Source organism: Anomaloglossus baeobatrachus, chromosome 4 (genome assembly GCF_048569485.1).
Source record: "Anomaloglossus baeobatrachus isolate aAnoBae1 chromosome 4, aAnoBae1.hap1, whole genome shotgun sequence".
NCBI lineage: Eukaryota > Metazoa > Chordata > Amphibia > Anura > Aromobatidae > Anomaloglossus > Anomaloglossus baeobatrachus.
The window spans coordinates 529,459,710-529,748,067 of NC_134356.1; the positions used below are offsets into that span (position 1 = coordinate 529,459,710).

At 45.8% G+C, this 288,358-nt stretch overlaps 2 protein-coding genes and 1 non-coding gene across 4 annotated transcripts; 2 read left to right on the plus strand and 1 right to left on the minus strand.

Moving 5' to 3' along the window:
- Nucleotides 1-57,516: 57,516 nt before the first annotated feature.
- Nucleotides 57,517-146,225, minus strand: WDR93 (WD repeat domain 93). The gene is made up of 16 exons (XM_075345925.1): nucleotides 145,999-146,225; nucleotides 142,930-143,283; nucleotides 138,085-138,280; nucleotides 137,402-137,466; nucleotides 137,249-137,327; nucleotides 129,842-129,951; nucleotides 121,286-121,367; nucleotides 106,550-106,733; nucleotides 97,633-97,700; nucleotides 84,429-84,515; nucleotides 72,945-73,079; nucleotides 72,671-72,866; nucleotides 72,218-72,278; nucleotides 64,606-64,762; nucleotides 57,852-58,023; nucleotides 57,517-57,748 (listed from the first exon to the last, which is right to left on the minus strand). The coding sequence occupies exons 2-16, from the start codon at nucleotides 143,194-143,196 to the stop codon at nucleotides 57,646-57,648; spliced, it is 1,962 nt and encodes a 653-aa protein (XP_075202040.1). The 5' UTR covers nucleotides 143,197-143,283; nucleotides 145,999-146,225; the 3' UTR covers nucleotides 57,517-57,645.
- PEX11A (peroxisomal biogenesis factor 11 alpha) lies at nucleotides 146,122-170,057 on the plus strand. Of its 2 annotated transcripts, none has more exons than XM_075345928.1 (4): nucleotides 146,122-146,385; nucleotides 157,833-157,912; nucleotides 158,079-158,194; nucleotides 165,988-170,057. In XM_075345928.1, the coding sequence occupies exons 2-4, from the start codon at nucleotides 157,854-157,856 to the stop codon at nucleotides 166,548-166,550; spliced, it is 738 nt and encodes a 245-aa protein (XP_075202043.1). In that variant the 5' UTR covers nucleotides 146,122-146,385; nucleotides 157,833-157,853; the 3' UTR covers nucleotides 166,551-170,057. The 2 variants fall into 2 exon arrangements, with proteins under 2 accessions (XP_075202043.1, XP_075202042.1); XM_075345927.1 differs by lacking the exon at nucleotides 146,122-146,385 and adding an exon at nucleotides 151,204-151,264.
- On the plus strand, nucleotides 154,920-155,026 carry LOC142304858 (U6 spliceosomal RNA). The gene has a single exon (XR_012753505.1). It is a non-coding gene; the product is annotated as a U6 spliceosomal RNA (small nuclear RNA).
- Nucleotides 170,058-288,358: the final 118,301 nt, after the last annotated feature.

A 288,358-nucleotide genomic window follows, 5' to 3' on the forward strand; every position in this document is an offset into this window, starting at 1 on the left:
AAAATCGGTAATGGTTGATTATCGATGTTGTTTGTCGCTCCTGCAGCAGCACACATCGCTGTATGTCCAACAACAGGAAGATGAAAAATCGACCGCAAACAGCTGCTATGCCAAACAATTTCTTTTTTATTCAAGCGTTCTTTTCATCGGTGCAGATAAAAATGCGGGAGGTGACTAGGATGCGAGTCCCTCCAAAGGACGACGGCCGTTTCGTCTGTAAGCCAGACTTCTACGGCCGTCTAACGTCCTTGAGTAGGTCATCCATGTACTTGGGTATGTACCCACGATCCAGAAATTCTGCGTTCTAGAAGCAACATGTCTTCTCTAGCGGAGACGCAAGTGCTCTCCGCAGGAGAATACAGCATCCGTGCAAGCGATCAGGATTCTGGGTGCAGCGGATTTTCACATTGTGTTCTTCGTCTGAGAAGACTCGGGTCTCCGCAAGAATTAATTTACAAGCCATGTCTCGGGAAGCCACACTGCAAGTAAGTTTATATTGCGGAAAAAAGAACAGTGGGCATGGAATTTCTATAAATCCATCCACTGTGTTTGTATTGTGTAACTCAACGTTTTGGACACAGTGAAAACACGTTGTGTCTGTAAGGGGGTGTAGGGCTCTGCCCACCCCAGACCTGCAAATCTCTTATGTATAAGATGTGCATTACAGCACATCTTATACATAAGAGATTTGCAGGTCTAGGGTGGGCATATATTAATGTATGTTATGTGTATGCGGCTACTAGATGGCCATGGTGTGCACAGCCACTTCCCTGGTGCTTGCTAGGCCAGAAAGGGTTAGTGTGGGAGGAGGATCGTGCACAAAAAGGTTGAACACAGGAAGAGACAGGAGAGTCCCCAAAAAGAGTGAACTGTAAAGGTCTCCCCAAATTGAGATAATTAGTCTGGCCCTCAAGGCTGAATCCAGGCGCCGGGCCCATGGGGCCCTAGTGAGAGTTGGGCTGTCGTAACCACGTCCCGAGTGGGTGAAGTCCAGACGACCTGGATGGTGGCCACCCCTTGGCAGATACCCAAAGAACCCCCTCTTTCGGCTGAAAGTCAATGGGCTCCCATAGCAAGAGTAGGTGCTGGCAAACTGGAACCAGAGGAGTGCTGTCCCTAAGAACGCCGTCATAGCTTATAGCTAAATGATTGTGGGTGGGACGATGGGTCATCTGAAGGAATATTTGATTCTGCCCAACATGGTGAAGCAGGAGAGAGAGGATGAGGGGCTCAGAGGCCCGAGTACCAGGGAAGTGGCTGGCTGGCAAATTAAGAGTGGCTACGGTCGCTAATAGCAACTGCAGCAGTGGAGAACAGGAGCGGATATCCAAAGGACTATATTTATCAAAGCTGATGGCCCCTGTTACGTTGAAGAAGTGTGCCCGCCTAAGGCGTGAAAACATGTACTGGAAGTTGGCAAGTAAAGTGTTGTTTTGGTTCAGGAATATCTGTGTCAGTGTGTGGTGTTTGAGAGTACTGAGACCTGCTGTAGTTGGCAGCTGGGAAGCAGTCCTGAAGCAAGAACAAGCTCTGGCCTCCGGCCTGCAAGTAAGTGCCCCGCACCACAAGTACCGGCCACCCTTCTCCTGACTTAGAGGGACGGACGCAGTGGTAAAAACTGAACCAGGGCTGCACAGCAACAAGACGGCAGTATTTGCCATGACCACTACTGCACCCTGCCGCCCATCTAACATGTCCAAAACGTTGCCATTCCTGATTGTGGGCATGTACAGTACAGACCAAAAGTTTGGACACACCTTCTCATTCAAAGAGTTTTCTTTATTTTCATGACTCTAAAAATTGTAGATTCACATTGAAGGCATCAAAACTATGAATTAACACATGTGGAATGAAATAATTAACAAAAAAGTGTGAAACTGAAAATATGTCTTATATTCTAGGTTCTTCAAAGTAGCCAACTTTTGCTTTGATTACTGCTTTGCACACTCTTGGCATTCTCTTGATCAGCTTCAAGAGGTAGTCACTGGAAATGGTCTTCCAACAGTCTTGGAGGCGTTCCCAGAGATGCTTAGCACTTGTTGGCCACTTTTGCCTTCACTCTGCGGTCCAGCTCACCCCAAACCATCTCGATTGGGTTCAGGTCTGGTGTAGCACCTGTGAGGTAGCGTCGTCGGCTGCGCTGCAGAAGACACGGGATCCAGGCACCAAGGTTCACAGCACACGGTTTATTCCAAAGAAAAAGTCCATAATATTACATATGTGCCTTTCCGGCAGAGAACTCAGGGAGATGTGAACACCCCCTCACACCCGGCACACCTGCCCTTGTTCCTGAATCTATTTATCCCTCCCTTCAGCCTGTAGGGAAAACAGCATTAACCCTATAGTGGATTATTATAGAGTGAGCACAACCGGGGCGAGACATACCGGCCGTCATAGATAACCCCGGTCACAGTCTCACATACCCCCCCCCTCAGTTCAAGCGTGCGGGGTTGAACTCCTGCCATCAAACACGGGCCGCGGGACAAGGCATCGGCGTTGCCCTGCAACCTACCGGCCCGGTGTTCAACCGTAAACCGGAAGTTCTGCAGAGAAAGGAACCACCGGGTAACCCGGGCATTCCGTTCCTTGGCGGACCTCATCCAGACCAGTGGAGAGTGATCAGTCACCAAGCGAAACTGACGTCCCAGCAGGTAATAGCGTAGGGACTCCAAGGCCCACTTGATCGCCAGGCACTCCTTCTCCACTACGCTATAATTCCGCTCGGGAGGGGTGAGCTTCCTACTTAAGAAGGTGACGGGGTGTTCCACCCCCTGAACCACCTGAGACAGCACTGCCCCCAGGCCGACCTCCGAGGCGTCAGTCTGTACTATGAACTCTTTCCGGAAATCAGGGTTTACAAGAACGGGCTGTCCGCACAGGACCCCCTTCAGGGCCCGGAAGGAGTCCTCGGCCTGCGGAGTCCAGTGCACCATGACGGACTTCTTGCCTTTGAGAAGGTCCGTCAAGGGGGCTGATAGTCCCGCAAAATCTTTTACAAACCTCCTGTAGTACCCCACGATACCCAGGAAGGCCCTAACCTGCTTCGTGGTCAGGGGTCTAGGCCACTTCTGGATCGCCTCAACTTTGTTAATTTGGGGCTTAATCACTCCTTGGCCTATTACGTAGCCCAAGTAGCGGGCTTCCGTGAGTCCCAACGCACATTTCTTGGGATTGGCTGTCAATCCGGCTGTTCGAAGCGCGTCCACCACCGCTTGTACCTGTTCCAAGTGGGTCTGCCAATCGGAGCTGTAAATAATGATGTCATCAAGGTACGCTGATGCATACGCCTGGTGGGGTTCCAGCACTAAGTCCATCAACCTCTGGAACGTGGCCGGAGCGCCATGTAACCCAAAAGGCAAGACAACATAGTGGAAGAGACCCTCCGGCGTAACAAAAGCGGTTTTCTCCTTGGCGGACTCCATTAGTGGCACCTGCCAGTACCCCTTGGTCAGGTCGAGCGTGGTAAAATATCGCGCCTGTCCCAGCCTATCAATCAGCTCATCCACCCGGGGCATGGGGTAGAGATCAAACTTGGATATTTCGTTCAATCTCCTAAAGTCATTGCAGAACCTTAAGGAGCCATCGGGTTTTGGTATTAGGACAATCGGACTAGCCCATTCACTCCGGGATTTTTCGATGACCCCCAGGCGTAACATTGACTTTACTTCCTCTGATATGGCTTGTCGTCGAGCCTCCGGTACCCGGTATGACTTCAGGCGTACCTTCAGGTGGGGCTCGGTGACAATATCATGTCGTATCAGACTGGTCCTACCGGGCAGCTCGGAGAAGACATCGGGGTTCTGCTGAACCAACCGTCTGGCCTCTCGCCTCTGTGTCTTGGTGAGGGCTTCTCCAATCCTTACTTCCGGTTCGTCCTCTCCGGAGGTCGCTGGAGCCGGATGTGAACGACCCGAAGAGGAGGGAGGTGGGGAAAAAACAGCCATCAGGTTTTCCCGTTCCTGCCAAGGTTTTAATAGGTTGACATGGTATATTTGTTCAGGTTTCCGCCTACCGGGCTGCAACACTTTATAGTTAACCACCCCGACTCTTTCCTTTATCTCGTAGGGGCCTTGCCACTGAGCCAGGAATTTACTCTCTGCCGTGGGAATCAATACCAACACCCGATCCCCGGGATTAAAGGTCCGCACGGTGGCTTGTCTATTGTAGCGGCTGCTTTGCGCGGCCTGAGCCTCCTGTAAATGCTCCTTCACAATTGGCATGACCGCGCTTATGCGGTTCTGCATACCCAAAATGTGTTCAATCACACTTTTATGGGGGGTGGGCTCCTGCTCCCAGGTTTCTTTTGCCAGGTCCAACAATCCCCGGGGATGTCGCCCGTATAACAATTCAAAAGGCGAAAACCCCGTGGATGCCTGTGGCACCTCTCGTATGGCAAACATCAAATAGGGAAGCATCATATCCCAGTCTTTCCCGTCTTTGGAAATCACCCTTTTGAGCATGGTTTTCAGGGTTTTATTGAATCGTTCCACTAAACCATCCGTCTGAGGATGATACACAGATGTACGCAACTGCTTGATCTGGAGTAGCCGGCATAGCTCTTTGGTCACTTTAGACATGAATGGGGTCCCCTGATCCGTAAGGATCTCCTTGGGCAACCCCACCCGGCAGAACACAGCAAACAACTCCCGAGCTATAAGCTTGGCTGCAGTATGTCTGAGAGGTATCGCCTCTGGATACCGGGTGGCATAGTCAACGATCACTAGGATATGCTGGTGCCCTCGAGCAGACTTTACGAGGGGCCCCACCAGATCCATCCCTATCCGTTCAAAAGGGACTTCTATAATGGGTAACGGTACCAACGGACTGCGAAAGTGGGTCAGGGGTGCGGTAAGCTGACACTCCGGGCAGGTTTCGCAGAACCGTTTTACCTCCCCAAAGACCCCGGGCCAATAGAACCTTTGCAATATTCGCTCCTGCGTTTTCTTGACCCCTAGGTGACCACTCATCAGGTGTTTATGAGCCAAGTCGAGGACCCGCCGGCGATACGGCTGGGGCACCACCAACTGCTCTACCCCTACGCCCCGTATTTCATCTACCCGGTAGAGTAAATCCTGCTTAAGAGCGAAATGGGGGTATCTTACCTGGGCACCAGGCAGCTGTGCCACCCCGTCAACTACTGTCACCCGACTCCGGGCATGTATTAATGTAGGGTCCTGGAGTTGGGCTGTCCCAAACGTATCCGGGGACGCCTCCAACTCCGGGATGGGCTCGACCGTCTCAGCCTCTCCTGCCAATACCTCTAGGGGCGACCTATCAGGTTCACATCCTGTCCCTATCATGGGGACCCCTACGGCAGGCGTCCCGGATTCAGGATTGTAGGGCTCAGGTCCCGGACTGACCAATATCTGAGGGGACTTAGGAGGTCCCTTCCATAAAGTCCAAAAATAGGGCAGATCCCTTCCTAGGATCACATCATAGGGAAGAGTATTAATAAGTCCCACCTCATGTTGCACCTGACCGCAAGGTGCTGTGATGGTGACTATCCCCGTGGGATAGTCTCGGCGGTCCCCATGTATGCAAACCACCCCCACGGTACGTCCGGTGGCCTTTACTTTAGCCCTTAGGGTTGATCGCACAAGGGTCACTAAGCTTCCGGAATCCAACAAGCCTGTAACCTGACATCCATTCACCTGAATTTGGCACAAGTGGGGCTCAGTCTCTGGGTAGACCAGGTCAGCGGTACACACCACCTGAGCATACATTGAACCCCGCCGGGTAACCCCACAATCCATGGGCTCCGTGGTGAGTGGACACTGGGCTTCCATATGTCCCACCCGCTGGCACCGCCAACATCTAATAGGGAAGGACACCCCCTTGACGAGTTGTCGTTTAGGGTACATAGTTTTCCGGACCTCAGGGACGGAGGGTGCGGCTTCAGACGGGACGGTAGCGGACTCCCGCACCGGTGTCAGCGGTGGGTCCTTGGCCCTAGGCTTGGAGGGGCCGGACCGACGGGCGGTACGCAAAGTCTCAGTGTCCCGTATCAAGTCCTGCGTAGCCACATGCCGCTCTACCAGGGACACTAATTGGTCCAGGGTACTCGGGTCACCCTGTCCGACCCACCGTTGAACGGTGACGGGTAAAGTGCGCACAAAACGATCCACTACTACCCTTTCCACCATTTGCGCCGGGCTCAGAGTGTCAGGCTGCAACCACTTTTTTACAAGATGTAACAAGTCATAGGCCTGGGAGCGTACGGGTTTGGCTTCCTCATAGAACCACTGATTTACCCGCTGAGCCCGTACATAGGTATTCACCCCCAACCGAGCCAGTATTTCGGCTTTCAGGGTCACATAGTCAATGGCGTCCTCGGTACAGAGGTCCAGGTATGCTTTTTGGGGTTCCCCCGTCAGATAAGGTGACAATACCTCAGCCCACTGCGGGGTCGGCAGCTTTTCCCGCTCGGCCACCCGTTCAAACACCGCCAGGAACGCTTCCACATCATCACCTGGGGTCATCTTTTGCAACGCTTGTCTCACCGCTTTCCGGACGCTGCCGTCGTCACCCGGTCCCTGGGTTGTTGCTGCCGGTCCGGCACGGATCGACTTGGCCAGGAGAACCATCTGTTCTTGGTGCCTTTTTTCCTGCAATTGCAAGGCTTGCTGCTGACGTGCATTGGCCTGATCCATCTGTTCTTGGAATTTTTTTTCCTGCACTTGCAAGGATTGGAGCAGGTGTGCATTGGTTTGTAGCTGCTGTGCATTAGCCTGTTGCTGCTGTGCATTAGCCTGAGCCAAATGCTTTATTATGTCCTCCATGGCGTCGCCGGGTTTGGGCTGTAGTATAGCCGCTCGAATCCAGGACATGCGCAGCTGGGTCACCAGGGATGAATGCTACACCTCACCGGCTGTCATGCCCGCCGATTCTCCACCATATGTGAGGTAGCGTCGTCGGCTGCGCTGCAGAAGACACGGGATCCAGGCACCAAGGTTCACAGCACACGGTTTATTCCAAAGAAAAAGTCCATAATATTACATATGTGCCTTTCCGGCAGAGAACTCAGGGAGATGTGAACACCCCCTCACACCCGGCACACCTGCCCTTGTTCCTGAATCTATTTATCCCTCCCTTCAGCCTGTAGGGAAAACAGCATTAACCCTATAGTGGATTATTATAGAGTGAGCACAACCGGGGCGAGACATACCGGCCGTCATAGATAACCCCGGTCACAGTCTCACACACCCCATCACTCTCCTTCTTACTCAAATAGCCCTTACACAGCCTGGAGGTGTGTATGGGCTCATTGTTCTGTTGAAAAATAAATGATGGTCCAACTAAACGCAAACCGGATGAGGCAGAAAGGAGACACATGTGATTCGTGATACACCATATGAGGGATACCACGAGTTCCCCGAAGCTTGGGTTGCACTCTCCTTGACGATATGGGTTCTTTTGCCTTAAGTTGGATGTGTCTCGCGAGCTAACACCTTTGCTATGTTTGATGCTCTTTGGATATGCTGAAAATAATGGACGCTGATTTGATTGTTGTTATTTTATTATCCTGATGACCAACCAGTTTACATGTACACTGTCTCACTGAACAATTTGCTGATTTATACTTTTATGTAATGTTTTACTTAACTTTCAATAAAACGAGTTTAAAAAAAAAACGCAAACCGGATGGAATAGCATGCCGCTGCAAGATGCTATGGTATTCATGCTGTATGCCTTCAATTTTGAATAAATGCCCAACAGTGTCACCAGCAAAGCACCCCCACACCATCACACCTCCTCCATGCTTCACGGTGGGAACCAGGCATGTAGAGTCCATCCATTCCATTCACCTTTTCTGCGTCGCACAAAGATCCAAAAATCTCAAATTTAGACTCATCAGACCACAGCACAGAGTTCAACTGGTCTAATGTCCATTCCTTGTGTTCTGTAGCCCAAACAAGTCTCTTCTGCTTGTTGCCTGTCCTTAGCAGTGGTTTCCAAGCAGTTATTTTACCATGAAGGCCTGCTGAACAAAGTCTCCTCTTAACAGTTGTTCTAGAGATGTGTCTGCTGCTAGACCTCTGTGCGGCATTGACCTAGTCTCTAATATGAGCTGCTGTTAACCTGCGATTTCTGAGGCTGGTGACTCGTATAAACATCCTCCGTAGCAGAGGTGATTCTTGGTCTTCCTTTCCTGGGGTGGCCCTCATGTGAGCCAGTTTCTTTGTAGTGTTTGATGGTTTTTGCCACTGCACTTGGGGACACTTTCAAAGTTTTCCCAATTTTTCGGACTAACTGACCTTTATTTCTTAAAGTACTGATGGCTACTCGTTTTTCTTTACTTAGCTGCTTTTTTCTTGCCATAATAGAAATTCTAACAGTCTATGCAGTAGGACTATCAGCTATGTATCCACCAGACTTCTGCACAACACAACTGATGGTCCCAACCCCATTTTTAAGGCAAGAAATCCCACTTATTAAACCTGACAGGGCACACCTGTGAAGTGAAAACCATTTCCGGTGACTACCTCTTGAAGCTCATCAAGAGAATGCCAAAAGTGTGCAAAGCAGTAATTAAAGCAAAAGGTGGCTATTTTGAAGAACCTAGAATATAAGACATATTTTCAGTTGTTTCACACTTTTTTGTTAATTATTTCATTCCCCATGTGTTAATTCATAGTTTTTATGCCTTCAATGTGAATCTACAATTTGCAGTGTCCTGAAAATCAAGAAAACTCTTTGAATGAGAAGGTGTGTCCAAACCTTTGGTCTGTCCTGTACCTTTACCAAATTTTAAATTAGTTACATTTCATCACTTAGACTAAAACATCTGGAAAAGCCACACTGACTTAAAAATCAGAAAGCTAACTAAACAAAAAATAAAAGCTTAAAAAAAAGCACAAATCATTTGATGAATTTATCACATATAAATAAGTCAGTAATTATGAGTTAATTTAACCAAAAAAGCCTACGAAAATGAAATAATCCGGTCCCTAGACTGTGGACCATCTTATTTGTATATATGAATGCTTTCCTTCTTCCATTCTATGTGTTCAGCATACAAAACTAATTTAACACATGGGGCATCCATCATGAAACATTATAAATAAGGGTATGTGCGCACGTTGCTTTTTACCTGCTTTTTTGCTGCTTTTTCTTCTGCGCTGTTTAATGCCAAAATAGATGTGTTCTTCTATTCAAGCAAAGTCTATGGGAATTTGGGTTTCTTGTTCACACTATGTTGTTCAAAATGCTGCCTTTTTGTGGCAGAACTTTGGTCAAAAACTCAGCTTTTCAAAGAAGCAACATGTCAATTGTTTTTGCCATTTGGGTTTTGCACTGCAAAGCTGAGTTTTTGACCAAAGTTCGGCCACAAAAAGGCAGCATTTTGAACAACATAGTGTGAACAAGAAACCCAAATTCCCATAGACTTTGCTTGAATAGAAGAACACATCCATTTTGGCATTAAACAGCGCAGAAGAAAAAGCAGCAAAAAAGCAGGTAAAAAGCAGGTAAAAAGCAACGTGCGCACATACCCTAATACATATTCTTTGAAGCTAAACTCGCTAATACCAGAGAGACTTGAGTAACCTTCTTCTGATACAACACATCATAAAGCTTCCCAAATGTTTCATTTATGGCTGTTGATATTTTCTGTAATTTCACAAGTGAAAATGACAAGTGAAATATTCTGTGCACATTGTTCAATGGCCGACCAGATCACGAAGGTTTGAGAAATTAATTTTAATTAAAAGGTTAACTTATTACTATATTTTTATATGAGAAAAATTGCCAAGTGCCTGTAAAAGAATCAACTCTGCAATTTACTTACAAATATTTGTATTATTGAAAAACAAAGAACAGTACAAGTGTATCTTAGCAGCAGTAAGAGGCAACAACATCTGGGAACATATATGTATACAAAGAAAATGGAAGTCTTTCATTTTGCTAAAATAACCACATACCTCATAGTCAGAATTAAAGGGGTTGTCCGACATAACAAAAATGTTTGAGTTTAAGCTAATCTGTGCTGTATTGTCATATTAATCACCCCTACATTGTTATTTTTTGTTTTCTAACTTTGTTCCTCTTGAATTATACCTTTATTCTGTGCAGCTTCTTGTTTACATTCAGCTCCAGCAAACTGACCACTTCCTGTGCAAAACCTCCCAGTCACAGCTGGCACCGCCCAGCCTCAGTGTCCATCCCCACCCCAGTGTCCAGCCGCACCCTCTGCCCGCCCCCTGCACACACATTCCCTGTCAGTATATTCTGCCCCAGCACCTGACCTCTCATCACAACATGGCAGATCACTACAGGGCAGCACATTACAGGACAGGACACTACAGGGCAGCACATTACAGGACACTACAGGGCAGCACATTACAGGACAGGACACTACAGGGCAGCACATTACAGGACACTACAGGGCAGCACATTACAGATCACTACAGGGCAGCACATTACAGATCACTACAGGGCAGCACATTACAGGACACTACAGGGCAGCACATTACAGGACACTACAGGGCAGCACATTACAGATCACTACAGGGCAGCACATTACAGATCACTACAGGGCAGCACATTACAGGACACTACAGGGCAGCACATTACAGGACAGGACACTACAGGGCAGCACATTACAGGACACTACAAGGCAGCACATTACAGGACAGGACACTACAGGGCAGCACATTACAGGACACTACAGGGCAGCACATTACAGGACAGGACACTACAGGGCAGCACATTACAGGACACTACAGGGCAGCACATTACAGGACAGGACACTACAGGGCAGCACATTACAGGACACTACAGGGCAGCACATTACAGGACAGGACACTACAGGGCAGCACATTACAGGACACTACAGGGCAGCACATTACAGGACACTACAGGGCAGCACATTACAGGACAGGACACTACAGGGCAGCACATTACAGGACACTACAAGGCAGCACATTACAGGACAGGACACTACAGGGCAGCAAATTACAGGACACTACAGGGCAGCACATTACAGGACAGGACACTACAGGGCAGCACATTACAGGACACTACAGGGCAGCACATTACAGGACAGGACACTACAGGGCAGCACATTGCAGGACACTACAGGGCAGCACATTACAGGACAGGACTCTACAGGGCAGCACATTACAGGACACTACAGGGCAGTACATTACAGATCACTACAGGGCAGCACATTACAGGACACTACAGGGCAGCACATTACAGGACAGGACACTACAGGGCAGCACATTACAGGACACTACAGGGCAGCACATTACAGGACAGGACACTACAGGGCAGCACATTACAGGACACTACAGGGCAGCACATTACAGGACAGGACACTACAGGGCAGCACATTACAGGACACTACAGGGCAGCACATTACAGATCACTACAGGGCAGCACATTACAGATCACTACAGGGCAGCACATTACAGGACACTACAGGGCAGCACATTACAGGACACTACAGGGCAGCACATTACAGGACAAGACACTACAGGGCAGCACATTACAGGACACTACAGGGCAGCACAATACAGGACAGGACACTACAGGGCAGCACATTACAGGACACTACAGGGCAGCACATTACAGGACAGGACACTACAGGGCAGCACATTACAGGACACTACAGGGCAGCACATTACAGATCACTACAAGGCAGCACATTACAGGACACTACAGGGCAGCACATTACAGGACAGGACACTACAGGGCAGCACATTACAGGACACTACAGGGCAGCACATTACAGGACAGGACACTACAGGGCAGCACATTACAGGACACTACAGGGCAGCACATTACAGGACAGGACACTACAGGGCAGCACATTACAGGACACTACAGGGCAGCACATTATAGGACAGGACACTACAGGGCAGCACATTACAGGACACTACAGGGCAGCACATTATAGGACAGGACACTACAGGGCAGCACATTACAGGACACTACAGGGCAGCACATTACAGATCACTACAGGGCAGCACATTACAGATCACTACAGGGCAGCACATTACAGGACAGGACACTACAGGGCAGCACATTACAGGACACTACAAGGCAGCACATTACAGGACACTACAGGACAGATCACTACAGGGCAGCACATTACAGGACACTACAGGGCAGCACATTACAGGACAGGACACTACAGGGCAGCACATTACAGGACACTACAGGGCAGCACATTACAGGACACTACAAGGCAGCACATTACAGGACAGATCACTACAGGGCAGCACATTACATTACAGGACAGGACACTACACGGCAGCGCACTGCAGAGCAGGGCACTACAGGGCAGGGCACTACACCATTGCAAATAACAGCCCCACATCGGGCTCTGCAACGCAACACAACACAACCACACACACACACACACACACACACATACCACCCCATAGGGAGTACATACTCACCCGTCATCGGTCCCCGCCGCTCCTGCACGTTCGCGCGCTGTCTGTGCTCTAGACAAATCAGCACATTGGTGACGTCACCGCTGTGCTGAAGAGAGCTCAGACAGCGTGCAAGATGAGAAGCAGCGCTGCGCTGCTTCTCATCAGAACTTTCAAATGTACCGGCATCGGTGATCTGTGATGCCGGTATATTTGAATGTGTGATCCTGAGCAGGGGGGCCGGTGCTGGAGCTGACACCATGGCAGCTGCCGCCAGGCCCCTCCCCCAGGTCACGGACCCCCACAGCAGTGCAGAGGGAGGTGCGGGGGAATGTGTGGGAGGGTGCAGGGAAGGGGGCGGGGCTCATCACACTGTACAGCCCAGCAGGGAGGCGACATGCTGTTTCCACATTTGCATGTCAACATGGCCCTGCCCATGTAGACGTGAAATGACCGGAAGCAGCAAAATCGCGGCAGGAGCGGTCACATGACCGCTCTGAGCCGGGGGAGAGGGGCTGACAGCAGGGCAGGTAAGTGGTCTCTATCTACTTACCTGCCCCAATGTAGCCCAATAGGGAAATAATAAAAAAAAGCAAATTAAGCCAGATAACCCCTTTAATAGATAATCATAAGCACCAGTGTGCAGATAAAAAAATATATTCTTTATTGATCAGAGAATAGTGTAATACAAGGCATGAATAATATAATAGATATAAAGGTAGGTTACAAAGACATAGAGGGTGATTAGTTCCCCATATGTGGCTGCATGCAATATCATACCAAAAGTAGTTAAGTATAGCTCACTGGTATGGTCAGCGCTGGAAAAAGGGTTAATGATAATAACACCCAGATACAAGCCTGGAAGGGTAACAGCTGAAGAAATCAGCGTACCAACTGAAGAAAAATACACCATCAACACAGCACAACACCAGGAGCCAGTATAGAGCTTACCAGAGTAACGTGGAGGGGCATGCAGGCACATACGGCGATAGTCCCAACACGTGTTTCGTGTGGTGACTTCTTCAGGGGACTGTGAAGAAGTATAGTCTATATTTTCCATTTTCATGATATTGGTAACCTCAACCCAACCACACAACACAATAAAATGTAAAACTGTGTACAATGTTGATATACAACTGAACATGTATGAGTATATGTTATGTGTGTCCAAGTCAAAAAGTACATATTGGTCAAGAATAACACAATATACAAAGTAAGTTAATTACCTCGTGCAGAGTATGGTGACAAGCCCCAACGCACATTTTGGCATACTGGCCTACTTCTGGGGGTGACATTACACTTGAAAAGGGGCACAAATTATACCTAATAGCAGCCAATAATAACAGACATAAGAAACCCTCCATCAATAATGAAGACTGATAGGTAGTTGTAAAATAGGGGAGTAGTTATGGAGTAGGTGTACGCATCTCTTGTATATGCAGCACATGGTAGGCGGCTACACGTACATATCAGAAACCCAGGTTTCAATTGGCGCATGCCACGATGAATAGGCACAGGGAATGTACACCCCCCCAGACATGTCAGGGTAACGCCACAGCAACAGGGCAGCTGCCCATGGGGGAACCATGTGAGAGTGAGCCAGACCATGCAGCTGCAGTCATGGAGATGAATCTAGGGAGGCACCACCCATGTCAGCAACATGCACAGGAACAAGACAATCATGGTGTTATGAGGATGCAGGAACTGCGTACAATAAAGGGTAGTACTGCCCAAGGTATTGCACAAAGTTAACCCAAGGTTGTCATGGTGATATGAGGAACTGCAGTCAGTAATGGGTGGTATTGCACAAGGGGGCACACAATTATACACTGACGAGCAAAAGGCTAACAATCTTTTGAACTTTTGACTTTGAGGCTCCATATCTCACCATTCACTACAGCTTCAAACATGAGACTACCTTCACTTTACAGACAATGATCTTGGCTACATAAATTTGATTTGCAAATATTTAGAATATGATTAGCTATGCAGATTCTTGTCATGTCAATGTATTGTTACTGTTTTGCTTCTTAAAATCTATATTTTAATTGTTGTTATTTTGTAAATCCAGTTTTGTCTTTTAAAATTGTGTGAATCCTTCTGGGCATGCTTTCAATCAGATTCAAGTATGTCTTGACCAAAATTTGATCCTAGATTTCTTCTACATGGTCCCAATGTTGATGCATACTGGTCAACCCACTTGGGTATGAATACAGCTTTTTATTCAACTCTACCCACAAGTTTTCGATTGGGTTGAGGTCTGGGGACTAATCCAGCACATCTACTTCATTGCTGTTGAACCATTTCTTTGCTAATCTGCATGTATGCTTTGGGTTGTTCTCCTGCTGGAACACTATGACGTCCTTTTCATACTCATAGTACTCGAGTGTATGAAGTTACTTGTCTTGTAGAATACTCACATGTAGCTCAGCAATATCAACAATGAGGTTAAACCTGGCTCAATTATTATAGGAGTGGGTGCCCAGAAGTTAAAAATAATTTAAAGTAGTAAGAAAAGCTTTGGCACACTAAAGAATGAAATAAAATGATTGATATTCAAGAAATTGTTTGGTTTATTAGTGTGTACACAGGGCTGTGTCTTAAAAGCATCAGTCCTTGAAAAAGACCCACTGAAGGTCAAAATGTTGGACTTCTTTGGTGTGCCGAAGCTTTTGTTACTACTTAATATAGCTCAGCAATTACACCACCATTGATTCTGGTCAAATATCCAACGCCTTTAGCTGTGAAACACCTCCATATCATCAGATTTCTATTAACTTGACTGCTCCTTCAATATCTCAATTTGTTAGCCCCTTTTCTTATTGTTTCTTCCAGACCCATTTGCACCCAATAGAGCCTAGTCTATTGACTTTCATCTCATTGTTCCAACTCATCTGTTTCCAATCTGCTACTTCTTCTACTGTCCACTTTTCATACATTTTTATAAACTCGATCTGACGCTTCTGATGATATTGCAGTTGAGGCTTCTTCACCTTTTTTCGAACCACCATTCCAGACTCATGTAATGTGTGTCACACGGTACTTACGTGAACGCCTGCGATTTCACTATTAAGAAGCATACGAGCCGCCTCCATTGCAGTGTTTGTTGCACCAGAACTGATAAACCTTGTGATAAGCTGACTTGTTGAATCTGATATTTTGCCTAGATATCCACCTTTTGGCTATTGAATGGATGGACAGACTTCTTTTATTATTCTTCCAACTGTCATGGCACTCACATGAAACAGTTTTGGAGTTTTCTTGGCCAAGATACCGCTATCAATGAGCTGGATGATGCTGTTTCTCTTTTCTTGAGAAATCTTCTTCATGGCTACTCCTCAATTCAAATCAGTGACCTTTCACTTGGGAAGCAACCTAATAACACACTGAGCTATTGGGGAATGTGAGAACAGGCTGTAATTTGTAGTATACAGGAAGAAAAAGATTTTCCCACCACAAAGAGCAAAGCCATAACATTACAGTGGCATGACAAGAATCTGCATAACTAATCATATGCTAAATAGTTGCAAGTTAAATGTATGTATAGCCAAGATGATTGTCTATAAAATGAAGGTAGTCTGACGTTTAAAGACGTAGTCCATGGTGAGATATGGAGCCTGAAAGTCAAAACATTGTTACACTTTGCTTGTCAGTCAAAGAAGGAAGAAAGGAAAGCGATCATGTGGTCCAAAATGTAATAATTTTATTAAGTGAACGGGTGACAGGGAGAAAACTACGGCAAACTGCATCACTGCAAACACTAGGTACAAATGCATCTAAGATGGTGATGGAAATATCTTCAGACTGCATACATCACAGTCAGTAAATGGCGGAACAATAACATTGCCTAGAAAAAAACACTAATATAGCTGTATTTCTAACAAACTCATAGAGATGGAATAAATCCTTAATATGAGCTGCACCAACCCTCTAGAACGCTCTACCCCAAGAAGTTAAGACAATTCCCAACTTACTCAGCTTCAGACGCACCCTAAAGACGCATCTTTTTAGGGCGGCCTATCCCTAATCAGATTCGATTTACATAGTCCCTCTACAACTTCTCACAACATAACTCCACATCAAACTCCATGGCACCCAAAGGCATCTCAGGGCTCTGGCCAACTGGTCGAGGAAACCATTATCTATCCCCCATATCCGTGAGATGGCTGGATTGTCATTGTAAATAAACACTTGAACCTTGCCTCTCCCCCCCCCCCCATCTCATTGTAGATTGTAAGCTCTCACGAGCAGGGTTGTGTTTTTTCTTTTTTCCTCTAAATATTGTATTTCTATAACTGTTACTTGTTTGTATATGATCCTCCTGAATTGTAAAGCGCTGCGGAATATGTTGGCGCTATAGAAATAAAGATTATTATTATTATTATTATTATTAATATAAGGTATACTTTATGCATGGAGTCCAACAATGGGACACAGAGATATTATGCATCATATCAATTATTAATTAATCCATGCAGGAAGGACACCTAAATAGGATACATGAGAAAAAGTGCATCAAAATATTCATAGATCTATTAATAGAAAAGGTGCAAACCAATTGCAGCAAAGGCAGAATATGTATTTTCCATTAAGTATGCCAGTAATAGACAACTGAAATTCACAAAATACCATCCATATACTATTCATAGGTGCCAATACTAAATTTGAAGGCAGTCAATGGAAAGTAGAAAAGAAACATAGTATAATGCCCAAGGCTGCAGAAGGTGGTCAAATGCATATAAAGACTGTATGACTGCGGAGGAGCAAAATCATGTAAAACGAACAGGATAGAAAAGACATAATCCCATCAAGACATTGATAACATTACCTAGGACAGTGGTAGATACAGTGTAAATGCTCGTCCGTGTATAGCCGATAAAAATAGATTTACACAAGACTTGTAAGTAAAATTGAAAGATGATCTGTCAGCAGGATATTTTATCCCTAATAGTGATGGGCAACACCTAAGGAAGTCTGTGCTACTGTTCGGTTTTGGCCCCTCGGACAAAAAAATAGAAGCAAAATGGGGATTAAAGCAGGACAATTATACTTACTGAGTTTCCGTGCGGCTGTCGCTCTTCTTCTGGTTGTGCTAATTAAAGCTTATGAATATTCACTGCTTTCCCCTCCCATCCTCTGTGACAGCGTCTGTGATTGGTTGCAGTCAGACTGCCTGTATCTGTGATTGGTTGAACTCACCCTAGCTGTATGAAGTGGAGTAAAAATAAATGAATAACTGGAAAAAAAATTTGTAGGGTCCCCCGTATTTTTATATCCAGGGCAGGTAAAGCAGACCATGAGAGATTGCAGCCCGCAACTGTGTGCATTATCTTGGATGTGTATCAAAATATAAGGGACCCCATGCGGCTTTAAAATTATTTAAATAATGGTCCCCTCCAATTTCATACCCAACCAAGATAAAGCAGACAGCTGGGCCCTCCCCCGCCTAAAAATAGTAGCCCGCAGCCGCCCCAGAAGTGGTGCATCCATTAGATGTGACAATCATGGTGATTACGCGGCTCGTCCCAATTTTCCTGATGCAGTGGCAATCGTGGTAATATAAAGGGTTAATGACAGCTGTGATTTTTCCTGTCTCTGCTACATCCAGAGGTCGCAGTGCATGGTCACATTAGAAAAAGTGACCGATCACTGATGTCAGTGATTTCACCTAAGGTTACAGCTCTCTGTTCCCATTGTACCCCAGCTGTGACCTCAGATGAACTCACCGCAGGTGAACCCAATGCTGAATTACTGGCATAGGCTTTGTAGGCACGATGAGCATTTGGTTGCAGAAAATCTGCATCTCCTGACAGAAAAACGCATCAGAAACGTGATGTAGTTTTGAAGCATTTTTCTGACAGCAGATGCAGATTTGGTGTAGAAATATTTTGCAGAAATCTGCACCAAATCTGTATCACTTGGTAGAAAAATGTGTTAAGACCGCATCACATTTTTGGTGCTTTTTCCTGTTAGGAGATGCAGAATTCTGCAACTAATTTATGCACCAAATCTGCATATCTTGGCATAAAAATGTGTCAAAACAGCATAGCATCTTAGTGCATTTTTCTTCCAGGAGAAGCAGATTTGGTGCAGAAATGTCTGGCATTGAATTCACCTAAGGATCACAACTGTGACCTCAGGTGAACTCATTGAACTCAGTGAAGTCACAACAGATGAACTTATTGAATTCAATACCGGATTACCAGCTTAGACTATGTGCTCACATTGAGTATTTGGTTTCAGAAATTTGTGCACCAAATCTGCATCTCTTGGCTGAAAAACACATCAAAAACGCGTAAAAACCGCATTGCGTTTTTGGTGTGTTTTTCTGCAACACAGTTTTGCACCATATATGCATATCCTGGCAGAAAAACACATCAAAACCACATTTTTTTCTGCCAGGAGATGCAGATTTTCTGCAACCAAATACTCAAAGTGCGCACATAACCTAAGCGTAATCCAGAATTGAGTTCAATAAGTTCACCTCAGGTAAGTTCACTAAATTCATAGCATTCACCTGAGGTCACAGCTCGGATACCATGGGAAATGTCAACTGTGACCTCAGATGAACTCGCTGATGTCACCACTCTCACAGTTGTAGCCCCGTCAGAGTGTCTCTGACACTGCACTGCTCGGTCACGTTTACTAATGTGACCATGCACTGCAACCTCAGATGTAGCAGGGCCAGGATCATCATGGGACATCGTAGTATGGATTACGATGAACCTGCAGGGGTGTTTTGAAGTTTAATAAATTGGAATAAATGCTTTGTTGTGTGTTTTTTTTAAATAAAGAATTTTTCTCTGTGTTTTGGGTTTATTTCTTTTTACTTACACAATTAGTAATGGAGGGGGTCTCATAGACCCCTCCCCATTACTAACTTCAGGCTCCATGACAGTTGAGATTTTTTTGACAATTCACAGCTGTCCTTAACTCCTTATATTACCCCAATTGCCATGGTGTGATGGCAATCGGGATGAGATGCACCAATTCTAGGTCAACTGCAGGCTGCTGTTTTTAGGATGGGGAGGGCCCAATAACTATGGGCCTCCCCAGCCTGTGAATACCAGACCCCCGCTGTCTGCTTTATCTAGGTTAGGTATCAAAATTGGGGGAGACCACACGCCTTTTTTTAAATTTATTTAAACAATTTTTAAAAAGTCGCATGAGGTTCCTTGTATTTTGATACGCAGCCAAGATAACACACTTGGCTGGAACCCCCAGCTTTGTTTTATCTGAACTGGTTATCAAAATATGGGGGACCTTATGCCATTTTTTCCAATTATTTATTCATTTTTACACTCTCTTTGGGGATCCAGACAACTAGTGTGAGGGCATCCAATCCAAGATGTTGGCAGTCTAACTGCAAACAATCACAGACACTTTCAGAGGATCGGCGGGAAAAGCAGTGAATATTCATAACCTTTAATGAGCGGACCCGAAAGCTGTGACAGCCGCGTGGAAACTCAGCAAGTATAATTTTCCTGCATTCATCCCCGTTTTGATTCCTTTTGCAGCCAGCTAGCCCTTAGTAACACCATTTTATAACACTTAAAGGGAACCTGTCACCACTTTTTTGGTGTATAAGCTGCGGCCACCACCACTGGGCTCCACCACATGGCCGAAAGTGGCGGAGTTGTGTTCACATTCAGAAAAAAACTGCATATTACTGAATAGGATAACTGAAGTGAGCACTAATATATATATATATATATATATATATATATATATATATATATATATTATGAGTGCAAGCCAAAAAAGTACATAATACATAAGGATAAAGGCTGGACATCAAACTTTGATAATAGTATAATGCCTTAAGAAAGCATATTGAAAAATATTGAAACATACAATGAAAAATGCTACTTGCTAACTTGAAAGTGTGAATACTGAAATGCATACCTGCCATGAATATTAGGAAAAAGTAGATATTTAGTAATCGCATTGATCAATGTAGCTGACCCCCAAAACCTCGCCAAGGTATATCTCACTTTTTTGGCTTGTACTCATAATATATATTTATATTAGTGCTCACTTCAGTTATCCTATTCACTAATATGCAGTTTTTTTCTGAATGTGAGCACAACTCCGCCCCTTTCGCCCATGTTTTTCCATCTCCTATATAAGAAAGTCCTTGGTTACCCCTCTCCACACATAGCAGTTTTTAATTGCAATGCGATGGCACACAGTTAGGGTCATAGAGCTAGGGATCCCAATATAGAGATATAACTTGGCGAGGTTTTGGGGCTGAGTTACATTGATCAATGCGATTGCTAAATATCTCCTTTTTCCTAATATTCATGACAGGTATGCATTTCATTATTCACACTTTCAAGTTAGCAATTGGCATTTTTCATTGTATGTTTCAATATTTTTCAATATGCTTAAGGCATTATACTATTATCAAAGTCTGATGTGCAGCCTTTATCCTTATGTATTGCAAACAATCACAGACACTGTCAGAGGGTGGGCGGGGAAAGCAGTGAATATTCATAACCTTTAATGAGCAGACCTGGAAGCTGTGACAGCCACGTGGAAACTCAGTAAGTATAGTTTTCCTGCATTCATCCCCATTTTGCTTCCTTTTGCAGCCAACTAGCCCTTACTAACACCATTTTATAACACTTAAAGGGAACATGTCACCACTTTTTTGGCGTATAAGCTGCGGCCACCACCACCGAGCTCTTATATACAGCATTCTAACATGCTGTATATAAGAGCACAGGCCGCTGTGAGAACATAAAAAACACTTTATAATACTTACCTAACAGTTGCTCGGTTGGCCATATGGGCGTCTCCGTTGTCCGGTGCCAGTGCCGCCTCTTTCGACCATCTTCGTTCGTCCTCCTTCTGACTACTGTGTGCATAACGCGTCCTACGTCATACACACTCGCCGATCCTGCGAAGGCACACTACAATACTTTGATCTGCCCTGCTCAGGGCATATCAAAGTGCGCCTGCTCAGGACCTGAATGCCGGCGAGTGTGGATAACGTCGGATGCGTCATGCACTGCGGCTAGAGAAGAAGGAGGTCGAAGATGGCCGAAAGAGGCGGCACTGGCACCGGAGAACGGAGATACCCATATGGTCAACCAAGCGACCGTTAGGTAAGTATTATAAAGTGTTTTTTATGTTCTCACAGCGGCCTGGGCTCTTATATACAGCATGTTAGAATGATATATATAAGAGCCCGGTGGTGGTGGCCGCAGCTTATACGCCAAAAGAGTGGTGACAGGTTCCCTTTAAGTTCGGGTCCCTTAGACTTCTATGGGATTCGGCATCCGGTCCTGAACCAGACATTTTTTTAAAGACCTGCTGAACCCAAACATCTCTAATCCCTAGCTAAAAGTATGAGTCCAAAGTCCCTCTTATGCACATTACATTCATACATTTCTAGTGGAATTTAGTTGGGGCATTTTGACAAATCTGTTTTTGAAGTTTTAGTCTCAAGTGCATTGAGAATAAAACGACCTCCAGTTGTTGATTGACAGATCACGCTTTCCTCATTGACCCGTCTCCTCTGCACAAGTGTCTTCATTGCCTGGGTTCATTGCAATGTCAGCACCTGCACAATAAGCTCCTAATAATGTTGTAGGGATGGTACATTGATGTCACAATGTCATTAGGAGCTCACTTTGCAGGCCCCACTCCCTCTGATAAAAACGTACCCAGGCAATAACCTGAGCAGAGGAGAGAGGTCAATATTGGAAGTGATGACCTATCAGTCAATGACTGGAGTCTGGTGGTGGATGGTAAAGTACCCACCCGATGCACTTGAGAATAATTCTTCAAAAATAGATTTTTCGCTAATGCCCCAATAAACTTCTACTAGAAAGTTATAAATGTAATAAGCATTAAAGGAACTTTATACTCATATCAATACTTAGAGGTCGGATATCCTGCTGACAGGTCCTCTGCAAGTAGATTGTTTGCAAACTTCCAAATATAAGCATTAGAACAACGTAAGAGCCAAAAATAAAAGAAGAGCTAAGGCTAAAAAGAAGATAGATGCTTAATACGAATAGGGTTCCGCTTCATATTAAAAAATATAAATCCACTGTCATCCTATTTTTATCTTTTGCCTTTTATATTTTGCTAAAAAAAGATGAAATTAAAGTATTCACTATGACATGAAGGCAGGATCCTGTGTCTTGAGTGCACCCACGCATCAGTGTTGTTCAGTTTATTATAAACCATACTGGGGTCAAGATGACAGCATATTAGAGATGACACTTGGGAGAACAGCTTATCTTATCTTGTTACATCAAGAAGAAGCTGGTGGAAAATTTTGTATCATTATCGTCATACATCTGAGTATATGAGCACTAGCAGAGCATTATCGCACTCCATAGATTATATTTTATAGCACTCCCAGAAAATATAAACTGTGTAATTAAAGAACTTAAACTGGAAATAGACTGTAAATTGTGTCTTTTTTATGTATTGAAATATTCTATATATAGATGTTCTTATGCATTTGCTAGGATTATTACATGGATACTAAATGCAGGTTAAAAGGCAAAATTGACTGCTTGTGTAGAAAGTCAGGTAATAAATGCATTATACGGCTTTTCTTCCAAAGTATCCCTCGAATATATAAAATAATTAAATGCTTTAACATCTGCAAGGAGTTTGAATATTCTCCCTATGTTTGCGTGAGTTTTCTTTAGATATTCCAGTTTCTCCCCACACTGCAAAGACTTAAGGGTGCTTTACACTCTGCGACATCGCTACCGATATATCGTCGGGGTCACGTCGTTAGTGACGCACATCCGACGCCGGTAGCGACATCGCAGCATGTGACACCAATGAGCGACGATCAACGATTGCAAAATCGTTCAAAAACGGTGATCGTTGACACGTCGCTCCTTAATATCGCTGCTGCCACAGGTACGATGTTGTTCGTCGTTCCTGCGGCATCACACATCGCTATGTGTGACACCGCAGGAACGACGAACATCTCCTTACCTGCGTCCACCGGCAATGCGGAAGGAAGGAGGTGGGCGGCATGTTCCGGCCGCTCATCTCTGCCCCTCCGCTTCTATTGGCCGGCCGCTTAGTGACGTCGCTATGACGCCGAACGCACCTCCCCCTTGAGGGAGGGATTATTCGGCGGTCACAGCGACGTCGCTGACAAGGTATGTGCGTGTGACGCTGCCATAGCAATAATGTTCGCTACGGTAGCGAGCACCACATATCGCACCAACAACGGGGGCAGGTGCTAACGCTCGCAACATCGCTAGCAATCGCTAGCAATGTCACAGCGTGTAAAGCACCCTTTACTGATAGGGAATTTACATTGTGAGCCCCAACAGGGACAGTGATGATGATGTCTGTAAAGCGCTATGGAATATGATGGCGCTATATAGGGATGCTTAATAAATAAATGTTGAGCTGTAATTAGATACAACAAATCTATTGTACGTCACAGTTTACCAGATACCTTGTTATTTATAAGATTCCTTTAAGAAATATTGTATATTGCCCTTATTTTTACTTGGTTTTTTTCCTACCTAGTCAATTGAATCAAAATTCTAAGAGGATTATGTGCCACTAACTTCCATGGCATACATTATTAGCATCTTTGATGGATTTATTCTATGTGAGTAAGTTAATAAGAAGGTTTAAATGATTATAAGGCCATGGGCAGTTTTATATGAAGCCTGAACCTGGGCACCATACAGAAGTTGATAATGTGGTCTGTGTCAGCGTAATAGATATTAAAGAGTAAAGCGGGCTTTACACGCAACGACGCTAACGAGATGTCGTTGGGGTCACGGAATTTATGCCACACATCCGGCCTCGTTAGCGATGTCATTGCGTGTGAAACGCAGGAATGACCGTTAACGATCAAAATTACTCACCTAATCGTTAATCGTTGACACGTCGTTCCTTTCCCGAATACCGTTGCTGTTGCAGGACGCAGGTTGTTCGTTGTTCCTGTGGCAGCACACATCGCTATGTGTGACACCGCAGGAACGAGGAACATCACCGTACCTGCGGCCGCCCGCAATGAAAAAGGAAGAAGGTGGGCGGGATGTTTGACTCGCTCATCTCCGCCACTCCGCTTCTATTGGGCGGCCGCTTAGTGACGCCGCTGTGACGCCGAACGAACCGCCCCCTTAGAAAGGAGGCGGTTTGCCGGCTACAGCGACGTCGCTAGGCAGGTAAGTTTGTGTGACGGGTGTTAGCTATGTTGTGTGCAACGGGCAGCGATTTGGCCGTGACACACAACCGACGGGGCCGGGTGCTTTCACCCGCGACATTGCTAGTGATGTCGCTGTGTGTAAAGCCCGTTTAACTCTCAATTTAACTTTTCATTGATAAATGAATAGTGCATATGAAAATAATATATTTTACGAAGTTGCTTATCAGAGAAATCTGCTACTTACTGATCCTGGGTAGATCATTCATTTTAAATTCATGGGTAAAATCTGCACTCAGTGAAGACAGATTTTCACAATACGGAAATAAAATTTTAAAAGCACCAACTGTGATTTGATGAAGGAAGGGGGAGGAGGAGGGAGGCAAACACTGACTTTCTGCTGCTAGTTCTCCTGAAATAACAGTTGTCTATAGAACTTTATGGACACCAACTGTCGTCTTCTATTTCAGTATTGGGGAAGTTTGTGTTCACTGAAGACAGATTTGACCCATGAACTGAGAATTTTGAAAATTAAATCAACACAGGAGGAGAAGGAAGCAGATTTCTCTGACAAGTTACACTACTCACAAAAAGTTAGGAATATTTGACTTTCGGGTGAATTTTTAAAACATGTAGAAACTTCATGCTACACTGATATTTTATCATGAAAGAAGGGCATTTACGTAAAAGCATATAACGGTGAGTTCCTCTACTCAATTTTTTTAAACAAAAGCCAAGAAGGGGCCCAGGATGGGGACATATATACCAGGAGGGGGACATATTTACCAGGATGGGGCCTAGATGGGGACATACAGTGACAAGCAAAAGGGTACTGTAATAATGTTTTGAACTTTTGATTTTCAGGCTCCATATCTCCCCATCCTCAACTGTTATTTTGTAATGTCTCATATCTTCTGTACATGTCCCCTCTGAATTGTAAATCGTTGCAGAATATGTTGGCGCTATATAAATAAAAATTATTTTTATCCTCTACAGCCTTGAGCTTGAAACTACCATTATTTTATATACAGTCATCTTGGATATCTCATACATAAATTCGACTTGCAACTATTTAGCATATGATTAGTCATGCAGTTTCTTGTCAGGCCACTGCATTGCTACTGTTTTGTCCTGTGTTTCTTCCTGTATACTATAAATAATAAACTGTTCTCACATTCCCTAATAGCTCAGAGTGTTATTAGGTTGAATAAAGTCACTGGTTCGAATTGAGAAGCAGCCAAGAAAAAGATTTCCCAAGGAAAGAACAGCATCATTCAGCTCATTGATAGGGGTCTCCCGGCTAAACTATAGCATGTGAGTGCTATGACAGTTGGAAGAATAAGAAGTGAAGTCCGTCTGTCTGTCCATTCAAAAGCCAAGATGTTGGCGGTTAGGCAAAATATCAGAGTCAACAGTCAGCTTATCACAAGGTCTATCAGTTTTGGCACAACAAATATGGCAGTGGAAGTGGCTCATATGCTTCCGCTGCCAATGGATGTTACACAAGTCTGGAATGGTGGCCTGAAAAATAGGTGAAGAAGCCTCAACTTCAATATCATCATAAGAAGCGTTGGCTTGAGTTTGCAAAGAAATTAGAGTGATGAGACTGACGTCAATAGACTAGGCTGTGATTGGTGCAAATAGTTCCGGAAGAAAGAGAGAAAGGCTAATGGATTGAAAAATTTAAGGAACTGTCAAGTTCATTGGAGGAAGCCTGATGATATGGGGTTGTTTCACAGCCAAAGACGTTGGATACTTGACCAGGATCGATGGTGGTCTCAATCCCGAGGTATATGTGAGTATCCTACAAGATGAATTACTTCATATGCTTGAGTACTGTGGGTATGAGATGGACAACATATTGTTCCAGCAGTACAATGACCTGAAACATTTGTTGAGATTGGCAAAGAAATGGTTCAATGAGTTGCTGGATTGGCCTCCACAGTCCCAAGACCCCAACTCAATCAAACAATTGTGAGTAGAGTTGAAGAAAAAACTGTACACAAACCCAAATGAGTCGAAGAGTATGCACCAACAATGCGAATGTGTAGAATAGACCTAGGATCAGATTTCGGAAGAGACATGTTTGATTCTAATCAAAAGAATGCCCATAAAGATTCAGGCAGTTTTGAAAGCCAAAAGGTAGATTTAAAAAATACTAACAAAATAATAAAAAATTAAATTTAGGTTTTAAGGAGCAAGACTGTAACAATTTAGTGACATGACAAGTATCTGCATAACTGATTACGGTATATGCTAAATTGTTGATTGTCTATAAAATGAAGGCAGTCCCATGTTCAAAGCTGTAGTGGATGGTGATATATGGAGCCTGAAAGTCAGAAGTTCAAAATATTGTTACCCTTTTGCCTGTCACTTTAAATGGTTTTGAATGGTCTAACGTGACACTTAGGTGCCTCTCACCTCTATTAAATGTGCCTGGCGTTGTATGTCATTCATCATCCAGATCCAAAAGGCATTGTTCACAATGAAGTGGTGATCATTGTGGGCTATGGCCAAAGGACATCTACTTCTATCCTTTTCTATGACTCTTCCAGTCTCTTTGTATCTCTGTGGCAACCTGCAGATGACACTCTGTGACACTCTAAGCTCAGTGACCACTTCCATTTGAGAACGAACCGGCTTGAAGGCTTGCAATAACTAGATACTGCTGATCAATTGTTAGGTTTCAAGATGTCAAAGTGTGAACAGCATGATGAGGAGGACTGTTTAAATTGAAATTGTAATTGAACCCGAAAACGTTTTGTGCGATTCGTGGATCGAACACCTTTTGTGAATTTTGCCATTAAGCTCCTTGTTAAAGAACAGCAGGTTGTGCAAAAAAAATAGTAAAATATTGAACAACTGGACATGTACATTGAAAAGTTAAAAAAGTCACATTACGTTCACCTGAAAAGGTTAGAGTGCATATTGCAGTCATTTTGAAATCTAACCCGAAAGCCAAATATCCATAACTTTTTGGGAGTAGTGTAAATTGCAAAGTTTCTTATTTTCAGATATACAATTGACTTTGGAAATATTAATATGATGGTTACACTGTAATGTTCATCCCAAAATATTGTAGTTACACCATGTTCCAAATTGTTATGCAAATTGGATTTAAGTGCCATAGCGATCAATTTTTATTTTTTTTTTCAGTGAAACTCTTTGATGGTATTGTGTATCAGGGTTCTTTTGATCACTGAAATCAATCTCAGATACCTGTGATAATTAGTTTGCCAGGCGAGCCCAATAAAAGGAAAACTGGATGTTCCACAATATTAACCCCTTCACCCCCGGCCACTAAAACACCCTAATGACCGGGCTATTTTTTGCAATTCTGACCAGTGTCACTTTGACAGGTTATAACTCTGGAACGCTTCAACGGATCCTGGCGATTCTGAGATTGTTTTTTCGTGACATATTGTACTTCATGTCAGTGGTAAATTTAGGCCGATATTTTTTGCGTTTATTTGTGAAAATTTAGGAAATTTTGTGAAAATTTTGAAAATTTCGCAATTTTCAAACTTTGAAAATTTATGCCCATAAATCTGAGAGATATGTCACACAAAATAGTTACTAAATAAACTTTCCCACTTGTGTACTTTACATCAGCGCAATTTTCCAAACAAATTTTTTTTTTCGTCAGGAAGTTAGAACGGGTCAAAGGTCATCAGCAATTTCTCATTTTTCCAACAAAATTTACAAAATAATTTTTTTTAGGGCCCACATCACATTTGAAGTGACTTTGAGAGGCCGAGGTGACAGAAAATACCCAAAAGTGACCCCATTCTAAAAACTGCACCCCTCACACTGCTCAAAACCACATCCAATAAGTTTATTAACCCTTTAGGTGCTTCACAGGAACCAAAGCAATGTGGAAGGAAAAAATGAAAATTTTACTTTTTAACACAAAAATGTTACTTTAGCCATAAAATTTTCATTTTTACAAGGGAGAAAAGAGAAAGTGCACAATACAATTTATTGTGCATAATCTCCTGAGTACGCTGATACCCCATATGTGGTACAAATCAATTGTTTGGGCGCACAGCGGAGCTCGGAAGTGAAGGAGCGCCATTTGAATTTTTGAACGCAAAATTAGCTGCACTCATTAGCGGACGCCATGTCTGGTTTGAAGACCCCCTGAGGTGCGTAAACAATGGAGCTCCCAAACAAGTGACCCCATTTTGGAAACTAGAGCCCTCAAATAATTTTTCTAGATGTTTGGTGAGCACTTTGAACACCTGGGGGCTTCACAGAAGTTTATAACGTTGAGCCGTGAGAAGAAAATATTTTTTTTTTACCACAAAACGGTTGCTTCAACTAGGTAGCTTTTTTTTTTAACAAGGGTAACAGGAAAAAATGCACCATAAAATGTATTGTGCATTTTCTCCTGAGTACGCTGATACCCCATATGTGGTAAAAATCAATTGTTTGGGCGCACAGCGGAGCTCGGAAGTGAAGGAGCGCCATTTGAATTTTTGAACGCAAAATTAGCTGCACTCATTAGCGGACGCCATGTCGGGTTTGAAGACCCCCTGAGGTGCCTAAACAATAGAGCTCCCAAACAAGTGACCCCATTTTGGAAACTAGAGCCCTCAAATAATTTTTCTAGATGTTTGGTGAGCACTTTGAACACCTGGGGGCTTCACAGAAGTTTATAACGTTGAGCCGTGAGAAGAAAAAAAATTTTTTTTACCACAAAACGGTTGCTTCAACTAGGTAGCTTTTTTTTTTTAACAAGGGTAACAGGAAAAAATGCACCATAAAATGTATTGTGCATTTTCTCCTGAGTACGCAGATACCTCATATGTGGTGGAAATCAAATGTTTGGACACACAGCAGTGCTCGGAAGGCAAGGAGCGCCATTTGAATTTTTGAGTGCAAAATTAGCTGCACTCATTAGCGGACGCCATGTCGGGTTTGAAGACCCCCTGAGGTGCTTAAACAATGGAGCTCCCCCACAAGTGACCCCATTTTGGAAACTAGAGCCCTCAAATAATTTTTCTAGATGTTTGGTGAGCACTTTGAACACCTGGGGGCTTCACAGAAGTTTATAGCGTTGAGCCGTGAAAAGAAAAAATAGTTTTTTTACCACAAAACGGTTGCTTCAACTAGGTAGCTTTTTTTCACAAGGCTATCAGGAAAAAATGCACCATAAAATGTATTGTGCATTTTCTCCTGAGTACGCAGATACCTCATATGTGGTGGAAAGTAATTGTTTGGGCGCATGGCGGGGCTCAGAAGAGAAGGAGTGCCATTTGACAGCAAAATTGGTTGGAATCATTAGCGGATGCCATGTCACGTTTGGAGACCCCCTATGGCGCCTAAACAGTGGAGCTCCCCCACAAGTGACCCCATTTTGGAAACTAGAGCCCTCAAATAATTTTTCTAGATGTTTGGTGAGCACTTTGAACACCTGGGGGCTTCACAGAAGTTTATAGCGTTGAGCCGTGAAAAGAAAAAATTGTTTTTACCACAAAACGGTTGCTTCAACTAGGTAGCTTTTTTTTCACAAGGCTATCAGGAAAAAATGCACCATAAAACGTATCGTGCAATTTTTCCTGAGTACGTAGATACCTCACATGTGGTGGAAAGTAATTGTTTGGGCAAATGGCGGGGCTCAGAAGAAAGAGAAGGAGCGCCATTTGACTTTTCAAACGCACAGACGCAGTGCACTGATCGGCTGCTGCAGGACGCACGGTCGGATGCGATACAAAAAGCGTCGGGGATACGGAAAAAAAAAGTCACATCAAAAATTGAGCATGGATGCAGATACGTTATGTGCATCCCTGATCAGCGCTTGGCGGGATGCACGGACGGATGCGATACAAAAGCGTTGCAGATACGGAAAAAAGTCACGCCAAAAATTGAGCAGGGATGCCGATCCGTTATGTGCATCCCTGATTAGCGCTCGGCGGGACGCACGGACGGATGGCATACAAAAAGCGTTGCGGATACGGAAAAAAGTCACGCTAAAAATTGAGCAGGGATGCAGATACGTTATGTGCATCCCTGATCAGCGCTCGGCGGGACGCACGGACGGATGCGATACAAAAAGCGTCGGGGATACGGAAAAAAAAGTCCCGCCAAAAATTGAGCAGGGATGCAGATACGTTATCTGCATCCCTGATCAGCACTTGGCGGGACGCACGGACAGATGCCATACAAAAAGCGTCGGGGATACGGAAAAAAAAGTCCCGCCAAAAATTGAGCAGGGATGCAGATACGTTATCTGCATCCCTGATCAGCGCTTGGCGGGACGCACGGACAGATGCGATATAAAAAGCGTCGGGGATACGGAAAAAAAAGTCACGCCAAAAATTGAGAAGGGATGCAGATACGTTATCTGCATCCCTGATCAGCGCTCAGCGGGATGCACGGACAGATGAGGTGTAAAAATGGACAGGGGATACAGAAAAAAAAAAAAAAGTTATACTCACAGTACCCAGAGGATCACTGACCAGAAGAGCTGCAGAGGAACAGATGGCAGAGAGATGGACAGCTTTACAGGAGCAGCAGGCAGATCAGCAGAATGCCCAGGAAGGACCCAGCGATGGAGGCAGATGTGATCGGGCCAGAGAAGACAGGTAAGAGGACGTCGGGGGAGAGCAGAGTGGGGGAGAGCAGAGGGGTAGAGGGGGGGGTGAGAGCAGGGTGGGGGGGGAGAGCAGAGGGGGAGGGGGGAGAGCAGAGGGGGAGACCGGAGAGGGAGCTGCAGAAGCAGAATAGAGATAATGGGGGAGGCAGTCAGATCGCGGGGGGAGCAGATCGGGATGTCGGGGAAAGGGGGAGGAGCAGATCGGGATGTCGGGGGGGCAGATCGCAGGGGGGCACGGGCAGGGGCTAACACGGGAGCGCGCAGGGGCACCACGGGAGCGCGCACGGGCTGCAAGGTGAGCACAGTACTCACGTGCAGCAGGAGCGGTGACCTCAGCTACGGCGGCGGCAGCAGCGGTGGCGTGGTACCACAAGTACCAGCCACTGCACGCTGCAGACATGTTGGGGGAGGGCTCACAGGCCAGCACAGGCCTGGGGAGGGCGGCCACCGGCAGATCAGACCCCCCACTGCACACTGATTGGAGCGATTGCGCGTCATAGCACGATCGCTCCAATCAGTGCTGCAGGGGCTGGGGACGACATGTTTGAGGTCCACCTATGATATGCTGCAGCAGCTGCGGCATCTCATAGCTGGATCTCACAGTATCGCACTATTTCCGGCATTATTTTTGCCGAAATTAGTGCGAACGATGTGGTTGGCGGTTCAGATTTGAACAGCCAATCACATCGATCGTCGATAGGGGGTGGAGATGCCGCTCCCCCTGGGGTCAAGCAAAGGTCCCCTGCTGTAAGAAACAGCAGGGGACATCATTTGAAAGCCGTTGCTATGGCCACGGCAATCAAATGAAGTTTAGGCCGTAAAATTACGTCCCTGGTCGTTAAGTCACGTTAAAATAGTACGTAATTTTACTGCTCGCGGTCGTGAAGGGGTTAAGCAGGCCACAGTTTTCAAGTAACATGGGAAAGAAAAAGGATCTCTCTGCTGCCAAAAAGCATCAAATAGTGCAATGCCTTGGACAGGGGCTGAAAACATTAGATATTTCACGAAAACTTAAGAATGATCAGCGTACTGTGAAGGGATTTGTGGCTGATTCAGAGCACGCACATACGTGTTCGTGCTGATAAAGGCAGAATGAGGAAGGTTTCTGCCAGCCAAGTTCATCGGATCAAGAGAGCAGCTGCTAAAAAGCCATTACAAACCAGCAAACAGATATTTGAAGCTGCTGGTGCCTCTGGAGTCCCTCGAATCTCAAGGTGTTGGATCCTTCAAAGGCTTGCTGTGGTGCATAAACCTACTATTCGGCCATCCGTAACCAGTGCTCACAAACAGAAACGGTTGCAGTGGGCCCAGACATACATGAAGGCTAATTTTCAAACAGTCTTGTTTACTGATGAGTGTTGAGAAACCCTGGATGGTCCAGATGGTCGGAGTAGTGGATAGTTGGTGGATGGCCACCATGTCCCAACAAGGCTGCAACGTCAGCAAGGAGGTGGAGGGGTCATGTCTTGGGCCGGAATCATGGGGATACATCTGGTAGGTCCCTTTTGGGTTCCTGAAGGTGTGAATATGACCTCTGCAAAGTATATAAAGTTTCTGACTAACAACTTTCTTCCATGGTACAAAAAGCAGAAACGTGCCTTCAGGAGCAATATCATCTTCATGCATCATGCATCTTCATGCTGCAAAGAATACCTCTGTGTCCTTGGCTGCTATGGGCATAAAAGGAGATAAACTCATTGTGTGGTCACCATTTTCCCCTGACCTCAACCCTATAGAGAACCTTTGCAGTATCAAGCAAAAGATCTATGACGGTGGGAGGCAGTTCACATCAAAACAGCAGCTCTGGGGGGGCTATTCTGACATCATGCAAAGAAATTCAAGTAGAAACTCTCCAAAAACTCACAAGTTCAATGGATGCAAGAATTGTGAAGGTGATATCAAAGAAGGGTTCCTATGTTAACATGTAACTTGTCCTGTTTTGGATTTACATAGCTTTTTAATTCAGTGAATGTGACCTCCTAATGCTCTTTAAAACATATAAAATGTATAGAAACTTTACTGTGCCTAATAATTTGAAACAGTGCATTTTGAGGTTTTTTAAATTTTGAAGATTATACTGTTATCATTGGGAGGTTTCTTCAATAAAAATCAATGTATACTGTAACGGGTGATGACTTTTATTAGACTGACTGTCATTTGCACCGACCATTTAGGAAAATCAGAGTAAAATATAATTTGCATAATAATTTGGAACATGGTGTATAGCGCATGTTCTTCTTAGCTCATTAGCAGAACGGAGAGCATGGATAGGATGGTAAACAGAGAGGAGCGAGAAGATGTAGGGTGCTACAGAATTGTTGAGAGCTTTGTGGGTGGGAGTGATCAGTTTATGGAAACTTAACCCTGACTTCTGTACTAAGGATATATTGGAGTGGGGAGAGTTGATAAAAGAAAAGCGCGCTCCTGTGTAAAATCAAATGATAAAATACTGTAAGTGCAGTGTGATGGCCACACTCACCTGATCCCGTTGTACATCAGGTACAACACTGGGGAAACAGCCGAAGGGAAATCCAGGGTGTACCCTGATGACATCAGCGGAGATTCCGTCCTCTCCAGCCCGTGAGACTTCCAGCTCGGGCGGCCGCTCACACGATCGAGAACCCACGTGGAGAGCACAGCCGCCTGGCCAGCGCTAAGCTGCAGCTCCTCCTCTGGGATGGACGGACTCGTAGATCCGATGCCGGTGACTCACCGGCCCTTCACAAGCGTAGATCTTGGATTAGCTGCAGCAGCCCCGTGAACTCCAATAAGGAGATGAAAGATTTGGGGAAAATGAAGAAAAATCACGGTGTCGGCTGCGCTGCTAAGAAAGTTCATATAGATGATAATATTAATCCAGAGTTTTTATTTGCAAAATAATAAGCCACAACGCGTTTCGGGGATAAAAAGCTCCCCCTTCCTCAGGTAGCAGCAATCATATGAAGTGATATACCTTATATACATAAATTTAGAGGTCCCCACACCCCTTAACCAAATTAGCATATGGAACAAGGTAATCAATCAACAGGGTTTTCAGGGACCTCGACTTACAAAAATCAGTTATACATATCCATATTTAACAACAATGTTCAATGAAACACATGTATATTTTTGTCTGAAGTTGGTTGTGACACAATCATCACTATAAAATTGGATAAAACAAATCTTATGAAGTTATTTTAAAATTCCTTTACCATTGAAATTATGTTAAACATTTTTTTTAAAAAAGAGGGATTCATAAAAAATCCTGTTTTTTGTTTCCTAATTTTTAAATTTTTTAAAAAAATATGTAAAAACTCTTTTAAAATGTTATTTTTTTTCCCAAAAATCTTTTTAAAAAACTTTCTAAAAAACTTTTCAAAACAAGGGGGGGGGGAAGAGGAGAAGGTTGGAATTAAAAAAACCATATACCGTATTTTTCGCTTTATAAGACGCACTTTTGTTCCCCCAAATTTTGGGGGAAAGTAGGGGGTGCGTCTTATAATCCGAATATACGGGGGGGGGTGTATATATATATATATATATACACACACTACAGAGTCCAGGGGAGGTGCGGGCAGCTCTGGAGCTCTGCTGGGGGACTTGTGAAAGCTGGGAGCAGCAGACTTTGATCTCCTGCACCCGCTCATATAATATGCACAGCTGCTGTCCACCACCATGGTGCTGAAAGTGCACCGCGGCGATAGGCTGGGGCAGCAGTGTATATTATATCTGCCTGCCCCTTCTTTGATTGCACATGCCCCCTCCCCCGTGTTAGCTATGTCCCCTATGCTGCTGCAAACAGTAAAATAATAAACTTTTTACTCACCTCCTCCAGCGTGTCTGCCAGGCCTCCCTCCTGCTGCTATGATAAGGCACAAGAGATTTCACTCTGCCGTGCCGATCACATGACCGGCCGAGAACCAGGAAATGCAGGAGGCCGGAGATCAACCCCGAGGAGGGGGACACAGACAGGACAATGCTGGAGAAGGTAAGGAAAGTTTATTTTCCTAAAAGCAGCAGCATGGGGCGATATATAACACAGGGAGCTGTGTGCCAGCAATAGTGGGCCATGTGCCAGCAATAGTGGGCCATGTGCCGCTACATGGGGCCGTGTGCCGCCACATGGGGCCATGTGCCAGCAATAGTGGGCCGTGTACCGCCACATGGGGCCATGTGCCAGCAATAGTGGGCCGTGTGCCGCCACATGGGGCCGTGTGCCGCCACATGGGGCCGTGTGCCGCCACATGGGGCCGTGTGCCGCCACATGGGGCCATGTGCCAGCAATAGTGGGCCGTGTGCCGCCACATGGGGCCGTGTGCCGCCACATGGGGCCGTGTGCCGCCACATGGGGCCGTGTGCCGCCACATGGGGCCATGTGCCAGCAATAGTGGGCTGTGTGCAGCCACATGGGGCCGTGTGCAGCCACATGGGGCCGTGTGCAGCCACATGGGGCCGTGTGCCGCCACATGGGGCCGTGTGCCCGCCACATGGGGCCGTGTGCCCGCCACATGGGGCCGTGTGCCGCCACATGGGGCCATGTGCCGCCACATGGGGCCATGTGCCGCCACATGGGGCCGGGTGCCGCCACATGGGGCCATGTGCCAGCAATAGTGGGCTGTGTGCAGCCACATGGGGCCATGTGCCGCCACATGGGGCCATGTGCCAGCAATAGTGGGCTGTGTGCAGCCACATGGGGCCATGTGCCGCCACATGGGGCCATGTGCCAGCAATAGTGGGCTGTGTGCAGCCACATGGGGCCATGTGCAGCCACATGGGGCCGTGTGCCGCCACATGGGGCCGTGTGCCGCCACATGGGGCCGTGTGCCGCCACATGGGGCCGTGTGCCGCCACATGGGGCCGTGTGCCGCCACATGGGGCCGTGTGCCAGCAATAGTGGGCTGTGTGCAGCCACATGGGGCCGTGTGCCGCCACATGGGGCCATGTGCCAGCAATAGTGGGCTGTGTGCAGCCACATGGGGCCGTGTGCAGCCACATGGGGCCGTGTGCAGCCACATGGGGCCGTGTGCAGCCACATGGGGCCATGTGCCAGCAATAGTGGGCCGTGTGCAGCCACATGAGGCCATGTGCCAGCAATAGTGGGCCGTGTGCCGCCACATGGGGCCGTGTGCCGCCACATGGGGCCGTGTGCCGCCACATGGGGCCATGTGCCAGCAATAGTGGGCCGTGTGCAGCCACATGGGGCCGTGTGCAGCCACATGGGGCCGTGTGCAGCCACATGGGGCCGTGTGCAGCCACATGGGGCCGTGTGCAGCCACACGGGGCCGTGTGCCGCCACAGTGGGCCGTGTGCCGCCACAGTGGGCCGTGTGCCAGCCACAGTGGGCCGTGTGCCAGCCACAGTGGGCCGTGTGCCAGCCATAGAGGATGTGTGCCAGGCATAGGGGACATGTGGCATCACTGGGCCATATCCAGATTCAGAGGGCTAATTTTAGGATGGGGGGGGCTATGAGGGACATATACCCTATATGATTTGTCAGACGGACACTGGCATTATAAGACGGACCACATTTATTAAAAAATTCTCTATTCCTTCACCAAATTTGGGGGTGCGTCTTATAATCAGGTGCGTCTTATAAAGCGAAAAATACGGTAAATCTATTGAGGGCCTCTAAATATTATTATTGTAAAAAATTGTAAAAGTGATGACTCTAAAAATTCATATGAAGAAACAGTAACTTCAATGGGTCATATAATCCATAATGTATAGTAAATAACATATGAGAAATAAATACATTCAATGTTTAATAACTGTTTATATGATAATTATACCATATTTTGGCCTCAAATTTATTTAGTGGTAATAATGAAAATTATTGCTCTATTTGATCTGCTCAGTCATTATATTGAGGCCTTCTGGATTCAAGGTGGCTAATTTAAAAATCCAGAAGGATTCACGTTCCACCAACCTACAATACCTATCTCTAACATCAGCCATAATTTGCTCAATAATCACCATTTTAACATTGTCCCTATCTTTATCATGTTCCAATAAAAAATGCCTGGAGAGACTATGAGTTACTATTCCATGGCGAATATTATATCTATGGCCGTTTAATCTATTGTGCACCATTTGTGTCGTGCGGCCTACGTATTGTAGGCCGCAAGAACATTCCAATAGATAAATAACATAGGAACTAGTGCAGCAAAGATGTTGCTTTATTAAAAATTCTTCCCCTGTTATATTTGATTTGAAGGATTGTACACCATGTTTTAATGCTCTGCAACATAAACATCGGGTTTGTGCACAATGGAAATTCCCGACTGGTTTACTGGTATCCAATCCATTTTGAGATAACTGGTTTTTTTTTAACAGTGTTGTATTACTAGGTGCAATCATATTTTTGAGATTTCTACTCCTCCTAAAGATGACCTGAGGTTTATCGGGTAAGATACCTGAGAGGATTCTGTCACCTTTTAGAATATGCCAGTGTCTACCCACTAGCTCCTTCACTTTCCCAAATGAATCACTATAGGTAGTCACTAGACAACTCTCAAAGGTGGTCTTCTTTCCCTCCACTTCTATATCCGTCTTTTTCCCTTTGCTGCACTAGTTCATAGTCTCTCCAGGCATTTTTTATTGGAACATGATAAAGATAGGGACAATGTTAAAATGGTGATTATTGAGCAAATTATGGCTGATGTTACAGATAGGTATTGTAGGTTGGTGGAACGTGAATCCTTCTGGATTTTTAAATTAGCCACCTTGAATCCAGAAGGCCTCAATATAATGACTGAGCAGATCAAATAGAGCAATAATTTTCATTATTACCACTAAATAAATTTGAGGCCAAAATATGGTATAATTATCATATAAACAGTTATTAAACATTGAATGTATTTATTTCTCATATGTTATTTACTATACATTATGGATTATATGACCCATTGAAGTTACTGTTTCTTCATATGAATTTTTAGAGTCATCACTTTTACAATTTTTTACAATAATAATATTTAGAGGCCCTCAATAGATTTATATGGTTATATTAATTCCAACCTTCTCCTCTTCCCCCCCCCCCATTGTTTTGAAAAGTTTTTTAGAAAGTTTTTTAAAAAGATTTTTGGAAGAAAAAAAAAAAATTTTAAGAGTTTTTATATATTTTTTTAAAAAATTTAAAAATTAGGAAACAAAAAACAAAGGATTTTTTATGAATCCCTCTTATTTTAAAAAAATTTTTTAACATAATTTCAATGGTAAAGGAATTTTAAAATAACTTCATAAGATTTGTTTTATCCAATTTTATAGTGATGATTGTGTCACAACCAACTTCAGACAAAAATATACATGTGTTTCATTGAACATTGTTGTTAAATATGGATATGTATAACTGATTTTTGTAAGTCGAGGTCCCTGAAAACCCTGTTGATTGATTACCTTGTTCCATATGCTAATTTGGTTAAGGGGTGTGGGGACCTCTAAATTTATGTATATAAGGTATATCACTTCATATGATTGCTGCTACCTGAGGAAGGGGGAGCTTTTTATCCCCGAAACGCGTTGTGGCTTATTATTTTGCAAATAAAAACTCTGGATTAATATTATCATCTATATGAACTTTCTTAGCAGCGCAGCCGACACCGTGATTTTTCTTCATTTTCCCCAAGTGGGGAGAGTTGAGTAAGAAGTAGAGATGAGCAAACCTGTGGACGTTCGGTTCATCGGGTGCAGCCAGACTCTTGAATAAGTTCATTTTTAGACCCGGACTTGACCTGAACCCCAATAAAAGTCACTAACTGTGCAGTTGAGGTCTCGGCCCACATACAGCCAGCCATAAACAGATCACTTCCAGGGGTGGGGTTTTTCCTTTTATTTTGTACACACTGCATCTGATCATGCTGCTGATACCCCCAGTGTGAGCCATTCAAACACTGCAAGCGGCTCGCACTGGTTTGAGCATCAAGCATACTCTAGCAGAGAGACACTCGAGTGTGCATGACATAGGACGCGTCATGCATCCAGGCTTCAGAAGAAGGAGGACAAAGATGGCTGAAAGAGGAGGCGCCGCACCCGGGGAACAGAGACATCCATCTAACCCGTCTGCACCGTACCGACCGTTTAGGTGTGTATTATAAAGTCATTTTTACGCTGTACACAGTGGCCTGGGCTCTTATATACAGCATGTTAGAATACTGTATATAAGAGCCCAGTGGTGGTGGCCGCAGCTTGTAGGGGACAAATCTGGTGGCAGTTTCCCTTTAAATGGAATCTCTCACCAGGGTTTTGTAATCTGATAAGAGCTTGATGTAAGGGCTGAGACACCTGATTCCAGCAATCTGTCACTTGCTGGTCTGCATGCTGTCATTTTGATACAATCACTGTTTTCTCTTCTCCAAATCTAGCACTACTCAAATTGCTGAACCCTGTTTAAACCCAACCCAAACCACTGATTGGCAGCTTTCTGTGTACACTATGCATAGGTAGAATATTGCTAATCATTGATGATGGTGTAGTTACACAATAACTAGTTGACTAGAAGGCACAACATACCTAGTCCTGTAATGACAATTTCCTACTGATAAAACACTGTAGACACATCACAGGAATCAAGTTTTCAGCCCCGACATCAGGCTGCTCTCAGATGACATAACAAAAACCTGTTGACAGGTCCCTTTAAGAAACTGATTGGAGAAGAATAAGTTAGAACGTGGTCTACGTGATATTTTTCAATATCTGCCAACAGTTTATAGTCCATGTTTATTCCTTGTCCTTGGACAACACATTTAGAAAATTTTCAAACTCTTTTTATTTAAAAAAATAATTATTGTACAAATCAATGTACATTCATTGTGATGAATCAAAATAGGTGTAATTCATGAAAAACATATGTGGCTGATATGTTTGGCGGCACACAAGATTTTTCCTTGTAAAGTGGTAGAGGACAGAAGACTCAAGCACATGTCATTTATGATCACTAACACTTCAGGCAATACATCTGCAAATGTGATATGATGGCCCCCAGCCTGCACTAAACATTTTTATTAAATAGGATGCTGAAAAACGTCATAGATAAAAAAAGAAAGATAATAAAAGAACATCCCCAGGAGTTTAAAAAATGGATTACTCTCCAATAATTAGATTTTTTTGGATTGCAAAATCAATGTTCTTGTATAAATGTATTATTGGATCTTTGCCAAAGGAAAATGACGATGTTGCCAAATTTTATTTTACAAACATTTGATTAAAAGTATAAAAACGCAATACAAAACATAAAGTTTATCACATGTTATCAAACTAATAGAAATCCAATTTCCTCTGTTAGGAGTATAGAAATAAAACTTGAAAATCCCATGTGGTGTTTCTTTTTTAGGTCTGTAGAGATGAAGGCTGTAATGTATAGGACTGAAATGTTCAAACGTCCTCTATTACAAGAATAAAGAAATGTCTGCCAGCCTACAGTCCTAAAAGCAGAACCCCCCCCCCCAAAAAAAAAATCCCTGTAATCATTATCATATACTTACCAAACTGTTATCCATTAACAAATGCTGCTCCCCACAAACCAGTACTTTGTTGACACCTTGTAGGTGGCGGTGGGATTGTACACTTTTTGAAAACACTGTTCACCAAGTAGCTCACATTGGTATGTGGGTAGCAGTAGTAGAATTCATGTATTCATTAACTGAGAGCTTAGGTGCAGTTTTGAGAAGGTTTTTGATTTGACTCCCAACTTTACTTTGGGGAAGGGAGGAATTACCTTAAAGGGAACCTGTCACCACTTTTGTGGACTATAAGCTGCGGCCACCACCACTGGGCTCTTATATATAGCACTCTAACATGCTGTATATAAGAGCCCAGGCCGCTGTGACAACATAAAAACCACTTTATAATGGCCCCTTTTATGCCATCTTCGTCCTCTTTCTGAAGCCTGCGCAGGACACTCGCCGGTAGATCAAAGGGCAGATCAAAGCGCACCTGCTCAGAACCGGAATGGCAGTGAGTGTGTATGACGTCGGACCCGTCTTGCACCGCGGCTAGAGAAGGAGAAACAAAGATGGCCAAAAGAGGCGGCTCCGTCACCGGACAACGGAGACACCCATTAGGCCCTATTCCACCGCAGAGCGACCGTTAGGTAAGTATTATAAAGTGTTTTATGTTGTCACAGCGGCCTGGACTCTTATATACAGCATGTTAGAATGCTGTATATAAGAGCCCGGTGGTGGTGGCCACAGCTTATAGTCCAAAAAAGTGGTGACAGGTTCCCTTTAAGGAATGCAACACTCCCCAATTCATGGACTTCTTCAATATTGCACTTGGTATGGATTCTGCAACATATCTGCTCACACCAAGTGTCTCATTAAGTTTTTCTTTAAAAGAACCCTTGGGACTCTTCTTTTCCTTATAAGCGCTCCATGAGACCGATCCCCCCTTTTGTTCTCTATTAATTTCAATGAGGATACGCACCTGTGGTGCAAGTGTAGTACATTTTTTCCCAACAAGTAATTTTAACAAAAACATCACGGCAATTTTTTGTTGCGTTTTCATACATAAATAGTGGCAGAAAGTATGTTTAATTTTCAAGGTTTTTATAGTAATTCTTGGCACAACGTGCATTGGAAATGCTCCCAAAAACACGTCCTATTGCTACCCCCCATATTATAATAAAAAAAAACAACAAAACATATATTTTTGCAAAACTGTGGCAAAACTTGTGTCTTTTAAAACTGTTTTTTTTTACATGTGGATTTTTCATCCAAAAAAATCCATGCAAAAAACCGATGTGAACAAATCCTAAAAAACCCTATATACAGCAGACTAATGTTGGCTAAACTTGCTGATATTGACAAGTTCGTCTGACAATCAAATGTGTTGGGGAAGAGGTCGATTGTGCATGTCTAATTTCGCATTGTGATCCTGCAGATAAGCTGGTGGCTTTCTCATAGAGAATACTAGTGCCAAATGTACGGTCCTGTATCTAGAAGAGTGGGCTGAGATGCTGTTGGCCATACGATCAGCCAAAACATTGTTTGGCCGACAGCCATCTAAGGGGTACTTTGCACACTACGACATCGCAAGCCGATGCTTGCGATGCCGAGCACGATAGTCCCTGGCCTCATCGCAGCAGCGATATCTTGTGATTGCTGCCGTAGTGAACATTATCGCTATGGTAGCTTCACATGCACTCACCTGCCTTGCGACATCGCTCTGGCCGGCGAACCGCCTCCTTACTAAGGGGGCGGGTCGTGCGGCGTCCCAACAACGTCACACGGCAGGCAGCCAATAGAATTGGAGGGGCGGAGATGAGCGGGACGTAAACATCCCGTCCACCTCCGTCCTTCCGCATAGCCGGCGTGAGCCGCGGTGACGCAGGTAGGAGATGTTCCTCGCTCGTGCAGCTTCTCACTCAGCGATGTGTGCTGCCGCAGGGGAACGAGGAACATCGTACCGTCGCTGCAGCTACATTATAGAAATGTCGGACACTACACCGATGATACGATTACGACGCTTTTGCGCTCATTAATCGTATCATAAAGGATTTACACACTACGATATCGACAGCGACGCCGGATGTGCGTCACTTTCGATTTGACCCCACCGACATCGCACCTGCGATATCGTAGTGTGCAAAGTACCCCTAAAGAGCATAGTTTCCTTTTGGGTATATGCACACATCGTCTTACAGTTGTTTTCCTGATGCATCTTCTTTGTCATCTTCTTGGTCAAATTGCAGTGACTTTATCGCCGGCATTTTTTTTTTTAACTCTTAAATAATGACGACTCCCAAGTAGTATTGTCACGTCACCCCTTTTAGCCGCCTTATGATGTTTATAGCTTGAGGCGGTCAAAAGAAATTGCAAAAGACTGAACATGTGCAGAGCGAGTCTTTTTGACATTATAGTGCATATGTTGTTTTTGCATTTTTTTTTAGCCCTTGAAAAAGACGCCGTTTGAACATACCCTAATTGTTCAGAAAGTTTGAGCTTCATGCTATTTCATCTTAAAGACAGATTACCACTAGCAATCTGTAACAGATCCCAAGACAATAATTCCCCAAGTTATTTATTCTGCAATCTAAAACTTTCTGGTTTAGAGTCTTCTATAAAAGTGTATTTTTTTCATGTACATGTGAATATGAACAAACTATTATCTGAAAATGTCTAATCTTCAGAACAACCTGTGTAAAGTAAAGGCGTGAATAATAGATAGGAGGACAGCTGAAGTATCTTTTTGTATGTATGTTGGGGTTTTATAACGCAGAGTTCATATCAAAGCTCTCACATCACAACAGGATAAGCTCACTCATTCAGCAGACATGGAGAAAGAGAACTGTGCATTGACAAAAAGAAGCAGAGAGAAAAAAAGAGGCCAAAAATAAGGGATGGGGATTTTCCACGATTTTTTCTAGTTTTTTAAAAAAAATTCTTTTCCTAAATAAGATCTCAACTGAACAAAGAAGAGAGCAGATCTTTTGAAGTTTGGATTATCTAATTTTTTTCCCAAAAAATTAGATTTGTGGTTTATAAATCTGTGCAAAGTTCAATATTGGAAAGCTTGTAATTGCTAGGAAAATTCACAGTTTACAAGCTACAGGAAAGTGAGGACCCAGCTAACCAGAAGAGCTTACACTCTACATTAGAGAGGGGAGTCTGCTGATCATAAGAGCTTACACTACAGGAGAGCGAGGGCTCTGCTGATCATAAGAACTTAAGGGTACTTTACACGCTGCGATATCGGTACCGATATCGCTAGCGAGCGTACCCACCCCGTCGGTTGTGCGACACGGGCAAATCGCTGCCCGTGGCACACAACATCGCTAACAACCGTCATATGGACTTACCTTCCCTGCGACGTCGCTCTGGCCGGCGATCCGCCTCCTTTCTAAGGGGGCGGTTCGTGCGGCGTCACAGCGACGTCACACGGCAGCCGTCCAATAGCAGAGGAGGGGCGGAGATGAGCAGCCGGAACATGCTGCCCACCTTATTCCTTTCTTATTGCCGGTGGACGCAGGTAAGGAGATGTTCGTCGTTCCTGCGGTGTCACACATAGCGATGTGTGCTGCTGCAGGAACGATGAACAACATCGTACCTGCAGCAGCAACGATATTAAGGAAATGAACGACGTGTCAATGAGCAACGATTTTTCACGTTTTTGCGCTCGTTGATCGTCGCTCATTGGTGTCACACGCTGTGATGTCGCTAACGGCGCCTGATGTGCGTCACTAAGGATGTGACCCCGACGATATATCGTTAGCGATGTCGCAGCGTGTAAAGCACCCTTTACACTCTACAGGAGAGAGAGGACTCTACTGATCAGAAGAGCTTACACTCTACATGAGAGTGAGGACTCTGCTGATCATAAGAGCTTACACTACAGGAGAGCGAGGACTCTGCTGATCATAAGAGCTTACACTCTACAGGAGAGAGAGGACCCCGTTGATCATAAGGGCTTGTTCGCACATACATGCTTAAATTTCTGCAGCGATTTGACAGCTCATGTGGGCTTCAAATCGCTGTAGAAACACTGCGTAATGGATGCAGAATACATGCAGATTTCATGTGCTCGGGATGCTGCCTCTCCCATAGACAGAGTGGGAGCTGCATCCAAAGCGCACAAAAGAATTGACATGCTGCATTTTTGAAGGCACGGATTGGGTCAAAATTTTAGCATCCAAATCGCTGCGTTCAAAAAAGCAACGTGCGCACGGATGTAACGCCTGCCTGGATCCACAGACTCAGATGGGCTGTAAAGGGGAGGCTAGAGGGAAGCCACTCACCAAGTAGGACCCCCAGAACCCTGAAACCCTTTAACCCCTATACAGGGATTTGGAATTACACAGGACCCTGGAGATCACTACCTGTGGATGGCTGCAGTCCGATTAGAGTAGTAGTCAGGCAGGGTCAAACCAGGAATTGCGGAACAGGGAGAGAATCGGCAGGCAGTGACGTAGTCAGCAAACGTAGCAGAGGTCAGATCCGGGTCGGGCAGCAAGGTACAAAAACAGTAGGCAGAAGGGTAGTCAAAAACACGCAGAAGTAAACACAGGAATCACCAACAGAATAGGACGTAACAGGAGCCAGGAAAGTCAGAACTATATCTGGCAGTAATCATGTGACAGGAGGGGAAATAAGAAGGGTGTGGTGTCTTCCCATTGGCTGTAGCTGAACGCTGGCAACTTCAGCTGGAAGACACATGCCACCCACAGTCAGCCAGCGGTACTGCAGATCCCAAGCTAACCCAGCCCAGTGGATGATCGGAGCCTGCGCCCACTGGTGCCGCTGGCATCGACTTCTCTCCCATCACCAGCACCATCCACGGCAGGAACACGGCGTCGCCTGGCGATCGGAGAAGAAATCGCTGGAGCAGACTCCGGCGGTGACGTAACAACGGATTATGCACAATCTACATAGATTGTGCTGGGGACGCAGGACGCATGCATTTACGCTCCAGTGCTAAACGCAGCGTAAATCCATGAAATTACGCAAAGTGCACACAAGCCCTAAGAGCTTACATTCTACAGGAGATGATCCTGCTGATCATAAGAGCTTACACTATTCAGGAGAGAGAGGACTCTGCTGATCATAAGAACTTACACTATACAGGATAAATAGGACCCCACTGACCATAAGAGCTTACACTCTACAGGAGAAAGAGAGGACCCTGCTGATCATTAGAGCTTACAATGTACAGGAGAGAGAGCCACATTAACCAAAGAAGCTTACCCTTCACAGGAGAAAAAGCCAAATTACTCAAAGTTTCCACTCTACAGGAGAGGATCACAATGATAATATGAACTTACACTCCACAGGAGAGAGAGGACTCCGCTGATTGTAAGAGCTTAAAATCTAGAAGAGGTAGACCTACACAATGATTGTACAGATTGGAAAACAACTCTGCTGTACAAACTGTGCTCTGCTGTGAACCGCTGATCTGTGATGATCCAGGTATTGAACACCACTGTACAAGGTATGATAATCTGTAAAATATCATAGCTGTAGGGTATTATGGGGCCGGGCAAAAAGACGTTAGTCTGCTCTCTCACCAATGTGGGAAATGGTACTGGGCAAGTTCTTTTTTTTTTTGCAAACCTCTAATCAAATCTTAAAATGTTGGAATTCATGTGAAACCACAAATCTCACTAAATTCAACACAAACTTGATCCTAGTAAGAGCGATCTGCTGATGTGTAGTTCATCTTCCGGTTTGTATAACACACTTTTTTCCCCCAAAACTGGGATCGCAAACCCTTCGCACACTGACCCTTCTGAGTTGCTACACCCCCTCCTCCGTGCCCGTAGCATTGCCTACCCTTCCTCCTGGACCTCCTGAGCTACTCCATCACTGCCGCTCCCCCCTAGTGAGTATGGCTCTCGCGGAATTACATTTTAAAATATGTGGCGTTCATGGCTCTCTCAGCCAAAAAGGTTCCCAACCCTTGTGCTAGTGCTTTGGTAATCTGACCTGGTATTGGTAAGGTTGCTTCTTTTTCTGACATGATTAACTATACAGTCGGTGTAAGACCTTGTTTCCTACTGTTCTGTTGTGCTCTGTTTGCAAAAGTTTTCAGACATCATGTCCAAATTACAGCACACGAGTATTTTGCTGCACAATTTAACCTGAAAAAAAGCGGTCGCCGATAGGTAAAGATTACTTGTTCTCAAAGTTGACAGATTCAATAAGTGAAAATCTTATCTACAGTCAGACTGTTACGAAAAATGAAAAAGTATTGATTTTCTGAAAAGTGAAGACCTCTATTTACAGCACTTTCTGTGACTAGTAAGTAAATGAATGTGCAGAATGTATAACAGGGAATGATGCTCAGAATGCCGTGGCTTTTGGCAGCAATCATTTTATTGTATTTTGTGATCTTTTCATCCAACATCTCAGATTTAATTTAGCTGTGGTCAGAACCTGACGTACGCATCCAAGATTGTGTTGTTTAAAAGTGAAATATACTGACAGATTTTTTACAATTTGTAGCATCTGCACACTCAACCATTGTTATATGAAGTAAAACATTGATGCTCTGATTGCACTGTTATCATCGGAGACAATGGCTAAATTATTAGTATAGAGAAAAAACTCACACCAATACGTGAGCAATTAGATCTAATAATATCTTACACCATTTTTCAAAAGAATGATTGTTTAGTTACTTTTGCAAGTAATATGATGTGATTTACATTCTAGAACATCGGTAATAGCTATTTTGTGGATGAGGGTCACATTTCTCAGTTGCAGTGCAGCAAAGATACTAAAAAAAAGTGTTGCCCCCACCTTTATCATGGGGTCTCTGCTGTGTTCTGCTAGTGCATTGGTAATCTGACCCAGTGTTGGTAAGGGCTGTTTCTTTTTCTATGATGTCTTTTTAATTTATGTCCAATGTGAGCCGTGTATAATAGTAGTGCCTAAATCTGGCTTTACACACTGCAATGTATTTTACGATGTGTCGGCGGGGTCACGTCGTAAGTGACGCACATCCGGCATCGTAAGGTACATTGCAGTGTGTGACAGGTACGTGCGATTGCGATTGAACGGTAAAACGTTCATCGCACGCACGTCGTTCATTCCTCATGGATTGAACGTCAGATTGTTCATCGTACCCGGGGTAGCACACATAGCAGTGTGTGACACCCCGCGAACGATGAACAGATCTTACCTGCGTCCTGCGGCTCCCGGCCGGTAATGCGGAAGGAAGGAGGTGGGCGGGATGTTTACGTCCCGCTCAGCTCTGCCCCTCTGCATCTATTGGCCGCCTGCTGCGTGACGTCGATGTGACGCCGAACGTCCCTCCCACTCCAGGAAGTGGACGTTCGCCGCCCACATCGAGGTCGTATGGAAGGTAAGTATGTGTGACGGGGGTTAATAGTTTGTGTGGCACATTCAACAAATTGAACATGCCACACATACGATGGGGGCATTGCAAATCGCATACGATATCGTATGCGAAATTGCAATGTGTAAAGCTGGCTTTACAGAATATTCTCTTCGGAAGTGTACTCTTGAAGATTCACCCACGAAGACACTTGTCTGACCAGGTACTATTTACCTTCAGAATATTACTAACATGACAAATGAGCACATTTTATCGTTCCTCCATCACACGTTAATACACAATCACTGTCTATATGAGGTGAAATCTCTGTTTTTAAACAAGAAGACAGATCATATGCATTTTTGGGATTTAAAGAAACACCAACAAATATTTCATCCCGTTGAGTTGCTAAATATGTCTGTAATGTAGGGTGGTTGTATTAACAAACTTATCGTTTGCAGACTTACCAATGTAAGCCCATGCAGGATTATTGAGTCTTCACTTGACTTACACTGTAAGGCTATGTGCAGATGCTACAGATTCGGTGCAGAAATTTTCAGCATTCAATCTGCACCTTCTGGCAGAAAAACGCACCGAAAAATGGCTTCCCATTGCCCAACAACTCCAGTTCAAAACACTAACCATGACATACAAAGTCATCCACAACCTGTCTCCTCCCTACATCTGTGACCTAGTCTCCCGGTACTTACCTGCATGTAACCTTCGATCCTCACAAGATCTCCTCCTCTGCTCCCCTCTCATCTCCTCTTCCTACCATCGCATCCAAGATTTCTCCCGTGCCTCCCCATACTCTGTAATGCTCTGCCACAACATATCAGACTCTCGCCTACCTTGACAAGCTTCAAAAGGAAATTACCAAAAGGAGACCATACAGAAAGCCATAAAATATATTTTTTATTAATTTAAGAATAAAAACAAGGTATAGACAAAAGTGATTGAAAGAAACACCAACATAAACAGCAGGGGAGAAATAAGTAAAATAATTGTGCCGGTACAAAGCTATGCATACACAGCACTGCTTATACTGTCAGAGAAGTTTTTAGTAATAATGGAACAATTATATGCATAAGCAGGCAGGATCATAGATAATAGAGGGTACAAGTGACAATCAGAGATATACCATCACATTAAATCCACAGCGATCAGAGTGATATCTTCAAAATGATCCATAGCAATTACCTAATGGCATCTCCTCCTGCTGGTGCTGGCGTCCGTCCCTACACGTGTTTCAGCATAAAGCCTTCATCAGGGGGCGTGGCGTCAGACCAGCGGAGGTTACGTTATATGCGCCCAACAGCCAATGAGCTGTTAAATGACATCACTAACCGGGATTGATTGGCAGCGCATGCGTCCAGCCAGGGAACCCCCGCGAACACACGGAGCCGCGTCATCCAAGGAGGAAGGACGTGACGCGAGCAGGCTCCGACCATGTGACCAAGCACGTGATCGGAGCCCGGTCACGTGACGCCGCCCCTCCAGGATACTGACGCGGCAACCAGTGACCACCGGAGATCCTGTCAGACGCATGCGCATAATCCCAAGTGGAGAAATCCTGGCTGTGCGCATACACATATTAGAAAAATACATATTAGAAAAATACAATAAGAAAGTAGGGATAAGAGGATCTAATAGACATCAGTGCAAGTAGTCCATGGAAAAAATATATATATATATGGACATAAAATCATGTGCAAATATAAGAACATATGCAGCTATATATAATATGTGAATAAAGTGCAATGTGCAAAAAAGGAAATAGATTACCCAGTGTGAGAGCAGGTGGATTTGGATTTTGGATACAGTTTTTCCAAAAGGACTGAATGAGAATTTGTCCTTTGCTCCATTCCTTCATTCTAATTAGTATTGCTCTTATTCAAACAATTTGTGCATTTTTATATATTTATATATTCTTAGGAATTGTTATTCTGGCCATTTTCTGATATTTTATGGTGTCTTTTTTATGTATTTTATCTTCTCTAAATAGTACTTTATTTTTATACCAGTGGTTGTTTTCTTTATAATGTTTTTTGTTTAAGGTTTGGTTTGTATTCTTACATTTTCTTTATTTTTTCAGATCCATTATCTTTTCACTTATTCGTCATCAGTGTTTCTTGGAACATCTTCGTATTGTCCTAATATATGGAATTTCGTGTATGCATATGTAATAATTGTATTTTTGGGTGTAGTTGTTTATATCTACAGCTATATGTCTCACTATTTTATATATATACACATTATTTCAGCAGAGTTTTTATGAGTATACACTCTTTGTGGTATGCACTTGTAATTTTGGCAGCATGAATTTTTCTGCAATTAATAAAACATCACTTTTTAGCTATAAATATACACATATATATTTTTGATATGCACACTTGCACTTTTGGTAGCATGATTTTTTCGTAAATTATAAACTACCAATATCATTTTTAGTTATTTAGAATATATATAAATTTCACATATATTGAATGTTTTTATTATTTAGTGTATACATATATGTGTATATGTATATGTATACGTACTTTATACACATTGTAATACATTTATGGATTTTTTCACATTCATATTTTATTCACCAGATTTTATTTGTTTATTTATTTTTTCAATAACTGTATCCATTCGGGTAATCTATTTCCTTTTTTGCACATTGCACTTTATTCACATATTATATATAGCTGCATATGTTCTTATATTTGCACATGATTTTATGTCCATATATATATATATTTTTTCCATGGACTACTTGCACTGATGTCTATTAGATCCTCTTATCCCTACTTTCTTATTGTATTTTTCTAATATGTATTTTTCTAATATGTGTATGCGCACAGCCAGGATTTCTCCACTTGGGATTATGCGCATGCGTCTGACAGGATCTCCGGTGGTCACTGGTTGCCGCGTCAGTATCCTGGAGGGGCGGCGTCACGTGACCGGGCTCCGATCACGTGCTTGGTCACATGGTCGGAGCCTGCTCGCGTCACGTCCTTCCTCCTTGGATGACGCGGCTCCGTGTGTTCGCGGGGGTTCCCTGGCTGGACGCATGCGCTGCCAATCAATCCCGGTTAGTGATGTCATTTAACAGCTCATTGGCTGTTGGGCGCATATAACGTAACCTCCGCTGGTCTGACGCCACGCCCCCTGATGAAGGCTTTATGCTGAAACACGTGTAGGGACGGACGCCAGCACCAGCAGGAGGAGATGCCATTAGGTAATTGCTATGGATCATTTTGAAGATATCACTCTGATCGCTGTGGATTTAATGTGATGGTATATCTCTGATTGTCACTTGTACCCTCTATTATCTATGATCCTGCCTGCTTATGCATATAATTGTTCCATTATTACTAAAAACTTCTCTGACAGTATAAGCAGTGCTGTGTATGCATAGCTTTGTACCAGCACAATTATTTTACTTATTTCTCCCCTGCTGTTTATGTTGGTGTTTCTTTCAATCACTTTTGTCTATACCTTGTTTTTATTCTTAAATTAATAAAAATTATATTTTATGGCTTTCTGTATGGTCTCCTTTTGGTAATTTCAGTTTTGTTTGTACATACAGCCTGGGCATATATGCCCATAATATTACATGCATGGAACCTTTTGATATTTTGGTATTTACCTTTTATTATTTCCTATAACACTATTTGGGTTATTTTGTTCCAGTGTATTTGGCACCCTTAGTCATTTTTTTAAGCTTCAAAAGGAACCTGAAGAACCACCTCTTCCAACAAGCCTACAACCTGCCGTAACCCTCAGTCTGCTATAAGGCGCCCAACCAGCTCTACCCTAACCTACTGTATCCTCACCTATTCCTTGTAGACTGTGAGCCCTCGAAGGCAGGGACCTCTATCCTCCTGTACCAGTCTGTGCCTTGTATTGTTTATGATTATTATACTTGTTCCTATTATGTATACCCCTTTCACATGTAAAGCACCATGGAATAAATGGCGTTATAATAATAAATAATAATAATAATAATCCCCGAAGTGCTTCTTTATAGCAGACCCAAGTGTTAGACCCATACTGAGTTCCTTTAGTGAAAAGAACACATCCATTTTAGTCCTTATTCAAATGATTGTATTTTCGGTCCGAGTGCTATCCATGAGAAAACTGACAGCACTCTCAGCAATTTTATTTCATGGAGCAGGGCAGATGAACAATTTTTTTTTTCATTAAAAGAATGTGTTTGAAAACAAATCGCAGCATGCACAATATTCCTTCAGAAATCAGATGTGAAGCAGCCATTCAAGCTTATGGGTGTGAGAAAAAAAATACACAGTGTGGTGTCCAATTTTTACGGATGCATTGCAATTCTGTAACATGGGAAACTGTAAATGGTCCTGTAAATGATTATTAAGAGCTGCTGCTGTAAGAAAAGACAGACTGCAAATAGATGACAAGTGAGAAAAAAATTGTCCCATTTTTCAGGATGAAAATTGGACCAATTTTTTATATGCTTGTATGAACTTACCCTTAGATATACAAATCACTGATACACAGTACTGCATGTAACGACTATTAAATGGGTTGGTCACTTATGGGGACATAATTTTATATTTAAATACAGGTATTTGGGGGTTGGGGAATTTTTTTTGGCAATTGAGTTTTATTACCAAATTTTGCACAATTTATCTTTTACAGTCATTTTGTTTCCCCGCACATTCAAGTTTAGTATGGTCTGTGGTCATAAAATAGCTAAGAGAAGTTCAGAAAAGACTGATAAAAAAAAAGAGTTACAGACTTTCCTGTTAGACTGTGAGAATGAGTTCACCAATGGATTCTCAGGTAAAGAGGTCGGCCACTTTCTCGTTAGTGCAACTTTCCTCACAAACTGTCCAGCAATTTTGTCCATACAGTGGCCACTGGCGGAGGAGCTGGTGACCAGACCAGTCCATGTGCCTTCTCCAATTGTATAACTCATCACATAGGAAAACCAGTGGAGGAGGAGGAGAAGGATGGGTGGCCTGGTCACCTGCTCCTCCACCAGTGCCCATTGTATGAACAAAAGTGCTGGACACCTGGCGTCCAGCACACAGCCTATGCTGCCATACCCTACCCGGCGCCATACGCATGGACTTCCTATTTTACCATACATGTATGCACCCATACCTCTCACACCCAGATATCCTTGACAAAGGCTCGAAGAGGTCGAAATGTTGGATTATTTCTGTGGTGCCGAAATGGAATAAAATTTTTGCAGCATTATTGAACCAATTTTTTCTCATTTGGTGCTGAGGTCTTACCTTCTAACCCTAAGGAAGGTCATCAATATCTAAAGGTGGTGTCACACATAGCGACGATGACAACAACGTCGCTGCTAAGTCTCAATTTTCTGTGACGTAGCAGCGACGTCCTATCGCTGTTGCTGTGTGTGAGATCCAGCAACGACCTGGCCCCTGCTGTGAGGTCGTCGGTCGTTGCTGAATGTCCTGCTTCATTTTTTGGACGTTGCTCTCCCGCTGTCAAGCACACATCTCTGTGTGTGACAGCGAGAGAGCGACGAACTGAAGTGAGCAGGGAGTCGGCGTCTGGCAGCCTGCGGTAAGCTGTAACCATGGTAAACATCGGGTAACCAAGAAGCCCTTTCCTTGGTACCCGATATTTACCTTAGTTACTAGCGTCCGCCGCTCTCACGCTGCCAGTGCCGGCTCCCTGATCCCTGCATACGTAGCTGGAGTACACATCGGGTAATTAACCCGATGTGTACTCTGGCTAGGAGTGCAGGGAACAGGGAGCCGGCACTGGCAGCGTGAGAGCGGTGGACGCTAGTAACTAAGGTAAATATCGGGTAACCAAGAGAAGTGCTTTCCTTGGTTACCCAATATTTACCTTAGTTACGCTTCCACGCGTCGCTGCTGGCTGGGGGCTGGTCACTGGTCGCTGGTGAGATCTGCCTTTTTGACAGCTCACCAGCGACCATGTAACGACGCAGCAGCGATCCTGATAAGGTCAGATCGCTGGTCGTGATCGCTGCTGCGTCGCTATGAGTGACACCATCTTAAGTCCAGGACAACAGCTTTAATCTTTCATTTTTAATTGATGTAAAAAAATAAATAAAATAGGGAGTAGATCCTATGGACCAATATCATCTTCAAAGTATTCCTTGTCAGTAGTGATGAGCAAGCACTACCATCAGTAGCGTAGCTAGCGGGGGGGCAGAGGGTGCCGCCGCCCCGGGCCCCGTTCTCAGAGGGGGCCCACCCGGAGCTGCGATACCATTAACTATATCAGCGTGCACAGCATGCCGATATAGTTAACCTCTGCAGCAGTGCGGAGGAGACATGATCTCCCTGCGCTGCTGCGGATGACAGAGCACACGCAGGACACAAGGTCCCAAAGTCCCAGCGTGGTGACGTCATCCTTCAGCGCCGAGCGGGGGGGGGCAATAGCCCCCCAGGCTGCTCTCCCGGGTATCGTAGAGGGCCGGCCGCAGGCCGCCTGCTGCATAATGTCATTATAACACACATGGCCGCGCAGAGTGAATTGCGCGCGGCCGTGTCTCTTGTAACATGATGTGGCCGGCCACACTGACAGGCGCAGACAGTGCTGACCGCCACATAGTACAGGAGACCCGGCCGCTGGCATGCACAGTGCGCGGCCACGTGCGTTATAATGACGTCATGCAGCGCGCGCTGCCTCCATCCAGTGTTGTGGCTGCATCCCAGTGATTAGAAGCTGCCTGGGTAGTGGGCGTGACCGGCTTTGTTAGTGGGCGTGGCTATGTTTCCTCCCGTCCACTATAATCATGTAGGCTTCGCCCCCCCCTCTCCCCCCTCCCCCCTCCATCTGGAGGTCTTACCTCGGTCCCCGCTTCTATCATAAAGAACTCCAGGACACCTGGAGTTTCTTTCTGTCATCACCTGCGTTGCTGAGGCCCCGCCCCTTCTGATCACATGGGCGTGACGTCACCACAGGTCCTTTAGTTTAGAGGGATTTACTATGGCATGAAACAAGTCTGTGGCTGCACGAGAGAGAAGTGTCCCCCAATCATCAAGAGTAAAAAGCACCTCCAGTATGTGTCTGTGTGTATAGGATTGTGTCTGTCTTTTGTGTATGATTATTTGTATGTGAATGTTTTCAAATATGTATACACTTCTATGTTACTATATCTGTGTATGTGTCTGTATATATGTGTGTGTATATGGCTTTATGCAGGTGTCTGTATGTGTATACGGTTGTACGCAGGTGTCTGTATGTGTATACGGCTGTATGCAGGTGTGTGTATGTGTGTACGGCTGTACGCAGGTGTCTGTATGTGTATACGGCTGTACGCAGATGTCTGTATGTGTATACGGCTGTACGCAGATGTCTGTATGTGTATACGGCTGTACGCAGATGTCTGTATGTGTATACGGCTGTACGCAGATGTCTGTATGTGTATACGGCTGTACGCAGGTGTCTGTATGTGTATACGGCTGTATGCAGATGTCTGTATGTGTATACGGCTGTACGCAGGTGTCTGTATATGTATACGGCTGTATGCAGATGTCTGTATGTGTATACGGCTGTACGCAGGTGTCTGTATGTGTATACGGCTGTACGCAGATGTCTGTATGTGTATACGGCTGTATGCAGGGTTGTGTCTGTGTGTATGGCTGTACGCAGGGGTGTCTGTGTGTACGGCTGTACGCAGGTGTCTGTGTATACGGCTGTATGCAGGTGTCTGTATACGGCTGTACGCAGGGGTGTCTATGTGTATATGGCTGTACGCAGGTGTGTGTATGTGTATACGGCTGTACGCAGGTGTCTGTAAGGAGCTGTAGGCCCATCATACTGTGTATAGGGGAGGTGTAGAAGTATATTATGTATAGGGAAGGGGTAAAGGCATCTTACTGTGTATAGGGGAGCCATGGGAACATCATACTGTGTATAGGGGAGGTATAAGGGCTTCATACTGTGTATAGACGAACTGTACATGGGAGGGACATTATTAAATGTTAAGTGGACACTTAGGAACCATTATTGTTATAGGGGCAGTCAGGGTATTGTGACCATGAAAGACACACTGGGGGCTCTATTACTTTCTAGGAACAATATGTGGGCACCTTTCTAGGGCACTTACACAGGTCATTAATATTTTCTAGGGGGAAATGTTACCATTTAGAGGGCACAAATGAGGCATTTTACCATGTAAAGAGCACAGTGGTGGCATTAATATGTGGGGGGCACAGTGGTGGCATTAATATGTGGGGGGCACAGTTGTGGCATTAATATGTGGGAGGCACAGTGGTGGCATTAATATGAGGGGGGCAAAGTGGTGGCATTAATATGTGGGGGGCACAGTGGTGGTATTAATATGTGTGGGGCACAGTGGTGGCATTAATATGTCGGGGAACAGTGATGGCATTAATATGTGGGGGGCACAGTGGTGGCATTAATATGTGGGGGTCACAGTTGTGGCATTAATATGTGGGAGGCACAGTGGTGGCATTAATATGTGGGGGGCACAGTGGTGGCATTATTATGTGGGGGCACAGTGGTGGCATTATTATGTGGGGGCACAGTGGTGGCATTATGTGGGGGTACAGTGGTGGCATTAATATGTGGGGGGCACAGTGGTGGCATTATTCATTATTATGTGAGGGCACAGTGGTGGCATTATGTGGAGGCACAGTGGTGGCATTATGTGGGGACACAGTGGTGGCATTATGTGGAGGCACAGTGGTGGCATTATGTGGGGACACAGTGGTAGCATTATGTGGAGGCACAGTGGTGGCATTATGTGGGGGCACAGTGGTGGCATTATTATGTGGAGGCACAGTGGTGGCATTATTTTGTGGGGGCACAGTGGTGGCATTATGTGGGGACACAGTGATGGCATTATGTGGGGGCACAGTGGTAGCATTAGTAAGTGGGAGGCACAGTGGTGGCATTACTATGTGGGGGCACAGTGGTGGCATTATGTGGAGGCACAGTGGTGGCATTATTATGTGGAGGCACAGTGGTGGCATTACTATGTGTGGCAGTAAGAGGAGCATGGTTTTTGTGCCACACAGCAGGTGCAGTAATAGGGACACACACGGCAGCAGCAGCTCAGTATTGGGGTGACGGCAGGATGAGGGGTTTGTGCAGGTTGGGATTAGATGGGGTTCGGTGCCGGAAGTGTGAAGAGTTACATGTGTCTTTGTTGTAATTTCTGTAGATGAGTTGTGGCTGGAAGAAGTCGTCATGTCGGTCTGGGCCAGATGGAAAACACAGAAAAGGTGAACAACTCCATCCGAAAGAACGTCAGCTGTAAGTCACCATCTATAACTGCACTGTGACCTCTTGTATGTGCTGCAGCACCGATATCTACCTCTATATAGTCACCATATAGCGGTAATATCAGTGTCATCTGCCGAGGTTCCACTATACCCACGATTAGTCTGCACCACCGTAGTTATCATGGTTACCTGGTAAGGGGCCCACTCAGATGTTTTGCCCCCCCTGAGCTGAAACCCTAGCTACGGCACTGATTACCATGCTTGGGTGCTCAATATTTGTAAGGAGCAGTTGGATGCTCGGATGGGAACAACTTGAGTACCTGAGTATAATGGAAGTCAATGGGAAACTTGAGCATTTTTCTGGAAGATATGCTGAGTTCCCAATTGACTTCCAATATACTTGCGTACTCAACTTGTGCCCATCCCAGCATCCAATTACCCATTACGAATACTGAGCACTGAGTATGGTAGAGCTCACTCATCGCTACTTGTCAGTGATTTAAAAAACAAATGATGCTTTAGGAGCTTTGCAAGTTTTTGTTTTTTTCCTCATCTGCCCAGGGTGTTACTCCGTGTAAAATCAGAGGCCTGCGTTCTGAGAAGCGACCAGGAGTCCGAAATCTGCTTTCTCCTTTCAGAAAAAGTTTGTGACCTTAGGAAAACAAAATGGCACATACAGATAAGATTAGTGTTTCGTCTATATAAATAAATGAACTATAAATATTAACTGTATATGGCACATTGGATGAGCTCACCTCATCTGAAACAATGACGTGCATCGTTCTTCCCAGGATAAACTTTGTGAATGGAGAGCGGCTGACGGGTCAGACTTTACCATAGATCCAAAACCTTCCAGACTGAACACAAATAGAGAGCAAGTGGAATTGTCACTGGTCATGTTCTCTCCAGAAGCCACGTCCTGATTAGCTACAAGATAAAAATAGAGTATGGGAAATACACTGTACCTACTGAGGAGCAAGATGACAACATGTACAAGCACATTTAATAGGAATTATAACCTGAATCAATTAATACATGTGAAAATATGAAATTAATATATCATAATAGTTAAAAGCAATATCTTCTTCAGCTCATTCCGTTTACCTACATTCATCCTGTCAGATCTTCATCATCAGATATATGGCTCTTCAGTGAGTAATACAGTAAATAGAAGGCAAGGGTAGGATGGAATAATAATGATAAGCATGCTAAAAATGCTGATTTCTCTATCTTAATGTTCCAATTCTATGCTATATATACATTTTTTACCATGTTAATAGAAAACTTAACCAATATTAAGAGCCTAATTGTAACAACAAACAAAAGAGAAAGGGAGGCACTTATTAACCCCTTCTTACGCCATGTAAATTAATGTGACATGTATTGCAGGAAACCGTTAATTTATGTGCTGTTTTTTTACGCACTACAAGCTCCTGTACATGAAGCCATCAGCAGTAATGCACGGTCATACTGCCAGATTTTTATGCAGATTTGTTGCAGTTTTGGTGCAGATTGTTGCCCAAAACTGCATGTGTATCCTTATGCCAGAAAAGGTAAAGAAATAAAAAATTCTTACAAGGCTATGTGCACACATTGAGTTTTTTTATGCTTTTTTTATGCAGTTTTTTAAAAATCTGCATGTCTATCCTTATCCCAGCAAAGTCAATGAGAACTCAAATGCTGTGCATATGTTGCTTCTTTTTTCTTTGCAGTTTTGGGTACAGAAAAAGAAGCAGCATGTCAATTGTTGGTGTGTTTTTTTCCTGCGTTTGTTTAGTTCTTCCAGCCTATGATTTCACTAATAAAAACGCATGGCACAAAAACGAGTGCGTTTTTTGGTGCATTTTTCTGCCACAAAGTGCAGTTTTTGGTGGAGACAATTTCTGCAACCAAAAACTCATGGTGGCACATACCCTAAAAAATGAAAGAAAAGAAAGAAAAGGTGCCAAAAAAGTTGGGATATTTTAGAAAGCTCTTGTAGCCATATTTTATTCACAACAGAACATTGAACATATCAGAAGTTGAAAAACATTTTTCCATGGTGGTATTTGGGCCCAGGAAGAAGTGCCTGGCAGGCGCGAAACACCTATTGTCCATACTTCTAGGTACTCCAGTGGCTCATATGCTGTATTCTGACAATTTTTATAATAAAGTCGACTGAAATATTTTTATTCAGATGAGGGTTACAGCTTATCTTCTCTACAACTGTTCTATATCTGCTGAGCACCACTCTAATATAAGGGGATATTTGTTTTGCTATATGCTGGTACCTATGTTCAATTTTCAACATTTTTCGATTTCACTGGAAAAAAAATGTGCAATACAGAGTAATATTGTGGTACCGTGTTAGCCAGAACAATCAATTGAAATACTATGTCCCAAGAATGACAAAAGTATTTTAGGAGTGATACCTTTATAGGCTAACCAGAAATTTGTAATTGCCTGAAGAAGGAGCCTTTATGCTCTGAAAGCTTGCTAATATAATTTTTCTGGTTAGCCTATAAAGGTATCGCTCCTAAAATACTTTTGTCATTCTTGTGACGTAGTATTTCAACTAGAAAAAAAACCAACTCATTTCAAAACTGATGTCAGCCACACATCTCAAAAAAGTTGTAACGGATAACAAAAGGCTGGAAAAGTAAGTGGAACAACTGAAAAACAGCTGGTGGGTACGTTTTCAATTAAGGCACATGACTGTACAAAACAGAGCATGTTATAGAGGCAGTTTTTTAGAAGCAAAGATGGTCAGAGGTTCACCAATCCATAAATAATTGCATCTAAAAATTGGGGAACAATTTCAGAAAAATGTTCCTATATGTAAAATTGCAAACATTTTGATTATCACACCATCAAGAGTGTATAATACCATCAAAAGATTCAGAGATTGTAGAGAAATCCATGTTCCCATGGAGAAAACCAATCGTCAATACTGAAGGCTCGTGATCAATGGGCCAACAAGCAGTATTAAAAATAGGCATAAACTGTAGTGGAAATGACTGCATGGGCTCAGAGATGCAGAAATAATTGTCTGTTAACCGTGTGATCAACAAATGCAAGTTAAAGCTCGAAGATGCAAAGAAGAAGCCATATATCAACAGGGTCCAGAAATGCTGTTGTCTTCTCTGGGCCAAAGCTCATTTAAAATGGACTGAGACAAAATGGAAAATTTTCTGTGGTCAGATGAATCAAAATTTGAAGTTCTTTAGGGAAATCATGGATACCATGTACTGGAGACTCAGAAGAGGACCATCCAGCTTGTTATCAGCACACAGTTGAAAAGCTGCATCTCTAATGGTATGCGATTGCATTAGGCCTATGCCATGGACAGCTTACATATCTTGAAGCACTATCAGTGCTGAGCATTATGTAGAGGTATTAGAACAACATATGATCCCATCCAGCCATCGCCTATTTCAGGGAAGGGCTTGTATAGCTCAGCAATATGAAGCTCAACCATATACTGCAGATATCACAGAATATGAGTTTGGGTGATGAACTTGCCCGCCTGCAGTGCAGACCTTTAACCAATCGAAAATGTTTGACGCATTGTGAAATGAAAAATGTGGCAAAGATCCCGGATTGTCGAGCAATTGGAATCCTACATTAGACAAGAGTGTGACAATGTTCCTCTCCCAAAACTCTAATAATCATTATTGGTCTCCTCACTTTCCAGACATTTACTAACTGTTGAACTGTTGTATTGTAAACAGAAAAGGTGATGCAATACAATGGTAAACATGGGTTGAGCCCAATTTTTTTGAGATGCGTTGCTGCCATCAACTTCTCAATAAGTCCATCTTTTTAAATGAAATATAAAAATGTCTAACTTTCCACTCTGATCTGTTTTCTGTTGTGTATAAAATATGGCTATAAGAGATTTCCAAATCATAGTATTCTTGTTTTCTTTACATTTTACACAGTATCCCAAGTTTTTTGGAATTGGGGGTTGTATGTTTGTTGTCTTTTTGTTCTGGTGCTAGTGATATATTAAGCTTAGAAGAAGAGGAGCTCCAGACACAGTTTTTAATCTGTCAACAGCGCCATACAGTGGCCCAGACCTCCAGTGGGTCAGAACAAAAACTACACCTGTAAATGGATCTACTACACAGCACACAAAAGATGGGATAAAATAATAAAGACAGGCAGGATCTGGCTAATGAAAAAAGCATGACGCCTGCAGCAGAGGACGTTCCTACGTAGCAGTGCCAAGTTCTTCTCTCCAAGTTTCAGGGCATAGAAGAAGTTGCCTTGGCATGGTTTTCTTAGATGCTTGATTATAAAAAACTGGCTGCTGATGTACAGAATAGAATTACATCACACATTCAGAAGACCCTGGAGCAAGTTATCCAGATTTCTCTTCAATGTCTCCAGAGTGAACTGGGCAAATAGAGAGACAGATTTGAAGAACTGGAACAGAGCATTGTGGTACGAACATATGCAAACCTGCATCAGACAAACTATGTTAGAGGCAAAGCAGCGTTACAATAAGGTGGAAGACTAAGAAAACCGTTCAAGGCACAGTAACTTTAGATTGGCAGGGCTAAAGAAGACAGCGTCAGCAACAGAACTACAAAAACTACTGCAAGAGAGATTTATCTGCCTCTTTGAGACTCCGTCACAGCTGCAGAGTTCAGAAAGCCACATTGAGTAGACCCAGACCTGCATTCCCACCAGAAAGGCCTGGAAGATTGTTACAAGGCCAAGATAGGTCATTATGAAGCTTTTATAGTATAATGATAAAGTTGATATCATGAGAGTATACAGAAAGATCTAGTTCCCTGGAAATAAAAGGCATGAGTATGCTACTGTTTGAAGATCATTCCACAGATGTTGTAATAGAAATTAGTACCTTCATCAAAATATGATCAGCTTTGTTTCAGTCAAAAAAGCGACTCTTGCTAGAACACCCTGCATGTTGGAGGTATCCAAGAAAACAGAGAAGTGGTCACAAACTTATTGTCACGATTCCTCTGTGTAGAGCATCTTGCAGACTAGAAGATGTTCTGCGCTTTCCTGGACTACAGACCAGGCAGTGACACGATTCCTCTGTGCAGAGCATCTTGCCTTAGGAGATGCTCTGATGCACTTCCATGAGCTACTGGAGCTGGCAGCTTGAGTGACAGCGCAGGATTCCATGTTGGTTCTGGGAGGTGCTGATTACTCAGGTGTTCCACATTCCTGGTAATTGCTCAGGTTTCTTTACGGCGCATGCTCACCCAGAACCTTACCAGTTGTATTTTCTGGTTCTGCAGTTATGCTATTGGCTTGTCTCTCTGCTAGTGTTCTGATATTTGTTTGCTGAGACCGGACTGTTATTTGACTTCTCTCTGCCCCTCCTCGTTCTTGTCGTGACCTCCTGGCCTTTGACCTTGGACCGTTACTTGACCACGTCTTTGTTTTCTCCCTGAACCTATTATGCGCTCTCCTGGAATTGTGACCCTCGGATTGTGAAGTGACTACGCCTCTGTTTACTCCCTGTGATCATACGTGTCCTCCCGTTACCAGACCCCGGCTTTCCTGACTACTCTTCCATCTATACTAAGTTGAGTTGTGACTAGCATCACACTTATCAGTTCATCATGTGGAAGAAAATTTGGCAGAGATGTTGAACATTATTGAGACCTCAAGATGAAGTGAGAATCGGAGTGATCGAAAGCCTCTAGCATTGAAATTCGCTGTCAGGACTTTGTTCTGCTGATTGACCACTAGTGGTTGCTATTATAAACCTTAAGAAATTGTGCTGCATTTCCACTCATTACCACTGGAAGCTATTATTTTGTTTCATCAGGCAGCAACCTTTCCTGACAAATAGACCTAGAACGAGTTTGAAATATGTGATGGCGGACATTTTTATCATATTTTTGGAGAACGTCTTTAACAAAGTTTAAATGAAAAAAGTATAAAAAAAAAGATATATTCATCATTTAATAATACTTAAGTGATGACTGTGGAGACACGGAGCTCAGTGGGTGCTCTTGTCCTCTGGCCCAGCCGCCTTTAGAAAGACAGCATGGCTCAGGGCTCATCCCAACTGAACGCACGACCTCCTTAACCGTGGGCGGAACACTACTCAGACAACACAGGGTGAGGGAACCACAATAATTAGACTTTATTGGATCCCCAAAATATTAACGGCACATAACACATAACCAGCAAAACACACAAATGTAACAGGCAACAGAGTCTCACCCTTCCGCTGGCTCACCAGGGATTTAGAATGTCCATGCCTCAGAGCTTCCAGGGCTACTTACTCCAATCCAGGGGTGCTGCTTTTGGCGGGCACCCACCGAGACTGGAATAACGGCAGATTTAGGAAGCTGGCTGAGGTCTGCAAAGTCTGTAGCCAGGTGACCAAATTATCCCAACCTGGGTTTCTTCCTTAAGTAGTCTCTGGTATGAGGATATAATCCTGGCAGCTGGAGTCGAATCCCTAGACTGTTGATATGGTCTCCAGTCGGAACCGGAGTCCCTAGATTGAAGCCACAAGGTATCCTGATCCTCTAGCCAGCTCCTAAGAGCTTAGACTGGATCATGCACATTCATCCACAACCCCCTGGTGACTTAAAGAAATCCCTTTTATAGCCACAGCCTTCCACTTGGAAACACTGCGTCCTCATCGAATTGGTTGGACAAGATTGCTTCTCCCATTGGATGAATTTCAAGCTGCATGGATAATGCTCATTTAAATGATGTGGGAAGGGAGACTGAGGATATCTACATGGAGCCTGCAAGTCTCCGACTAGACAATGGTTACTAAGGTAATTACATTAGCAATAAACAACTACATTACAATAATTACTGGAAGGGTCTGGAGAAACAATAGTTAAGCAAACATGAGGTAATACACAAAAGAACAATACGTCTGGCTGAATGTTAAGAAACTTTAACCCATGAGAGTCCATGTCGTCACAATGACACTTATTAATATTACTTCTCTTTACACTATTAAGCTAACGTGTATCTGCAGCCGTTTTGTTACATACATCTACATATACCATATGTCCATTTAATGAAAATGACAATTAGAATAAAATACGATCCTTTCACTCTCTTCCCTACTGAATGCAATAAGAATAAACATTATCTGTACTAAAAATAATATGTAACTGTGATTGTGAAGAATGATTGTATAGACCATGGGAAGAATCGAGGAGGAGTCTCTTAGGGATATCCTAAAAAGAAGCTCAAAATGTTTCATTTCAGAGAAAAACTGAAATTTCTTTTTTTCTTTAACTGCTTAGATGCTTTATATGGAGTAAAATAAGAAGTCATTCTGAACGTGACACTAGATATTTTAGCTTTAATATTCCCTATAATATGAAGAGAACTTGAAACAGACTTTTTAAATCAAGTAATATCAATGTAATATGCCTGGTGCCAGATCTGTACTTAAAGTCATAATAAATGAAATGCATTTTGAATAATGGGGAAAAATACAAGAAATTCCTAGTGGAATTAAACCTTAGTACTAGAGGTCTGAGCGATGCGATGTTAGATATTATTACCTACCTTTGAGAAAGAGACAGTGGTTCATAGCATCCAGTGCGTGTACCGGTTGCCAGGGAAATGCTACTTTATAGGGCGAAGGGAGGACAATCTGGCAAACTGGTTGTCGTTCTGCAGCATCCAGTAGCTTTACCACACCGCTGCGGAAGAACAGAAGAACCTAGGAAGAAAACAGAAAAAGTAGTGCAAGCTTATCAAATGAGCTATTCAATATATTACACACAAGGCTCTTGATTCATCACGACAGGAGATCTTATCCCTGGTCTTGATGAGCGGTCATGGTGGCCAAATGCTTCTGATTCATGAAGAGGTGCACTCCTCTTTATAAATCTGGAGCGTTAGACAAGTGGCGTGCACCTCCATGCGCTACACCAGAAATCTTACTCCAGTCTGTCAGGAACTGGAGTGAGATTTCTGGTGGCCGGAACGTCACAGCTCGTCATGAATTAAAGAGAACACAGACTCTAGGCAGTTGCCAGCGCTGACCAGCTTCAGACCCAGGATCTCAGGGCTGCAGGGCTGTGTGTGTACTAATGACTGTTTATGGTGCCCAACCAACGACAGGCAGAATGCAATTAAAGGGTTATTCCCACCTCCAATATCCTGTTCCAATATGTAGTAGGTGTAACAATAAAAATATTAGCAAATACCTCCAATTACCTCCTACAAGCCTTCTCCCGAACTGCACCAATCCTCTGGAATGCTCTACCCAAAGAAATTAGGATGATGCACACCTTGATCAGCTTCAGACGCTCCTTAAAAACACATCTTTTTAAAGTTGGTCTATCACCCTCCCTAATCTCAGAATATTAATTCTCCTTTAAACTCCCCTGTACCCAATGCATTCCAAAAATTGCTGATGACTGGTTCACACAACCTTTTATCTATCCCCCCATTTTTTGAAGATTGCTGGACCATCGTTGTATAAGCACTTATATCACGTGTCACCACCCCTCACCCCACTGTAGATTGTAAGCTCTTACATGCAGGGTTTTCTTCATTTCTGCTTTAGTTATTGTATCTTCTATAACTGTTACTTATGTTTGTTTTTTATGAATCTCTGAATTGTAAAGTGCTGCGGAATATGTATAGAAATAAAGATTATTATTAATTAGAAATGTTGTATAGGTCTCCCTATTAGTTATGTCACTTACCTGAAGTGCAGTGCATTGCAGCTTAGGTCTCCATGGTTCTGACCACTATCAACTAACTAACTGTCACTATATGCGTGATCGTAACCATGGATACCTAAGCTACTGTAATGTCCTGCACATGAGGTAAGCGATATAGCTAATCGTGAGAAATATACTACATTTCTAATTGAAAGTATTTGCTAATTATTATTATTATTATGCCTACTATATATTGGGATAGGATCTTAGAGATGGGAATAACCCTTTAATTTCTTCACAATCAAGCAATTTTACATTATTTTTGAGCTTTCATAATTTTCCTCCCCTTCTTCCAAGAGTTATAGTTTAATTTTTTATAGCCATATGCCGAACACAAAATACATTTATTTTCTTATTTATTATTTTTGAACTGCAAAAATAGGGGTGATTTAAAGGGTCATTGAGGTTTTTTTTTAACTTTTTTAATTTTTTACTTTAATTTTTAGCTCCTTAGAAAATTTGTAACTGCCATTGTTTTGATCACTTGTTCTATACACAGCAATACCAACGTGTTGCAGAATATAGGAAATCACTGATCCTCTATGAAGTCCAGACACTGCATTGAAGGAACACCAAAAAGGTGGTGAAAGAAGTCTTTGGGGTGGATACGGATGATGCAGGGCAGATGGGATTCACATGGGTTCCTGTCTGTGAGTGTAACGCTATGTCACCTGCATAACTACCTTTATTGGATACCTGGGTATACACTCGTGACGGTTTGCACATTATGGGTATGTTAACATGTTAAGTATTTTCTGCAGACATTTCTGCATCAAAAACATGTATCTTGGCAGGAAAAATGTTGCATAAAAATGTGTTTTTGATGTGTGGTTTTTTTATGTGTTTTTTCCCCATTCGTTTTAATGGGTTAAAAATGCAGCAAATCCCCTGAGAGAATCTACAGGCTGCAGATTAAAAACTGCTTCAAATCTGCAACAAAAAAATAAGCAACTTGTGCATGAGACTTCAGAAATCTCATTCACTTATGTGGGATTAAAAATGCTCCACTTTTCATGGCAAAAATGCACAGAAAAGTGTGACGGGCAAACATCCCCTACCTGAGGGCTCATTCACAAGGTGGATTTTCACATACGAGTGCTGTCCATGATTTTCGCAGATAGCACTCATACCCATGATATTGTATGGGGCTGTGCACATGTCCGACTTTTTTCTTTTGATTGTGTGGTCTGCGGAAAATATCTGAGATCTGTTAGATTTTGATCCCAAGGGCATTGTGTCTATGAGCAAAACAGACATTACTCGGATGACATCTGAGTGCGAAACCATTTTCACTGACTGTCAGAATGGGAAAGGTAATATTTTTTTTTTAGTTTCTCAACGTACAAGAAAATTGGATGACACTTGCACAGCACTCTGATGAACGTTTAGTCAAAGTGATCAGAATAATCAGTCGTTTTTCTTGTACGTGAAAAAATTGGACGTATGAATGAGCCCTTAAGGCCGCTTTACACACAGCGACATCGCTAGTGATGTCGCTGGTGAAAGCACCCGCCCCCGTCAGTTGTGCGTCACGGGCAAATCGCTACCCGTGGCGCACAACATCGTTAACACCTGTCACACGGACTTACCTTCCCTATGACGTAGCTGTGGCCGGCGAACCGCCTCCTTTCTAAGGGTGCGGTTCATGTGGCGTCACAGCGACGTCACACGGCAGACATCCAATAGAAGCGGAGAGAGTGGAGATGAGCTGGCGGAATATCCCGCCCACCTCCTTCCTTCCTCATTGCCGGCGGCCGCAGGTACGATGTAGTTCCTCGTTCTTACGGTGTCACACATAGCAATGTGTGCTGCAGCAGGAACGATGAACAACCTGCATCCTTCAACAGCAACGATATTTGGGAAAGGAATGACGCGTCAACGATCAACGATTAGGTGAGTAATTTTGATCGTTAACGGTCGTTTCACACGCAACAACGTCGCTAACCAGGCCGGATGTGCGTCACGAATTCCGTGACCCCAACGACATCTCGTTAGCGATGTCGTTGAGTGTAAAGCGGCCTTTAGTCTGGAGGTGTGCCCTTAAAGGGAATCTGTCATCAGGTTTTTGCCACCTAATGTGAGAGCAGCATAATGTAGAGACAGAGACCCTGATTCCAGCAATGTGCCACTTAGCTGCTTATTGTACTGTAGTTTTGATGAAATCACTGCTTAATCAGCAGTAGATTATCATTAGAGAACTACTTGGTGTGCTACCAGGTAGTCCAGCATATTCATGAGCTCTGTCTAACTGCTAGATCTGCAACAGAGAAAACATTGATTTTATCAAAATGACAACAAACAGCTCAGTAAGTGACACATCACTGGAATCAAAGTCTCTGTCTCTACATTATACTGGTGACAGATTCCCTTTACTCTGAAGGCAGGCTGAAGCCAAAGCGATAATTATGTTTCTTTTCAACACCTATATATTGTTTATGGTGTACTTTTTATTACCTCTCCATAGATGAACTGATGGTAGTAATATTAGGTTTTAATTTTTGTGATCCCATTATAAAGTTTTTACCCAATGGTATATTGACCATGAGGTGGGAACAGCAGTAAAAGGAAGGAGTGTTCTAGTGGCTCCCTGTATATTTATACGGGCAGCCACCAGAACACTCCTTCTTCCTTTTACTGTATACTGCTGTTTTGTATGTTTTTTTCTATAATAGGCGTGATAAGTAGTAATATTGTGGCACAGTTTTATCTTGTTTATGCAATTGTTCAAAGAAAATGTATCCAAGGCAGCAGAGTGATCCTGATTAATCTTTTATTTGAAGAGATGGCTGCACTTCAGCTCCTGAGCCTGCGCCACCCACTTGCACGCAACATAAGATATATCAATACGTCTTATCTGGGAAGGGTTAATATTACCATAAAGCTTGGTTAAGGGTAATGCTAAAATGTGTCCAGTGTATCCTAACTACTCGACAACAGATATTGATGGAAAACAGTTTGGGAATGCTACATTTCAACATTTCTTTTATGCTCACTGACGGCAAGTCACTTCGGAGTGTGTATGTGCATATGGGGGCTGAAAGGAATGGCAGGCGGCTGAATAAACATTCGGATGACATGTATCTAAGGTGTATGGCCACCATACACACTAAATCTTGTTACAAAGAAGTAAAAGATCAGGAAAATTACCCAAGGGAAACCAGCCACAACACTTTTTGTATATTACTTGCATTTCCAAGTAATACATGGCACAGTGGCTCAGTGGTTAACACTGCAGTCTGGCAACGCTGGGATCTTGGGTTCAAATCCCACCAAGGACAACATCTACAAGGAGTTTGTATGTTCTCCCTGTGTTTGCGTGGGTTTCCTCCAGGTACTTTGGTTTCCTCCCACACTCCAAAAACATACTGATAGGGAACTTAGATTGTGAGCCCCAATGGGGACAGCGTTGCTGTTGTATGTAAAGCGCTGTGGAATTAATGGCGCTAAATAAGTATAAATATTATTTCCTCTGTGGTATCGCCCCACTTTATCTACAATAAAACATTATATTGTAATATGGTATGTATTATATTATATGTATTGTACATACAGTGCTGGACAAAAGTATTTGCACCCCTGCAATTCTGTCAGATAATACTCAGTTTCTTCTTGAGAATGAGTGCAATCACAAATTCTTTGGTATTATTATCTTCATTTAATTTGTCTTCAATGAAAAAAAAAACTAAAAATTTGTCATAAAGCGAAATTGGATATAATTCCACACCAAACATAAAAAAGGGGGTGGACAAAAGTATTGGCACTGTTTGAAAAATCATGTGAAGCTTCTCTAATTTGTGTAATTAACAGCACCTGTAACTTACCTGTGGCACCTAACAGATGTTGGCAATAACTAGATCCCACTTGCAGCCAGTTGACATGGATTAAAGTTGACTCAACCTCTGTCCGGTGTCCTTGTGTGTACCACATTGAGCATGGAGAAAAGAAAGAAGACCAAAGAACTGTCTGAAGACTTGAGAATCCAAATTGTGACTCAAAACTGGTGTCATTTGTGGGTTGAGCCTGTAAACTTCTCATTGCCCAAATGTGGCGCTCGACGAAGATACCCACCCTTACGCAACTTCTGCTGAAAATAGATCAACTGTACTATGCTGAGGAACTTTCAGCCCTTTCACATCAAAATATGCTCTCTTTCACCCAAGTCTGGAATGCTTGGCAAATCTATAGGGTTAAACCCTATTTCCTTATAGCCACAGCGCAGAGGGAGGCTGGTGAAGTAGCCCAGCAAAATGAGACAGAATAGAAGCTCTTAAGCCACATTCCCCCACCAGGGAGGTGGACGTACCACCGGTAGAGCAATGGTTACTCTTGGCACTGATGAATGGACTCTGGACCAATCCCTCTTTTTTTTTTCTCTCTCTCTCTCTCCTCCCTCTCCCATCATCCTTTTATTTCTCTCAATCTCCTGAACCCACTAACTTCCCTCCTAAAACTGAATTTCTTGAGATAAAATTTTGCTCTCTTGGCTTTCAGTTATCTTCCCCAACTTACAGTTCTTATTGTATTTACTATAAAAAAAAAAATAAAATAGTTTCATAATAATCCGGAAAACAGATTAATGTTCCAGCTTCAATCTTACCCACTATCAAATTGAAAATTTTCATTACTCGGTTTAGTTTTGATCTCACATTTAAAGTTCCAAGAAAGTGGGGAGAACTAATAGCAATGAGTTTAACTGCAATGATACTAGATCTGATCGTGTTATCTGTTGACTTTGTAATTTGACAATTGTTTCAATAAATAAAACATTAAAATAAACGAAAATCCAAATTGTGAGGAAGCATGAGCAATCTCAAGGCTACAAGTCCATCTCCAAAGACCTGAAAGTTCCTGTGTCTACGGTGCGCAGTGTCATCAAGAAGTTTAAAGCCCATGGCACTGTGGCTAACCTCCCTAGATGTGGAAGGAAAAGAAAAATTGACGAGAGAGTTCAACGCAAGATTGTGCGGATGGTGGATAAAGAACATCAACTAACATCCAAACAAGTTCAAGCTGCCCTGCAGTCCGAGGGTACAACAGTGTCAACCCGTACTATCTGCCGGCGTCTGAATGAAGAGGAATTGTATGGTAGGATACCCAGGAAAACCCCACTTCTTACCCCAAGACATAAAAAAAGCCAGGCTGGAGTTTGCCAAAACTTACCTGAGAAAGCCTAAAACGTTTTGGAAGAATGTTCTCTGGTCATGTGAGACAAAAGTAGAGCTTTTTGGGAAAAGCCATCAACATAGAGTTTACAGGAAAAAAAAAGAGGCATTCAAAGAAAAGAAAACGGTCCCTACAGTCAAACATGGCGGAGGTTCCCTGATGTTTTGGGGTTGCTTTGCTGCCTCTGGCACTGGACTGCTTGACCGTGTGCATGGAATTATGAAGTCTCAAGACTACCAACAAATTTTGCAGCATAATGTAGGGCCCAGTGTGAGAAAGCTGGGTCATGGGTCTTCCAGCAGGACAATGACCCAAAACACACTTCAAAAAAGCACTAGAAAATGGTTTGATAGAAAGCACTGGAAACTACTAAAGTGGCCAGCAATGAGTCCAGACCTGAATCCCATAGAACACCTGTGGAGAGATCTCAAAATGGCAGTTTGGAGAAGGCACCCTTCAAATCTCAGGGATCTGGAGCAGTTTGCCAAAGAAGAATGGTCTAAAATTCCAGCAGAGCATTGTAAGAAACTCATTGATGGTTACCGGAAGCGGTTGTTCGCAGTTATTTTGGCTAAAGGTTGTGCAACCCAGTATTAGGCTGAGGGTGCCAATACTTTTGTCTGGCCCATTTTTGGAGTTTTGTGTGAAATGATCAATGATTTGATTTTTGTTTCATTCTCTCTTGTGTTTTTTTTATTGCAAGCAAAATAAATGAAGATAATAATACCAAAGAATTTGTGATTGCAATCATTTTCAAGAAGAAACTGAGTATTATCTGACAGAATTGCAGGGGTGCCAATACTTTTGGCCAGCACTGTATGTCATAGCTGTGTTTCTGCATTACTGTGCATCCAATATACACAATGAGACCACAGACACTGATATGGGAAGCTGGTAAATATGAGAAGATGCGTATATCAGAGGATACAGTTAACGTAGGAGAAGCGCGGGGACTTGACATTTAGATATTGATTGAAGAAGGGACATGAATCGGGGAAAAAAAACTAAGAAGACAAGAAAATAACATTCAAGATTACAAAGTGGAAAGATAAATACCAATATTTATTGAAATACAGAGGAGCACAGATATATGATTCACAGGTAAACAATAGCAAAAATGCCACATCTCAGGTGACAAACAGGCAAACATGGGGAGAATACTGATAATACACTGACAGGGGCAATGAAAGGTAAAACATAGGAACACAGAATACATGGTAAAATGATGCAAAATTATAGGCACAAAGATGTGAAACTTCATATAAAAGACTAGAACTCACACCATTAGGAAGTGAGGACACCGGGACCGCGGCACTTATAAGCTCATCTGAAGAGCCAGCGCTGTACAAATGGAGAAAGACAGTGTTATTCATTACCCACATATATACATTATACACCCCCATGCATATATAGTCCAGAATAACATCTAAAGTATCGCTGGATCCATTATGCCATCTTTAATACCTAATATTATAATGGGTGATCCCAATGTAATGTACAATATCATGTATTGTTCATAAAAAAGGCAATTATAAGGATGAATGAATTAAAAGCAACCAAACAATCAGCAGTAATGGCAGACACAGAAATGCAGCTATTAACAACCAGTAGGTGTAATAATAGCAATTCATAGGACTAATCCTGTAATCTGGAACAGAATTGTGCAGTCAGAGCCAACTACTGCACCTCGTGAAATGAATATCTATAGACCAAAAGATGAGTCCAGATCTCACCTGTCATGGAGAAGAACGAGGCTGGACGCCTTTCCTCCAGCTGCAGTCACAAGGTACAGAGACTTGTCAGTACAGCACACCATGACCCGGGCTCTTGGTACACCTGGAGGACTTCCGTAAGAAGGTAAGTGACCCAAGAAATGTAGACTGCCAATAGATTTTCCCTCTGGCAGGGCAACAACACCTAATGGGAATCCTGAGAAGGAGGAACGTGGTTTGCATCAATGTGCCTTGTCACACAGAAAACATGCCCCCGACAAACACAGCGACCCACCAGAAGGCTTCATGTCCCAAACGGTCAGTGTTTCATCTTCAAGGCCAAAAGCCAAGTATGAGGAGCAAGAACTGATGGCTGAGACTTTTATAGGAGCTGCACATGGCCAAACCACATCAGGTCTTATGTCCGTATCTAAAAAGTAAAAATATATCATTAATTCTGGTTTTGTAACTAAGGGGTACTTTGCACGCTGCGACATCGCTAGCAGATTGTAGCGATGCCGAGCGCGATAGTCCCCGCCCCCGTCGCAGATGCGATATCTTGTGATAGCTGCCGTAGCGAACATTATCGCTACGGCAGCTTCACACGCACTTACCTGCCCTGCGACGTCGCTCTGGCCAGCGAACCGCCTCCTTCCTAAGGGGGCGGGTCGTGCAGCGTCACAGCGACGTCACACGGCAGGCGGCCAATAGAAGTGGAGGGGCGGAGATGAGCGGGACGTAAAAATCCCACCCACCTGCTTCCTTCTTCATTGCAGGCGGGACGCAGGTAAGGAGATGTTCCTCGCTCCTGCGGCTTCATACACAGCGATGTGTGCTGCCGCAAGAACGAGGAACAACATCATACAGGTCGCTGCAGCGAAATTATGGAAATGACCGACGCTACACAGATCACCGATTTTCACCGCTTTTGCGATCGTTTATCGGTGCTTCTAGGCTTTACACCATGCGACGTCGTTACCGGCGCCGGATGTGCGTCACTTTCGATTTGACCCCGACGAGATCGCAGTAGCGATGTCGCAACGTGCAAAGTACCCCTAAAAGTTAAAGACTGTGCTTCCTACACAGACAACCACAGCAAAAATACGTATATGCAGGATAAGCTTTATTTAACATTGCGATCAGTAGGAGACGTACACCACTTAAGGTTATACAGACGCATTAGTGCCAAGCTGAGTTACGATGGGCCCCCCTGTGACAAGATTCTGGGGGCCAACTGATCAGCTACATGCAATATTACCCAAGCCTCATTCACAAATTTGCCTCTAAATGTAATAAAGTAAGAAAAAGACTGATGGCACTTCCTAACTCTCTAATGTGAACAGGTGCAAACTGAGTATGAAACATAGTAACAAAAAAGACAGTTGCACTCTGTAGTGCTAAGATATATGTAACAATGAATATAGGAATATAAGCATGCATTACTGCTATGGAAAACATGAAAAAAATGAGATACTTAGCACACAAAAATGGCCACTTTTATGTGAGCTCAACAGCCAACGGCGAGGCCTCGCCGTTGGCTGTTGAGCTCACATAAAAGTGGCCATTTTTGTGTGCTACCTCTTATTGTTGGGTCCCTGCCTACTCTAATGCCTCTCTTTGAGTTAAAAAAAAAAAAACATCCAATTTATGGGTGGACAGAAACCTGCAAATGAAGAATTAAAATAGCTTAAGGCTGAAGAGCAGGAATGCTCCATCAGAAGGTATGACCCTGTATCCTATGAAAAAGACTGATGACACATCCTGCCTTTCTTATGTGAACAGGTGCAAACTGAACATGAAACATAGCAACAAAAAGGAGATTGTTGCACTCTGTAGTGCTAAGATATGTAGAACAACGAATATCATCATAGTATCATAGTTTTTAAGGTTGAAGGGAGACTCTAAGTCCATCTAGTTCAACCCGTAGCCTAACATGTTGATCCAGAGGAAGGCAAAAAAAAAATAATATGAATAATAATAATATGGGAATATATACCTGCAATACTGCAAGGGGAAATGTAAAAAATGAGATACTTCGCACACAAAAATGGCCACTTTTTACATGTTTCCCATAGCAGTAATGCATGTCTATATTCCTATATTCATTGTTACACATATCTTCGCACTATAGAGCGCAGCTGTCTCTTTTTTTGAATATAATAAACTGGCATATTGCTTTTATGTGTATATTAATTTACAGGATGCTGCAGATTAGAATAGCAAAGTGAGTAATGGTATTACAAACAATGGTGTATGCTAAATGTTCATGCTTTGCTGACAGATGCCACTGTATGGCATTTGTTGGAAGCATTCATCTTAGGCTATGTGCCCACGTGTGCAGATTGCATGCAGTTTCGCTGCGATCTGCACCGCAGCGTAACTTCATGCGTCCTGCGTCCCCAGGACAATCTATGAAGATTGTGCATAATCTATGCCCAAGTGGCGTTTTAGATCGCAGCGATTTGCATGCTGCCAAATCGCTGCGTTCTAAAAAGCAACATGTCACTTCTTTCGTGCGCTCTGCATGCTGTCTCCATTCTGTCTATAGGGAGAGGCAGCATCCAGAGCGCACGAATTCTGTAGTCACCGAAACTTCAGAACGGAGCTTTTCAGCTGCGCTCTGAAGCGCACATGCAGTGACGTTACACTGCGGTGCAGAGCACACACACGTGGGCACATAGCCTTACACTTCCGAGTGTACATGTAACACATGCCTAAATTGGATATAAACACCCTTAACCCCTTAATGCTCTATAACAGATATGCACGCCATAGAGCAAAATCAGGGTGTGTGAAGCAGGCACAAGAGCAGAGTCCACACTACACAATGCAGTTGTTGGCTTTGTTACTAAACTAGCATCTACTTCTCCTGTTCACTCCTTATAGGGAATCTGTCACCAGGTTTTTGCCACCCGGAGAGCAGCATAATGTAGGAGCAGAGATCCTGATTCCAGCGAAGTGTCACTTACTGGGCTGCTTAGTGTACTTTTGATGAAGAAGGGAATTTTGTTACTTACCGTAAATTCCTTTTCTTCTAGCTCCTATTGGGAGACCCAGACGATTGGGTGTATAGCACTGCCTCCGGAGGCCACACAAAGCATTACACTTAAAAGTGTAAGGCCCCTCCCCTTCTGGCTATACACCCCCAGTGGGATCACTGGCTGTTCAGTTTTAGTGCTAAAGCAAGAAGGAGGAAAGCCAATAACTGGTTCAAACAAATTCACTCCGAAGTAACATCGGAGAACTGAAAACCATTGAACATGAACAACATGTGTACCCGAAAACAACCAAAAATCCCGAAGGACAACAGGGCGGGTGCTGGGTCTCCCAATAGGAGCTAGAAGAAAAGGAATTTACGGTAAGTAACAAAATTCCCTTCTTCTTCGGCGCTCCATTGGGAGACCCAGACGATTGGGACGTCCAAAAGCTGTCCCTGGGTGGGTAGAGAAATACCTCATGTTAGAGCTGCAAAGACAGCCCTCCCCTACGGGGAGGCAACTGCCGCCTGCAGGACTCTTCTACCTAGGCTGGCGTCCGCCGAAGCATAGGTATGCACCTGATAATGTTTGGTGAAAGTGTGCAGACTCGACCAGGTAGCTGCCTGGCACACCTGTTGAGCCGTAGCCTGGTGTCGTAATGCCCAGGACGCACCCACGGCTCTGGTTGAGTGGGCCCTGAGCCCTGAAGGAACCGGAAGCCCAGCAGAATGGTAGGCTTCAAGAATTGGTTCTTTGATCCATCGAGCCAGGGTGGCTTTGGAAGCCTGCGACCCTTTGCGCTTACCAGCGACAAGGACAAAGAGTGCATCGGAACGGCGCAGGGGCGCCGTGCGGGAAATGTAGATTCTGAGTGCTCTCACCAGATCTAACAAATGTAAATCCTTCTCATACCGATGAACTGCATGAGGACAAAAGGAAGGCAAGGAGATATCCTGATTTAGATGAAAAGAGGATACCACCTTAGGGAGAAACTCCTGAATGGGGCGCAGCACTACCTTGTCCTGGTGGAAGACCAGGAAAGGAGCCTTGGATGACAGCGCTGCTAGCTCAGACACTCTCCGAAGAGATGTGATCGCTACCAGAAAAGCCACTTTCTGTGATAGTCGAGAAAGTGAAACATCCCTCAGAGGCTCGAAAGGCGGCTTCTGGAGGGCAACTAGTACCCTGTTCAGATCCCATGGATCTAACGGCCGCTTGTACGGGGGTACGATATGACAAACCCCCTGCAGGAACGTGCGCACCTTAGAAAGTCGTGCTAGACGCTTCTGAAAAAAGACGGATAGCGCCGAGACTTGCCCTTTAAGGGAGCCGAGCGACAAACCTTTTTCTAACCCAGATTGCAGGAAAGAAAGAAAAGTCGGCAATGCAAATGGCCAGGGAGACACTCCCTGAGCAGAGCACCAGGATAAGAATATCTTCCACGTTCTGTGGTAGATCTTAGCAGACGTGGGCTTCCTAGCCTGTCTCATGGTGGCAACGACCCCTTGGGATAATCCTGAAGACGCTAGGATCCAGGACTCAATGGCCACACAGTCAGGTTCAGGGCCGCAGAATTCCGATGGAAAAACGGCCCTTGGGACAGTAAGTCTGGTCGGTCTGGTAGTGCCCACGGTTGGCCGACCGTGAGATGCCACAGATCCGGGTACCACGACCTCCTCGGCCAGTCTGGAGCGACGAGTATGACGCGGCTGCAATCGGATCTGATCTTGCGTAGCACTCTGGGCAGGAGTGCGAGAGGTGGAAACACATAAGGGAACCGGAACTGCGACCAATCTTGCACCAAGGCGTCTACCGCCAGAGCACTTTGATCGCGAGACCGCGCCATGAAAGTCGGGACCTTGTTGTTGTGCCGAGATGCCATTAAGTCGACGTCCGGCACCCCCCAGCGGCAACAGATTTCCTGAAACACGTCCGGGTGAAGGGACCACTCCCCTGCGTCCATACCCTGGCGACTGAGGAAGTCTGCTTCCCAGTTTTCCACGCCCGGGATGTGAACCGCGGATATGGTGGATGCTCTGTCCTCCACCCACATCAGAATCCGCCGGACTTCCTGGAAGGCTTGCCGACTGCGTGTCCCTCCCTGGTGGTTGATGTATGCCACCGCTGTGGAGTTGTCCGACTGAATTCGGATCTGCTTTCCTTCCAGCCACTGCTGGAAAGCTAGTAGGGCCAGATACACTGCCCTGATTTCCAGAACATTGATCTGAAGGGTGGACTCCTGCTGAGTCCACGTACCCTGAGCCCTGTGGTGGAGAAAAACTGCTCCCCACCCTGACAGACTCGCGTCTGTCGTGACTACTGCCCAGGATGGGGGTAGGAAGGATCTTCCCTGTGATAATGAGGTGGGAAGAAGCCACCATTGCAGAGAGTCCTTGGCCGTCTGGGAAAGGGAGACTTCCCTGTCCAGGGATGTTGACTTCCCGTCCCATTGGCGGAGAATGTCCCACTGAAGTGGGCGCAGATGAAACTGCGCAAACGGGACTGCCTCCATTGCTGCCACCATCTTCCCCAGGAAGTGCATGAGGCGCCTTAAGGGGTGCGACTGACCTTGAAGGAGAGACTGCACCCCTGTCTGTAGTGACCGCTGCTTGTCCAGCGGAAGCTTCACTATCGCTGAGAGAGTATGAAACTCCATGCCAAGATACGTTAGTGATTGGGTCGGTGCCAGATTGGACTTTGAAAAGTTGATGATCCACCCGAAAGTCTGGAGAGTCTCCAGCGCAACATTCAGGCTGAGTTGGCATGCCTCTTGAGAGGGTGCTTTTACAAGCAGATCGTCTAAGTAAGGGATCACCGAGTGTCCCTGAGAGTGCAAGATTACTACCACTGCCGCCATGACCTTGGTGAAAACCCGTGGGGCTGTCGCCAGACCAAATGGCAGAGCTACGAATTGAAGATGGTCGTCTCCTATCACGAAACGTAGAAAGCGTTGGTGCTCTGTAGCAATCGGCACGTGGAGATAAGCATCTTTGATGTCTATCGATGCAAGGAAATCTCCTTGAGACATTGAGGCAATGACGGAGCGGAGGGATTCCATCCGGAACCGCCTGGCGTTCACATGCTTGTTGAGCAGCTTTAGGTCCAGAACAGGACGGAATGAGCCGTCCTTTTTTGGCACCACAAAGAGATTGGAGTAAAAACCTTGCCCTTGTTCCGGAAGAGGAACAGGGATCACCACTCCTTCTGCTCTTAGAGAGCCCACCGCCTGCAGAAGGGCATCTGCGCGGTCGGGATGTGGGGAAGTTCTGAAGAACCGAGGCGGAGGACGAGAACTGAACTCTATCCTGTACCCGTGAGACAAAATGTCTGTTACCCACCGGTCCTTGACCTGTGGCAGCCAAATGTCGCAAAAGCGGGAGAGCCTGCCACCGACCGAGGATGCGGAGAGAGGAGGCCGAAAGTCATGAGGCAGCCGGCTTGGAAGCGGTTCCTCCGGTTGCTTTCTTGGGGCGTGAGTGAGCCCGCCAGGCATCTGAGCTCCTTTGCTCCTTCTGAGTCCCTTTGGACGAGGAGAATTGGGGCTTGCCCGAGCCTCGAAAGGACCGAAACCTCGACTGCCACTTCCTCTGTTGAGGTTTGCTTGATCTGGGCTGGGGTAAGGAGGAGTCCTTACCCTTGGACTGTTTAATGATCTCAGCCAATTGCTCACCAAACAGTCTGTCTCCAGATAGTGGCAAGCTGGTTAAACATTTCTTGGAAGCAGAATCTGCTTTCCATTCCTTTAACCACAAGGCTCTGCGCAAAACCACAGAGTTGGCAGACGCCATTGAGGTACGGCTCGTAGAGTCCAGGACAGCGTTGATAGCGTAAGTCGCAAACGCAGACATTTGCGAGGTTAGGGACGCTACTCGCGGCACTGCTGGACGTATGATAGAGTCCACCTGTGCCAGACCAGCTGAAATAGCTTGGAGTGCCCACACGGCCGCGAATGCTGGAGCAAACGACGCGCCGATAGCTTCATAGACAGACTTTAACCAAAGGTCCATCTGTCTGTCATTGGCATCTTTAAGTGAAGCCCCATCTTCCACTGCAACTATGGATCTAGCCGCAAGCCTGGAGATTGGGGGGTCCACCTTTGGACACTGGGTCCAGCGTTTGACCACGTCAGGGGGAAAGGGATAACGTGTATCCTTAAGACGTTTGGAGAAACGCTTGTCTGGATAAGCATGATGTTTCTGGACTGATTCTCTGAAGTCAGAGTGGTCCAGAAAAGTACTCAATTTACGCTTGGGATACCGGAAATGGAACTTCTCCTGCTGTGCAGCTGCCTCCTCTGCTGAAGGGGCTGGGGGAGAAATATCCAACAGTCTATTGATGGCCGCTATAAGGTCATTTACCATAGCGTCACCATCAGGGGTATCTAGATTGAGAGCGGTGTCAGGATTAGATTCCTGATCACCCACCTCTGTCTCCTCATACAGAGCCTCGTCTCGCTGAGACCCTGACCAGTGTGATGACGTCGAGGGTCTTTCCCAGCGAGCCCGCTTAGGCTGCCTGGGACTGTCATCCGAGTCAGAGTCTTCAGCCTGTGATGCCTGGGACCCCCTTGAAGTACGGATTAGTTCCAACTGAGGGGGACCGGGGAGCATAGACACAGCAGTGTCCATGGTCTGAGTAACTGGCCTGGACTGCAAGGTTTCCAGGATTTTTGTCATAGTCACAGACATCTTATCAGCAAAAACTGCAAATTCTGTCCCCGTCACCGGGGCAGGGTTCACAGGCGTCTCTGCCTGGGCCACTACTACCATAGACTCTGGCTGCCGAAGTGGCACAGGGATTGAACATTGCACACAATGGGGGTCATTGGAACCTGCCGGTAGATTAGCCCCACATGCGGCACAAGCAGTGCATACCGCCTGTGCCTTGGCACCCTTGCGTTTTGCGGATGACATGTTGTTGTCTCCTCAGAGCAATGTAGGGTATAAGCCAAGAAGCGCTGTACAGTGCAATATAAATATATATGGTACAGGGAAAAAATGCACCAAATAACACTGTGGCACTAGTGGGGCCAGCACTTATGTGCAGCTTACCGCCCGCATAAACGCGGGTGTGTGGTCGCCAGAGTCCCTTGTCTGAGTCCCCCAGAGCCTGTGTCCGTTCTCCAGCCAGACTGCATGCAGGAATGGCTGCCGGCGTCCTGTGGAGAGGGGCGGGCCCTGGGCGTGTTGAGACCAAGAGCGGGAAACTTGCGTCCCCACTGTGCCCAGTGAGAGGGCTGGAGTATGTAAATAAGACTCCAGCCCTCGGCGCTGACTATAGAACAGCGTCTCTCCCTTTCCCTGATTGACAGGGTGGGGGCGGGAACGAAGCAGAGCTAGGCCGCAAAAGCCGGGGACTGGATTTATGAGCGCTGCCGCCGTAAAAGCGCGGGCAGCGCGAGTCCCCGGCGCACTACAAGTCCCAGCCGCGCCGCCGCTCCCGGAGCGGCCGGCGCGGTAGTTCCCAAGACATAAAATCACTCAGCTAAGCTGCAGTGACTCTAACCCGAGCGCGCAGCGCTAATGCCCCCGGCGCACTAGCACACCCAGCAAGCCTGAAGTGTGCGTGGCCTGACTGTGCGGGGACACAGAGTACCTGAACGTTGCAGGGCCTTGTCCCTGACTGTACTCAGCTCCTCCAGCAGGGTCTCTGGGTCTGTGGATGGAGCCCGGCCTCAGGGTTTGGGGGCCGGTAAGATCCCACTTCCACAGAGCCCCTCAGGGGGATGTGGAAGGAAAGCAGCATGTGGGCTCCAGCCTCCGTACCCGCAATGGGTACCTCAACCTTACAAACCGCAAGTGGGGTGAGAAAGGAGCATGCTGGGGACCCTATATGGGCCCTCTTTTCTTCCATCCGATATAGTCAGCAGCTACTGCTGACTAAACAGTGGAGCTATGCGTGGATGTCTGACCTCCTTCGCACAAAGCTTGAAAACTGAACAGCCAGTGATCCCACTGGGGGTGTATAGCCAGAAGGGGAGGGGCCTTACACTTTTAAGTGTAATGCTTTGTGTGGCCTCCGGAGGCAGTGCTATACACCCAATCGTCTGGGTCTCCCAATGGAGCGCCGAAGAAATCACTTTTTAATCAGCAGAAGATTATCATTAGAGGACTAATAATTTTTTCCAGTTTTCAGTATATTATAAGATAGTGTATGGTGTCTTTTAAAAAACAACTCATCCTGAAAAACACAAACCTGTATACCTCTATGGTGACAGCACTTGTGTGCTCGACGCCTTATGCGGGCGTCACACGGTGCGATTGCACGAACGATCGTATCCGCCCCCGTCGTTTGTGCGTCACGGGCAAATCGCTGCCCGTGTCGCACAAAGTCGTTAAACCCCCGTCACACGTACTTACCTGCTGAGCGACGTCGCTGTGGGCGGCGAATATCCACTTCCTGAAGGGGGTGGGACGTTCGGCGTCACAGCGACGTCACACAGCGGCCGCCCAACAGAAGCGGAGGGGCGGAGATGAGCGGGACGTAAACATCCCGCCCACCTCCTTCCTTCAGCATTGCCGGCGGCCGCAGGTAAGGTGTTCATCGTTCCCGGGGTGTCACACGGAGCGATGTGTGCTGCCCCAGGTACGATGAACAACCGGCGCAAAGAAAAATAAACGATTATTTAAGAATAAACGATACACGATTTGTAACTGATTTGCGATCGTTGACAGATGCTCGTAGGTGTCACACGAAACGATGTCGCAAACGATGCCGGATATACGTCACGAAAACCGTGACCCCGACGACATATCGCACGATAGATCATCTTGTGTGACGCCCGCATTAGAGAAAGACAGTATTTAAAGAGATTTTCCCATGAACAAAGTTAATTTTAACCATTAGATCTTAGAATAATAATAATAATTTATACAATTAGATGTGTTTAAAAAAATGTTCCTGTGCTAAAATAATCTTATATATGTGTCCCTGCTATGTGCTGTGTAATGGCCGTGTCTGACCGTACAGGGACATGGTTTGATCATGCCACAGAGATAAGATGATCTCAGCACAGGAACTTTTTTTTTTTTTTTTAAATACATGCAATTGTATAAATTATTATTATTATTATTATTATTATTATAAGATCTATTGATTAAAAGCAACAATAAAATGAACATTGTTTGTGGGGAAAATCCCTTTAAGGCTCTGTGCGCACTGGGAAATGGAATTTTCTTGTGAAAATTCCGCATGTCCTCAAAGATTACCGCACCCGCGGTAAAAAACCGCGGAAACCGCATCCGAAAACCGCATGCGGTTTGCCGCGGTTTTACCGCGGTATTATTCGCGGTATTGCCGCGGTTTTGCCGCGTGCGGGTTGGGATGTGCTTTATTGCATTCAATGCAATAAAGCACATTGAAGAAAAAAAAAAAAAAAAAAAAAAGTCCTTTAATTCTGAGATAGTAGATAGACAGAAGAATAGATAGAGGGATAGATAGATAGACAGATAGATAGAGGGATAGATAGATGGAGGGATAGATAGATGACAGATCGCTGCATTTCCCACGGTCGGCAGTGAGTTCACATTACCGGCCGTGGGAAATGACCGGTAATTACCTCTGCTGTCTGCTGCATTCATTCAGCGCTGTGTCTGTGACAGTCGCGGCTGGATGTCAGCAGTGCAGGACCCTGTGGATTACGCCGGAGCTTTGTTTGGGGGGGGTTAATAAAATGGTGAACGAGGCTTGTTTGTTTTATTTAAAATAAAGGATTTTTCTGTGTCTGTGTCTTTTTCACTTTACTTACGGGTTGATCATGTCAGCTGTCACATAGACGCTGCCATGATTAAGCCTGGGGTTAATGGCGGTGGTCCCCCATCACCATTAACCCCTTGTATTACCTTGCCACCACTGCTACACGGTGGCAAGAAGAGCCGAGGACACGCCGGTATTGTCGCATATTGCATGCGACAGTACCGGGGCAGCTGCGGCTGATATTCTCGGCTGCGGGAGGGGGAATGAGGTGGGGGACATTAACCCTGCCCCTCTCCCTCCCCAGCATGAGAATACCGGGCCGCCGCTGTGTGCTTACCTCGGCTGGAAGGTAAATATGCAGCGGAGCCCACGTTCTTTTTTTTCTATATTTCCGTTTTCTTTCTATGTGTGTTCTATGTGTCTGTGTCTATGTGATCTATGTCTGTGATGTCTGTGTGGCTGTGATGTGTTTGTGTTTACTCTCTGCACGGCTTCCTCTTCCTGTAATGACATCACTTCCCTGCAAAACCGCAAGCAAGTGATGCACATTACCGGAGGTAAACCGCGAAATACCGCAGGGAATAACGCAGGAAAACGCAGTGAACCGCACAGAATTTGCTGCCTGCGTTATTCCCTGCGGGATTTCATGATTAACATTGAGTCAATGGAGGGAAATCCCGCAGCGATGTGCGGAAAAGAAGTGACATGCACTTGTTTTTGCTGCGGGATTCCCGCAGCAAAACATGCAGCTGTCAAATTCCGCCCAGTGCGCACAGGATTTTTTTTCTCCATAGGATTTGCTGGTGATTCACTGCAGAGATGTTATGAACATTTTCTGCAGCGAAACATGCAGCAAATCCGCGAAAAATCCGCGGCAAAATCCGGTAAGTGCGCACATAGCCTAATACATGCACCGTGATTTAGTAGCACCACACATCCCAAGAATGTCCCTTGTAAAGGTATGATGATTTTTGTTTTTTTAGTAGCACAATGGTTTAGAAAAATAACTGTATAGTTATATTTTTCTAAAATCGTATTTTATTTCACATTTTACTCATGATATACACAAAAAAACCTCAGTTATTTAGCACATTTACAGTATTTACCTGCTTTGTCCTTAGTCTGTTTGCCCAGTAGGTACAAGAGATGGTTCTGGCATGCATCCCAGTGCACGATTATAGCATTAGGTGCAGCTACAAGAAACAGTTATGGTTAGAGACACATCAGCACTGTATAAATTTTGTTACCAAGAGATGAAGATTAGGTTTAGGTGATGCCGCCATCTAGTGGACATGAGTAGAGTTTACATTTCAAAATAATACACGAATGTCGGTTTGCACAAAGTTTTCTGCCTAATTATTTTCAGATTCTTTAGTCGGTCTATGGTTACTTAAGAACAATTTAAAGCAATTTACAAAGTTTTAAAATTTTATTGGCAAATACATTAAGTTTATGCAAAAAGTCAATAATAACAGCGTTGACAGTTATTTTAAAAGACTTCTGCAATCTGCCCTGACCAGAGTCCTGTGAATCGATTCTCCTATTTCTTCCTAGCATGTCAGGTCAAATGGTAGGAATCTTGAAAATAAGGGGCAACACTGAAAATATTTAGCGGCATAAATTTGATGTAATGGTCAATAAGTGTAAAAACAACTACAATGCTTATAAAATGTACTTCAGCAACCACAGAAACATCTGAGTAAAAGAAGATCTAATGACTCTGAAGCAGCAAAGTTTGTGAAAACCAAAATGTGTGTGTGTGTATATATATATATATATATATAGTGCCTTGTGAAAGTATTCAGCTCCCTTGAATTTTTCAACCTTTTCCCACATTTCAGGCTTCAAACGTAAAGATAAAAAAATTTAAAGTTATGAAGAATCAACAACAAGTGGGACACAATTGTGAAGGTGAACGAAATTTATTGCTTATTTTGAACTTTTATAAAAAATAATATACTGAAAATTGGGGCATGCAATATTATTCGTCCTCTTTAAGTTAATACATTGTAGCGCCACCTTTTGCTGCGATTACTGCTGCAGTCGCTTGGGGTATGTCTCTATCAGTTTTGCACATCGAGAGACTGAAATTCTTGACCATTCTTCCTTCGCAAACAGCTGGAGCTGTGTGAAGTTGGATGGAGAGCGTTTGTGAACAGCAGTTTTCAGCTCTTTCCACAGATTCTCGATTGGATTCAGGTCTGGACTTTGACTTGGCCATTCTAACACCTGGATACATTTATTTGTGAACCATTCCATTGTAGATTTTGCTTTATGTTTGGGATCATTGTCTTGTTGGGAGACAAATCTCTGTCCCAGTCTCAGGTCTTTTGCAGACTCCAACAGGTTTTCTTCAAGAATGGTCCTGTATTTGGCTCCATCCATCTTCCCATCAATTTTAACCATCTTTCCTTTTCCCTGCTGAAGAAAAGCAGGCCCAAACCTTGATGCTGCCAGCACCATGCTTTACAGTGGGGATGGTGTGTTCAGGGTGATGAGCTGTGTTGCTTTTACACAAAACATATCGTTTGGCATTGTGACCAAATTGTTCGATTTTGGTTTCATCTGACCAGAGCACCGTCTTCCACATGTTTGGTGTGTCTCCCAGGTGGCTTGTGGCAAACTTTAAACAACATTTTTTTATGGATATCTTTGAGAAATGGCTTTCTCCTTGCCACTCTTCCATAAAGGCCAGATTTGTGCAGTGTACGACTGATTGTTGTCCTATGGACAGACTCTCCCACCTCAGCTATAGATCTCTGCAGTTCATCCAGAGTGATCATGGGCCTCTTGGCTGCATCTCTGATCAGTCTTCTTCCTTGTTTGAGATGAAAGTTTGGCTGGACGGCGAAGTCTTGGTAGATTTGCAGTGGTATGATACTCCTTCCATTTCAATATGATCGCTTCCATAGTGCTCTTTGGGATGATTAAAGTTTTGGAAATCTTTTGTAACCAAATCCAGCATTAAACTTCTCCACAACAGTATCACGGACCTGCCTGTTGTGTTCCTTGGTCTTCATGATGCTCTCTGTGCTTTAACCCCTTCAGCCCTGGGGCACTTTCCGTTTTTGCGTTTTTGTTTTTTGCTCCCCTTCTTCCGAGAGCTGTAACTTTTTTATTTTTCCGTCAATCTTGCCATATGAGGACTTGCTTTTTGCGGGACAAGTTGTACTTTTAAATGAAACCATAAGTTTTACCATATATTGTACTGGAAAACAGCAAAAAAATTCCAAGTGTGGAAAAACTGCAAAAAAAGTGTGATGGCACAATAGTTTTTGGGATGTTTTATTCACGGTGTTCACTATATGGTAAAACTGATGTGTGGGTATGATGCCTGAAAGTCGGTGCGAGTTTGTAAACACCAAACATGTATAGGTTTACTTGTATCTAAGGGGTTAAAAAAAATTCACAAGCTTGTCCTATAAAAGTGGCGCACGTTTTGCGCCATTTTCCGAAAACCGTAGAGTTCTCATTTTTTGGGATCTATGGCTCAGTGATGGCTTATTTTTTGCGTCTTGAGCTGTTGTTTCTAATGGTACCATTTTTGCGCAGATGCTACGTTTTGATCGCCTGTTATTGCATTTTGCGTAAAACTTGCGGTGACCAAAAACGTAATTTTGGCGTTTGGAATTTTTTTGCCACTACGCCGTTTACCAATCAGATTAATTGATTTTATATTTTGATAGATCGGGCATTTCTGAACGCGGCGATACCAAATATGTGTATATTTATTCATTTTTTTAACCCTTACATTTTCAATGGGGGGAAAGGGGGGTGATTTGAACTTTTAGGTTTTTTCTTTTTTTTTTTTTTTAAACTTTTTTTTATTTTACTAGTCCCCCTAGGGGGCTATAGCGATCAGCAATCCGATCGCTCTTATCTGCTGATCACAGCTATACAGCTGTAAACAGCAGATTCAGTCACTTCCTGTTTCTCTCTGCTCCCGGCCGAGGGAAAACGAAAGTGAAACTTCATAGCTGCAGGCGTCATCACATGACCCTGTGCTACGATGGCAACCACCGAAAGTCACGTGATCACTCACATGACTTCCGGTGGAGGCGGCGGTAAGTCAAAATCTTCACCGCGCGTATATACATCTCCCTGCCAGACTTTGGCAGCAAAATGTAAGGGGTTAATGTTACGGGTGGAATGCGAATCCACTCGTAACATGTAGGCACACATGTCAGCTGTTGAAAGCAGGGGGCGGGGCTTAATGGGACACGCTCCATGACGGATATATCCGTCCATGGTCGTGAAGGGGTTAAGCAGAACACTGAGACTATCACAGATCAGGTGCATTTATACGGAGAATTGATTACACACAGGTGGCTTATATTTATCATCATCAGTCATTTAGGACAACATTGGATCATTCAGAGATCCTCAATGAACTTCTGGAGTGAGTTTGCTGCACTGAAAGTAAAGGGGCCGAATAATATTGCACGCCCCAATTTTCAGCTATTTATTTTTTAAAAAAGTTTAAAATAAGCAATACATTTCGTTCAACTTCACAATTGTGTCCCACTTGTTGATTCTTCAGCATAATATTAAAATTTTTATCTTTATGTTTGAAGCCTGAAATGTGGGAAAAGGATGACAAATTCAAGGGAGCCGAATACTTTCGCATGGCACGGATATGTATATACTGTATATATATTTATTACACACAGACATATATTATATAATACAGTAAAACTGCTGCCACCTGATAAGTGACAGATTCGTTCAGAATATTACAAAATATTGGGCAACTTCATGGTTTTGATCTGAATGATAGAAGGTCAGATTAAAAGAATTTAAAGGCACACAATGATTACAGCCAAACATGGTTTAATATTCTGAATAAAACATTTTTTAAATATATATTTCATTTGCTAAGATAAGCATTATTTTACAAAGTACCAAGTAATGTTATATATACAGTGCCTTGAAAACGTATTCATACCCTAAGACCTTTTCTACATTTTTTCATGTTACATCCACAAACCTCTAAGTATTTTATAAGGATTTTCTGTGACATACCAACAGTAAATAGCAAGTATTTGTGAAGAGTAAAGGAAATGATACTTGGTTTCTAAATACTTTAAAAATATACACATCTGAAAATTGTGACATGCAATTGTATTTAGCCCACCCGAGTCAATATTTTGTAGAACCACCTTTTGCTGCAATTCCTGCTAGAAGTCTTTTGGGGTATGTCTCTACCAGCTTTACACATTTAGAAGCTCAAATTGAGGGCCATTCTTTTTCTTTGCAAAATAGATCTAGCTCAGTGAGATTGGATGGAGTCGTCTGTGAGCAGCAATTATCAAGTCTTGTCACAGATTCTCAGTGGGATTTAGGTCTGGACTGTGACTAGGCCACAAAAAAACATGGATATGCTTTGATCTAAATCATCCATAGTAGCTCTGGCAGTATGTCTAGGGTCATTGTCAGGCTAGAAGGTGACCCCAGTAGTCTCAAGTCTTTTGCAACCTTCAACAGGTTTTCCTCCAGGATTGCTCTTTATTTATTCATCTCCCCATCAACTCTGATGGCTACCTTATCATTGGTGCAGAAAATCATCTGCTCAGCATGATGCTGCTACCACCATGTTTGACTTTGGGGATGGTGTTTCAGGGTGATGTTCAGTGTTAGTTTTCTACAACACAGTGCTCTGTATGTAGCCCAATAAGGTTCTACTTTGCTTTCATCTGACCAAAGCACCTTGTTCCACATGCTAACTGTGTCCCTTACATGGCTTTTTACAAAATGCAATCAGGACTTCTTATGGTTTGTTTAGAAAATGTCTTTCTTCTTTCCATAAAGGCCAGATTTGTGAAGCATACAAGTAATAGTTGTCCTATGGACAGATTCTCCCACCTGAGCTGTGGATCTCTGCAGCTCTTCAAGGGTGACCAAGGGCCTCTTAGTTGCTTCTTGAATTATTGCTCTCCTTGCTGGGGATCTCAATCTAGGTGGACGGCCATGTCTTGGTAGGTTTGCAGTTGTGACATAATCCTTCCCTGGATGATGGATTCAACATTGTTTCGTAAGATGTTCAGAGCTTGGGCTATTTTTTATAACCTAACTCTTCTCTACTCTTCTCCACAACTTTATCCCTGACCTGTCTGTCTTGTTCCTTGGTTTTCATGATGCGGTTTTATCTCTATTGATCTCAAACAAACCTCTGAGGCCTCACAGAACAGTTGTAGTTATGCGAAGAATAACTTACACACAGGTGGGCTCAGTTTACTAATTAGCTGAATTTAGAGGCAATTGGTAACTCAAGATTTTATTTATGGTATCAGACAGCGGGCTGCATACAAATGCAAGTCACAATTTTCAGATTTATAGGTTTAAGATATTTAGAAAACCATGTAACGGTTCCTTTATACTTCACAAATACTAGCTACTTTGTGTTGGCATATCACACAAAATCAAAATAAAACATATTTAAGTTTGTGGAAATAACATGAAAAAATGCAGAACAGTTTGCGGGGTATGAAGACTTTTTCAAGGCACAGCAGTATATGATAATATAAAATATTCTCCAGCTGTCCAAATCAGCCCAAATTTTATACTACTTTGGATTTGGATTGGATCTTTAAAATATTTGGATATATTTAAAATATTACAAATTAATATTTAAAAGATTTGGACCTTTAATATATAAAGGCTGCTTTACACCAGACAATCTATCGTGCGATAGATCGTCGAGGTCACGTTTTTTGTGACGCACATCCGGCATCGCTGGCGATGCCGGCCTGTGTGACACCTCCTAGCGACGCAGTATCGCTCACAAATCGTGAGTCATGTACTGCTCGCTAGGTTCCATAATATCATTTAATTTAGTTGTTCATCGTTTCCGGGGTAGCACACGTCGCTCCGTGTGACACCCCGGGAACGATGAACAGCAGCTCACCTGCGTCACGCGGCCGCCGCCGGCTATGTGAAGGAAGGAGGTGGGCGGGATGTTTACGTCCCGCTCATCTCCGCCCCTCCGCTTCCATTGGCCGGCGGCCGTGTGACGTCGCTGTGACGCCGAACGTTCCTCCCACTCCAGGAAGTGGACGTTCGCCGCCCACAGCGTGGTCGCACGAGAGGTAAGTATGTGTGACGGGGGTTATGACTTTGTGCGACACGGGCAGCGATTTGCCCGTGACGCAAAAAGGACGGGGGCGGGTACGATCGATTGTGAAATTGCACAATCGGTCGTACCGTGTAAAGCAGCCTTTAATCTTTTTATGTATAATCTTTCTTTATTGAGTAGAAGAGAAAAATAAAGAAACATAGAAAAACGTACAAACAATCAAGGTTATGGAAGGATCATTGCAAATGATACCACATTTTGAATAACAGTTCTATATTATAATTCCGGTAATGACTTCGGATCCTTCACTGTTACCAATCTTACTTTCCTCCCTTTCTATCCCATAAGCTCCAGACTGCTGTCTGTATTTTGGTATCCCACCTTCCCGTATAACCTTGAACCTTAGCCTATCTCAATTCGTTATATTTTTATCCGTACAATTAAAAAATAATAAAAACCTTCATGAGTGACCATAGAAGAGATATAGGTAGACAAGAATGAAGTAGAAAGGAAAGCTAAGAGACAAGAAGTAAGAAAGGGGGTATCTTTCTCGGGATTGGGGGGGCTGGGAGGGGGGCCACACGCGAGTCCTATCGTTGCCTTTCTTCTGACTCTGTTTAAACTGCACCTGCTGTGCCTCAAAATACCGTATGGTACTCGTCTGAACTTTTAAATGTTATCCATGGCGTCCAAATTCTCAGATATCTTTCAGTATGTCCCTCTGCCTCTGCCATTAATTCCTCCATATGATAGATGTGTTCAAATCCTGTGTCCATTCCCTTAATGACGGGGCCTCCTGTGTTCTCCAATGTCTTGGAATCACTGCTCTTGCTGCCGCTAGACAGAACCGCAGTAAATCCTCCTTTTGGGCTTTAATTGAACTGGGGAGCATTGACAACAAGGCTATTTGTGGGGTCCATACTGATCCCTTTCCTGTTATTTTTGTATATGTTTGGAAAATTGCCTCCCAGAAAGGCTTCAATTTATCACAGTCCCACCATATATGTATCATTGTACCCTTTAGTGTTCCACATCGCCAGCACATCTCGGATACAGAAGGAAAAATTCTGTGTAGTCTCACCGGATACTGATACCATCTTGTTAGGATCTTATAATTTTTCTCCTTGGTGTATCCTGCAATTGACATTTTATGTGTAAATATGTAAGCTTTCTGTTTTTCTGCATCTGTGAATGTCGTTTCGATTTCTTCTTCCCACTTGATCATGTATGAGGGATCCGAGCTCGCAGAGGGATCTGCCTGTCCAATCATCTTATATATAAGTGACATCAGATGAGTGGGTATAGTGCCCTGCATAAATAATTTTTCAAGAGGTAGGGCCAAGCCCTCTGATATTCCGTCCATTCCTCGTGTCTTAGAGTTCACGAATGAATAGAGTTGTCTATATTCTATCCAGGATAATTTCTGGGGAGGTTCCATATTTTGCATATCCTCAAAGGATCTCAATTTAGACCCCCTAAGGGTATGATATATCCTACCATCTTGTTGTGCTCCCCATCTTAGAAATTTAGTCCGACCTACTCCCGGAGGAAAATCTGGATTGGATATGATAGGAGCAAGGAGAAAAGGGCAGCCCACCATTCCGCCTTTCTGTTTAACCTTGTCCCATGTCCTCAGTGTAGCCTTAATAAAGAGACTCGTCGCATCTGATCTCACCCCCTCCCTTGACCCCACCCATGGTAGATACCTCAGTGGAATTGATGAGCTTTCTTGTTCAAGTTTGACCCATTTCTTATTCTGGTCGTTAAAATGCCAGTCAAACATTCGGACCATCAGTGCCGCCCCATGATATCTGCGCACATCTGGTAGTCCTGCGCCCCCTACAGTGATATGCCTAGTAAGTGTGTGATATTTTATTCTAACCCTAGAGTGGCCCCATACAAATTGAGAAAGCGCAGACCTAAGTGTCTGAAAGAACCCGGTAAGGGGAAGAAGCGGAACTGCCTGAAATATATATAAAAACCGTGGGAGGATATCCATTTTAAATGTGTTTATACGGCCAAACCAGGACAAGGGTTTTTTATGGTATGACCTAAGCTCTTTAATTGTTCGTGTCAATAGCGGTAAATAGTTCTTGGAATACAGTAATTCCAACTCTGCCGGTACATTGATGCCTAGATATTTTAGAGTCTGAGGTTGCCATTTAAATGGGAAGTTACTTTGGGCTAGTGATACCTCATGGGGCTGCAGTGTGATATTTAAAGCTTCTGTTTTTGAGCCGTTAACTTTGAAATTACTTAAATCCCCAAATCTCTCGAACTCCGCTATCAAGGAGGGGAAAGATATGTGTGGCTGAGTCACATATACCAACAAGTCATCCGCATATAATTCCGTCTTGTATGTTTTCCCCCCTACATCTATACCGTGCACATTGGGATTTCTCCTAATTGCGTTGGCAAGATGCTCCATTGTAATTACATATAATAGCGGAGAAAGAGGGCACCCCTGCCTTGTTCCATTTCTGATTTGTATAGGCTTTGATAAGAAGCCATTTGCCTTTATCCTTGCCGATGGACAAGTATAAAGTGCCAATACTTTATTCAAAAAGCCAGGGCCTAACCCTATTTGTATTAAAGCCGCCCTTAAAAATCCCATTGTACTCGATCAAACGCTTTTTCTGCGTCCACTGATAATATTCCCAGGGGTTGATTCGTGCTTTTGGCGTGCGCTATGAGCAGTAAAGTGTTATTGACGTTATCTCGCGCCTCCCTACCTTGTATGAATCCTACTTGGTCTGTATCAATGATGGAGGGGAGAAGGGGAGCCAGCCTGTTAGCTAGGATCTTGGAGTATAACTTTATATCTACATTGAGTAACGATATTGGTCTGTAATTAGACACTATCATGGGGTCTTTGCCAGGTTTCGGAAGGACCGTGACATGTGCCTCCAGTGACTGAGCCGCAAAGGGTGTCTCCTCTGAGATTGCATTGAAGACCTTAGTCAGAAATGGGGTAAGCAATTCCCCAAATGTTTTATAAAATGTAGGAGAAAATCCGTCCGGCCCCGGACTCTTCCCCTTTGGAGTATTCCTGATTACCTCTCCCACCTCCTCCTCTGTGAACTGGTTTTCCAATTGTTGCACTTCCTCATTTTTCAGAGTTGGCAAAGCCGTGTCTATCATGTACCCCTTAATGCGCTCAGTCAATGCTTGTGACGACATGCCAGAGAACCTCCCTTGAATGTTATACAATTCTGAATAGAAGCCCCTCAATTCTTACAAGACCTCCGCCGGATTGCTTACCTCCCCTCCTCCCCGTCTCCGCAGGCTAGGTATCAATGTGGTGAGATTACGGGCGTGCAAAAGGTTAGACAAGGATCTACCGCATTTATTAGAATGCTGATAGAGGAAGCGTTTATAATGGTTCCCGTATCTGAGAAATCTTTCATTCAGCACTGTCCTTAGTTCCTCTCTGCATTTTGTAAGTTCTGCTAGTGCTTCTCTCAACTGTTTATTTTTGTGTGCTGTTTCCAACTTATGAATCCCGTCCAACAATTCTTTTATGCGAATATTCCTTATTTTTTTGGTGCGCGCCCCATGCTTTATCAGCACCCCTCTTATGACACACTTAAACGCCTCCCACTGCAGTGGCAACGAAGTGGGTTCCGTTTCGTGAGAGGACATGAAGACCCCTACCGTCTCCCTGATGTCATTCATACAAATTTCATCTTTGAGCAAATTATCGTTGAGTCTCCATGTCCACTCCCGTTTCCTTCCATCTGGAGGGGCAAATGCCAAAAAGACAGGGGCGTGATCGGACCAAACTATACTACCAATCGTGGGATTCGGTCTCCAAGCCAAAACACACTGACTCACTAAGAATAAATCTATGCGACTATACGAGTCATGTGGGGTGGAATAAAAGGTATAATCCCTACCCGTAGGATGCATGCTGCGCCACACGTCATTAAGGTGCATCTGATGTATGTCTCGCTTCAAAGAGGTCAATCTTTTTGTGGAGATGTTGCTCCTTCCAGCCGAGGTATCTACTAAGGGATTTAACGACAAATTAAAATCTCCCCCCAGGATCATTATTCCCTCTGCGAACTCGGATAAAACCTTTAGAAAGGCCCTGTATGTCTGTGTCTGCCCCTTATTAGGGGCATACCATCCTGCCACCGTATATACTGTGTCATAGATCCGTAGCTTGACTATAATGTATCTGCCTTCTACGTCCTGTTTTGTGTCTATAATAGAATGAGGCAGATTTCTGTGTATGGCCAGTGATACCCCCCTTGACCGAGATTCAGCGTTGGCGCTGTGGAACCATGATATATAATTGCGGTCTCTTAAGTTTGGGATATATCCCACTTTAAAATGTGTTTCTTGAAGGAGCAATATATGAACTTTCTGTTTATGCATTTCAGCTAGTATTTGAGTCCTTTTTTGTGGCGTATTAAAGCCCTTTGTGTTGAAAGATCCAAATTTTAGTTCCGCCATGTCTATATCTGGCCGTTAGACGAACAAGGGAAGGACACGTATGGACGAGGAAGCTATCAGCAAGGGGTTAGGTCAGATGAGATTTGAGAGATTTATAGTAAGGGTATAGGAAACCCCGGAACTAGCAGAAAGAATAGTAAGTTGAGATAGAAATAAAGAAGAAGAAGAGAAGAAGAGGAAGAAGAGAAACAACAAAAAAAAAAAAAAAAACACACAAAAAAACACAACAAAACTTGTTCCCAAGTATGGAAAGGTGGTGTTGGACTAAGGCACCAGTAACTATATCCTGGTGTTCCAACCCACCTACTTTGATGGGGGAGGCTGTATCTAACTATACCTTGTCCAGCACGGTATAGTACCCCCTTAAGTGCGGTAGTCTTTCCAGGGAGAGTTGCTCCCCGCCGGCGCAGATCTGCATCATCTTTCTGATCATATATTTCCCATCTATATTAACTGTATATTAACTATGTTAATCTATGAGTAAATTGAAACTTGGTCCAACATGTATTACTATGTCACTATTCTATGTACCTCTCTGACTCCTCCATACCAAATCATTGCCCCTTTTCTGCTATTTCTGCTATCTTCTACCCTTATTCCCCTTTCAAATCCAAACCCCTTTTTCAATATGACTATAACTGTAACTATAACATTAAGCCATCTTCCATATTTCAACCATATTGTCCTAATTGTATACTATCTTTAGAACAATTCAAAGTCTCTTTTCCCGTTCAGTGAGACTCCATATTCAACCGAAATCCATAGGCGCCTCTCTTCGCCTCCTCTGAGGGGCTTCTCTAGGTGCAACCCCTCCGGGAGCCCCCGGAGGCAGAAATGGCCAGTCCCGAATTGTCACTGAAGGAATTTGGAGGGCTGCAGTGAACTCAGGTATGCCCCCAGGGTGACTGAGGACGTGCATCCTTCCTGCCCTCCGGACTCTCAGGCGGAATGGGAAGCCCCAAGTGTACTGTATATTCCGTTGGCGTAATATGTCCAATAAGGGTCTCAGAGCCTTTCTCTTCTGAAGAGTCCACTTGGACAGGTCAGGTAGAATCAGAATCTTTTGTCCTTTAAAGGATATATTGTCAAGTTTCCGTGCTTGGGCCATGATGTTATCTTTCAACTTATACTTATGTACTTTGAAAATGACGTCTCTGGGGAACTCTGGATCCATTGCCTTAGGACCCAGAGCTCTATGAGCCCTGTCCAGCTCCAGAGGAGAGTCTTTGGGTACTTGCAGTATGTCATTGAAAATGTGGCATAGAGTCCCTTCCAAGGCTGTGTGCTCAAACGACTCAGGAATGCCGCGTACTCTAATATTATTACGCCGGTTTCTGTTTTCTGCATCATCTAACATTTCTGCCAAGTACTGAAGTTGTATATTATGAGATGCATATCCAGCCTCCTGTTCTGTTGCCTTTACTGACAGAGCCTGGACTGTGGACTCTGCTGCTGTGACTCTTTCCCCCAACTGTTGTACTTCATCTTTGAGCCCAGAGAGTTCAGCCTTATATGAATTCTCCAGTCTGGAGATATACTGCTCCATATCCTTTTTTGTGGGGATGTTTTTAAAATGAGAACTCAGCTCCCCTATAGCCCGCCATAGCTGGCTAATATCGTGGCCCACCTGCACCCCTTCCTGACTAGTGGTCTGTATCATGTCAGTGTTTGGGGATTTATCAGGGGCTGGGAAAGTGACTGCTGTTATATTTGGTTGCAGCATTGTATGTGTCTGAACTTGGGGGCCTGCTGCATACTCCGTTCTGCTCCCTTCTTTAGCCCCCTCCTCTCCTATGCTCTCAGCCCGCTTCTCCTCGGGCATTGAATGGTATCCTCCCCCACTGCCTGTCAGCCCTCTTGGCTCCGGCGTCTCGGCGCCATTTTGCTCTTCTAGCGCGGCCGCCCCACTTGCTCCATCATCCCTGGGCTGGCCTGCACTCACCGCTCCCCGTGCTGCCTCCACCTTCTTCGCTTCCTCCGCCGCCCGCGTCGCCCGCTCAGCTTCTTCCATCTCTGCAGCCGCCGTCATCTCTCTGCAGGACGCGCGGCTGCTTCTAGTGGTTATTGCAGCGTCAGCCATATTGGGGTCGGGTCCTGCTGGTGCTGTCCGCACCATATACCGGCGAATACTCTGACCTGAGGCTTTTGCACGGGATGAGGTGGGCTGGGGGTCTTCCTTCTTCTTTCTGTTGCCCATTCGTTGCTTTAGGTGTCCTGAATTGTTGCTCTAACTTGATGCATCCCCGCGCCGGCTGAGGAGCTGAAGTGTCACACGTCTTTATCCCTCCATGGCCAGGCTAGCCTTTAATCTTTTTCAACCTTTTTCACTTTTTTTCCCTGAACATTAATCATATAATTTCATATACAAAGAAGAAAAATACAAACTAATTAATGATCAATCCCTCCCATCTTATACCCCATTCCTCACATATTGAATAAAACATTTTACCACTTTGGCATTAATATATTCAAAGAGACCTAAAGGTCCCACTCTTATACATAACAATCAGAGTTGGAGTAAATTGTTTCCAGGATCCTGCCCAACAATCCAGTGAGTAATCAGCGGCTGCTGAACAGAAGACTGGAAAACCGCATCCTACCTTCACGGCATCCATGGCTTTTCTTTTGATTAGTTGACCTGGTGCGACGTCACATATGCATCACACAACGGAGACATTGGCCGGCTAATCAAAAGAAGAGCAGCAGATGCCTTCAAGTAAAAAGCAGTTTCTCAGGGCTCTCGTCGGCCACCACAGAGTCTAATAACATTGCACGCTTACCTAAGTTTATCTGTTCTGAGCTGCTGTGCATCATTTTATTACGCTGAAGAAAATGAAACATGGTGTTCCTAATAAAAGAGAATGGGTTCAATTCTAACTCTAGTCGCATGGAGAACATGCACAATGCTACAGTCAATGCTTTTCAGATTAGCCAAAAGAAAACAAACATGAACATAATATACATATAACATTTAGAGAAATATTTCTGTACAAAAGCAGCAGAGCTGAATTTGTCATATTACTCTACTACCAAAGGAAAGGAGGAGATCCAGCTAACAGAACTAATATGAACGTTTAAACATAGAATCTTTATTGTAATCCATTAAAGGAGAAAAACCATATACACTTTGCGAAGAGGTGAGGGTGGAAAACCCTCCGTGGAAAACCAATGAGTTTCAAACACTGTGGCATTCTTAATCCTTGTATATAACAAATGCATCGTGGGTGGCGACCTATATATCCAATAGAAAATGCCTATGATTGAGGAAGTATGTCCGAAACGCGTAAGGCAGGGCTGGATGCCTGGATTACGCAATTTTAAAAAAGGATTTTAATGTGTCAATAAAGTCTTGAAGAATTTTATGAGGAACAGTGTTTGCGGGATTCCTATGATCTATATATCCACTTGTTCAAAAATTGACAACAACAGATGAAGCTACATGTTCAATTGCATAAATGATAAGTGGGCTTTACACGCAACAACATTGCTAACGAGATGTCATTGGGGTCACGGAATTCGTGACGCACATCCGGCCTCGTTAGCGATGTCATTGCATGTGAAATGCACGAACGACCGTTAACAATCAAAATTACTTACCTAATCGTTGATCGTTGACACGTAGTTCTAATCTCAATTATCGTTGCTGTTGCAGGACGCGGGTTGTTCATCGTTCCTGAGGCAGCACACATCGCTACGTGTGACACCCCAGGAATGACGTACAACACCGCACCTGCGTCCTCCGGCAATGAGGAAGGAAGGAAGGAGGTGGGCGGGATGTTCCCCCCGCTCATCTCCGCCCCTCGGCTTCTATTGGGCGGCTGCTTAGTGATGCCGCTGTGACACCGAACGAACCGCCCCCTTAAAAGGACAGATTGTTCGGCGGCCACAGCGACGTCGGTGAAGAGATAATTGCATGTGACTCTGCCGTAGCAATATTGTTCGCTACGGCAACGATCACCCCTTGACGCACCACCGACGTGGGCGGGTGCTATCGCTCACGACATCATTAGTGTCAAGCGTGTAAAGCCTGCTATAGTATTTGAAATATTTCGATTATGAATTAGAATCAGGGGTGGACATACTGAGGGTGCAGTTGGGGCATCTGCGTCAGGGCTCAGAGGTGGATAGGTTGCTTCAGACATTGGTGCCCACTTAAGTTGGATGTGAATCCAAAGACGCTGTTCCGGCTGAAATGTATTGCAGTGCAAAGACCTGCCAGTCCCTGCACTGCAATACACACTGCCAGGAAATTAGAGGCTGACAGCTGCCGTCGGCGTTTTTTTTTTAAATGTGTTGAGAAAGAACAGGCAATATTAGCATTGGAAGGGGCACAGGATGGGGGAAATTATAACAAGGAGCTCAGGATGGGGGGGGGGGCATTATTCCATGAAGGAGGCCAAGATGGAGGACAATGTATTATGATGGGGCCCATGATGGGAGGACAATTTACTATGAAGGGGTCCAGGATGAGGGAAATTATACCATGAAGGTGCCCAGGATGGGGGCATTATACCGTGAAGCAGCCCAAGGTGGGGGACATTATACCATGAAGAGCGCCACTATACTATCAAATTATACCAAGAAAGAGTTGGTGTCTGAGAGGGCGGCGCATGCGCCCTCGTTTCTTCACAGCCCGTTGTGACCGCGGGAGCGCGCGCAATTAGAACAGGACAGAACAGCTGACCGGAGGACGCGATTACCTGCTGCTCCTGTATCGTGCCGCCCCAGGACACCGGGCCAACACACCAGCCGGTGTGACATCGCTGTGGCGCCGCCCTCTCAGACACCAAGTTGTGTAATGCGGGGGCTTCAGAAACATGGCGCCGGAGATAAAAGCTATGCGCAGAGGCCCACTCCGGCGCCATGTTTCTGAAGATTAGATATTTACATACAGCCAGAGGGAGGGAGGGAGGAACAGGCGGCGCGGGGGGGCAGGGAACACGTGCATAACCCGCCCGGACATCAGGAGAGAGGGAGGAACAGGCTGGTTCATAAAATGTATCGTGCATTTTCTCCTGAGTACGCAGATACCCCATATGTGGTGGAAATCAAATGTTTGGGCACACGGCAGGACTCGGAAGGCAAGGAGCGCCATTTCACAGCAAAATTGGTTGGAATTATTAGCGGACGCTATGTTGCGTTTGGAGACCCCCTGAAGTGCCTAAACAATGGAGCTCCCCCACAATTGACCCCATTTTGGAAACTAGACCCCTCATGGAATTTATCTAGCTGTTTAGGGAGCACTTTGAACCCCTGGAGGCTTCACAAACGTTTGTAATGTTGAGCCGTGAAAATATTTTATTTTTTTTACCACAAAATTGTTTTTTCAAACAGGTAGCTTTTTTTCCACAAGGGTATCAGGAAAAAATGCACCATAAAATGTATTGTGCAATTTCTCCTGAGTACGACGATACCTCATATGTGGTGGAAATCAATTGTTTGGGCGTACGGCGGGGCTCAGAAGAGAAGGAGCGCCATTTCACAGTAAAATTGATTGGAATTATTAGCAGACGCCATGTTTCATTTGGAGACCCCCTGAGGTGCCTAAACAATGGAGCTCCCCCACATGTGATCCCATTTTGGAAACTAGACCCCCCCCATACAAAAAAAATTAGTTTGGCGAAATAAAAAATACAGACATCAGTAGAAAAAAAAAAAAAAAATGAGCGCCTGCCAAGACCAGTGCCAAACGTGAGAGCAATGCACGAGTCTCGCATCGCATCATCCACTGCAGTCTGGAAGCGAGCAACTGCGCTGGATAATGCGATGCGAGAGGGCGGGGCGGCAGATGAGAAAGGGCGCAGCGGATGGAAGATGGGAAAGGGCGCAGAGGATGGAGGAGCGGCAGAGGATGGGAAAGGGCGCAGCGGATGGATGATGGGAAATGGCGCAGCGGATGGATGGGAAATGGCGCAGCGGATGGAGGAGCGGCAGAGGATGGGGGGGGGTGTGAGATGGGGATACCTACCTTACAGGATGGATCTAGGCAGCAGGATCACAGCAGACAGAAGAGACAGCAGACAGAAGAGGCAGCAGATGAAGGAGGCAACAGATCGAGGAGGGTGAGAGGGGGCAGTAGATGGAAAATGGGAGAGAGCAGGCAGCAGATCGGGGAGGGGGGCAGAGTCTGATGGGAGAGAGAGATGGCACATGTAGGGGAAGGGAGGGGGGCTTGCAGCACATGTAGGGGGAGGGAGGGGGGCTTGCAGCACATGTAGGGGGAGGGAGGGGGGCTTGCAGCACATGTAGGGGGAGGGAGGGGGGCTTGCAGCACATGTAGGGGGAGGGAGGGGGGCTTGCAGCACATGTAGGGGGAGGGAGGGGGGCTTGCAGCACATGTAGGGGGAGGGTGGCTGGCTTGCAGCACATGTAGGGGGAGGGTGGCTTGCAGCACATGTGCTGCAAGCCAGCCACCCTCCCCCCACATGTGCTGCAAGCCAGCCACCCTCCCCCCACATGTGCTGCAAGCCAGCCACCCTCCCCCCACATGTGCTGCAAGCCAGCCACCCTCCCCCCACGTGGGGGGAGGGTGGCTTGCAGCACATGGAGGGATAGGTGGTGTGGCGATGGAGAAGGGGCAGCCGATGAAGGAGGCGGCGGCCGCCGCCGATCGGGGGCAGCAGCGGCTGAAAAAGGTGGGTGCGACGGCGGCGGGGACAGTGGCGAGCATGGCGGCGGGGACGGCGGTGGATCGGGAGCGGCGGCGGGGACGGCGGTGGATCGGGAGCGGCGGCGGGGACGGCGGTGGATCGGGAGCATGGCGGCGGGGACGGCGGTGGATCGGGAGCGGCGGCGGAGACAGCGGTGCAGCGGGAGCATGGCGGCGGGGACGGCGGTGGATCGGGAGCGGCGGCGGAGACAGCGGTGCAGCGGGAGCATGGCGGCGGGGACGTCGGTGGATCGGGAGCGGCGGCGGAGACAGCGGTGCAGCGGGAGCATGGCGGCGGGGACGGCGGTGGAGCGGGAGCATGGCGGCGGGGACGGCGGTGGATCGGGAGCGGCGGCGGAGACAGCGGTGCAGCGGGAGTATGGCGGCGGGGACGTCGGTGGATCGGGAGCGGCGGCGGAGACAGCGGTGCAGCGGGAGCATGGCGGCGGGGACGGCGGTGGAGCGGGAGCATGGCGGCGGGGACGGCGGTGGATCGGGAGCGGCGGCGGAGACAGCGGTGCAGCGGGAGAATGGCGGCGGGGACGGCGGTGCAGCGGGAGCATGGCGGCGGGGACGGCGGTGCAGCGGGAGCATGGCGGCGGGGACGGCGGTGGATCGGGAGCGGCGGCGGAGACAGCGGTGCAGCGGGAGCATGGCGGCGGGGACGGCGGTGGATCGGGAGCGGCGGCGGAGACAGCGGTGCAGCGGGAGCATGGCGGCGGGGACAGCGGTGGAGCGGGAGCATGGCGGCGGAGACAGCGGTGCATCGGGAGCATGGCGGCGGGGACAGCGGTGAAGCGGCAGCAGCGGCGGGGCGATCGGAGACAGCGGCAGCAGCGGCGGGGCGATCGGAGACAGCGGCGGGGACAGCGGTGAAGCGGGAGCAGCGGCGGGGCGATCGGAGACAGCGGCGGTGAAGCGGGAGCAGCGGCGGGGCGATCGGAGACAGCGGCGGTGAAGCGGGAGCAGCGGCGGGGACAGCGGTGAAGCGGGAGCAGCGGCGGGGCGATCGGGGACAGGGGCGGGCGGCGGGGCGATCGGGGACAGGGGCGGGCGGCGGGGACAACAACTTACCGCTCTCCTCGGCTTCCAGGGACGGTCACAGGCCGCAGATCCACATTGATTGGAGAGAGCGGTCACAAGACCGGTCTCTCCAATCAGAGCTGGGGGTGGGTGAAGCATCGATCACCCAGCTCCAGCCAATGGCCAGTGCTACAGCAGCACTGATCAGGGCTGGATTTCAATGTTCCAGCCATTTTCAATGGCTGGAACATTACAGTGGCTGTAATTGGCTGAGCGGCGTTCGTCAGCCAATCACAGCCTCTGTAGGTTCGGGGAGGAGGCACCACCCCTCCTGACGTCAGGCAGAGGTCCCCTCCTTCCCGAATCCACCGTTTAAGTAAATAAATTTCACTCCCCGGGGCTCCGGGACCGCGATTTCGCCAGGACGTACTGAGTACGTCATGGGTCCTTTAGCACCATGTCACCATGACGTACTCAGTACGTCCAAGGTCGTTAAGGGGTTAATTGTTTTTATTACATTTATTCCTTCTTTTTTATTTTTGTTTATTAATAAATTATATTCTTATGCCTATGTCAACTATATTAAGTGGCTGCCAGTATATGTAATTAAGTATGAATCACCTGCTGTTGTGCCATCTACTTTTTGAACAAGTGGATATGTACAGTGAGGAAAATAAGTATTTCAGGCAATGACGATTTTGTAAGTTTTCCCACCTACAAAGAATGGAGAGTTCTAGAATGTTTATTGTAGGTACAATTAAACTGTGAGAGACAGAATCCCTCCCGCAAAAAAATCAAGAAAATCACATACTATGATATTTAAATAATTAATTTGAATTTTATTGCATTAAATAAGTATTTGATATAACAGAAAAATATAAATTAATATTTGGTCCAGAAAACTTTATTTGCAATTACAGAGGTCAGATGTTTCCTGTAATTCTTGACCAACTTTGCACACACTGCAGCAGGGATTTTGACCTACTTCTACTTACAGATCTTCTCCAAATCTTTCAGGTTTTGGGGCTGTTGCTGGGCAACATTGAGTTTCAGGTGCCTCCAAAGATTTTCTATTGGGTTCAGGTCTGAAGAATGGCTAGGCCACTACAGGACCTTGAAATTCTTCTTACAGAGCCATTTCTTACCTGCCCCTGGCTGTGTGTTTTGGGTCACTGTCATGCTGGAAGACCCAGCCACAGCCCATCTTCAATGCTCTAACTGAGGAAAAAAGGTTGTTGATCAAAATCTTGCAATACATAACCCCATTCATCCTCCCTTCAATATGGTGCAGTCATCCTGTCCCCTTCGCAAAAAAGAACCCCAATGCTTCACGGTTGGGACAGTGTTCTTAAAGTTGTACTAAAGCGGGCTTTATACGCTACGATATCGTTAATGAATTATTGTCGGGGTCACGGTGTTTATGACGCACATTCGGCGTCATTAACGATATCGCAGTGTGTGACACTTATGTGCGACCTTAAACGATCACAAAAGCGGCCAAAATCATTTGCCGCGGAAAGGTCGTCCTGAAACATAAAATCGTTTTCTTCTTATTAACGATGTTGTTCATCGTTCCTGCGGCACCACACATCGCTGTGTGTGACACCGCAGGAGCGACGAACATCTCCTTACCTGCCTCCATCGGCAGTGCGGAAGAAAAGAGGTGGGTGGGATGTTACGTCCCGCTCATCTCCGCCCCTCCGCTTCTATTGGACGTCTGCCGTGTGACGTCGCTGTGACGCCGAACGAACCGCCCCCTTAGAAAGGAGGCGGTTCGCTGGCCAGAGCGACGTCGCTAGGCAGATAAGTCCCTGTGACGCTGCCGTAGCGATAACGTTCGCTACGGCACCGATTACAACATATCGCACATACGACGGGGGCGGGTGTTATTGCGCTCGACATCGCTAGCAATTGCTAGCGATGTCGCAGCATGTAAACCCTGCTTTATTCTTCTTCTTCCTCCAAAGACGGCAAGTGGAATTGATTGCAATCTAGTTTGGTCTCATCTGACCGCATGCCTCATCTGGATCATCCAGATGGTTATTGTCGGACTTCAAATGGGCTTGGCGTAAGTGCTGGCGTAAGTATGGGGACCATGTGTGCCCTGCAGGATTTTAATCCATGATTGCGTAGTGTGTTACTGACTAGTCTGTCAGACTGTTGTCCCAGCTCTCTTCAGGTCAGGTCCTTCTGTATAGCTCTGGGCTGATTCCTGACCTTTGTCAGAATCATCCATACACCAAGAGGCAAAATATTGCATGGAGCTTCAGATCAAGTCAGATTGACAATCATCTTGTGTTTCTTCTATTTCCTAATAATTGTGCGAACAGTTGTTGCCTTCTCAGAAGCTGATTGCCTATTGTCCTGTAGCCAATCCAAACTTGTCCAGGTCTACAATTTTGTCCTTGGTGTCCTTAGACACTCTTTGGTCTTGGCCATGCTGGAGAGGTTGGAGTGTGATTGATTGATTGATTGAGTGTGTGGAAAGGTGTCTTTTATGCAGGTAACGGGTTCAAACATATACAAGTAATGAGTGCAGAGTAGGAGTTTCTTAAAGGAAAAATAACAGGTCTGTGAGAGCCAAAATTCTTGCTGGTTGGTAGGTGATCAAATACTTATTTCATGCAATAAAATGCAAATTAATGGTGTAAAAATCATACAAGGTGATTTTCTGGATTTTTTGGGGGTTCTGTCTGTCACAGTTGACCTGTACTATGATAAAAATTACAGACGTCTCCATTCTTTGTAGGTGGGACAACTTGCAAAATCGGCAGTGTATCAAATACTTATTTTCCCCACTGTAGGTCCCTATGCATGATGCATTTTTAATATACCAGGATCAAGAATTCCAGTGAGTATGAAACTCATTGGTGTTTTTCAGAGGGTTTTCCCACCTCACCCCTTCATAAAGTGTGTATGGTTTTACTCTTTTAATGGATTACAAATTAAGATTCTATCTTTAAATGTTCTAATTAATTCTGGAAGCTGGACCTCCTCCTTTCTTGTGGCATATATACCTAAACACTATGCAGTGGCATATTTACAAGCTTTCCCACGGTTTGCATCAATTGAGAAAGGGTCAACTGGAATCTTTGTCTTGTCCATATTACTCTATTCTATGCATTTACACTGTGCACCAAACCTCTGGTACAAAGAGTAATTGTTAATGTATTTGCAGTGGCATATTTCTGTTTATTAAAAAGAACAGGACTCTGTTTTTATTTTTCAATTTCTACTCTCTGTTGCACAGAGCATAAAATTTAGGTTAGAATTTGTTATTATTTAAAGGGGATATCAGGGACTTTAAAAATAAAAATATGCTTAAGCACTATGAGGCAGGCAGTTGCTACCTCCCTGCCTGTTGTGCCTGGTGCCGTTCTTTGGTAACTACAGCTCCTGCCAGCGATTCAGTTGCCTCTGCCGACATCGTGTCAACAGGGCGGTGTGTTCTCATCAGCTCTTCTCTGTAAATGGCACTGGTCAGCCGTTGTCATGCTAAATGACAGCAGTCTCCCCTAGTTAGGCAGCAGGGAGATGGCTGTCAATCAGCATGATGTTGGCTGTCCCACCCCGTCTACACAGCAGAGTAGAAAAGAAGACTCCGCTCTGTTGATGGAGCCACTGTATCTCTGGATGGAGCAGTCTGTGACCGCTCTGTGTGGGCAAAGAATGGACTTGGGTACAATAGGCAGGTAGTTAGCAACTACCTGCCTGTTAGTGCTTAGGCACATTTTTATTTGTTTTATTTATTTATTTATTTTTAACAGTCTCGTATATATACCCTTTCACTGTGAGTTACCAAATATTTGTCTCTGAGAACATGTACTTCTCCCCCTGCATTAGACTGACCAATCACAAGCAGGCAGTGTCATACAGAGGAGAAAAGAATACGTCTTCCTTTCCTCACTGATCTCTGCAAAGTTCAGCTATGAATCATTACACCTGAAAACTGCATGTGGCGTATGGGGACACTAATGTAGAGCACATATAAAGGTATTCTCCTATCCATTGTTTGTCTTGTTTACCTTGACATCCTTCCATTTTGGGTCTTTGGTAAATCTAAGGTCATATACTTTTCATACATTCCCATAAATACTGAATTTTGTTGATCCAACTGTTGAGAACTGATCAAGTGATTCTGTCCAGTGCCAAACACATTGCAGTCTTCATTCTTCTGCACAGCCTCCTGCACACTTCTGAAGATGCTGCCTGAGTGAGAAAACAACACAGTAAGCTTCACACAGGCATATGTCACGATCCTTATACAGACCACAATGCCCGGAACGACTGCAAGTCATGAGGCTGTAACTTTGTGTTGGGAGGCCAGTGGAAAGTACAGGCAATAAAGTCCGTATAAGGTGCCGGCCTTAATGCTGGGTGTTTTACAGTATTATTACAGCAATTTTAACTAGGCCCTGTCAACAAATCAGAAGTGAACAATTTATGCACTTAAGGGTACTTTACACGCTGCGACATCGCTACCGATATATCGTTGGGGTCACGTCGTTAGTGACGCACATCCAGCGCCGGTAGCGACATCGCAGCATGTAACACAAAGGAGCGACGATCAACGATCGCAAAATCATCCAAAAACGGTGATCGTTGACACGTCGCTCCTTTCCTTAATATCATTGCTGCTGCAGGTATAATATTGTTTGTCGTTCCTGTGGCAGCACACATCACTATGTGTGACACCGCAGAAGCGACGAACATCTCGAACATCTCCTTACCTGCGTCCACAGGCAATGCGGAAGGAAGGAGGTGGGCAGGATGTTACGTCCCACTCATCTCCGCCCCTCCGCTTCTATTGGACGGCCGCTTAGTGACGTCGCGGTGACGCTGAACGCACCTCCCCCTTGAAGGAGGGATTGTTCGACGGTCACAGCGACGTCGCTTAAAAGGTATTTGCGTGTGACGCTGCCGTAGCGATAATGTTCGCTACGGCAGCGATCACCAAATGTCGCACATACGACGGGGGCGGGTGCTATCGCGCTCGACATCGCTAGCAATCGCTAGCAATGTCACAGTGTGTAAAGCACCCTTTATTTTATTCCTATTGCATTCCCTTAGTATTCCTATTATTTTTTTTGTTTTTTTAAATCAGCTACATGGTCTAGAAAGATGGGCCTTTTTTTAGTGTTGTTTTCTGGTTTGTTAAACTATGACAAGGGGTACGGTTGACAGTGTAAAAATGCAGAGCAACCTAAAGACACCCCCAGGGAAATCAGTGTACACTACCACCTTGGTAAAAAAAAAAAAAAACAACCCACAAAAATTAGTCCTATGTCTCGTGAAATATATGGCAAATTTATAAAAAATAAAAAAATAAATGTACTCAGGGAATCAGTGGGAATAAAATAAAAGGAAAACCTGGCCACTTTAGAGCTTGTGAAAGGTCCACTTTAAAGCATATTTTGTGTGTTTATTAATGGGTTTGTCTTAAGAATGTAAGTCAACTAAGTGATCACTAGGGCTCCAGCTACTGGCACCTGCACAATTTCTGAATACAAGGTTCTGCGGAGCCCTGTCTGTGTGGGGTGAAGTGTGCACATACCTACTCCCTTTTTAAGTAAAAAAAAAAATGGTATTACACTATTTAATACCCTTTCCCAAACTCATCGTTCATGTACAGCGGATGTTGGAAGCCTGTGTATGGACCAGGTGTCATGCAGAGAAAATGTAAAGGAAGTCCATAGGGATAAGGAAAGGGGAGAGGGATCACCACCTCACACTCACCAGTGTCTGATCCCTGCACTCCCTAATGTCCCTAGACAGGTCCTTCCCCCTGTGTGCGATCACGTGCCTAGGCCCTGGCTGACCCTTTGCACTGACTAGTGAGGAGGCCTGCAAGATACTAGTCTTATGACTAATATAAACACAACACGAGGAATGGGAGACAAACAAGTGAGACATATTCAACACAACAACTATTATTCTTCTCCAGAGAAGGATCCACTGCAGCCACTGGAAAGGATAACCACTGCTTTCTCCTTCACAGGTCAGCATAGAATGAACTATAGCCAGCAGAGATGAGAATAAGGAGTGGGCTTATATAGCAGAAGGGAGTGGCGGCAGCTGGGATTAACAACTACATGTCAATCACAGCTGGATAGAAAGGGAACATTAATCCCTTCAGCACCAAATGGAATTAAGTAAGCTCCTACTCAGGATAAATACAAAGAAGATCTGCGGTCAACTAAACATTGAGACCTTTTGATGCCAGATCCCTCCAAGGTCTCATCAGGACACGACACACTTGTGACACCAGGCTCAGAATTGAGCCCACTCTGTAGATGTCATGTGTATATTGCATTCTTTAGCTAGCGCCTACCAATAACAGCAGCAATTGAAGCTAGCTCTCAACCTCTGCTGTTAATCTATGACAGAAGTATTTACGTTTTGCGATCTCCAACGACGGGTGGTGTCAGGTCAATTTCAATGGCAGCCGGAAGATTACTGTTGGAATGCATTACAGCTATCTTAGTACTCCTATGTTTGGCTTCATGGAAGACCCTTATAAACTTATAGTCCAAATTGACATCAGGCTGTAGTATTCAGTCATCACATTGACTGAGAACCCTCAGATTAAACTTTAATCCAGAAAATTATCATTCATGGACACTGATGATTCCACAGAGAAATCTATATACTTTTTTCATTTCAAAGTCATATCACAAATTCTTTCCATGGCAAACAAATACAGAGATAGATTTCAAATACTCACTGTAATAAGTTCAATATAAAGTTCAAGAATAGTATCGGAGACCCTGCAGAGTGGATTAGACATGGAACAGCACACGTGGATGTTTTGATGCTTGAGGAAGGGATCACGTTCCCAAAATGTCTGCGTCTGTTACTCCATGTCAAATCCACTGTGTGCGGTGTCTCATATGCTATTCATAGACTTTTATTGGCCAGGTTGCGTTCAATATTTGAGATCTAGCTCTGCATTTGTTTGCCATGGAGAGAATTTGTGATATGGCTTTCAAATCAAATCATTATTTTTTCACAATTCAGTCATCAGTGTCCGTGAATAATTGTTACTTCAATATATACTACAAGTGATAAAACGATCGCAGATTCAAGTCCTTAAGGAGGACTCAAAAATAAGTGAAAATTACTGTCATTTAAAAATAGTTTTAAAAATATGGAAAAAAAACCTAAAATGTCAATATGTAACATTATTTCTCCTATAGAATAAATTCCATAAGGAAACATTTTAGAAGTAAAGAGATTTGACACTACTGTATACATTACAATGTACTCACATAAGCGACACCGAAAGAAAAGACTGAGAATTCTTTATAGCAATAGAACACTTAAAGGGAACTAATCACCAGGATTTTCGTATATAACCTAAGTATTGCATAAATAATATACAATCAAAGTAACTTTTCACTTCCAGGACCTGTGGTGAGGTCATACCCATGTGACCAGAATGGGCGGGGCCTCAGCAATTAGCAAAATGTTGCTTTGTGGTACCAGCTTTGTTGGCTATAATACTTATGCTAATTCTAACAGTGGGAGGAGATAAGTATGAATACCCCCCAGATATTATCTGATCCTCAGCTGCTGTCACTCAACAAGCTGCTGATTTTATAAACTTTACTTTCTTGGGTTTCAAAGCCTAAACATCCGAGGTCACCACTAAAGGTATGTAGATAATCATCCGGATAGTGCCAGTATAGCACTCGTTTAGGTTATATACGAAAATCCTGGTGATTGGTTCCCTTTAAAAAGAACACAAAGGAAGACAGGAACGTGTAGGTATGGCCATACAGATACCATGGAGCCAATTCATTAAGACTGACATTGCACAAGCCAACCTTACTGAATGCCAAATGTCACAATATTCTGCAAAACGTCTGAGCTGTGCAAAAATATTGTGAGTTAAGGGTTTTTTTGTGCCAGATTTCTAGTGCAAACACCTTAATTAATCAGACCCATAATGCCTCATCTCAAGCTCATTAATCACGTAAACCAACAATGGTCTAAAACATAGATGAAACATTGTCCCAATCAAAATGCAAACATGATTGTTGAAATTTGCAAAAAAGAATGGTTTTCCTTGCTCTTAGGAATATGCACATTGTAGATTCAGACTGAAGGCAGCAAAACTACAAAAAGCCTTATTTGGAAACAAGGAATAAAGAAACATGTGTGTAACAAAACAGAATTTATGTTAAACCTTTTTTTGGAATCTAAACCTGCACCTTTTATTCTGATGACAGCTTTATACATCTGTATCAAATGAGGCTAATTAGGACCGGATAAAAATGCCGGCGTTTTAGTAATCTATGTGGAATCCATAAGAAGCGTGGTCCCGGGACCTGGTGTGTTATGGAAGCGCACTCCTAGGACAACATAGGTCCCATGCTCCTCTGATAAGGTAACATCAGTATATGATTTGGGGATACATATAGTAAAGTCTTTTCTCTACTTGAGCACCACTTAGACTGGTTAGTAGCTCATTATACCTTTTGTCATACTACAGCCTCCAAATGGTAATTTTCCCCTGATGAATCGATAAGAGGAAACGCGTTGGGAAGAAAACAAGGAGGGCTATGAGCATATTCTAACTATTATCTTTGGGCTGAATAGACAATGTATATCATGCCCTATTAAGGTAATATCTTGATTATTTTCTGTCAGAAAGGATGGGTGAAACATGATATCCTGCTTCTGTCAGATGCCAAATAAGTAATTTGAGGTAAAATATAAAAAACAGATATTTTGTGCAATTGCACTACCCTTTGGTTAATAGCACTTATTAATAAGGTACCATGAGGGTAATTGATATCTAATTTATATCTCTCTAGTAAGGTTATGTATGCCTACTAGAATTGAATACTCAAATTTTGTCTGTTTTTGTCTATCTGTGTGGTCACTATTCACGGGTGAATTTTTAGACCTTGAGCCAATTTTAATAAATAGAATTAAAAGTTAAATTTTAGCTTTATTACCTTTGCTGTATACCTATCTATTTTTGGTAATAATTTTCCTATCGCAATAATTATATATTGGTATGGCGGGTTTCCTGTCAACGGGACTTGATTTAAATAATTGGACATCTGAAGCAAGAGACGTTTTCTCAGAACGAGAATTTATTCAACCGAGCTGTACCCCAGCCTATAGTACTGTATTTAAGGAGTTGACAAAAATCTATAAAGACCATATAAGCTCGTGGTGGGAGGTCCAAAGTTTGGAGAACTATATAAAGGCAGCCATTGTACCTCGACACCTCCGTATTACACTTACCCCTGGGACGAGATATAAAGAACAGGGACTATCTGAAAGGTGGGAAAAGGAAATTACAGCTAGTTCTTTACGACTAATGCACCTCCTTTTGGAGGAAGAAAAAACTAGACTAGCCGTTTTGTCAAAAAAATTAACTGATCAAATTGAGATAACAAAAAAATTCTCATTAGAGGCAGACTTTAAATCTCGGGAGTCTACCCTTCAAAATTCAGTTGAAAGGTTTCAGTACCACCTTAAAGAAAGGAAACATCGTTATTTTGTCAGGGACCTTCAGGAATTTAAGGACCATAAGGCGTATCTTTTTCTTGCTAATAAGGTCCATATACCACCACCAGAAACAGAACTCTCGTCAACTGACACCGAGGTGTCAGATAACGATACTAGACCTAAGAGAGGTAAAAATAAAAATAAAAACTATAATTGCGGAGGTAGGGGGGGCCGGCCATACACATCCCATTTTTTAGATCACCAACATTACCTTCGGAGCCGCCAGCAACCTTACAACCCACTACAGGGGGATTTTCCCAGATAATAAATCTATCTACCAAAAATCTAAGCCCAGCAGCTATGTGTGTTCTTAGCAAGGGCCTATCTTTCGTACCTACATCAGGACTTAATGTGTTTGATACCATTAAGGACCTTCATTTATTTGTAAGAAAATTAAAATGGCGGAAACATTTCATTCATAATGAAAAGGTACAATGTAGAGAATTGGGAATTTCAGAAGACCTATTACCGGATATTCGTCTGTTAATCGGTATCTCTGAGGAGGACCCAAACCTTGTTGGTGAGGGCCCCTTCACCGATCTAAAACAGAGGAGTACCCGCTTACCTCCACCTCAGAGCGATGTTTCTGCAATAGACGTTTTCTCTCGTTTAGTGTGTGAAGACATCGAAAATTTGGACAAAAAACATCTATATACCGAATTTAACACCACGCAGGAGGAAATGAGAGCTTTGAATGAGCTACAACATGACCACGACATTGTCATAAAACCCTCTGACAAGGGAGGCAATGTCGTGGTCATGGATTGGAGTAAATATAGGGACATGTGTCGGTCACTTCTAAATGACACAGCTGGATACACTAAACTGAGTTCGGATCCTACTGCGTTATTTTTGAGACAATTAAAGACAATTCTTGCGGATGGTCTTACCAACAAATATATCAGCAAAAATGAGTATGAATTTATGTTACCATCACATCCAGTAACTGCTACCTTCTACTGCCTGCCAAAAATCCATAAGGGCTTAACACCCCTGAAAGGCAGGCCTATTGTGTCTGGTGTAAATGGCCTGTGTCAAAATGTTGGTATCTATCTTGACAAACTGTTTACCCCCTTTGTAAATTCTCTTTCATCTTTTACTCGTGATACGACTGATCTTTTGAGGAAGTTGGATGGTGTTGTTCTGGAACCAGATGATATTTTATGCAGTATTGACGTTGAGGCCCTTTATTCATCAATTATACATTCAGTGGGGCTACACGCAATTGAATTTTTTCTTAAAACGCGTGGGCGTCATTTTCAGGGACATAACAACTTTCTCCTCCAAATTTTGGAATTTTGCCTCACAAAAAATTATTTTTTATTTGATGGGCGGATCTATCACCAGCTCAGGGGTACTGCAATGGGGAGCCCTTGTGCTCCCTCGTATGCAAATTTACTCCTGGGCTGGTGGGAGGAGACACTGATTTTTGGTGATGGGAACCCCCCAGGTATTGAGAATATAATTTTTTGGTCAAGATATCTGGATGATATTTTTGTGATATGGAGGGGTAACCCAGAAAGCTTCAAAAGATTTGTTACACACCTGAATGATAATACCATCGGCCTCTTTTTTACTAGTGACAGCAACGCCACCCAGCTTCCCTTTTTGGACGTTCTTATCATGAGAGATGACTTGGGGAACCTCTCCACAAGAACGTATAGAAAACCTACATCTACAAACTCACTATTGCGTTGGGAGAGCAGTCATCCACTCCCACAAAGGAGAGGTATCCCAAAAGGACAATACTTTAGACTTAGACGCAACTGCTCTATGGACCGTGAGTTCCGGGAGCAGGCTGCGGATCTAAGGAAACGTTTTAGGGAAAGGGGGTACCCAGATAAGATCTTAAAAACAGCATACCAAGAAGCATGCAAAAAGGATAGAACAAGCCTTTTGGTCCCCTCCCGGATAGGACCTGATGAAAAAAAAAACAGATTTATCACTACATATAGTAATGGATCAAGGGCCCTTTATTCCATTCTGAACAAGCATTGGCCGGTCCTCCAGATGGATTTGGACATTGGGGACCTGGTAGGGGGACACCCTCAGTGTACGTATCGACGTAACAGATCACTGCAGGATAGACTCGTCCACAGCCACTTTAATCCACCAAAAAGAACTACATGGTTGGAACATGGAATAGTGGGCTCGTTTAGATGTAGTGGCTGTGTTGTCTGCTCGGTCATAAAAACTGGAAAGGACTTTCTAAGTCATAATACGGGTAAAACATACTCAATAAGGTCATTTATCAATTGCCGGACATCCGGGGTAATTTACAAAGCCACCTGTTCTTGCCCCGTTGAATACGTGGGAAAGACAAAACGAGAGCTACGGCGCAGGGTCGGAGAGCACCTGCGGGATATAATTAATAAACGAGATACCCCTCTGGCCAAACACATTAACCAAGTACATGAGGGGGAAACAGGGGGTCTCACGTTCATGGGCATTGACTCTGTCGCCCGCCCCCTCCGGGGGGGTGACTGGGACAAGAGCCTTTTGCAGCGTGAGACCTTTTGGATCTACACTCTTAGGACCCAGGTCCCTATGGGATTAAATGAGATCCTCACTTTCAGCTGCTACTTGTGAAGCGATTGTATAGGGCCAGATAGGGTGAGCCACCGTAGAGCGGGGGCGCCATGACGTGACGGTTAGGGCGCCGACCTCCGCAGGCAGGTAGTTCCAGATGATAGTTTGGTGAACTAGGGTTTTCCTTGCTTTTTTCTTTTTTGTGCTGTCCGTTTGGAGGATTGACCAATGCTGTTCAATATTAATAACGTAAAAATCATCTAACATCCCTTAAAATTATTTTAGTCTCTTTGTATCGTAAATCTTATCCCTGTTAGTCAGGAGCTTGCCAAAAATACCAAAAGATATTCTGTATCCATTGTTATGGATCAGCTGTTTTTTCCGGACGGGGCTCCGTCCTTTTTATCACCTAGCTTTGTAGAGGAAATGGGTATACCCAAATATAATCCCTCACGTCTTTTGTGCTTATCTGAACTTCCTCAAATTATTACGCTAAGAAGGGGATTTTAGGGATGTACATAATTAAGGGGATTTGGTTTTGATTTTATATAGCTGGGAAATCGCACTGTATTCTAATACTAATTCATGATCTTTATTCCACATATAAGCTTCCCTTCTTAGGGATTAAGCCTGACCGCCGACTATTTAAATGTGTTCGCCTGTTTTTCTCAATAATACGTCCACTATTGCCTTGGAATGAAGGGCTGGGGGCGTGGCCTGAACGGAGGTCACATGACCGCAACCTCCCCTAAGTTTATTGGCCCTCATGTTCCTGGTCATGCTGGGAACTGGGCTTGGGGGCGCGGCCAAAACGATGACCACGTGACCACGCCTAACATGGTCATGGTCCAGCATGCATCTGACCAGGAAATAACCTGGGCATGTGACCGTGATTCATGACGCGATGGTCACGTGTAAAACAAGAATGACGCGGTGCTATGATTCGGCGGTCATGTGACTAATGTCACATGGCGCGCGATTTTCAAAATGAGGCTAATTAGGACCGGATAAAAATGCCGGCGTTTTAGTAATCTATGTGGAATCCATAAGAAGCGTGGTCCCGGGACCTGGTGTGTTATGGAAGCGCACTCCTAGGACAACATAGGTCCCATGCTCCTCTGATAAGGTAACATCAGTATATGATTTGGGGATACATATAGTAAAGTATTTTCTCTACTTGAGCACCACTTAGACTGGTTAGTAGCTCATTATACTTTTTGTCATACTACAGCCTCCAAATGGTAATTTTCCCCTGATGAATCGATAAGAGGAAACGCGTTGGGAAGAAAACAAGGAGGGCTATGAGCATATTCTAACTATTATCTTTGGGCTGAATAGACAATGTATATCATGCCCTATTAAGGTAATATCTTGATTATTTTCTGTCAGAAAGGATGGGTGAAACATGATATCCTGCTTCTGTCAGATGCCAAATAAGTAATTTGAGGTAAAATATAAAAAACAGATATTTTGTGCAATTGCACTACCCTTTGGTTAATAGCACTTATTAATAAGGTACCATGAGGGTAATTGATATCTAATTTATATCTCTCTAGTAAGGTTATGTATGCCTACTAGAATTGAATACTCAAATTTTGTCTGTTTCTGTCTATCTGTGTGGTCACTATTCACGGGTGAATTTTTAGACCTTGAGTCAATTTTAATAAATAGAATTAAAAGTTAAATTTTAGCTTTATTACCTTTGCTGGATACACAGCTTTATACATCCATGACATTTTCTCAAGCAGCAACAGGTAGTCACCCGACATGGCTTCCAATGAACCAGTATGCCTCATTAAGAGTTAATTTGTGGAATCACTGGCCTTCAGGAAGTGTTTGCAGAGGCAGTGTTAGAAAGTGGAATGGGGCTTAACACTATATAAAACTGTGTACCAAATCAGAATACAGTAAGCAGCACTCAGCTGTAATGAAAAACTATATAGATAGTTACATTTTTACCTCTAATGTTGTTTTAGGCCCAGATTTATAAGTTTCCCAAGGGAAATAGGTAAAAAGGCCCCATAATGTGTTACACAATTTATCCTGAATGTGGCAATACCCCACGGGGACCATTCCTGGCTGTGACAGCCAGGGCTCAGCTGTCATGTAAGTTGAGCTCCCAGTGGTAATCGCGTATGCACAGCTCCTGTGCCTGCATGATCACTTGTGCATTCAAGATTAGATGGACCCTGCCAAAAAGGACTTACCGGTATCTCTAGGGTTTTGGAGGTCAGAGGTCAGGCAATACAAAAAATTGTTGGAACCTTAAAGATATCAAATACATTCATAAAACCCATAAATTGCTATGTTATAACTGGCTCTCATGAGGACCGACCCAAGTAAAGAAGACCAAGTTAATCAAGGTTACCAGCTGCAGAAAGCAAACCGACAGCACCTCAGATACCAGCCCTCTTAATTCATGCACAGACATTAAGGTGGAGACACATCGCAACATCAACTATCCGGGAGGAGAATGCAAGAAGCAGGCCTCTATGGGTGAATGTCTGCAAAAAAGCCACTACTGAGGACCACAAACAAAAAGAAGAGACGTGTTTGGATAAAGCAACTCAAAGACTGTACACTAGATCAATGGAAATCTGTGCTGTGATCTGATTAGTCAAAATATAAGACTTTTGGTACCTAATGTATCTCCATGTCTTTGTGAGTCACACAAAAGGTGAGCATATGGCTTATGTGTGTGTAGTGTCCACTGGGAAGCATGGTGGGAGAGATGTGATGCTGTAGGAGGAGCTTTCCTGAGACACTAGTACTTATTTATTCCAAATTCAAGTCACATTTACCCATTAAGACTACAATAGCACAGTATTCTGCCGTCCAATATGGCTTAATCTTATTGGGACCAGCATTTGTTTTGCAACAGAACAATGACCTAAATCTATGTCCAGGTTACATAAGGGCTTTGTGGTCAAGAAGGAGAGGGATGGAGAGCTGCGTCAGATAACATGGCCTCCACAGTCACCTCAACCCAATTCAGATGGTTGGGGGTGAGTTAGGGGTACTTTACACGCTGCGACTTCGCTAGCGATTGCTAGCGATGTCGAGCGCGATAGCACCCGACCCCGTCGTACATGCGATATCTGCTGCTTGCTGCCGTAGCGAACATTATCGCTACGGCAGCTTCACACACACATACCTGGTCAGTGACGTCGCTGTGACCGCCGAACAATCCCTCCTTCAAGGGGGAGGTGGGTTCGGCGTCACAGCGACGTCACCGTGATGTCACTAAGCGGCCGGCCAATAGAAGCAGAGGGGAGGAGATGAGCGGGACATAACATCCCGCCCACCTCCTTCCTTCCGCATTGCCGCTGGACGCAGGTAAAGAGATGTTTGTCGTTCCTGCGGCTTCACACACAGCGATGTGTGGTGCTGCAGGAACGACAACATCGTATCAGCAGCAGGAGCGACATTTTGGAAATGAACGACGTGACACAGATCAGCGATTTTTCTCACTTTTGCGCTCGTGCATCGTCGCAGTAGGATTTACACGTTGCGATGTCGCTACCGGCGCCGGATGTGCGTCACTAACCACGTGACCCCGACGATATATCGGCCGCGATGTCGCAACGTGTAAAGTGTTCTGTTTATGGCTGGCTGCGTGTGAGCGGAGACTCGAACTACCCAATTAGTGACTTCCATTGGGGTTCAGGTCAAGTCCCAAACCGAACTTTATCTAAAGTCTGTCTGAACTCACCGAACCAAACTTTCATGGGTCTGCTCATCTATAGAGCAAGGAAAACTAGTGTATGAACAAGTATGTGCAAACTTTTCACGGGTACTGTAAATGATAGTTATTTACAATTTGACACCAGCCTCAAAAAAAGTGAATAAATCAATGAAAAATACCAGCTAAATACTTATTTATCCCATTCAAACGTACAGTGCCTTGCATAAGTATTCAACTCAAAAGAAGGAGCCAGCACGATTTCTATACTGTATTTGTTGATAAAATAGAGATTTTTGGCAAAACATTGCAATATTTTAAGCCACCCCGCCAACGTCACGGCAAATCCCATGGGGCAGTCCTACACTAAATATTATATTTTGTTTGGGGTGCCATATGGCCTCACACATCAAATGCAGAACTGCTTGAGGCAGCACTTACCTGGTGCTTTTCATTCCCATACCTGTGACTGAGTCACAGCTGTGGGCGGGACAGGCCCCGGCAAGTGCTGCTAAGATTAAAAACCCTGTGGACAGGGCCGGTGGCTGTGTGTGAACAGTCACCAATGGCTAAACCAGTTTACAGATAGAACAACCAAACTAGGGTGCACGGCCTGGTGGAGGCTAACCACCTGCCAAAAAAATTCAAAAGAAGGAGCCAGCACGATTTCTATACTGTATTTGTTGATAAAGTAGAGATTTTTGGCAAAACATTGCAATATTTTGAGCCACCCCGCCAACGTCACGGCAAATCCCATGAGGCAGTCCTACACTAAATAATATATTTTGGTTGGAGTGCCATATGGCCTCACACCTCTAATGCAGAACTGCTTTTGACACCCCAAACAAAATATAATATTTAGTGTAGGACTGCCTCATGGGATTTGCCGTGACGTTGGCGGGGTGGCTCAAACTATTGCAATGTTTTGCCAAAAATCTCTAATTTATCAACAAATACAGTAATAAGTAATAAATAAGTATTCAACCCCTTGGCATTTTTTGTAATTGCTACCTCACAACCTGGAATTTCACAGGCTTTTTTTACCTGAGGGTTTGTATTGATTCGTGTAAAGAACATGCCTATAATTGTGAACATTTGGTTTTCATTTTATTGTGAAGCAGACCACAAACAGGACAAAATAGCTGAAAATTTCAGTGTGCATAACTATTCACCCCCCCTAAAGTCAGTAATTTGTAGAGCCTCCTTTTGCGGCATTTACAGCTGCAAGTCACTTTGGATAAGTCTCTGAGCTTTCGAAATCTTGCCACTGGAATTTTGGCTAATTCCTCAAGGCAAAACTGCTCCAGCTCCTTCAAGTTAAATGGTTTCTATGGTGAACAGCAATCTTCAAGTCTGATCACAGATTCTCAATTGGATTAAGGTCTGGGCTTTGAATAGGCCACTCCATTGCAATTACACGTTTCCCCTTAAACCACTCGAGTGTTGCTTTATCAGTCACTTTGGGCCATTATCTTGTTGGAAGGTGAACCTGCGTTCAAGTCTCAAATTACCGACAGACTGAAACAGGATTTGCTCACGAATAACCCTGAATTTCGTACAATCCATCTTCCCCTCAATTTGGACCATTTTCCCTGTCCCTGCTGCCAAGAAACATCCCCACAGCATGATGCTGCCACCACCATGTTTCACGGTGGGTATGGTGTTCTTGGAGTGATGAGCTGTTTTGGTTTCAAGCCAGACATAGCTTTTACTTTCAGTTCTGGTCTTATCTGATCGCGCCACCTTATCCCATACATTTGGAGAGTCTCCCACATGGTTTTTGGCAAACCCAAAACGAGCCTTCCAATTTTTGCTTTAAGCAAATGATTTTTTCTGGCCACTGGTCCATAAAGGCCAGCTCTATAGAGTATATGATTTATAGTGGTTGTATGGAGAGATACTCAATTCTCTGCTCGGAAACTCTGTAGCTTTTTCAGGCTTACATTTGGTCTGTGTGCTGTCTCTTTGATTAATGCTCTCCTTGCCCGGGCTGAGAGTTTTGGTGGACAGCCCTCTCTTACCACATTTGTTGTGGTACCATGTTCTTTCCATTTGATGACAATAGATCTGATAGTGCTCTGGGGGATCATCATTGACTGGGAGATTTTTTTAGAAGCCAACCCTGACTTGTATTTCTCAACAACGTTGTCTCTGACTTGTTTGGAGATCTCCTTGGTCTTCATGGTGTTGTTTGGTTAGTGGTGCATTTTGCTTAATGGTATTGCAAATTCAGAGAAGGTGAGTATATACCGACAGACCATGTGACACTTTAGATTGCACACAGGTGAGCTCCCTTTCACTAAGCATGTGACTTATGAAGGCAAATGGTTGCACCAGAAACTTTTAGGGGCAAACGGGGTGAATACATAAGCACATGGCAATATTTATTTTATGCCATAATTTTAATTTTTGCCTATATTTTTCTCACGTCACTTTCCCAACTTAGACTATTTCAATTTAGTGCTGATAAATCACACACAAGTCCGGATTACAAAAAGATTTAAACACACGTTGTAATGTAACAAAATAGGTAAAAAGTCAAGGGGAGTGTGTGAATACTTTTGCAAGGTACTGTACATAAACATTGTAATAACTGAAATCTTACTGCAGATAACGAGTTTAATGTAAGGCAAGAAATATCAATAGGTAACACACATATAGAAAGAAGACCTGGCACAGAGCAACAGATCAGTATGTGCCCAACATTTATCACCACCGAAAGAGGCTTCATCAGGTGACCCCTTCTTGTGGTGTACCCTGCAGAAGGCGTTTACCGGTCTTCAACTAGTCACATGTCACCTAAGCAATGTATCATGGCTTTATATTGTCTTGCAAAAACAGTTATGGATTTCTAGATCCGTTTGATAGCGGCCCCTTAATAAAAGACCACACACCACAATTTCTGAAAATGCTGACGGTATGAAGTATGGGAACTGCACATCAGTATGAGATAACAGCTTACTTTAATGGTAAGGTAGAAGCTATGCCAGGAGGAATATACCCAACATGGATCATATGATGTTACCTGCAAGTGGTTTAGGTGGACGAATCTTCATTAAAAGAGCTGGTTGTGTTATCCTTGGGTCCGTCACTGGCATACTAGCCGACTGTAATACAAATATAAAACCTGTCAGTGTATTTCCGCTACAATGAAAAACAGTAACAAAGTGATGCAAAATTAGTATGATTGTACAGAGCAAATATACCCCACTAACACATTGAAGCCTTGAAACTTCTTTCTATGATCAATTTAGTCATTTTGAAAGATGTATTTAAGTACTAAATAGGTAATAGATACTTGATGCACTTTGGATTTTACGCGGAAATTCCGCAGATTTTTCAAAAATCTGCAGCACAGCTACTCCCCAGCCATTTCTATGGCATTTGGGAACTGCTGTGTCCATGCTGTGGTTTTTTCCACAGCGGAAATAATGCGGATTTCCCTGTGGAAAAATCAGTAGCATGTCAATTATTCCTGCGGATTTACCTGCGGATTTTGCCATTCAATTGAATGTCAAAAACGCAAAATCCGCAACGAAATCCGCGTCAAATCCGCAACAAATCAGCAAAAAATCCGCACCTATGCAAAGGTGCAGTTTCGGGGGAATGCTGCGGATTTAGCTGCAGAAAAATCCGCGGATACAGAGTCCCGTGGGCACATAGCCTAAGAGGCAGCGCTTTTGAAGCCGCGAAAATATGCAGCATCAAAAACTAACTAAAAACTCATCGTGAGCACATAGACATAAGGGGTTTTCTGGTTTCGACAAACCCGCTCCAGCCTGTTTTGAAATACATACCATGATTTATTTACCCATTTCGGATCTAGCACTGAGGCTGCATCGCTGCTGCCTGTGTGTCATTGAATGATGTGCTGATGACACCTAGGCAGCGCAGCAATCACTAAATGAGCGGTCAGTGGCTCTGCTCGAGTTCCAAGCAGGAACCATTCAGAGGCGTTGAGTTCACGGATTGGCTGCAGCACAGTTGACATGATGTCAGCGCTGCAGACAATAACAGACTCTGTGGGCAGCAGCAAAAAGCGCAAAATCCGAATCCGCACGGTTTGAGTGACCGATCCGAGTCCGATCAGAACCCGGGTGCACGATCTATCGACCGATCCCTTGATCCCTCCCTTGATCCTTCCCTCCCTCCCTCGATCCCTCCCTCCCTCCTTCGATCCCTCCCTCCCTCGATCCCTACCTCCCTCCCTCGATCCCTCCCTCCCTCGATGCCTCCCTCCCTCGATCCCTCCCTCCCTCGATCCCTCCCTCCCTCGATCCCTCCCTCCCTCCTTCCCTCCCTCCGTCTCTCTCTCTCCCGAATTATGGCCGATCCGCTCAACTCTAGTCACAGACAAATCGCTACCCGTGGCGCACAACATTGCTTACACCCGTCACACGGACTTACCTTCCCTGCGATGTCGCTGTGACCGGCGAACCGCCTCCTTTCTAAGGGGGCGATAGGTGCGGCGTCACAGCGACGTCACACGGCAGCCATCCAATAGAAGCGGAGGGCGGAGATGAGCGGGACGCCGACCTCCTTCCTTCCTCATTGCAGCCGGCTGCAGGTATGACGTTGTTGCTCGTTCCTGCGGTGTCACACATAGCAATGTGTGCTGCCACAGGTACGACAAACAACCTCGCTACTGAATAGGCAACAATTTTTGATAAATGACGTCTCACATACCAACGATTTTTGCCTCTTTTGCGATCGTTTAAGGTCGCTCATAGGTGTTACACGCTGCGACGTCGCCAACGACGCCGGATGTGCGTCACAAACACCGTGACCCCGATGATATATAGTTAGCGATGTCGCAGCGTGTAAATGGCCCTTTAGCCTTCTGACTGCATGTTTTTCAGAAGGATCATTAACAAAGGTGTTCCACATAAATTGACCTACTGAATTTGAGTCGCGTAGAAAAAATGCACCATCTACACCATGTGCCGCGTCTACACCATGCACCACCTTGCATCATGGCCCATATTACGCCACACACCGTCTGCACCATGCTTGTGTATGCAAAAATTAGATGCAGTTTTGAATTACATCGAACCTGAACTGTTTGGCCTTACCCTAAGGCCACGTGAACACATTAAGTATTTGGTCAGTATTTTACCTCAGTATCTGTAAGCTAAAACCAGGAGTAGAACAATCTGAAGAAAGAAGGGAATTTTGTTTACTTACCGTAAATTCCTTTTCTTCTAGCTCCAATTGGGAGACCCAGACAATTGGGTGTATAGCTATTGCCTCTGGAGGCCACACAAAGTATTACACTTAAAAGTGTAAGGCCCCTCCCCTTCTGGCTATACACCCCCAGTGGGATCACTGGCTCACCAGTTTTAGTGCCAAAGCAAGAAGGAGGAAAGCCAATAACTGGTTTAAAGACCAATTCAATCCGAGGAAACATCGGAGAACTGAACCATACCACATGAACAACATGTGTACCCGAAAAAACAGAAAAACCCCGAGAAAAACAGGGCGGGTGCTGGGTCTCCCAATTGGAGCTAGAAGAAAAGGAATTTACGGTAAGTAAACAAAATTCCCTTCTTCTTTGTCGCTCCATTGGGAGACCCAGACAATTGGGATGTCCAAAAGCAATCCCTGGGTGGGTAAAAGAATACCTCATGATAGGGCCGTCAAACGGCCCTCTCCTACAGGTGGCCAACCGCCGCCTGAATGACTTATCTACCTAGGCTGGCGTCTGCCGAAGCGTAGGTATGCATCTGATAATGCTTGGTAAAAGTAAGTAGACTCGACCAGGTGGGTGCCTGACACACCTGCTGAGCCGTAGCCTGGTGCCGTAATGCCCAGGATGCACCCACGGCTCTGGTAGAATGGGCCTTCGGCCTTGAGAGAACCAGAAGCCCAGTAGAACTGTAGGTTTCAAGAATTGGTTCCTCGAGCCCCCGAGCAAGGGTGGATCTGGAAGCTTGCGACTGTTTACGCCGACCAGCGACAAGGACAAAGAGTGCATCCGGGTGGCGCAGGAGCGCCATGCGGGAAGTAGAACCTGAGTGCTCTCACCAGAACCAACAGATTGCAAATCTTTCTGAAATTGATGGACTGGACGAGGACACAAAGAAGGTGAGGTGATATCCTGATTGATATGAAAATGGGATACCACCTTAGGGAGAAATTCCGGAACCGGACGCAGAACTACCCTGTCCTGGTGAAGGACCAGGAAGGGAGTTTGTATGAGAGCGTTGCTAGCTCGGAAACTCTCCTAAGAGACGAGACCGTTACTAGAAGGCCACTTCCCGTGAAAAACGGGAAGGGAGACATCCTTCAAAGGCTCGAAAGGCGGCATCTGGAGAGCAATTAGAACCTTGTTCAGATCTCAGGGCTCTAACGGCCGCTTGTACGGAGTGCTGAGAAGACAAACTCCCCGTAGGAACGTGCGTACCTGAGGAAGTCGTCGTTTCTGAAAAAATACAGATAGCGCTGAGACTTGTCCCTAAAGGGAACTGAGCGACAACCCATTTTCCTACCTAGATTGCAGGAAGGAAGGAAACATAGACGATGCAACCGGCCAGGGAGAAACACCCTGCGCCGAGCACCGAGATAAGAACATCTTCCACGTCCTGTGGTCAATCTTGGCGGACGTTGGTATGCTAGCCTGTCTCATGGTGGCAACCACGTCCTGAGGTAATCCTGACGACACTAGGTTCCAGGACTCAATGCCACACCATCCGGTTGAGGGCCGTAGAATTCAAATGGAAGAATGGCCCTTGAGACAGCCAGTCTGATTGGTCTGGTAGTGCCCCCGGTTAGCCTACCGTGAGGCACCACAGAACCGAGTACCACAACATCCTCGGCCAATTTGTAGCGACGAGGATGGCGCGGCCGCAGTCGGTCTTGATCTAGCGCAGTACTCTGGGCAACAATGCCAGAGGTGGCACCTAAGGTAGCTGGAACTGCGACCAATGCTGAACTAAGGCGTTTGCCGCCAGAGCTCGATGATTGTGAAACCGTGCCATGAAGCTGGCACATTGTTGTTGTGCCGTGACGCCATTAGATCGACGTCCGGCCTCTGTCAGCGGCGCCAGATCTCCTGAAACCCGTCCGGGTGAGGAGACCATACTCTTTCGGCCACACCTCAGCGACTTAGGAAGTCAGCTTCCTAGTTTCCACACTTGGGATGTGAATTGTGGATATGGTGGATGCCGTGTCTTCCACCCACATCAGAACCTGCCGGACTTCCTGGAAGGCTTGCCGGTTGCGCGTTCTTCCTTGGTGGTTGATGTATGCCACCGCTGTGGAGCTGTCCGACTGAAGTCGGATATGCTTGCTTTCCAGCCGCTGTTGGAAGGATTGTAGGGCAAGATACACTGCTCTGTGTTCAAGAACATTGATCTGAAGAGTGGACTCTTGCTGAGTCCACGTACCCTGAGCGCTGTAGTGGAGAAAAACTGCTCCCCACCCTGATAGACTCGCGTCTGTCGTAACTATCGCCCAGGACGGGGATAGGAAGGACCTTCTTTTTGACCAAGAGGTGAGAAGAAGCCACCACCGTAGAGATTCCTTGGCCGCCTGAGAAAGAACGACGACTCTGTTGAGGGACGTCGACTCCTCGTCCCATTGGCGGAGAATGTCCCATTGTAGTGGACGCAGTAAAACTGCGCGAAAGGAACTGCCTCCATTGCTACCATCTTACGTAGGAAGTGCATGAGGCGTCTCAATGTGTGCGACTGGTTCTTAAAGAAGAGCTTGCAGCCCGTAGTGAATGCTGTTTGTCTAGCGGCAGCTTCACTATCGCTGAGAGAGTAAGAAACTCTATGCCTAGATATGTTATCGATAGGGTCGGGGTCGGATCTGACTTTAAAAAGTTGATGATCCACCCAAAACTCTAGAGAGTCTCCAGCGCAACGTTCGGGCAGTGTTGGCATGTTTCCTAAGAGAGTGCCTTGACAAGTAGATCGTCTAAATACGGGACCACAGAGTGACCCTGAGAGTGCAGGACTGTGACTACTGCTGCCCTGACCTTGGCGAAGACCAGTTGGACTGTCGCTAGCCGGAAGGTAGAGCTACGAACAGAGGGTGTTCGTCTCCTATAACGAAGCGTAGAAACGCTAGTGCTCTGGATCAATCGGCACGTGTGGATAAGCATCCTTGATGCCTAATGATGCTAGGAAATATCCTTGGGACCTTGAGGCGATGACATGGCGGAGGGATTCCATCCGGAACCGCCTGGTGTCCACGAGCTTGCTGAGCATTTTTAGATCCAGAACGGGACGGAACGGCCCGTTGTTATAGGTACCGCAAAGAATTTGGGGTAAAAACCGTGACCTTGTTCCTGAAGAGGAACGGGAGTCATCACTCTTTCTGCCTATAGAGTGCACCCTGTTTGCAGAAGAGCAGCGGCCCGGCCGGGAGGTGGAGAAATTCTGAAGAATCGAGTTGGAGGACGAGAAGTGAGCTCTATCCTGTACCCGTGAGACAGAATGTCTCACACTCAATGGTCATTGACCTATGGCAGCTAAATATCGCCAAGGCGGGAGAGCCTGCTACCGACCGAGGCCGCAAGTCATGAGGAAGCCGCCTTGGAAGCGGGTTTTCAGACTGTCGCTTTTTTGGGCGAGACTGAGCCCGCTAAGAATCTTAGCTCCTCTGATCCTTTTGAGTCCACATTGGACGAGGAAAAATGGGACCTGCCCGAGCCTCGAAAAGGCCGAAAACCCCGACTGCCTCTTGCTCTGTTGGGGTTTGTTGTGTCCGGGCTGAGGAAAGGATGAATCCTTACCCCTGGACTGTTTGATGGTTACATCCAACGCTCACCAAACAGTCGGTCAGCAGAAAAAGGCAACTGGTTAGGCAACCTTTTTTGGAAGCAGAATCTGCCTTCCATTCACTTAACGAGCAGACCAGGCTCTGCTTAAAAACACGGAGTAGCGGAGGCTACCGCCGCACGGTTCGCAGAGTCCAGGACAACCTGAATCGCGTAAGAAACAAATGCAGACATTTGAGAGGTTAAGGATGCCACCTGCGGCACAGATGTACGTGTAACCGTGTCAATCTGTGTAAGACAAGCTGAAATAGCTTGGAGTGCCCCAAGGGAGAGAATGCCGGAGCCAACGGTGCGCCGACAGCCTCATAGATGGCTTTCGACCAGAGATCCATCTGTCTGTCAGTGGCATCTTTGAGTTTGCAGTTCCATCTCCCACTGCAACTATGGATCTAGCTACAAGCCTGGAGATTGGAGGATGCCGCTCGGGACATTGGGTCCAGTCCTTGACCAAGTCAGGGGCAGGGATAACGTGTATCCTAAGCCGTTTGGAGAAGCGCATATCTGGATAAGCGTGGTGTTCCTGGACTGCCTCTCTGAAGGCAGAGTGGTCCAGAAAAATACGTGAAGCTGACTCCTCCACTGGAGGAGCTGTGAGAAATAACCCACATTCTATAGATGGACGCTATAAGATTATTTACTATGGCGTCACAATCAGGTGTATCCAGATTGAGAGCGGTCTCAGGATCAGAATCCTGAGCCGCTACTTCCGCCTCATTACACAGCGAGTCCTGTTAGGACCCTGATGAAACCGAGGCCGCTCATAGCGAGCCCACTTAGGCTGTCTGGGACTGACGTCCGTGCAGAGCCGTGACTCTGGGATGCGTGTGACATTCCCGGAGCTGTTAGTTATTCACACTGAGGGGGGCCATGGATCAATGATTCAACAGTGCCCATATTGTGAGAGACATGTCCGGACTGCTAGGCTTCTAGTATCATAGCCATAGTCTCAGAAAAACTGTCAGTAAATACTGCAGACACCGTCCTCATCCCCTGGCCATTAGTGCATACAATGGGAGTCTATGTACCTGCCGGCCGTATAGCCGTACATGCTGTACCAGCTGTATAGAAAAACATGTGGTTCTGCACCTTTGTTTTACACAGAGAATATGCTGATAACTCCTCCGCATAATCCAGGAGGGTATATACAACGTGCGACCAAACAGTGCAATGTATATAGTACAAGCATATCTATAAGTGCACTTCTGCACTAGTGGGGTTAGCACCACCGGTGCTGCTTAACGCCTGTTACAGCGATTGTGTGACTATCAGAATGCCAGGGTCTTCCACACTTGTCTCTGTATCGTACAGAAACTGACACTAATGGCTGCCGGTGTCCTTGTAGAGAAGGAAGCCGTGGGCGTGCCTGAGAAAGTGCGGGAATCCGGATTCACAGTGCACACAGTGAGAGGGGTGGAGTATGCAAAACATACTCCAGCTCTCAGCTCTGCTCTATGCAGCGTCACGCCCCTACCCTGACTGTCAGGGCTGTGGGCGGTAACGAAGGGAGACTAGGCCCAGAAGCCGGGGACTCGAGTTAACAGCGCGGCCGCCGTAAAAGCGCGGGCCGCGCTGAAGTCCCCGGCGCACCACAAGTGCCAGCCGCGCCGCAGTTCCAGCGGCCGGCGCGACTGATTCATAGAAGTGGCCAGCGTCCCGCCCCTCTCCTGACTGGCAGGTCTGGGGGCGGGAACGAACGGAAGCAGGCCGCAAAAGCCGGGGACTCTAGTTATCAGCGCGGCCGCCGTAAAAGCGCGGGCCGCGCTGAAGTCCCCGGCGCACCACAAGTGCCAGCCGCGCCGCTGCCAGCGGCCGGCGCGACCGATTCCTGGAAGTGGCCAGCGTCCCGCCCCTCTCCTGACTGGCAGGTCTGGGGGCGGGAACGAACGGAAGCAGGCCGCAAAAGCCGGGGACTCTAGTTATCAGCGCGGCCGCCGTAAAAGCGCAGGCCGCGCTGAAGTCCCCGGCGCACTACAAGTGCCAGCCGCGCCGCAGTCCCAGCGGCCGGCGCGACCAATTCCCATAAGTGAGCCTCCTTCAGCAAAGCTGAATGAGGCCATGGCACAGGCGCCGCAGCGCTGATGTCCCCCGGCGCACTACAACACCCAGCATGCTGCGGTGTGAGCGCCAAATGCACGGGGACACAGAGTACCTTGAGGAAGCAGGGCCATGTCCCTGATGTACTCCGCTCCATCCAGCATCTTCTCCAGGGGCTGTAGATGGAGCACGGTCTCAGTGCCTGGAGACCGGTAAATCCCACTTCACCCAGAGCCCTGTAAAAAGGGATGGGGAAGGAATCAGCATGTGGGCTCCTGCCGCCGTACCCGCAATGGGTACCTCAACCTTACAAACACCTCCGACATACAGTGGGGTGAGAAGGGAGCATGCTGGGGACACTATATGTGTCCTCTTTTCTTCCATCCGACATAGTCAGCAGCTGCTGCTGACTAAAAAGTGGAGCTATGCGTGGATGTGTTGCCTCCTTCGCACAAAGCACAAAACTGGTGAGCCAGTGATCCCACTGGGGGTGTATAGCCAGAAGGGGAGGGGCCTTACACTTTTAAGTGTAATACTTTGTGTGGCCTCCAGAGGCAATAGCTATACACCCAATTGTCTGGGTCTCCCAATGGAGCGACAAAGAAAGTAGAATAGAAACACGGGCTCCATTTCTGCATTTTTTACCCACTCCTGGTCTTGGGTTACACATAAGAAGGTAATAAACCTCACCAAATACTCAACGGCCTAAATGTCTGGTTCTAAGAAGTCTTATAAATACCTTTCTTCTACAGATGCACTCACCTGGATGTCGGATACAACTGGTGTGGGTAGAGAAAACGGAGAAGTTTCCAACTCCTTCATCCAGATTTCCTTTGGTAGCTTATACACTTCCAGACAACAGTCTCCTACACCTGGAGCATTTTAACAACATTTTAAGCTGGCATGTTAGTGCAGCATTAGATACCACAAACTTGTATAAATAGTATCTTTAAAAAATAATTGTGGTTTACATTTTTTTCACAAATCAATAGTACAAGTGAAAATAAGAAATGTTACACTATATCTTGATAGAAAAATTTCTCTATTTGGACTGTTCATTTTCAAAATTCTCAATTCTGCTACACCGGGTGCAAGAGAACACCTGGCGAGTGGCGTTACACAAAGGGAAAGACAGAGAAGATGTACCACGGAAGGTCCTGGCAATAGGGTAATGAAAGCGGCATCACCTCCTAACTTTCAAGTGAGTCTAACACCTGCACTCACTGACTGGTCCTGCACCCCCTCCAAACTGTGCGCCATCACATGCCTAGGTCCTCAATGACCCTAAACTCACCCTGACTAGTGTGTAGGCCAGCACTACTGTAATAAAACAACATGGGGAAGGTACGAAAAACAGGTGGGAAATGACTAAACAAATAGCACTCCTCGGCTTCTTCAGCAGGAAACTTCTAAGCTGCAACTGAAACAATCACCTCAGCTTCCCCAGAGACAGGCTCCTTCAAAGTGGTTAGTATTGAAGATCTATCACAAACATGGAGTGAAGCGAGAAGTGGGTAAATATAAAGGAAGGGAGTGATGATAAGCTGATGCAGCTGTGATTAAGTCCATGAGTAATTTCAGCCAGAAAGGATGAGGTCCTTAAGCCCTTCAGCATCACATGAAAGTAAAACCGCTCCAATACTCTGTGGACTCCACAGAGAACCTACTATTAATTAAGCGTTGAGACCTCCTAATCCCAAATCCTGCAGAGGTAACATGGAGACAAGACATACTTTTGACAATTCACAGGTGAAATGTGTCTTTAGAAAAAACAGATTTTTAATGCACCTGTAATGCACCTAGGATGGAGTAATCCTATAGCTGCGTATACATTAAATGGAAGTAAACTAAGAACTACAAAACAGGAGAAGGACTTGGGTATTCTTATTACAAATAGGCTGAGCGGCAGCACTCAATGTCAGGCAGCAGCTGCTAAAGCAAACAAGATTTTAGGGTGTATGAAAAGAGAGATTAGATCCCATGATCCCAACGTATTGTTACCCCTCTATAAATCACTTGTAAGGTCACATCTAGAATATGGGATCCAGTTTTGGGCTCCACATTTTAAAAAGGACATTCAGAAGTTAGAGTCAGTTCAAAGGCGGCAACTAGACTATTACAAGGAATGGAAGGCCGCCCATATGATGACAGGTTGGAAAAGTTTGATTTGTTTAGCTTAGAAAAAAGACGTCTCAGAGGAGATCTCATTTATATGTATAAATACATGTGTGGTCAATATAAAGGACTGGCACATGACTTATTCCTTCCAAAGACAATACTAAGGACCAAGGAGCATTTGCTACAAGTGGAAGAAAAGCGATTCCGGCAGCTAAATAGGAAATGGTTCTTTACAGTTAGAGCAGTCAGACTGTGGAATGCCCTACCACAAGAGGTAGTAATGGCAGATACTTTTAAAAAAGGGCTGGATGATTTCCTCAGTACACACAACATTGTTGGTTAAAAGTGACTAAAGGCTGCTTTACATGCTTCAATTTCTTGTGCGATCGCATGTGCGGTCGCACCCGCCCCCATCGTTTGTGCGGCACGGGCAATTTGTTGCCCGTGTCGCACAATGTCATTAACCCCCGTCACACGTACTTACCTCCCGTCACAGCGACGTCACACAGCGGCCGGCCAATAGAAGCGGAGGGGCGGAGATGAGCGGGACGTAAACATCAAGCCCATCTCCTTCCTTCCTCATTGCCGGCGGGACGCAGGTAAGCTGCAGTTCATCGTTCCCGGGGTGTCACACGGAGCGATGTGTGCTGCCTTGAGAACAATGAACAACCGGCGCGCAGAAGGACGTTCGATTTTTTGAAAATGAGCAACGTGTCAACGAGCAACGATCAGGTGAGTATTTTTGCTCGTTCACACTCGCTCGTATCTGTCACACGCTACGATATGGCAAACGATGTGCGTCACTTACGACGTGACCTGGACGACATCTCGTTTGATATATCGTAGCGTGTAAAGCCCGCTTTAGTGACAAATGTATAATTGGTGGAGGAAGGTTGAACTGGATGGACTTAGGTCTTTTTTCAACCTATGTAACTATGTGACTATATTACTGAGATAGGCGATGACAGATTGTGTTCCTAAAGTTCTATGGAACTTGCAGCAGAATGTCTAGGTCTGCCTCTAGCTGCTCCCATCATAGAGTTTTAACCCCTCTCCCTCTGCATCCAACGTTCGCCTTTTTCATTTTTTTTCCTCTCTTTTTTCAAGAGCCATAAGCATTGTCTTTTTCATTCCTCAAGGTTGTATGGTGGCTTGCTTATTTGTGGGATGAATTGTATCCATTCATTTCACTATTCAATGTATTGAAAAATGGGAAGAAAGTTCCAAATGTGGTGAAATTTGAAAAACATTGCAATCCTGCCATTTTTTGAGGGGCGGGGGGTGTTTTGATTCTTTTCTCATTACAGCGTTTACCTATTAACTTTATATTTTGATAGATCAAACTTTTAAGAATATGGCGAAACAAAATAGGTTTAATTTATTGTTTATTTATTTTTTATGAATTTATTTTCAAAGGGGCAAAGGGAGATCATTTTAATTTTTTATATTATTTACATTTTTCTTTTAGATGTGTAAACAGGTTTTTTTAAAACTTTTTTCTTTATGCCCCTCAGACGACTTGAACTTGCAACTGTCTGATCGCTTATACTACCCTATATAGTGCAAAACCACTGTATTGCAGAATATAGTGTAAATTTCGGTCTCCTAAGCACAGCATAGAGCCGAGCTTCAGACCATCAAAATTACAGCAACTGGGACCTTCAGCAGGACTCTGGCTATCATAGCAACACATTGGCGCCCCATGATCACGTCACAGGGCGCCTATGGAAGCTGTTAAGGGCAGACTGTGGAGAGTTCAACTTACAGTGCCTTGAAAAATTATTCATACCCCGTGAACTTTTTCCAATTTTTTTATGATACACTCACAAACTGTTTTTCTAGATATTTACAAATACAATTCTGAAGATTGTGATTGTCCTCAGCCTCCTATAGTCTGATACCCGTAATAAATTCCTGACTGACCAATTGCCTCCAGAATACACCAAATTAGTAAATTGAGCACACTTGTGTGTAATTTATTATCAATATAACTACAGTTGCTCTGTGAAGGCCTCAGAGGTTTGTTTGAGTACATTGGGGATGAAACAGCATCATGAAAATCAAGGAACACATCAGCCAGGTCAGTTATAAAGTTGTGAAGAATAGTATATAAGGGTAAGGTTATAAAAAATAGCCAAGCTTTGAACATCTCACGCAGCACTGTTTAAATCATCATCCAAAAATAGAAGGCGAGTGGCACAACTGCAAAATGTGGAAGAAGGTGCTTTGGTTAAATGAGACCAAAGTAGACGTTTTTGTGCAAAATACAAAACGCTATGTATGGCAGAGAGCTACCACTGTACATCATCCTGAAGGCGCCATCCCCACAATCACACATAGTGGTGGTAGCAGTCAAAAGACCAGACCTAAATCCCATTGAGAATCTGTGACAAGACTCGAAAATTGCTGTTTACAGATGCTCGCCATCCAATCTCACTCAGCAAAAGCAATTTTGCAAAAAAGGATGGGCAAAATGTCAGCCTCTAAATGTGCAAAGCTAATAGAGACATATCCCAAAAGACTTGCAGCAGTAATTGCAGCAAAAGGTGATCCTACAAAAGTAACATCAGCGTTTTGGTTGAATACCTACACCGGCAAAATGGTGTGTCCTTAGGGCAATGTCCCTGCACTCTTCTCCCCCCCTACTCAGCTGGGATACCATTGCTGTTTCCTTTTGGTTGCTTGCGCGGTTCCTTGCTCTGCTGCACTCCACTCACGTGTTGTTTGGTCCTCTGCTGCCCCCAGTTCTGTCTGTAATTTGTTCTGGCCTGCTTATGTCTGCCCTGGTCCTTTCCTGTCCATGTGTTCCCCTGGTATCAGTTTTAGTCCTGTTCCTGAATTCCTGCTGTTTTCTGTACCTGAAACCCTGCTGTATCCTATTTCTGTGACTAAAGTCCTGTTTGTGTTTTAAACCTGAAGTCCAGAGTTCCTACTGTGCCTGCACTACCTGTGGTCCAAGCCCAATGCGCTTGCACCACCCTGTTGCACTCCAAGCACGCTGTGCCTGCACCACCCTGCTGCGGTCCACGCCTGCTGTTCCCAATGTCTGGTGTCAGACGACACCTGCTCGATGCCTGGAGCCATGCCTGATGTCCGGTGTCTGATGACCTCTACCAGATGTCTGGAGCTTTGCCTAATCTGCAGTGTCTGACGATCTCTGCCCAGTGTCTGGAGTCTTGCCCGATGTCCAGTGTCTGATGACCTCTGCCCAACGTCTGGAGCCTTGCCTGATGACTTCCAGTGTCTGCTGTCCTGTCTTCCTGTCTGTTTCTGTGGCCGGGACCAGTCAGTATCTCTGCTCTGCCCTGTATGTGTTTCTGTGTCCTGGGACCTTCCTGAATCCCTGATCGTCCTGTTTGAGTTCCTATGTGTTCCTGTGTCCTGGGGCAAGCCTGATCCTGATCCGATCCTGAACTGTACTGTGTTCCGTGCCAGTCCTGTCTGACCGTGCCTGTCCTGCTGTCACCTAGCCCTGGCTCAGCTGACACATTCCCTTGCCTGGGTGGGTCCAGATCCCCGCTGTGGTACAGTGGGTCCACCTCGCCCCTTGGGATGCTATCCTCGTTCTCACCACCTCATAACCGGCAATGAGCGTGACAACAAAGTATTGACTCTAGGGGGCTAAATAGAAATGCACCTCACAATTTTCAGATTTAAATTTTTGAAATATTTAGAAATTATGTGTCATTTCCCTTACACTGCACTAATACTCGGTACTTTGTGTTGGTATATAACAAAATCACAACAAAATACATATACGTCAGTGAGTGTAACATGAAAATATGTGGATAAGTTCACGAGGTATGAATAGTTTTTCAAGCCAACGTGAATGATGCTGCTAGATGAGCTCCACCTGCGGCTGTTAGAGACAGATGCTGGCTATGTAACGTAGCCAGTATCTGCTGCGTGTGGAGCTATGGGCTGCCATCAACCCCTTGTTTCTCCGACTGCCACCGCACCAGGACAATTGAGAAGACCTGGGTAAAGTTCTGGGATTGTCGCATCTAATGGATGCGACAACTCTGGGCGTCTGCAGGCCACTATTTTTAGACTGGGAGGCACAACTAACATGGGTCTCCCCAGCCTGAGAATACCAGCCCGCAGCTATTGGGCTCTATCATGGCTGGGTATTAAAATTGGACGGGACTGCAGGATGGTTTTTTAAATTATTTATTAAATTAAAAAAAAAAAAAAAGCCGCATGTGGTTCCTCCTATTTTGATACACAGCCAAGATGAGCACACGGCTGGGTGCTGCAGCCTATAACCGTATGCTTTATCTGTGCTGGGCATCATAATGTGGGGGGACCCTATGCCAGTTTTTATTTAATTATTTTTACACCACAATAGGGAACCACAGACACGTTCTGTGACTGAAAGCATTCAGACACGCTGTCACAGGCTGTGGGTGCGTCTGACTGCAACCAATCACAGACGTCAGGACTGTTGGGGCCGGGGAAGCAGTGAATATGTATGAAGCTAATGAGTGGCCCCGGAAGTAGAATGAGCAGGCCGAAAGCAGTTACAGCCACGCTGGAGAATTGGTAAGTATAACGCGCTCCCCCTATCCCTTCTACCACCATTTGTAAGCGCTGGATTCTGGTCCCCATATACTTTTATGGATACCGGCGTCCGGCCAGATACCTTGGATCAATTCCATGCCCAAACTAGATTTTTTTTTGTTTTGTTTTTTTTTTAAATCCGATTAGACCCACTGATCCCAGGTATCCGCGAGTCCACCCAGCACTAATCCCTGTAGATTGTAAATGGATGCATCCCGGCCATTGAAGCCCCACTTGTGTCGGGATTAGCAGATAGATTAAGGGCGGCTTTGCACGTTGCAACATCGCACGTGCGATGTCGGTGGGGTCAAATCGAAAGTGACGCTCATCCGGAGTCACTTTCGACATCGTTGGGTGTAAATTCTAGATGATACGATTAACGAGCGCAAAAGCGTCGTTATCGTATCATCATTGCAGGCTCCGACTTTTCCATAATTATGCTGCCGCGACAGGTACGATGTTGTTCCTCGTTCCTGCGGCAGCACACATCACTGTGTGTTACGCAGCAGGAGCGAGGAACTTCACCTTACCTGCCGCCGGCGGCTATACGGAAGGAAGGAGGTGGGCGGGATGTTTACATCCTGCTCATCTCCGCCCCTCCGCCGCTATTGGCCGCCTGCCGTGTGACGTCGCTATGACGCCGCACGACCCGCCCCCTTAGGAAGGAGGCGGGTCGCCGGCCAGAGCGACGGTCGCAGGGCAGGTGAGTGCATGTGAAGCTGGCGTAGCGATAATTTCGCTACGCCATCTATCACAAGATATCGTACCAGCGACGGGGGCGGGGACTATCGCTTGCGACATCGCAGCATCGGCTTGCGATGTCGCAACGTGCAAAGCCCGCCTTCGTGACATTCAGCAGACAACACCACAGTCCAGAAAACAGAATGGATTTCTTCCCTGGGAAGGACAAGCAGCAGCGATAAAGACAGTGCATCAGTTTTGTCTCTGCTACTACATGTAACATGCACCACTCACATCCAGCTTTGGGTGAAGGGTTGGATTATTTCTTTCTATATGGCATTATGAGTAGTATATAATAGTATAATTCCAGCAGGGAAGTACAATTACAATTTATTGGTAAATTGAAAAGTGCACATGTGGATGGCATTCAGCTATTTTGTATCTACAGATACTATGCAAACAGGTGTTTCCAATGAAACAGACTACTATGTAGCCTGATCTTGTGGTCATATTCCTTTGTACTTGTAACCTATAGATTGCTAATACACCAGAAGTTGAGTACAGATAGGCGGCAATATAACTGTGGGATCAGACAACAAAGCCCATTCTTGTATTCTAGACACATACCACATTGTTTCATGTCTACATCACATTTGGTTTCAAAGGTGAATATTTTTTAACATGAATTCAGCAATAACACAAAAATATGACATAGTCTTTACAGGTCAGACAATATTCATTTTGACAGATTTGCAAAAAAAATATAGGTTGAAAGGGCAAAAAGTCAATTTATTTTTCCACTGTGCCCACCTTCTGTAAGAATGCCAGCGTAATCGCCTCCTTGGGACAGCTGGAACATTGTGCAGTTGCTCCTTTTACTGACATCGTCCTGTGGGGAAGAATTATATTCACAATTATGGAACATAATCTCCCCATTCCACATTGTAAAAAAACATCTCCTACCGGCTCATTGAAAGTCTTCAGAAAACTGAGGTTTTCGTCAGAAAAATAAAAGAGACGTGCGATACCTAGAGAAAAAGAGAGCAGATCATTAGAGAAAGTATAAAACAGTATAGTTTATCTTCTGCACGTTGTGTAGGACATTACAGTCAAACTAGACGTGTCTGACCTATAGATGATATAACCGCAGTATAGAGTAAATGACACCGAGCATTGACCTTATGAGTACGATAGTGGGAATAATGGTCATGCCGTGTGATAAGTCCAGTCTGGATGGTGATGTCCGGATCCTATTAATGGTGAAATGATGGTGAAGACTGGGCAGAAACTAGAGTAGGAAGCTAATATAACTGATCACTCCAGCCGGTAGCATCTCTCTGATATTTGTAAATGATGACGACAACGATGTTCCGTGACGTTCTAGGGATGGAACTTTGCACTATCCGGACTTCCCATAGCTTCCGGTGATGTCACCGAACAGAGTTGTCTTTGCAATGGTATGTTATACTGTTACTTTTGCATGTTATTAGGTGTTTGTAAACACATCTTATTCTGTTACAGTGTCATCAATCAGTTGCAGTGCAGGTGTATGGCTGCTGGTTTATTGTATAAAATATACAATCACACATCGCTCATTAACATGAATGCAAATGATGTACATGTCCCAAACAATTCAGATGACTTACCCATGTCATCCACTGTGCTAAGGAAGTAGACTTGGTTTTGCACCTGGCACACGGTGAGGGTACACACATCTACTGTACTGGCCTCCCAACCACAGATCCAGTCGTGATCAGTAAGAGCGTACACTTCCAGTCCCCCGGAAAGACCAAAAAATATGTATGATCCCCCAACGGCCACACAATTAACCCTCTTGGACACCTGGTAATGCACAAAAACAATAAAACGTTCACTACTAATAAAGAAAAATGCATTTCAATTAATATTATATATCACAAATAGCAACTTCAGAACATTAAGCTATATAGCACAGCACTCTAATGTAAGCTGGATGGGCTCAAAGCAGATTTACTGCGTTTTACACAGAATCACAAACTGAATCTGAAAGAAGGAAAATCATTGATAAAACAACAAATCCAAGGTATAAAGAGGGCTGAGTGCTGCCTAGGGTCTGCCTCCTACGTACACTAAGCCAAAACTGCTTTGCTTGGTTCCAGTTGGTGGGTGTATACTACTGGGAGGAGATAACTTCTTTTTGCCTAGTATCAGCCCCCAAGCAGCAGCAGCATACACCCCCATGGTCTCCTGTGTCCCCCAATGAATGTTCATTATGGGTAGATTATATGCCAGAGTACAATGAGTCTTAATCATAGAAAGAATGCCACCCAACAGACACGCACCTAATGAGGGGAATATGGCACAATCTGATGCATGTACCTAAGAAACAAGAACAGCAGTGTTAAGGCCACTTTACACACAGCGACATCGCTAGCGATGTCACTGCCGATCGCACCCGTCCCCGTCTTTTGTGCATCACGGGCAAATCGCTGCCCGTGGCGCACAATATCGTTAGTCCCCGTCACACATACTTACCTGCCTAGCGACGTCGCTATTGCCAGCGAGCCGCCTCCTTTCTAAGGGGGCGGTTCGTTCGGCGTCACAGCGGCGTCACTAAACGGCCGCCCAATAAAAGCGGAGGGGCGGAGATGAGCGGGCCGAACATCCCACCCACCTTCTTCCTTCCTCATTGCGGGCGGCCGCAGGTAAGGTGATGTTCCTCGCTCCTGTGGTGTCACACGTAGCAATGTGTGGTGCCGCAGGAACAACGGACAGCCTGCGTCCTGCAACAGCAACGATAATCGAGAAAGGAACGACGCGTCAACGATCAACGATTAGGTAAGTAATTTTGATTGTTAACGGTATTGCCAGCGAGCCGCCTCCTTTCTAAGGGGGTGGTTCGTTCGGCGTCACAGCGGCGTCACTAAACGGCCGCCCAATAAAAGCGGAGGGGCGGAGATGAGCGGGCCGAACATCCCGCCCACCTTCTTCCTTCCTCATTGCGGGCGGCCGCAGGTAAGGTGATGTTCCTCGCTCCTGTGGTGTCACACGTAGCAATGTGTACTGCCGCAGGAACAACGGACAACCTGCGTCCTGCAACAGCAACGATAATCGAGAAAGGAACGACGTGTCAACGATCAACGATTAGGTAAGTAATTTTGATTGTTAACGGTCGTTCGTGCGTTTCACACGCAACAACGTCGCTAACGAGGCCGGATGTGCATCACGAATTCTGTGACCCCATTGACATCTCGTTAGCGATGTTGTTGCGTGTAAAGCAGCCTTTACACCTCATCCTATCAACCTTACAAGTTAAAGGGGCTGCCCAGTGAAAACAAGTTAGCACTTATCCGCAAGATAGGTGATGATTTACTGACTGTGGCGGTCCAGCTGCTGAAACGTGTACTGATCGGCAGAACAGGGAATTTGTATCCCCAATGGGAAACTGTTATACCCTTTACAAAATGGAGCATCAGGGTGGATATACGAACACTGCTCATTTCATTATCTATGTGGCTGCAGCCTAAGGCAAGCAGGATCTAATGCTGTTTATATGTAGAGTAAACCTTTACCTGAAGGTAAATAGTATTTCTAGACATGACAAGTTGATCTTTAAATTTTTAGGACTCATTTACTTATGATTAAAGAGATTGTCCAGTAAAAACTATTTAAAGGGAACTGGTCAGGTCCAATATGCACCCAGAACTACAAGTAGTTCTGGGTGTATATTGCTAATCCCTGCCTAACTGTCCCTGTATCTGGTAGCATAGATAAAGAGATCTTTAGAAAAATTATTTATAAAGATCTTTAATTGTATGCTACTGGGCGAGGGGCCTAGTCCCAAGGGCGTTGCTTCCCTTGGCTAGTTGGCACCGTTAGCATGTTAGTACGCCCCTGTGGGCCCCTGTGGGTGTGCTAACATGCTAATGAATACGCAGTGTCCCAGGATGATATCACTCACCTCTCTGCTACCATCGCCGTCCAATACTGGATTTCGGCTAAATGCGCATGACCCCGAAGTTTGTGTCATGCGCACTACTTCAGTTTGAAGCCAGGACGCGTACACCCGGCTTCATAGTGCGCATGACCCAAACTCCGGGGTCATACGCACTGAGCCGATATCCAGTGTCAGGCGGCGATGGTGGCGGAGAGGTGAGTGAGATTATCCTCTGACGTTACGCATTCATTAGCATGTTAGTACACCCATAGAGGCGTACTAACGTGCTAATGGAGCCAACAAGCAACGTGTCCTGGCTTCAAACTGAAGTAGTTCGCATGACCCAAACTTCGGGGTCATGTGCACTGAGCCGAAATCCAGTGTCGGGCGGCGATGGCAGCGGAGAGGTGAGTGATATCATCCTGGGACACTGCGTATTTATAAGCATGTTAGCCCACCCACAGGGGCCTACAGGGGCGTACTAACATGCTAACGGTGCCAACTAGCCAAAGGAAGCAACGCCCTTGGGACTAGTCCCCGCGCTCATTAGCATACGATAAAAGATCTTTGGAAATACTTTTTCTAAAGATCTCTTTATCTATGCTAGTGTATACAGGGATGGTTTGGCAGGGATTAGCAGTATGCACCGAGAACTGGTCGTGGTTCTGGGTGCATATTGCACCTGACAGGTTCCATTTAATCTTATTTATCGGTGGGGTCTAAGGCTATGTTCACACATTGTATATTTTACTGCGTTTTTGAGGTCACTAAGATGCACCTAAATGCTTGCATTTCCTTCTTCCAGCAAAGTCTATGAGATTTCTATTTCGCTGTCTACACTGGGAATCTTTTTTTGGCTGCATTTTTGAAGATGTAGCCAAGATGCAGAATGTTAATTCTGTTTGCGTTTTTCCAGCGTTTGTGAGCCCTTCCAGTCAATATATTTGACTTAAAAAATGCATTGGGCAAAATGTGGTAAAAACGCGGAAAAACTGCGGCAAATAGGCATGCTTTTTTATGCGTTTTTGCCACGGGTGCATTTTTTGGGGCAAAATACGCTGCATCTTTGTGGTTAGAAAAGATGCAGTGTGTGAATATACTGCAGCAGCGATTACGGGGAGAAAGGAAACTTAAATCCTCCCTATGGCTCCTCCCTTCCAGTTTTCAGTGCAGTGCAGGGGGCATGATTGGCAGTGTGTGAGTCCACTGTATGTGTACAGATCAGGCTATCAATCAAAATACCTGGACGCGATTATAGCCACACACACTATGTAGCCAGCAGTGACTGCAACTTGAACCGTACCAATGACTTAGGCTAGGGACCCACTTTGCGTTCTCCTACTTGCAGTTTAGAACGCACATTTTGGGCTTAATTGATTTGACCAAAGTTGCCTTTTTCAGAAATTTAGCGCTGAAAACGCATGCATTTTTGTCGCGTATTTGATGCGTTTTCAGCATTTTTTATCTGCGTTTTCACCTGCGTTCTGATAGTTGCGTTTTGAACATAAAGACACTGCTTAATAAAGTTTAAATAGTCAAATTATTTGAAAAAATGGGAAGAAAAGAATCAAATCTATATTCATAGAATAAATCATTAAATTAAACTTTGTTCATTAAATTGTTGCGGTAATATGATATTTTATGTAAAAATAGCAATAAAGTATTAATTTCCTTAATTTAAATTGTCGGATTATGTGTGTGTGTAAAGGGACATATGAATTCATTATTTTGATGTCCAAAAAACATGCGTTTTGGAAGTCCAAAACGCATGTTTTCTGCACTGAAAAAGCAGGTAAAACGCAGGAATTTGAAGTTTCTTGGTTTTTGCCATTTCTCATTGACTCCAATGTTAGCAAAACGCACCTAAAATGGCAAAAACAACTGACATGCTGCTTCTTTGAACGCATGGTTTTTGCCACAAAATCTGCAAATTAAACGCAGCGTTTAGAAATGCAATGTGTGGTCGGAAAATCCACTTTTTCCATAGACTTTTGCTGGTAAATCAAAACGCATGCCTTTTGGCATGAAAAAGGTGCATCTCAAAACGGACCTAAAAAGCACCTAAAACGCAGGTAAAAACGCAAAGTGGGTCCCTAGCCTTAAAGCAAGAGGCTGCAGGGAGGTTATAAGTTCATTTTTCCCTGCAGCCGCTGCTCCTGCAGGCCAGGATTTAATGCTATTTCCTTTAGATTAACCCTATATTTGCAACACATTATTTTTTTCAGTATTTTGCAGCATTTTCCACCCATTCTAATGACTTTGAAAAATGCAACAAAAAATGGTTCTACAACATATTAAAAAACACTGCAAAAATGCATGTAATTTATGCAGTCTTTTTCCTGCCCAGAGATTTTTTTTGTGCACAAATGTCTGCAGCAAATATTTAATGTGTGCACGCACCCTTAGTTCTGGTCATAAAACCTGCATATAGTTGTCCATTTCTTCAATAACTTGTTTGCTTACAACACTTCCCATATATATATATTTAAGTACTAAAAAACATTTTAGAAACCCTGGACTATGCTCCATCAGCATACTGATACATGGGTTGTAGTGTAGTGTGAGCCGTCCTTACGTGTATCTCAGCAGATGGCTGGAGGATGGCAGTTTTCGCCTTGAGTTTCTCCTCTTCACGCTTTTGCTGCCGTTCAGTCATCATTTGAATAGCCTGGTCAATGAGATTCTCCACCACTTTGGCAATCATCCTGTACGGCTGTGGTAGACAGTCTCGTGACTGGTCTGGATCCCTCAGAAAATACTCATCCTCCTCTTCTTCATTGGCCCAGTCTTTCTCAGATCCTGGAGGTATTTCTAAAGGTCCCTTTCTTATGTACACAGGCATGGTGTAAGCTGTGATAAGTGGAAGCAAAGGATTTGTAACCCGGCTCCTTGTCTATGTTACTTGCAGAATTGTTCCCTTACAGAACACCTAAGAAAGAAAAAAAAACATAAATTGAGAATATACCCCCACGCCACTACATTTGGAGGTTATCACATATCCAGAGGGTAGTTGATAACTTCTTCCAACCAGAATACCCCTTTAAGTCTGGCTAAACAGCTATTATGTATGAAAGTACCCCATGACCTACATACAAAAGGCCGGGTACATCTTAGGCTAGTTTCACACTTGCGTTGGACGGGATCCGTAGCATTGCGTTGTGTGACGCATGCAACGGATGCGTTGCATATAGTGGCACAATGCAATGCTACAAATCGTACAAAATAATGCAATCCGTTATAGGTTTTTTCCTTGACTTTACACATCTGGGCATTGCGCAGGTGTGTAAAGACGGATGCGTTAACAGAATCCGTCAAATGGCGCATTCTAACGGAATCCGCCACCATAGGCGTCCATTATAAAAACAACGGACGCCTAACGGATTCCTGCAGGTTGCGTTTTTTTGACACTCCGCCAAGCGCAGAAAAACGTTACATGCTGCGTTCCATCCGCCCGACGCTGCGTCGTCCAGCGGATGCAACGCAGACACTTGCGTTACAGTGCGTCGTCCATACAACTCTATGGAGAATAGCGCAGTCCGTTAACAAACTGCGCTATTCTCCATAGTGACGGAATGCTCTGAACTCAAGTGTGAAACTAGCCTTATATGACTTCCAATCACATGAAAAAAAGAGACGATGTACGTCTAATAACAACAAACCCTGATACATTTTTAAACTAAAATGATTAGATTAATATTAGGGTGAGCATTTGTCCTCATAGAAATCCCAAAACTCATCAGTATATAAAGTGCTCCCCACAATAGTTGATATAAAATGGTGACCCCCTCCCAGGTACATACAATTGGATTAGTTTTCTATGTAATAATAGAATCACAGGATCTAGTTCAGAAAAAGTAACAGAATGAAAAGGGCAAAATAAATCTAATGCCTCATGATTGTCCCCCGAGCACCTACTGAGCCGACATTAGACAGTGAGGGGTACGGCTTTACAGCGTACAGAGAGACTGTCACCCCTGAAATGTAATGGTACTAAAAAAAACAGTTACACAATGGAACCTTGGATTACGAGCATAATTGGTTCCAGGAGTGAGCTCTTAAACCAAGTTACTCATATATCAAAGCGAATTTTCATATAGGAAATAGCTGAAACACAGACAATTCGTTCCACAACCCAAAAATATTTACTGTATTTAAACAAACTTATTACAGTAATACAAAATAATGTACTGTATTCTATTCATAAAATTATTACAGGACACTAATAGAAAATACTGTACAGTACAGGAAAAAACTAATTAAACTCCACATTAGCTTACAATATAATTATTGGTGAGCGGGAGGTACAGTACAAGTAATGTGCTGTTCTGTTAATCAATAAGAAAGTACAATTCTGAATCCACAAATGCAAATTAATAGACATGCTGTATAGTGTATACTGTACTGTACAATGGTATACAGTATACAGTACATATGGACAGACAGTTACTTCCAGAGCGGGTCAGAACGTGGTGAATGGACAGAACTGGAAGTGTGCACAGTGAGGATTTGCTCTTATTGCAAAGCATTGCTCTTAACCCCTTCAGCCCCGGGCCACTTTCCGTTTTTGCGTTTTTGTTTTTTGCTCCCCTTCTTCTGAGAGCCGTAACTTTTTTATTTTTCCATCAATCTTGCCATATGAGGGCTTGTTTTTTGCGGGACAAGTTGTACTTTTAAATGAAACCATAAGTTTGACCATATGGTGTACTGGAAAACAGCAAAAAAATTCCAAATGCGGAAAAATTGCAAAAAAGTGTGATGGCACTATAGTTTTTGGGATGTTTTATTCACGATGTTCACTATATGGTAAAACTGATGAGTGGGTATGATGTCTGAGGTTGGTGCGGAGATGAGTGGGAAGTAACATCCCACCCACCTCCTTCCTTCCACATTGCTGGTAGACGCAGAAAAGATGTTCGTCGCTTCTGCGGTGTCAGACATAGCGATATGTGCTGCCGCAGGAACGTCGAACAGCATCGTACCTGCAGCAGTGATATTTTGAAAAGGAGCGACGTGTCAACGATCATCGATTTTGAACGGTTTTGAGATCGTTGATCGTCACTCATTAGTGTCACACGCTGCGATGTCGCTACCGGCACCGGATGTGCGTCACTAACGACGTGACCCTGACGATATATCATTACCGATGTCGCAGCGTGTAAAGCCCCCTTTAATCCAAAGTTCCACTGAATAGCGGACTTAGCCCCTGTAAAGATCTTAGCTCTATACATTTCATTGTTGTAAATAGTTTGAAAACACTTTATATTTCATATGCTAATTACGGGTCCTTGGTGCACCCTTGGCGTGGCCAAAAGCTTGGTGCACTGTTCTCCCCCTCAGTTTGCACACTGAGCATTTCCCTAATTAATTAGATCTATTAGACCTGATGAGGCTGTTGTACTTATCCTGTAAATCCAGGTCAGAATGGCTGTAGAACCCTGATATTAATATGAGCTATGGGTGATTTTTACATTGAGGTGCTAGAAAATCCCTGTCACATGATGGGTGTATAAAGTGCACCAGCTTCATCAGGTGTGAGCGCGCTGTATCATGCGGGCATCTTGTGTTGTAAATGCTGGTGGCAGAGATGGTATACTGACCATACTAAACCCCAGCACCTCTGCCCTACACAGCACATCCTCCTCACCTCTCCCGGGCTACAGCTCAGGGCGCACCGGTACCAGCCTCCCGTGCACTTTGCTCCGCTGCTATTCGTCACCATAGTAACCAGAAACAGGAAACAGCCCCGGAAGTAGAAAAGCTAGGATTTGTACGGCTTGTCTCTCCTTTTTACAGCCGGCATTGCCCTGCACAGTGTAGGCTCAGTAGTTGCGGCTTTGTGGAGCAAAAAGCTGCACATTATGTGGCAGATACACGGGTTCGGAGGGCGGAACGTTTCTACTATGCTGGAAAGTTTCCGGCGGAGCAGAAAGGAGGCGAGCAGTCACATGACCAGGCGCTTGTCAGTCACAGTTACAGCTGGCGGCGCTTCAATGAGCAGGTGGCAGGAGGCCGGCACCGCCAGCGGCATGAGGTGGGTACTGGCCGGCACTGCGGGGATAATGGGCCGGGAAGAAAGGTGTGACCCTGCAATTAGGAACTGAATTATGAACTATACGTGTGACACACACTATATACTCTGTGTGTGTGTGTGTGTGTGTGTGTGTGTGTGTGTGTATATATACACACACACACTATATACTGTGTGTGTGTGTATACACACACACACACTCTACATATATTATTGATACTGCAGTGGCTTTCATACAGATTTGTTCCCTGATTCCTGAAGGTGCATTGGTCCAGTTGTGTTCACATTTGTTCGTCCGGTTTCTGGTGTCTGAGGTTCGCGCTCCCCGTACCCCCGTTATGTCCGGACCAGACCGGCCGTTATCTTCCTAAACCCCCAATCCTGATATAAAGCTAGGAAGCCAATGAGTTTGGTGCAGGAGATCCACGTCTGGTGCCGACATCACTGGACACAGTCTGATTGTGAAACAACCCCAAGAAAAGTGTTTTCTGTTGATCAAGCAGCAAGAAGACTGAACCCAAGGAGGATCTGTCACATGGACACAAGTGGCGGCCGGCCGGCTGGGTACTTTCACACTTGCGTTTATTTCCTTCCGTTACAATCCGCCCTTTTGGAAAACAGCGGAATCCGTTAACGGATTCCGCTGTTTCCCATAGACTTGTATGGGTGACGGATTGTACCAAAAGGACCTGCGTTGCTTCCACTGGGCGACGCTCCGTTGCTTCCGCACAGCGGGAGGAACGCATGTAACGTTATTTTGAGCAGCGGAATCCTCTGGATTTCACTCTTCTTCTTCTTCTTCTTCTTCTTCCCTGCGTTGCTTCCGCTGGGCGACGCTCCGTTGCTTCCGCCCAGCGGGAGTAACGCATGTAACGTTATTTTGAGCAGCGGAATCCTCTGGATTTCATTCTTCTCCTTCTTCCTTCTTCCTTCTTCTCCCCTAACACATCATCTGATCGCTTTGCCTTCCAGCAAACCGATCAGATGATATTGGATCCGGATTGGACGGCGCGGGACCCTTGACCCAGGATTACTGCGGAGGGGGGGGTTCTTTATTTCAATAAAGATGGAGTCACTAATTGTGTTGTGTTTTTATTTCTAATAAAAATATTTTTCTGTGTGTTGTGTTTTTTTTTATCTTTACTAGAAATTCATGGTGGCCATGTCTAATATTGGCGTGACACCATGAATTTCGGGCTTAGGGCCAGCTGATAATATACAGCTAGCCCTAACCCCATTACTACCCAGCGAGCCACCGTCACCAGGGCAGCTGGAAGAGTTGGATACAGCGCCAGAAGATGGCGCTTTTATGAAAGCGCCATTTTCTGGGGTGGCTGCGGACTGCAATTCGCAGCGGGGGTGCCCAGAAAGCATGGGCACCCTGCACTGTGGATTCCAATCCCCAGCTGCCTAGTTGTACCTGGCTGGACACAAAAATTAAGCGAAGCTCACGTCATTATTTTTTTTTTTTTTTTTTTAATTATTTCATGAAATTCATGGAATACTTAAAAAAAAAAAAAAAAAAAAAGGCTTCCCTATATTTTTGGTTCCCAGACGGGTACAAATAGGCAGTTGGGGGCAGCCAGTACCTGCCTGCTGTACCCGGCTAGCATACAAAAATATGGCGAAGCCCACGTCATTTTTTTTGCTTTTTTGGGGATGGGGGGGGGGGGCAAACAAATCCTGCATACAGTCCTGGAAGGAGGATGCTGAGCCTTGTAGTTCTTCAGCTTCTGTCTGCTCTCCTGCATATACTATTGGATGCAGCTTGCTGAGCCTTGTAGTTCTGCAGCTGCTGTCTGCTCTCCTGCATCCACTAGTGGATGGTGTATGCTGAGCCTTGTAGTTCTGCAGCTGTCTGCTCTCCTGCATACACTAGTGGAGAATGAAGAACATATGGAAGAAGGAAATTAAATCAGACTTTTTTTTTTTTTTCAACAATCTTTAATGGCAATGTTCACTGATAAAACGCAGTGAGAAAAAACGCAGCCAAAAACGCGGTAAAAATGCATGCGTTTTTTGCATGCGTTTTTAAAGACTCTGCGTTTCTGTGCGTTTTTAGCGCTAAAAAACGCAGTGTGTGCACTTAGCCAAACGCACCAAAACGCCATGTTTTTCTGACTAAACTACGGGTTGGCGGGGATTGACCAGAATCGTGTGCAAAGGGGTAGGAGCAAGCGCTTCATACTCGCCGATCACCAGTCCGCTGTCTCACTGCTGCCGTGGTAGCTCTTTAATTTTTCTAGAGCCGGCTGCTCATTAGGCTCATTGTATGACATAAGGCACTTCCACCATAAAAATCATAGCTGGGGTGCTCTCGTAGGTTTCCACACCATGTAGAATAATAATTGAAAAGAGACACTCCCAGATTAAACTGCCTTCAAACCATAGACATTACTTGAGTAGGGAACATGTGCAAAGCGTTGTAAGATAAGGCTCTATTGAAAGCACAGCAGTGGATACCACTGCTTCATAGATTCCATACAGATGGTGCCATCTCACTAGTGCTTTACAAATAAACAGCAAAACAGCAGTGGGAACAGCTTTCAATAGACCCGTATCTTACAGCACATATCTAGCGCTTTATAAATATATAGTGGTGGATACCACTTTCAATAGAGCCTTATCTTACAGTTCATACCTAATAGTGCTTTGCACAGGTTTCCTACTCAAAGAATTTCTATGGTTTGAAGGCATAACTCATTTCTGGGCCGAAACGTCTGTTGCACTAAGACTGAATGTTTAATACATTTTCCAAGTTGCTCATTAGGTTCATAACATATTCACTCCTTCCCTGCTCTCACCGGTGGCTGTGATTGGTTGCAGTCAGACCCACCCCCACGCTGAGTGACAGCTGTCTGACTACAGCCAATCACAGTCGCCGGTGGGTGGGTCTATATCATACAGAAAATTAAATAATTTAAAAAAACAAAAAAAAAAGATGTGCAGTCACCCCAATTTGGATACCAGCCAAGATAAAGTCTCGCTGTTGAGGGCTGGTATTCTCAGGCTGGGGAGACCCACGTTATGGGGAGCCCCCCCCAGCCTAAAAATATCAGCCAGCAGCTGCCCGGAATTGCCACATTCATTAGAAGCGACAGTCACCGAACTCTACCCAGCTCATCCCGATTGCCCTGGTGCGGTGGCAACCGGGAAATAAGGAGTTAATGGCAGCAGCCCATAGCTGCCACTAAGTCCTAGCTTAGTTATGGCAGGCATCTATGAGATACCCCACATCACTAAGCTGTAAGTGAAAGTAAATAAACACAATCACCCAAAAATCCTTTATTTGAAATAAAACACACAAAAGCCCCCTCTTTCACCACTTTATTAACCCCTAAAACACCCCTCCAGGTCCGACATAATCCACACAAGGTCCCACGACGCTTCCAGCTCTGCTACATCTGACGATCACAACAAGTGGCCATAGAACATGACTTCTTGCTCTGAGGGTCAGGCCGCTAGTGAAGTGAGGCGCGCGAGATCAGCGGTGATGTCACTCGTGATTTGCGGTGTCACAGCACATCACCTGAGTGACATCAGCGTTAATCTCACGGCTCACTTCAGTAGAGGCCTGAAAGGTGGAGAACTCCTGCGGTTTTTTTTTTAGGCCAAAAAATGCTGCTCTTTGTAGTCACTACAAAGATAAAAATGCTGCATCTTTGTGGTGAAAAAAAAAGATGCAGCGTGCGCACATAGCCTTATGGAGTTTGTCAGGTCTCGGTCTGTTAGCTTATGTGTGCCTCACCTTAGCTGTGCTTCTGGAAACTAAGGGTACCGTCACACTTTAGCGACGCTCCAGCGATCTGACCTGGTCAGGATCGCTGGTGTGTCGCTACATGGTCGCTGGTGAGCTGTCAATCAGGCAGATCTCACCAGCGACCAGTGACCAGCCCCCAGCCAGCAGCGACGCGTGGAAGCGATGCTGCACTTGGTAACTAAGGTAAATATCGGGTAACCAAGCGCTTGGTTACCCGATATTTACCTTTGTTACCAGCGCACACCGCTTAGCGCTGGCTCCCTGCACTCGTAGCCAGAGTACACATCGGGTTAATAAACAAACTGCTTTGCTTATTTACCCGATGTGTACTCCGGCTACGTGTGCAGGGAGCCAGCACTGGCAGCCTGAGAGCAGCGGATGCTAGTAACCAAGGTAAATATATTTACCTTGGTTACAGCTTACCGCAGGCTGCCAGAAGCCGACTCCCTGCACATTCAGATTGTTGCTCTCTCGCTGTCAAACACAGAGATGTGTGCTTCACAGCGGGACAGCAACGTCCAAAAAATGAACCAGCACTGTGTGTAACGAACAGAGATTTCACAGCAGGGGCCAGGTCACTGCTTAGTGTCACACACAGCGAGATCACTAATGAGGTCACTGGTGCGTCACAAAAACCGTGACTCAGCAGCGATCTCGCTAGCGATCTCGCTATGTGAGAAGTACCTGTAAGATAACAAATGATTCTTTGTAAACAGCCTTAGAGATCACAAACAACCTCCTGCACAGGGATGAACATATCACTGGTGCGGCCGTACAGGGGCCCAATAGGTAAGAGGGTCCATTTCTACCTCCAAAGCAGGTGGAATTTTGCATTTTTCTGAGCTCTTGGGCTACAAAGGCCCCATATATTGTTTTTGCACAGGGGCTCTTTTCTGTCTGTCTGCCAGTGCCCCTGCAGTCATGTTCTTTTCCACCTATTGCTAATATTTTAAACTGCTTGTTCATTTTCCTAGAAATGGACCCCAGACTCATATTGCTCCACCATAACAATTTCGTAGACCTTGAGTCCCCTGCTCACTCGGCCCCCCTTCTCCAGTGTTTCCCAGAGTTCGTTCTGATAGAACTGCCGTGGTGGTGATCTAATCTACGGCTGGCTGCTTGGTAAGCACATGGTTAACTGCAGTTTAGCGGTTACAAGGAGTTTTATACAAATTGAAAAAATGGATTTCCCTAAAATAACAAAATACCGTAGCCATTATTTACCAGTGGAATCTCCTGCTGGTGCCCACATCCTAGAATAGTTGGTCTTGGTGATGTTTGCTTGTACGACACACATGATCTTGAAAATCCAATACCTCCTTAGGCCATCGGAGTAATGAAGCATTCATTTAGGATGTTGATTGCTCTATTTAAAGGGATTATCCACTACTTTAAAACAAAAGTCCCATAGCTATGGGCAAATAAACATTAAGAAAAACAAATTTTGCTTACCTGACAAATCGCCGTTTTTCCCTGTTCTCCACAGTGGTTTTCTCAGCAGATTCCTGGCTGCTTCTTCTGATGGGGAGAGCATCATATGACAGCTGGAGCCAAACAGCGGCCCTGATTGGCTGCAGCTTTTATATTTTGTCCTCCTCAGAAGAAATTATCTCGGTCCCGAGCTTTGATAGAGAATGAAGAATGCAGCTTATCAGAGGCACTGAAGGGGGTCATGTGATTTCCCTTGACAAAAGAGGCAGACTGGCAGGGGACACCATACCGATGAGCAATATCAACAATAATGAGTGCGCTTTTCCCTTCCCATGACAGACCGTACATGAGTGTATCCGCCCCTAGGAACAGGAAACCTTTCTGAAATAAGTGGCGGCACCTCTCCAAAACCCCTCAGTGTGGTTTCCTGTTCCTGCAAGAGGATACCAGAGTTTATCTGGGAAATTTCTCCAGATGATCGGGTCTTGGCAGGCCATGGGGTCTCCGGGATCCAGGTGTCACGGGGGCCGCGTTGGCTGCTTGTGCGTTCCCCTTCCTCCATGCCCAGCGTCCCATGAACTGGAGGTTCCCTGGGCAACAATCGGGCAGCGGATCCTCAGGTACCTAGCAGGGTGTGAGCCCTGGCCAGGACCCATTCTCCGGGTGCGGTGGCTGAAACAGTAACACTGCAATCACTTCCGTAGATCCGAAGACAGAGCTGCAGGCACAGTCATGCACCAGAAAAGCACACGGCCGTTTGCGCAGGAGCGAGCCCCACTACTACTTCCGGAGAAGTGGAGGCTCATGGGAGCGGAAATAACGGTGCACACCAGGGATGGCATCAGAGGCCACCTCCTAGATCGGAGGCTGCGCCTGCTGTGTTCACTGTGGCGGGGAATTTGAAACAGTTATCCAGACAGCGTGCCTTTAGTGGTCCTCCAAGATGGAAGCTCCCACAGCAACCAGCAATGCTTCAGAAGGTCCTAGATCTGTCCTACTGTGGTATCTGTTCGGGCTCTCGCTCTCTCTCTCCTCTGCACTGCCAGTCGTGGATCGAGAGGATGATGGTCCGGAGCCAGACCAGAGGATTGTTCCTTATTTAAATATAAAAAAAAAAAATGTGGAAGGTATCTGCCAGCTGCACAAAGCATAACCTCTTCCTCTACCCACTGAATCGGACAAGATAGACAATCTGGTCTCCTTGCTGCACCTTTTAAAGGTGAGGAGGTTGCGATTGCTAGGAAGCCTAGTCTGGGGACAGCCCTGTCATCCAGTAGTCGCTGCTCCCCATCTGAGGATAGCGCTGAGGAGGGGGAGAAAACGGGAGAATTGGGGCTCTCATCAGAGCACTCTAAGTCTAATGAAGACCATGATCGGCCATGCTTTCCGAGAGAGGATACAGGAAACCTCTTAAAAATAGTTAGAGCTACCATGGGGGGTGGAATCCCTGAATGAGCAGTGATCAGTCCAGGACACCATGTTTTCAAAACATGAAGGCATAGGATCTTCCCAGCGCATAAAATCTGCTGAATTTATTTATAAAGGAAAACTAGTCAGGAAGGTGTCGGTTCCCCAAATTCTAAAAAAGTACCCCTTTTCGGAAGATTGTGCCATTCTTGGCACTTACCCTTGTTGTTCTAGTAGTGGGATTGTCGTTTGGGGTGCGATAGGTTATGGGTGCGGATCATGTGCAGAGCTCATGGATGCTGCCAACCTGTTAGGCGGTGACCAATGCTTGGTTGCAATGCTGAAAGATGCCTACCTGTGTTCATTGGAGGGGACGCGGCTATAGTAAGTCTCAAAATACGTGGACTTGCCCGTTTGAAGATCTAGGTTTTTTGTAAGACTCTTAGATAAGAAAGTGGACACCTTCCTTGATGGAGCCTGGGGAGCAACGGCAGAATCCTGTAAGCCTGTAAACATTGTTGCCACCTGCACTGCGAGATCCTTTGCAAAATGTCTTTAAGAACTAGAGGTCCAGATCAGAGACAGAGATCTGCGAATACAGTTGCTAGAAGCTCTGCTAACTATTCAAAAAGCTATCTTCCTGGCCGACGCCCCAGAAGACAGGGTTAGGTTAGGCACCCGCGCCTGTGTTCTTCCCAACTAAAGCAAACCAGCATTAGGGCTAAAAAACTGGAGCACAGATTTTCATCGAAAATGAAATTCCGTGCTATACCATGCCAGGGGAAGAGAAAGTTTAGTCTAAATGGTTCTTATTCCATAGAGTCTCTCAAAGAAGAGCCCTAGGAGGCGATGACCCCAGGCCTCTAGGCGGGAACACTAAAACAATTTTACCACCAGTGGGCCAGCCTCCGACTGGGTATTAAAAACTGTCTCCCTCGGTTTCAAGCTCCATTTCTCTTTCCTCCCTCCACAACGCATAATAAGCCCCCAAGTGGACCCAAAGAGCCAAGAGGTTCTGGAATGGGTAGCCCTCTCCTTTAACAGAGAAGAACATATTGGTCAGGGTGCCAGTTGCATAAGAGGGTACCAGGTGCTACAGCAATATGTGTTCTTCAGGACCATTTTCAATCTAAAGATCCCTGAATCACTATATAAAGGTAGAAAGATTCAAGATGGAGACCTTGGAAAAAAAAAACAGTACGATTACTATTCCCATTCTGCTACATTTCGGTAATAGACCTGACTGACGTTTATTTCTACACCCCTATCCACAAAGACCACCTAAAATATCTCCGGCTGGCAGTGATGGTCGAAGGGAAGCTGACTCACCATCAGAATCAGTGTCTTCTGTTTGGCATCTTGGTAGCCCCGAAGGTGTTCACCAAAATTGTCAGACATGGCATCTTATATAGGGGAAAAAGACGTCCTAATAGTCCCTTTCCTGGATGACCTTTTGCTACTAAGAAAATAAAAGGATTGTTCAGCAGCTGTCAGTCAGGTCACCTCAGTCCTCTCAGGGTTGGGGCAGTTGATGAACGTGAGACAGTCAAGGAAAGACCTAGTCTAAATTCAGGTTTTTTTGGGGGGGCGTCAGTCTGGATTCAGTATGGCAGTACAGTTTCCTTCCACCAGGAAAAATATCCAAATAAGACGCAAAGTCTTATCAGCTCAGACGAAAGCCGAGAATTTTCTCAGAGGGGAGCAATGTCCCTATTAGGTTCTTTGATGTCTACCATCTCTGCAGTACAGTGGGTTTTAAAATCACTGGAGTAGTGGAAGGATGAAGGAAGTCTCAGGAGTGGAGATCTCTGGAACACAGTAGAGCCGGTGTTTATCAATACAGATGCCAAACCAGTGGGGTGGGGGTCTCACCTAGGAGACCAGTACCTTCAAAGGGAAAGGAATCCAGCCTTCAAAAGCAGCTCCTCGAACCTAAAAAGTGCTTGCTTCCGCAGCACATATACTAACATTGGAATGATACAGAGAAGATTAGTATGGCCCATGCGCAAGGATGACATGCAAATTTGTGAAGCATTCAAAGAACTACCAGCAGTGATGGAGACATTACAGATACTAGTAAAGAAGAACGTGGTAATCTTCTCGGACAACAGTACAGTAGTGGCCTACCTAAATCACCATGGAGGCACAAGGCAAAAATTCCTGAGAGAATTATTTTTTTTTTTATTTTTATTATAGCAGGAAGGAGGTTGCGGTCACTCACCGCGCGCCCGTCTGTAAGGCTCAGACATCATAGCAGACTACCTCAGTCGCCATACCTTCAACAAACCGAGTGAACTTTACATCGGGAGGTGTTCAAACAGATCTGTTTTAGGTTGAGAAGAACCAGAAATAGGTTTATTTACATATCAGGAAAATCGGCAATTTGACATTCTTTTCCCTAGATCCCACGGAGGACCAGAGAGAATGGACGCACTTCTACAGAGATGGGACTTCCTACTAGCATATGTGTTTCCTCCTTTCCCACTAATCCTGCTAGTTCTGGAGGAAATCAGGACGGAGCAGGCCAGAGTCCTCATGATAACCCCTTCTGGCCACAGAAAGAATGTTCACGTGGCTGCGAATTTGGTCTATATTGGACCCCTGGATTCTACCAGGCACACCCAATCTACTTTCTTAAGGGCCAGTTCTTCATTCTCAAGTACAGGGGTTACATTGGAGCAGCCTGGAACTTGAGAGGAACCTTCTAACGGCAAGGGTGTTTTTATCCAATCTTAAATTCCACCCTCCTTTGTAGCAGGAAGGAAGTTACTTCCACCAAGTGTGCAGCAGTGTGGAAAAATTCCTGGAGTTCTCAGGATGACCGATATCTGAACATCAGCAGGTGCTGATTCCAGGAGTGTTGCAGCTTCTGCAGAAGAATCTGAAAGGGGCCTATCTACTACTACATTAAAAGTGCAGGTAGCAGCCCTGGACGCACTCTTTGATAGAAAGATGGCAGACCATCTGTGGGTGCATAGGTTCATTGGGGCCTCATTTACTTCTAGAACACTAGCAAAGCCTAGGATGGCCCCCGGGGACCTTAACTTTGTATTATGCCCTCACTAAACATTCCTTGAACCATCTCCTAGGTCTCCACTAAGCCTCTTACCCTGAAGGTAGCATTAACATTAGCCAGATGCATTTGTGAGCTTCAAGCCGTTTCCATTAAATCTCCCTTAATTACAATTCAGGATTTTGAAATAATATTTAAGCCAGACCCGGCTTTTCTTCCCAAGGTCAATTCAAAATTCTATAGGGGCCTGGTAATTATCTATCCTCCTTCTGTGGAAATCCCAAGTCGCAAGAAGAGCAGGTCTTTCATTTCCTGATGTCAGGAGTAGCGTCCTGAGATACTTGGACATAACTCGTCCATGGCGAAAATCCTCCACCATGTTTCTTCTTTTGGCGATCCAAATAGAGGGAATGTGGCCACCAGATCCACTGTTGCTAGGTGGGTAAGGGAGGCCATTAGTTGGCATTTTCAGGGTCAGGTCAGGCCCCTCCTCAGGTGATTAGGGCTCGTTCTACATGGGCTATATCCACTTCTTGGGCGAAGACGGCGAATGACTTGGTGGAGCAGATCTGTAAGGCTGCAGTATGGTCTTCTACCTTGCTTTAAGCACTACTGTTTGGATGTGGGTCTGTCGGTGCTATCCCTTTAGAGAAAGGTGCTTCTGCAGTGGTCTTGCCCTAAATTTCTTCTATTTTATTCTCTCGTGTATGGTGCTGTCATGGGAAGGGAAAACACAATAATTACTTATCGGTAATTGGATTTTCCAGAGCCATGACAGCACCGTGCTAATTCCCTCCCTATGTTGGTGGTGGATTTTATTATATATATTATATTTTAAACAAAAAAAGTGTCTGTCTGGTCTCACACTATGTTGAATGTGTACAGCACAATGGGGTTTTCTCCTGTTTGGTGATGGATATGTGTATATGTCTATTAATAAGACCGTTACCTCTAAGTTTCTAAAAACACACTGGGGTTTTGGAGAGGTGCCTTCCCTTTTTATTTTAGAAAGGTTTCCTGTTGCTGGGGGTGGATGCACTCTCATGTACGGTGCTGTAATGGCTCTGGAAAATCCAATTACTGGTAAGTAATTTTCAAAGTCAATGTGTGGGTGCTATTGTATAAACTGTAAAATAACACCTTCCGTATTTTGTAACAGTAAGGAATTGACTGTAACTTACTCTTCTTGATGTAAAAAATGTAATTCAAATATGATCTAAGGGGTAATATTTCTCCTTGTGGAGAGTGTGACCAGTCTGATATGTCAGTGTAAGGAGGCTTAAAAGTCTGACAATACTCCTCTGGGAAATTAAATATGCAAATTGCTTCTTCAGAGAGGAAGAGGACTTGAACAGTGTGACGTCATGCAAAAACAGATGCCAATCAGCAGCAGCTTTACTTTCCCCCGTTTCCAAAACGATCCCACACATCCGGAGGAGGTGAGCAGCAGCGTTCTCTTCTATGTTAGTGATTTCTCTGAAGGCAGGAAGAGTGAAGCGGCTGCTCATTGGCATTAGGGATTATGTGACATCGCAGAGTTACATGACCCTGGGAGAGTCAGTGCCAACACCGCTGGAAAGGTGTCGGCACTGGAGGCAAGTTGAAGTTTTCTATTTTAAATGGTGATAAATACAGATTGAGAAGGGCTTGTCTGAGTAGTAGATAACGCCTTTTAAAGGGTCAATATTGATTTTCAGGATTGCTACTTCCAATAGGTGGCTCTAGAGTTCAAGTCGTCTTTCTCCCTGAAGAGGCAATTTGTATATTGAAATACATTGTGATTCATTTACATATTATTCATACTCCTAATCATTTGCCAACAGTCTGTCTTTCTTACAGACGGCGTTCTGCATTTCAGTAATGATGGAGTCATTTGTGAAGTTCACAAACCAAAGTCAGGGAAGAGACCGACTTTTCAGGTACAGTTTCTAGATTGATCATCCCTTTAGTAACTTATGCACCTGCACCCTGCGATTTGTTTAGTTTTAGTTCCTAAAATTTCACCCATAGCATAAGAGAAGAACCAGGAATCCCCATTCTATTCTTCCTTAAAACCTCCATCACACTCATTTTTTTCCATTTCAGAGCTACTCAGTATGCATGCATGTTGCTTAGTTATGTTTTAGAGAATAAAGCTGGCAGAGAGCAAGTGGTAAAGAAGCTCAAACGAGTGGAATCTGACATGAGTTCTGGCCGTAAATGTAAGTACTAGACCTGGCTGTCTATAGCTGCAGTTACTTCCCCTCATCTACTAATTATTTCACTGCTTTTTACTGGGCTAACTTCTTGTAACATTTTTTCATTGTCCATTCTATTTAATACAGTACATTCATCTGCTAAACTACTGTCGGTAAGCTGTGGTTACAATATTCTAACACCTTAAAGGTGATGTACAGTAAAATGTTATTGTGGGACCGTGTCTGCCAGAAAAATCTATGTAAATACTCTTATGCTTTAAAAAGAAAAAAAAAAATATTCAAAGAGTGATACTTTTAATTGACCAGAAAAAGGGATATTTGCAAGTTAGCACTCCTGGAATACTTTTGTCTTTTTTGGGGCATAAGTATTTGCAAAACGCGTTACAGCAATAGGAAGGACATATATTATATTATTTTCTCTATAAATAGAAAGGAGTTTTTTCATCTCGACAACCCCTTTTTTAAAATGAAGAAGATCCATTGATTAGCTGATCACCATAGGCAATTTTTAAAGGAATTGTTGAGGTTTGGGACACAATTTTGGGCCGGGCACACAATTCCACAGTATTCCCAGTGCAAGTTATCTCTCCCATGACCCCTTATACATGTGATCACATACCAATTAGAGAAGCCAGATAAATACTTGTACATGATTGCATACATGTGGTCTCTTAAAGGGAACCTGTCACCTTATTTTTCAACATTAAACTGGCCAGAATGTGTTTTTAAATTTTCTGCATCAATAACAAGATTTAAAAAACTAAAAACAAAACATAGTTATCTAAAAAAAAAAAACAAAAAAACTTTATATGGCTAGGTAAATGTATCTCATACCTTGGTTCTGTCATAGGGGTTGTGCTATTAATGTGTTCAGTCATTTGTCAATCAACATTAGTCATGCTTTTTTTTTTTTTAACTTAAATCACGCTTCCCGCATTAGAAATCACCGCCCCTGTAATCCCACACTTGCTCACTAAATGTCTATAGCCTGGGCATGGGCATTCAATCTGGGTGTACGTCCCCAGATTCATTATGTGTAAATGATTGTTGTGACTGCCCCAACATCACAGCAATCTTACCTGTAATCTCAAGCTTGCGCAGTAAATGTATTTTGCCCAGGCATGCGCACTGAATTTGGGTGTACGTCCCCAGATTCATTATGTGGTGTGCGCATGCTCTAGGTTGCTGACGTCACTTTGGGTGCGCTCACGCTTAGTGTCCTTATTACCGATATCCCTAGCTTCTCTCCCCAGTCGGCGTCGGTTATGGGGACACGCTAAGTGGAGCATGTGCACACCGTATAATGAATCTGGGGACATACACCGAGATTCAGTGCGCATGCCCAGGGAAAATACCTTTCGTGCACAAGCTCAGGATTACAGGGGAGATTGCTATGATGTTGGGGCAGTCACAGCAATCATTTCTGATGTGGGAGGTGTGATTTAATTTAAAAAAAAAAAACGTATGGCTGATGTTGATTGACAGTGACTGAAGTCACAATAAACAAGAGAACATATTAATTGTTCCAGTGTACATAAACATGAAAACCTACAGAGAAAACACTGAAACACATGTTGTATAAACAATAATGTTTATTATTGAATCAATTTAATAGAAAAAGGTTAAAAATTACAGAAGAAAAATTAAGAAGAAAGAGAGGGGGGGGGAATACAAAACAGTGATGATACAAAATGACCCCCAGTGGTCACCCAAGGCTTGTAATAAGGATGTAGGTACAATATAGGTACAATCAATGCAAATAATGTTAGGTATACCTATGGAATAATGAAAACCGAATTAGTCAAAAGATCATATAGAGCTGTGAATGTATGGAAAGTAAGGAGCATGAATAGTTAATCCTAAAAGGTCATAATTACCATTAATGGATATCTAGAAAGTCTAGTAGATACTCCTGACTGTGATAAAGGGGCTTTTTTAAGAGGACAAATTCAGTTTGCATGAGACCATATGTATACATATGACAGAATTTATACAAAAGATGCTCAAAAACCTAGGACTGTAGGAAGAATTCTTTATACTCCTATGTGCAGGCTGGGCTAGTAGGTAAGGTCATATCAAAAAAATTCGTTTTAATGATGTATAAAACACAGTGTGCACCCCCTGTCAGATGGAGCAGAGATGGAGCGTATCACACATAGATAGGCTAGTGCCTAGAAAGATGGTACTTAAATATATGAGTACTGAATCATGCCAACATATATATGAGCAGTATAGAAAAATACATGTGTTCATAAACACCTCATATGTGCTCCATCAGACTGGAGGACCCACATCAACTAGCAGAGGTATAATCATTTAACATAGTTGCTGACCTGTTAATAAGTGTGTATGTATGTATGTATGTATGTATGTATGTATGTATGTATGTATGTATGTATATATATTATTTACACTGCTATTTTTTACATCCATCCACCTTATGTGACACCATGTTTTTAATCACTATTTCATCCACCATTCTTCACTACATATACACACTTACTAGTACATGTTTCACATATTTTACATTGTTCTTATATTATTCTTATTGTATGACTTGCACCCTATGTATGATGATTGTGTGTGACCACCACTGGGGGGTTTCCCAGTTCCATACTGTGTCCATGCCATGAATAATACATGCTGTTTAATTACTTTTTTATTTTATAGTTTATTCCTATATTATGGAGGAGCCTGTGCGGGTGATTCACCCTTCTAGAGTATGCTTTGCGACATGGACACAGCATGTGAATAGAGCGACATGCCTCCTGATTTACGCTATTAAAAGTGACATCTTAATCCATGTCTCTTAGGGACTACTTGTGCGCATGCGCTTGTTACACGCAACACTTACTACTTCTGCTGCCGCTTCCTATCTCGGGATCGCGCTTTACTCTGCCGCGGTCCCGAGACCGGAAGTGACGACAGACGCCGCACGGCCGTGCATGTGGTGTCTCCGGACGCCACACATTCCTTAAAAGGCACTCTACACTACACACATCTACGTTTCCCTTGATAAAGACGGCGAAACGCGCGTTGGGAAGCCTCCCAGTGGTCTCCTGCTTGTAAGTAAATCATTGATTATCACTCTATGCATTTATATGTGTGCCTCGGTATGCTCCAGGCTTGATATTTCCAGCAGTTCAACTGCCTTTTTGTGGCTTCAGGGACATACCTATAAACTGGAGTTATAGCCCCCTATTGCAGCATCTAGTGCACTGGGTATTTTATTTCCATCTCCATGTATACCAACTTGGTAATATATACTTCTATTCCTGTATGATATACATCTCTTTCCTGGATAAATAGACATGCTGAGCATACTTTTTTCCTGTTACTACTGAATGATGCTGTATTCAATGGACTGATGGATTATAAATAGAATCCATATTATATATATATATATATAATATGGATTCTATTTATAATCCATCAGTCCATTGAATACAGCATCATTCAGTAGTAACAGGAAAAAAGTATGCTCAGCATGTCTATTTATCCAGGAAAGAGATGTATATCATACAGGAATAGAAGTATATATTACCAAGTTGGTATACATGGAGATGGAAATAAAATACCCAGTGCACTAGATGCTGCAATAGGGGGCTATAACTCCAGTTTATAGGTATGTCCCTGAAGCCACAAAAAGGCAGTTGAACTGCTGGAAATATCAAGCCTGGAGCATACCGAGGCACACATATAAATGCATAGAGTGATAATCAATGATTTACTTACAAGCAGGAGACCACTGGGAGGCTTCCCAACGCGCGTTTCGCCGTCTTTATCAAGGGAAACGTAGATGTGTGTAGTGTAGAGTGCCTTTTAAGGAATGTGTGGCGTCCGGAGACACCACATGCACGGCCGTGCGGCGTCTGTCGTCACTTCCGGTCTCGGGACCGCGGCAGAGTAAAGCGCGATCCCGAGATAGGAAGCGGCAGCAGAAGTAGTAAGTGTTGCGTGTAACAAGCGCATGCGCACAAGTAGTCCCTAAGAGACATGGATTAAGATGTCACTTTTAATAGCGTAAATCAGGAGGCATGTCGCTCTATTCACATGCTGTGTCCATGTCGCAAAGCATACTCTAGAAGGGTGAATCACCCGCACAGGCTCCTCCATAATATAGGAATAAACTATAAAATAAAAAAGTAATTAAACAGCATGTATTATTCATGGCATGGACACAGTATGGAACTGGGAAACCCCCCAGTGGTGGTCACACACAATCATCATACATAGGGTGCAAGTCATACAATAAGAATAATATAAGAACAATGTAAAATATGTGAAACATGTACTAGTAAGTGTGTATATGTAGTGAAGAATGGTGGATGAAATAGTGATTAAAAACATGGTGTCACATAAGGTGGATGGATGTAAAAAATAGCAGTGTAAATAATATATATACATACATACATACATACATACATACATACATACATACATACATACACACTTATTAACAGGTCAGCAACTATGTTAAATGATTATACCTCTGCTAGTTGATGTGGGTCCTCCAGTCTGATGGAGCACATATGAGGTGTTTATGAACACATGTATTTTTCTATACTGCTCATATATATGTTGGCATGATTCAGTACTCATATATTTAAGTACCATCTTTCTAGGCACTAGCCTATCTATGTGTGATACGCTCCATCTCTGCTCCATCTGACAGGGGGTGCACACTGTGTTTTATACATCATTAAAACGAATTTTTTTGATATGACCTTACCTACTAGCCCAGCCTGCACATAGGAGTATAAAGAATTCTTCCTACAGTCCTAGGTTTTTGAGCATCTTTTGTATAAATTCTGTCATATGTATACATATGGTCTCATGCAAACTGAATTTGTCCTCTTAAAAAAGCCCCTTTATCACAGTCAGGAGTATCTACTAGACTTTCTAGATATCCATTAATGGTAATTATGACCTTTTAGGATTAACTATTCATGCTCCTTACTTTCCATACATTCACAGCTCTATATGATCTTTTGACTAATTCGGTTTTCATTATTCCATAGGTATACCTAACATTATTTGCATTGATTGTACCTATATTGTACCTACATCCTTATTACAAGCCTTGGGTGACCACTGGGGGTCATTTTGTATCATCACTGTTTTGTATTCCCCCCCCCTCTCTTTCTTCTTAATTTTTCTTCTGTAATTTTTAACCTTTTTCTATTAAATTGATTCAATAATAAACATTATTGTTTATACAACATGTGTTTCAGTGTTTTCTCTGTAGGTTTTCATGACTGAAGTCAATAGCACAACCCCTATGACTGAAACCTAAGTTATGAGATACATTCACCTAACTATATAAAGTTAGTTGTTTTTTTTTTTTGTGTGTTTTAAACCTGGTTAGTGATGCACATAGCATAATTTAAAACAAATTCTAACAATTTTAATATAGAAAAATGAGGTGTTCGGTTAAGCGGCCAGCTTGCACTGTGAATACAGGGGAATTGTGACAGCGTGCATCACATGCTATCTTGTGCTGCAGACTTTTATCCTAAGCTCTGCAGATCCCTTTAAAGATGTATCATTGATCCACAGAATAGGTGATATATAAATGGTTGTTGGGTATCCAATTGCTGGAATTCCCATCAATCATAAGAACAGGAGTTCAGAATTCCCCATTTGTAGGAAGCAATGGTTGCACTTGTATACAACCACTCCAAGTAATGGAGATAGGAGTACAGCGGTCAGTGCCAAAGATTGTAAATATAGTGAGTGATAGAGCGCGTGCAACCATATATTTACTAACAATCTAATGCAATTTGCTGTGTATGTATTATATTATATTTATATTTTATTTTATTTTTTCCCTACAAATCTGTGATCTTCCTTTACCCTGTACTCCCAGTTGCAGTTCAATACCCTGGTGAACAATTTCTCCACTATGGTGACCAATCTGCAGTTTAAACATTTATGGCTCCTATTCAAATAAACTAATCAGACCCCCCTAGTCAAGGAAGAGGAAGCCCAAATAACACTATAAGGCTATGTCCGCACGTTGCTTTTTACCTGCTTTTTACCTGCTTTTTTGCTGCTTTTTCAACTGCAGCGTTTAATGCCAAAATGGATGTGTTCTGCTTTTCAAGCAAAGTCTATGGGAATTTGGGTTTCTTGTCCGCACTATGCAGTTCAAACTGCAGCCTTTTTGTTGCAGAACTTTGGTCAAAAACTCAGCTTTGCAGTGCAAAACCCAAATGGCAAAAACAATTCACATTTCAATTGTTTTTGCCATTTGGGTTTTGCCCTGCAAAGCTGAGTTTTTGACCAAAGTTCTGCAACAAAAAGGCTGCAGTTTGAACAGCATAGGGCGCACAAGAAACCCAAATTCCCATAGACTTTGCTTGAAAAGCAGAACACAACCATTTTGGCATTAAACGCTGCAGTTGAAAAAGCAGCAAAAAAGCAGGTAAAAAGCAACGTGCGGACATAGCCTTATACCCTTAGTAAATGTATGGAGAAAATGATTACAATCCTACATCTCATCCATTTAATGTGGTGTATAATTATAGGTATATTTGCAACTACATGAACCAGATTCTGCAGATTATCCCCATGTGCAAACTTTCTTGTAAACTTTCAATCCATGGGTGGAGAAATTAGTGTTTATATTAAGGGCCGGTTGTTCCACTCTAGGATGCACCAATCCAATTAGATATATATATATTTTTTTTTCCTTTTTATTTTTCGTTGTTGTACTTGGGTATTCAGGATTTTTCAAAAAGATGGGAAACATTTTAAAGTTGTTTCCTATTATATTACTGAGATTACCGGTGACATTGCTTCCAGGATTTGTGCAGCCCTTCTCTAATTTTTCTTTCCCCTTCCCCAAGTGTGAACTTTCCATCTTCTTAACTTTTAGTCCAGGAATCCTTCTTGTCTAAAGGCCCTGTCACACACACAGATAAATCTGTGGCAGATCTGTGGTTGCAGTGAAATTGTGGACAATCAGTACCAGGTTTGTGGTCCTGTACAAATGGAACAATATGGCCATGATTTCACTGCAACCACAGATCTGCCAAAGATTTATCTCTGCGTGTAAACTGGCCTTTACGCTATGTGCGCACATTGCGTAGTGTCTATGCTGAAATATCTGCAGCGATTTGGCAGCGCATGTGTGCTTCAAATCTCTGCAGAAACACTGCGTAATGGATGCAGTGTGTCTGCAGAATATATGCGATTTCATGCGCTCTGGATCCAAAGCACACGAAAGAAGTGACATGTTGCTATTTTGAGCGCAGCGATTTAGAACAAAATTTCAGCATGCAAATCGCTGTGCTTTCAAACCCAACGTGCAGATGGATTATGCGCAATCTTCATAGATTGTGCTGGGGACGCAGGATGCATGCATTTGCGTTGCAGTGCAATATGCAGTGTAAAAGCATGAAATTACGCAATGCGCGCACATAGCCTAACACTTGCATGCAGAAGTAAAAATGCTGGATCAGTCTCCTCTTCAAAAAACCCTTGTGATTAGCATTGTTAGGGGACACGTCCTACCTTCCCCCTGCAATCTCTGCTGCAGAGGAGTTTAGTAATACATGGCATGTATTTAAAAAAAAAAACAACACAGCCCAGAGCAGCACTTTAGTGACTTCCGACATTTCAGAAGGGTCTTTGTAAGTTCTTATTTCTGTATGAGAAATGGATATTGCTAAGTAGAGCAGAACAGCTGTAGGTTATCTAGAATATTGGAATGTGCTTGTGATAATGTGGGTGACATTTGTCACAGTGGTGATCTAACTGATGAATAATTAACCATCTTTCTTGTCTTTTAGTGTTTCGACTGGGTAATATGGTGCATGCCATTGAAGCTTCAAAAGCCTCTATTCAACTGCCAGATCCCTTTCTGTGCTACTGCCTTACTGCTGCCAACCTGAACCGCGTCCTGTATTTTACCTGTGACACTGTCCTGTGGGTTAGAAGTGTGGATCTAGTTTCTGGCGTCCACAAGGAGAAGTGGCAGCATCGAGCCAGCCAATGTTATTTCTATTCTCTCCTCTTTCATCTAGCCAGGGATTTGTATGTAATAATAAACTGCATAGAGAACGAAAGGAGATGCGGACGTCAGGGGGCTGATCACGACAATGGTCCTACTCTGAATTCAGGCAATCCTTTACTGAAGAGCCTTGAGGGCGCGTTACTTTTCCTTTGCTTGAGCTTAAAGAAGCACCCACCAGTGTTATTAGACACAATAAAAAATGTGTGTGATTTATTTAGTCCTCTTGATCGTTTAGGATTTTACAAAACCAATCCTGGATTCATTGGGATTTGTGGCCTGGTGTCTTCAATTGTGGGCATTCTGACCATAGCATATCCCCAATTAAGGTTAAAAAACTGATTTGAAGGAAAAAAATTATTAGAATTTTATATTTGGCTGCTAGTTGCTACAAATGATGCCTTAAGTTATTTAGAAGGAGCATAACACTAACTAATGTTGGTTTTTAGTGCAGCAAAGCTGTCTACTCAAGCAGGCCGAAGACATGATGATTTCTTGTGCACTGCAAATGGCATATTGTGATTATCCTTTTAGGGTGATGCCATATTCCACAGCACTTTACACTCAGGGGAATGGAGAAAATACCCCGGCCAGCGGATGCCGAGATCTAATTCTGTGCATTAATGTTTACATACAATTGGGTCGTAAATACAATAGCAAAAATAAATGTGCAACAGAGGTGGTTCTCGATTGCCAATGACTGATATATCTGACATTTTTATCTACTGTCACTGCTGCAGTACAGATTTGTAACATGAATCTTAAAAGTTGCATTTTATAATCATGCCTAAAGTGTACTTATCGTTTTATAAAACTTTTCTCATGCCATAGTGATCACATAGAAAATCAATGAGTTCATATACTTCTCATATGGCTCCTTGTGGAGAGCAAGGAAAAATGAAGGAGCACATTGCTTATGTTTCTGAGTGCATCTGCCCTTTGTCTCGGCACACAGATAAGCCAGTCTTTAACCCTTTTCCACTCCATGATGTACGATTACTATTTTATTTATTTTTATTAATTTTAAAAAAAAAATTATGGCACTGATTTAAAAAAATAACTTAGTATTAATCTAATGGTGCAGGTCAGTTTACTGCACAATGATTGCAGTTTCACCATTTCACTTCACTTTAAATTGTCCCGTGTTCAGTACTTGTAATGCTAACCGTGTCACGTGAAATTACAATTTGTTATGCAAAACAAAAAAACTCATACGGCTTTGTCTATAGAAAATTTTAGTAGGTTATTGGGAAAAGGGAGGGGAAAAAAAGTAAGTCCAAAAAATGGAAATTGGCTGTTTCCTAATGGGGTTAAAACTTTTGACTGATCACTGGAATAATATATGCTTTCTAAAATCAATAATGGAATAGCCTTTTACTTGAGTCTTTTTGTAATCCTGAAGGAAGCTGTTCCCCATCCTCTTCATTATGATTGACAGCTGGCACAATAGTTCATCAGTCACTGAGGAAGGCAGGTGCAGTACTTTCCTTATAACAGTACACTGGACCAGGGGGGTATATTATGGCTCAGTGCAACCTCAAGGTTAAATGGAGATGTAATCTGGGAGTAAAGGCCCAGTCACACACGACGACTTACCAGCGATCCCGAAAACGATGCTACCTGATAGGGATCGCTGGTAAGTCGCTGGGAGGTCGCAGGTGAGATGTCACACAGATCTTACCTGCAATACAGGAACAATACAGGTCGCAGTAGCGACCTGTATAACGATCTCAGCAGTCACTCTGACCCTGTCACACAGTGTCAAACACAGCGATGTGTCCTGCCCAGCAGGACATTGCCTTTGAAGAAAATGGCCTGGACCATTCTGCAACGACTAGATATCTCACAGCAGGGGCCTGATCACTGGTAGGTGTCACACATAACGAGATCGCTACTGCATCACCGAAACCGTGGCTCAGCTGCGATCTCGCTAGTGATCTCGTTATGGGTGACGGTACCTTAAGAGGTTGGGATTAAGGAGGAAGACATTGATTAACTAATCGATAAGCAAATGTGAATCCTGGTCTTTTTGATAAGAGCTGTATAAAGGGCCATTTACACGCTGCGACATCGCTAACGATATATCGTCGGGGTCACGGTGTTTGTGACGCACATCCGGCGTCGTTAGCGACGTTGCAGCGTGTGACAGGCTGGAGCGACCTTAAACGATCGCAAAAGAGGCAAAAATCGTTTGAGAGAGGTAGTTTATGAAAAATCGTTTGGTCAGTAGCGATGTTGTTCCTCGTTCCTGCGGCAGCACACATCGCTATGTGTGACGCCACAGGAGCGACGAACATCTCCTTACCTGCGACCACCGGCAATGAGGAAGGAAGAAGGTGGGCGGCATGTTCAAGACTCTCATCTCCGCCCCTCCTCTGCTATTGGACGGCTGCCATGTGACGCCGCACGAACCGCCCCCTTAGAAAGGAGGCGGATCGCCGGCAACAGCGACGTCGCAGGGAAGGTAAGTCCGTGTGACGGGGGTAAGCGATGTTGTGCGCCACGGGCAGTGATTTGCCCGTGACGCACAACCGACGGGGGCAGGTACACTCGCTAGCGATATCGATACCGATATCGCAGTGTGTAAAGTACCCTTTATGATCAAAAGTATTGCCAGTTGGACAGGTCTTGAGGAAGAATAACGCACTGTGGAGTTTCCATGGACAATGAAAAATATGCAAAATTGATGGCTGGTTTCTAACAATATGGTTCTCTGCAGTGCCCTCACAAGACAAGGGGGAGCTTCTTCCAGCTGCTAATAAAAGATTCAGATACTAAACTATCAGGAATTCTCCACAGATGAAAGGTTGATGACTTTAAGGCAAGCTAATTTGATCATACAAAGTATCAATGTAAAAAAAATAAAATACAATTTCCCCTTTCCTTATGTGTATAGTGCATGCACATCACACGCTGGGTGCAAGCGTATGGAGCGGGCTCAGGGGCTGAGCCGTACAATAGCCAGTAGATGACGACTGTGCTATCCAGCTGGCATCTGTATGGTATGAAACAGTACCAATTTGGTGCTCAATTCAGATAACCTTCAATTTCTGAGAGCAGCTTTATGGTGTCCCATCCCACAGGCCCACCGTTCTGCCCACCCATAGGCCCATTGTGATGCTATTATGGCATGCCTATGGTTTGTCATGCTACAGTACATATAGAAATTTGCCTTTTTACGTATAAACAAATTCCAGCTGTTTCCTTGAATAAAAAAGCATAAACATTTTGGCATCACCACGTTGATACAAGTGAAATATAGCTAAACATTTATCTTCTATGGTATGCATTGTATGGCAAAATAATAAACACCTAATTAGTTTTTTTTTTCCCTTCCTTTTGACTAATTCTATCCCTATAATTCAATGAAAGCATTTTATGTATCCCAAAACAGTGTCAATAAAACTAGCAGCTTGCTACAAAAATAGACAGGGGTCTGATGCCACTACAGCTGAGGATTTCTGCTCCTATGAGTTCTCCATTTATCACTACCCTGTAACAGTCCTGGTGCTATAGTAATAACTTTACAAAGTACAGGAGAGGCCGCTCCCTGTTCTACTATTTCTCACATTGGCGGAGAATTACATTACCATTGAGTTGTAATGTAGATATACTGCCATTTGAAGTGTGTGTGCTGTATTTATAGATCCGCTGCTATTCTCTGATTCCTATGCTGTACATGTGATTTTCAGTTTTTAATTTAGTTTTTTGACAATATGGAAAATAAATGGTTAGTCTTAAATATGTCAAGACTAATGACTTTATTGCTGCTGTTATTTATGTACTGCACTTTTTATTACTTTGTAATATTAAAATTGTAAAGATGACATTCGTTAAGGAATAAAATGCCGAACTTTAAAAAATATTCTTTATATTTTCATTTTTGTTTTATTCACCCTTGTTGAAGCTATGGACATTCAGGTAAAAAGATTACAGTATATTATCAGAACTTTGGCCTGGTAATGTGAAGGGTGTACAGGTTCCCGACCGTAACAAGACAAATTATCCCCACCCCCATTGGAGTTGTACAAGTATAGTGAAGGATCCAAATAACTGTCTTAAAGCAGAGATCTTCAAAAACCCAAGGAATTGATATTGAAGGCTCTAATAACATTTAGTAAACCTCTTGATAAGGATTTTGCTCCCTATTTACTTATGGCTGGCAGTTTTGTGCAGTTTTCGTATTCTCTGGCTTCTTGGTTTCTATTTATTACGAGGCTGATGGATTTACAGTACCGACTGACTACTAATTGGTATGGGCTGATTTTCCAAGTGAGCATCATTACACCATATGGGTATTGAATTATATAAAGGGCTAATGATGTATAAAAAAAAAAAAAAAAAATCTACTTGCAAATTTTATCAAAAATCAACAGTTACAACATTAAAGGGCTTTTTACACGAGAAAAGTTAATTTTAGAGTTCACTTGAATAGATCTTGGAATAAGTTCCACAATTGGATGTGTTTAAAGGGAATATGTCAGCTTATGCATGCTGTCTAAACTGTGGGCAGCATATATCGGTCACTGGCTGTACAATCACAGCTATGTGTGTTTAATTCTGAAACACTGCAGCGTATTGGAGTAAAATAAAAACATACTTTTAGCAGCTGCTTGGGACTGAGCCATGCTATTGACTAGTTGTATAGGTGGGTTCCGGCGGCTTCCCTGCCCGCTAACATTGCAGAGATGGAAGGATTGATCAACTACTTGATGATTGATGTCAGTGCAGCATTTCCCAGTTTCTTCCATCTATCTCTGCAATACGTTTCTCCGGGGCTACAGCAGATGCAATTTATGCTTGTATAGGAGTTGTGACTGGCACAACTTCTATAGCCGAGTACATTTACCTATGTGATTTCACATCTCCCCAGATAAGAAGAGCCTATGTGCGCTTTTTATCCACAGTACACGTCTATGCCTGCTAACATTGATTCTCTGCCTATGTGTGTAGCATGCTAGAAGAGTGTGGTTTTTAATCATGATTAAGGCATAGACTGCCGAAACACATTAGTCTCATTCACTTGTCTTATGGTTGCCAATGCGGTTGCAGTTTTTAATGTCATTATAATAAATTGGAGTTTCATATACAATTTTATTTTTTTTTTCTTGCCTGTGCTTCTTCACTGGAGTTCCGTTGCTTTTTGTTTCAGTCTTCTCTCCGACCCTGGCTAGGACGTACCTGGTGATTAACTTTGGACTAAGCACCTACTGTGAGCTGACCTATTTTCTTTATTTTACTGTTGGTATGATGTTCCTTTTCTGAAATGTTTGTTAAATCTACTCCTGTGGTAATGGGACATATAGCTTCCAAAAAGTTCACCTTTTGTCTCTTCAGCCCAGAGTATTCACCCACAAGTGTTTGGGATCATCAAGATGTTTTCTGGCAAAACGGAGACACTCATTTTATGTTCTTTTTGCTGAGCGGTAGATTTAGTCTTGGAACTCTGCCATGCAGGATATTTTAGACCAGTCTCTTATGGTGGAGTCATGAACACTGACCTTAACTGAGGCAAGTGAGGCCTGCAGGGCTTTGGATGGTGTGGAGTAAATTTAGTCTGCGCCACTGTTGCGCTCTTGGGGTAATTTTGGTCTGCCAGTCACTCCTGCAAAGGTTCCCCACTGTTCCATGTTGTCACCAGTTGTGTATAATGGTTCTCACTGTAGTTTGCTGGAGTCCCCAAGCTTTAAACATTGCTTTAACCTTTTCCAGATTGATAGATCGCAATGACTTTCTTTCTCATTTGTTCCTGAATTTCTTTAGATTTCAGCATGATGCCTAGCTTATGAGGATCTTTTGGTCTATTTCACTGTCAGGCAGGTCCTATTTAAGTGATTTCTTGATGAAAAACAGGTGTTGCAGTGATCAGGCATGGGTGTGGGTAGGGAAATTGAACTCAGCTTCTCAAAGATGTAATCGTTAAAATCTAAATATTAACCCCTTCAGCCCCAAGCCTATTTTGACCCTAAAGACCAGGCCATTTTTTGCAATTCTGACCAGTGTCACTTTATGAGGTTATAACTCTGGAACGCTTCAGCGGATCCCGGTGATTCTGAGATTGTTTTTTCGTGACATATTGGGCTTCATGTTAGTGGTAAATTTAGGCCGATATTTTTTGCATTTCTTTGTGAAAAAAACGGAAATTTCGCGAAAATTTTGTAATTTTCAAACTTTGAATTTTTATGCTCTAAAACCAACGAGACATATGACACAAAATAATTAATAAATAACATTTCCCACATGTCTATTTTACATCAGAACAATTTTGGGAAAAAAAAAAATAAATTTAAGGAAGTTATAGGGGTTCAAAGTTTATGAGCAATTTCTCATTTTTACAACAAAATTTACAAAGCCACTTTTTTTTAGGGACCACATCACATTTGAAGCGATTTTGAAAGGTCTACATGACACAGAACACCCAAAAGTGACACCATTCCAAAAACGGCACCCCTAAGGCTACTCAAAACCACATTCAAGAAGGTTATTAACCCTTCAGGTGCTTCACAGTAACTAAAGCAATGTGGAAGGAAAAAATGAACATTTTACTTTTTGCAACAAAAATGTTAATTTAGCCTCAAATATTGCATATTCACAAGGGTAGCAGGATTAAATGAACCCCCAAAATTTGTTGGGCAATTTCTACTGAACACGCAGATACCTCCATATGTGGCGAAAAACCACTGTTTGGGCGCACGGCAGGACTCGGAAGGGAAGGAGCGCCATTTGACTTTTTTGAACAGAAAATTAGCTGGAATCTTTATCCTCACCATGTTGCGTTTGGAGAGCCCCTGAGGTGCCGAAACAGTGGAGCTCCCCCACATGTGACCCCATTTTGGAAACTAGACCCCTCATGGAATTTATCTAGATGTTTATTGAGCACTTTGAGCCTCTGGGGGCTTCACAAAAGTTAATAGAGTTGAGCTGTGAAAATAAAAAAAATTTTTTTTTACCACAAAATTGTTACTTCAACCAGGTAGCTTTTTTTTTCACAAGGGTATCAGGAAAAATTGCACCATAAAATGTATTGTACAATTTCTCCTGAGTACACAGACACCTCATATGTGGTAGAAATAAAATGTTTGGGCGCACAGCAGGGCTCGGAAGGCAAGGAGCGTCATTTGACGTTTCAAACGCAAAATTGTCTGGGATAATTAGCGTATTCCATGTTGCGTTTGGAGACCCCCTGAGGTGCCGAAACAGTGGAGCTCCCCCACATGTGACCCCATTTTGGAAACTAGACCCCTCATGGAATTTATCTAGATGTTTATTAAGCACTTTGAGCCTCTGGGGGCTTCACAAAAGTTAATAGAGTTGAGCCGTGAAAATAAAAAAAACCTTTTTTACCACAAAATTGTTACTTCAACCAGGTAGCTTTTTTTTTCACAAGGGTATCAGGAAAAATTGCAGCATAAAATGTATTGTGCAATTTCTCCTGAGTACGCAGATACCTCATATGTGGTGGAACTCAAATGTTTGGGCGCACAGCAGGGCTCGGAAGGCAAGGAGCGTCATTTGACGTTTCAAACGCAAAATTGTCTGGGACAATTAGCGTATTCCATGCTGTTTGGAGACCCCCTGAGGTGCAGAAACAGTGGAGCTCCCTCACATGTGACCCCATTTTGGAAACTAGACCCCCATGGCATAGAAAAAAAAACAGCGGAAGATGGGGGGGAGGGCGGCAGATGGGGCGGCAGCAGATGGGGGGGCAGCGGCATATAAAGGGAGCATCTGTGATTGTGAGACGGCGGCTGGGATAGGGTGGGGGCAGATGGGAGAGGGCGCAGTGGATGCAGGAGCGGCAGAGGATGGGGGGAGGGGGCGGGTGGGGGGGATGGGTGGGAAGGGGAGTGGGAGGTGAGATTGGGGATAGTTACCCTACAGGATGGATCTAGGCAGCTGGATCACAGGAGATGAAGGAGGCAGCAGATCGGGGAGGGTGAGAGGTGGGGGAGGGAGCGCAGCGCAGATCACGGAGGAGACAGGTGAGCAGAGCACAGATCACAGAGGAGACAGGTGAGCAGAGCACAGATCACGGGGGTGAGAGGTGAGGGAGAGCGGACAGCAGATCACGGGGGTGACAGGTGAGGGAGCACAGATCACGGGGTGACAGGTGAGGGAGCACAGATCACGGGGGTGAGAGGTGAGAGAGCACAGATCACGGGGGAGACAGGTGAGCAGAGCGCAGATCACGGGGGTGACAGGTGAGGGAGCCCAGATCACGGGGTGACAGGGGAGGGAGCGCACATCACGGCGGTGACAGGGGAGGGAGCGCACATCACGGCGGTGACAGGGGAGGGAGCGCACATCACGGCGGTGACAGGGGAGGGAGCGCACATCACGGCGGTGACAGGGGAGGGGGCGGGTAGCTGACCACGGGGGTGAGAGGTGGGGGGAGCGTGCAGCACATCATGGAGGGGAGGGGGCGAGCAGCACATCACGGAGGGGAGGGGAGGGGGCGAGCAGCACATCACGGAGGGGAGGGGAGGGGGCGAGCAGCACATCATGGAGGGGAGGGGAGGGAGCAAGCAGCACATCACGGAGGGGAGGGGAGGGAGCGAGCAGCACATCACGGAGGGGAGGGGAGGGAGCGAGCAGCACATCACGGAGGGGAGGGGAGGGGGCGAGCAGCACATCACGGAGGGGAGGGAAGGGGGCGAGCAGCACATCACGGAGGGCAGGGGAGGGGAGGGAGCGAGCAGCACATCACGGAGGGGAGGGGGCGAGCAGCACATCACGGAGGGGAGGGGAGGGAGCGAGCAGCACATCACGGAGGGGAGGGGAGGGAGCGAGCAGCACATCACGGAGGGGAGGGGAGGGGGCGAGCAGCACATCACGGAGGGGAGGGGGCGAGCAGCACATCACGGAGGGGAGGGGAGGGGGCGAGTAGCACATCACGGAGGGGAGGGAAGGGGAGGGAGCGAGCAGCACATCACGGAGGGGAGGGGAGGGAGCGAGCAGCACATCACGGAGGGGAGGGAAGGGGAGGGAGCGAGCAGCACATCACGGAGGGGAGGGAGCGAGCAGCACATCACGGAGGGGAGGGGAGGGGGCGAGCAGCACATCACGGAGGGGAGGGGGCGAGCAGCACATCACGGAGGGGAGGGGGCGAGCAGCACATCACGGAGGGGAGGGGAGGGGGCGAGCAGCACATCACGGAGGGGAGGGAAGGGGAGGGGGCGAGCAGCACATCATGGAGGGGAGGGGAGGGGGCGAAGCAGCACATCACGGAGGGGAGGGGGCGAGCACCGATCACGAGGGGGAGGGGCCGGGCAGCAGATCGGAGGGAGCGGTGGCACTATGACAGATGGAGGAGGACAGGGTGCACGATCCCAGTCCTCCTCCATCTGTCACAGTGCCACCGCTCCCTCCGATCTGCTGCACGGAGGTGAGGGGCCGGGCAGCAGATTGGGGGGAGCGGTGGCACTGTGGCAGATGGAGGGCGGCAGCGGATCGGGAGGTGTGGGGGTGAGGGTGCGGGCAGGAGATCGGGGAGACAGGTGACAGATCGCGGTGGGCAGCGGCGGCGGCGGATCGGGACGCTTTTCATACAGTGCAATGGCAGCGCGGCAACTTCCGGGTCCCATGCTCCGGTCTCAGAACAGCATGGGACCGGAGCTTGTCGCCCTGCCATTGCACTGTGTACACTCACTGTGTGCTGGCGTGCTGCAGGGACGATGACGGGGGCGGTCACCGGCAACAGGTCCACTGTGATTGGAGAAATCGGTCACAAGACCGATCTCTCCAATCAGAGCAGTGGAGCTGGGGGAGGGTGATCCAGTGAGGTCACCCAGCTCCAGCCAATGGCCAGTGCTACAGCTGCACTGGCCAGGGCTGGAATTCAATGTTTCAGTCATTTTAAATGGCTGGAACATTACAGTGGCTGTGATTGGTTGAGCGGCGTTCGTCAGCCAATCACAGCCTCCGTAGGTCCGGGGAGGAGGCACCACCCCTCCTAAGGTCAGGAACAGGTCCCCTCCTCCCCGAATCTGCGGTTTATGTTAACCGATCGCAGTCACCGGAGGCTCCGGTGCCGCGATTCCGCCATGACGGAAAGATCCGTCCTTGGTCGTTAAGGCCCAGGGCACAAGGACGGATCTTTCCGTCCATGGTCGTGAAGGGGTTAAGGGGGAGGCACACTCACTTTTTCACACAGGGCCCTGTAGGTTTGGATTACTTTTTCTGTTAATAATAAAGACCTTCATTTATTAACTGCATTTTGTATACTTGTGTTATTTCTATAATATTGAAGTTTGTTGATCTGAAACATTTACGGTAAGTGTGACAAGGACGCAAAAGAATAAGAAATCTGGAAGCGGCAAACACTTTTTCACATCACTGTGTATAGAAGATTATCTTAGCACAGCAATACTTTTTTTTTTTTTTTTAAACACATCCAATTGTGGAACTTATTACTCCAAGGTCTAAACCCGTTTAATGAATTTGTGCTTTGCTAATATTTTTTCAATTTCAACCACAGCAAAACATTTTCCACAAGGAGGCAGTATTTACCAAACCAAGCAGGCCCCAAACTAATGAACTTCTGGCTTCAGTGGTCTTTGAATCCCTGAGACCTTTACTGCCCCCTCACTCCCTGCACTAGGCATGATACAGTGTAAAGGTTTTACCTGGAGAGTTACCTGTGTAAACATTTAATGTTAAAATAATGAAATCTCTTTAATGAGATTTCTTTTATTAGTATAACATTTTCAGATAAACGGACTTTCTGTGCAAAAAATAGACTCTGCAATGGGGCCATTAATGTAAAAACGGTTTCCCCTATAACGATCGGTGGGAGAACACCACCACCACCACCACTCTGTAAACTGTTTAGTGGCTGATTACAAATACTGCAAAGCAACTCCTATTGAAATGAGTAGAAACTGAACATGGAAACGGACACTTAATACGTTGGCAGAGGAGTGGTGGACTATTCTATTCCGTACAATGTACAAAACCTTCCAAAGCTGGTAACATAGAGGTGTCGGACCCCCACCGATTTGATATTCGTTAACTATTGTTCTAGTGAATAATTATCTTTGTACTTACAGTTGAAACCAGAAGTTTACATACACTAATAAGACACAAGCATGTTTTTCTCACTATCTGACATGAAATCATAATAAACCTTTCCCGTTTTTAGGTCCATTAGGAAACAAAATTATTTATATTTGCCAAGTGCCAGAATAATGTGTGCGAGAGAATGTTTAAAGGCATTTTTATTACTTTGTGCAAAGTCAAAAGTTTACATCCACTAAGAATACTATGCCTTTAAACAACATGGGACAGCCCATATGATGATGATGTCGATGTCATGTCTTTGGAAGCTTTTGATACATTTATTGCAGCATCTGACTTAATTAGTGACACATCTGTGGATGTATTTTAATGCACACCTGAAACACACAGCTTCTTTGTGTAGCATCATGGGAAAGTCAAAATAAATCAGCCAAGATCTTAGGAAGTGAATTGTGGACTTGCACATGTCTGGTTCATCCTTGGGTGCAATTTCCAGATACCTGAAGGTGCCTCGTTTATCTGTACAAACAATTATACGAAAGTACAAACAAGATGGGAATGTCCAGCCATCATACCGCTCAGGAAGGAGATGGGTTCTGTATACCGGAGATGAATGTGTTTTAGTCAGACATGTGCATATCAACACAAGAACAAAAACAAAAGACCTTGTGGAGATGCTGGCGGAAGCTGGTAAGATTGTGTCATTATCCAAAGTGAAACAAGTACTGTATCAGCATCGGCTGAAAGGCCACTCTGCCTGGAAGAAGCCATTAATTCAAAAGAAACATTAAAAAACAGATTAATATTTGAAAATGCACACAGGAACAAAGACCTTCATTTTTAGAGACGTCCTGTGGTCTGATGAAACTAAAATTGAACTGTTTGGCCATAATGACCATAGTTACGTTTGGAGGAAAAAGGGAAAAGCTTTGAAACCTAATAACACCATCCCTACTGTGAAACAAGGGGGTGGCCGCATCATGTTGTGGAGTTGTTTTGCTGTAGTTGGGACTGATGCACTTCCCAAAATAGATGGTATCATGAGGAAAGAAAATTATGTGGCAATACTGAAGCAACATCTCAAGACATCAGCCAGGAACTTAAAGCTTTTGGGAAAATGAATCTTCCAAATGGACAATGACCTGAAGTATACTACCAAACTGGTTACAAAGTGGCTTAAGGATAACTAAGTCAATGTTTTCGAGTGGCCATCACAAAACCGTGATCTCAGTCCTATTGAAAATTTATGATCAAAGCTGAAAAAGCAGGTACGAGAAAGACGACCTACAAACATGGCTCAGTTTCACCAGTTCTGTCAGGAGGAATGGGCCCAAATTCCTATCAACTATTGTGAGAAGCTTGTGGAATGATATCCAAAACATTTGACCCAAGTCATACAGTTTAAGGGCAATGGTACCAAATACCAATGAAATGTACTGTATGTAAACTTTTTACTTTGCAGAAAATAATAAAAATGCCTTAACATTCTCTTTCTTTCGTTATTCTGGCCTTTGGCAAATATAAATATTTTGCTTCCTAATTGACCCAAAACAGGAAAGGATTATTCTGATTTCACGACAGATAGTAAGAAAAACATGTAGATGTGTCTTTTTAGATAGTATATATAAACTTCTGGTTTCAACTGCATTTAATATACTTAGTGTTTGTCTGGATTATGTAACAAATAAGAAATAACGTTTGGAACTCCATTCTATGTCTGAACTGGGTGCAAAAACCTAAAAAACATCACTATGGGGAGATAAGGTATGCACACCAGTGACTATGCAAGGGGAATACATGTAATAGCAGAAACTGCTGTGTGATTACTGACATGAAAAATTCAATAGCTATATGCAAGAATGAAATGTGAAAAATGGAATCTGCATTACTGCCATGAATATATGAATAAAGAGAAAATTAGCTACTGAATTGATCAATGCAATAGAGCCCCAACACTACGCCAAAGTATTTCTCTACGTTGGGGTCCCTAGCTTGTGTGTGTCCTCTCATGCAGTTAAAAAACTTACCGTGTATGGGAAGCTGAGACCCAGGCTATATATACGATGTGGATTGGCAATAGGTGTGTGTGGGGAGGGTTCCCAAACGAAAAACAACTAACAAATAAGAAATAACGTTTGGAACTCCATTCTATGTCTGAACTGGGTGCAAAAACCTAAAAAAACATCACTATGGGGAGATAAGGTATGCACACCAGTGACTATGCAAGGGGAATACATGTAATAGCAGAAACTGCTGTGTGAATACTGACATGAAAAATTCAATAGCTATATGCAAGAATGAAATGTGAAAAATGGAATCTGCATTACTGCCATGAACATATGAATAAAGAGAAATTTAGCTACTGAATTGATCAATGCAATAGAGCCCCAACACTACGCCAAAGTATTTCTCTACGTTGGGGTCCCTAGCTTGTGTGTGTCCTCTCATGCAGTTAAAAAACTTACCGTGTATGGGAAGCTGAGACCCAGGCTATATATACGATGTGGATTGGCAATAGGTGTGTGTGGGGAGGGTTCTCAAACGAAAAACAACTAACAAATAAGAAATAACGTTTGGAACTCCATTCTATGTCTAGCCTGGGTCTCCGCTTCCCATACACGGTAAGTTTTTTAACTGCATGAGAGGACACACACAAGCTAGGGACCCCAACGTAGAGAAATACTTTGGCGTAGTGTTGGGGCTCTATTTTTGTGTAGGATCGGATGGTATCCGTATGCATCCGATCCTACAAAAAAACATCGGATGCCGTATGTTCGTTCCGTTATTATGGAACATGTCCTATTCTGTTCCGTAATAACGGACCATGACTCAATACAAGTCAATGTGCTCGCAAAATCCCCAGAAGCCGCACGGAAGCACTTCCGTGTGACCTCCGTCGGGTGTCCGTGCAGTCTGTATCCCGCTCCCTGCCACTCCCGCGATTGCAAGCACAGTAGTGTGTCAGTGTCTGTCCGCACTGCAGTATCAGCAGCTTCTCACACTGCAGTGCGGGCAGCCACGGAGATGTCAGGAGGTTAGATCATTACCTGCTGTGACGATCTCCTGCACTCCTGACGTCAGCGCTGTCACTGCCTTCTATGCCCGCCACGTTCTCACATCACGTCTCGCGGGCGGCCCGAGACTTTCAGTAGCTGTGACGTCACGGGCTCCCGCGATTCTTCGCTGTGAACGCGGCGGACAATGTAAGTCAGTGACAGCGCTGACGTCAGGAGTGCAGGAGATCGTCACAGCAGATAATGATTTCATCTAACCTCCTGACAGCAGCGCTCGTCATCCCCTGCAGTGACCTGGGCTGACCTCATCATGATGTTAGCTCAGGTCACTGCACTACTCTCCCAGTCAATGGGGAAATTTCTGTTCTTCATTGACTGGGACAGTGACTATATTATGGATCGTCATGGGACTCCCTTATTGGATTACGCCGGACCAGATTTGATTGTTCTTTTCAATAAATTAGTGAAAGAGGGAATGTTTTGGGAAGTGTTTTTTCAAATAAAACTTTATTTTGTCTATTTTTTTTTAATTACTGACTGGGTTAGTAATGTCGGGTATCTGATAGACGTGTGACATATCTAACCCCACGGCTTAATGCCAGGTGACATTACACATCTGGCATCAACCCCATATATTACCCCGTTTTCCACCGCACCAGGGCAACGGGATGAGTTGGGGCGAAGTGCCAAGATTGGCACATCTAATGGATGCGTCACTTCTGGGGTGGCTGTGGCCTGCTACTTTTAGGCTGAGGAGTGTCCAATAGCAGTGGACCTCCCTAGTCTGAGAATACCAGATCCAAGCTGTCCGCTTTACCTTGGCTGGTGATCCAATTTGGGGGGCACTCCACGTTTTTTGTTTTAAATTATTTATTTAATGTAAAATAACAGCGTGGGGTGCCCTCTGTTTTGGATTACCAGCCAAGGTGAAGTTGCCAGCTTTGGTCTGCAGGCTGCAGCCGTCTGCTTTACCCAAGCTGGCTACAAAAGATGGGGGAATCCCCACGTTGTTTTTTTTTTTTAAATTATTTTTTGACTAAATACAAGGCTAAGCCACATGAAAGTCACTAAAGGGTGCCAGCTTAGAATATGCAGGGGGGTGGGACATTATATATGTCTTTCTCATCTATCTATCTATACATCTATTCATTCATTCATCAGTCCCTCTATCTCTGTCTCTATATCTATCTATCCATCTCTATATCTACCCATCTATTTATCTTTTTAGCTGCTTCCGTTTTTTGCGGTCCGCAAAAAAAAGGGAAGGCACTTGGATGCCACACAGATGCATCCTTGAAAAAAAACTGACCTTTTTTTGCGGACCGCAAAAACGGAACTGTCATGTGAATGTAGCCTAAACCAATTTGTGTTGGCGTAGGGGGAATTTATTCTAAATACCTGTGCCAGCCAAGAGTAACACTCCAATATGACAATCAAAACCGCATGTTATAAAGATAGAAGGTCTGCACATAGGTTTGCATTGTATTAATACCACAGAATAGGAATAATATGATGAAGCCATAAAAACCATAGGCAGACATGATTTTTCAAAATATGTGTTTATGGAGATTATTTTATTTTTATATTGCAGGAAGTAGAAATGGATATTTTGGAGCATATAAAAAGGGAATATTAGGAGAAAGTGGGTTTATGTTCCTATATGCGTAAAGGTAAGTATGTACTTCTGTTTAAGGACAACCATCGCTGTGGACAGTCAAGCAAACTTAGAATGGTGTTCCAAACGTTATTCATTATTGTTAGTAGTTTTTCGTTTGCGAACCCTCCCCACCACACCTATTGCCAATCCATATAATACGCATAAATAGCCTGGGTCTCAGCTTCCCATACACGGTAAGTTTTTTAACTGCATGAGAGGACACACACAAGCTAGGGACCCCAACGTAGAGAAATACTTTGGCGTAGTGTTGGGGCTCTATTGCATTGATCAATTCAGTAGCTAAATTTCTCTTGATTCATATGTTCATGGCAGTAATGCAGATTCCATTTTTCACATTTTCACTCTTACATATAGCTATTGGATTTTTCAAGTCAGTATTCACACAGCAGTTTCTGCTATTCCATGTATTCCCCTTACATAGTCACTGGTGTGCATACCTTATCTCCCCATAGTGATGTTTTTTTTAGGTTTTTTGCACCCAGTTCGGACTTAGAATGGTGTTCCAAACGTTATTCGTTATTGTTAGTAGTTTTTCGTTTGTGAACCCTCCCCTCCACACCTATTGCCAATCCATATAATACGCATAAATAGCCTGGGTCTCAGCTTCCCATACACGGTAAGTTTTTTAACTGCATGAGAGGACACACACAAGCTAGGGACCCCAACGTAGAGAAATACTTTGGCGTAGTGTTGGGGCTCTATTGCATTGATCAATTCAGTAGCTAAATTTCTCTTGATTCATATGTTCATGGCAGTAATGCAGATTCCATTTTTCACATTTTCACTCTTTACATATAGCTATTGGATTTTTCAAGTCAGTATTCACACAGCAGTTTCTGCTATTCCATGTATTCCCCTTACATAGTCACTGGTGTGCATACCTTATCTCCCCATAGTGATGTTTTTTTAGGTTTTTTGCACCCAGTTCGGACTTAGAATGGTGTTCCAAACGTTATTCGTTATTGTTAGTAGTTTTTCGTTTGTGAACCCTCCCCACCACACCTATTGCCAATCCATATAATACGCATAAATAGCCTGGGTCTCAGCTTCCCATACACGGTAAGTTTTTTAACTGCATGAGAGGACACACACAAGCTAGGGACCCCAACGTAGAGAAATACTTTGGCGTAGTGTTGGGGCTCTATTGCATTGATCAATTCAGTAGCTAAATTTCTCTTGATTCATATGTTCATGGCAGTAATGCAGATTCCATTTTTCACATTTTCACTCTTTACCTATAGCTATTGGATTTTTCAAGTCAGTATTCACACAGCAGTTTCTGCTATTCCATGTATTCCCCTTACATAGTCACTGGTGTGCATACCTTATCTCCCCATAGTGATTTTTTTGACAAACCATAGCTGTCCTTATACTACCCTTATACTAACCAGATTGCCACCGCACTAGGGCAAGCGGGATGAGTTCTTGGTTGGCTGCGCGTTGCTATTTTTAGGCTGGGGAGGGCCCAATAACTATGAGCCTTGCCGGCCCAAGAATTCCAGTCCCCAGATGTCTGCTTTTTCTTGGCTGTGTATCAAAATGGCTCCACACCGATTTTTAAAATTATTTATTAAACTCAGTAAGTATAAATGTCCTGCTTTAATCTCATTTTTTTTCTCTATTATTCTTATCCGGGTGGCTGAATGCTGAACCTGAACAGTAACATGAACTTCCCTGATAATTCTGTATACGGAACCCAAAGTTTACAGTTTGGGTTCTCTCATTGCTAGTCTGGACCCATGTAGCTTTCAGTTTGGAGACAAGGTATGGCTCTCATCAAGATGCTTCATTCCACGTGTCTCTTCTCTCCTCAAACCTGTTGTCCTGAGTCGCTTCTTCAAGGATCCTGGTAGCCTCTCTCAGCCTGTCAGCTCAGAGGATGTCTTCAAGGTAAAGAATATCCTGGCTATGTGAGATGTAAAAACCCTTTTCTTAATAGATTGGGAAGGGCTTTAGTCCTGAGAATAGGTCGTGCGAGCCTGAGAATAATAATGCCCCTCTTCTCATAAAGAGATTCCTTTCAGGCCTGGTAAAGGAGCATAAAGAGGGGGGTACTGTAACACTGATGCCAGCGTCCCTAGGCTGTCCCACTTCCTCCACTCAGCAGGCACTCCGGCTGGCGCATTCGCCATCGTGGTCGCTCTGCAGTGTCTATAGCCCCCTACTCGGCTTCCTGTTCCTGGGCATTGCTCATGCCGCATCGGTCTCCCAGAAGTGCACTTAGGGCACATGCTTTCTCCCCTCTTGAAGGAGCAGCATGCCTAATCCGGAAATGCCTCTCAGCCTATGGCTGAGAGTCAAAGATAAAACGATCGCAGTCGCAGGGGTCGCCTGTCAACCCCAATTCCTGCTTCAGCTTTATGTGCATCTGAAGACACACATCTAGTTGAAATGCATTGCGGTGCAGAGACCCATCATGTTCCTGCGCGGCAATACAGGAAAGGTGATTAGAATTGTTTTGGGTTTTTTTTCCTGCATTAGAGAATAGAATGGACACATGTGTACCAGGATGGGGCCATATATATCAGGATGGGGCCCAGGATAAGGACATGTATACTAGCAAGGGGCCTAGGATGGGGACATACAGTTAGGTCCAGAAATATTTGGACAGTGACACAATTTTCGCGAGTTGGGCTCTGCATGCCACCACATTGGATTTGAAATGAAACCTCTACAACATAATTCAAGTGCAGATTGTAACGTTTAATTTGAAGGTTTGAACAAAAATATCTGATAGAAATTGTAGGAATTGTACACATTTCTTTACAAACACTGCACATTTTAGGAGGTCAAAAGTAATTGGACAAATAAACCAAACCCAAACAAAATATTTTTATTTTCAATATTTTGTTGCGAATCCTTTGGAGGCAATCACTGCCTTAAGTCTGGAACCCATGGACATCACCAAACGCTGGGTTTCCTCCTTCTTAATGCTTTGCCAGGCCTTTACAGCCGCAGCCTTCAGGTCTTGCTTGTTTGTGGGTCTTTCCGTCTTAAGTCTGGATTTGAGCAAGTGAAATGCATGCTCAATTGGGTTAAGATCTGGTGATTGACTTGGCCATTGGAGAATGTTCCACTTTTTTGCACTCATGAACTCCTGGGTAGCTTTGGCTGTATGCTTGGGGTCATTGTCCATCTATACTATGAAGCGCCGTCCGATCAACTTTGCGGCATTTGGCTGAATCTGGGCTGAAAGTATATCCCGGTACACTTCAGAATTCATCCGGCTACTCTTGTCTGCTGTTATGTCATCAATAAACACAAGTGACCCAGTGCCATTGAAAGCCATGCATGCCCATGCCATCACGTTGCCTCCACCATGTTTTACAGAGGATGTGGTGTGCCTTGGATCATGTACCGTTCCCTTTCTTCTCCAAACTTTTTTCTTCCCATCATTCTGGTACAAGTTGATGTTTGTCTCATCTGTCCATAGAATACTTTTCCAGAACTGAGCTGGCTTCATGAGGTGTTTTTCAGCAAATTTAACTCTGGCCTGTCTATTTTTGGAATTGATGAATGATTTGCATCTAGATGTGAACCCTTTGTATTTACTTTCATGGAGTCTTCTCTTTACAGTTGACTTAGAGACAGATACACCTACTTCACTGAGAGTGTTCTGGACTTCAGTTGATGTTGTGAACGGGTTCTTCTTCACCAAAGAAAGTATGCGGCGATCATCCACCACTGTTCTCATCCGTGGATGCCCAGGCCTTTTTGAGTTCCCAAGCTTACCAGTCAATTCCTTTTTTCTCAGAATGTACCCGACTGTTGATTTTGCTACTCCAAGCATGTCTGCTATCTCTCTGATGGATTTTTTTCTTTTTTTTCAGCCTCACGATGTTCTGCTTCACCTCAATTGAGAGTTCCTTAGACCGCATGTTGTCTGGTCACAGCAACAGCTTCCAAATGCAAAACCACACACCTGTAATCAACCCCAGACCTTTTAACTACTTCATTGATTACAGGTTAACGAGGGAGACGCCTTCAGAGTTAATTGCAGCCCTTAGAGTCCCTTGTCCAATTACTTTTGGTCCCTAGAAAAAGAGGAGGCTATGCATTACAGAGCTATGATTCCTAAACCCTTTCTCCGATTTGGATGTGAAAACTCTCATATTGCAGCTGGGAGTGTGCACTTTCAGCCCATATTATATATATAATTGTATTTCTGAACATGTTTTTGTAAACAGCTAAAATAACAAAACTTGTGTCACTGTCCAAATATTTCTGGACCTAACTGTATATACTAGGAAGGGAGACAGGAAAAGAACATGTATACCAGGATGAGGGCATATATACCAGGAAGGGGCCTAGGAAAAGGGCATGTATACCAGGAAGGGGCTTTCAATGGGGGACATATATACTAGGAAGGGGCTCAGGATAAGGGTGTATATACAAGGATGGGGCTTTGGATGGGAACATGTATACCAGGATAGGTCCAGAATTGGGGACATTTACCAAGATGTGGGACATTCCTACATAATGGTGGAGGGAAACTTGTATGACTTTATAGGATGTAGAACGCTATAAGGGCCTATACATCTGACCAACATGTGGGAGGGGGTCCAAATTTTGCACCAGGTCCCATCCAACTCTAGTTATGCCACTCCTTAGAGTCACTGGGTACCCCTTAGGGAGGTGCCTGAGCAACGTGTTTTGTCATTTAATATGTACTTTAGCTAGTTGTCAGGTTTCATGTACTTGTTAAAATTCTGTGTAACTGTACCCGAGTTCCAGAGTCCATTCCTGTCTCGCATATCTGTACCCTTGTACCAGTCTGTACCAGCTGTCATGTCTATACCTTACTCTGTTCCTCCATTCCTGAGCCCTGGTATCAGATGCCTTAGTATCGAGAACTACCCTGGAGTGGTACCTTTCAGCTACCTTCCAGCACAAGCCTAACTACGCCATCAGTGGCTCTAGTGAAGACGAGGTAGTCAGTTAGTTGCGCCCCGTGGCGCTGTCCACACCCACCAGCGTGACAGTAGAGCTGATTCACTGCTATATATAGCACAAGTTATCCAACAATCACAGCTTCAAGTCCCCTGAAATACAGTAAAAATGTTTATTAAAAATACGAAAAAATAAAAAACACAAGTTCAAATCGCTCTCTCTTGCTCCATTAAAAAATAAAACAAAAAATAAAACAATGAGCTTTAATATCACTGTGTTTGTAAAAGTCCGATCTATCAAAATATAAAATTATTCCCATCAATAAACAGCGTAACAAGTAAAAATCAAAACACCAAAATTACTTTTCTGGCCACTGCAACAGTGCAATAAGAGGCAATCAAAACATTGTATGTACCCCAAAATGGTAAAAACGTCAGCTCGGGATGCAAAAAACAAGCCCTCACACACAGCGACATATCCCGAAAGTTGAAAATGTCGCAGGTCTTTGAAAATGGCGACACAAGCAAAATCTTTTCCCATATTTCCATTTTTTTGCACTACTTAAAAAAAATAACTATAGATATTTGGTACCTGCAGAATCGTACTGACCTGGAGAATCATATTGCCTGGTCAGTTTTACCATATCCTGAACATTGGTAAATAAAAAAAACATTGTAGAATCACACTTTTTGTTGCAATTTCCATGTACATAGAATTGTTTTCCTGCTTTCCAGTGCATTATATGATAACATGAATATTGCCATTCAAAGTGCAACTCATCCCGCAAAAAACAAGCCATCGTATGGCTTTTTGGACAGAAAAATAAAAAAAGTTATAGCTCTTGGAAAAAGGGGAGATAAAAATGAAAACTAAAAAATGGAAAATTGATCTCTGGTGAAGGGGTTTAACCTGAAAGTCTACACTTCAATTGTATTTCAGTTGTTTCATTTTAAATAAAAAAAAATAGTGGCATGCAGAGCTAAAATCACAAAGATTCAGTCACTGTGCAAATATTTCCAGACCTATCTGTACATGTATATATGATCACACATGCTCCCAATCTTCAAACGAGGACAGCCAGATTAGTATAAAAGTGGTTTAATGGTGAATGTCAGTGAATAACCAATGTTACCATTCACTATTTAACTAGTTTGATATGTTCTATTAAATTACTTATATCTTCAGTTTCACATAATCATAAAAAAAACTTATAAGGAATGGTTTATAGCCAAAGTTGTATATCAAACATCAGAAATGGCTCTTTGAGTTTGAAAGCTGAAAGGCTCAAGAAATCAAAATAGTTATTGACCAGATCAAATAATAAGGGATGTGTTAATTGCCGAATTATAATAATATAGTATTATCTAGATATATTCCATGTTATAGATATATTCTATGTTAATTCCCCACCTAACAAGTACAGGGAATATAATATATGCATGAGTTAAAAAAGAAAAATATTATGTAAGTTTACCAATACTCTAAGATAAATCCTCGAGGATTCTTTTAGATGCAAGTGCACCGACTCCTCCAGGCAGGTATCCTTGAGTAGATAATGGAGCATTATAAGAGAAAATTGGTATAGTCCAGCACCATAGAACATTAATATTCCATGTATTAGTGAATCTTACTTTAATTAAAATTATTGACAGAAGAAGGAGGAAAGTAACATATACCTAAAGGATATACTTCTGCCTATATGGGATATGTGTTTGTTCCCCTATTATCGCCCTATGTTCCATGTTCATTTTCCCCACCCACCAGGGAATAAAATACACATCTGTTTATAAGGGATGCGTGTTTATCCCCTTTATTCTGAATACTAGAAGGTGGCCCGATTCTAACGCATCGGGTATTCTAGAATTTACGTATTGTGTAGTTAATGTATGATTTTTGTTATATAGATGTTGTTGTGTGTAGTTACCAAGTGTTTATGTAGGGCACTGTAAATGTTCTGGGTGTTGTCTGGGTGGGGGTGTGTGAGAGCGGTGTTGTATGTGTGTTGCGTTGTGTGTGTTGTGTTTGTGGAGCGCTGTGTGTCTGCAGCGTTCTGTGTGTGTGGTGCTGTGTGTGTTGCGCGGTTTGTGTGGGTGTGGAGTGCGTGTGTGTGTTTTGGGGGGAGGTATGTTTTGTGCAGTGTGTGTGTGTTGCGCGGTATGTGCGTATATTTATGTATGCCGCGGTGTTTGTGTGTTGGGTGTTGTGTGTGTGCGGCGTTGTCTGTGTGTGTGTGGGTGTCTGTGTAGGGCGCTGTTTGTGGTTCCCAGTGTGTGTGTGGTGTGTTGTGCGGTGCGCGTGTGGCGGTGTGTGTGTGTTTTGGGGGTAGGTGTGCACCCCCATCGTGCTCCATCCCCCATGGTGCGCACCCCCCATCGTGCTCCTTCCCCCATGCTGCGCACCTTTCATCGTGCTCCATCCCCCATGCTGTGCACCCCCATCGTGCTCCATCCCCCATGCTGTGCACCCCCATCGTGCTCCTTCCCCCATGCTGCGCACCCCTCATCGTGCTCCATCCCCCATGCTGTGCACCCCCATCGTGCTCCATCCCCCATGCTGCGCACCTCCCATCGTGCTCCATCCCCCATGCTGCACACCCCCCATCGTGCTCCATCCGACATGCTGCGCACCCCCCATCGTGCTCCCTCTCCCATGCTGTGCACCCCCCATCGTGCTCCATCCCCCATGCTGCACACCCCCTATCGTGCTCCATCCTCCATGCTGCACACCCCCTATCGTACTCCATCCTCCATGCTGCGCACCCCCCATTGTGCTCCATCATCCATGCTGCGCACCCCCCATCGTGCTCCATCCCCCATGCTGCGCACCCCCCATCGTGCTCCATCCTCCATGCTGCGCACCCCCATCGTGCGCCATCCTCCATGCTGCACACCCCCAATCGTGCTCCATCCCCCATGCTGGGGCCGCCGGGGGCGGGTCCGAGCGTGGCAACGTGTGCTGGGGGCGGGGATGAGCGGGCGAGGCATCAGCGTATGCCGGCTCCCTGCACATGTGTACCGGGAGCTGGTGTACGCTGGTAACCATGATACACATCGGGTAACTAAGGGAAGCGCTTCCTATAGTTACGCAATGTGTATCATGGTTACCAGCGTACACCGGCTCGGTCACGATCCCAGCGGGGCCGAGCGTGCCAACGTGTGGCGGGGGCGAGCGGGCGAGGCGTCAGCGTATGCCGGCTCCCTGCACATGTGTACTGGGAGCCAGTGTACGCTGGAGCGGGGCTGAGCGGGCAAGGTGTCAGCGTATGCCGGCTCCCTGCACATGTGTACCGGGAGCCGGTGTACGCTGGAGCGGGGCTGATCGGGCGAGGCGTCAGCATATGTCGGCTCCCTGCACATATGTACCGGGAGCCGGTGTAAGCTGGAGCGGGGCTGAGCGGGCGAGGCGTCAGCGTATGCTGGCTCCCTGCACATGTGTACTGGGAGCCGGTGTACGCTGGAGCGAGCGATGCGTGCGGAGGGCCGGGGCGAGCGGCTAATCCATGCGGGGGGCGGGGCCAGACCGAGGCGAGCGGCCAATCCGACAGTTGTCACTCTAACGACACTGTCACGGTGACACTGTCAAGGTGACACAATTTTGGAGCAAGACAGACAGACAGACAGACAGACAGAATAAGGCAATTATATATGTAGATGGAGTGCAATGTGAGAGTATTCACCCCCCCTTGGCTTTTTACCTATTTTGCTACATTACAACTTGTGTTTTAATATTTTTGTAATCCAATTTGTGTATGATGCATCAGCACTAAATACCGTTATTTAATTTGGTGAAGTGAAGTGAGAAAATATAGGCAAAAAATACATTTTTGTGATTAAAATAAATAAAAATTGCCATGTGCATGTACAGTATATTCACCCCTTTTGCTATGAATGCTATGAAATTATTTCTATTTTCACTGAATACAAGGCTAAACACACTTTAGTGCCACACGAAAGGCTCTAAAGGGTGTCAGATTAGAATATGTAGGGGGGTGGGACATTATATATGTGTTTTGACTTTTTTCACACATCTATCTATCTATCTATCTATCCTAGCTTCTTTGGCTGTGTGCCCACAATCAGGGTTTGCAGCGTTTTAGACGCAGCGTGCTATACAGTACAAGCACAGTAGATAGATTTTTAGAAATCCCATGCCCACTGTGCTTCTTTTCTCAGGAGCGTAAACTAACATGGGGGCACGGCTTCCCTGTGACGCCCTGGCAAAACCAGGTAGTCACACATAGGCCCACGCATAACACCTTCCCTCGTCTAGGTAACATACAGCCGACCTGAAGCCCTAGTCACCCCCCTCAGGGCAAAAGAGGCACACCAGTGGGCGGGACCAGGCGGTTAGGAAATGCCAACCTAGGGGTCTAGACAGCCCGGGGCGGGAAAGTAAGGAGAGGAGAGTAGGCTGGAGCTCCAGCAGAGGAAATTCAAGTTGAGCGGTGCCAGGGTCAGAGCCCTGGTGCCTTGGCTAGGTGGCAGATGGTGGTCTCCATCAGCAGGAGACAGGAAGACTGCTCGGCAGATCCGAGGAGGACCAGAGAAGGGTTGGAGCCCACCGGTACCGACACCGGAGACCCAACTGGAAACCGTGCACAGAGGGGGTACTTGGACCCTCAAGCCAGGACCGAAACCAGTGGCCTAGCTAATTAACCGATTGAGGGCAGTATTACAGGTCCTGTCCCAACCTAACTCCCGAAAAGTAGACAACCACCCACAGAGAGGGATAGGGCAACCGCCAGGGCCCATAGATCCCACGGGTCAGCGTCAGACAGGCTTGGCTCCTTGGCAAAAACAGCCGGGAGCGGACTCCTGAGTTCCACACCAGGCAGTCCACAACACACAAAACAGTGCAGAGGAAAGGACAGCGACCACCAGCCCAGGTGAGCGGACCAGAGTACAACCGGCTGCAGCGGCCGACCACCAGCACCTTGGTTTGCCAAAAGACTCGTGTGATTCATTCAATAGTGAGTAACCAACTATCCCCTGGTCCATCCGGGCGTGCAAGTCCCTGCCGTCGCCATACCCTGCGCAGAGACACTGGCCCCCAGGCCAACCATTCTTACCCACGGAGGGGTTAACATCCGGCTGCCATTACATCTTCCCCGGGTATCCCACAACAGCAGCGGTGGTGTCCCACTTCACCACACACCGTGGGTGGTGTCACAGACAATCTACAATCAATCCCGTACAAATATGTCCCCCCTTTTATTCGGAGTGTCCGTGCGACCCCCGGGTCCGGGGAACCCCTCGAGCCGTACCGTAGGCCCCGGATCCGAGCAGCGCCGGCTGCTGGCACGGGGGCGGCACACCCAAGCCACAGTATCTCAATTTGTGCTGCAGAGATACGTGTCTTCTCCACAGGGAGAGCAGAACTGAAGTCCGCAGCAGCCTGAACCCTGATCATGGGCGCGGACAGCTGTGTTCTCTTGCGGACAACACTTGCATCTCCGTAGGAGGGCTGATACTGTGTCCTTGACGCAGTGTCACCGAATCTGGGGCACCTAACCTAAAAGGGAGAAATTTGGTGCTGCAGCAACATTTGTGGAAAAAAAGAAGAAAATTTTAAAAATGACCACCTCTTGTTATTAAATTGTGTGAATGACCTGTGGGTCAAAATGCTCACTATACCCCTGGATAAAATCCTTGAGGGATCTAATTTCCAAAATGGGGTCACTTGTGTGCGGTTTCTTCTGTTTAGGTACTTTAGGGACCCTACAAATGCAACAAGGTGTTAGTAATTTATTTCAGCTTTTCAAAAATTCACATATTCCTCCCTCAGTTCTGAGCTCTTTCATTTGTCCAAACAGAACTTTTTGACTAAAAGTGGGGTATCGCCGTGCTCATCAGAAATTTGGTTACAAACTGTGTGGTCTACTTTTTGGTGTTACTGTGGCGCCCCTCCGGCTTCAGGCACCACAGGGTACTGCACCCCCATTAGGGTGTAGTACTCATCTTGGGTCTGAGGAAGGTCGAGGCCGATTTACACATACACAAACATACAGTCACAGGGTCGCCCTCCCCAATGGGGACTGGGCCAGGGTCGGATCACAGTAGGGGGTCACAACAGCGGTGGGTTTACAGGACGCCACCGCATCAGTGGCTCCCCAGATCCACTGGACTGAGGACTCAGAGTCAGGGAGAAGCAACCACCAGGGGAAGTTAGGCACACAGTGGGAAGAGCAGGTTGACCTAGTGAGTGAGTAGTGAACCAGCCGGTGGCAGCGACTGGGGGCAACAGCTCAGAACACACAATACCACAACAGAAGAGTTCAGCTTCAGACACAGAGCAGAGTGGACGTGCCGCGCACAGCTCTGTGGCCCAAGGCATTCAACACAGTTCCTGGGTGAAGCAGGATAGCTGATTCCACAGGACTGGCGCTGTCAGGATACAGATTCCTAGGGCAGATATACTTCACGTTGTCTCCTAACTCTGCAAGAGTCGCTGGGAACGGCTACGAAAAGCCACCGGACCTCTCCCACGAGTCTGCACCAAATAGCATATAGAATCCGGGGTTGAGGTCCGGCCCCATAACGGAACCGCTCTATCAGCATACAGAACGGGACACTTTACTGACACCGGGACCCTCAAGTGTTTCACACCACAGAGGTCCGATACTTAGCGCATCAAAGGAGGAAAGGGCTCACAGACTGTCACACACACACCGGACTTGACCTTTCACGGATCCGGGATCAGCTGGAGCCCATCGTGGCAGAGAATCAAACCCTGGGCAACGCTTGAAAGACTTGTGAGTAAAAATGTGATGCCTGGCCTATCAAGTCGTCACAGGGTGCCGTGCAATCTGCCCTTCTGCATGGTACCTGCTCCTCCTTGGTTACGGGTCCTGTCCCTTTGGTGTTGCTAAGAACAGGTATACACAAATCCTGAGGAACACACTGCACCACACCCACCAGACACCCATTGGGCGGCCTGAGGGGAATAGGGCCTCCCAGATGGGGGATGGTAGAAGGAGGGCCAGAAGTGTCAGAGTAGTCAGGGAGTGTCAGTAAGCCGTGACAGGACAAGGTCACGCTGCGGAGCTGGGCTCCTGTACCCATCCCAGGAGCCAGACGTTGGCCTGGCCTGGAAGGAGCTGGAACCTGGGTCGCAGAAGGGAGTGACAGGGGTCACAGTACTGCCACGGAGGGCAGACCGGCGACCTTGTGCTACAATCGGGCAGGGGCCAGGGCACGGCAGGGTACAAGGACCCTAGGCTGGGAAGTAGCTTTATGCAGCCCAGTAATTCATCCGACGAGGACAGAATCTTCACAAACCATTCTCCACCCGCTCCAAAATCGGGGTACTAGCGCAACGAGGGGGATAGGACTTTCCAAATCCGTCCAGAAAATCCCACACGTGACCCCTGAGAGCAAGCTCACCCTGCTAGCCACACAGGTGAGCGGGACCCAAGTAGTTTCAGGCAAAAGGGATCCACACAGAGAGAAAGTACAGTGCCACGGGACAAGACTTCAGACCAACCAGCAACACCAAAAGGGCACGGGCCCAGCGTGCTCAGCCAAAGGTTTCAATGCATTCAGGACTTTGGTTTACCTGGTGTCAGTGTCAGCATCTCTGGACTGTGTGAGTACATTGTGCCCCACTACTCCCAACGGGTCCCCAGCCATCCATCACCGAGCCCCGGGACATCACTCCCCTGCCCACGGAGGGGTTAACATCACAAGCTGCCATCCCATAGTTCCCGGGCACTCTCCCCCAAAACGCAGCAGCGGTGGTATCCCGCCTTACCACGACCAGTGGGTGGCATCATGAACACTATCCAATCCTTTCACCCCCTTTTGTAAATATCTTTTTCCCCCTTTTTCATTTCGAGTGGCCGCACGATCCTGTCTTGGGTCCGGAGACCCCTCAAGCCACTGCGGATCTGGATCCAAGCAGCCCGTCGGCTGTCGTGGGGCGGCACAAAAACACCTGGAACCGCAGCCCCTGTCTCTGCCTCTCCTTTAACCGGCGCCTATGCCCAGCGCTGTAGCACCAACAGAGACCACTACTATCCCCTCCTTCCTCCCGGGGTACTCCTGCTTCGCCCGTGGGGAGCGACACCATCCTGGCTGCACCCATCATCTGCCCCGGTGAGAGACCCTGCAGCGGCGGCCCCCATCCCTGGCCGCGTATCACAGGTGGTGTCATGATCCTAATAGACTTTACTAACCCCCGACTACTACCTCCATCCTTCCTACCACCATCCAATGCTCCTTCCTGTATGCCTCGGGGCAACGGAATTGGGCCAGGCCACCCCGTGACAACGCAGAAGATCTGCACCCCCGCCCCGGCAACGAGTAGGTTAAAACACCTGCCCCATGTGGCGCTACATTACCTTTTGTAAAAGTGAGAATTTTGCTGCTGAAACAACATTTTTTGTGAAAAAGAAAGAAAATATTCATGATAACACAAAACCCATTCATTCCCATTCAAATAAACTGACACAAACAACAGAGTATGGATTGGAAAAACTGGCCATGTTGCTTTTTATTAAGGGTTACCAATAACAAATCACAATAACCATAACCATACTTCAACTTATAAATAAAATTACCATATTACCGAAATAAATACCGAAATCCATCCAGAGCGTCTGGGCGATTTTGCCCCTCTAATAAAAAACAAACGACAAAAAAAGAGAAAAAAATAGGGAATAACACAGAAAAAGAAAAGGGAGGAGGGTGGGACAATTGTCACTGTCCGTCAACTGTGACTGACACGGCTGACTAAAAACCGGCTTTTTATAGGGAAAACAGATTCCCGCACAAACATTAATAATAATCAATAATTTTTTCATAAATACCCGCGCAGTAGGCTGATTGGCCAAAGACCAACTTACCCGCGTTACTAGGCAGAATTACTAAATATAAACAAAGTTAGGGCTTGTGTCATCATGTCAGTCCCTAAGCTAGATGCTATGGGATTTTACAATATGACGACCTAAGGTTATCAAATTCTGTAAAGTACCTGTGTGTTCAAAATGCTCACTACACCCCTGGATAAAATCTTTGAGGGGTCTATCTTCAAAATGGGGTCACTCATGTGCAGTTTCTGTTGTATAGGTACCTTAGGGACCCTGCAAATGTGACATGGTGCTGGCAATCTATTTCAGACAAATTTGAGTTCCAAAATTCAAATGGCACTCCTTCCGTTCCAAACTTTTATCATGCTAGGTACAGGGAAGTACCCAGCATATGGCGAAATAGAAGGGAAGGGAAACCCTGTGTCTAGGGAGGGGATTGATGGTGACCCCTGACCAAACCTACAGCTGGGCCCCGGGTTCCCTTACTGCCCTAGACAGGTTCCGCACCTATGCCGTGAGCAGGATACCTGACCGTAGGCTGAACCTGTATCTGTGCCCTAGGTAGGGAGCGGATGGGATGAACTCTTTGTCAACCCAACTGAGCGTTAAAGGACACACAGAGATAACAAACAAGGAAAAAAACAATAACTTAACTCCAAATTCAGGAAGAGGAATTGCAAACAACTACCAGATTACACCTGAAGAATGCAAGCCAAACTTGTTAAGGCTGGAGGACTTATCACCAGCACTGAGTATGGAGAAATCAGAATATACAGTGCCTACAAGTAGTATTCAACCCCCTGCAGATTTAGCAGGTTTGATAAGATGCAAATAAGTTAGAGCCTGCAAACTTCAAACAAGAGCAGGATTTATTAACAGATGCATAAATCTTACAAACCAACAAGTTATGTTGCTCAGTTAAATTTTAATAAATTTTCAACATAAAAGTGTGGGTCAATTATTATTCAACCCCTAGGTTTAATATTTTGTGGAATAACCCTTGTTTGCAATTACAGCTAATAATCGTCTTTTATAAGACTTGATCAGGCCGGCACAGGTCTCTGGAGTTATCTTGGCCCACTCCTCCATGCAGATCTTCTCCAAGTTATCTAGGTTCTTTGGGTGTCTCATGTGGACTTTAATCTTGAGCTCCTTCCACAAGTTTTCAATTGGGTTAAGGTCAGGAGACTGACTAGGCCACTGAAACACTTTGATTTTTTCCCTCTTGAACCAGGCCTTGGTTTTCTTGGCTGTGTGCTTTGGGTCGTTGTCTTGTTGGAAGATGAAATGACGACCCATCTTAAGATCCTTGATGGAGGAGCGGAGGTTCTTGGCCAAAATCTCCAGGTAGGCCATGCTATCCATCTTCCCATGGATGCGGACCAGATGGCCAGGCCCCTTGGCTGAGAAACAGCCCCACAGCATGATACTGCCACCACCATGCTTGACTGTAGGGATGGTATTCTTGGGGTCGTATGCAGTGCCATCCAGTCTCCAAACGTCACGTGTGTGGTTGGCACCAAAGATCTCGATCTTGGTCTCATCAGACCAGAGAACCTTGAACCAGTCTGTCTCAGAGTCCTACAAGTGATCATGAGCAAACTGTAGACGAGTCTTGACATGACGCTTTGAAAGTAAAGGTACCTTATGGGATCGTCTGGAACGGAGACCATTGCGGTGGAGTACGTTACTTATGGTATTGACTGAAACCAATGTCCCCACTACCATGAGATCTTCCCGGAGCTCCTTCCTTGTTGTCCTTGGGTTAGCCTTGACTCTTCGGACAAGCCTGGCCTCAGCACGGGTGGAAACTTTCAAAGGCTGTCCAGGCCGTGGAAGGCTAACAGTAGTTCCATAAGCCTTCCACTTCCAGATGATGCTCCCAACAGTGGAGACAGGTAGGCCCAACTCCTTGGAAAGGGTTTTGTACCCCTTGCCAGCCTTGTGACCCTCCACGATCTTGTCTCTGATGGCCTTGGAATGCTCCTTTTGTCTTTCCCACGTTGACCAAGTATGAGGGCTGTTCACAAGTTTGGGAAGGGTCTTAATTAGTCAGAAAAGGCTGGAAAAAGAGATAATTAATCCAAACATGTGAAGCTCATTGTTCTTTGTGCCTGAAATACTTCTTTTTTTTATAATTCTTTATTTAACCGAAAAACCTGGAAAAACATCATTCAAGTACAGTAGCATTCCAAATTGCATGTAATACAGGTTATCCACTAACCGGCTAGCTGTAACATATGCTAACCACATCATTTGACATCTCCACGTTATCCGGGGAATTTTCCAAAATAAAGGTACTGTGGAGATTGAAGAGAAAGAAAAGAGAAAGAAGTATAGAAGAAGAGATTGGACAAGAAACGAGTAGAGGGGGAGCACACAAAGGGGGAGAGGGGAAGGGAGAAGGGTAAGACAATAGGGAACAAACAACCCTGGAGCAGATATCCAACCTCTCAGAGCATATTGACTCACGGCAACCATATGGCCCCCCTCAGTCAGGGGGAATCCAAGTACCGTATTCCGAGGAGAATTTAAACTCGATCCAGGAACACCAAGTCTTATGAAAAGCATCTTGTCTGTCATGGAGAGATGCCGTCAGGTCCTCCATGTACAACAGTTCATTCACCCTGTCAGCCCACATCGACAATGTCGGCGCAACGGGGGATCTCCATCTCAGGGGAATGCATGCCCTAGCTGCCATCACCAGAAAGCTTAACAGAGACCCTTTGTAGACACGAACAGAGAAGTCGGACAATTGGAGTAAGAAGAGTTCCGGACCCAGGGCCTTCGTGTGTCCAGTCACGTGCCTGATCACGCCCCTCACCCCCTCCCAGAACCGCTGCAACACGGGGCACTCCCAAAATGTGTGAAGGAAATTTCCTTCTCCAGCCCCACATCTCCAACAGACAGAGTCCACACCTGGGTACGTCCTGTGAAGTTTTGTCGGGACCCTGTACCAGCGCGCGATACATTTATAGTTGGCCTCTTGGATTCTTGAGCTAATTGATGTTTTGTGGGCAAGTGACAGCACCTTATTTCTCTGTGCAGTCGAAAGGGTGATGCCCATGTCTGACTCCCACTGCAAGAGGAACCTGGGCGGAGGCAAGTCTACAGAGTTACAAAGCAAGGAGTGAGAGATGGCCAACGAGTGACGGAGGATCCCTTTCTCCATACACAGCTTCTCAAAAACGGTAAGGGGTCTAACAAAACGAGTGTAGTCTGGGAGCGACCTAAGAAAGTGTCGAAGCTGGACTGAGCGCCACGTGCCCAAAGGGCCAGGGACCCGGAAGGAGCCAAGTTCCTCTATTGTTGGCCAATGCTCCCCGACTCCAATTTGGTGGGCGCGAAATCTGTTCCGAGAGATCCAGAGACGGAACACCGGGTCAGAGACACCCGGAGAGAAGTCTGGGGCACCGATGATCGGAGAGAGGGGAGAGGGCAAGGGCATTAGGGATCCCCGTACCGCCTCTCGGGCACAGCAAGCTAACGTGGCACCAATAGTAGGATGAGATTTAAGACCTGTGTCTACCGGGGAAAGAGCCCAGGGGAGCCCCGCTAATGGCATTTCAGTGAAGCTCTGCTCCACCTGTATCCATGGTTTGACTTCAGAGTGTCGGCACCAGTCCACCACTCTGGCAACATGAGTGGCAATGTAATAAGTCCTAAGGTCTGGAAGACCCAGCCCTCCCCGGTCTCTAGACCTACACAACAGCGATCTCGCCAGTCTAGCCGGTTATACTTCTTAATACTTTAGGGGAACCAAACAGAATTCTGGTGGATTGAGGGGTTGAATAATAAATGACCCTCTGAATAAACTTTTCACACTTTAAAAAAAAAAAAAGAAATAACATTCTTTTTTGCTGCAGTGCATTTCACACTTCTAGGCTGATCTACAGTCCAAATGTCACAATGCCAAGTTAATTCCGAATGTGTAAACCTGCTAAATCTGCAGGGGGTTGAATACTACTTGTAGGCACTGTATATATAAACACCAAGGAAGTGCTGATAAAAAGCAGCTGAAAGGGCGAAGAGCCAATTACATCAAGCAGGAATGATAGAAGGTCAGGGAGCAGTTTACGCAGCCAAACTCTGTGACCTTCTATTGCTGGACACCACTTGACTGTCTGTCACCCATTTAAGAAAGAATAGGTCTGGCTCAACCAGAATAATTGGTGCTAGATAGTCAAAAATAATTCAAGTAATAAATAGACTATAGCGTATAAGGTAATAAAAAAAGTATAAAAGTTGTGGACTTTTTTATTACCTTATATGCTATAGTCTATTTATTACTTGTCTGTCACCCATGACACATCAGTAACAGATTTCCCATTTGTCTAAACAGAGGTGTCTGACTACATGTGGGTGATTAGCACTGCCAGAAGAAAGTGGGTAACAAATCTTGGGGTCCATTTTGTCATGCTATCCCTTGTAAAAGTGAATAAATTGAGGATAAACCAATACTTTTAGGTAAACTGTAAATTTATTTATTTACTAGCTATAGCACCCGGCGTTGCCCGGGATAGTAACTGTCACTGTCTCTCTCCCAGTCTCTGTCTGTGTGTCTCTGTCTGTGTCTTTCCTTGTCTGTCTGTGTTTTTGTCTCTCTCTGTCTGTTTCTATCTCTCTGTCTGTCTCTGTATCAGTCTATCTGTCTCTATCTCTGTATCTCTGTGTCTGTCTGTCTCTCTCTTTCCCCGTCTGTCTACCTCTCTCTGTGTCTGTCTCTCTCTTTCCCCATCTGTCTCTTTCCCCGTCTGTCTCTTTCCCCATCTGTCTCTTTTCCTGTCTGTCTCTGTCTCTCTCTTTCCCCATCTGTCTCCCTCTTTCTGAGTCTGTCTCTTTCTTTCCCCGTCTCTATCTTCCCCGTCTCTCTCTTTCCTCATCTCTTTCTTTCCCCGTCTCTATCTTCCCCGTCTCTCTCTTTCCTCGTCTCTCTCTTTCCCCGTCTCTCTCTTTCCCCGTCTGTCTCTTTCCCCGCCTGTCTCTTTCCCCGTCTGTCTCTGTCTCTTTCCCCATCTGTCTCTGTCTGTCTCTTTCCCCGTCTGTCTCTGTCTTTCCCCGTCTGTCTCTTTCCCCGTCTGTCTCTTTCCCAGTCTGTCTCTTTTCCCGTCTGTCTCTGTCTGTCTATTTCCTCGTCTGTCTCTCTCTCTGTCTCTCCCTGTCTGTCTCTATCTCTCTGTCTCTCTCTCTGTGTGTCTGTCTCTCTCTATCCGTCTCTCCACCGACATCATATTACCTCACACATAAGCTTCTTATACTGTGACTGTCCTTTGTTCCTATAGCAACCAATCAAAGCAGCTATTAAAACCAATAGTTCCAGGCTCCTTTTACTTTAATGGAAGCATTTTTTGGAGAGTAACTGTAAAGTGCAGGGTTAAACTTTCCCGTCAAAACATAGTCTACGACGTTCCCTGGGTCACATGGAATGTCTGTGCAAATTTTCGTGATTGTAAATGCGGTGCGGATTTCTTTAGCGGACACACACACATACATGCACAAATACATACACACATACATAAATACACACACACAACACATACATACATACATACACTCAGCTTTATATATTAGATTCATTCCACTTTGCGTTCATGTGAAGCCCCATGTAGGATTAATAAACTTCTTGGATGTGGTTTTGAGCAGTGTTGTGGGTGCAGTTTTTAGAATGTGTCACTGTTTGGTATTTTCTGTCACCTAGGCCTCTCAAAGTCACTTCAAATGGGATGTGGTCCCTAAAAAAATGGTTTTGCAAATTTTGTTGGAAAAATGAGAACTTGCTGATGAACTTTAAATCCTTCTAACTTACTAACAAAACTAAATTATGTTTCAAAAATTGCGCTGATGTAAAGTAGACATGTGGGAAATGTTATTTATTAACTATTTTATGTAACATAACTCTCGTTTAAGGGCATAAAAATTCAACGTTTAAAAATAGTGACATTTTCTAAATTTTTGCCAAATTTTAAAATTTTTTTTGCAAATAAGCGCATAAGATATTGTAGTAAATTTACCACAGTAAAGCAGAATAGTACAATATGGCACAAAAAATAGTGTTGGAATCATCGAAATCCGTTGAAGCGTTCCAGAGTTATAACCTGTCAAAGTGACACTTGTCAGAATTGTAATATTTGGTGTGGGCATTAAGGTCAAAATTCGCCCCTTCACTAAGGGGTCAAACAAACTGTGACTTGGGACAGGAGATTTCTGGAAACAGAAAACCTTTTAAGGGAACGTTCCCACGATCCAGAGATAATGCGTTCTAGATGCAGTGTCAACCATCCTGTGGAGATGCGAGTGTTCTCAGCAAGGGAACGCAGGACTCCATCTCCACAATCAGGGTTCTGGGCCATGCAGACTTGCGCTGTGTTCTACCACTGAGAACGACATCTCCACAAGCATAAATTGACATGCTGTAGCTCGGAATGTCATGCCGTATGTCAGTTTATGCTATGTAGAAAAGTAGCACCGTGGGCAGGAGATTTCTATAAATCCCATCCACTATGCTTCTACTGTACAACGCAGCACCAATTTGGACGCAGCGAAAACATGCTTCATCCAAAACGCTGAGGACTATGATTATGGGAATGTACCCTTAGGGGTACTTTGCACGCTGCGACATCGCAAGCCGATGCTGCGATGCCGAGCGCGATAGTCCCCGCCCCCGTCGCAGCTGCGATATCCTTGTGATAGCTGTCGTAGCGAACATTATTGCTACGGCAGCTTCACATGGACTCACCTGTCCTAGGACGTCGCTCTGGCCGGCGACCCGCCTTCTTATTAAGGAGGCAGGTCGTACGGCGTCACTGCGACGTCACACGGAAGGCGGCCAATAGGGGCGGAGATGAGCGGGATGTAAACATCCCGCCCACCTTCTCCCTTCCGCATATCCTACGGTAGCCGCGGTGACGCCGGTAGGAGATGTTTCTCGCTCCTGCGGCTTCACACACAGCGATGTGTGCTGCCGCAGGAACGAGGAACAACATCGGACCATCGCGTCAGCATAATTATGGATTACGCCGACGCTACACCGATGATACGATTACGACGCTTTTGCGCTCGGTAATCTTATCATCTAGGCTTTACACACTACGATGTTGCCTGCGATGCCGGATGTGCGTCACTTTCAATTTGACCCCACCGACATCGCACCTGCGATGTCGTAGTGTGAAAAGTAACCCCTTAGGCTATCTGGTCACAATGTCTTTTTCAGATGGATTCCACTATCAAAGCGCCCCGTAATATGAACCTAGTGCACAACAATGTTAAAACGACATGGTGCACTTGTTCCGTTTTGTGTCACGTCTTTTAACCTTTTTAGAGCTTCCGAACCTGAAGTGATTAAAAGACGTGACATGCTTATTCGTCTGGCGCCTTCTGCTTGGAAGCTGTCCACTCTCTTTATGTCACATTAAAGAGTTAAAGAAATGACAAGAATGATAGTGAACCCACCAGCAAATATGCTTCAGGAAAACAGCCGCTGGCACTTTTCTGAAGTGGCTTCGCCTGGGAAGACTGTGTCTAAAAGACACCATGTGCACATGGCCTTAAGCAGGATAAAGCTTGTATTTCTAGCTTTTCAAATTGTAGCTTTTAGTATCTGAGATCATATGAAGGCTGTGAAGGCCTAAGGACATATTGAGTTACAGACAGTATGACACATATATTCCATAACAGAGGGATCTTACTTTTCTGTACGTCTACTACACATGGTGATCAGATTCATGCTGACATTTGTGGGAAAAGAGGTTGATTTAAACATCTGCTCCCTAAGGGCTTAGAGTGCTTTCACAATGCGTTTTGTCACCTGTTCAGTGGTCCCGTTGGCGTTTAAAGGGTTATTCCCAACTCCAAGAAAATATCTCAATATGTAGTAGATGTAATAATGATATTTGCAAATACCTCCAATTAGAAATGTAGTATAGTTCTCAAGATATAGCCATGTCTCTTACCTCATGTGCAGGGAATTTTAGCTTAGGTATCCATGGTTACGTCAACTCATAGTGACAGTTATTTGTTTGTGATTGTACCCATGGATACCTAAGCTGCAATGCCATGCACATGAGGTAAGAGACATGGCTATATCAGGAGAATTATACTACATTTCTAATTGGAAGTATTTGCACATATTATTATTACACCTACTACATATACAGTGTGTCCACCCATATTCTGTCCACCGCCATTAACTTGAGAACGGCGGCAGCTATAGGAATAGAAGTGGTGTCTAGGTATAGTAAAGTAGCCATGCGCTACGCAATGAAACCACCTATAGCGCCACCAGGTGTAAAACAACGGAATTAGCATTTTTATCTCAAAACCGGAACGAAATAGAGAAAAAAGTGAATTACAAAGTTGTAGGGCATCGTCAATTCAATACGAATCGACACCTTGCATACAGAAATGCTATGATAAGAACGTGTAACATTCACAAGGATGTGGACGTGAAGTGATACCTCATGGAGACCTTCCTACAAGTCATTGGGTATTGTGGCTGTGTGGAGTGGCCTCCGCGCTCACCTGACCTGACCCCGTTGGACTTCTTCCTGTGAGGTCACATCAAACAGCAGGTGTATGCGACCCCTCCACCAACATTGCAGGATCTACGACGACGTATCACAGATGCTTGTGCAAACGTGTGACCTACCATATTGCACAACGTGAAGCAAGATTCAGTATGCTGTCTAGAGTTCAGATGTGCATTGCAGCTGACGGTGGCCACTTTGAGCATCAAAGTTAAATGAGCGCCATATACGTGACCAGCATTCAATGTTTTGGGGGGTCATGGGTTTCATATCATAGCATTTCTGTATGCAAGGTGTCGATTCGTATTGAATTGATGATGCCCTACAATTATTTAATTCACTTTTTTTTCCTGTATCTCGTTTCGTTTTCGAGATAAAAATGCTAACTCCGTTGTTTTCCACCAGGTGGCGCTATAGGTGGTTTCATTATGTAGCGCATGGATACTTTACTATACCTAGACACCACTTCTATGCCTATAGCTGCCGCCGTTCTCAAGTTAATGGCGGTAGACAGGATAAGGGTGAACACACTGTATATACATATATATATGTGGCACCCTGGACAAGCCAGGGGCCACAGAGAACAACACCTACACACCCCACACTCCCGGTCAGGCACACCGAAGTCAGACACAAACCCTTGTTGCCTTCCTCCAGGGGCTGCTGTTCACACCAGGGGGGTGGGCCAGGCGGTTGGCCCTGCCCACCGAGGAGTTCACAGTCCTGGAGGCGGGAAAAGCAGTCAGATTAGTTTTGAGGTGAAAGTGGAAGGAAGGAAAGTGGTAGTGGAGCAGACTGAAGTTGGTCCGGGTGTGTGGCCCGGACGGATCAGCAAGGTTGGCAGACGGTGGTGACCGTCTGCAGGAGTGGCCTATTGGAGTCTACCGTAAGGACCGTGGACGGGCAGTGGCTCGGCAGTACCGGACCGGTACACAAAGAGAAGTCAGCACCATCTGGCAGGGGCTTACGGACCCCGGCAAGGCTAGGAGTCGCCGTGAATTTGCCAAATCCGTTAGCGAAGGGAACCTCCTGGGTTTCCCAGCAGCCAAGTCCCGACAGAAGGCAACCGTCCAACCGAGAGAGGGAAACACAGTCACCGCCAAGGCTAAAGTTCCCAGGGCCAGAGCCTGCGGGCAAAAGGGGCTCCTCCAGCAACCATCCAAGCTGGGGAGCGGGTTACCGGTGTGAACCCATTGGAACCGTTACACTACATAGGTGCAGGGAAAGGCAGTCACCATCAACCTGCCGGGAGAAACAACACCGCAGCCGTCTGTGGGACCCGTCCATCCAGCCGTGTGTTTTACCGAGAACTGTGTCCTCATCATTGGCTGAGTGAGTACCACCGTGCCGTGCGGCACAGCGCTGCCCCCGTGACCCTGCACCTCACCAGGCCCCGTAACCTGCCTGCCATCCATCCCTACCCCATCAACGGGCCCCGGGACAACCAACCCCCTACCCACGGAGGGGAGAACTAACATCCAGGCTGCTCCCAGTCATCGCTCCCGGGATCCCCGTCCAGAGCAGCGGTGGTGTCACCAATATCACCACAACCGTGGGTGGCGTCACGGACAATAACCAAATCCCCACAATCAAACCCCCTTTTCACTCACGGGTGAGGAATGCCGCTCGAGTCCCCGGGATCCGGCCCACCGCTCGAGCCACCACCGAGCAGCAGCAGCCGCAGCAGCAGCGGCCGGACCCAAGCAGTGGGAGAGCGCAGCGTCCCCTCCTCCGCCCGCGACATATACTACATATACATGGGATAGGGTCTTGTAGATGGGAATACGCCTTTATGTCCAAAATTCCTCCCAAAATGGGATTTGAACATATGCGCCGATGGGGCCATTGACTATTGACTAGAGACAGACACCCAAATGTCTGCACATTGCATCTGGGTGTCCGCCTCCAGTTGGCGTACACGGCAGAAAATGGTGCACAACAGAGCATACGGTGTCTCCGTCTGCACCATTATAGTTAATGGCCCTATTAGGGCATACGGCCAAATCCTGTTTTGTGGATGGTTTGGACGTAAGCGCCAACAGAACGACTGAACATGGGATAAAACGCAATGTGAAAACAGCCTTTGACCATGGGCACACGTTGAGCATTTGGTGAGTTTTTCATCTCTGTATTTGTAGTCAAAACCAGGAGTGGGTAAAAAATACAGAAGTGGTGACGTGTCTCTATTACTTTACCTTTGATTGTTCAACTACAGGTTTTGGCTACTATTTGTAGCCAAAACCTGGCTACAAAAACTAGCCAAAACCTGAGGTAATAAAAACTCACATCAAATATGCAACTTGTGCATGTGGCCTTAGGAGTGCTGTGTGAGTTGAGTGAAAGTATTCTGTATGTACTTCCCACACAGAAGGCTGAGTCATTGACTGAGGTCACCTCTTGCTCAATAAATTAAAGCACCACTCCAGCATTTTTTTTCCTGCTGTCACCTTCTGGCAGCTTCACCTTTTACTAATGCCACTCTGGTCCCATGTCACCATCTTGTGATTGTAATTTCTGACTGGCCGAAAGTTAGAAATTATGTCACAAGCTCCCAATGCATTTCTATGAGAGCCAAAACGAGGACAGAATGAAGCTCTCATAGAGAATAGTGATGACGAGTGATTATTACCATGCTCAGGTGCTAAGTACTCGTAAGGAGCATTTGGACACTCAGACAGGCTGACCTTGTGTACCAAGTATAATGGAAGTCAAGGGAGAACCTGGGCATTTTTCAAGAAGATCTTCCATAGTGATGAGCGAGCAGTACCATACTCTGGTGCTTGGTACTTAAAATGAGCAGATTGGACAGGCTTGACTTGAGTACCGAGTATAATGGAAGTCAATGGGAAACTCGAACATTTTTCCTGAAGATCTTCTCGGTACATGAGTTGATCCTGTCCCAGCATCCAAATGCTCGTTATGAGTACTGATCACCCAAGCATGGTAGTGCTTGCTCATAAGAGATGCATTGAGTTGTGACCTCCGGTGCTCTCCATCGCTGGAGACCGACCGGAGCGGCAACGATAGAAGGTGAAGATGCCGGAAGGTAAGTCATACAGGAAGCAGGGTACTTACAATGAAAGTACTACTCCAGCAATGCAATGAAGCAATGAAAAAAAACTGGATTGGTGCTTTAGGTAAGTTTAAAGCCAGGGTTAGCACCCAGAGTGCTGACAGAACCTCAGTGGCAATTGCAATTAGCCACTGCAGTTTGCTTATTGTGTAATAATGAATCACTTATTACTAGAGATGAGCGGTTCCATAGCGGCTCTGACATGCCCACCAGGGCCATGGGGCACTTGGAACCGGGTCGGTTCTGTTGGTGAGGTCACGGCGGCAGGGCCCGACTCCGTGACCCTAGCGGTATCGTTCAAAATGAGGGATATTAATACGGGAAATGAGTAGTGACGCCACCTGTGGTACTCGGCAACGTAAAACCGACGCTGCTGTAAGGGACCGCTGTGGCAGATGGTGAATGGTGACACAGCTAAGATGGTACAGCTCCCTAGTGGTAGAGGTGGGCCCCAGGGCAGCCATACGTAGTCTTTAGCAGATTAAGTGTTTTGAATAGCGCAAGGATGGCGGCGCAGACAATAATTCCAGGACACAGCGGGATGCAGTCATTACTCATTAGCTCTTTTACTCACAGTTGGCAGTTCCAGGTTATCACGGCTGGCCGGTCAAACACCGCATTTGGAATGCTGAGTCATGCGGTAACGAGATCCAGCCAAATCCAAGGTAATTCGGAGGCACATAACCAGTGTCCCTTTCTGTATCCCTTTCCTGGTTGTCTTTCTGCGCTGGCTTCGCCCTCCTGCCCTGCGCCTCACACACAGTGCCCTGACCTGGTGTTCACGGGTCTTGCTAGGGAGGCTTGTCTGCCATATCCCCTAGCTCTCTGTGGTCACTTTTTTAGCGGATTTGCGTGTGGTTGCGGCTTCGGCACATAAAGATACCTCAGCCTCCGGTTTACTAGCTAAGCCTGGTTGTTCTCCACTAGTCTAGGGGCCGGTTCCCCCTTGCGGCCTAGTCCCTCCACACCGGTGCCTCAGATGTGGATGCGAGCCCCACGGGTGGATCTCTCAATGCCCGCGGCTCTGGGACCCCTTCTTCCTCTCTTTCTGATCTTCCTTCCTGTCCTAGGACGAACTCCACAGGCTCCAGTCCTCAAGACCTCTCTCTTCCGTGTCGTACCTCGTTCCTTTTTTACTTGTTCTCTCTACTATTCTTCCTAGTTCCACCCACTACCTAAGCCCCACCTCAGACTGGCTCCGGTGCTGTGCTCTCCCTTAGGAGCAATCTTGCCCTCATCCTGGCCTGAAATGGTGTGTCTATGCTATGAGTGTGTGGACAACGGCCTGTGCCCCCTCCTTACCAAGGAATGGGGTACCACATAAGCGGAATACTTCTGGGGATGGGTGGGCAGGATTTTTCAAACTTTATTTTGTTGCAGACTACCTCTGATCACGCTGTTCTGACCCCTAGTGTGCGCCATTCAACACTGCAAGTGGTTCACACAGGGCTGAGCACCAAGTGTACCTCAGCACAGCGTTGCTCACACAACGTTGTTGTTCACATGTACAGCATTTGATCCAAGAACCCAAAGCTTGATTTTTAAATTTGGTGTTTGGTTCGAAAACCGAACCTCCGGTTCGCTCATCTCTACTTTATTGAAATACAACTTTAGAATACAAATACTTTAATAAATAGTAAATATGCCATACACTATGCAGTAAGTGGAAAAAAACAGTTTTCAACAAAAATGTACAGAATAACATTTGTGCAGTCTATGAATTTATCCTGAGAAATAGTATCGCCTCCATCAGATCCTCCTTCATAGATGACATCAAATCTGATCTAATTATGTTAAGGCTAGAGAACAGCCTCTATACACTAATTTGGGTTAGTGGCAAAGAGGTAGCCACTTGGGCAACATACCTAACAATGTCTGGGTATAACGGAATTACCTCATGCACTGTCACTTTTGATGAAGGGTTGAACTCTTCTACTTCTTTGAGAGCAAGTGAAAAATTTAGCTGAAATATGGTCAATCTGTTTGTTATGGGAGTGGAATCTTTTTACCTGTGGCAACACTTTTCCTGCTCCATATCGTTCAAATAGTTTTCAGAATTAAACTCCTCATCTGATGAAGCTGAAGATACGGCAGCAGTAGCCCTGGATGACACAAGTCCTCTTGCTCTTCGCCGTCCTGTAGCTGCCCATCTTAACTGCTATCTGTCAGAGCTTCCTTTCCTTTAGTAAGCTGTTGATCATCCAGCAATATACAATGACTTAGTTCCACATAAACAGCTGCCAGAAGAAGATTATTTTCTAATATCAGTGTCTCTCTTCCATTTCATTGAAGCAGCAATGCCATCTACAATTAAACCTCCTCATTGGAACAGGCAAAACAGCAAGGTCTTCCACTCCTTTATGAAAATGTCGAGAGTTAAATCCTCAGCTTGTAATTTTTTAGTCAATGTAAATGGGTGATGAAGCAATTCCTTCAATTCAGCCACCTGTGTCCATTGACCTTCACTTAGAAGAAAAATATTCATCACATACTGCATTAAACTGCTGTACCCAATTTATTATATATTTTAGCAGTCAGAGTCGGTCCACTTTATACAGACTCCGACTCCACGACTTTACAACCCTGGTGACCCGGTCACTCATTCCAGCCTAAGGCTATGTGCGCACGCTGCGTTTTTTTGACGCTGCGTTTTTGTGCATTATTTGCCGCTAAAAACGCACAAAAATGCACCTGCGTCGAAAAAACACATAAAAAAAACGCATGCGTTTTTACCGCGATTTGGTGCGTTTTTGGCTGCGTTTTGCTGCGTTTTTGATCTCTGCGTTTTGCTGAGTTTTTCCAATGCATTGCATGGGCGGAAAACGCAGAAAAACGCAGGAAAGAATTGACATGTCCATTTTTTTTTTCAAGCTCAAAAACGCAGCTTAAAAAAACAGTTGTGTGCGGACAGCAAAAATGAAAATTCATAGACTTTGCTGGGGAAGCAAAGTCATGCAGTTTTGAGGCCAAAAACGCACTCGAAAAACGCGCAAAAACGCCGCGAAAAACGCACTGTGCGCACATAGCCTTACCCTTAAGGCTCATGCACACAACCGTATTTTCAGTGTGAGTGCAATCCGTTAAAACAGATATCACTTGGACAAATGTTATTCAATGAGGCAGAAAAACAGGTTTTTTTCACTGAATGATAGAGCATAAAAAAAAAATCGCAGAATGCACCATTTTGCTCTAAGAAACAGATGGCACTTGCTCATTCAAGTTAATGGATCCATGAAAAGAATGGACCATGTTCGGATAACATCTGAGTGCAGTCTGATTTTCATGGACTGACAGAATGAAAAAATAGGTGGAGAACCTTGTTTTTTTTGTTTGTTTTTTTTCTCTACATGTCTGAAAAACTGATGCCACTCTGATCAACTACTGATCAGAGTCTGCTTAGCATAATCGGACCTTTTTTCTCAGATGTGGAAAAAGCGGTTCTATGATCCTAATTTTAATATGGAATCTTTAACAAAATACTTTTTGTACCTGCTCAACATAGAGCAGCTGTCTACTGAAAAAAAACTGTAGAGCTATCTGATGGAGGTCCCCTTTCCGTGCCCTCTGCTAGTCGCTACAAACTAAGGGCAGTAGCTATAGGCAAAGTCAGCTCTATGTCCACTTTTGTTGACTCTGCTGATTTGGTTTTTCAGTGGGCATATTTTGAAGAGTCTGTAAGTCTCCAATTATCATAAAAAAACACTCAACCCAATCATTGTTTTACATTTATAATGTTTGGTGAAAACAGTTTTTGTTCATATACCCTATTCTGCACAACCCCCTGTTACAATAACTTTATTTCCCCCCCCACCTATGTTGGTACTCTGTGCAAACACTAAAGTTTTATAACATGGTTTGCCTAGCGTGCTACTACTTCTGTAGGAACAAAAAAAGTTTGGCAAAAAGGTCAAGATGGACGATTAATTTTTCTCCAACAACTGATACTGAAGTCGTCTTTAAAAATATTTCAAAGTTGCCTACAAACTTTTGTATGAGGGATTTTAAGAAGTAATTCCGCTTCTTGGGCCTCCTGAAACTTTTACAGGAGACATGCCCTCGCCTCCTGTAAAGCTGTTTTACAACTTGACATTGAAAAAGATTGTTGTTTTAAATAACTAAAACGAAACTCGTCACTGGAACGCTACTCCATCAGGGTCCTTCACTCTGCCTCCTCCTCGAGGCCTGGAACAAAACCCTTTACAATCTCCCAGAGAGATCGTAACTAAACACAACAAAAGTGAAGTTGTTCCATAAAGGCATCTCACTTTTATCTGTATCTAAATTTAAACTGTGATTAATGGAATGAAATAAAAAAAATATTTGTGGAGGAATGTAGGATCTGAAAAAAAGTACAACGGCAGAAAGAAAAATATCCAGAGGAAATACCAAACTGAAGAAAAGTCTACACAAAGCGCTGTATAAGGTTTTACCAGATATTTAGACTTATTGAAAAGAATAAATGGACAGATCTTAAAAATCTAGAGATTAGCAGTCCGGCACAGGCTGTTCAGTGCGGAGTGTACTGTATAATTTCTAAATATGTACTGCTTGTGTAACGGACAGAAAAACTGCACATGGCGCAGCCCTAAAACCCATGGTTTATGAAGCTTCTGCATTGCTGAGCTGTTTACAGCTTAAAGTGTCTGAGGAACTAGTGATAGAATACATGCTTTTTGTAGCTGTATTTAATATTTCCCCTTAATTAAAATAATTTGAACTTTAATTGTTTATTTCCACTTTTATAATTATTGTATAGATTTGTGGTTTAAAGAAATACTACCACTTTTTAAAGGGTTTTCCACTCCATTTTTCTGTATAAAAACAAAAATAAACATTGTCTGAAAACCCCCAAACATCATAGTGATACATGCATGTGCCTGTTGCAGCCAATTGCTAAGTGAAGCAGTCACATGCCGTACACCAGTGGAGGAATCAGAGACCGTAAGGGGATCCTTGCAGCAGAATAAGTGGAGCACCAAGGAATCAGAAGGGGAGTATATACACTGAACGAAAATATAAACACAACACTTGTTTTTGCACCCATTTTTCATGAACTGAACTCAAAGATCTAAGATGTTTCTATGTACACAAAAGGTCTTTTTCTCTTGACAGAGGATTCATTGACTAATGTGATTGTTAAATGAGAACTCCCCCCATGGAAGGAACCTGGCCCAGTCTCTATGGTGCTCGTTGATGAAGTGCCACAGGAAGTTCATCAGGATCTGATTCACCCATTAGACGGTAGGCCGACGAAAATTCCAAGGTGACATCCAGTAACTTGCAGGTGGTCCTCCAGAACCCATACGTAAACTGGACACCATTGTCAGACACAATGTGGAGCGGTAGACAGTGCAGTTGGAAGATGTGCTGGACAAAGTGCTCAGCAAGTACTGGCACAGAGGGCAACCCGGTCAGCGGCGTGAAATGTGCCACTTCCAAAATCTGTCTACTACTAACCAGATGGCGGTGCAATCGGTGGACATCAGCAGGTCGGTGATAAAGTCCATCAAAATATGTTGCTAAGGAGTAGATGGCACTGGTAGAGGAAGCAGTCACCCAGCAAGAAGCTTCTTTAGGGTCTTATTGTGGGCACACAAGGGACAGGCCGAAACAAACTCCAGAAAATCTCGTCGTAGTGTTGGCCACCAATAATGCCGACATCAGCTGAAAGGACATCTTCCATCCAGCATGACCAGCCAGCTTGGAAGAATGACCCAACTAAGGATCTTGATTCCTGTCTGCTTCAGCAATGAACGTCTTACCAAGAGGGACTTGAGACACGTGTATAGGAGCCACCAACAGCATCCTGGAAGGCTCATTAATATGCTGAAACTCCTCGTCTTGGTCGGCCGACAGAAAGAACCAAGACACCGCATCGGCTTTGACATTCTTCTCACCTGGTTGGAAAAACAGAATGAAGTCAAAGCAGGGCAAAGAACAATGACCACCTGGCTTGACGCGGATTCATCTTCTGAGCCAACTGTAGGTAGGCTAAGTTCTTGTGGTCGGTGTAGATCACTGGATGCACCTCTCCTTCCAGCAGATATCATCATTTTTCCAGAGCCATCTGTGTCGCCAACAGTTCTGTTGCCAATCGAGTAGTTGTGCTCGGCAGGAAAGGAGGTCCTGGAAAACAATCTACAAGTTACCGTCTTAGTCGCAGTAGACTTCTGCTTGAGGACCGCATCAGCACCGAAGGATAAAGAATCTACTTCCAGGATGAACTTCTTAGTAGTCTCCGATCTACGTAGTGCCAGAGCCACAGAGAAGACCTGCTTGAGGGTCCACACTTCTGCTTCTAGAGTCCACACTTTTGGATTCACCCCTTGCAGGTCAAAGCCGAGATGGGAAAAATTCGGGACTAGAATTGTGGGATGAACTACTGGTGATAATTGGCAAAACCGAGAAACCACTGGATCACTTTCAAACCACCAGGCTGAGTCCACCTCAGCACTGCCGATACCTTGTCTGGATCCATCCTCAGGCTGGTGTCTGATATTATGTAGCCTAAGAAAGGCAGGGAAGACCACTTCTTGTAATTAGCATAGAGACAAATCTCCTTTAGTCTCTGCAGCACCTGGCGAACATCTCTCCTGCATGTGAGCAGATCGGGAGAAAACACTAAGATGTCATCCAGGTACACTACTACGCATGAGTAGAGTAGATCTCGGAATATATCGTTAACAAGTGTACTCACTTTTCTTGCCAGCAGTTTTGACGTTAATGGCTGTATGTTGGGTTGTTTAGAGTGCACACCAAATTTATACTGTTATACAAGCTGTACGCTGACTACATTACATTTTATCAAACTGTCATGTTTTCAGTGTTGTCCCATGAAATATTTTCCAAAATCTGAGGGGTGTACTCACTTTTGTGATATATTGTATATGCATAGAAATAAAATAAAAATGATATAGTTTTTCAGTTTAATAAGACTTATGTACCTTAAAGTTAACAATCTAAACAAATTACATACAGTACGATATAGAGACATATAAAAACATGAAATGTACAGTATATCCATGGGAATATGATTTTTAAGAGCATGGTTTAGATAAGATAATAAGATACAGTATTCACATTATTTATAAAAAATTGAAAAGTCTAGTGATTTAATTAGCTGCCCCTGAACGTTATTATATTGAGATGAGAAATTTTGTTAATTAATTGGGAAAAACAAAAAAGAAAAATACTTTTTAGATTTTTTTTTCTGAAATTTGAGGTTGTCAACTCATAAAGTTTTGCCTTTTTACTCCCTTGTTAAACCTCTACTGTGCTTTTCCTTTTTGTGAAGTTTGTGGTGAAGTACTGTGTTCTGGGTCAGGAATGAATTTGATTTTAATAAGGTGTAGTTAGTAGGGATGAGCGAACCTGAACGGTAAAGTTCGGAGTCCATACCGGACACCAGGTGTCCGGGTCTCGAACTCGAACACTGGCTTTTCATAGAAGTCTGTGTCCAAGTTTGGGTGCTGTTCATATGTTAAAAATGTTTGTTGAAAGGCTGCAGCGCAATCAATCAGCAAGCTTTTCAGCATGGGAAAGATGCCTGTGCGCTGCTGTGAACAAAATTAAAAAAAAAATTACATGGGGTTCCCCCTATTTTTAATAACCAGTGCAGGTAAAGCAGATGACTGTAGGCTGCCCTCAGCTGTCTTCTTTACCTTGGCTGGTTAACAAAATTAGTGGGGATCCGATGCTGGTTTTTAAAATTAATTTATTTAAATTATTTATAAAAAAAATAAATAAAAAAAAACCCTGATTGGGGTAACCCTATATTTTTGATACCCAACCAAGGTAAAACAGACAGATAGGGAATGTTATTTTCAGTTAGGATAGTTACTTTGCCCTTCCCAGTCTAAAAATAGCAGCCTGTAACTGCCCAAAAGGGGTGTATCTATTACAATATTATGTCTTGGGTGTGTCACAGGTGACAGTCATGTGCTTTCTGACAATAGAAGTTCACAGTGTGTGCAAAATGCTCCATGGCTTTCTATTGTTCCTCCTGTTAGTATTCATTGTACTAGGTAGGTTTCCTGCTGGGTTTTCATCTCTTCTCGTTTAGGACTCAGCAGAGCCCTCTTTCCATCCAGCTGCTGATTATCAATCTAATATATAAAGCTGAACATGTGTATGTGTGTGTGTGTGTGTGTGTGTGTGTGTGTGTGTGTGTGTGTGTGCGTGTGTGTGTGTGTGTGTATGTCCGGGATTGGCATCCGCACCGTCGCAGCTACAGCCACAAAATTTTGCACACTCACACTTCTGGACCCCGAGAGCGTCATAGGCTATGTTTTGAGGGGAAATTTTAACCCCGCTCTTTACAGTGTTTCACCAAAAAACCTGCCTCCATTAAAGTGAATGGAGCTGGGAGCCACAGTGCAGCCAGAACTTCAGAAGAATGTGCAGCCATGCCCTTATATGGAATGTTGGCGTGTCACAATGCAGCCAGGGAAAGAGACAGACACAGACAGGGAAAGAGGCAGACACAGACAGGGTAAGAAACAGACATAGACAGGGTAAGAGACAGACAGAGATAAAGAGACAGACTGACAGGGAAAGAGACAGACAGGGAAAGAGAGGGAAAGAGAGACAGGTTAAGAGACAGACACAGACAGGTAAAGAGACAGACACAGACAAAGAGACAGACAGACACAGGGAAAGAGACAGACAGGGAAAGATAGGGAAAGAGACAGACAGGGAAAGTGACAGAGATAGATAGACAGACAAGGAAAGAGATTGAGACAGACGGAGAAAGAGACAGAGACAGTCAGAGACAGACAGGGAAAGAGACAGACAGACAAAGAGATAGAGAGAGACAGGGAAAGATACAGACAGACAAAGAGATAGAGAGACAGAGAGAGATATACAGAGGGGGAGACAGACAGAGAATGGGAGAGAAACAGAGAGACAGTTACTATCCCGGGCGTTAATACATTCTATTTATACATTCTATCCCGGGAATGTTAATACATTCTATTTTGTTAACAGCAGTTATTAACCCAGGCGAAGCCGGGTAGTACAGCTAGTATTCTATATGTGCTCAAATACTCCCATCTTCCCTGGACTTGTGCTGGTGATATTATTCAGTTCACTCAAGCTCTAGTTGGAAGCAGGAGACTTGGACTCATCTGTAGTATTGTTGTTGACACTTTGCTGAACTTCTACATGTGCCAACTGTGGATAAGTAGTTCATGCATTTTCCCCCTGTGTGTCCTCCTTGTGTCTTCCCTAGTTACGGTCCAACATTAGGAATACCTAGGGTCAGTTATCCAGCTCGGCGAATAGGTGCGGAACCTATCTAGGGTGGTGAGTGACCCTAGGGACCAGCAGTCAGGGGTCACCATCTCCTCCTTTGCTAGACACAGGGCTTCCCTTCCCTTTCGACGTTCACTTGATACTTCCCCGTACCTAGCGTGAGAAGCAGCTTTGCCTGGCTCATCCCAACTGCTCTGGTGCGGTGGCAATTGGGGTAATACTTTTGTTTTTGAAGTCTGTAGAAGTCTGCCCCATATCATGCATAACACTTCGCACTTGCTGTAAACCTATAATTAAAATACACCCATGCTCATTTCAGATATATCATAGTGACTTGACCACAGCCATGCAGTTTTGCAGTTTTCCCAAACATAATTCCTCTGCTTGCTCAGTGGGCTGATGCAGTATCTTTAGACTGACCGCTGCCAGCCACTATGTTCTAACACCAATTCCTCATCAAACAGTATTTCACATCTAGTGAAATGACATATCCCTATTTATTTTTTCTAATGAGAAAATCCTCTATCATATTTGTTATCAAAATGCAACCATAAAATACAATCCTTCCATTAGATATGTGGTTTAATGCAGTCTTTGTAATTTACATCGTCAACCACAGAGTTTTACTTCCATTTCATTTTCTGTTGTGAATGTCATCTGAGTGGGTACTGGTGTGGAGCTCCCTCTGGTGGCCAGGAATGGTAATGAAGCAGAGTTGGAATCTGTGATTCAGACAGGTGATGGAATTAATTGGGAATCCAGGAAATCCTGTTGCAGATCAGCCTAGTTTATTTAGGAGAGCATTGTGTGCCTGGTGGTCGCTGGGATTAAATGTTCCTGACTTCTCCTGAAGATGCTTGGGAGTTTTCCCTTCTGATTTTTCCATTTATTTGCCTGAATCTACTCCAGATAAATTTATTGTTTCTGTGCTTAATTGCTGGATTTGCACTTAAGAGTGTTTTTGTTTATTCCATGTGGTTCTGTGTTTGGTTTCTTGTGAGGCTCTGTATTTCTGCTTTTGTGAGCAGGGTAGTCCCTCCAGCAAGAAAGGGAGCTTGCTCCCTGGTCAGTTTTGGATTATTTGCACTTTAGAATATTACTTGTTCTGTGATTTTGTTTCTTCCCATTATATCTGCAGTTCATTTTAAAGTGTCAAGCATAAGAGTACTTCATATAGTGGGGGAGAGTCCGTGTGGTCTCAGTATTTTTTATTATCGGGAGATTGGTATTTTTTACAGGGTTTTTTGGTGGCCGCAATCAGTTATCTGTCCTGTCCTGTTCTACCTAGTAAGTCGAGCCTCACCTTTGCTGATCTATATTTTCTATTTGTGTATTGTGTTTTCTTATATCATCGTTGTTGCATCTTGCTATTTCTTTGGGGACTGCTCTGAGGCAGGTTAGTATACCTCATTTCTATCTTTGAGGTGTAGCAAGTTTCTCAGGCAGTTACGAGGTGTCTAGGTGTGTTAGAAACATCCCACTGCTACTTCTAGTGTTGTCTGATAGATAGGGGATTGCGGTCAGCTCAGTTTCCAACTACTCTTGTGGTTTTTGTTTTTTCCTTATTAAAGGGATTTTTCGTGATCATCCACGGTAACCAGATCATAACAATTTTCTCTTTGACAGTATTTAGGAATCGTATATTTTATCAGTTTTTAATTAATTAATTAATTTTAAAGCTATTTAGTTTTCTATGATGTCTTAAGCACAGAATTAATGACCATATGTATTCAAGTCTATTGTAATTTCATGGTATGACTGGCTTTTTCATAAACCACATTTCATTCAGACCCAGGGGGGTGTTTTTTTAAGTATTCATTCCCTTTTTGTGAATTTAAACCCCCTATTGATGTATTAATTTTCATATGTAGTTCAGTTTTGAGAAACTATTGTATAGAAATAAATAATTAAAAAAAAATGACGTAGCACTCTGCTGTATTTTTGATTCTCAGCGCAGATAAAGCAGACAGGTATATGTGCTCTGGTTCCATAGTGTCTTTTGGGAGCTTGGGCATAAGACCTCTTACCTCTATTGAAACACCGGAGTCCCCTGATGATTCAAGTATGATGAAACGCATCGCGACGAGGCTAGGAATGTTATAGGGGTTCCAAGTGAGGGTTAGATGTGGTCTGCCCTTTTAGGGCGGAAGCTATTGGGGCAATAGGTGAAGTCACTTTCCTTAGGGATGTATAGGGTCAGTTATAACATGAAAATGGAAGGACCCATACAGAGGAAACCTTGAAGTACCCCAAGCTACACAGTATGGGTGAGATTGTTCCTATTATTCTCATCTAGAATATTTTTAAATATTGTGATTTCCTCTTTTGAGGATCAATATATAGTACCTTGGTAGTTTATATTGAGGTTTTTTTATTATCTTTTTTTGGGTGCTCATATAGTGGACCACTGTCCAACTTTGGGCTAAATAATCACACTCAATCATTTGTTTGTGTTTTGTTTTTTTTTTGTTAATTTTGTTATATGTCTATAGGCTCCTTGGTCACCATATATATTATCACATGGTATAAGTCTGAGATGTCAGCATACCAAGGGGTTTTGAGTTACGTGTTACCTAATCTAGGTTTTTAAGAGCATTAGGATTAAAAGTTACATTTTAGCCTTTTATTTTTGCTTTGTATACATATATGTATAAGTGGCCTCCCTCCTTTTGAGGACTGCTGTTTTGATTAATCAATTTACAAGGTATGGCAGTTTTTTGTCCACTGGGCTTAACACAGATGAATGGCTGGCTGAAGCACAACAGGTTTTTTCTGACCAGGGATTTGTTCAGAAAAGATACACCCCCTCCTATGGAGCGGCATTTAAGGAATTGACACAGGTTGTTTCCGGAGATCCGGATATACATACATATGTCGGACATAATATTATGTGCAGCGCATGCTGTCTGCGGTTCACAGACCATGCGGTTTCATTTACGGAGGGGTTAATTGTGTAATTATATCTGAATCTATTATGTTTGCCATTACTGATACGGATCCACCTGGGGACTAGATCAACCATTGGTGAGTTTTCTAATTGGATTGGATTCTGATTGGTTTGACTCCGTTTATATACCCTCTAGTATATGTGCTCTGGTTCCATAGTGTCTTTTCGGAGCTTGGGCATAAGACCTCTCACCTCTATTGAAACTCCGGAGTCTCCTGATGATTCAAGTATGATGAAACGCATCGGGATGAGGCTAGGAATGTTATAGGGGTTCCAAGTGAGAGTTAGATGTGGTCTGCCCTTGTTAGGGCGGAAGCTATTGGGGCAATAGGTGAAGTCAGTTTCCTTAGGGATGTATAGGGTCAGTGATAACATGAAAATGGAAGGACCCATACAGAGGATACCTTGATGTACCCCAAGCTACACAGTATGGGTGAGATTGTTCCTATTATTCTCATCTAGAGTACATTTAAGTATTGTGATTTCCTCTTTTGAGGATCAATATATAGTACCTTGGTTGATTATATTGAGTTTTTTTGATTATTTTTTTTTGGGGTGCTCATATAGTGGACCACTGTCCAACTTTGGGCTAAATAATCACATTCAATCATTTGTTTGTGTTTTGTTTTGTTTTTTTTTGTTATATGTCTATAGGCTCCTTGGTCACCATATATATTATCACATGGTATAAGTCTGAGATGTCAGCATACCAAGGGGTTTTGGGTTACTTGTTACCTAATCTAGGTTTTTAAGAGCATTAGGATTAAAAGTTACATTTTAACCTCTTATTTTTGCTCTGTATTTATATACCCACAATATGCATATACAGTGGAACCTTGGATTAAGAGTAACTTGGTTTGAGAGCATTTTGCAAGACAATCAAAGCTTTTTAAACATTTGTAACTTGGTTTAAGAGCAATGCTTTGCAATAAGAGCAAATTCCCACCAAGTACACTTCTGGTTCCGTCCTTTCACCGTTCTTTGACCCGCTCTGGAGGTAACTTTCTGTACATATTTACTGTATACAGTATACCATTGTAAAGTACAGTATATACTATATAGCCTGCCTATCAATTTGCATTTGTGGATACAGTATTGTACTTTCTTTCTGCTAAACAGTACAGCACATTGCTTGTACTGTAATCTAATTGCCTGTGCAGTATTCCTACCCCACATTTGGCTTAGTTCTGCTCTTATTTTGGGGAGAATAGATGTGGGGTATGTTTCTTTGTGTATTGTACTAGAATAAAGGTTGTCATATTTATACATAATTTTTTCTCTCTATAGTATACATCCCGCACAGCAACAATTCTATTGTAAGCTAATGTGCAGCTTAATTTGTTTTATATGATTTTTACTGTACAGTACAGTATTTTGTATTAGTGTACTGTAATAATTTTATATGAATACGATACATTATTTTGTATTCCTGTAATATGTTTGTATAAATGCAGTAAATATTTTTGGGTTGTGGAACGAATTGTCTGTGTTTCAATTATTTCCTATGGGAAAATTCACTTTGATATAAGAGTAACTTGGTTTAAGAGCTCACTCCCGGAACTAACTATGCTCTCATAATCCAAGGTTCCACTGTAATGTGTTGATTTGATATTATGTGGAGCAGACCTGTTTTGCCTTTTTTTACATCTTCTCTGTCTGTGGCAATTTGTTGTACATAGGCCTTTTTTCCGGCCTTATTAAAATATTTGTATGTATAATCTTTACCATTAATAAATAATCTTTTGAGCATTATTGCTCATCTCTTCTCTTGTTTAATATGCTATGTGAGTAGCTCATCAGTTAGGATTGATCCCTGACTAGGATCTTCCTGACTATTTGCTAATTTATGGACTTGATGTGGCTGCTTGGAAATACATGCAGCCGACCGCTCCTGTCAGGAGAGTATGTGCCGTACCGGGTGATGCTAATGCGACATTCGCACAGTGCAAGTCAAAGTTCAGTGATGTCATAGCCATGTGACCAATCTGTACCCAACGAGGTAATACAACATTTACACCTAACTGATCACATGGCTATGACATCATGGAAGGTCCTGTAAGTCAGTGCTGGTTACCGGGAGGGCACAGCAATGATCGGATGCGGAAGCAGAAGCGTCCGGGAGACAGAGTCTGCAGGACGCGTCGCTGGACTTGTAAATATAATGACAATGTTTATTATTAACTATATTCTTTATTTTACAGCTCCCCCTCCCCCCCCCCGCCCCATGCCATAACTGTAAATCCCAAGTTCGGTGATCGGACGCAAGTTCGCGATATCTCAGAACCTGAACTCGTTCTTTACAAAACGTTCGGGTGAGTCTCCAACATTGCGAATGCCATCACTAATTAGGACCCTCCCCAGTCTTTATGCATATGAACTTTTCTAAAGATCATGGTTCTCAGTCCATGCTATAATTATTGGAATTCACAGTATTACTCCATGCTATTACTTTTTATTGGACAAAACAAGCTCTTTCTCCAGGATGCGCCTGATGGTACAAATTAGATGTCCTGATGTACATGTCATAAATCAAAAAGCATGAACTACACAGGGAAAAAAGCACTTTGTTTTTCCCCAGAAGAGTTAGAATATGCTAAATAAAGACTGGGAATTTGGAAATATGTTGCTATGTTTACACTTCAATGTTTTTATGTTGTCACCAAATACTCATTTACTCTTGTTATCTATGCAAGAAAATAAACTTGCCAATGTTTGTTCTGTTGGAGAACCAGTCATGTCGGTAAGCACGTATAGAAATAATTCAAAAAGCCATATTCACTGGGCTTGTCACATGTGGCATTTATATTGTTTTCTGATTTCCTATAAATACACTTTCCAACAAAGCAAAAGGAGATTGCAGTATGTTAAAAATAGAGGGGAAGTAACAAAACCGTCTATTCCCAGGAAGTGGTAACATGGCATTAAATGCAAACTCATCTATCATTACCGTGTTGCAAAATGATAGGGTCAAGAAAAGTCCTGGAAATATACCGGAGCTGGACCCTGCATGTAATTTGGGGAGAAGTAATTTTCCCTTTTGAGGCCCCCTTCTCTTAAGAAAGAAGACAATTACAGATGAAATAAAATCCAAAAGTAGATGTTAACTTAGCATAACTTGTAGGTCCAATGGCTTATAAAATGTTTACTTCATGTAACTTTGAAGGTACAGCAGTTTCCATAGTTTTCAATTACACGGACATCAGCACCAGCAAAGTCTTGTTCAGGGCTACTGTCACACTGGGTTTAGAAATAAGTTAGACTGGGGATGATCAATTAATTTTCCCAAGGAATCACGTGAGACATTGTGACTGTTGTGGAAGGCCAAACCAATACGTTGAAATTAATTCTCTTCAATACTAACATCAACAGTTTATTATTGTTTTATTTTTTATTGCTTATTATTGAGCAGATCAAAAGCATTTAATTTACTTACTTTTATAAAGTTTATGAAAAACAGTAAATATAACTGCACTTGTTATTGCGTATTTGTACTATGATCAACAGCCCCTTCAAAAACAGTGTGATGTCTCCACAGCCCCCCCCCCACATAGTATGATGGTGCCACAGCTCCTTACAGAGTAACCTGGACCTAACAGACCCTTAAAAACACTATACTGCCCCAACAGTCCCCTGCAACATAGTATGATGTCACTACACCCCCCCCACAGAAAGTATGGTTGCTGACAGAGTCCTCTAGTGCAGTATGATTGCAGACAGCCCCTCAACAAATTAGGTTAGCCTTGACACCCCCCCAGAAAGTATGAGCCCATATATAGAATTGCATCCCCACAGTATGATCCCCTACAGCTCCCTATATATAGAATGATGCCCATAACAGTATGATAATCCATAGCCCCTAACACATTTTAATGGGCATCTATACACAGTACCTATGGTCCACCATACAGTATGATTGTCCACAACCCCCAAACACAGAATAATGACCCCCATATATGATACTCTCACCCACCTCCAACACATTATGATGGCCGTCACAGCAGTCCCAACACAGTATTATATCCCAAACAAGGACTGATAACCCAAACCAGTATCATGGCCTCTACAATACCCCCACACAGTATACGATACGATACACTTTATTGAGGGAAATTCTAATATCACACTACATGACCCTCCCACAGTCCTCAAACACGAATGATGACTCCTAGAGTATGATCCCTCACAGCCCCCCAACATATTATATCCCCCACGCAGTATGATCCCCACAGTCCCCAAACACATGATAATGGCTCCACATATTCTCCTGAAAATTGAATGAGATGAAAACAAATACTACTCCCCCCCCCCTTCCCCCAGTACACTGCTTTGGTTTTTTTCTCTGCTCACTGAGGCTCCAAAGCAGTGTCACAATCATTATGCCTGCAGTGGCATTTTATTTATCGGTTTCTGCACCCAGATACCAATGAATATAATCAGGATGCAGATACGAGTGGAATTGAGATGGACAGAGGTGCGGCTGGTAGCTCATAGGCACTCTTCTCAACCTCTTTGCTGACCTAGCCAGTGTTTGCCCACATCTGACTATATGGACTAAACTGAACCAGCAGGCCTTGTTTTGGACCTGCAGTACAACCAGTCTTCGAAGTTGCCCCATAAGTCAATTTCAGAGATTCATTCTAATCTGAATCCCGAATGCAACCTCTCCTGGTTTGAACCCAGCAGTGCAAATAATGGATCTTAATTCAAATGTCTACATGCACAATTCCAGTACACTCGCCAAAGCTAACTGTGCGAGATGCCTCATTTGTGACTATACAGATAAAAGCCAACTTGGATCCTGCATAAGGATGTTTTTAAAATTGCTGTATTTTTCGTATTATAAGATGCACTTTTTCTCCCAAAAATTTGGGAGGAAAATGAGGAGTGCATCTTAAAATCTGAATATAGCTTACCGGGAGGTGGAGAATTGACAGTGGGCTGTCTATGGATCTCTCTGTACGGGTGGGTGGCTGCCTCTCTGTGTCAGCGGCTGGCTGCCTCTCTGTGTGGGTGGGCAGACGGGCAGCCTGCTGGCTGCCACTCTGGCCGGCTGGCTGTGCGGACTGTGGCAGCTGTGTGGAGGTTGTCCCAGATGGTCTGTCCGCGGTCCAGGTTTCAAATGATGGCGCCCAAAGTCAGCACGTGTGCAATTGGAGCTCTGGGATGAGAGCTCCATCTGCGCACGCGCCACTCCGGGTGCCATTTCTTTGAAGCCCGGACCGCCGACAGAGCATCTTAAGGGTGCTTTACACGCTGCGACATCGCTAATGATATATCGTCGGGGTCACGTCATTAGTGACGCACATCCGGCGCCATTAGAGACATCGCAGCGTGTGACACCAAGGAGCGACGATCAATGATCGCAAAAGCGTCAAAAATCGTTGATCGTTGTGACTCGCCCCCCCAGGGCTATGGGACACCCGGTGCCGGGCCGGACTAGTCCGGGGGTAGTCAGTGGTGGCTGGGCCCGACTCCGTACCCTGGTGGGGTCAATTAATATGGCGGATGCTTTGGGGGGGATTAAAGTTTATAATATTCGTGACGCCACCTGTGGTTTGCGGCTATTAAGCCGCCGCTGTTGTATGGGGCCTCCGGGGCTGGTGGAATGGCAGCTTGGATGGTCCTGCTCCCCACAGTTGGAGCAGTGCCCCGGGGCAACAGTTGGTGCTTGTAAGAGTCTATGCAGTGATGGAAGTCTATGCAATGATGGAAGTCTATGCAGTGCAGATGAAATAACAGAGGCAACACCAAGGGTACAGTTTCAAGTTGTTTACTCACAATTCCTGGTTTATGGCGCACTGTGCCTTTGGACGGCTGGAACCCCCTGTCAGGGACCTCCGCTGATCCCGGATAGATCTGGGAATAAAAGCCGGTGCACCCTTCTATTGTGTTCCTCTCTTCAGCTGACTTCTAAGCCTTGCCTTTGCTGGATGAACCTGGCTTGGCCTCCACTACGGGTTCTGGACAAGTGGGCTCGCCTGTCGGAACTGTACCCTCTTCCCAGGGGTTCTGCAGTGGGCTGTGGCCCTGGGGGCTTGCAACCACCCCGGGCCTCGGTTTTTACTTTTGGAATTGACTTCTCTTCCTCCAGTTTCTAGGGACCGTCCCCTGTGTGCAGCTTGATCCCTCCACCGAATGACTTTGTGGATTAGGCCACCAGCTTGGAAGCTTTACAGTGGCCCTGGAATCCCTTCTGTATTTCTCTGCTGTGGTGTCACCTGGACCTAGCTGGGTCCCAGGGTCTTCACCAGGAAGCGTCACTTTCTCCTTCTTGCTCCTGACTGACTAGAGCACTTCCCTTCTACTCCTCTCAGCTCTCCTCCTTACTTCAACTCCTTTCAACTCACACTCACTCTGCCTCCTCTGCCTCCTGCAGACTGACTGACTTAGGCTATGTGCGCACGTTGCGTACTTCACTGCAGAAATTTCTGCAGCGATCTGAACAGCACACGTGCGCTTCAAATCGCTGCCGAAAATGTCCGTAGTGAAAAAAAAAAAAAGCCGATTCCATGCGCTCTGCCTGCAGCTCCTGCCGTAGACAGGGCAGGGGCTGCCAGCAAAGCGCAGGAAAGAAGTGACATGTCACTTCTTAGAACGCGCGCTTCGGGCAGCAGCCGAAGCGCTGCACTCTAATACGCCAGGAGCGCACGGCTCCTGCATAATCTTCATAGATTATGCAGGGGACGCAGGACGCATGCAGTTACGCTGCGCTACAAAGCGCAGCGTAAGTGCATGTAATTACGCAACGTGCCCACATAGCCTTAGACCTTCCTTGTTCTACTCTACTCTCGGTTCGCTCCTCCCACCCACCCAGTTGCTAAGCCCTACCCTATGGGAGCAGGGATGGGTCTTACGGCCCCTCCCAGCATGCAGCATGGGAGGGTAGCTGCCACTATCCCCGGTCCCTGTGTGTGCCTAACAATGGGTGTAGTGCAGATTTGCTTGTGGACCGGCGTTTACTCCTTTCCTTACCCAGGATGGGACATCACACCTCTGGCTGGGGTGCAATGTTCCTGTGGTGATGGAAGCCTCAGGGGCGCCACACTCCCCCCACTGCGAATCCCAGCACGTCCGCGGGCTGAAACAACAAGAAAAGTGGAAAAACTGCAAAAACATTTTTGTATGCATATAACATTAAAACAGTAAAACGTTTTCTTCCCTTTATGGGAGACGCATATACTTGAACATTGCAGAAAATCAAAATAACTTTAAAGTCTTTTTGTGCACTTTACAGTCCAATGCACTGGTATAAATGCACACATGGACAGACCAGCCACTCAAAGTCCAGTGGCCTGGTTACACATTCTTGCAGGAGTGGGAAGGGGACTAGGGAAGTGACATCTTCGAAAAGAACAAGGGGGAAGAAGGGACTTGGGGCAGGTAGGTGACATTCTTCGAAAAGCAGAAGGGGGCAAACATACAAGGGCTATTTTCAGTTCTTGTAATTCTTCTTCTTCTTTACATGTAGGGATTCTTCTCCGGCTCCCCACCTGGCAGCAGGTAGACAGCAGTCAGCACAGTCTGCGTCTGCTGGTCTTGGGAGCTGACTGTGGTGGGGCTGCTGCGGCAAGGCACCCCCGGGACTGCATCTTCACGGTGTGATGCGACCAGGGATGCATCCCACTCCAAGCAGGGCGATGCAGCACCAGATGCTCGCGCAGGAGGGCTGGGAAGGGCCTCCACTAAGTGGTCCGGGCTCTGCTGGGTGGTGCCGACGTCTCCCTTACCAGACTCCGCGGCGGCTGAAGGCACTTCACTCTCCATGACGCTGGACGCCGCCTGGTTCTCTGGCGCACGCCCTGGCTCGGTCACCTCCTCTTCAGCTGCTCGCTGCTCCAGCCGCTTCACCTCCTCGGCCAGGAAGTCCAGGTAGGGTGCCTGCTTTGCCTCCAGGGCACCTCCTGGTGGCATTCCTCCACCCACTACCCAATACATGCTGGCAGTGTTCCTGTCTGGCATCTCAGGTCACTCGGCCAGACATTCAGTCTCTCTCTGCACCATTTTTCAATTCTTCCTCTGAGCAGCGAGGGGGTGGGGCTTACTTTCGTGCTCCTTTTCTCAGGCAGCTTAGGTGGGGCTTAGCTTTGCGCCCTTTTCTCTGGCACGCCCCCTTTCTTCCCGCTCTCAGCAGTGCTAATGGCGGCGGCAATTTCCAAACAGTAAAACAGTCTTTTCAGGCGCACAGTACCCTGGTGGGTCCGGCCACGAAATCCTGTTCGTGACGCCAAAGTTGACTCGCCCACCCCAGGGCTATGGGACACCCGGTACCGGGCCGGACTAGTCCGGGGGTAGTCAGTGGTGGCTGGGCCCGACTCCGTACCCTGGTGGGGTCAATTAATATGGCGGATGCTTTGGGGGGGATTAAAGTTTATAATATTCGTGACGCCACCTGTGGTTTGCGGCTATTAAGCCGCCGCTGCTGAATGGGGCCTCCGGGGCTGGTGGAATGGCAGCTTGGATGGTCCTGCTCCCCACAGGTGGAGCGGTGCCCCGGGGCAACAGTTAGTGCTCGTAAGAGTCTATGCAGTGATGGAAGTCTATGCAATGATGGAAGTCTATGCAGTGCAGATGAAATAACAGAGGCAACACCAAGGGTGCAGTTTCAAGTTGTTTACTCACAATTCCTGGTTTATGGCGCACTGTGCCTTTGGACTGCTGGAACCCCCTGTCAGGGACCTCCGCTGATCCCGGATAGATCTGGGAATAAAAGCCGGTGCACCCTTCTATTGTGTTCCTCTCTTCAGCTGACTTCTAAGCCTTGCCTTGGCTGGATGAACCTGGCTTGGCCTCCATTACGGGTTCTGGACAAGTGGGCTCGCCTGTCGGAACTGTGCCCTCTTCCCAGGGGTTCTGCAGTGGGCTGTGGCCCTGGGGGCTTGCAACCACCCCGGGCCTCTGTTTTTACTTTTGGAATTGACTTCTCTTCCTCCAGTTTCTAGGGACCGTCCCCTGTGTGCAGCTTGATCCCTCCACCGAATGACTTTGTAGATTAGGCCACCAGCTTGGAAGCTTTACAGTGGCCCTGGAATCCCTTCTGTATTTCTCTGCTGTGGTGTCACCTGGACATAGCTGGGTCCCAGGGTCTTCACCAGGAAGCGTCACTTTCTCCTTCTTGCTCCTGACTGACTAGAGCACTTCCCTTCTACTCCTCTCAGCTCTCCTCCTTACTTCAACTCCTTTCAACTCACACTCACTCTGCCTCCTCTGCCTCCTGCAGACTGACTGACTTAGACCTTCCTTGTTCTACTCTACTCTCGGTTCGCTCCTCCCACCCACCCAGTTGCTAAGCCCTACCCTATGGGAGCAGGGATGGGTCTTACGGCCCCTCCCAGCATGCAGCATTGGAGGGTAGCTGCCACTATCCCCGGTCCCTCTGTGTGCCTAACAATGGGTGTAGTGCAGATTTGATTGTGGACCGGCGTTTACTCCTTTCCTTACCCAGGATGGGACATCACACCTCTGGCTGGGGTGCAATGTTCCTGTGGCGACGGAAGCCTCAGGGGCGCCACAGTTGACACGTCGCTCCTTTTCATAATATCGCTGGTGGTGCATGCCGCTGGTGGTTCGTCGTTCCTGCGGCATCACACATCGCTATGTGTGACACCGCAGGAACGACGAAAACCTCCTTACCTGAGTCCACCGGCAATGAAGAAGGAAGAAGGGGGGCGGCATGTTCCGGCTGCTCATCTCTGCCACTCCTCTGCTATTGGGCGGCAGCTTAGTGACGTCACAGTGATGTCGCTATGACGCTGAACACACCTCCCCCTTGAAGGAGGGATTGTTCGGCAGTCACAGCAACGTCACTGAAAAGGTATGTGCGTGTGATGCTGCCATAGCGATAATGTTCGCTACGGCAGCGATCACCACATGTCGCACAAACGACGGGGGCGGGTGCTATCGCGCACGACATCGCTAGCTATCGGTAGCGATGTCGCAGCATGTAAAGCACCCTTAAGACACTCGCCGCACCGACCTGCTCTGCCACACAACCACTGCAACTTCCGCTGCCAGCACTGCCAGAAAAATACAGTAGTTCTCTTAGGAAGAAATCCATTTAATGGGCAGCTATATTTCCTAATTGTTGCATCTTGTTAAGCACTATACCACATTGTACCACAATTTCTTACAGTCACGTATGATTTCTATCTCAAGAAGGAAACTAAATGGTGATTATGATGCCACAATATGCAGCATGGTGGCTCAGTGGTTAAGACTGTCTTGTAGTGTTGAGAATCTAATTTCAAATGTGACCACTGGTAACATGCACATTGATTTCGTATGTTCTCACTGGTTTCCCAAGTGTACATTAGTTTCATCCCATACCGATTTGTAGCACAAATTATTAGCAAAATTGAGAAGTAGAGAAAGAAACACCAATAATCAAAAAGTATGGCGCAAATGTGACGTGCACCATAATTTACGATTTTTGTACACTTCTTTTATTGCACAAAGCTGATAAATTCCCCTTATTTTTGTCTTTGGTACAACTTATACCATAAGACAAGCTACATAGAAATTCAAAGAATGTATTCCAGGGACCATAATTCTTATACTCATTCGGGGAAATTGCCTGCCTCATCCCACGAACCCGCATACAAAATATCATTCAAAATCCACTTTGCTCAGCATGATTGTCCTTTCCACTATTAAAAACTGTTCTCCATCTGCGTCATTCTTCTTTTATGCTTTTGATTTTATCCAAAGGCTGCTTTGGGTCAGTATAAATAACTGCACTCTGGTCTGTGATTTAAGGTTCATTTATTTTTTAAGTTATTTTTATACGTATTGAAATCTATTACCCTGCAGTATTTTTATCTTTTCATCTGCTCCTCATAAATAGACGTAGACTGGGAGATTTATTACGATTTTGTTTTCACAAACAGAAGGGGATTTTTTTTTCAAATGAAAGAAAGGTGAATGTCTGATGCAGTTATCTTCAATTTCAGCTGTATTCTCTGGAGCTGGCAGTTTTTTACTTACTTAATGGATGTCAGATGTCTTATAAGAGACTTGGAATGGAATATTTTTAACTGCAACCAAGTGGAAGAGTAACAAACAGAATCTGGTAGGTCACTGACGTATCACTAATTCCATCTTAGAAGAAGATATTAAGAAATTCATCTAATGGCAGCACCACCACAGGAGGAAATGAAGCATTATGTTGTACCAGACAGGCAAATCCATTCAAGGAGAATGTAATTTGTTTCTTTTTTCACAAAAAAACACAATCTTTTTAGGGAAGATTTTTTTTTTCTTTAAATAAATATATAAACTTTTTTTGTCCTGTCACCTATTCTGGCACCACACATTCTTTCCCCATCCTCCACAAAATCAAGTATTTTCCTCCATCTTCTTCAGCACAGACTAGGCCTCAGGTGACGTTTTGAGAAAAACTAAAGAAAAAACTGAAGCAAGCAAGCTGTAAGCTGGGTGGGGAGCCGTGGTAGCAGGACAGGTGAGGGGCAAGGTGAGTATGGTATATTTTTAAACCCCTCTATTTATTATTCTATATGGTATGAAAAGAACAGGGGTGTACAACCTTCTGCCGAGGGCCAAATGAGGTCCAGAATGCCATTCTGTGAGGCCCGCAGCCCTGTCTGACTCTCCTATATTCAGTCTCATAAACTTTGGGGATAGCTGCACTCATTTTATGGTCATCTTGACTCCTTTTCTGGACTACTGAGTAGGCGAGCTGAGGGCTCTATCTACACTACTGTAGGTTCCAGAAATGGAACCAGCATTAAGGTTCGGTCCACATGCATTTTACACGGACAAGTGCAATCCGATAAAACGTTTGATTTCTCTCACTCTGGTGCAAAACTATTGCGTAGTGTCCATCTGCGATTACGTTCTCATGCCATACCCGCATGAGAAATGAATCGCAGCATGCAGTGTTTGGCAGCGAGTCTTGGCTCACACATCCCCATACAAGTCTATGGGAGCATGTGAAACATTGCACTGCACTCGTATGTCATCCGCAGAGACAGGCAGCGGAGGAGATGGTGAGAAAGTGCTCCCTCTTCTCCATAGCTGTGACCCGATCTCAAGATCAAATCACAGCCGCATGAATCTTGGCTGATGCCTGCAGCAGAGGGTCATTAGCATATCGCTTACGATGCTCACGCATCGGAAGCTATGCTCAAATAGAACCAAGGCCTAAATTAGATTATGGCATATAGAGTACTGTGGCTATATCTACCTAAGATCAGAATTCCCCTTCAAATTTTATGCAGCACTTGGAAGCGGTGCAATCACACAATTTGGTATTCAGACCAAACACCAAAAAATGTTGTGCAACCTCATCTTCGAACATAATAGATAACTTTACCAGCACTTCAATTTGCTATGAATAAATTTCCAGCAAATAATATTTCTTTGTCAACATTTGATTCACTTGAATTCAGCTAATTCTCTGCTTAGCATCAGTTAAAGTCAATGGGCTGTTTTTGTTGTGTACATATAAACTAGGTCCTCTAAATAGAGCTGCTCTATGAAGTTGTAGCGCCCCTGAATGTCAGGTGCCACAGGATACTACATCTAACCCCGGATTCCTGGCAAACCTGTGCCGGTAAAACACCACAAACACACATATCCACGCCCTTTTCCCCAGACTGGGTGACAGGCTAGAGACGGATTTGATGGATGGCCACCTATTGGTCGGGACTCATCCAATCCACTAGTCAGAAGCCTGGGAGGAGGAGGGGCTAGTCATTGGAGTAATGGGAGACGAACATCTTGTTAGATAGAAGTTAGTTAGACGTGCAGTCAGCAAGACGTTAAGTCAGTAGTCAGTACACAGACGGAGAGTGTAAAGTGACTGATTGAGTTAAAGGAGTATGGTTGCCAGGGAGAGTACGGTGTGAGTACTCACTGGACCGAGCACCGGTGGGGTGCAGGGCTCTAGTTCAGGAGGACACTACAAGCTCACGGGATAAAAACCTGCCTGGTGAGGGGACCATCAAGGACCTCACCGACGTTGGTGTCCAGGGCACAGCAGCAAAGAGGGAACCTGGGAACGGGGACTGAAGTCCAACCCAAGAGAGGTTCAAGCTGCCTGCCATACGGACCAAGACAGTGACAAAAGGAGGGGACCCCCAAAACACTCCAGTCCACGGGGACCCACCAACTACAGACAGGTGCAAGGAAGTAAAGCTCACCAGGTCACTACACCAGCACTAGAACAAAAGGAATACCAGATTGGTAAAGACAGAGCCAGCCGGGTTGCAGCTACTCCAAACCAGTGAGTAAAACACAAGTTAAACCGCAGCCCCAGTGTTGTCTGAATTCTTACTATACATCTGCATCACCACACTACAACCACCATCATCCTCCCCTGGGGCCTAGCTCTACTTGTGGAGAGCCCTAATATCCAAGCTGCCCAATACCATCAGCCCCAGCAGAGACAGACTTTGCAGTGGTGGCTTTATCCATATATCCGCATACCGCAAGTGGCGTCATGAAAAACACTTTATTTTTATTTTTCCCTTGTACAAAACACCCTTTTTAAGCAACCCCCAGGGTCACAGAATCAGACAACGGCCACCCGTGATACGTCCCAGTGAATACAAGGCCCAGGACCGAGTACCCTAAAGCCCTGGGGTGCGTCAAAGTCACTCACTACTTTGGATAATTAAAGAGGCGTGGAATGAGGCCCATTTGTCTATGGACCAGATCCATTGAGTCTGGCATTGTTCACACTAGTCTTGATGAGAGGGCCATACTTGAATCAAGCACTCCTGATTCATGAAGATGTGCACCCCTTTACATAAATCTTGAGCGTCTGACAAGTGGTCTGCGCCTACGAGCGCTACACCAGAAACCTCACTCCAGTCAGGTACTGGATTGACATTCCTGGCCTAAGGAACACCAGAGCTTGTCACAAATTGGATGATCTGTGTCACAGATTGGACGATCTGTGTTATCCCTCCATTCTTCTCCTGTCCTGCCCCAGGTCTGGTAATTTTGTCGTAGTTAAGGAGAAACTCACGTCCAAACGCCAAAAGTTGCACAAATTCAGGAGCAACTCTGAGTTACACTCAAACATTGCAACATCAAAGCTTTTATACCAGAATTCTAGCATGAAAGCTTTGATGAATCAGGCACAAAATATACTTATGAGGTGTTTAAAAATTATTAAAACATTAAAGTAGAAGACTTGTTAGAAATGTACAAAAGAAACAAGCTTTAATTTAGCTATTTAGTTCCTATTTCTGGGAAAGTTGATCTTAGAGGAACTGTTTCTTCTTTTGGAGACCACCAGCTGGCAAGAAGAGTCTTATAAGCCAGGCAATGCTCTGCAGGGAAAAGGTATGCAAATTAACTTGGCTCATGAAAGCAGGAAAAGTTTGTCTGTCATTTTACCATTTGGAGGTAGCTACCCTGTAAGGGTGGCTTTACACTCTGCGACATCGCTAGCCGATGCTATTGATGGCAAGCGTGATAGCACCCGCCCCTATCGCTATGCCGATATGTGAAAATCGCTACCGTAGCGAACATTATCGCTACGGCAGCATCACACGTACTTACCTGCTCAGCGACGTCGCTGTGACCGGCGAACCGCCACCTCTCTAAGGGGGGTGGTTCGCTCCGCGTCACAGCGACGTCACTAAGCGGCCGCCCAATCAAAGCAGAGGAGCGGATATGAGCGGGACGAACACCTTCTTCCTTCCTCATTGCTGGCGTGTGGCAGGTAAGGAGAGGTTCCTCGTTCCTGCGGCGTCACACATAGCGATGTGTGCTGCCGCAGGGATGAGGATCAAAGCGACAGCAGCGATAATTGGGAGAGGACCCCCATGTCAACTAGGAGCGATTTTGGACGTTTTTGCAACTATCCAAAATCGCTCCTAGGAGTCACACACAACGAAATCGCTACAGCGGCCGGATGTGCGTCACAAAATCCGTGACCCCAACGAGATCGCTGTAGCAATCTCGTAGCGTGTAAAGCCCGTTTAAGGCAATGTCCAACAGTATAAGCAGCTGGTAATGGACATAGGAAAGTTGATCTCAGGGATTATTGTTTCTTCTAGTATAGACTGGCAGTTGACATAGGGAATCTCTCTGGAAATAGATATGCAAATTCACCCATTTCCATGAAGAGGTTTTTGTTTGCCATGACAATTAGTTATCACATAGATTTTCCAAAAGCAGGTATAACTAAGAAATATCTAACTTTACCTGAGAGAACAACTGACAACAGAATTTCACCAGTGCAAGACCGGGACACTTAAGACCACGTCACACGCAGCGACGTATCGAACAATATATCGCCAGGGTCACGGATTCCGTGACGCACATCCGGCATTATTAGCGAAATCATTGCGTGTGACACCAACGAGCGGCCATTCACGATGGAAAATACTCACCATATCGTCCATCGTTGACACGTCATTTATTTTCCAAAAAATGTTGATTGTTGAGGATGCAGGTTGTTCGTCGTTCCTGAGGCAGCACACATCGCTATGTGTGACACCTTGGGAACGATGAACTACAGCTTACCTGCGGCCACTGGCAATGAGGAAGGAAGGAGGTGGGCGGAATGTTACGGCCGCTCATCTCCACCCCTCCGCTTCTATTGGGTGGCCGCTTAGTGACGCCGCTGTGACGCCGCACGAACCACCCCCTTAGAAAGGAGGCGGTTTGCTGGCAACAGTGACGTCACTAGGCAGGTAAGTCCGTGTGACGGCTCCTAAAGATATTGTGCGCTACGGGCAGCGATTTGCCCGTGACGCACAAACTATGGGGGTGGGTACGCTCGCTAGCGATATTGCTGCGTGTGACGGGGCATTTACCCAAGTTCTTGAGCATACACCTTTTTGTTATTTTTCATACATGTGGTTTAAAGAGCTGTAAAAAAAATTTCTTATTGGATATGCAAGTGCTTTTTACATCATTTTTTTCATGATACATAGGGCTTTATATTTATGTCACTGTCATATTTACTCTCTTTTTTTTACTAATATTGGTGAAAAAATATAGGAATTAAGTGTTTTTCCCTTTTTTTATGTCAAAGAAATACTAACATTTAAAAATATGTTCCCCATTCTTTAGCAAATATGTATACAGTACATCATACATTTTTATTTTTTTATGGGGGTGGGGATTTTTCCAGCAATTTGGATTGACTATGGTATTTTATTTATTTTTTGTTTATTTTACACATAGCCTAAGCTCTAGTACTTTCATGGAGCATTGCTCAATCTGTGCCGCCCCCGTGGCAGCAGCCGAGCTGCTCGGATCCGGGTTCTCAGTGGTTCGAGGGTCTCCGGACCCGTGGGTCGTGCGGCCAGCTCAAATGAAGGGGGTATTTACAAGGGATTAAGGAGTTTGTGACGCCACCCGTGGTGTGTGGTAATTAGGAGTACCACCGCTGCAGTTGGGAGTACCCGGAGATGATGGAACGGGGCAGCAAGATGTTAGAACCCTCCACGGGGAGGGGGGAATGCCCCAGGACTCGGTGTGTAGGGAATAAGGCCATGGGATGCAAGGATCACTCTTGTACTCACTCAGTCCATTAAGCAGACACCGACAACTGAGTACACCAAATCTTTGGACACCGCTGCCGCTGAGGGGAGCTAGTTCGGGTCCCGTCCCCAATGGTGCTGCCTGGTGATCCGTGACCTGCCTCCTGGCACTAAGTTTACTTCTCTGGTGGTACCGGTGGTGTGAAACTTGCCGGGTTCTGCTCCCCACTGTGGCTAAGTGTGGGAGCTTGCTCTCAGGGCTCACGCTTGGGATTTTCTGGACTGTTTTGAATGGAAAGTCCTATCCCCCTCATTGCGCTAGTGCCCCGATTTTGGAACGGTTGGAAATAAATCTTGAAGGCTCCATTCTCCACGGGTAAATTATTGGGTTGCATGCAGCTACTCCCCGACCTAGGGTCCATGTACCCCATCGTGCCTTGGTCCCAGCCCAGTGATGGTGCAAGGCCGCCGGCTGTCCTGCTCGACAGATCCGAGCCCCTTACCACGATCCCCTGCGACCAGGGGTCCAACTCCTCTAGGCCCAGACCACCATCTGCCACCTAGACAGTCTCCTTATGTGAGTCCCTGCTCCTGACCTCCCAGAGTTCCTCACAGCTCGAGGGCTACTCTCCAACTCTCCAGTGACTACTCCTCTGACTACACTCCTCACCTCCCCTCCCTGACCCCCCAGGTAGGCGACTCTATTCCTCTCAAGCCGTCCACTGGTGTGTCTGGTGGGTGTGGTGCAGGGTGTATCTAGGATTTGATTAGCTGATGTAGGCAATACCATTTTGTTAGGGACCCATAACCAAGAGGGAAGTGGATACTGCACTGGAGGGTAGATTGTGCAATACCCTGTGACGACCTGATTGTCCAGGGGCGTCACAAATCCATCATCCAAAAATGGAAGGAGCATGACACACCAACACATGGCCGTCCATGTAAAAGTATACATGTTTGGTATCTATGAACTTATACGAACCTGAGGCATTATGCACACATGTTAGTTTTACCATATATTGATCAAGGTGAATAAAAGACCCCAAAAACCATTGTGCAATTGCACTTATTTGCTATTTCACTGCAGTTGGAATTTGTTTCCTACTTTTCAATACACTATTTGGTAAAACTAATGATTTCATTCAAAAGTACTAATCATCCCACAAAAAAAAAGCCCTCATATGGCAGTAATTATGTAAAAATTAAAAAGTTATAGCTCTTGGAAGAAGGTGAGGAAAAAACGAAAAATGAAAAAATAGGACGGGGGTGAAGGGGTTAGCTAATTAAATGCTTCCCAATCTGTTGGCTACATAGAGACCTTCATGTGAACAGTATATTACTTAGTGAGCTTTGTGATATAGTTTGATAAAATCACTTTTATTATCTTAATGATGAGCCCTGGCTATCCCACTTCCCTGATATTGATTAACAATTTTCTATATATAATCTACAGAGGCAGTAAACTGTCATTCAGCTTTGGGATGTGAGGACAGCTACAGCTCATGAATATCGAGGATTAGATAGCAGGAGATCATCATTGAGAAGAGTTGCAGCAAATGTGTTTTATCACAATTGCAGAAGGAAGGCTCTGTAAGTGACGGAGAATTAAAATGAAGTGTTACTGCGCCTATGTCATCCTAAACTCAGATAAGGCAGCATAAACATGGTGACAGACACCTTTTACATATATGCAATCACTTAGCTTCCATATGCTGCAAACATTATATATAGTATATAAATTCCACTCTTGCTGCATATTGAAAAATATGTGTTCTTTGTACACATTTAATGAAAGTATGTGAGTGTGGCGCCCCTGAGGCCTCAGTCACCACAAAATACTGCACCTCACTTAAGGTGCAGTATTCATCTCGGGTAAGGAGGTGGTTAATCACCGGTGTTTCCACATTTCACTTCACATACAGTTTAGGTGCCTTCTCACTGGGGGGCTGGATTAGGGTAGGCTGGGGGATGGCCATCACAAGGCATGAGACTTTCCCGGTCACTAGGACAACCACTTGGGGGGCGGACACCACTTGGGGTATAAGTAGGAGCAACCTGGACACTAAACCAGTCAAGTCGGGACTTCAGTTCTGGTGACACGACACCACTTCTTCTTTCTTCTTTCACGTGGCCTGAGGCTTGGAGCAGAAAGCTCAGCCCGGGTTCATCACTCCTGGAGGGGCATGTCTTGGAAAGGACTCTTTCAAACACCGGTGGCTACCTCTAACTTAACCGGGATTGGCTGGGGCCCCTATCGGCAGAGACCGGTACCCTGAGAGCTGCATATGTACTGTGAGTAAAGAGACCTGGAACCGCAGCAGCTGACTCAGCCTCTTATTACTGGCGCCGGCGCCCCGCACTCCAGCACCAATGGCCACTACTCCCCTCATCATCCTCCCTGGGGCCTGCTCCACCTGTGGGAAGAAGAACCATCTTTGCTGCGACACCATCCACCTAGGAGGACAGCGACATCAGCGGCGGCTTATCCCTGGCCGCGTACCGCAGGTGGTGTAACGAGACAATCACCCTCATCCATCCCATCATCCATTCCCTTCCGTGGACACCTCAAGGTCACGAAACCGGGCAGGCCACCCATGACATCCCTCTGACTTTTCACTTGGCTGGCGACGAGTATCCCGTGGGGTGCTCCATGAGCCCACCTACCAACAAAAATGGAGAGATCTTTTCAGATGGGATTCCAAGTGAAAAGACCCACCTCTATGTGTTCCCAGGCCAGAAACAAACAGGGCACAATATCCAGGAATATTTTACTCCAATTAAAATCAGTCTCTCCCTCCAATGCAGACTGTATGAATATATAAGGCCAGGTCACCTTTTAAAGCAGGGGTGTCTATCCTTTTGGCATCTCCAAAAGGTCATGTTGGAAAAAGAGGAGCTGTCTTGGGCTGCACATTAAATACACAAACACTAACAAAAGCTGATGAACATAAAAAAAGGGACTTTACATAATTTTTGTGACATCTGCCACCACAGATGAGCAAAATCAATCTTGACATAATAATCCTAGCTATTCGGACAGTCTTTAAAAATTGTCAAGCAAGTGTTAGATTTCTGATCATTCATAGAGAAAATTTGCATACCTAAGTAATAAAATGAAATTGATATTGTTTTTATTATGAAGAAAAAAGAGGGTAACATACAGTTAGGTCCAGAAATATTTGGACAGTGACACAAGTTTTGTTATTTTAGCTGTTTACAAAAACATGTTCAGAAATACAATTATATATATATATAATATGGGCTGAAAGTGCACTCCCAGCTGCAATATGAGAGTTTTCACATCCAAATCGGAGAAAGGGTTTAGGAATCATAGCTCTGTAATGCATAGCCTCCTCTTTTTCAAGGGACCAAAAGTAATTGGACAAGGGACTCTAAGGGCTGCAATTAACTCTGAAGGCGTCTCCCTCGTTAACCTGTAATCAATGAAGTAGTTAAAAGGTCTGGGGTTGATTACAGGTGTGTGGTTTTGCATTTGGAAGCTGTTGCTGTGACCAGACAACATGCGGTCTAAGGAACTCTCAATTGAGGTGAAGCAGAACATCCTGAGGCTGAAAAAAAAGAAAAAATCCATCAGAGAGATAGCAGACATGCTTGGAGTAGCAAAATCAACAGTCGGGTACATTCTGAGAAAAAAGGAATTGACTGGTGAGCTTGGGAACTCAAAAAGGCCTGGGCGTCCACGGATGACAACAGTGGTGGATGATCGCCGCATACTTTCTTTGGTGAAGAAGAACCCGTTCACATCATCAACTGAAGTCCAGAACACTCTCAGTGAAGTAGGTGTATCTGTCTCTAAGTCAACAGTAAAGAGAAGACTCCATGAAAGTAAATACAAAGGGTTCACATCTAGATGCAAACCATTCATCAATTCCAAAAATAGACAGGTCAGAGTTAAATTTGCTGAAAAACACCTCATGAAGCCAGCTCAGTTCTGGAAAAGTATTCTATGGACAGATGAGACAAAGATCAACCTGTACCAGAATGATGGGGAGAAAAAAGTTTGGAGAAAAAAGGGAACGGCACATGATCCAAGGCACACCACATCCTCTGTAAAACATGGTGGAGGCAACGTGATGGCATGGGCATGCATGGCTTTCAATGGCACTGGGTCACTTGTGTTTATTGATGACATAACAGCAGACAAGAGTAGCCGGATGAATTCTGAAGTGTACCGGGATATACTTTCAGCCTAGATTCAGCCAAATGCCGCAAAGTTGATCGGACGGCGCTTCATAGTACAGATGGACAATGACCCCAAGCATACAGCCAAAGCTACCCAGGAGTTCATGAGTGCAAAAAAGTGGAACATTCTGCAATGGCCAAGTCAATCACCAGATCTTAACCCAATTGAGCATGCATTTCACTTGCTCAAATCCAGACTTAAGACGGAAAGACCCACAAACAAGCAAGACCTGAAGGCTGCGGCTGTAAAGGCCTGGCAAAGCATTAAGAAGGAGGAAACCCAGCGTTTGGTGATGTCCATGGGTTCCAGACTTAAGGCAGTGATTGCCTCCAAAGGATTCGCAACAAAATATTGAAAATAAAAATATTTTGTTTGGGTTTGGTTTATTTGTCCAATTACTTTTGACCTCCTAAAATGTGGAGTGTTTGTAAAGAAATGTGTACAATTCCTACAATTTCTATCAGATATTTTTGTTCAAACCTTCAAATTAAACGTTACAATCTGCACTTGAATTCTGTTGTAGAGGTTTAATTTCAAATCCAATGTGGTGGCATGCAGAGCCCAACTCGCGAAAATTGTGTCACTGTCCAAATATTTCTGGACCTAACTGTAAATCTAGTGAATATTTTTATATTGCCCTCTTTACTTTTGCAATAGAAAATATAAAAGAAACTTCTTAAAACAGTTGCTTCAATGTTGGAAGTTATCCCCCATCCATGCATTAAGAAATAAGTATCCTTTGTGTTTGACCCCTAGGACTCCAATAATCCTAAGTGTGAATGGATTGGATGTGCACAATATCGATCACTGCTCCAGTCACCCGAAGTTGGAGTCCCGGTGGTCAGATACACAGCGACAGTGAAGTTATCCCCTATCTATGATAGAATCATAGAATGGTAGAGTCGGGTGCAGGCTTTCCTAAATCATCCCAGCTATATGTTTATACAGTTTCCGCTTGAAGATATCCATTCAGGAAAGCTCACCATCTCCTGTGGTAGCCTGTTCCACTCCCTGACTGCTCTCACTGTCAGAAAGTTTTTCCTAATGTCTTATCTGTAACTCCTTCCTTTTAGTTTCATCCCATTGCTTCTTGTACTTCTTTGTGCTAATGAGAATAGGGTAGTTCCCTCTGCACTGTGACTACCTTTCAGATATTTGTAGACCGCTATTAAGTCTCCTCTCAGCCTTCTCTTTTTAAAACTAAACATCCCTAGTTCTTTTAGCCGTTTTTCATATGACATGGTTTGCAAACCTTCTACCATCTTGGTCCCTGTTCTCTGGACTTGCTCCAATATATCAATGTCTTTCTGGAATTGGGACGCCCAGAACTGTACACAGTATTGCAAGTGTGGTCGGACCAGGGCAGAGTATAGGGGAATAATTACCACTCTTGATCTAGATTCAATGCTTGTCTTGATACATCCCAGAATTTTGTTGGCCTTATTAGCTGCAGCTCTGCATTGTTGGCTCATGTTAAATCTGGGATCCACTATTATGGCCAAGTCCTTTTCCTCGATGCTATCATATGATAACTTCCAAACTGTCGACAATTAATATTTATTTGGCCAAAGGTTTTAGACATAAAAAAAAGTTATAACTACAATAATACTGAGGTAATGGTAGGATGCACTGAAACTGCTTTATATACATTATATAGGAGGCACTGAGACTCTTCTATACACACATCACATAGGATACACTGAAACTTTGCTGTATATACATCACATAGGATACCTTGAAACTGATGTACAGTATATGTATGTACGTCACATAGGAGACCGTGAGGCTGCTGTATACATATCACATAAGAGACACATAAGAGACACAAAACTGTTATATATACATCACCAACAGATGTGATACTGCCATCTCTTATATCCATCAGATAACAGACATGAGATTGCTGTAAATAAATCATGTAGAAGAAACAAGGCTGCTGTATGTAAATCATATAGGAGACATTAGATAACCATATATACATCACATAGGAGACATGAGAAGGTTGTATACATTATAGGAAACACTGGGACTAGGGCATATAGACTCAACCAGATCCTGGACATAAAAAGCTTTAGAGCTGCGATAGTGGGAGCAGAACAGGTGCATGGATCGCGCTAACTCTGGCACGGTTCGGACACATAGCTATCAGATTCCTTTAAACAGAAACATGTTCATTTATTTTGAATGATAGTAATTATTACATCTAACAGCAGGAATTAAATATGGGTCCCAGCAGAAATTTGTTTAATTTTTTTCCAGTCTAAAAACGTCTTCCTGCATTGCTACTTGTCTTTATATGGCCTAATTAAATGCGCCACAAAGTCTTGGTATGAGGATGGCACAAACACTTCAGAATATTTACATATCCATTATCAGCGAAGAAAAATATGTCTCCTGCCGCACAGTAGTGTCTGAATCTGACTGGTGCCCGGCATATTACTGAAGAAGCACTATGTTGTCAATGCAACTTTTCACACGTTCCATTAGTAACAATGCTAAACAGGATAACACAAGTATCTGTATTCTGATGGTGGTAAATTGATCAGACAGATTTTCAGATAGTTATAGTACCTATTTCCTGCACATTTTATTTAAGGATACATAGTACAGCCATGATTTTACTAAATAAGACTAAGCAAAAATACTGACGTGTCCCTAATGCCCGACTTTCTTGCAAAAGTCAAGTCCAAACTTCCTGCTTGTGGGATTCAGGTATGCAGAATGGGATCTCACAACGCTATATGTGAAAGATAGGATCTGTTTAGTGAGAGATCCCGAACTGGTTATGGTTCTAATGTTGTTAAGGCCCCATTACACGCAACGACATCGCTAACGAGATATCGCTGGGGTCACGGAATTCGTGACGCACATCCGGCCTCGTTAGCGACGTCGTTGTGTGTGACACTTACGAGCGACCGTTAACGATCCCAAATACTCACAAAATCGTTGATTGTTGACACGTCGTTAATTTTCAAAATATCGTTGCTCGTTCTGGATGCAGGTTGTTCGTCGTTCCTAAAGCAGCACACATCACTACGTGTGACACCCCGGGAACGACGAACAATAGCGATCCTGCATCCTCCGGCAACGAGGTGGGAGTGACGTTCATGCGGCTGCTCTCCGCCCCTCCGCTTCTATTGGTGACTTGCTGTGTGACATTGCTGTGACGCTGCATGAACCTCCCCCCAACAAAAGAGTTTGTTCACCAGCCACAGCGACGTCGTTAGGAAGGTAAGTTCGTGTGACGCGTACTAGCGATATTGTTCACAACGGGCAGTGATTTGCCCATGACGACGGGGGCGGGTGCGATTGCTAGCGCAGCGTGTTAACGATTGGTAACTGCTTAGTAAATGATATGGCAGCGCTGGTTTCGTTCAAAGCAAGGTATTTTGCAATAACCCACAAGATCTTATGCTTTCACAGTGGATGGGATGTGGAATCTCGCTCTGCATGCCAAGATCCCACAACCTGGAAATCCAGACCTAACTGGCTACAAAATTAGATCCATTAGCCCAGCATAAGGGACATATCTCGGCATTTTGCCATTAAGTATTATTTAGTATAATCATTTGTATGTGGCTTCCATATCTTTCCTTAAGTATAAAGGGCAGCTAGAGACTGGTGATAAAACCTCTGCAACAATTGTGGTAACTGAATTAAATTAATTGAAAAAAAAAATAAAAGAGGCATTATATCTAGCGGGGCAGGAGGATGGAACGCGCCAACTCTGCCTACAAAGAACATTGCAATGTGGGCACTGGAAAGTGTTGGACCTATCCCAATCTTCTGTCACAGCAATGTTTATACACACAGTTCTTTGGGCAAAAATGAAAGCATCCTTGGCCCACTATGTCTGGAAATGTCTTGCACTGCTTTTACAGCCATCCTGAGCAGGATACGGGCCGCGGGTTGGACAACCCTGTTTTTTAGGAAATCTGTCATTGTTGTGAATGCAAAGTCAAACAAAATTGTAAATTTGTTATGAACCAAAGTGAGAAAGGCTAATTATGTTATCCTAAAAACAGAGAAACAATCTCCAAGAAGTTGTTTTTCTCCACCTTAATTGATACCAGGTACTTTACTATAGTACCCCATCTAAACCTTGTTAATGAAACAAAAAACATACTCACATGGACATTGCAAAATTGTGCCCATACTTTTACGGTAATCCATTTTTAGTATTTCTGGAAAAACACTTTTGATATTTGCACAATATGCAGTGTAAAATCCAAAGGTCCAAATACACAGTGCAGAAACGTGAACTAAATCGGCCTATTCTGGCAAGACTCGTTGACCATCTAATCATTAAAAATTAAAGTAAACTAAAAAAGGTATACGTAAGGGGTGGTGCTGCAAGCAGAATGACTCAAGATATAGAACTAGGCATAACCCAAATGATGAACCCCGTGAAAATAAACAAACATGCCAAAAATATACAGTATATCACAAAAGTCAGTATACCCTTCCCATTTTTGTAAATATTTAATTACATCTTTTCATGGGACAACACTGAAGTTATGACACTATGATACAATGTGTAGGGAATCTGTTAACATGATTTCACCCCCAACTATTTATAGGTGCATGTAACGCTTTCCCAGGCAAGTCCAGCAATATGCCTTCACATGGCCAGTCAATTTGTCTGTTACTGAGAAATCAGCATTTGAATTATTATGCAAATGATGCTCAAGAATTATATCAGATCAGAACTTTAGCACTAGAGCTCTATTCACTCCTCAGCGTCACCTCCTTCTGCTTGACTCACAGCTCTTTTGCCTGAAATCACACCGCATAGAGGATGTCAGTCAACCAGAAGGCAGTGCTGAGCGGGAAATAGAGCTGGAGTGACAGAAGCTTCAGATATACTAATAGATCTTTGGCCTAATTTGCATGTCCATTCAAATACTGATTTCTTAGTAATAGAGGAAATGACTGGCCATGTAAAAGTATTGCTGGACATTTCTAATATGAGTGCTAAATGCACCTATAAATAGTTTGGGATATCAAATACTGCTTAAAGATGCCCTTTAAGAATACTATGTATGCCACTATCTTTACAGTAACTCTATGCATTGCACTATTTCTTTTATGGAACAGTTCTTAAAGATATGGCAACTCAAAAAACAGCTTCTAAAGGCAGTCTTGATGCTAGCCATGCCACTAGGTAAATCCAAGGGAGGGATTCTGTCTTCACACTTTTGCAGGGATATACCCCAAAGTTAGTTGGAGTAGAAATGTAGTTGGTTCAATCCTGGAGCAATGTAACCAAGAACAAAATTGGAAGACAAGCGTAAACTCTGATAGATAACTAGGGTCAAAACTAAGAAGACGGGATTAGAGATAAAATCGGCAGGCAAGCGGAGGGTTAAATCAATTCAGGGTCAGAGACAAATAAGAGTCCAAATATGTGACAGAAATGGTAGTGCATAAAGACTGTCTGAGTCATAGCTCAGAATCACAAAGTCACAAAGTGGGTAAAAGCATGCCTGACAGTGAAGGAGTGGAGGTATAGGATTTAAATTAACTAATAGGCTGTTGAACTTTGACAATTGCTCTTACTGACTACTGACCAGCTTAATCATAGACCACCAGCAGTATCTAATTAAAATATAATATATTTTAAAACTTTTCAATATTTTTTTTATACTGTATATTTTTTGTCACTTCCCTTGTCTGCACAGTGGTGGGGTTCTGGGCCTTGAGACCTCCACTGACCACCACTCAAAGGATGGCTGAAGCAGGCAGGCATGCCCAGGACTTTCTTTTGAGCTGTCGGTGGAAATCTCAAGATGCAGACTCCCATCGATCTGCAGGCATGTAAAGTTCATACACATATATATTACTAAACATTTGATTATATATACAGTACAGACGAAATGTTTGGACACACCTCATTCAAAGAGTTTTCTTTATTTTCAGGACTCTGAAAATTGTAGATTCACATTGAAGGTGTCACGCTTCCCGGTCCCCTTGTCCCGTTATCCGGTCCCCGTGGCCCGCTTCCCGCTCCCCGGCGGCGTCCCCTGCTCACCACTCCGTTCCCGTCCTCCTCGTCCCCGCCTGCAGCCTCCACGCGTCCTGCTCCCCGCTCCCGGCGCTCCTCTGCGAGGTGGGACTCCCAGCCGGGCGCTCCTGCCTCCTCCTCACCGCTTCCTGGACTGACTTCTGGCACACGGGCCTCGCGCATGCGCATTAGGGCGCGCGCGCGGTCATTGACCCTTTCTTAAAGGGCCAGCACCCAGAAACAGGATATTGCATAGAAAGGTACAGGGTATATAAGGGTTCTCTTTCCTGGTGGGCGGGGCCTGTTCTACGTGTTTAGTAAGCTAGTGTTCAGGTCCCCTATTGCTTTGCCTTGTACCTTGCCTGCATTAACCCTGGCCTGTCTCGTAGAGCCTGTCCTGCCACGCCAGCCGCTCCGAACCACGCTCATTCCCGTACCCTGACGGTGACTTCGGCGGATGTTCCACCATCTCTGCAACTCCGCCAGTCTCCAGTCCCTGGCTCCGCTTGGTGACCCGTTCCATCGCTCAGCAAGTCCCGGATCCCGCCTGACCTTACCACCTGGCCTCGGACTCTGAGCCTCGTCACCCGGACCACCGTCCAGAACTCCATCCAGCTTTCCTGCTCCCATACGGACTGTCCGTCTACCAATAGTGCTTCGGCCGCCGTGCACGCAGACCCTCTGGCGGGGTGACCTGCCTGGCTGCCTCCTCAGGGGAAACCGGTGTACGGTCCAGAGGTTCCACCACCCGGACGTTACAGCTAGAACAGGCCATGGATCCCGCCGAAGCACTAGCGGCCCTGCAGCAGGAACTCACACGACAGCGCGAGACCCAGACCCGCATGCTGAACTTCATGACTTCTGTGGATGCACGTCTGAACGCGCTACAAGCAGCGGCCACGCCTGTGGCATCTCGGGTTCCCACTGCACAACCGACGACCGCAGCTCCCGTGGCAGTCTCCTCGGATGCTTCCAAACTCCGTTTGGCCTCACCACCCCGGTACGCCGGTGATCTCAAGACCTGCAGGGGATTCATTAATCAGTGCTCCCTCCATTTCACGCAGCTGCTGCACCTTTTTGCATCTGACCAAGCCAAGGTCGCGTTCATGATGTCCCATCTGGAAGGAGAGGCACTGGCCTGGATGAACCCCTTGTGGGAGAAGGAGGATCCGGTAACTACCAACATCCAGGAGTTCCTGCAGGCATTTCGTACCACCTGTGACGAGCCCGGACGCGCCTCCGCGTCTGCCTCATCCCTCCTCCGGCTACGTCAGGGGACTCTGACGGTGGGCCAATACGCCATTCGGTTTCGCACCTTGGCCTTGGAACTCGGGTGGAACAATGAGGCCCTAACCGCCGCCTTCTGGGAGGGACTCTCGGGTCGGATTAAAGATGAGCTGGCGGGTCGGGACGTGCCGTCCTCCTTGGATGCCCTGATTGCTCTAGCGACTCGAGTGGATCTTCGTTTCCAGGAACGATCCAAAGAGGTGTCCCGCGAGAGGCGTCCGATGCGGCACGCCTCCCCACCACTGAAGCCCATCGCTCCCCAGTCGGCGTCACCTGGCGCTTCTACCTACGAGCCCATGCAGATTGACCGCCTGAGGCAGTCTGAGCAACGCAGAGCAGAACGACTAGCAAAAGGTCTCTGCTTCTACTGCGGAGCTGGCACACACCTGCTACGCTCTTGTCCCGAGACGCCGGGAAACTCCAAAGCCTAGGCCTGGTAGGAGAGGCCACCCTAGGTGCTGGGACACTCTCAGACTCCGTTACCTGGACTATTCAAGTCACCACAGAAGAGACCCGGTTCACGGCAGAGGCGTATCTTGATTCCGGAGCAGCAGGCAACTTCATCCAGCAGGCCACGGTGGATAAGTACCAGGTGCCTGTCCTCCCACTAGAGAAACCGCTGGTGATCGCCTCTGTAGATGGGAGACCCCTCTCTGACACCGTCTCACTGATCACCAAGCCTGTGGAAGTACGGATCGGTGCTCTGCACACCGAGAAGATCACCTTCTACGTCCTCCCGCGTATGTCTCATCAGATCCTGCTGGGACTCCCATGGTTACGGACACACGAACCATCGGTCAGCTGGAGTACAGGTGAAATCACCCGATGGGGCTCTTCGTGCCACGAGAGATGTCTGAAAATCATCCAGCCCGTTCGACGCCCTCCGGTTCCAGAGTCTCTACCAGGACTGCCTTCTGCCTACTGGTCCTTCTCGGACGTTTTTGATAAAAAGGAGTCAGAGGTACTACCGCCTCATCGTCCCTACGACTGCGCCATCGATTTACTGCCAGGAACCACGCCTCCTAGAGGAAGAATATACCCCTTGTCCCCTGCGGAGACACGAGCTATGTCTGCCTATATTACCGAGAGCCTGGCAAAGGGGTTCATTCGGAGGTCCTCATCCCCTGCCGGAGCAGGGTTTTTCTTCGTCAAGAAAAAGGAAGGTGATCTGCGCCCTTGCATCAACTACCGGGGTTTAAACCAGATCACCGTAAAGAACAAATACCCTCTGCCGCTTATCCCCGAACTATTCGATCGGCTCCGAGGAGCCCGGGTCTTCACCAAGTTGGACCTTCGTGGGGCCTATAACCTGGTTCGCATTCGCTCTGGAGACGAATGGAAAACCGCCTTCAACACTCGGGATGGGCACTATGAGTATTGTGTCATGCCCTTTGGTCTGTGTAATGCTCCGGCAGTCTTCCAAGAACTGGTGAATGACGTGTTCAGAGACCTCCTCTATGTCTGTGTCGTGGTATATCTGGATGACATCCTGGTCTTCTCTCCGGACCTACAGACCCACAGAGAGAACGTGCAGCTAGTTCTCCAGAGGCTTAGAGAGAACCGTCTGTACGTCAAGTACGAGAAATGCATCTTTGAAAAGTCATCTCTTCCCTTCCTGGGTTATGTAATCTCGGACACTGGCCTGCAGATGGACCCAGAGAAAGTGTCTGCCATCATCAACTGGCCTCCTCCTTCCGGACTGAAGGCTATCCAACGCTTTCTCGGCTTTGCGAACTATTATCAGCAATTCATCCCACATTTCTCCGCCTTGACTGCGCCTCTCTCTGCCTTGACTAAGAAAGCAGTGAATCCTAAGGACTGGCCCCCGGCGGCCGATGCCGCGTTCTGCTCCTTGAAACAGGCGTTTGCTTCCTCCCCGGTTCTCCATCGCCCTGAATTGAACCGACAGTTCACCTTGGAGGTGGATGCCTCCTCCTCAGGAGCCGGAGCAGTGTTGATGCAGAACTCCCCCTCCGGCAAGCTGGTCACTTGTGGATTCTTCTCCAAGAGCTTCTCAGCACCCGAACGCAACTACACCATCGGGGATCGGGAGCTACTGGCCGTGAAGCTTGCCTTGGAGGAATGGCGCTACCTCTTGGAGGGCGCAGTATACCCTGTAATCATATACACAGACCACAAGAATCTGGAGTACCTGCGGTCAGCCCAAAGACTGAACCCACGACAAGCCCGCTGGTCCTTGTTTTTTGCCCGATTTGATTTCCAACTCCATTTTCGGCCTGCGGACAAAAACGTGCGGGCAGATGCCTTGTCCAGGTCCTTAGTGCCCGTGGAGTTGGAGGAGGAGACGTTCCAGCCCATCATCAACCCCAGCAACATCATGCCGGTGAATCCTGTCACGGTAACTCAGATACCCCCTGGGAAAACCTATGTCCCAGATACTGACAGACAGAGAGTCCTGCACTGGGGCCATGCCTCGAAGATCGCCGGCCATGCTGGTCAGAAGAAGACTTGGAGCACGATTGTCCGTCACTACTGGTGGCCGTCCCTCCGTAAAGACGTCTCAACCTTCGTCTCGGCCTGTCCGTCCTGTGCCCGGAACAAGACACCCAAGCACCTACCATATGGACGTCTCCTGCCTCTGCCCATTCCTTCTGTTCCGTGGCAGCATATCGCAATGGACTTCATTACGGACTTACCTTTATCCTCTGGACACACAGTCATATGGGTTGTGGTGGACCGTTTCTCCAAAATGGCTCACTTCATTCCCATGGCCGGGCTGCCCTCTGCCCAGGAGCTAGCTGACTCCTTCATCCAACATATATTCCGATTGCATGGCTTTCCCGCACACATTGTGTCCGACAGAGGAACTCAGTTTACCTCGCGCTTCTGGAGGGCCCTCTGCAAACATCTGGAAGTATCTCTGGACTTTTCTTCGGCCTACCATCCTCAGTCGAATGGGCAAGTGGAGCGGGTCAATCAAATCCTGACCTCCTTCCTGCGCCACTACGTTAATGCCCATCACGATGACTGGTCCACACTTCTTCCTTGGGCTGAGTTCTCCCACAACCATCACATCAGCGAGTCCACCTCCAGCTCTCCATTCCGAGTCGTTTATGGACTTCAGCCTTCGGTCCCGTTGCCAGTATCCTCGGCTTCCGATGTCCCCGCAGCAGATGCTCTGGTCCAGGACTTCTCAGCCATATGGAGCTCTGTCAAGACCTCCCTTGAGCGGGCTTCTTTGCGGATGAAGAGACATGCGGACAAAAGGCGCTTGGATCCCCCGTGTTTCTCCCTTGGTGATCTAGTCTGGCTTGCATCCAAGTATGTCCGATTGAAGTTGCCATCGTACAAGTTGGGTCCTCGTTACATCGGGCCGTTTAAAGTCATCAGCAAGATCAATGCAGTCTCCTACAAGCTGCAGCTCCCGGCCACGATGCGGATACCCAACTCTTTCCATGTCTCCTTGCTCAAGCCTGTTGTCCTTGGTCCCTTCTCCGCTGAAGTCGGTACTGCTCCTCCTCCCATCGCTGACGATGACATCTATGCGGTAAGGGATATCGTGGCCATGAAGACCGTACGTGGTCAGCAATACTTCCTGGTGGACTGGGCGGGTTATGGTCCTGAGGATAGGTCCTGGGAGCCCCGGGAGAATGTTGGCACTCCTCTGATTCGTGCCTTCCTGTCCCGCTTGCGGGGGGGGGGGGGGCGTGGGGGAGGGGGTACTGTCACGCTTCCCGGTCCCCTTGTCCCGTTATCCGGTCCCCGTGGCCCGCTTCCCGCTCCCCGGCGGCGTCCCCTGCTCACCACTCCGTTCCCGTCCTCCTCGTCCCCGCCTGCAGCCTCCACGCGTCCTGCTCCCCGCTCCCGGCGCTCCTCTGCGAGGTGGGACTCCCAGCCGGGCGCTCCTGCCTCCTCCTCACCGCTTCCTGGACTGACTTCTGGCACACGGGCCTCGCGCATGCGCATTAGGGCGCGCGCGCGGTCATTGACCCTTTCTTAAAGGGCCAGCACCCAGAAACAGGATATTGCATAGAAAGGTACAGGGTATATAAGGGTTCTTTTTCCTGGTGGGCGGGGCCTGTTCTACGTGTTTAGTAAGCTAGTGTTCAGGTCCCCTATTGCTTATCCTTGTAGCTTGCCTGCATTAACCCTGTCCTGTCTCGTAGAGCCTGTCCTGCCACGCCAGCCGCTCCGAACCACGCTCATTCCCGTACCCTGACGGTGACTTCGGCGGATGTTCCACCATCTCTGCAACTCCGCCAGTCTCCAGTCCCTGGCTCCGCTTGGTGACCCGTTCCATCGCTCAGCAAGTCCCGGATCCCGCCTGACCTTACCACCTGGCCTCGGACTCTGAGCCTCGTCACCCGGACCACCGTCCAGAACTCCATCCAGCTTTCCTGCTCCCATACGGACTGTCCGTCTACCAATAGTGCTTCGGCCGCCGTGCACCCAGACCCTCTGGCGGGGTGACCTGCCTGGCTGCCTCCTCAGGGGAAACCGGTGTACGGTCCAGAGGTTCCACCACCCGGACGTTACAGAAGGCATCAAAACTATGAATTAAAACATGTGGAATGAAATACTTAAAAAAGTGTGAAACAACTGAAAATATGTCTTATATTCTAGGTTCTTCAAAGTAGCCACCTTTTTCTTTCTTTACTACTTTGCACACTCTTGGCATTCTCTTGATGAGCTTCAAAAGGTAGTCACCGAAAATGGTTTTCCAACAGTCTTGAAGGAGTTCCCAGAGAGGCTTAGCACTTGTTGGCCCTTTTGCCTTCACTCTGCGGTCCAGCTCACCCAAAACCATCTCGATTGGGTTCAGGTCTGGTGAATGTGGAGACCAGGTCATCTGGTGTAGCACCCCATCACTCTCCTTCTTAGTCAAATAGCCCTTACACAGCCTGGAGGTGTGTTTGGGGTCATTGTCCTGTTGAAAAATAAATGATGGTCCAACTAAACGCAAACCGGATGGAATAGCACACCACTGCAAGATGCTGTGGTAGGCATGCTGGTTCAGTATGCCTTCAATCTTGAATAAATCCCCAACAGTGTCACCAGCAAAGCACCCCCACACCATCACACCTCCTCCATGCTTCACGATGGGAACCAGCCATGTAGAGTCCATCCGTTCACCTTTTCTACAAAGACACGGTGGTTGGATCCAAAGATCTCAAATTTGGAGTCATCAGACCAAAGCACAGATTTCCACTGGTCTAATGTCCATTCCTTGTGTTCTTTAGCCCAAACAATTCTCTTCTGCTTGTTGCCTGTCCTTAGCAGTGGTTTCCAGTGGTTTTTCCATTTTACCATGAAGGCCTGCTGCACAAAGTCTCCTCTTACAGTTGTTCTAGAGATGAGGAGGTGTGTCCAAACTTTTGGTCTGTACTGTATATATATATACAACTAGTATATATATATATATATATATATATATATATATATATATATATTAATTGGAATTTTTGGGTTTTGAACTGACCATAGAGAACATTTCTGTGTAACATTGCCCTTTAAGTTGCTTTTCAGAGTGAAGATTTGCCTCACAGTCTGAGCTATTTATCTGAATGTGCAGTTAAATATGTAATAAAAGTAAGATATATTCAGTTATAACTCGGAGATTTACATAACACACAGTGATGACTAATTGCCGCTTCATAAACAAGAAAACTTTCAATGTTCCAAGAACTTCATATTTGGAGAAAACTCCTCTTCACAGTCCTCACTCCAGAACAGGAAGTCTAGTTAACTCCTACGAGTGACAGGAGACATACTGACAGCAATATGTGTGACCTTAGATCAGGTCTTCTTTGCTCCCAGGACTGCAAAGTTTTCTCATAGGAATTTTACATCCTGACAGCTTCCATAAACTTAAAAAAAAATGGTAAGGAACATATTAGACTCTCTACAAAAGTTTCACTTGTGATCATAATTCGAAATCTAAATAATGTGCATTATCATATATTATTTTTGGGTGGCAATGCCCTGTCTCAATAAGGCTGCTTTCACACTACGTTTTTTCAACATGCGTCCTGAACGTTTTTTTAACGCAAAAACGGATCCAGTGCAAATGCGTTTTCATTTCAATGCATTTGCAATGGACTTGCGTCAACATGCGTTCACCTGCGTTTACGTGCGTTATAGTGAGGATTCAGCGACTTGCAGTTTTTTAACTTTTTTCAAAATCGCTACTTGTCGCGTTTTTGAGCTGCGTCTAAATACTGCAAATTGCTGGATCCTGACTATACTGCACGCAAACATATGTGAACGCTGGCATGCTGATAGACAGGATCCTGCTTGCTCTACTGAGCATGCCCAGAAACCAGCCTGGTGTGATCAGTTTCTCTCTCCCCTCCCTCTCTCCCCCTCCCTCTCTTCGCCGCCTGAGAGCTGCGGAGGCTCGTAACCAAGGTAAACATCGGGTAACTCGCTTGGATACCGGATGTTTACCTTGATTACGTGTGCAGGGAGCCCGGCTCCTAGCAGCTGCAGACGCTCGTAACCAAGGTAAATATCGGGTATCCAAGCAAGTTACCCGATGTTTACCTTGGTTACGAGCCTCCGCAGCTGTCAGATGCCGGCTCCCAGTCTCACGTTCAGTTCCCCTCACTCCCGATCACAAGACTCCAATGCCCGCCCAGAAACTTCAAGTGACAGGATCCTGCAAAATAACACATGCATTTGCATGCGTTTTTCCTCTGCAAAAACAGGATCCGCTTTTGCAGCAAAAAAACGTTCATGACGCATGCTAAAAAAATGTAGTGTGAAAGCAGCCCAATTACACTCTGTAGTGAGCCGATTGTGTCGCGGGCGGAGGAGGGGACGCCGCGCTCTCCCACTGCTCGGGTCCGGCTGCTGCTGCTGCTCGGTGGTGGCTCGAGCGGTGGGCCGGATCCCCGGGACTGGAGCGGCGTTCCTCGCCCGTGAGTGAAAAGGGGATTTGATTGGGGGGATTGGATATTGTCCGTGACGCCACCCACGATTGTGGTGATATTGGTGACACCACCGCTGCTCTAGACGGGGATCCCGGGAGCGGTGACAGGGAGCAGCTTGGTTGTTATTTATCACCTCCGTGGGTAGGGGGTTGGTTGTCCCGGGGCCCGGTGATGGGGTAGGGATGGATGACAGGCGGGTTATGGGGCCTGGTGAGGTGCAGGGTCGCGGGGGCAGCGCTGTGCCGCACGGCACGGTGGTACTCACTCAGCCAATGATGAGGACACAGTTCTCGGTAAAACACACGGCTGGATGGACGAGTCCCACAGACGGCTGCGGTGGTTTCTGCTCCCGGCAGGTTGATGGTGACTGCCTTTCCCTGCACCTATGTACGGTAGATGGTTACGATAGGTTCCCACCGGTAACCCGCTCCCCAGCTTGGATATGGGCTGGAGGAGCCCCTTTTGACCGCAGGCGCTGGCCCTGAGAAACGGTTGCCTTGGCGGTGGCAGTGTCTCCCTCACTTGGTTGGACTGTTGCCTTCTGTCGGGACTTGGCTGTTGGGAAACCCAGGAGGTTCCCCTTCACTAATGAATTTGGCAAATTCACGGCGACTCCTAGCCTTGCCAGGGTCCGTAAGCCCCTGCCAGATGGTGCTGACTTCTCTTTGTGTACCGGTCCGGTACCGCCGGGCCACCGCCCGTCCACGGTCCTTACGGTAGACTCCAATCAACCACTCCTGCAGACGGTCACCACCGTCTGCCAACCTTGCTGTCTCGCCCGGGCCACACACCCGGACGCCGTCAGTTAGTTGCTCCACTACCACTTCTCCTCCTTCCACTTTCACCTCCAAAACTAATCTTTCTGTTTTCCCGCCTCCATGACTGTGAACTCCTCGGTGGGCGGGACCAACCGCCTGGCCCACCCCCTGGTGTGGACATCAGCTCCTGGAGGAAGGCAACAAGGGTTTTGTGTTTGACCTCGGTGTGCCTGCTGGGAGTGGGGGGTGTGTTGATGTTGTTCTCTGTGGCCCCTGGCTTGTCCAGGGCGCCACAAATGCAGTGGAAACAGGGTTAAAAAATGGTTCTTATGCTAAAAATATGCAACATTTTAACATTACAATTGTGGTGCATGGCCCTTTGTATTTCCCCCTAACGTATTGCCAGTTTGACCCTGTGGTGGACATACTGCTGTTGTAACCTGTACAGCTGTACAGAGGCCCAAAAGGTAAGGACACCCATTTTCACTTCCAAAGCAGGTGGAATTGTGTATTATTATAAACTCTTGGACTGCACAGGAACCCTCACCTGTGTCTGCCATTGGTCTGACCTTATAGAAACTGAGTATACTATGACCCCTGGATAAGGCTTATATGATCACATTGTAGTCCTGTAACCTTTTTGTTTTTTTTTCAAACCTCTAAGAGGGTGGTGAATGAAATATGCACTCTGTTAACATCTTGGAATATTTGCAAGTGAATCTGCTGGTTGAAAGGCTAAGGCTAAGCAGGAACTGAAGGATAGAGTGTTTGTGTGTCGCCCAGGGATAGGGGGTACTCAGAACCGGGCCAAAGGGTTCGCTTCTATAGGTATCTTGGTGGCGTGACCCGGTCTGTGATCCCAGGCTCCTCAACAAAAAGGGGATTATGTAAGGGAGATTTGTAAGTCTATGATTCGTGATGCCACCCGTGGTGTGCGGTGAGGTAATGGAACACCACCACCGCCGGTCAGAGGATCCCGGGGATGGTGATGGGCAGCAAGGTGGTGATTTTCCCTTCACGGGTAGGGTGCTGATGTCCCAGGACCCCGGTGTAATGGATTGGGGAGTGACGGGTGCAGTCCACGGCTTGGATCGGGTGGTGCAGGACTACTCACAGTATAAGGCAATAACTGACACGAGTCCAGGAATTAACCAAGTTGCTGGTAACTGGTGCCCACGGATGCTGTGAGGACGGGTCCCACACCCGTGTGTGTAATTCAGGTGTTTTTCTCCTGCCTGACATCTGTGTCTGTGTCTGCTCCGGGCACAGGTCCAGACAGGGTCCTGACAGTCGGCACCGGTGGGCCACTACCCTGCCCCGGTCCACTTCGGTTCCCTACAAGCGGCAGGCCTATTCCTGAGGCCCTTGCTGCCGCTGCTACTAGCTCCACAATGGAGCTCCTTCTAGACTTCTCTCCTCCTGCAGACTGACTGCAGCTCAAACTCTGCTCTGCCCTTCCTAAGCTCCTCTCACCCCCTCCCATTTTCCTGGGGAGGGGGTGAGTAGGGCCTGATTGGCTGGTGTGTATCTGTGTGGGAAACTCCCCAAGGGAGAGTGAGATCTGCACCAAAAAGATGTATGCAGACCTCTGTGACACCCTGGTTTTGCCAGGGAGGCACATTTGTTTCCTCTAGGGAAAAGTTTAGAAGAGATGCCTCGTCATGTCACATTTGTGGCGCAGTTGTTTAATATAAATGCCCAGGATTTTCAATGAGAGGAGGAGTTGGTGCCAAGACTTGGAAGGAATCAGACATGTGAGCAGCAGAGATGCTCTATAACTGCCATTACCGAAAACATCTGAGAGAACTGATCCTGGAGAAGACATGATTTATACCAGCTACAGAGGGAACCCGAATACCGACCCACCGACTCCAAAAGGAACCCGAAGACTGAATATCGAAGACCAAATACCGACCACCAATTTTAGAAAGAACCTGAAGACCTAACAAAGACCAAACACCGTTTCCAGACCTTTTACAGCAGATCCAAGTGAGCCAGACATACGGTAAGTGAGGAGAGTTACCCATGAAGGGTGGACTTGAGGCCTAGCGGGTTGTACTAGAGCCTCTGTCTTGATAGGTTTAGTTATTTAGATAAGTGAAATTGTGACAAAAGCTGGTGTGACACTGGCACTTCACTGACAGAGAAACTAGGGCTATGTTAACCTTAGCCATTACTGCATTTATACCTTGTATATCTTACACTATGTATTGATCTTTTTTTTTTCTTTTTCTGATGTCGTTGTTCTCTTCCCTGATTGTTCTTTTTCACTGCCACGTCTTTGTTTGTGTTTTCTTTTGCTGAGTCACCACTGAGACACACTAACTACGCCATTGCATTTGCAGTACCTGTTTACGCTTGGAGTAGTCAGCAGGATACTATATTCTAGTACAGAAATATTAGACCAGTCAGTGACTGAGTTTCCCTTGGGAGCTATGCTTAGCAACCCACTCAAATTTATTGGGCTCAATTTGCGGTTATGGGACTGGGTAAAATGTCTGAAAAGCATGTTATGCATGCACAATATAACACCCACATTACAGTCAGATATGGCAGTGCTGACCTTGGACAGTGAGGCCTGACAGATTGTGTTTCAACAACCTCAAGACTATGACATAGTAGACAAGGTGATTAAAATCTTAGAGGAAATGATTTGTGCTACAACCGATTTGAGCAATTAATGCATTCACCTATTTCATTTGATTCAGAAGGAAGGAAAGACCATGGCCTAGTAAATGAACGCTGTGCAGGAGGTAACGATGCACATTATAAAAAGACTGATGGAGACTACCAGGAACTGGGGCTTCTGGATGAAGTGTTAAGGGATCAGCAAGTTGCGGGACTGAAGGACCACCTATGTTATAACCTCAATATGAGCTATCTGGAGATCAGAGCAGAATCTAGTGTCCTAGAGCAAGAGGCCCCATCTATTGCAGGTTGGATCCATAGCCATGAAGTTGATGCTTTGAAGTAGCCTGCTGACGAGCCTGTCTGGGCCCAGGAACTGCAGCAAGAGGTACGGGAAATTAGAGGGGAGTTATGCAGTATTCAAAGAACCACTACAGCCACCACAGAGCCAAACGCTGTACCCTGGTACAAAGAGAAACTAGAACAGGGGTATTCTCCACCAAAAGATAAGCAGTACCAGTCGGGCCACAGTCCCAAAGAGCATATAGCACTGGAGGTTGAGGACACATATCTAGAAATTTCTCTACTCGAGAAAATCAACAGCACAGGCTGCTCTTAAACTGGTGTGCCCCATAGTCAAGAAGCACACCGTGGAGTTCAGCCTTTTTAGAGAGAGGGACAAAGACTCCGAAGATGTAATTTGAGAGACCCACTATGTGGGTAATTAAATGAACGACAAATTTTCTGTTTGATGGACACAGGATCAACTCAGAAAGGAGGGATTCCAAGATTTTTACTCTACTAATAGTAGGAATAAGCAACTCCCACTTATCTTTCACCCACAGTGAAGTAGAACCAATCCCTATTGATAGCATGTATGTGTATAGGGCTGATATGAGACTGTCCAGGCCTTGTGACTTAAGAATACATATCAATGGGAAGGTACATATGGTTACCATTGCATTTTGTAAACGTAATTGTGATTGGAGAGCAGATCTTAATTGAAGATATCGAAAAATATAATTGGGATCTTGCCACATCATACTAATTTCTCAAGTGATTGAAAGATAACAGTATATTCTGGTCATAAAGGTCATCAAGTACAAGGAAGTCTTGAGTGTTCCAAAATTGAGAAGATGTGTGAGATACCATGGATGACAAGTAACGGTTCTGCCATAGAGGCATGTCTGTTAAAATATGCATTTGTCTCACTTGTCTTCAGACTAACCGCGCCATCTTGAGCGTTGGCAACATTTTGGTAATATCAAGTTTTTCAAACGCCAAAGACCCTAGTAGACAGCTAGTGTTTGCCACTTTCGACAAGTGACTCTCCGGTTTTGGCATTGGAGAACCTGGCATCCAACTGCTTAGTGCCTTTAGCTGACCATCTATATAATAAAGAAAAAAATCTGGGAAAGCTGTACTCCCGAGGTTTTTGAGTCTTTGAACTGTAGATCATTTACGTATGGGTCGACAACTATCCCACACAAGTTAAGACATTAGCAAGAAAAGAAGGATTTAGGGATAGGTACTGCACCGTATTGAAAAGTATAACTGAATTTTGTCAATAATATAATCTTAATAATTAGGTTTATGCATCCCAGCAATGATAAAGGTAGTTTCCCCCAGAGATTAAACTTCAATTTAGCATAATCTAATATGCGCAGAATATTAGAAGACAGATCCCTTTTGCTGTCTTGGTGAATGTTGATCCCTAAATATTTAAAATGTGTGCCCACTGTTAAAAGTGACAAAGAACTAAATGGATAGAGTATGTGCATGAAAAAGGCATTAATGTTGATTTGTTACAGTTTATAGAAAGGCAAAAACATCTATCAAGCGTATCTATAGCAGAGATAACAATAGGTAAACTGTCTCTTACCTGGTCTATAAAAATGATCATGTCATCAGCATATAACCTACTGCTATCCATCCAATCAGCTATAGATATGTGCCGCCCCGTTCGCAACAGCTGAGCTGCTCAGATCCGGACCTTCTGTGGGTGGCTCGAGGGTCTCCGGACCCGGGGGTCTTGCGGTCACTTCGATCAAAAAAGAGGTTTGGTGGCGGTGGATGTAGGACGTATATGTACGGGCTGAGTCGTGTTAAGTTCGTGACGCCACCCACGGTGTGTGGTGATGTTGGACACCACCGCTGCAGTTATGGGGGCACTCGGGGCAGATGTTGTGCAGAAAGTTGTTAACCCCTCCATGGGCAGGGATGGTGGCCCCGGGACCCATTGGGTTTTGGTGCAGGGAGATGGGCGCTGCAGGGTACTGGTGTACTCACTATTGAAGCAAACACATGAGTCTCTGGTAAACCAAGGTGATGGTGGTCGGTGCCCGCAGCCGGCTGCGTTCTGGTCCCCCCACCCGGCTGGTGGTCTCTGTCTTTCTCCTGCCCCTTTTTTAGAATGGTGGACTGCCTGTGCTTGCAACTTCAGGAGTCCGCTCCCGGCTGGATGTGGCCTAAGGAGCCCGTCTGCCTGCAGGCCCCCTCGGTGGGCTGTTGCCTTCTACCAGGACCTTGGGTAGGACAGGACCTCTAGTCCTGGCCTCAATCAGTTAATTAATCAGTTCCAGTAGCTTCTGGACCTAGCTTCAGGGTCTGAGTACCCCCCCTTTGTGCTCCGGTTTCCGAGTCGGTTGCCCGGGTCGGTATCGGTGGGCCACTACCCTGTCCCGGTCCACCTCAGTTCCACCGAGCCATTTTCCCAGCTCCTGCAGACGGAGACTGCTGTCTGCCTTCTAGCCAATGGCACCAGGGCTCCTACCCTGGCGCCGTTCAATTTGGGGTTTTCTCGCCTCTACTAGAGCTGCACACAGCTCCAGCCTACACTCCTCTCCAACTCGAACTCTAACACTTGTCTGTTTACTTTCCCGCCCCGGGCTGTCTAGACTCCTCGGTGGGCGTCTTCCAACCGCCTGGTTCCGCCCCCTGGTGTGTCTGTCTATCCCTGAGGGGGGTGACTAGGGTTTAGAAGGTTGGCTGATGTCACCTGTGAGGGAAAGGTGTTGTGCAGGGGCCTATTTGTGACTACCTGGCCCGGCCAGGGCGTCACAGATATACCTCTAATTAGTGGCGTTGAGTGTATTATGAAAGCTAATGCTTCAATAGCCAAACAAAGATGGAGAGAGGGGACAAGTTACTCTCAAGCGAGAAGGATGCAGATGTTAGGCCATTCACTACTACCTTAGATTTAGGAACCACATATAGTACACATATCCATTTATGGAATTTTGGGCCCCCTCCTCACAATGTCCCATGCATGCTGCCCCCTCCTCACAATGTCCCATGCATGCTGCCCCCTCCTCACAATGTCTCATGCATGCTGCCCCCTCCTCACAGTGTCCCATGCATGCTGCCCCCACCTCACAGTGTCCCATGCATGCTGCCCCATCCTCACAGTGTCCCATGCATGCTGCCCCCTCCTCACAGTGTCCCATGCATGCTGCCCCCTCCTCACAATGTCCCATGCATGCTGCCCCCTCCTCACAATGTCCCATGCATGCTGCCCCCTCCTCACAATGTCCCATGCATGCTGCTCCCCCCTCACAATGTCCCATGCATGCTGCCCCCTCCTCACAATGTCCCATGCATGCTGCCCCTCTCCATGAGCTCCTAATGCTGCCTTCCTCTTTTCCATATTGACACCTCCATGTTGCCCCACTCATGCTAAGACCACCACACTAACGTTTATGCTGAGACACCCCCCCACACACACACTACTTCACTCTTGATATTGACTCCCCTACATTGCTCCACTCCATACTGATCCCACACATGCTGCCCCTTCTCCATAATGAGCTCCCAATGCTGCCCCCCTCTTATTCTGAGTCCTTACACTCTCCCCACCCAATCGATTTTGTCATTGCACTATCCCTCAACCCTTGTCCTCTGTCTCTAGCATTAGCTCCTCTCTCTCCTCCAGCATCAGCCTCTCTCCCCCAGCATCAGCCTCTATCTTCCCTAGCATCAGCCTTTCTTCCCCAGCCTCCCCAAGCATCAGCCTCTATCTTCCCTCAGCATCAGCCACTCTTCCCCAGTCTCAGCCTCTGACTCCCCCCAGCCTCAGCCTGCCCCAGTCTCCGCCTCAGCCTCCCTCCAGCCTCCCCCCAGCCTCAGACTCCCTCCAGCCTCCCCCAGTCTTGGCCTCAGCCTCCCTCCCGACTCCCCCTGTCTCAGCCTCCCTCCCGCCTCCCCCCAGTCTCAGCCTCCCTCCCGCCTCCCCCCAGTCTCAGCCTCCCTCCAGCCTCCCCCCAGTCTCAGCCTCCCTCCCACCTCCCTCCAGCCTCCTCCCAGTCTCAGCCTCCCTCCAGCCTCCGCCTCTGCCTCCCTCCAGCCTACCTCCAGTCTCAGCCTCTGCCTCCCTCCAGCCTACCTCCAGTCTCAGCCTCTGCCTCTCTCCAGCCTCCCTCCAGTCTCAGCCTCTGCCTCCCTCTAGCCTCCCCCCAGTCTCAGCCTCTGCCTCCCTCTAGCCTCCCCCCAGTCTCAGCATCTGCCTCCCCCCAGTCTCAGCCTCTGCCTCCCTCCAGCCTCCCCTCAGTCTCAGCCTCTGCTTCCCTCCCCCCAGTATCAGCCTCTGCCTCCCTCCCCCCAGTATCAGCCTCTGCCTCCCTCCCCCCAGTATCAGCCTCTGCCTTCCTCCCCCCAGTATCAGCCTCTGCCTCCCTCCCCCCAGTATCAGCCTCTGCCTCCCTCCAGTATCAGCCTCTGCCTCCCTCCAGCCTCCCCCCAGTATCAGCCTCTGCCTCCCTCCAGCCTCCCCCCGGTATCAGCCTCTGCCTCCCTCCAGCTTTCCTCCAGTCTCAGCCTCTGCCTCCCTCTAGCCTCCCCCCAGTCTCAGCCTCTGCCTCCCCCCAGTCTCAGCCTGCCTCCCCCAGTCTCAGCCTCTGCCTCCCTCCAGCCTCCCCCCAGTATCAGCCTCTGCCTCCCTCCCCCTAGTATCAGCCTCTGCCTCCCTCTAGTATCAGCCTCTGCCTCCCTCCAGTATCAGCCTCTGCCTCCCTCCAGCCTCCCCCGGTATCAGCCTCTGCCTCCCTCCAGCCTCCCCCCGGTATCAGCCTCTGCCTCCCTCCAGCCTCCCCCCGGTATAAGCCTCTGCCTCCCCCAGTATCAGCCTCTGCCTCCCTCCCCCCCAGTATCAGCCTCTGCCTCCCTCCAGTATCAGCCTCTGCCTCCCTCCAGCCCCCCCCCCGGTATCAGCCTCTGCCTCCCTCCAGCCTCCCCCCGGTATCAGCCTCTGCCTCCCTCCAGCCTCCCCCCTGTATCAGCCTCTGCCTCCCTCCAGCTTCCCTCCAGTCTCAGCCTCTGCCTCCCTCTAGCCTCCCCCCAGTCTCAGCCTCTGCCTCCCCCCAGTCTCAGCCTCTGCCTCCCCCCAGTCTCAGCCTCTGCCTCCCTCCAGCCTCCCCCCAGTATCAGCCTCTGCCTCCCTCCCCCCAGTATCAGCCTCTGCCTCCCTCTAGTATCAGCCTCTGCCTCCCTCCAGTATCAGCCTCTGCCTCCCTCCAGCCTCCCCCGGTATCAGCCTCTGCCTCCCTCCAGCCTCCCCCCGGTATCAGCCTCTGCCTCCCTCCAGCCTCCCCCCGGTATCAGCCTCTGCCTCCCCCCAGTATCAGCCTTTGCCTCCCTCCCCCCCAGTATCAGCCTCTGCCTCCCTCCAGTATCAGCCTCTGCCTCCCTCCAGCCTCCCCCCGGTATCAGCCTCTGCCTCCCTCCAGCCTCCCCCCGGTATCAGCCTCTGCCTCCCTCCAGCCTCCCCCCAGTATCAGCCTCTGCCTCCCTCCAGCCTCCCCCCAGTATCAGCCTCTGCTTCCCTCCAGCCTCCCCCCAGTATCAGCCTCTGCCTCCCTCCAGCCTACCCCCAGTATCAGCCTCTGCCTCCCTCCAGCCTCCCCCCGGTATCAGCCTCTGCCTCCCTCCAGCCTCCCACCAGTATCAACCTCTGCCTCCCTCCAGCCTTCCCCCTGTATCAGCCTCTGCCTCCCTCCAGCCTCCCCCCAGTATCAGCCTCTGCTTCCTTCCAGCCTCCCCCCAGTATCAGCCTCTGCCTCCCTCCAGCCTCCCCCCAGTATCAGCCTCTGCCTCCCTCCAGCATCCCCCCGGTATCAGCCTCTGCCTCCCTCCAGCCTCCCACCAGTATCAGCCTCTGCCTCCCTCCAGCCTCCCCCCAGTATCAGCCTCTGCCTCCCTCCAGCCTCCCCCCAGTATCAGCCTCTGCCTCCCCCCCCGCATGCGCATATCTCCGGTCTGCATTAGAGACACCCCCACGCTCCTTTATGAATCTTCAGCTCTGCGAGCACTTACCTGATCCAGTGCCCGCCTCCATCTTCCTGGCTCACGTGAGTATCCTCTTCTGATACCGGCTTCTATCGCGTCGTCCTCCGCGGCGTCCTGCTGTGAACCCTGCATGTGACGTCCACACAGCAGTGGACGCAGCACAGAGGAAGGAGCTGATTGGCGCGCACCTGTGACCCCGGAAGTGCAGGCGCCGCCGAGCACAGGGGGCCGATTGACCCCGGCTCCCTGTGCTCGGCGGCCGCAGTTTGTTTGTATATGCGTCTTAATTGACGTGGACACAAATAAATGGATGTGCGCCTCTCCCCCCCCCCTCCCCCCTCTGAAAAAAAAAAATTAAAAAAAAAATAAATATTTTTTTTTTGCTGCCTGAAGGTGCTGCCCCCCGCAACCTGCCGCTCCAGGCACCGGACCACGGGTGCCTAATGGTAAATACGGCCCTGTGTATCATATTATCTTGCCTCCTGTACCTCAACTTTGAGAACCTCCAGAAGACATTTCGCACGTATCTATGAATGATATTTACAGCTCCTCTAATAAACTACTTTTATACACCCAGTGAACTTCTATTTTGTAAACTGATCCTCACAAAGTGGCTTTTTATGAGGCATATTACTAACAGAAGTATGGACAGTTATCACTGTATTAGGACTGGTCGGTGTAGATTATGATGTACTGTGATAACAAATTTAATTCCTGAACATAATTGGTGTAATAGTGTGAGAACACTTGCGTGAACAAGATTAAAACATTTTTAAGTTTAGATATAAACTTAAGTTGTACAGAAGATAGGGGAAGTGAGTACATTTCTATAAACAGACCGCTTTTGTAGAGATAGTGATAGTGATTCCATCTAGTTGGATTCTGACCGGGAGTATACATATCGAATATTCGTGGTTTTGGGACCGCTGTTCCCGACTCTGACACCAGCGAATCCTTACAGTGCACAGTGTGCGCGCTCTGAGGGTTCACAAGTCTGCAGTCACATAGAGTGACATAGAGTGGCTGCTGACTTGTGGATTAAGGGCATTACAACACTGATACAATTTTAGAATTTTAATAAATGTAGACTTTAAAATGCATATTTAACAGACCTAAAGTGCATGAAAATCTGCTAGTCCTCATTGTCAGCAGGAAAATCATTCAGACATTTATCATTACATGAGGTTTGGTTGTAATGCCAGACACAGCCATACATATGACCTCTTTATCTGTCAAGGGGAATGAACACCTCAAACTAATGCCATGGATGTACAGGCGCTTTCATTCAGATTAAATTCATACCTTGATTGTAGAAATCCAATTTCTAGTTTCTGAGAAATGCAGCATTGAAAGTTTACGGAAATGGCCTGCAAGTGCTTTAGGGTGGGACATTGCACTTGCAGCTCTCCTGCCCTGCATTGATAGGTCATGGAATCAAACATGACCTGCAAGACATAGGAGAAAGGTGGAGGGCTGGAAGTGTCGAGGGAGAGCAGAAGAGCTCCAAGTGCAATGTTCAACCCTGAAACACTTGCATCTGATTTGCATAAAATTTACACACTTGATTTCTCAAAAAGTACAAACAATCAAGGCATGGATTTAATCAGCATGAAACCACATATATGCCATTAGTTTGAAGAATAAAATCTTCATGACCGGTTTCCTTTAAATCGGTTGTCCCATTTCAGAAATCTTTTGCCTGACAACTCAAGTCGTTGTAAAATAATAAATTGCATTTTACTTTCCCTCCACAAATCCTTTTACTCACAGCAAGTTGGGCTGCAGTGTGTACATCGCCCTGGCCAAAAACTGATGCTCTAGCAGGATACAGCTAAACCCCCACTAAGTGGAGACATCACAGGTGCAGGAGAAGCACATCACACACACACCTTCATGGAATGGAGGGGAGGTGACTGCTAGATGATAAAACTGCACACAAGTGGCTTGCATAGAGCGCTGTTCACATGCAGATGACACAGTCACAAACCCGCAGCCTATTAGGTAACGCCCTTCTATTAGATCAGGCGGGCTGCCAAGCCGTACTCCACTGTATATCATGCACGGACAGACACTCTACAATGCAAGGCCCAACAGAAAGGGGCCTGGCTGTATCCTGTACAAACAAAAAAATATGAGGTTTATATACTTTATACTTGATTTTTGGAGGACATTATCCTCTTATTGTTGCTTTTTTTTATATTTAGTGTAGGGACCTACAGACATGAGGTCCCTTGACGAGGGTGTAGGCTTACGTTTTATGGCCATAAATACCAACAAAAACCTCATATTTTTTTGTTTGTACAGGATACAGGATACAGCCAGGCCTCTTTCTGTTGGGCGTTACCTAATAGGCTGCGGGTTTGTGACTGTGTCATCTGCATGTGAACAGCGCTCTATGCAAGCCACTTGTGTGCAGTTTTATCATCTAGCAGTCACCTCCCCTCCATTCCATGAAGGTGTGTGTGTGATGTGCTTCTCCTGCACCTGTGATGTCTCCACTTAGTGGGGGTTTAGCTGTATCCTGCTAGAGCATCAGTTTTTGGCCAGGGCGATGTACACACTGCAGCCCAACTTGCTGTGAGTAATACTTGATTTTTGGAGGACATTATCCTCTTATTGTTGCTTTTTTTATATTTAGTGTAGGGACCTACAGACATGAGGTCCCTTGACGAGGGTGTAGGCTTACGTTTTATGGCCATAAATACCAACAAAAACCTCATATTTTTTTGTTTGTACAGGATACAGCCAGGCCCCTTTCTGTTGGGCCTTGCATTGTAGAGTGTCTGTCCGTGCATGATATACAGTGGAGTACGGCTTGGCAGCCCGCCTGATCTAATAGAAGGGCGTTACCTAATAGGCTGCGGGTTTGTGACTGTGTCATCTGCATGTGAACAGCGCTCTATGCAAGCCACTTGTGTGCAGTTTTATCATCTAGCAGTCACCTCCCCTCCATTCCATGAAGGTGTGTGTGTGATGTGCTTCTCCTGCACCTGTGATGTCTCCACTTAGTGGGGGTTTAGCTGTATCCTGCTAGAGCATCAGTTTTTGGCCAGGGCGATGTACACACTGCAGCCCAACTTGCTGTGAGTAATACTTGATTTTTGGAGGACATTATCCTCTTATTGTTGCTTTTTTTATATTTAGTGTAGGGACCTACAGACATGAGGTCCCTTGACGAGGGTGTAGGCTTACGTTTTATGGCCATAAATACCAACAAAAACCTCATATTTTTTTGTTTGTACAGGATACAGCCAGGCCCCTTTCTGTTGGGCCTTGCATTGTAGAGTGTCTGTCCGTGCATGATATACAGTGGAGTACGGCTTGGCAGCCCGCCTGATCTAATAGAAGGGCGTTACCTAATAGGCTGCGGGTTTGTGACTGTGTCATCTGCATGTGAACAGCGCTCTATGCAAGCCACTTGTGTGCAGTTTTATCATCTAGCAGTCACCTCCCCTCCATTCCATGAAGGTGTGTGTGTGATCTGCTTCTCCTGCACCTGTGATGCCTTCACTTAGTGGGGGTTTAGCTGTATCCTGCTAGAGCATCAGTTTTTGGCCAGGGCGATGTACACACTGCAGCCCAACTTGCTGTGAGTAATACTTGATTTTTGGAGGACATTATCCTCTTATTGTTGCTTTTTTTACCCTCCACAAATCCAGAGCAGAATCACTGTTGCTGCTGTTTGAAGTGATGTTATATCAATCAGCGCTGCAGCCAATCACTGAGTTCAGAGTCTAGTAGCGTTTACATCTGCAAAGCCACTGAGGTCAGTCAATGGGACGTCACTACTAGAACTTACACACAACGACCGGAGCAGCTCCAGAGATACAGCTCTGACCCCAGGAAGGATAAGTAAACTGCTGTTTGTTTTTACAGTGAAAAAACTTTAAGGCAAAGTTTTTTGAAAAGGGACAACGACTTTAAGAGAATTAACCGCTTTAATATAAGAGTGAACAAGTCCAACTACCACTGCTGGGGAAATGTAGTATTACCACAGTTTGTAGGAATCCACAGTATAACCTGAATTATTAATATTTATTTATTTATTTATTTTTGTAAGGGATAAGGTCAGCTACCTAGTAGCATGCAATGGGTTAGATATCTTCCTCTCTAAATAATGTCGAACACATCGTACTAGTTTCACAATATCATAGCCTGGAGCCAGAATTTTTGGGGCAAGTTTGATGACTGACTGTCTGTAGTCAGAACAACTAGATGATCAAACTGCAAAATATTGGATATAAGCGTGAATAAACAAGTAGGTAATGTCATTACCAAACACATGCTATTTTTTCCATCTAACAGTAACTCAATGTAAGATCTGATCTAAGCTTGTGAGAACAAACATTTCATCCTGTTTTGTTTTTTCTTTTTCTTTTCTTTTGGATAGAGAACAAAAAGTCTTTAAAAGAAATTAATGAAGCACAAGTCAATTTCTCAACTGCTCGAATCCATCCAAATCTAACATTATTGGCTCTTCTGTATGATATGTCTCTTCTGCCATTCTGTTCTTTATCGGCCTCTGGTTTCTTGTATAGCCTATAGAATCGGAACAGAAAATTGTAATCTAACTACCGTGCCAGTACTCAATTATTCTGGTACTGCTAGGTAGCTCTAAATGTTAGGTTAAGGTTCCAATTCACTGAAGCTTGTGTAGTGCCCATGAAACATCAGGGTGCTACAATGAACTGCATCCTTTCCCCAGGGTGCAGGGCCTACCCCCTATGGTTCCAGGTACCTGGAAAACCGGTGTCGCTTCCATCAGCACCACAAAACCCCAACCAACACCTCACATCATGACCTGTCAGACACACCAGTGGGTTGGTCTAGCTGGAACAGGGCCACCCACCTAGGGGTCAGGCAGACTGGTGGGAGGGACCAAGTCAGACTTCTTTCTTGTGAGAAGAGGGGGATATGTTCGGAGGAGCATTTTATTCGCTACAATATTTTCTAAAGTGGTTTTGGAAATGTTCTCTGAAGCCTTTTGATTGGACAATTCCTAGTTTGAAGTTTCTTCTCAGGATAGTTTGGAGAGGTTATTTTCAGTTACATGCACTTTTTTTTTCAAAACCTTTTCTGGCAAAAAAAAAAAGCTCCTAAATGTGAACAGCAAAGTGGATTTCACATAGAAATGAATAGGATGGGTTTTCCACTAGTTTTTTAAAACAGTTTTTGAGGCGGTATTTGGAGAGGATTGGCTAAAAAAAAATCCCTCTATGTGAACACAGCCTAAGTATTTGAGTATAGCCTATAATTCTAAATGTCCCTATTAAGGCATCTGTATCTCTTTGGTCTCCTCGCACTTGTCAGCCAGTTACCACTGGTTCACTGGATCAAGATGAATTTCATCTATTGCCTGATGTGTGGATGCTGCTTTAGCAGAGGCATGAATTCCAAATAGGATGATGGCTTGTAAAAAAAAGACTTTCTCAATCAAGCTGTCATGGGAGTGTCTTGCACGGGAGAGGCCTCAGGGTGAATCTGGAATCAGTACGCCTTATTCTTGCAGATCCATTACTGATACTTGAATGACATCTTCTTCCTAGTAGTGCTGCAAAGGTTAAGCATCCTTTCCTGCCTGGCTGTTGGCTGTAGCATTTATTCCCAGGTGCAGCTCTGCGCTATTACTTCCCTTCACTATTTACAGTTGTGTGCCTGAACAGCTGATGCTGGTGATAGAAATGGAATCCTCATTTCTATGTGGTACACTTTGGAACGAGCATGCACTGGAAGAAATTTTTCGTGTCGTGTGTGACGACATGGACTTTGTCAGTGCCTAGCAAGGGTTAAAGCTTCTTAACATTCAGCCGGACATGAAGATATTTTGTTTATAAACGGGGGATAAGCCCTCATTGTTTTGTTTCATTGAGTCTGGTGTTAAAGTTCTTGTTGATTCATGTAATTACCTTGACCAGAGAGGATCAGATACCCAGACAAATCAATTGTGTGAACCTCCATATTGTTGGATGTGATGTGGCTGGGCTGTCTCCCTTGTTACTGTCAGAGACCATTACTAATAGGGATATTTTATATGCGGCTTGAGATCTAGCCAATAAGAGCCCAGTCTTATCCACCAATCGTGAAGACCCCAGTGATCTGAATGGAGAGCTCAGGGGTATAAGAAGGAGGACTGTCCATTGCCCAGGTAGACTCTTGCTACATGCTACCAATCTAGGACCTGCGGATCCAATTGGCAAGCCATAGCTGAACCTGGATTATAACACTACATGGACTTCAGCATTGAATGCAAGGATTCAACAGAGATATCAAAGACTACCTAAGGAAGGAATCCAGCTTGGGACAATACAGTGACCTGACTACAGACTTTGAGGTCCTCAGCCAGCTTCCTAAATCTGGCATTATTCCTTTCTCGGTGGGTGCCCGCCGAAAGCGGGGTGCTGCTGGTTTGGAGTAAGTAGCTCTGGAAACTCTGAGGCACGGACATTCTAATTCATGGTGAGCCAGCGGAAGAGTGAGAAACTGTTGCCGATTACATTTTGTGGTTTTTCTGCTTATGTGCCATATACCGTTAATTGTTTGAGGATCCAATAAAGTCTTAATATTGTGATTCCCTCACCCTGTGTTGTCTGAGTAGTGTTCCGCCCATAGTTAAGGAGGTTGGGCGTTCAGTTGGGATGAGCCCTGGGCCATGCTGTCTTTCTAAAGGCAGCCGGGCCAGCGGCCGAGAGCACTCACTGACCCCCCCGTGTCTCCACATCGTGTGCAGCTGTGGTGTTAGCGGCATTGAAGCTGCTTGGAGTGTTTTTCCTTTTCATGTCTATTTCCCGTATCTGTTTACTTATCCTTGCGTTTCTGTACTGTTGAGGCGAGACTAGTGCTCTTGTCGGCCTGCTCAATAGTCAGTGTGAGTTTATGGCAAGCGAGGACTTAGGAATGTGCTTGGCGACTGGGTGAAAGAACCCATATAGGTACGTCAGGGAGAACAGAGTACAGACACAGGTGAGTGCAGGCGGTAACCCTGCTCTCCTCTCCTTAACGCTAGGGCCCTTATTGTATCGTGGTCCCTGTGTACATTGTGAGATGTAACACCTACTGGCCGTGGATTTTTGCCCTTTTAAACCCTTCATGACTGATGAAGTACTGGTACGTCATCGATCATGTAGCGATAATGACCGCGGGCTACTGCTGTGAGCCGGCGTTGATTCCCACACATGTTTGTGTCACGGGCAGAGGGGTTGGGAACGCCGCTTACCTGGGAATCTCTGGCGCTCGGGTCCGGTGCTTCTGCTCCTCGGTGGCTCAAGCATGGGGCCGGACCCTGGGGGCTCGAGCAGCGCCTCCTCGCCCACGAGTGAAAGGGGAGGGAAGGTTGGTTAGTGATGGGATGTCGGTTGTGACGCCGCCCACGGGTTGTGGTGATGGTGGGCACCACCGCTGCTCGTGACGGGGGAATCCCGGGAGCGATGGCGGAGAGCAGCTAAGGTGTTGGCCCCTCCGTGGGTAGGGGCTGTTGGTCCCGGGGCCCCGGTTGGGGAGTAGGGAGGAGGGATAGGTGCAGGTGCCGATGCAGGGAAGTCGCGTGGACGCGGGGGCAATGTTGCGGTACAGCGTGGTGCCGGATGGCACTGGTGTACTCACTCAGGTAGACAAGAACAGAGTCTCTGGTAAACCAAACAGCTGGATGGATGGGGCCCGCAGTCAGCTGCGGTATCTTCACTTTCCCCGGATGGGTTGATGGTGGCTGTCGTTCCCTGCACCTATGTGTAAGTGTTTGACCCCTATGGATTCCCACGGGTAGTCCGCTCCCCGGCTTGTACGTGTCGGGAGAGCCCGTATTGCCCGCAGGTGCTGGTCCTTGGATCTCTGGGCGTTGGCGGTGGCTCTTAACCGGATGAGTTGGGCTGTTGCCTTCTGACGGGACTTGGTTGGGAATGAACCCTGAGGTCCAGACCGCAATCAGAGAATTCAACCTTTGCGGCGGATTCCGAGCCTAGTCGGGGTCTGAGTACCCTGCCTTGGTGCTTGACTTCAATCTGCTCCCCGGTTCGGTACCGGCGGGCCACCGCCCGACCCCGGTTCTACGGTTCCGCAGACTTCCACCAACTCCTGCAGACGGCCATCACCGTCTGCCGACCTTGCTGATTGTGCCTGGGCTCCAACCCAGACACACACAGTCTTTCCTCCTCTCACTACCACCTCTCCACTTCAACTCCAAAACTAGACTAACTCCACTACTTTTCCCGCCTCCAGGCCTGTGAACTCCTCGGTGGGTGGGGCCAACCGCCTGGCTCCGCCCCACCTGGTGTGGACATCAGACCCTGGAAGAAGGCAACAAGGGTTTTGTTTGACTGGTGTTCCTGACCAGGGGAGGGTGTGTGTGTGTATGTGATGTTATTCTGTGACCCCTGGGGTCCAGGGCGTCACATTTGCTGATTTGAAGAGCAGACATGTGAGGCTAACAGGCATGAGTGGATCCACCCACACCTGTTTGCCACTTAGATTGCGCTGTCAAAATGTGACAGCACAATTTAAATGGCCTCGGTGGGGATCGGGCCGTTCCCTGTCACCTCGGAGTCCCCGTGACATAATTGTCGCGGGCGGGGAGGAGGGTGTCAGCACACTACGCTCACCCCTTCTGCTCGGGTCCGGCGGTGGCTGCTCAGTGGTGGCTCGAGCTGTGAGCCGGATCCCGGGGGTTTCTCGAGCGGCACTCCTCGCCCGTGAGTGAAAGGGGTTTGTTGGGTGTGGGAATTGTTTATTGTCCGTGACGCCACCCACGGTTGTGGTGATTTCACCACCGCTGCTCAATATGGGGATCCCGGGGATGGTGATGCGGAGCAGCCAGGTGTTGTGTTGCCCCTCCGTGGGTAGGGGTTGGTGATCCCGGGGCCCGGTGATGGTTTGGGAGGTGCAGGGCCTGGTGGGCGCAGGGACGCGGGGGCAGCGCTGTGCCTTGCGGCACTGTGGTACTAACTCAGCCTGAGACGTTGACACAGTTTTACGGTAAACCACACGGCTGGAAAGACGGTTCCCACGGACGGCTGCACTTGCTCTCCCAGTAGGTGACGGTGATGTCCCTTTTCCTTGCACCTTTGTTCTATGTTGGTAGCGATGGGTTCCCACCGGTAACCCGCTCCCCGGCTTCAAGCTGGACCGGGGGAGCTCTACTCTTTGCCCGCAGGCGCTGGCCCTGAGAAACTGGTGCCTTGGCGGTGGCGGTGTCTCTCTTACACTGGTTGGGCTGTTGCCTTCAATCGGGACTTGGTTGTTGGGGGATCTACGTCCCCTTCACTGACGGATTTGGCAAATTCTGGCGACTCCTAGCCTTGCCGGGGTCTGAGAGGCCCCTGCCCTGGTGCTGACTGTCCTTCGGAACACTGCTCCAGACCGCCGGGCCACTACCCGTCCGCGGTCCTTCCAGGAACTTCCAAACGGTCCCACTCCAGACAGTCACCGCCGTTGCTGACCTTGCTGACCTGTCCTGCACACAGCTGGACTACTTCAGGCTTTCTCTCTGTCACCACTCTTGCTTTCCTCCTTTACCACTTTACTTCCTTCTCTTTCACTTAGCTGTTTTCTCAAGCCCTGCCTGGGCTACTCCTCCACTCCTTCCACTTTCTCCTCCTCACTCTATCTGCACTTCACTCAAGCCCTGCCTGGGCTAATCTGCCTGGTACTTCCTGCCTCCAGAGCTGTGAACTCCTCGGTGGGCGGAGCCAACCGCCTGGCCCACCCTCTGGTGTGTATCATCTGCCTCTAGAGGAAGGCAACAAGGATTTTTGGTTAGCTTTGGTGTTCCTAACTGGGATGTAGGGTGTGGTGGTGTGTGACCTGTGTCCCCTGGCTTGCCCAGGGCGACACATTCCCCCTTAGCAAAATGCAGACCGTCCGCGGGCTGCCGTCCAACACCGGTTTTATTTTTCTGCAAAAGATAACATGGTAACGGTAACATATATACATTTTTAATAAATCTTCCCTTAACGGGAGGCACATTTCTTAAACGTTGCATAACGGTTTATGGTTACGGTTTCCGCTCTCTCCCACCCAAGCAACCTGGCCCTGATGCTGCCCCTAAAGCCCAGGCAGCACTCCTTGACCCACAGTCCAGCACACGGTACCCGAGCGGGATCTGTCCTTCCCCTCCAGAGGGTAGCCACCGGTTCCTTTGGTGGCTGGGCCCCAGCCTGCTCCGCTGAGGGCCCTCCCTCCAACCTGCCTCTCCGGAGGCGGCATTGCGGAAACGGTAACGGCAAACAACCTATTTACAAGCCACTTAACGTTTGTGGTTGCCCTGCAAGTTCACGGGCTTGTCCATGGAAAGTCCCCATGCAAAACTTTTTAAACGGTCCCCATGGGGACAACGGTGCCGGCTCCAGCCGGTTGCAAATCACAGCAGACAATCAGGTAACGTACTCGGTAATCATTTTCTTATCATTCTTTCAAACTTTTAAACAACAAACAACCACTCCTTTCATTCCCTGACCCCTTTTACTCACAGAACGGTCTCCCTGTACCTAAGTGGGGGTCTACCTAGGTTGGGACGGGTGGACCTTCGGGGCCCGGTGTCAGTGGTGCTAGACAGTGGGGCAGAGGGAACAATCGGTTCCTCCTCCCTGCTATAGTGTGGAGCAGGTGGAGGTGTAGGGGAGCTGGGTACAGGTTCATCCCTGGGCACTGGCACTGGTTCTGGCTCACGGTTAACCGCTTCCACTACTTCTTCATCCACGGGTTGTGGGAACAGTATCACTGGAAGAATCACCGAGCCGTTCTGTGTAGGCCAGTTTGCTGGGAAGTCACCCATTACCGTGTGGATTACCTCTGCTGCCTTCTCCGCTGGTGGAGGAACCGGTACTTCAGCCTCTGCCTTCAACGCTGGGGGGCACCTTTTTAGATGCTCCTGGGAAACTGTGGCCAGGGTGCCCCCTTGGTCACGACTGATCTGGTAGGCCTTCCCATCTCCCCATTCTGTGGGTTGTATGACGTAAGGGATTTGCTCCCACTGATCATCCAGCTTGTGGGCCTTCCTCTTCCGTTTCAGCACTACATCTCCTGGCTGGAAAGGACTCGCGGACGCCTTCTGATTGAACCGGTGCTCCTGCTGTTCTCGACTTCGACTGAGGTTTTTCTCCACATACTCCTGGATTTTCCGGTATTGTGCTCTCCTCCGACTTTCCCACTCCGCCGTCGAAGGGAGTGCTTCTGGGGCCTCCAACCCCATATCCAGATCCACCGGCAGGCGGCCAGGCCGAGCCCTCATCAGATACGCTGGGGTGCACTTCGTCGAGCTAGACGGGATATTATTGTACATGTCGACTAAGTCGGGTAACTTTTCCGGCCACAGGTTCCGTTCTTCCAGCGGTAGCGTCTTGAGGAGCCCCAGGACCAAGTGGTTCATTTTCTCGCACATGCCGTTGGTTTGGGCGTGGTACGGAGTGGTCCGGATCTTCTTGCAGCCGTACAACTGGCAGAATTCGTGGAACACCTCTGCTTCAAAGGCCGGGCCTTGGTCAGTCAGCACCTTTTCCGGGTACCCATGGGATCGGCAAAAATAAGCCTGGAACGCTCGAGCAGCAGTTCGACCAGTCAGGTCCTTAACGGGGACTACTACCATAAATCTTGAGTAGTGGTCTACAATGGTCAATGCGTAGGTGTACCCACTTCGGCTAGGGGTGAGCTTGACATGGTCTAGGGCGACCAGCTCCAGCGGCTGATGGGTGACTATTGGATGTAAGGGTACCCTCTGGCTAGTCTCGTCCTTTCGCCTCAGTGTACAAGGACCGCACTCTCGGCACCAGGCTTCCACCGATTCACGCATCCCACTCCAATAGAACCGCTCCCTCAACAGCATCTCCAGCTTCTTCCACCCGAAGTGGCCAGCGCCATCATGGTATGCCCGCAGGATAGTAGCGACGTCAGCTTGAGGAACAACCAACTGGCATATTCTCTCATGGGTCTTCGGGTTGATCAGCTCACGGTACAGCCTCCCTTGGTGTAGGTAAAGCTGTTTCCGTTCTTTCCACAAGCGTTGGGCTTCGGCTGGAGCGGCAGGGTCTATTCCCATAGCACCTTGTTCCACCAGAGTCTTGACAAGGCGAACAGCCGGCGCTTGGTCCTGAGCTTCCTGCCACTCTTGACTGGGCCGGGGGTCCAGATCCACCCGTTGCTGATGTACTTGTACCCTCTCAGTAGGCGGCTGGTGAAACGCAGGCAACTCGATCTCCTCGAGGTCATCATCCTCGCACCCCTCTTCTGACAAATGGGGCATTCGGGAGAGTGCATCAGCATTTATGTTGACACGACCGGCTCGGTACTTTATGGTGAAATCATAGTTGGCTAGCCGTGCTACCCACCGCTGCTCCAGCACGCCCAACTTGGCCGTGTTCAGGTGAGTCAGCGGATTGTTGTCAGTAAACGCGGTGAATGTTGCTGCCGCCAAGTAGTGGCGGAACCGCTCCGTGATAGCCCATACCAACGCCAATAGCTCGAGCTTGAAGGAGCTGTAGTTCTCAGGGTTCCTTTCGGTCGGCCGGAGTTTTCGGCTGGCATAGGCAATCACCTTCTCCTTTCCATCCTGGACCTGGGATAGGACCGCTCCTAGCCCCACGTTACTGGCGTCCATGTGGAGGATGAACGGGCGCCCATAATCAGGGTACGCCAGGACCTCTTCTCCGGTCAAGGCCGCCTTTAACTGGCAAAAGGACTCCTCATGCTTGTCCTCCCACGACAGTGGGGCTCCAATGGGTCTACCACCTTTGGTCTGTCCCACGAGGAGGTCCTGCATGGGGGCAGCCATCTTCGTATACCCCTTTATAAAGCGCCGGTAGTACCCCACCAGACCCAGAAACTGCCTTACTTCCCTCACTGTAGTTGGTCTCGGCCAGCTCTGGATGGCAGTAATCTTCTCAGGGTCGGGGGTGACACCGTCCGCACTCACCACATGCCCTAGGTACTGCACCCTGGGTTTCAGCAGGTGGCATTTAGAGGGCTTCAATTTCATCCCGTACTTGGCAAGGGACGCAAACACCTCGGCCAGGTGCTCCAGATGGGCCTCATACGTCTGGGAATAAACAATCACATCATCCAAGTACAACAGGACGGTCTCGAAGTTTAAATGTCCCAGACAGCACTCCATCAGCCGTTGGAAGGTTCCGGGGGCATTGCACAGCCCAAACGGCATGCTATTGAATTCGCAGAGCCCCATCGGGGTGGTGAAGGCGGTCTTCTCCCGGTCCTCTGGGGCCACGGCCACTTGCCAGTATCCGCTGGTGAGATCAAGGGTCGAGAAGTAGTTTGCAGTTCTCAGTGCAGCCAAAGACTCTTCAATACGAGGTAATGGATAGGCATCTTTATGGGTTATCTGGTTAATCTTCCGGTAGTCCACACACATCCGCATGGTACCATCCTTCTTCTTGACCAGTACCAACGGAGCGGCCCAGGGACTACAGCTGTCCCGAATAACCCCTGCCTCCTTCATATTCCTCAACATATCTTTGGCACACTGGTAATGTGCAGGGGGAATAGGTCTATACCTCTCTTTGATAGGGGGATGTTCACCGGTGGGGATGTGGTGTTGGACCCCCTTGATCTGCCCAAAGTCTAGGGGGTGCTTACTGAAAACCTGTTCGTACTCCTGCACCACCCTGTATACCCCTGCCCTGTGATGTGTAGGGGTATCATCAGTGCCTACATGTAGCTGTTGGTGCCACTCCTTTGTCTCCCGCTGGGGTGGGGAAGTGCTGGTGGTAGGTGGAAGTGTGGATGGACTGGCTTCATGGATAGTGTGAGGGTCCAGGGTAAGCAGCTTGGCAATGGTGGCATACCGGGGAAGCCTGACTTCTTCCTCTCCACAGTTCAACACCCTCACAGGCACTCTCCCTTTCTTCACATCCACCACCCCTCGGGCGGCCATTACAGTGGGCCAGTGCTCGGAAGGCATGGGCTCCATCATCGCAGGGTAGTCACGCCCCTGAGGCCCTACTGCTGCCCTACACCAGATCATCATCTCACTCCTAGGGGGCACAGTCAATGGAGCAACATCCATCACTCTCACTCCACCAATCTCCCCTCCTGTTGAGCTTACATGCTGGCGGTACATCAGGGCGCGGATCTCACGCTGCACAGCCCTCTGCCGGCTCCCTGCCGCTGTGGCGGCTAGCTGTTGCAATAGGGTCAACACATCAGCCATGCAGTGCTCCATCACATTGGTTCCCAGCACTATTTTCGGGTTATGATCACTGGGTTCATTCATGATCACAATCATACCCTGGTGTTGCAGTTTAGCTTGCCCCACTGTCATAGCCACTTGTTTATACCCCACCTGGGTCAATGGAAGTCCATTAGCGGCAATCAACGTTATACTATTGTCTGGGGGCGCCAGCTCGTCTATGGCCCAATACCGCTGGTACAACGTGTACGGTATGGTAGTTACCTGTGATCCAGTGTCCAAGAGAGCCATCACCGGTATGCCGTCCACAGCCACGGGGATGATGGGGCGGGCCCCGATATATCGGTCCCGCCAGTCCGGGGGGCCACGATGTTCTACTCCTGAGGATTGGCCCGGGGCCCCAGGGGTTGCTCGTTTAACGGGCACTGTCGGAAGTAATGACCCGGCTTACGGCACTTGTAGCAGATTGGAGGTCTGCTCCGCGGGTTGTTAGCACTTTTCCGCTGCATCCAGGGAACATCCTCGGGACTGTCAGCAAGCTGTATCTGTGCTGGAGGCTGAGATCTGGTCAGAGGTTGTAGTGCAGCAAGAATTTTGGAAAGGTCTCCGTCCATGCGACGGACCTGGGCTGCCAGTTCTTCCACTGTGCTGCTCGGGGCTGCAGGTATTGGAGAGGTTGGTTTGGCTGAGGCCGCCACAACGGGAGCCGTCTCGACGGGCCACGGGGCGGTTCCAGAACTTTGGCAGCTGGGGGCTGTAGTGCTTTAATGGCCCGCTCCTTTAACACAGCAAAGTCCACATCAGGGTGTTCCAGGGCCCACAGCCGGAGTTGTTTACGATCCTCAGGGGACCTCATCCCCTGTGCAAATTGCTCCACTAACATCTTGTTGCTATCCGCCTCATTAATAGGGTTCACCCGCTTCAGCGTGCGGAGGGCGGTCTGCAGACGTAGAGCATAGTCCCGAATGCTATCCCCAGCTCGTTGCCGGCACTGGTAAAACTGCATCCTCAGCTCAGCTTCAGTCCGGGTCTCGAAGGCAGTCTGTAGCTTCTCAAAGATGGTGGCTACAGAGAGCCGGTCCCCCTCGGCCCAGGTCTCCGCTTCCTGCTCCGCCGCACCGGTTAACTGGCCTAGCACTATCGCTGCACGTTGCTTATCAGTCAGGGGGTACAGCTCTAGCAACGGGTTAAGCTTTTTCCTGAAGGCCTGTAGGGCATCCGGTTTCCCGTCATACTGCGGTAGCCAGGCAGCTCCGGGCGCATAGGGCAAGGAGAACGGCATGACCTGAGCGAGTGCGGGGGCCGCGGCACCTCCCGCCGGTACGGCCGGGACCTGGGCAGGCCCATTCCCATCCGCGGGTGCCGCTGCGGCTGCGACCACCGCTCCTCCAGCGGCTCCGTCGGGCGCAGACATCTTGTTTCCGTCCTCCTTAGCTCTTTCCGGCCCCTCCTCTCTCGGGGCGGGGTCTTGGCCTTCGCGCCTCTACTACTCGAGAAGACGCTCGAGCGGGAACTTTTCGCGCCAAAGATGGCGGCTTCTGAAATTTTTCTGCCGGATACCTCCGGCGGTAACAAGGCGCACCTCTACCAGACGGCAGAGCGGTAAGATCCTGTTCGTGACGCCAAGTTGTCGCGGGTGGGGAGGAGGGTGTCAGCACACTACGCTCACCCCTTCTGCTCGGGTCCGGCGGTGGCTGCTCAGTGGTGGCTCGAGCTGTGAGCCGGATCCCGGGGGTTTCTCGAGCGGCACTCTTCGCCCGTGAGTGAAAGGGGTTTGTTGGGTGTGGGAATTGTTTATTGTCCGTGACGCCACCCACGGTTGTGGTGATTTCACCACCGCTGCTCAATATGGGGATCCCGGGGATGGTGATGCGGAGCAGCCAGGTGTTGTGTTGCCCCTCCGTGGGTAGGGGTTGGTGATCCCGGGGCCCGGTGATGGTTTGGGAGGTGCAGGGCCTGGTGGGCGCAGGGACGCGGGGGCAGCGCTGTGCCTTGCGGCACTGTGGTACTCACTCAGCCTGAGACGTTGACACAGTTTTACGGTAAACCACACGGCTGGAAAGACGGTTCCCACGGACGGCTGCACTTGCTCTCCCAGTAGGTGACAGTGATGTCCCTTTTCCTTGCACCTTTGTTCTATGTTGGTAGCGATGGGTTCCCACCGGTAACCCGCTCCCCGGCTTCAAGCTGGACCGGGGGAGCTCTACTCTTTGCCCGCAGGCGCTGGCCCTGAGAAACTGGTGCCTTGGCGGTGGCGGTGTCTCTCTTACACTGGTTGGGCTGTTGCCTTCAATCGGGACTTGGTTGTTGGGGGATCTACGTCCCCTTCACTGACGGATTTGGCAAATTCTGGCGACTCCTAGCCTTGCCGGGGTCCGAGAGGCCCCTGCCCTGGTGCTGACTGTCCTTCGGAACACTGCTCCGGACCGCCGGGCCACTACCCGTCCGCGGTCCTTCCAGGAACTTCCAAACGGTCCCACTCCAGACAGTCACCGCCGTTGCTGACCTTGCTGACCTGTCCTGCACACAGCTTGACTACTTCAGGCTTTCTCTCTGTCACCACTCTTGCTTTCCTCCTTTACCACTTTACTTCCTTCTCTTTCACTTAGCTGTTTTCTCAAGCCCTGACTGGGCTACTCCTCCACTCCTTCCACTTTCTCCTCCTCACTCTATCTGCACTTCACTCAAGCCCTGCCTGGGCTAATCTGCCTGGTACTTCCTGCCTCCAGAGCTGTGAACTCCTCGGTGGGTGGAGCCAACCGCCTGGCCCACCCCCTGGTGTGTATCATCAGCCTCTAGAGGAAGGCAACAAGGATTTTTGGTTAGCTTTGGTGTTCCTAACTGGGATGTAGGGTGTGGTGGTGTGTGACCTGTGTCCCCTGGCTTGCCCAGGGCGACACATAATCACAGTGAGCCAATGGTTGCCACAGTAGCTCTGAGTCATATGATGATCCCAGATGTGACCATGATGTATTTCCTGTGAGAGCCAACAGGAAACGCCAGCTCTCACAGGAATGCTGCATTTCTGCTGATCAGAGCTGTGCAGTCTGATCAACAGAAATGAACAAACGATTAGACTGCTGATCCATAAAGTCCCCTATGGGGAGTAGTAAAATATTAAAAAATATAAAAAAAAAATAAATAGCCTAAAAGCTCAAATCACCCCCCAGTCACCCCATTGAAAATAAAACAGTTAAAAAACTATACACATATTTGGTATCGACGCATTCAGAAATGCCCGATCTATCAAAATATAAAATCAAATAATCTGATGGGTACACGGCGTGGCAAAAAAAAAAAAATCCAAATGCCAAAATTACGTTTTTTGATCACAACAAAAAATGTTAAACATGCACTAACATGCAATCAAAAAGTAGCGCTACTCTTTTTTTAGACAAACGTCTGAATTTTTTTAGCCCCTTAGATAAAAGTAAAAGTATGCATGTTTTGTATTTAAAAACTCATACCAACCTGAGGCATCATACTGACACATCAGTTTTACTATATAGTGAACATGGCGAATAAAAAATCCCAAAACAATCATTCAATTGCACTTTTTTGCAATTTCATCGCACTTGGAATTTTTTCCTGTTTTTCAGTCCACTGTATTTTAAAACTAATGGCTTTACTCCAAAGTACAACTCGTCCTGCAAAAAATTAGCCCCATATGGCAATATTGATGGAAAAATAAAAAAGTTATGGCTCTCGGAAGAAAGGGTGCAAAAACAAAAATGGAAAATCACCTGGGTGTGAAGGGGTTAAGGGTGGGTATGTAAAAAGGTACGAGGATGCAACAACGCAGATAATGAGAATGCAGTGGTAACTGAACCAACAACCATTTATTTACTTATTACTGTACACCTGCACAGGAAATAAATGACTTACAAAGACAGTCCTCCGGTACAGCCGGGTCATCTCTCTTTTCTTTTGGCTCTGTTGAGTCGGGTCCTCCCTAGGATCTGAAGCACAACTATAACCAGGCACTCCAGTTTGGTGCAAAAAGAATATGTTAACATCTGACCTTCATCAGTTCACTTAAGCAAATAAAAAAACATACATAAAAATAAATATACTGTAGGTATGCATGTCAAAAACAATAAAAATTGCATGTCAAAAACATTGAGAAAATCCTTGATACTTTACATAACAGTTATATGGCTATAGGAAACAGCCATTACTACTCCGTTCTTTATTTCTCCTATTCTTTGTAGGCCGTGTAATGACTGTTCCCTATAGACATATAACTTTTATATCTAATATCAAAGAGTCTCTTTGTGTATTTGTCCATTATTGTTTATGACATGCATGTATATGTGTATGTATCTTGCTTATCAGTGAACTGATGAAGGTCAGATATTATGACCGAGACTTCTTCTTTTTACACTCTGGACTTGTTGCCATATGAATAAAATATTATTTTTGCACCAAATTGGAGTGCCTGGTTATAATTGTTTTCCAGTTCTGGTATTGGATGCTACCAGAGCACCCTAATTAGCACCAGCAGTGCTGTGCTTAACTTTATAATTGAAGATTCTAGGATCTGATCTTGAGTCTGGTCACGGAGTTTCTCTTAGATCTGGTCTCGGATCTCCACTTGGAACTGGTCAAGGATGTTCTCTTGTAACTGGTCGTGGACCTTCTCTTTGATCTGCTCTTGAATCTTGTCTGGGTCCTGTCACAGATCTTTTGCTGTAATCCCACTCTGCAACTCACATGACCATCCTACTACAGGTTTAGGTGAAAAATGTTCCCCTACTCTACTCTCCCGGGCTTTTATAATTACTAACTGCACCACAGTTGTCACCTGACCTGGTGTCTCATCCAATTGACTTTGAAACAGGAATTGACTCCCCCTAGTCTCTTTAACTCCTCCCTCCCCCTGGCTGTCTAGGTATTAACCTTGTCCTTTCCAAACAAGAGATTTTGGTAGAGGAAAAAGGAAGAAAATGACCTCTTGTGGCTGCTGGTTATTACTACAGGAAAATATTTGAGAAATCAAAACATTATATTAATACGATTGGTATCTTCTTTGGGCAACATGACAGCCTGTCCACCTCCTTTACAAGGCAACGAATAATACGCTCTTCAGTTCTTACTATTTCCTCTTTTTCCATTCTTAACATCGTTGGGAAACAGATGCCGATGTTTACTAGCTGACCGGCTGCTTAAGCACTATAGTGTATGTCCCTTGCCTCCTTCATCCCCATACATTCCTTCTCTCTATAAACTCCCTATTCCTTAGGCAAGAAAGACCTCCTCATCTATAGATGCGCCTTGGGGTAGTGTCACAAGTGTGTTGTGCCCTACTGTAACTTCTTGGGTATCTGGGATTATGAGTTGAGCAGAATTATTCTGTTTGTGTGCTGCAGGAGTTAAAAGCGAAAGTCTTTTCCTGCTGGAATGCTTGTAACTTTAAGTCAAAGCTGCTGCACCTTATGACCACTCGCTTCCTTTATTTTTTCTCACTCATTTCTCTCCCATATGCCAATAATAATTATTATTAATAATTCTTTTATACTGACCCGGAGAAGTTGTATTTGTGGAAAGCTGTGGAAATCTGTTGTTTTTTTCCCATGTGTTTGTCTCTCTCCCTATGTTGTCTTTGTGTAGTAGTAAGACTAGAGTCTTGCTGTCCAGCTCACTAGCAAAGGCTAGCCCATGATCAGCTAAGGCTTAGCCACATGATCACACACAAGGGGAAAACCTGTCTAGGGAAGATAGGGAGTGCATGGTTTAGCCTAAGGAGAATGTTTAGGGATCACCCATACCCAGTAGCATAATTAGAGTCTGATGAGCCCCATGCAATATTTGGACCCCCACCCCCACCCCGCATGTTAGTCAGATGTATGGGATTTGTAGTGTTCTAAAACCTACAAAGACATATGTGATGTCTCCCTCCCATTATGTAGTAATATTCAAATCATGTACTAATGCTACTCATCCTGGGTCCCTTCCCATTATATATATGTCCCTCATCTTGGGCCCATCCTGATCTATCCTAATGTACAGCACCATGGAATTAACAGTGGTCTAACAATAAATAAATAAATAATAATAATATGCGCCCATTCTGGTATATATGTGTAACGTCCTGGAGGTGGATTCACGTGACCGTGCACCGGACTCCCCCAGAGAGGCAACCAAGAGCTAACCCCTATACAGGGACTGTCTGGTCAGCCCACCAGAGGGCCTAAATGCACGGCAGCCGGAACACAGGGAGTACGGGATACGGGTCCTTCAGAGATCGGCACGGGAGATGACTAATAGTCCAATGGGAACCGGAGGCAGGACAGATGACGGGAACCGGGTACAGGTGCCGAGTAATCACAGCCAACGGGGTCCAGATCCAGCGGGACTTGTAGGCTGGAGGTTCCAGGTAAAGTCCAGGTGACGGGTTCAGGCTGATGAGAGATGGCAGGATCCTCAGCAAACAGTCACTGGGACTCTGCACGGGTAATCGGCACTCTGGGACCAGGTCAGGACGGCAGACGGGCTCTGCGGAAGAGACAGGGTTAATCTGGGTACAAGACATAGAGGGACCTGAACACCTAGCTATGGGAACACATTGAACAGGCACTGCCCACAGTGAAAAGGAAGTCTTATATACCCAGTACCTGTAATTAGCCATATCCTTTTCCCGGGACGCTGGCCCTTTAAGAAGAGGTGAGTGAGCGCGCACGCGCCCTAATGCGCATGCGCGAGGCCTGAGTCCTGGAGACCAGAGCAGGAAGTTGCGGGGAAGGTGAAGGAGAAGCAGGGGAGCCAGAGGGAGTGTCCGGGGTCGCAGAGGAACGCCGGGATCGGCTGACGGAGGGCACAGAGGACGTACAGGAGGAGTAGTGAGAGGGACCGCCGCGGTCAGGAGAACCTGGGACCGGAGCGGTGAGTGACAGGCGGCGACGGGACCCGGGGAGCGTGACAATATGTCCCAAATCCTAGTATATATGGCCTCCATCCTGGTATATATATTACCCGTTCATATATATGTCCCAAATTCTGGTATTATATATGACCCCCATCCTGGTATATATGGCCCCCAACCTGGTATAAATGATCCCCATCCTGGTATATATGGCCTCCATTCTGGTATATATAGGCCAAACCCTGGTATATATGACCCCATTCTAGTATATGTGTCCCAAATATTGGTAAATATGTCCCCTATCCTGGGCTCCTTCCTGGTATACAGTACAGACCAAATGTTAGGACACATGTTCTCATGTCTAGAACACCTATTAAAAGGAGACTTTGTGCAGCAGGCCTTCATGGTAAAATAGCTGCTAGGAAACCACTGCTAAGGACAGGCAACAAGCAGAAGAGACTTGTTTGGGCTAAAGAACACAAGGAATGGACATAGACCAGTGGAAATCTGTGCTTTGGTCTGATGAGTCCAAATTTGAGATCTTGGATCCAACCACCGTGTTTTTGTAGAAAAGGTGAATGGATGGACTCTACATGCCTGGTTCCCACCATGAAGCATGGAGGAGGAGGTGTGACGGTGTGGGGGTGCTTTTCTGGTGACACTGTTGGGGATTTATTCAAACTTGAAGGCATACTAAACCAGCATGCCTACCACAGCATCTTGCAGTGGCATGCTATTCCATCTGGTTTGCGTTTAGTTGGACCATCATTTATTTTTCAACAGGACAATGACCCCAAACGCACCTTCAGGCTGTGTACGGGCTATTTGACTAAGAAGGAGAGTGATGGGATGCTATGCCAGATGACCTGGCCTCCACAGTCACCAGACCTGAACCCAATCGAGATGGTTTGGGGTGAGATGGACCGCAGAGAGAAGGCAAAAGGGCCAAAAAGTGCTAAGCATCTCTGGGAACTCCTTCAAGACTGTTGGAAAACCATTTCCGGTGACTACCTCTTGAAGCTCATGAAGAGAATGGCAAGAGTGTGAAAAGTAGTAATCAAAGCAAAAGGTGGGTACTTTGAAGAACCTAGAATATAAGACATATTTTCAGTTGTTTCACACTTTTTTAAGTATTTCATTCCACATGTTTTCATTCATAGTTTTGATGTCTTTAATGTGAATCTACAATGTTTAGAGTCATGAAAATAAAGAAAACTCTTTGGCTGAGAAGGTGTGTCCAAACTTTTGGTCGGTACTGTATATAGTCCCCACACTGCCTCTGCATAAAAAAACACTCTTCTCAGCTTCCTCTGCTCTGTCACCTCGTGGCGTCCATTTCTACAATGCAGGAACTGTCAGCTGATATCAGCACCATGGCGCATGATGTCATTGCCAAATGTCCCCAGACTCTGCATGCTGATGTGAGCTGCTGGCCTCTGATTGACCAGCAGTGTGTATAGTGATGCAGGAACCCTATGGGTCTTTGCGCCACTTTACACTTTAGCTAGATTTGCATCCTCTGACACACATCCAGCTGAAGTGGGTTCTGGGGTCGGCGGCCCCTTTACCCCAAGGTCTGGACACAGTCGCGACCTCTGCAACTGTGAACATTATGCCCTTGCTCATACCCACTCTCCCTATCAGCAGGGCCTCCTCATACCTTTTTCCCTTTGTGCCACATGCTGGGCATCATCCTGCCCTGGAGTGACAGGCAGTCCCAGTGTTGCTCGTGTACCGCCCCGCGGGCTCGGCTGCGACCGCTGAGCCACTCGGATCAGTGCTCGTACTGCAGGTGGTGGCTTGAGCCTCTCACTGACCTGGGGGTCACGTCACTCTGCAAGGGAGTTGGCGCTACACGCGGGGATTTGGGTGAGGAGTTCCACGGCCGGGGCCGCGGTGGTTTGGTTTGGGATGTTAGTTTGTGACACCACCGACGGGGTGTGGTGATTGTAGACACCACCGCTGCGGTGAAGATATGGGGGCTCCCGGGAGCGGTGTAATGGCGCAGCTAGGTGTCGACCCCTCCGTGGGTAGGGGTGTTGATCCCGGGGCCTGGTAGGCGAGGGCCAGGGTGCAGGGTGAAGTGTTGCGGTGCAGTGCGGTGCGGTGCCTGATGGCACTGGTGTACTCACTCTGACACAAGACACTGGAGTCTCTGGTAAACCAAACAGAGTGATGAACGGGGCCCACAGCCGGCTGCAGCTTCTCCCAGAATAGGTTGGTGGTTTCCGCCTTTCTTCTGCACCTCTGTGTGTAAATGTATGACTCCTATGCCTAGACACCGGTAGTCCGCTCTCCGACTTGTATATGCCGTAGGAGCCCATTTGCCCGCAGACGCTGGCCCTTTGAGTCTCTAGGCCTTGGCGGTGGCTTTACTCTGTAGGGTTGGGCTGTTGTCTTCTAATGGGACTTGTGTGGGATAGGTCCTTAAGTCCAGTCCACAATCAGTTGATTCGACTCGGCCCTGTCAGTTCAGGGCTTTGTACTGGGTCTGAGTACCCTGCCTGGTGCTCCGGTATCCAGTTGGCTCCCCGGTTCGGTTCCGACGGGCCACTACCCTGTCCCGGTCCCTTACGGTTCCACCGGTTGTCTTCCCGGTCTCCTGCGGGCGGCCACCACCGTCTGCCTCCTTGCCAATGGTGACTGGGCCCCGACCCAGCCACCTAGTAGTCTCTTGGCAGCCTGGACACAGGACTGCCCGTGAACTTGTCTGCTCTACACCTCCTCCAGACCACTCTCTCCTAGAACTTGAACTTGACTACTCGTTTTACCGCCTCCAGGCCTATGAACTCCTCGGTGGGCGACGCCAACCGCCTGGCTCCGCCCCCCCTGGTGTGGACATCAAACCTGGAGGGTGGTGACAAGGCTTTTAGTTTGACTGGTGTTACCTAACCGGGAGGGGGTGTGGTGTTGTGTGTGACTACCTGGGACGACCCGACTAGTCCGGGGTGTCACACTCGCATCTGATCACATTTTTGTATCTTCTGTATTGCACTGCTAAATGAAGTAATCTTTGGCAAGGCCAGTTCAGTTCTGCAAGGCCCTTCATGATTTGTTTTGTTAGGAACATTCAGACCCTCTGGTACTTTTCTTGCAGGTTCAGCCTCTGGCCTATCTTCTGGATCAGCCTAAAATGGTGGTGGTGTTTCCCTTGGCACTGCAGATAACACCCACCATTCATCTTCATTATCTGCAAATTTCCCATATGCAGCATTTCCTTGTTCATTTGGGGATTCAGCCACTCTCTCCCCTTTGGATAGACAGGTACTATGCATGATGCCATGCAGTACTCTTCTTAGTTCAACTTCTTCCCCCTCATGTCGAGCCTTATTAACTGGATTTTCTGGGTGAACTCTTCTTGTTATTCAAAGGGCAGTCGTCTCTCATCTGTGATCCAACATGCAGAGAGAGCACTTTTCTCATATCAGCACTGAATCACTGGGTTGTAGTGG

Excerpts from the sequence above, each read along its gene's own strand:
- PEX11A (XM_075345928.1), top strand. The coding sequence starts at position 157,854 with ATGATGGAGTCATTTGTGAAGTTCACAAACCAAAGTCAGGGAAGAGAC. Across the intron at positions 157,913-158,078 it reads GGAAGAGACCGACTTTTCAG|AGCTACTCAGTATGCATGCA; the intron begins GTACAGTTTCTA and ends TTTCCATTTCAG. Across the intron at positions 158,195-165,987 it reads CATGAGTTCTGGCCGTAAAT|TGTTTCGACTGGGTAATATG; the intron begins GTAAGTACTAGA and ends CTTGTCTTTTAG.
- WDR93 (XM_075345925.1), bottom strand. The coding sequence starts at position 143,196 with ATGCCTGTGTACATAAGAAAGGGACCTTTAGAAATACCTCCAGGATCT. Across the intron at positions 137,467-138,084 it reads TAGCACAGTGGATGACATGG|GTATCGCACGTCTCTTTTAT; the intron begins GTAAGTCATCTG and ends CTTTTTCTCTAG. Across the intron at positions 84,516-97,632 it reads CTCAGAACAGATAAACTTAG|CTGCACCTAATGCTATAATC; the intron begins GTAAGCGTGCAA and ends TGTTTCTTGTAG.